Source organism: Lampetra planeri, chromosome 34 (genome assembly GCF_965212315.1).
Source record: "Lampetra planeri chromosome 34, kcLamPlan1.2.h2, whole genome shotgun sequence".
NCBI lineage: Eukaryota > Metazoa > Chordata > Hyperoartia > Petromyzontiformes > Petromyzontidae > Lampetra > Lampetra planeri.
Window position 1 is genome coordinate 11,082,718 of NC_136140.1, and position 222,798 is coordinate 11,305,515.

Here is a 222,798-nt window from a genome sequence, read left to right on the forward strand (position 1 = left end):
AACAGCACTTGCCCACAGCACTTGCCCACAGCACTTGCTAACAGCACTTGCCCACAACACTTGCTAACAGCACTTGCTAACAGCACTTGCCCACAGCACTTGCTAACAGCACTTGCTAACAGCACTTGCCCACAACACTTGCCCACAGCACTTGCCCACAGCACTTGCTAACAGCACTTGCCCACAGCACTTGCTAACAGCACTTGCTAACAGCACTTGCCCACAACACTTGCTAACAGCACTTGCCCACAGCACTTGCCCACAGCACTTGCTAACAGCACTTGCCCACAGCACTTGCCCACAGCACTTGCTAACAGCACTTGCCCACAGCACTTGCCCACAGCACTTGCTAACAGCACTTGCTAACAGCACTTGCCCACATCACTTGCTAACAGCACTTGCCCACAGCACTTGCTAACAGCACTTGCTAACAGCACTTGCCCACAGCACTTGCTAACAGCACTTGCCCACATCACTTGCTAACAGCGCTTGCTAACAGCACTTGCTAACAGCACTTGCCCACAGCACTTGCTAACAGCACTTGCCCACAGCACTTGCCCACAGCACTTGCTAACAGCACTTGCTAACAGCACTTGCCCACATCACTTGCTAACAGCACTTTCCCACAGCACTTGCTAACAGCACTTGCTAACAGCACTTGCCCACAGCACTTGCTAACAGCACTTGCCCACATCACTTGCTAACAGCACTTGCTAACAGCACTTGCTAACAGCACTTGCCCACAGCACTTGCTAACAGCACTTGCCCACAGCACTTGCCCACAGCACTTGCTAACAGCACTTGCCCACAGCACTTGCTAACAGCACTTGCCCACAGCACTTGCTAACAGCACTTGCTAACAGCACTTGCCCACAGCACTTGCCCACATCACTTGCTAACAGCGCTTGCTAACAGCACTTGCTAACAGCACTTGCCCACAGCACTTGCTAACAGCACTTGCTAACAGCACTTGCCCACAGCACTTGCCCATAGCACTTGCTAACAGCACTTGCCCACAGCACTTGCCCACAGCACTTGCTAACAGCACTTGCCCACAGCACTTGCTAACAACACTTTCCCACAGCACTTGCTAACAGCACTTGCTAACAACACTTGCTAACAGCACTTGCCTCAACAGTCTGGTAAAGGCTATACGGGGGATACTCTACTCTTTGGTTTTTTCGGTAAAGTCACGTCGGTTAAAAGAAAACAAATACATTAAATCACGACGTTTCGGAGGCAACACAAGCTTGATACAGTACTTTTGATACAGTGACGGTTCCACCTGAAGACGGAAACGTCGTGATTTAATTTATTTGTTTTCTTTCAACCTACGTGACTTTACCGAAAAAAACAACGAGTATGGATCCTTGCAGTCACGAAAACTTCAAATCTAGACGGGGGATCTTAGTCGTCTTTGTGTGTTTTGCCAGCAGGAGTGGACGTGGAGCTGATCCGTCCTCTCTGACGATCGCTTCGTCGTCTCTGCACTGCGGCGGTCGTGAGGCGGTCACCCCCCCCACCTCCCTTCAATCAAACCCGCAATAGCCTGCGTCTGAGGTCAGCTGTTTAAAGTTGCAAGCGATCATGTTGTGATCATCGTTTGCAGCTGCGGTTGGCATCGCACCGCCGCTCCTCCTGATACACCGATGGAGTTCGACCCCCGACTCTGACGCCTGCTGCTGTATACTTGGAATTTGCGGTGTCTCTCTCTCTCTCTGTCTCTGTCTCTCTCTCTGTCTCTCTCTCTGTCCGTCCTCGTGGTCCCATGGATTTTTCTCCGGGTCCTTCTCCGCCCCCCCCCCCTGCCGCCCCCCTCCACATTTAGAATCAACACCACGCGTTTAGGAGAATTTGGCTCCTGCTCTGAATTTCCACTCGATGAAGATAAGTCACTTCTTTGAGCTATCATTTGTGATAGCTAGTTACAGTCAGGAACAGTGGCCTGTTCCTGAAAAAGAGCTCTACACAGCAGCGCAGCAGGGCCCTTACCTGGTTAAAAATATAATAAATATAACACAACTGACGTGCTTGCGTCTGGGGGTGGAATTCCTTTCCAGCTCAGACCCCGCCTGCTTGCCCATCGCCACATCTATATCAGCCTCTTGCTGTAGCTGCTCTCTCGCTGGTTCAGCAGTTCCACTGTTGGATTAACATTTTTCCGCCTGAGGACGAACGCTTGTGTTGCGATCGAAACGTCGGGATTTATTTTATTTTATACCCACGTCAATTTACCGAAAGAACCAAAGAGTATGGATTCCTGCAGTCACGAAAGCTTCAAATCAAGATGAATACCAATGCGGTAGTCAATGGGCGCGCGCCGCATCAGGACCGTAGCTCGCACCGCGGCGCCAGGGACCCGGGCTGACGGGAGGAGTTGATCCATCAGGCGGAGAGATCGGCAGTGCCATGCTCAGAATCTATTAACCCCCCCCCCCCCCAGCAGATACCCCCCCCGCCCGCCACCACCCCAACATTTTCCTGACCGCTAATGGCCACGCGGTTGCGAAGTCCGCTGTGTGTGGCTGCAGCAATGGAAATGTCCGTCTTGACCGCACGAAACACAACGGGAGGTTGACCGATGCACGGGTGAGGTCGCGGAGATGGTTTGCCCGATTGGGTCAACCGTGTTATGCACAAATCTGCTCTGTCCGCCTGATGATGCTAGTTGTAATTACTAGCGAAACGTCGTACTCAGATTGTAAATGTTGTGGATTTGCTCTCCAACAAAGCGTGTGTGCTGTACTCGTAACGAATTGGCACGTTCTGTTTACGTGACAAACCTTACTAACGACACATTCATATTTACGCGAGCGAACCCAAAGCACCAATATTATCGTGTTATGTATGCTTCTGCTGCGGCTGATGATGTTCTGGTAATTGCTGCTCACTCGGATGAGTCAGTGACTCTGCTGTTGCCACTAAACCTGGAGGGCACCACGAAGAGGTGGGGGCCTTACCATCATCCCGACCAAAATGGAACACCGCATCCCCGAATCTTCGTGAGCAGCGACTTCAAAGGGAAGGCGATGTGACTCTGACCGCCTTGTCAGCGGAGGTCTCACTCCAAATCAGTCGAGTGGCATTATATTTGCATTCACTGCGTAACACTGTTAGAAGCCACCTGGCCTATCGCTGCACATACAAATCCCCAGGTCATCTCGGCCACAGTTATGCCTTCTGTGCGCTTGCGAAACGTGTACCCCTTGAATGAACATCTGCGCCTGTGTGAAACATTCAGGCTGGACAGCCTACCATCCACCCTGGGTTTAAAGCAGACTGGATTCTGTGAGGAGCTCCAATATCCTTGAACGATCTGGACACAGTCCCATCGGTGAGTTCCTCTGGCAGGTAAGGCTGCGTTCGTTGGACGTGTTATGTAGCTCGCATGCCCAGCCACCGCATGCCCAAGCAGTTTCTGCTTAGGCAAATAGGGGGGGGGGCTAAACGGGCGCGGCATGGGCTAGAGATGAGATGGACTGATACTGATGTGGTACAGAAGGGTATGGAGTTGATTGGAATTGCAGATGACCGGTACCAGCGGCGTCAAGATCGGACTCTGTGTTGGAGGTTCGTGAAGGACGCTGCTGGGGCAGTTGGAGGCAGTCGCCCTCCAATATTGTGGGTGCCACGGTGGCTAGGAGATGTTAACTACCTGGCCTCGTATACAGGAGGTCATGGGTTAGATCCCGACCCTGACGATTCAAGTCAGGCTCGGGATCTATGAAACTAAACTATTTGTTTATGTTACCAGGTAAGGCCCGCTGAGCTATGCCGCTCATTTTCAGAAGCGACTTGGGCCGCAATTGACAGCTCAACGGAGTGGCTCTATCGTCATCATCATCACCACGTGGACATGTTGAGAGCAGTCAAACACTCTTAAACGTGTGACGTTGATTCTAAATGTGGAGGGGAACCGCAGGACCCGGAGACAAATGCACGCGACCACGGGAGAAAGAGAAACACCGCAAACTCCAAATATACAGCAGCAGCAGGCGCCAGGGTCGGGATCGAACCCACGACCTCGTGTACACCAGGCGAGGTTGCCAACATCTCGCCAGACTCGGTGAGACGTTCCTACATAAATGATAATGGTGATGATGGTGATGTCATATACAGTCAGTCTCAAGACTGAAGACATCAAGACGGGCTTGTGGATTGTCACTCGCAGTGGTTGGCTACGCTGCTGCATGCGGCTGCCTTTAGTCCAGCAGTGGAGGCAGCAGCGAGAGTTGGTGGATCACGGCATTGACCTCGTCGAGGAGGAGCTATCTACCCTGGCTCGCCAGAAGAAGGCGGTACAGCAAGTGGACGAATCGCCATCTGTACGTGGGATAGAGTGTTGCTACCTCGCACAATGCGTTGAGGGTTTTTTTTCTTCCTCCGCGTGTTCCGCTTTTCTCCCACACGTGTACCGAACAGCACGGTTGGCTACGTACGGTGCGAACGAAGTCCACCAAAGACGAAGATCCCCCGTATATCCTTAATACACTGTAGGGGCAAGTGCTGTTCGCGAGCACCTATGAAGGCCAGAACGGCACACAAGGGGGCGCGTGGCCAGCACCACGCCCGGCCGCATTTGTCTCCCCAGTGGCAATGTTTTTACGCACCGCACAAGGTACTCATTTGAGGCTGAGTCGACCTAGGCGAGGCCCAGGACAGGTTCAGATAATCGTCACTGGTGTTAGTGTAGCGGTTAGCGCTACGTTAGCCGTTACACTACCGCTCCCACGTAGTTGGACACACACGTACAGATATACATACACACATACCTACACACATACATACATACATACACACACGTACACACACATACACACATACACACACACGTACATAGACTCACACACACATACACACACACGTACATACACTCACACATGCATACACATACACACACATACACACACACATACACACACACATACACACATACACACACATACACACACATACACACACATACATACACATACACACACATACACATACATACATACACACATACACACACACACATACACACACATACACACAAAGATAAGAGAAAGATCCCCCGTCATCCACCCGCCCGGCTGCGTGACGCGGCTGATTATGCCGACGGCGTCACCGAGCGCTTCCACCTAAGCACCTCCCGTCCAGCGGCACATGCGGGAACCAGACACCGAGGCTGTCTTTGTGTGGCCCCCGACTATTGCCGTGGTGTCCGGAGCAGTGGAGAGTACAGTCTCTCCTCCTATAACGCGGGAGTTGCATTTCTGAAGAACACCGCGTTATGGAAACAATCGCGTTGTAATAATTAAATAATAAACAATGCAGGGTAAAGCACGGTCCGCAATAACGCGTGAGATGGGTACGCAGGCCGAACTAAGAGGCGCGTGGGTAGCATCTAGAAGCATCCAGCAGCATCCCGATGCCTCGTGTGATGATGTTGATGTTGATGCTACGCCGAGGCAGCCGCACCACCGCTTATTCCTACTCGTGCTGCGACGCAGTTGCATTCGCTCGATCGCGTTATATCCAATTCGCCTCATATCCAATTCGCCTTATATCCAATTCGCGTTATATCCAATTCGCGTTACATCCAATTCGCGTTACATCCAATTCGCGTTATATCCAATTCGCGTTACATCCAATTCGCGTTACATCCAATTCGCGTTATATCCAATTCGCGTTACATCCAATTCGCGTTACATCCAATTCGCGTTATATCCAATTCGCGTTACATCCAATTCGCGTTACATCCAATTCGCGTTACATCCAATTCGCGTTACATCCAATTCGCGTTACATCCAATTCGCGTTACATCCAATTCGCGTTACATCCAATTCGCGTTACATCCAATTCGCGTTACATCCAATTCGCGTTATATCCAATTCGCGTTACATCCAATTCACGTTATATCCAATTCGCGTTACATCCAATTCGCGTTATATCCAATTCGCGTTATATCCAATTCGCGTTATACCCAATTCGCGTTACATCCAATTCGGTTTATATCCAATTCGCGTTACATCCAATTCGCGTTATACCCAATTCGCGTTATACCCAATTCGCGTTACATCCAATTCGCGTTATATCCAATTCGCGTTATATCCAATTCGCGTTACATCCAATTCGCGTTACATCCAATTCGCGTTATATCCAATTCGCGTTATATCCAATTCGCGTTACATCCAATTCGCGTTATATCCAATTCGCGTTACATCCAATTCGCGTTATATCCAATTCGCGTTACATCCAATTCACGTTATATCCAATTCGCGTTACATCCAATTCGCGTTATATCCAATTCGCGTTATATCCAATTCGCGTTATACCCAATTCGCGTTACATCCAATTCGGTTTATATCCAATTCGCGTTACATCCAATTCGCGTTATACCCAATTCGCGTTATACCCAATTCGCGTTACATCCAATTCGCGTTATATCCAATTCGCGTTATATCCAATTCGCGTTACATCCAATTCGCGTTACATCCAATTCGCGTTATATCCAATTCGCGTTACATCCAATTCGCGTTATATCCAATTCGCGTTACATCCAATTCGCGTTATATCCAATTCGCGTTACATCCAATTCGCGTTATATCCAATTCGCGTTACATCCAATTCGCGTTATATCCAATTCGCGTTACATCCAATTCGCGTTATATCCAATTCGCGTTACATCCAATTCGCGTTATATCCAATTCGCGTTACATCCAATTCGCGTTATATCCAATTCGCGTTATATCCAATTCGCGTTATATCCAATTCGCGTTATATCCAATTCGCCTTATATCCAATTCGCGTTATATCCAATTCGCGTTATATCCAATTCGCGTTACATCCAATTCGCGTTATATCCAATTCGCGTTACATCCAATTCGCGTTATATCCAATTCGCGTTATATCCAATTCGCGTCATATCCAATTCGCGTTACATCCAATTAGCGTTATATCCAATTTGCGTTATATCCAATTCGCGTTATATCCAATTCGCGTTATATTCAATTCGCGTTACATCCAATTCGCGTTATATCCAATTCGCGTTATATCCAATTCGCGTTATATCCAATTCGCGTTATATCCAATTCGCGTTACATCCAATTCGCGTTATATCCAATTTGCGTTATATCCAATTCGCGTTACATCCAATTAGCGTTATATCCAATTCGCGTTACATCCAATTCGCGTTATATCCAATTCGCATTATATCCAATTCGCGTTACATCCAATTTGCGTTATATCCAATTCGCGTCATATCCAATTCGCGTTATATCCAATTCGCGTTACATCCAATTTGCGTTACATCCAATTCGCGTTACATCCAATTCGCGTTATATCCAATTAGCGTTATATCCAATTCACGTTACATCCAATTCGCGTTATATCCAATTCGCGTTATATCCAATTTGCGTTACATCCAATTTGCGTTACATCCAATTTGCGTTACATCCAATTCGCGTTATATCCAATTCGCGTTATATCCAATTCGCGTTATATCCAATTTGCGTTATATCCAATTTGCGTTACATCCAATTTGCGTTACATCCAATTTGCGTTATATCCAATTCGCGTTATATCCAATTCGCGTTATATCCAATTCGCGTTATATCCAATTTGCGTTACATCCAATTTGCGTTACATCCAATTTGCGTTACATCCAATTTGCGTTACATCCAATTCGCGTTATATCCAATTCGCGTTATATCCAATTCGCGTTTTATCCAATTCGCGTTACATCCAATTCGCGTTATATCCAATTCGCGTTACATCCAATTCGCGTTAAATCCAATTCGCGTTATATCCAATTTGCGTTACATCCAATTCGCATTATATCCAATTCGCGTTATATCCAATTCGCGTTATATCCAATTCGCGTTACATCCAATTCGCGTTATATCCAATTCGCGTTATATCCAATTCGCGTTACATCCAATTCGCGTTATATCCAATTCGCGTTACATCCAATTCGCGTTACATCCAATTCGCGTTATATCCAATTCGCATTACATCCAATTCGCGTTAAATCCAATTCGCGTTATATCCAATTTGCGTTACATCCAATTCGCATTATATCCAATTCGCGTTATATCCAATTCGCGTTATATCCAATTCGCGTTACATCCAATTCGCGTTATATTCAATTCGCGTTATATCCAATTCGCGTTACATCCAATTCGCGTTATATCCAATTCGCGTTACATCCAATTCGCGTTACATCCAATTCGCGTTATATCCAATTCGCGTTATATCCAATTCGCGTTATATCCAATTCGCGTTACATCCAATTCGCGTTACATCCAATTCGCGTTACATCCAATTCGCGTTACATCCAATTCGCGTTATATCCAATTTGCGTTACATCCAATTCGCGTTACATCCAATTCGCGTTACATCCAATTCGCGTTATATCCAATTCGCGTTACATCCAATTCGCGTTACATCCAATTCGCGTTACATCCAATTCGCGTTACATCCAATTCGCGTTATATCCAATTTGCGTTATATCCACTTCGCGTTACATCCAATTCGCATTATATCCAATTCGCGTTATATCCAATTCGCGTTATATCCAATTCGCGTTATATCCAATTCGCGTTACATCCAATTCGCGTTACATCCAATTCGCGTTACATCCAATTCGCGTTACATCCAATTCGCGTTATATCCAATTTGCGTTACATCCAATTCGCGTTACATCCAATTCGCGTTACATCCAATTCGCGTTATATCCAATTCGCGTTACATCCAATTCGCGTTACATCCAATTCGCGTTACATCCAATTCGCGTTATATCCAATTTGCGTTATATCCACTTCGCGTTACATCCAATTCGCATTATATCCAATTCGCGTCATATCCAATTCGCGTCATATCCAATTTGCGTTATATCCAATTCGCGTTACATCCAATTCGTGTTATATCCAATTTGCGTTACATCCAATTCGCCTTATATCCAATTCGCGTTATATCCAATTCGCGTTATATCCAATTCGCAGCGAGCGCGGTCCGTGGCCGAGTTTGGTGCCGCCACCGCCGTCGCCCTCGCCTCGTTGCGGCGAGGGCGACGGTTCGCCGGTTCGATTCCCCGGCGCGGCACGGTGAAGCAACGGCAACGTCCATAATGGAGAGGTTTTGTTGTTTGTTGGGTTAGATCTCGTAAATATGAATGTCGTTAAACCCGCCACCACCCGACACGGCCAATTAGTAAGGGGTTGACACGTAAACAAAACGTGGCCGATTCGTTAGCAGCACAGCGCACACAGCGGTTGTGAGTTGGTCACGAAACCCTCCGGGTTAAACTAATGGCAACGTTTTTATTTTCAATAAATAAATCCGCCACACCCCCCCCCCCCCGTATCCGTACTGTCAGACGATCGATCGCATGTAGTGGTGGCGGCGGGGGGGGGGGGTAAAGTTGTGGGGGTCATACTCCCAACTTCTTCCGCGACGGAAGAGTAGGCCAAGCACCCTCGAGAGGAGGCTCATCTGAATTAGTCCTCGAGTGGCAGGCGCCGTCCGCGCCAGCCAGCAGGGGTCGCGGTGCAACGTTAACTTGCGGGGCTGTTGCCCCCCCCCGCCCGCCTCTACCTCCCACCCCGATCGCTTGTGACTGAGGCGAGGGGACATCCCGGCAACACGCCGGGGGGGGGGGGGGTCTTTCACGTGGCGTCTTGGGGTGGCGTTCTAAGAGCGGTCTCCGCGCATGGAGACCACTCAGTGTCCAGTCACCGGTGGGGGTGGGGGGTGCGGGGGGAGGGTGCGGGGGAAGGGTGCGGGGGGGTGACCCAGACATGGGTGGAGGACGAATTTCGCAAAAGACGTCAACACAGACACGAAGACAAATATCCCCCGTGTAGCCTTAACAGACTGTTGGGGCAAGTGCTGTTAGCGAGTAGCAGCTATGAAGGCCGGAACGGTACACGAGGGTGTCGGTGGCCAACACCACGCCTGGCCGTTTTTGTATCCCCAGTGGCAATGTTTACGCACCACCCCAGGTACTCATTTGAGGCTGAGTCGACTTAGGTGCGGCCCAGGACCCGTTCAAATAATCGTCACCGGGTCGCCGGATTCGTAACGCAGCGCGCTAACCGCTGTATCACCGCTCTCACAGCCACACACGCGCAGATCAATGTTCCTCCACCACCACCATCAGCACCACCACCAGCATCATCAGCACCACCACCACCAGCACCACCACCATCATCAGCACCACCAACAACACCATCATCAGCGCCACAACCATCATCACCATCACCACCACCACCATCATCAGCACCACTACCACCACCACCATCACCACCACCATCACCATCATCACCACCACTACCACCACCACCATCACAGGCACCACGTGCCGGGTTAATGATTGCGCGGTGATGGCGCGGGGTGAGCGAGCGGGAGCGGAGTCCGAGCCGGGTTGGCAACGAGGGCACCCCCCCCACGGCACCTCCCCCCCCCCACGGCACCCCCCCCCCACACACGGCACCCCCCCCCCCCCACGGCACCCCCCCCCCCCCACGGCACCCCCCCCCCCACACACGGCACCCCCCCCACCCCCAGGGGTCGGGTTACGTGGCTCCATCACCACCACCACCAGCGTCATCGCCGTCACAACCTCACACAACCACGCGTCCCCTCCATCACCACCACAACCGTCATCGCCGTCACACCCCCACACACACACACACACACCCCCACACACACACACCACACACACCCACACACACCTCCACAAACACACCCACACCCCCCCCACACACACACCCACACACCCACCCACACAACACCCCCGCACCCACACACCCACTCACACGCCCACAACAACAACAACCGCCATTCGCCACTAAGTGCCGATGACGTCACCACGACGCTTGTGCCAGGCCATGTGCACCTTGAGGCCACGTGAAGTGTCGAACGCCCGCTGGCAGGAGGTCACGGGGCAGACCCAGGTGCCACGGGTCGACTGACTGAGATGACCAGGATGACTGGCTGATGCACCACCTGTGCCCCCTACTGTACCAACTTGCTGTGCTTTAGGCACCCGGCGATCCGCCCGTTGTTGTGAGCGTCGCTCCTCCGCCATCCGTTGTTGTTGGAGGGCGACTGCCTCCAACTGCCCAGTAGCGTCCTTCACGAGCCTCCTCCACAGAGGCCGATCTTGACACCGCTGGTACCAGTCATCGGCAAGTCCACTCAGCTCCACGTCCTCCTGTACCACATCACTCCATCTCTTCTCTAGCCCGTGCCGCGCCCGTTTAGCCCCCTCGATCCGGCCGAACAAAAGCTGTTTAGGCATGCGGTGGCTGGGCATGCGGGCTACATGACCCAGCCAACGCAGCCTTGCCTGCTGGAGCTCACCGATGGGACTTTGCCCAGATCTTTAAAGGATTTGTGAGCTCCTCACACAATCCAGCCTGGTTAAACCCAGCCTAAATGTTTCCAACCGGCGAAGATGCTCCATTAGGGGAGTCCACATTTCGCAAGCGTAGAGAAGGGAGGGAATGACCGTGGCCGAGAAGACCTGAAGCTTCGTGCGGAGCGACAGACCAGGTAGCTTCCACACAGCGTTACGCAACCGATGAAAAGATATTGCCGCTCGACTGATTTGGAGTGAGACCTTTGCTGTTAAACTGGAGCCGGTCATAAGCACACTGCCCAGGTATGGGAAACTCTCCACTCTCTCCACTACTGCCCCATCACCGATTGGGAGTTGTGGGGGTGGAGTGTCCGATGGTACAAAATACCCAGGCAGGTGCTTAGTTTTGGTGGGGCTGATAGTAAGGCCCCACCTCTTAGTGGCACGCCCACACACACACACCCGCCACACCTACACACACCCACACACACACACACCGCCACACCTACACACACACACCTACACACACCCCACACACACACACCCACACACACACCGCCACACCCCCCCCCACACACACACCCCCACACACCCACCCATACACACACACACCCACCACACACACACCCCCACACACCCACACACCCCCCCACACACACCCACACACACACACCCACACACACCCACCCACACACACACCCACCCACACACACACACCCACACACCCACACACCCACTCCACCACCCCCACCCCAACCCACACACCCACTCCACCACCCCCACACCCACACACACACACCCACCCACCCACACACACACACCCACCCACCCACACACCCACACACACACACACCCACACACCCCCCCACTCCACACACCCCCCACACTCCACCACCACCACCCCCACCCACTGTGCACCCTCGCACAACCCGAACACTCCCCCACGACCTTCATGGGCCCCTCCCCCCGCAACCCCTCCCCCTCCTATTCCGTCATGGACCCACCCCCTGCCCCCCCCAATTCCAACCCCCCCCCCCCCGATCCCAACCTCCCCATCCCCTCCCCAGCAGCACGGAGCGCGTGCAGCAGACGCGCATCAGCTGTTGGTGGGAGACCGAAGCCAGCGCAGGGAATGCAACGGGCGACCTTGGGGGGCATTGCGCGCACTTCGGCAGGCAGTACACACACACACAGACACACACACAGACACACACAGACACACACACAGACACACACACACAGACACACACATTGACACACACACAGACACTCACATAGACACACACACAGACACACACAGACACACAGACACACACACAGACACACACAGACACACACAGACAATACACACACAGACGCACACACAGACACACACACACAGACACACACACACACAGACACTACACACACAGACACACACACACAGACACTACAGACACACACACAGACACACACACACACAGACACACACATAGAAACACACACACAGACACACACATAGACACACACACACACACACAGACAATACACACACAGACGCACACACAGACACACAACAACAACAACCGCCATTAGCCACTAAGTGGCAGTGACGTCACCACGACGCTTGTGCCAGGCCAAGTGCACCTTGAGGCCACGTGAAGTGTCGAACGCCCGCTGGCAGGAGGTCACGGGGCAGACCCAGCAGGTGCCACGGGTCGACTGACCGAAATGACCGAGATGACTGGCTGATGCACCACCTGTGCCCCCTACTGTACCAACTTGCTGTGCTTTAGCCACCCGGCGTTCCGCTCGTTGTTGTGAGCGTCGCTCCTCCGCCCTCCGTTGTTGTTGGAGGGCGACTGCCTCCAACTGCCCAGTAGCGTCCTTCACGAGCCTCCTCCACTGAGGCCGATCTTGACACCGCTGGTACCAGTCATCGGCAAGTCCACTCAGCTCCACGTCCTCCTGTACCACATCTCTCCATCTCTTCTCTAGCCCTTGCCGCGCCCGTTTAGCCCCCTCGATCCGGCCGAACAAAAGCTGTTTAAGCATGCGGTAGCTGGGCATGCGGGCTACATGACCCAGCCAACGCAGCCTTGGCTGCCGGAGGAGCTCACCGATGGGACTTTGCCCAGATCTTTCAAGGATTTGTGAGCTCCTCACACAATCCAGCCTGGTTAAACCCAGGATGGATCGTAGGCAGGCCGAAGATGCTCCATTAGGGGGGTCCACGTTTCGCAAGCGTAGAGAAGGGAGGGAATGACCGTGGCCGAGAAGACCTGAAGCTTCGTGCGGAGTGACAGACCAGGTAGCTTCCACACAGCGTTACGCAACCGATGAAAAAATATTGCCGCTCGACTGATTCGGAGTGAGACCTCTGCTGATAAACTGGAGCCAGTCATAAGCACACTGCCCAGGTCTGGGAAACTCTCCACTCTCTCCACAACTGCCCCATCACCGATTGGGAGTTGTGGGGGTGGAGTATCCGATGGTACAAAATAACCAGGCAGGTGCTTAGTTTTGGTGGGGCTGATGGTAAGGCCCCACCTCTTAGTGGTAAGCTATAGCTTCAGCAGCAGCGCCTCCAACTCCTCCTCTGAGTGAGCAGCAATTACCAGATCATCGGCATACATAACGTGGTTGACCAATAGGGAGCCATCCCTTGATCGCACCCGGGCATCGATCAGCCTCCCATTATATCTGTACCAAATGGAAATTCCCCCGGTACAGCTATTGAAGGCTTCACGAACTACGCAGTCGAAATAGATGTTAAATAATGTGTGAGCCAGAGGACATCCCTGTAGCACCCCAAGGTGTACAGGGAAAGGCTCCGACTCCCAGCCACGTAGTTTTACCCGGGCCCGCTCACCATTATGAAGGTCCTTAATGATCGTGAGCAGAGGGTCAGGGACTCCGAAAGCACGAAGAACAACCCAGAGCCCAGGCCTACTGATGGTATTGTAATGAGAGCCTATATCTGGCTCACGTGGTGATCGGCTCTGCCGGTGCTGCTCTACAGCCAATGGGGGGAGAGCCTGGGAGCATGGCCCTGGCATGATCGAGGGATGTCAGCTAGGGTGATTGGTTCTACTGGTCTTGGGCTCAGCCAATGGGAAGACAAGTCAGGGGCGTGGTCCCGGGAGTTGATGGGGAATCTGGAACATTCAGCGCAGGCTATTAAGGATTGGCTGGAGCGTACCACGTGACCCAGGCATTAAATAAGGGAAGAGCCGAGGGACACGTGGTCAGACGAGGAACAAAGAGAGAGAGGGGCCACGCACGAGCGGGGCTCCGAGTGCCACGTGGCGGTGCGTCTCTTGCGATCTGTCTGCCCACTTCCCGTTGCCTGCCAGCAACGGGGAGTGCTTGTGAACTGAGATAAGTATATAAAAGGACCGATTCCACAAGCCGTCTCCAAGAGTATTATTACATTGGTGTCAGAAGTTCTTCTGGGACCGTTTGGACGATCTTCAAGATGTCCAAGCACCTCAGAAAGAAGAACCCACCCGACTCTCCATCGGAGGAGGTTGTGGAGACGGACGAGGACGATGTGCTGGGAGCTACGGCTCCTCTGCCTCCGGCTGCTTCTCGCCTCGATGCCGCTCATCGCCGACGGGAGAAAGAAACGACCACCTCGAGGGCGGACGAAGGATGGCGGCTGATGGCGGAGCAGATCGAGTCACTCCGCGCGATTTTGCTCAATTTGGTGACAGCGGTCGCGTCCTCTATGGCCCTGGGTCGGCCGCCAGCGGTTCAGCTTAATGCTGAGGACCAAGATCTTCGGCGGGAAACGATGTCCGCCATCGCTCCTGCCACGCGGGGGGAGGCCTCCATCTTGGGTGGGGCGGCGGCGACGGAGCCGTTGGATGCCATCTTGCACGAGGCTGACACCACACGGCCACCGGACGCCATTTTGACGGAGACGCGCAGAATGCGGGAAGCGGAGTTTGAGACGCTCGAGGTGTCTGCCTGCCACTGCGGACATCGTCTTCCACAGATCAAAGAATTTATCGCCGGGGCGATTGGAGTGCTTTTACGTGGCGCTTCGAGTCGGCCTTTAGATCCGTGCGTTGGACGGAGGCGGAGGCGCTGGAAGCGCTGCCCACACTGCTGGATGATGTTTCTCTGGCGGTCTTCCGATCCATCCCGGCGTCCAAGAAGAAGACGCTTCGTGATGCTTTGGCAGAAATGGCGGAGTTTTACGACCCGCCGACGGCAGCCACGAGAAAATTTATGTCACGTCGTCGAGGATCAGAGGAGTCGCCTTTGGCTTACCGGGGGGCGCTGGTGGCGTTAGCCATGGCCGCTTACCCCGACGCGACGGCTGATCACCTCGATCCTCTCATTCTTTCCCGTATGCTGGAGCTGTCCCAGGAACTCAACATCTCGCTGCCGGTATGCGGACACGAACCACTTACATCGCGATAGGTGGCGCGCTGCTTGGACGCTAAATTTAACCTCAAGTGCTGGGATCAGATGGCGGCATGGACGGGAAAACCGGAAATTGACGGCCCACCTTTGGGGTGGTCTCCACGACGGGTCGTCCACTGCTCCGATGACTCTGGCGACGACGAGGTGGTGGCTGCTGTTCCGCACTGGATTCCGAGACGACGGCTGCGCGACCAGCGTGGTGACTATGCGGGCCGACCATGTGCGGGGGCCGGGTCAAGCGAAAGCCGGCCGACGACGGCCACGTGTTTCAAGTGTGGCCGACGAGGCCATTTTGCCCGCGACTGCCGCTGCCGACCTCTGCCTTCGCCGCTTCCGCCGAGTGGACCTCCATCTCCTCCACCGGGCACGGAGCCGCGACACCCTCGGGCGAGTCGGCACAAATCGGACACCCGGCAGGTCTTTTCACATCATTCATCCACTCGCACACATAGTTGCACTTCAAATGATAACTGTGGTTCTTCTGTGTCATTACCACGCTCTACTACACAATGGAAAAAATTGGCTCGTAGGGTTGTGGCTGCGGCGTCAGGCTCATCGACGGTACGGGGTAGCATCGAGGGCATCGACGTCCGTATTTTGGTGGACACTGGCGCGTCTGCCACCATCATTTCCGATGTCATTTTTCATCTTTTGTCTATTCCCACGTCACGAATCCGCCCGGTTAATGACGCGTGTGTAGCCACAAATGGGGGTAGCATGGGTATTTTCTGGCAAGTCGATGTGCGTATTGCTATCGGTAATATTACCGCCAAAGGATCGGTGTTGATTTCTCGCTCACTGGCTGTCCCATGCCTATTAGGCACGGATTTCTTGCGCCGCATGCTACTTAAGATACTGGTCGACCAGGATTGTTTATAAATGCCAGGGGGTCGTAGGATGTCGTTCCTGCCTTCCCTGCTGGTCCGTTCGCCCCCGGGTAACGCAGTTAACGCCATGGTCGCTGCCACGGTAGAGGTTCCATCAGGCTCACAAATGCTTATCCCGCTGCATTACCGTAAACCCTTTCAGATTAAGGATGGTGCGAGGGGTGTGCTATTATACCCGTCGAATTCGGTGTCTAAATCTTTTTCCCTGGTGGCGGCTCAAACAATCGTACGGCTGGGTCAGGCCCCGTTCATACAAGTGTTGAATAGTGGCCCGGACCGGGTCGTTGTTCCGGCTGGATCGGTATTGGCTCACGCCACTACCGATTTCACCAGTTTTGACGGAAAGCCACATATTGAAACACCCACCGATGGACCGCCACGCGACCGTTCACAGGAACGGTGGATCGCGGACTTGTGCGGGGAAAATTCATCTTTATTAAACACGCAAAGGACTTCTTTGCATTCATTGTTATTACGGTATGCGGACGTTTTCAGTAAAAATGATTTGGATCTCGGCCATACCTCGCTTTTGTCGCACCATATTGACACCGGTGCGACGCCTCCGATTTGTATGCACCCGCATCGCATGAGCCCTGATGAAAGGGAACACGTGCGTGGCGTGGTAGACGAGATGTTGGCGGCGGATATTATTTTGCCGTCCAACAGTCCTTGGGGTGCGCCGGTGGTATTGGTTAAGAAGAAGGACGGTGGAACGAGATTTTGTATAGATTTCCGCCGGTTGAATAAGATATCCGTGGCGGACGCATATCCTTTACCGCAGATGGACGACTCATTGGACGCTTTATCAGGGGCAAAATTCTTCTCCACCCTCGATCTGTCCTCGGGCTTTTGGCAGCTTCCCGTCGATGACGCGTCAAAACCCAAGACGGCATTCCGCACGCCGCAAGGCCTCTTTGAGTTTAACCGGTTACCGATGGGCTTGAATGCGTCTCCGGCGACGTTTCAACGCCTGATGGAACTGGTACTGGCTGGACTACAGTGGGAGACATGCCTCATATATTTAGACGATATCATCGTTTTCAGCCGCACGTTCGAGGAACACCTCCAACGACTGGAGACTGTTTTTCAGAGAATGCGTTCAGCTGACCTAAAGTTTAAACCAAAGAAATGCCACCTTTTGCAACACTCCGTCCGTTACTTGGGTCACATCGTCAGTTCGGACGGTGTGTCCACTGACCCTCAGAAAACGCAATGTGTCCGAGAGTGGCCCACACCCACTTCGGTGGGCGACGTTCGGCGTTTTATTGGGTTTGCATCCTACTATCGCCAGTTCGTTAAGAACTTTGCCACACTGGCTAAACCACTGCATGTTCTGACGGGCAAAAATCAGAGGTTTAAATGGGGTCCGGAGGAGGAACGCTCTTTTCACTCGCTTCGGGATCACCTCGCCACGGCGCCTACGCTCGACTACCCAGACTTTTCCCAGCCGTTCATCCTTGACACGGATGCAAGCAATATCGGCATCAGGGCCGTTCTATCGCAACATAAAGACGGAGTTGAGCGAGTGGTTGCATACAGCGGCTTTGCAATACTCGTTAAAATTGGACCAACCATCAGGCCAATTGGCTCGGTGGTTGGAATCGTTACAGGAATTTTCCTTCGATATCACGTACCGCAAGGGTGCTCGCCACGCCAACGCGGACGCGCTCTCCAGGTTACCACCCATTCCCCCGTGCGCTTGTCTGACGGGTATGCACCACTGTGCAGCGCCGCCTACCTCGCCCTATCCGATTATGGGAGCGATGTCGAACGAGGACAGCCAGGATGTACCAGTTGGCACTGATGATACCCTGCGGCTGCCGCACTCGGTGTGGCTACGCGAGCAGGAGGCCGATGCCTCTCTGGTTCCGCTGCGGAAACTGATCGGGAAACCGAGAGCTCATTTGGCGGGATGGAAATGGCAGATGTTCCAGGGCCGGGCGGGACTATTGATGTGTACTGATGGATTGTCTGACCGATCACGCCTGGTCGTGCCTACATCCCTTCGCCATGACCTGCTCCGCTCTCTGCACGCTGACAAATTAATGCACCTCGGCATGCAGAAGACTTTGGCCGCAATGCAGAAAGATTTCTTTTAGCCCGGCATGACGGCAGACGTTAACGACTTTGTCCGGTCATGCCATGATTGTGCGAAGAGGAAACAGCCTCGGAAACATTATGTGCCGCCACTACATTCCATTGAGGTATCCCATATCAATGAATTAGTCGCTCTGGACATCCTGGGGCCGTTCCCTCCATCGGCTAGGTGCAACAAATACCTTCTGGTCGGGGTAGAATATTTTTCTCGATGGCCTATGGCCTGGCCTCTGCCTGACCAAACGGCCGCGTCCATCTCCGATGCTTTCTTGAATGGTTATGTCATGGATAAAGGAGCACCCGAGAGGCTGCTCACAGATCAGAGACGTAACTTCTCCTCCAAATTGCTCAAGGATGTTTGCGATGCGCTGGGCACCAAAAAAATCTGCACTTCCCCTTACCATCCGCAAACGGATGGCATGGTGGAACGATTTAACCGCACCCTTTCGGCTATGCTTTGTCACACGGTGAGTGAAAAACAGACCGATTGGGACTTGCACATACCGGGCGTCCTAGCGGCCTACCGCATGGTTCCGCACGCGTCCACGGGATATTCGCCATTTTTCCTGATATATGGCCGTGAGAATGCACCCCCCATTGATGTGCAACTGGGTACACCGAGTAAACAACCGTCCCTTTCCTTGCCTGATCACGTACGGGACTCGCTTGCACGGGTTACAGAGGCGCGAGAGGCCGCCAGAAGTGCGACGGCCCGTACGCAGGCAAGGAACGAGAGGTGTGCGCGTCGATCGCGTACTCACATGCCCTGGTCGGTGGGCGATCTGGCATGGCTCCACTGCCCTCAGGTGCCAGCGGGCACATCCCCTAAACTGCACAGGCCTTGGCGGGGGCCTGTGACGTTGGTGGACATTCGGAACCCACAGAATGTTCGCGTCCAATACGGAAAACGTCGGTGGTACGTCCATTCGTCGCGACTCAAACCCTACGTTGACCCGCGTGCCGACCCCTCATCTCCACTTGTTGACCTGCTGGGGTCTGCTGTGCCGAATGTGCCACTTGCCTCGCCCATTGATCCCCAGCGGGACTGTGTTGTGCCCCCCGCAGATGAACAGGTTTTGAGGGCTGATGAGACCCCCGCCGTCCCTCCTCCAACGGGACCTACCCCGGATACGACCGAAACTGAACATTCTCCTTCTTCTTCTTCACGTCAACCACTTCCTGCAGATCCGGCGGCAAGGCGACCATGCGCAGGAAGTGGAGAGGGTCCCGCGGCACGTACGCGGTCGAAATCTCTTCCGTTTTGATAGCATTGATTGCCTTGCAGTCCCTTCCCTGTTGTTACTGCGCTGCAAGGGCGCCCTAATGTATGTCTGTCGTTCATGGGTGATTTTTATTTTTGTTTTCGGCGCATAAACGTCTGGTTCACCCCCTTCCTTGTTAATGCGTCTTAGACGCCCTAATAAGCAATTTTATGGGATCGGCTTGTCACACTTTTCCCAGCCGAGACGGCTGACTTTTTCACCGGGGGGGGGATGTAATGAGAGCCTATGTCCGGCTCATGTGGTGATCGGCTCTGCCGGTCCTGCTCTACAGCCAATGGGGGGAGAGCCTGGGAGCATGGCCCTGGCGTGATCGAGGGATGTCAGCTAGGGTGATTGGTTCTACTGGTCTTGGCCTGAGCCAATGGGAAGACAAGTCAGGGGCGTGGTCCCGGGAGTTGATGGGGAATCTGGAACATTCAGCGCAGGCTATTAAGGATTGGCTGGAGCGTACCACGTGACCCAGGCATTAAATAAGGAAAGAGCCGAGGGACACGTGGTCAGACGAGGAACGAAGAGAGAGAGGGGCCACGCGCGAGCGGGGCTCCGAGTGCCACGTGGCGGTGCGTCTCTTGCGATTTGTCTGCCCACTTCCCGTTGCCTGCCAGCAACAGGGAGTGCTTGTGAACTGAGATAAGTAAATAAAAGGACCGATTCATAGGCCTTGACCAGGTCAATAAAGCAGAGATGTAGGTCTTGTTGGAATTCCCTACACCTCTGCTGTAGCAGACGGACAGAAAATATGGCATCTGTGCAGGACCGCCCTTTCCTGAAACCGCATCGGGGCTCCTTAAGACTATCCTCAGCGTGCCTAGCAAGGCAAGTTGAATAATCCTTGCCAGGATTTTTCCCGGCACACTAAGGAGTGAGATGCCCCTGTAGTTGTTACAGTCTGTGTGGTCCCCCTTCTTAAACAGGGGGACCACCAGGGCATCCTTCTAATCCTGCGGAACCCGTCCAGTGGTCCAGACTATTGTTATGTCATGTAGGGCAGTCTGTGCATAAATGCCACCCTCCCTCAGCATTTCGCTTGGGAGATCATCTCTGCCTGAGATCATCTCTTTTCTGATCTCAGGCTCTGGATTGCCTTCAGTATTTCCTCAACAGATGGCACCTCAGCCAGCCACTCATAGGGGGTGACTTTTTCTTCCAATATTTGAGGCACCACAGCCTCGGCAGGGTCATCCCCACTTTGTCCCACGTTGTTTTCCAGGCTGAAGGATGTCCCCTCCCCCAGGACCTCACAGAAATGCTCAGCAAAACTGCAAACCTGTTCCTAGGGGTCGGAGATTGGATAACCGTTCTTTCCCCTAACGTGTGGCGCTGCAGGTTACTTTTTTATGGAATTAAAGAGCGATTTGTGATCGCGGGCTATTGAGGCAGACTCCATCTCCTCAGCAACCCGCGACCACCACCCATCCTTGCAGCGCCTCACGGCTCTCCGAATCTCCGAGCGCCGACTGCGGTAAGCCTCCTCATTTTCCGACGTGGGATGCTGCAGCTGATGAGAGTGGGCCTGTCGCTTTTTCTCAGCCAGCTTAAACACCTCCTTTGTCAGCCAGGGTTTCTGGGGAGGTCTGGACCATGTACCCAAAGCAGTCATTGCAGCTGCATGAGCCACAGTCCTAAACCTCGCCCAATTTCCCCTCGACATCAGGAGGAGTGGGGGACGGTGCCAACCCCAGCCGCAAGCGATGATGAAATTCTCGCTTGCAACTTTCATCAGCTAACTGAGACCATGCCACTAAGGGTTTGAAAGGGGTCCTGGGTGTACACCCACCACAAGAGTGGAAGAATGGCAGGCGCATCTTACAGATGACAAGTCGATGGTCAGTGGGCAGATCAGCTCCACCGTAGGTCCTGGTGTCAAGGATATGGGCTCACATCCACTGTTCCGTCACTATGTAGCCCAGCAGATGTTCTTGCTTGGACCTGGCATGCATCCATGATGTTGTGCGCCGATACCTGAACAGCATGTTGGTAATTACAAGCACAAAATCTAGCAGCCTCCTGCCGTTGTTATTGAGTTGATCTGGCCGAGACCAGGTGCCAGCATCATGACCAACTCGGGCATTGAAGTCACCCAACAAGATGACTCTGTCCCGAGTGGCCACTTTAGTCAGCACCTGTGACAGGAGGTCATAGAAGGCATCTGACTCATCGGCTTTTTCTGCATCCCTCCACGGATGTTCGTCTTCGGTGGGGTAACCACGACCACTACTCCTCGCCTCCGGTTGATGGGAAGGCGAGCCCAAAGTATCCTGGGGCTTACAGCTTCCCACACCTCACCGCCACGCTCCCACGCCCCCTTCATTCTTTTGTTCAGAAGAAGAGCCACACCCTGTTGTTTGGCAGTCTCCTGCCCCAAGTGGAGGACTTTCCACCCCTCATGGTGGCAGGAGCCAGAACCGGTCCACCGGACCTCCTGAATGCCGCAGAGATCCAGGCGGTACCGGTCCAGCTCCCGACAAAGGAGTGGCAGCCACTCCTCCGCAGTGAGCATTCGAACATTCCACGTGGCCACCCGCAGTGGTTTTTCGTTGTTTCTGGAGGAGCCCCGATGGTGAAGATTCAATCTCCTGGCTCCGCCAATTGGGGTTTGGCCAGGAGACGTCATAGAAGCCTGTCCCCCCGGGGCCTCTGGCACAAGCTTATTTGTTACATTTGTATGTTTATATCGTAGTCTCGTGGTAATTCATTGAAGGTGGAGGGGTTACCAGCCCCTCACACCCGTCCAGAGCCCCCGTTTAGCCACTGTGGTGGTCACAGACGCCATGAGGGGAGAGGCCAATGGGCATTGACCCTCCCCCAACAGCACTGTCCACAACAGTGTTGCCCGTCCGGCACCGCAAGGAGGTAGGAGGTTGTTTTGTTGGACACAGACAATACACACACACAGACAATACACACATATATATATGAGTCAGGCAGACACGCAAAGACACGCAAAGACAAACCAACATTCAAATGATATACTGCTATACCGACAGACGCACTCACAGGTAAATATACACACAGATACGTGGTAGACAAAGATCCCCCCTATATCCTTCACAGAATGTTGGGGCGAGTGCTGTGAGCACATATGAAGGCCGGCATGGCACACGAGGGGATAGGTGGCTAGCATCACTCCGGACCACCTTTGTCTCCCGAATGGCGATGTTTACACACCACACTCATTTAAGTCAGAGTCAACCTAGGGGAGGCCCAGAACCGGTTTAGATAATTAATCGTCACTGGCGTTGTCCGTGAGCTGGAATCGAACCCGGCTGGCCGGGTTGGCCGGGTTGGCCGGGTTCGTAGCGCGCTGAGCGCTGAGCGCTACACTGCCGCTCCCCACCGGTGTTCAGACACCGCACCCAGACACTTTCTCCCACCACCACCACCACGACCACCACGACCACCACCACCACGACCACCACCACCACGACCACCACGACCACCACGACCACCACCACCACGACCACGACCACGACCACCACCACGACCACCACCACCACGACCACCACGACCACCACCACCACGACCACCACAACCACGACTACCACCACCACCACGACCACCACCACGACTACCACCACCACGACCACCACCACCACCACGACGACCACCACCACCACGACGACCACTGCCACCACCACGACGACGACCACCACCACCACGACCACCACCACCACGACCACCACCACCACGACTACCACCACCACCACCACGACCACCACCACCACGACTACCACCACCACCACCACCACGACCACCACCACCACCAGGACCACCACCACCACTACCACCACCACCACCACCACGACCACCGCCGCCACCACCACCACCACGACCACTACCACCACGACCACCACCACCACCACTACCACCACCACCACTACCACCACCACCACGACCACCACGACCACCACCACCACCACCACGACCACCACCACCACCACCACGACCACCACGACCACCACCACCACCACTACCACCACCACGACCACCGCCGCCACCACTACCACCACCACCACTACCACCACCACCACTACCACCACCACGACCACCACCACCACTACCACCACCACCACCACCACCACAACCACCACCACCACCACTACCACCACCACGACCACCACCACCACGACTACCACCACCACCACGACCACCACGACCACCACCACCACTACCACCACCACCACGACCACCGCCGCCACCACCACCACCACTACCGCCACCACCACGACCACCACCACCTTTACCACCACCACCACCACCACCACGACCACCACCACTACCGCCACCACCACGACCACCACCACCTCTACCACCACCACCACCACCACGACCACCACCACCACCACCACGACCACCGCCGCCACCACCACCACTACCACCACCACCACGACCACCACCACCACGACCACCACCACTACCACCACCACGACGACCACCACCACCACTACCACCACCACCACCACCACGACGACCACCACCACCACCACTACCACCACCACCACGACCACCACCACCACCACGACGACCACCGCCGCCACCACCACCACCACCACGACCACTGCCGCCGCCGTCACCGCTACCCACGGGCGCCACCGTGCGGTGGAGAGCCCAGCCCACTCTGGGGCGGTGGAACGTTTTGTGGGCGACTGGGGAGTGACTGGGGAGTGACTGAGGAGTAACTGGGAGTGACTGGGAGTGACTGGGAGCAACTGGGAGTGACTGGGAGTGACTGGGAGTGACTGGGAGCGACTTGGAGCGACTGGGAGTGACTGGGGAGTGACTGAGGAGTAACTGGGAGTGACTGGGAGTGACTGGGAGCGACTGGGGAGTGACTGGGAGTGACTGGGAGCAACTGGGAGTGACTGGGAGTGACTGGGAGTGACTGGGAGCGACTTGGAGCGACTGGGAGTGACTGGGGAGTGACTGAGGAGTAACTGGGAGTGACTGGGAGTGACTGGGAGCGACTGGGGAGTGACTGGGAGTGACTGGGAGCAACTGGGAGTGACTGGGAGTGACTGGGAGTGACTGGGAGCGACTGGGAGTGACTGGGGAGTGACTGGGAGTGACTGGGAGTGAATGAGAGTGACTGGGGAGTGACTGGAAGCGACTGGGAGTGATTGGGAGTGACTGGGGAGTGACTGGGGAGTGACTGGGAGTGACTGGGGAGTGACCGGGAGTGACTGGAGAGCGACTGGGAACGACTGGGAGCGACTGGGGAGTGACTGGGAGTGACGGGGGAGTAACTGGGAGCGACTGGGAGCGACTGAGGAGTAACTGGGAGTGACTGGGAGCGGCTGGGGAGTGACTGGGGAGTGATTGGGGAGTGACTGGGAGTGACTGGGAGTGACTGGGGAGTGACTGGGAGCGACTGGGGAGTGACTGGGGAGTGACTGGGAGCGACTGGGAGTGACTGGGGAGTGACTGGGAGTGACTGGGAGTGACTGGGAGCGGCTGGGAGCGACTGGGGAGTGATTGGGGAGTGACTGGGAGCGACTGGGAGTGACTGGGGAGTGACTGGGAGCGACTGGGGAGTGACTGGGGAGTGACTGGGAGCGACTGGGAGTGACTGGGGAGTGACTGGGAGTGACTGGGAGTGACTGGGGAGTGACTGGGAGCGACTGGGGAGTGACTGGGAGCGACTGGGAGTGACTGGGGAGTGACTGGGAGCGACTGGGGAGTGACTGGGAGCGACTGGGGAGTGACTGGGAGTGACTGGGAGTGACTGGGGAGTGACTGGGGAGTGACTGGGAGCGACTGGGGAGTGACTTGGAGTGACTGGGAGTGACTGGGGAGTGACTGGGGAGTGACTGGGAGTGACTGGGAGTGACTGGGAGTGACGGGGGAGTAACTGGGAGCGACTGGGAGCGACTGGGGAGTGACTGGGAGTGACTGGGAGTGACTGGGAGTGACTGGGAGTGACGGGGGAGTAACTGGGAGTGACTGGGAGTGACTGGGAGTGACTGGGGAGTGACTGGGGAGTGACTGGGAGTGACTGGGAGTGACTGGGAGTGACTGGGAGCGGCTGGGAGCGACTGGGGAGTGATTGGGGAGTGACTGGGAGTGACTGGGAGTGACTGGGGAGTGACTGGGGAGTGACTGGGGAGTGACTGGGAGTGACTGGGAGCGACTGGGAGTGACTGGGGAGTGACTGGGGAGCGACTGGGGAGTGACTGGGAGTGACTGGGAGCGACTGGGAGTGACTGGGGAGTGACTGGGAGCGACTGGGGAGTGACTGGGGAGTGATTGGGAGCGACTGGGAGTGACTGGGGAGTGACTGGGAGCGACTGGGGAGTGACTGGGGAGTGACTGGGAGCGACTGGGAGTGACTGGGGAGTGACTGGGAGTGACTGGGGAGTGATTGGGGAGTGACTGGGAGTGACTGGGAGTGACTGGGGAGTGACTGGGAGCGACTGGGGAGTGACTGGGGAGTGACTGGGAGCGACTGGGAGTGACTGGGGAGTGACTGGGAGTGACTGGGAGTGACTGGGGAGTGACTGGGAGCGACTGGGGAGTGACTGGGGAGTGACTGGGAGCGACTGGGAGTGACTGGGAAGTGACTGGGAGTGACTGAGAGTGACTGGGAGTGACTGGGGAGTGATTGGGGAGTGACTGGGAGTGACTGGGGAGTGACTGGGAGCGACTGGGGAGTGACTGGGAGCGACTGGGAGTGACTGGGGAGTGACTGGGAGCGACTGGGGAGTGACTGGGAGCGACTGGGGAGTGACTGGGAGTGACTGGGAGTGACTGGGGAGTGACTGGGGAGTGACTGGGAGTGACTGGGGAGTGACTGGGAGTGACTGAGAGTGACTGGGAGTGACTGGGGAGTGACTGGGAGTGACTGGGGAGTGACTGGGGAGTGACTGGGAGTGACTGGGGAGTGACTGAGAGTGACTGGGAGTGATTGGGGAGTGACTGGGAGCGACTGGGAGTGACTGGGGAGTGACTGGGAGTGACTGGGAGTGACTGGGGAGTGACTGGGAGCGACTGGGGAGTGACTGGGAGTGACTGGGGAGTGACTGGGAGTGACTGAGAGTGACTGGGAGTGACTGGGGAGTGACTGGGAGAGGCGCGCTCCGCACTCCGTGGGTCACCGAGCGGCGTGCGGGTTGGCTGGGGGGGGGGGTCTGGGGGGGGGGGGGCTGGGGGGATAAAGGCGCAGCCGCCTTGCGTCTCCGCCCTCGCTGCCGGCGGAAGAGATTCCCGCAGCGGGGTGGCGCGCGCAACGTGCACGCGCGAGAGAGAGAGACCGGCGATTAGTGGCACGGTGGTTAGCGCGCACTGCGCTACGAACCCTGCGACCCGAGTTTGTGTGCCTGTGCCCGCCTTTAATATGTGCTTGCCAACACTCTGCCTCAACGGTCTTGTTGGACCTGTGTGATTGTGGGAACGTATTTGTGAGTGTGATTGGTTGTAATTGTGTGCTCGGCTCGGGTATCCGGGCGGTCTCCAATACTTTAATTCTTTACATTGTTGTTATTATTTGCTGCCATAACTTTTCACATTTCTCGGTTGTGGCGAGATGTTAACAACCTCGTCTGGTGTACAGAAGGTCGTGGGTTCGATCCCGACCCTGACGCCTGCTGCTGCTGTATATTTGGAGTCTGCGTGTCTCTCTCTCTCTCCCCGTGGTCGCGTGGATTTTTTCCACCGGGTCCTCCGGTTTTCCCTTCCACATTTAACATCAACATCACCACGCCTTTAGAGTGTTTGGCTGCTCAACACGTCCACGTGGTAAGCCACTTCGTTGAGCTATCATTTGTGATCGCCGGGTCGCTTCTAAAAGCAACAGCTACAGAGCTCAGTTGGAGCCTGACCTGGTAAAATAAAACAAAAAAGTTGAGTTTAGTTGAATGTGTGCGTTCGGAGCGGTGGCGCAGCGGTTAGCGCACTTCGGAACTATCCCCGGCGACCCGAATTCGATTCCCGCTCACGGCCAAGATTGGTGACGGATATCCGAACCCGCTCCGGGCATCCGAACCCGCTCCGGGCATCCGCCAGGTCGACTCGACCTTAAGAAAGATGAGAACTGCATCTGGCGCGTTGTCTGAACACCAGCGTTGGGGAGACAAAGGCGGCCGGGCGTGGGTTTGCTGGCCACCCAGCCACTTTAGAGGCGCTGCTGCGACTCGCTAACAGCCCTTGCCCCAACAAGGTGCCTCATTGTCCGACTAATCGCGTGTGCGTGTTCTGTGTTAACAATCCACTTAGGCCAGACCTCGGCGGCACGGCTCGAATATCCCTGCGGTCTCACGTTATTTCATTATTAATGTCGCCGCCGCCGCTGTTGTTGTTATTTAATTATTATTTGCTGTCATCACTTTTCACATTCTCAGTTGTAAATGGAGCTTCGGCTTTTCTCCCGAGTGGTGACGCACACACAAACACACACATACACAAACAAATACATACACACACACACACAAACACACAAATACACACATACACACACAAACACACACAAACATATACACACACATATACAACAACAACAACTGCCATTCGCCACTAAGTGGTAGTGACGTCACCACGACGCTTGTGCCAGGCCATGTGCACCTTGAGGCCACGTGAAGTGTCGAACGCCCGCTGGCAGGAGGTCACGGGGCAGACCCAGGTGCCACGGGTCGACTGACTGAGATGACCGAGATGACTGGCTGATTTAACAGCAGAGGTCTCACTCCGAATTAGTCGAGTGGCAATATATTTTCATCGGTTGCGTAACGCTGTGTGGAAGCTACCTGGTCTGTCGCTCCGCACGAAGCTTCAGGTCTTCTCGGCCAGTCATTCCCTCCCTTCTATACGCTTGCGAAACGTGGACCCCCCTAATGGAGCATCTTCGCCGGTTGGAAACATTTAGGCTGACCTGCCTACGATCCATCCTGACCCAGCCAACGCAGCCTTGCCTGCCGGAGGAGCTCACCGATGGGACTTTGCCCAGATCTTTCAAGGATGTGTGAGCTTCTCACACAATCCAGCCTGGTTTAAACCCAGGATGGATCGTAGGCAGGCCAGCCTAAATGTTTCCAACCGGCGAAGATGCTCCATTAGGGGGGTCCACGTTCCGCAAGCGTATAGAAGGGAGGGAATGACTGTGGCCGAGAAGACCTGAAGCTTCGTGCGGAGCGACAGACCAGGTAGCTTCCACACAGCGTTACGCAACCGATGAAAAGATATTTCCACTCGACTAATTCGGAGTGAGACCTCTGCTGTTAAATCCGAGCCGGTCATGAGCACACTGCCAAGGTATGGGAAACTCTCCACTCTCTCCACTACTGCCCCATCACCGATTGGGAGTTGTGGGGGTGGAGTGTCGGACACACACAAAAACACACACACACCCATACTGTATAATCAAAATCACATCGCATTCCCTAAACACACACACACACAATCAAAATCACATCACTCACACAAAGTCCAAGATCCTCCACATAGCCTTAACAGACTGGAGGATCAAGTTCTGTAAGCGTGCACCTATTTACTATTGAAAAAAACACGATTCCTACCAAAGTTAAACTTTGTTGGGGCAAGTGCTGTTAGCGAGTAGCAAGCACCAGCGAAGGCCGGATCGTCGCACGAGGGGGTGGAGTGGCCACCAACAGCACTTGCCCCAACAGTCCGTCAAGGCTATACGGGGGATCTTTGTCCACCCGTTTCCGTCTGTATTTACCCGTGTCCGTGTGTCCGTGTCGCTTCTGTTTCCCCAAGGGGCGATGTTTTTACGACTCCCGACCAGGGCACTCATTCGCGGCTGAGTCAACCAAGGACCGCTTCGATGTTCGCCACCGTTGTAAGGTCGCGTGCAGAAATCCAACTCGGGTCACCGGGGTTCGCAGCGCGGCGCTAACCACAGCGCCACCGCTCCCCACGCAGTCGCTGGCGCAACCTCTGGGGGGGGGGGGAGTTTTTGTTGTTTTTGTTGCGGCAGAAACGAGCGCGCGGCGACATCCTGAGAAACGCGTTCATGTTCCACGCTAACGGAGAGTTCGACTGGCACATGTTGCATACAACATCATGTATGTTGCGGGTAACACGCGTGTCTGTTGTGCATGTTGCGTACAACACGCGTGTCTGTTGTGCATGTTGCTTACAACACGCGTGTCTGTCGTGCATGTTGCCTACAACACGCGTGTCTGTCGTGCATGTTGCCTACAACACGCGTGTCTGTCGTGCATGTTGCCTACAACACGCGTGTCTGTCGTGCATGTTGCCTACAACACGCGTGTCTCTTGTACATGTTGCTTACAACACGCGTGTCTGTTGTGCATGTTGCATACAACACGCGTGTCTGTTGTGCATGTTGCCTACAACACGCGTGTCTGTTGTGCATGTTGCATACAACACGCGTGTCTGTCGTGCATGTTGCCTACAACACGCGTGTCTGTCGTGCATGTTGCCTACAACACGCGTGTCTGTCGTGTATGTTGCGGGCAACACGCGTGTCTGTTGTGCATGTTGCATACAACGGTGCTGGTCACCCACTCCCTCGCTAACAGCACTTGCCCCCCATAGCCTGTTGGCTACACGGGGGATCTTTGCCTCTGCCTCTCTCCCCGGTCTGATTGTCTCTGTGATGCACAGATGGAATGTCACATATCGGATTTGGCATCGCGCTCCGAAGTGTAGAGGGGGACGGGGGGGGAAGAAAACCCGACACAGAGTCGGCTCGATCTGATCGCATCGCTGCCGCTGATCAACACCCAGAATTTCCGGAAACTCAGCAGCAAATATCTTCAACAAAGATCGGGGCATACTTCTGTTTGTTGTTGCGGGGATCAAAGACGTTTCGGGGTTCGAAAGGGTGGGGAGCGGGGGCCTTTGGGATCGTTTTAGTTAAACTATTTTTTTTGTTACAGCCGCTGGAGTGCCAGGCTAGGTGCACGTGTTGTGTGAAGGGCTGTCGCTGGCCGGCAGCGAGGCACCAGCTGCGCTCAGCGCGGCCATCCTCGCTGCGTTTTATGCTACCAGCGCTCCGCTCGTTGTTGTGAGAGTAGCTCCTCCGTCCTACGTTGTTGTTAAAACTAAACTAGTTTTTGTTTTACCACTTTAGGGCCCACTGAGCTACGAAGATACATTTTTAAGAAGCGACCTGGCGATCACAGACGATGGGCTCAAGGAAAGCGTCTCATCATCACGCCGACAGTCATAGCAGCAGACAAAATACTAAACGTGGAGGCAGAGAAAAATCCACGCGACCACGGGGAGAGAGACACCGCAAACTCCAAATACACAGCAGCAGCAGCCGTCAAGGGTCGAGGGATCGAACCCACGACTACGTGCACACCAGGCGAGGTGGTCACATCGCGCAACCGTGACGCCTCCCCACGTCAGAGGCACGGACCCAGTTTAGTGACAAATTGTCGACGAGGAACCCCGAAGAGAAAACCCCTCGAGTTGTGGGGGTTTTTGTTTCTCTCTCTTTGAATCAAAGTCACCACCACCATGGGCCTGCAAAGACAAATATCCCCCGTGTAGCCTTAACAGACTGTAGGGGCAAGTGCTGTTAGTGAGCATCGGGCTGCACACACAAAGACACACACACGCCCAGACACACACACACGCAGACACACACGCACACACACGCACGCACACAGACACACGCACACAGACACACGCACACAGACACGCACACAGACACGCACACAGACACACACACGCACACAGACACACGCACACACGGACGCACAAAGACACACACACGCACACAGACACACGCACGCACACAGACACACACGCACGCACAAAGACACACACACGCACACAGACACACGCACACACGAACGCACAAAGACACACGCACGAACACAGGCACACACACACACGCTCTTGCCCAGGTGAGACCGCAACAGAGACCAGTATAGAAGTCACATTTGCAAGAGGGACCTGAAGGGGGAAGGAGTCGGGGTCCGCCCGTGGCCACGTGGATTGTCTCCGGCTCCTCCGGTTTCCCCCTCCACATTTAGAATCGTCGTCCATTTCGATAATTTGGCTGCTATGAATTTCCACATTACAGAATCAACGTCATGCGTTTCGGAGTGTTTTGGCGACTGCTGTACATTCCCACGCGATGCTGAGAAGCCACTCGGTGAAAGCGATCATTGGTGGTCGCCAGGCCGCTCCTGACACAGAGCTACAGCTCAGTGGGGCCTTACCAAGTAAAGTCGTTGAAGACGATTGCTGCTGTTTCTGTTTGTGTAATTATTTCAAATTGTGCAGTCTGCGGTGTCACTTTACAAATCTGGACCTTAACACCGGCGCACGACCAGCCGACTCCTACCCATGGCAGCCACCGGCATCTTTAACGCCCCGCGCGAGCGAAGCAGACGGCGTGTGGCTTCACGACCATCGCGGCCCACCGCACTGTTAACCAGGGCGGCCGCCTGGCTCGGCCGAACCGGGGAACGGTGGTGCAGCGGTTAGCGCACCGTGCACTACGAACCCGGCGACCCCAAGTTCCATTCCTGGCCACGTAAAAAAAACACATCATTCGTTGGCAATTTTCAGAACCGGTCCTGGTTCTCTCCTCTAGGTCAATTCAGCCTTAAACGATTGCAATTCAACTACTTGGCGAATCGAGGAGGCAAGCGGACGGCACTTGCCTCAACGGTCCGTGTAGGCTCCACGGGGCACCTTTGTCTTTGTGTGCAGTACATGTTCTTTGCGCAACGCGGGCTGCGGCACAAACACAGAGCCGCCTCCTGTGTCCCTCCCAGGCACGCCCAGAGCTCGGCGCCAGGCGACATCGTTTCCGCGTTTCTGAGACCGAAACTCTGGGGCTTGGCTCCCAACTTTGTTGCCTCGTCACTCCGTTGGGGTGTGGTGGCCGACGTCTCTCGCTCGATCTCGAGCCGTGGGCCAGTGGCTCGGCACAGACCTCCCACCCACCCCCGTCGACCCGCTCAACCATTCCTCCGCTCACCCAAACCAACCATCCCACCGCTCTACCTATCCACCCACGAACTCAACCCACACTAAATCACCCACTCACCCGCCCGTGTCCACTTACCAGCTGTAGCACAGTTATTGTGCACATGGGTGGGCCAATGGGTGGCTGAGAACAGGGTGCGGAGTGGTGGCACAGGGTCCGGAGTGGTGGCGCAGGGTGTCATTGGGGCTTGCAAAGGGGCCTCCTGAGTTGGCCGCTGGCGTGAGGCCGACTCTGCCGAGGGTTAAATACCCAGGCGGGCAGACGACGAGCGAGGGCCGAGACTCCACTCGCCGTGGCTCCGTTTGCTGCGGCACTAAAGCCGCACGCTGATGGAATGAATCGATGACGCGGCCACGTGGCCCGCGCTCAGAGTTCCTTAAAATCCGCACTGGCGTAGACGAGGTGGTCAGGGGCACGCGCGGAGGCACAGAGTGAACGGGCTGGCATCGGGCCCGCGTTGGCACAGCCCGTTGGCAGTGGCGCACCGAGCGAGCGGCGGCACGGCGGTTGGCAGGTCGCGGCGGCGCCGTGGCCACCTGCGCCCACGCAGCCCCACGGCGCCCTTCCCCGCGGGGTGAGGCGGGTGCGCGGCGAGGAGGGCCTCGGCTACGCCGCCGCCAACGCCGCGAGCGACGGGGGTAACGCCGACACGGCAGCGGCACGGAATGAACCCGGCAGTGGCGCCACCGCCGGAGACGGGCAGAGACGTCCCCGCCCCCTCCCCCGTGGGGCTCGGGTCTCCGGCCAAGACTCGGGAGCTGCGGAGCCGGAGGATGGGGGGGGGGGGTCACCGCACTCCGCGGACGCCGCGTGGAAGGAACGCGGAGACACGGGGCGCTTCGAGTAAAACCACCACCACCAGCGGCAGCGGCGGCGGCACCATCGCTGTTTATTGTTGAGAGCCGCCCACGAGGCCGCTGGTGCGGCACGGGGGGGGGGGGGCTGAGGGGGGGGTGCACGCGGTGGTTATAGTCGTGCCGCGCTTCACCTGCATGCGGTTATCGTCGTCGTCATCATCATCGTCGTCGTTATTATTATTATCTTAAAAGCCGATTCACTCGATCGCAAAGGCACCGCCGCGCGCGATTACGCGGGCGACGTTTAAAAAGAACGGACGTTCCGGGTAATGGACCTGCCCCCCCCCTCACACGTGACAAGGGACTACAGCCACCCCCCCGCAGTCGCTTCGTGCGCCTGAGGGAGCTCTTTGGGGTGAGGGCGGGGCACTCCCCCACAAGCCCCGGGGGAGCTTTTATTGCGGGGGGGTGCGGGGGACGTCGGAGCGGCGCTCCCCAAGAGCCGTCCCCCCACCCCGGGCCCCCCATGGTGCGTGAGCCCGGGGGGCCCAGGACCAATGCCACGTAGGTGCTGTCCCCCCCCCCCCCCCCGTTCCTATACTCACCGGCGACAACGCCGGCCCCGTCGTGTCGATCCCTCTTGTGAGCGCGGCTCGGGGGGGGGGGGTGGTTAAATGCTCCTGGTCGGCCCTGTATAAGTATATATGGTAGAGGCACGTGACGTACACACGCACGTTGACGGTTGGAGGAGCTGTCAAGGATTTGATTGAAGCAAACACGATTGTGTGTTTGTGCCGCTTGTCTCGGGCGTTCCGATTGGTGTGTCCCACTCGCCTGTCTGCGGAACGGCTGCGCTGGCTTTGTATGAATGTATGAGATTGTTGGCACGCGTGAAGCGAAGCCAGTTATGTATCGCGAGATTCACAATTAGCGTTACTCGACGAATCGCTTACACGACAGACATGTGTGTGCGTGTGTCAAGGTACGTGTGTGTGTGTGTGTGAGAGAGGCTATGAGTGAACGAGGGTGAGCGAGGGTGGGCGGAAATGCGCGTGGTGAGCATTGCAGTTGGCGGTAGCGAGTGTGACGGGCGATTGTGGTGAGCGCTGCACTCGGTGAGCGTGGGTGAGCAGGCGAGTGTGGCGAGTGTGGGCTTGCCAGAGGTGAATGTGGCGAGCGTGGTGAGCGAGAGTGAACATGGTGAGCCTGGTGAGAGTGGGTTATCAGGAGGTGAGCGAGCGTGGTGAGCGAGAGTGAACATGGCGAGCGTGGTGAGAGTGGGTTAGCAGGAGGTGAGCGAGCGTGGTGAGCGAGAGTGAACATGGTGAGCGAGAGTGAACATGGCGAGCGTGGTGAGCGAGAGTGAACATGGCAAGCGTGGTGAGAGTGGGTTATCAGGAGGTGAGCGAGCGTGGTGAGAGTGGGTTATCAGTAGGTGAGCAAGCGTGGTGAGCGAGCGTGGTGAGCGAGCGAGCGCTAGGGGCCGGTGGGCGTGCAGGCGGGGGGGGTCTTGGTGTAGGCCTCCACGGCCGTGACGGGCGCCTTGCAGAAGAAGCACTCCTTGTTGTTCATCAGGTGCTGGCGGATGCACGCCCTGGGGGGAGGGGGGCGGGGGGGGGGGCACACGGCGGGTTTAGAGCCACGCGGACGCCACGGCAGTGCAGCCAACGCAGCGGCGCCGCGACACGCGGACAACGGGAGAGACGCAGTCAACTAGAACAGTCAACTAGTAGTCAACTAGTAGTCAACTAGAATAGTCAACTAGAACAGTCAACTAGTAGTCAACTAGAACAGTCAACTAGAACGAATGCAGCGGCCCCGCGAGGATGCCGGTCCTCCCACACCCCCTGCTCCCCCCTTTGCTCTTATTTACTTCCAAAGTTTCCTCCCCCCCGTCCCCCGTCCCCCGTGGGCCCGTGGGAGACCAACGGGACGCTCGGTGCGAACGCAACGCAACCCGCGGACACGGGGAGGGGTGGCGGGGGGGGGGGGACTCGAACACGGAGGGCCGACGCACGCGACAGCCGGTGGTGGGGGGGGGAGGGGGGAGCGGCCGCATGTACGACGCATCTGTTTGTGCGTCACCAAAGGGCGGCACGGGATGGCGACCACGTGCCCGGCCGTTCCTGGCTCCCGCGCGGCCTTTCCACCGTAACTTAACCATCGCCGTCGCCCAATGGAACCCATCGCTTCGAAATTAAATTTGGCTCCGCAAGAATTTAGTTGGGGGCCTCGCGTGTGTGCGAGCCTGCGTGGTGCCACGGGGTTCAGGTGGGGCTTCCCTGACGGTGTGCGATGTCCCTGTCAAGGTGGTTGGCGCTTGCTGTGTGCCTGGCACCGTGGCCAAGCTGCAAACATGCGCATGATTAACGCATTTGAGAAGGGTCAGGCGAACGAATTGGTGAGCGAGAGGGCGAGTGAGTTGGCGAGCAAGTGGGCGGGCGAGTGGGCGAGCGAGTGGGTGAGCGAGTTGGCGAGCGAGTTGGCGAGCGAGTGGGCGAGCGAGTGGGAGAGCGAATGGGCGAGCGAGTGGGCGAGCGAGTTGGTGAGCGAGTTGGCGATCGAGTGGGCGAGCGAGTCGGTGAGCGAGTGGGCAAGCGAGTTGGTGAGCGAGTGGGCGAGCGAGTTGGCGATTGAGTGGGCGATCAAGTTGGTGAGCGAGTTGGCGAGCGAGTGGACAAGCGACTGGGCGGGTGCTCGCAGGGAGTGACCGATCCCAACGTCATTCACAGTCACAGGAACAAAGTCCCGTGAAGTTGCTTCACGCCGAGCCTCAAGACTCCACTGGGATCCTGCGTCACGACGGGAGTCTCCGGCTCCACGCCGAAGGGAACCGGAGAACCCGGGGGGGGGGGGGGGGAGGATGCTCGATGCACTGCACGTGACGGACTCGCAAACTCATTTTTTGTACTGACATCCGATGGCCACGTCAAGAGCCCATCGGTTTCAGAGATCCGTGTGATCCACCAACTCTCGCCCCTCTCCAAACGCGCCGGGTCTCGCTACGCGCTCGCCATCCCCCCCCCCGCCCGGGGGTTCCCGGCTTCCCGGCCGATGCCACCGGGGGCCACGCAGTGCTCAGGCCCGGATCTCGGGACGTCGGTGAACAAACCGCGCGTGTCACTAACGCGCGTGTCGCCAACGCGCGTGTCGCCAACGCGCGTGTCGCCAACGCGCGTGTCGCCAACGCGCGTGTCGCCAACGCGCGTGTCGCCAACGCGCGTGTCGCTACCGCGCGTGTCGCTACCGCGCGTGTCGCCAAAGCGCGTGTCGCTACCGCGCGTGTCGCTAACGCGCGTGTTGCTACCGCGCGTGTCGCTACCGCGCGTGTCGCTAACGCGCGTGTCGCCAAAGCGCGTGTCGCTAACGCGCGTGTCGCCAACGCGCGTGTCGCCAAAGCGCGTGTCGCCAAAGCACGTGTCGCTAACGCGCGTGTCGCCAACGCGTCATTCTGTTTTCACTTTCCACAGTGCGAGCTTGTCTGTTACTCAATATCTACTCGGGGGTCAACTGTTCGCATGCCGATGTAATTCTGTCCATCTGGAAAACCGTGTCATCGCTATCCCCGTCGCTTCTACGAGCGCCCCGTGGTTGTACAGCGCACGGTGTCCGTGTGCTGTCTATAAATGTCGTTCGACTCCACGCCTCCGGATTTATCCGCGTGTGCGCTCTGGAGAAGGGTCGTTGGCCGAAACGTCGCCTGCTACATCTTGTTTCTCCTCTGAAGGCCACGGTGTTCTTAGTGAGAGTGCTGAGTTGTCATTGTTCGTTCCCTCCCCCGGCTCCCAGCGGTGGGGGTGTGTGGGGTGTGTGGGGGTGTGTGGGGGGGGGGATTGTGGGTGTGGGGGGGTGTGTGGGGGGGGGGGATTGTGGGTGTGGGAGGGTGTGTGGGGGGTGGGTGTGTGTGTGTGTGTGGGGGGGTGAGTGGGGTGTGTGGGGTGTGTGGGGGGGTGTGTGGGGTGTGGGTGTGTGGGGGTGTGGGGGGGGTGTGGGGTGTGTGGGGTGTGGGTGTGTGGAGTGTGGGTGTGTGGGGGTGTGGGGGGGGGTGTGGGGTGTGTGTGGGGGGTGGGTGTGTGGGGTGTGGGTGTGTGGGGTGTGTGGGGGGGGTGTGGGGTGTGGGTGTGTGGGGGGGTGTGTGGGTGTGTGGGGGGGTGTGTGGGTGTGTGGGGTGTGGGAGTGTGGGGGGGGGTGTATTGGGTGGGGCGGGAGGACACTCACATGCAGGACTTGTGGGTGCACGGCTGGAAGAGGGCGGAGATGGGGTGGGCGTAGCAGATGGGGCACAGGTCCTCCTCGTCCGTGGGCTGCGGCGACAACGCCACCGGCGGTCAGCGCCACCGGCGCCAGCGCCGAGAGCGGCGCCGCGGATTCCATCCCGTCCCGTTGTTGCCGCCCCGTTTATGTCGTCTCCCCGTCTGTGAGTCTCATCGGTTCTATCGGCCGTCTCCGTGACGGTCGCGACGTCAGCGAATCGACGATGATCGTGACGTCAGAAAATCGATAATGATCGTGACGTCAGCGAATCGACGATGATCGTGACGTCAGAAAATCGATAATGATCGTGACGTCAGCGAATCGAAAATTATTGTTACGTCAGATAATCGATAATGATCGTGACGTCAGCGAATCGACGATGATCGTGACGTCAGAAAATCGACGATGATCGTAACGTCAGATAATCGAAAATTATTGTTACGTCAGATAATCGATAATGATCGTGATGTCAGCGAATCGATAATGATCATGATGTCAGCGAATCGAAAATGATCGTGATGTCAGCGAATCGACGATGATCGTGACGTCAGAAAATCGACGATGATCGTAACGTCAGATAATCGAAAATTATTGTTACGTCAGATAATCGATAATGATCGTGATGTCAGCGAATCGATAATGATCATGATGTCAGCGAATCGAAAATGATCGTGATGTCAGCGAATCGACGATGATCGTGATGTCAGCGAATCGACGATGATCGTGACATCAGAAAATGTATAATGATCATGACGTCAGCAAATCGATGATCATTGTGAATCCTGCCATGTCGAACCATCATCGCAATCACCACCACCACCACAATTACCACCATACCACTGCCGCCACCACGATCGTCACCACCACCACCAACCGACACCACCGGCCGCCGTACCGTGCTCGGGAGAAACAGGAAGTTGCGGTTACCATGGCAGCGGCGGCAGCTTGCTTGGTCTCGTCGCTGAGCCGAGCGATCATCTTCCTCACCTTCTCCACCTCCTCGCCGCTAACGAAGTCCACGTCTGTGGGGGGGCGAGGGGAGCGTTGTGCGGTTTGTTGTTGTGCGGTCCCGACGGGGTCTCACGGACTCCACGTACCCCACGGTCCCACCGACCCCACACAAACAACAACGCCGGTTCTCACGGCGGCGGTCCCAACGCAACCGCGGCGCGACGCGGTGCGGTGCCACGCGGTGTTCCACACAGCCGCGGGGTGCGGTGCTGTCCGGCGTTCCGGCAGAGCGCCGCGGTAGTGCGGTGCGCTAGTGTGGTGCCGTAGTGCGGTGTCCCACAGAGCAGTAGTGTGGTAGAGCAGTAGTGTGGTAGTGCAGTAGTGCAGTAGTGTGGTAGTGCGGTCGTGTGGTGCCATAGTCAGTGCCGTCGTGCTGGGCCACGGTGCCGCGTGGAGGTGCGATGGTGCGGTGGTGCGGTGGTGCGGTGGTGCGATGTGGTGGTGCGGTGGTGCGATGCGGTGGTGTGGTGGTGCGGCCACCCACAGCTGCACAGGGAGAAGCGCTTGTCGGGCGTGGCTGCCCCCCGTGGGCGCTCCGGCTCGTGCGTCGTCTCCCCCAGCAGGTACTGGACGCAGCGCAGCTGGAAGCAGGGGTCGGCCAGCAGGGCGCGCGACGCCCTCTCCGCACTGTGACGCACAAACAAAGATCCCCCATATAGTCTTGACAGACTGCTGGGGCAAGTGCTGTTCGCGAGGGGGTGGGTGGCCAGCACCACGCCCGACAGCCTTTGTCTCCCCAGTGGCGATGTTTACACATCGCACCAGGTTCTCATTTGAGGCCGAGTCGACCTAGGGGAGGCCGAGGACCGGTTCAGATAATCGTCACTGGTGTTGGCCGTGAGCGGGAATCGAAACCAGATCGCCGGGTTCATAGCGCAGCGCGCTACCCGCTACACTACCGCTCCCACACACACATGTACACACACAGACACACACACACAGACACACGCACACACCCACACACAAACACACACACACACACAGACACACACACACACACACCCACACACACACAGACACGCACACGTTTGTGTTGTTTTGTTTCCCGTTTGTAATCTCATTTGTTCTATTGGCCATATCCATAATAATCGTGTCATCAGTGAATCGATGATCGTGACGTCTGCGAATCGATACTCATTGTGACGTTAGTAAATCGATAATGATCGTGACGTCAGGGATTCGATAATGATTGTAACATCACGAAACAACGATCGTGTCGTTAGAAAATCGATAAGAATCGTGACGTCAGCAAGTCAATAAGCATAGTGACATCAGGAAATCACTAAAAATGGTGACGTCAGCGCGTGCCCGCACACGTCCGACAGGCCGTTGGGGCGAGCGGCGTTTTGCGAGCGCCCATCGAGGCCGGCACGGCGCACGCCCGGGAGCGGCGGTGTGGCCGCCCCACGCCCCGGGGGGCGGGGTGCTCGTGTGGAGACAGCGCCCCGGGGGGCGGCATTCGACGTCGAGTCGACCCCGCTGGGAGGGCCACTGCCGGTGGCGGCCACGAGTGGGAACTCGTGTAACTCGCGTCGCCGGGTGAGCAATGAGCAGTGAGCCGCGCGAGCCGCCACCGCGTCGTCGAGGGCAGCGGCCCCCAACCTTGTGGGCACCAGGGGGGGGGGGGGTCATCATTGGGTCTTTTCAAAGAAGCTCTCCAGCGACGTTTTTTTTAACTCATCGTGGCTCGGGGTTAGAGCTTGTGGGCTCACCAACACCGTGACTGAGACGAGCGCGCAGTGCGGGAGAGAGGCGCCAAGTGGTCAATAATAAAACAATGGGGGTGGGGGGCACGCGCGGACCCACCGCTCTCACCTCCTGCTGCTGTGCGGCCCCGTTCCTAACAGGCCACGGGCCGCTACCGGTCCGCGGCCCGGGGGTTGGGGAGCCCTGGTCTAGATTACAATAACAAACCCCCGGTGGTCGCCATGGGCACGACCTCCCATCGTGCCTTGCACGCACGCCACGTGACCTTCTCCATCCCCCCACGTCGCACGCACGGCGCTCTCAGCCTCGTCGCCTCCCACCGCACCGCCACTCCCCCACCGCACGCACGCGTGCGTTGGCACGCCGCAACGCGCTGGCGCGTGCCGGCGTGTTTGCACCTGCCCGCCCGCGATAACCGAGGCAGCGTGCGTCGGCCAAACGCGCCGACATTGGCACCGGCGACGGCAAGGACGCGGCAGGCAGCGTAACCCGGCGGGCGAGCGTCAAGAGACGGCCTTCAGAAGTAACGTGGGCCCGCGACGCTCTTCTTATTCCAGGGGGGGCCCTGGGTCACGAGGAAGAGTGCAGAGCCCAGATAATCATCGTCACCCTCAGGCCCGTGTTGGTCACGAGCGGTTATTTTTTTTTACCATGACCTTCATTTATCTGGCCTGGTGTGGTTCAGCGGTAAGGCCCAGTGGCTAACAATTGTAAAGGTCACACCCAATCGGAGGTGCGGGGGAAGTGAACAGCTAGTGTGCTATGGGTGGACTCGCCCCCGCCATAGGAACATGGCATTTCCACGACTGGCTCAGAGGGCTGTAAAGAGGAGATGCGGCACGGCCGACAGATCGCTCGACTTTGGCTCTCACATTCGTCGTTTTCTCGGAAAAATTCCAGCTCTGAGAATTTACAAAAAACCTTGCGCCCGCCTCTGCCGAGCCTCAAAACGCCACTGTGCAGCACGGCAAGTGGGCCAGTGCCGCCCTCCCCCGCGTGCGGTCACTCGAAGGCATCGCAGGAGGTCGCTCTGCGACGTCCGCTTCCGCCGGCCCCTTCTCTAACCCGGAGAGGGGTGGGGGGCAGCGGGGGGGGTCGAGCCGCTCGCAGAGAGAGCTCCGTGCCGATTCTACGTCTCGCGATGGTTCCCCTTACGTGATGCGAGAGCACGTTTTATTACCCTGCTCCGGGCGCCGCCCTCCAATAAACTGGTTTTCTGAAACAAACTAAACTATTTTTACTTGACAAACAATGCACAACGCTAAACGCCCCCATCCCACCCCAACAACAATTAATCTCGAAACTTTTTATTTTAGCAGGTAAGGCCCCACTGAGCTGTGAGCTCTTTTCAGAAGCGAGCTGGCGATCACAAATGATAGCTCAACGAAGTGGCTCATCATCGCGTGGACATTTATAGCAGCCAAGTACTCTAAAGGGACGATGATTCTAAATGTGGAGGGGGGGGACCAGAGAAAAATCCACACCACCAAGGAGAGAGAGACACCGCAAACTCAACATATACAGCAGGCATCAGGGTCGGGATCAAACCCACAACTTCCTGCATACCAGGCGAGGCAGTTGACATCTCGCCGTGGTGGCGCCCCAAACCCCTCACGCGTTGCCGCAGAGCATTGTGGGTAAAGCGGTACGATCGGAGCGGATTTGCGATTCGTTTTGCCCCCCCAGCCCACGGGGCCGCGCGCACCCCGATGTCGCCCAGCGACGTCGAAAACCGGCGGAGGGAGTCGCCTCGCAGCCTACGGGTTCCAACCTCGGCGGTGGCGGCAGTCCCGCCTCACGGCAACAAGGGCCTGGGGGTTCGATTCCCCCTCGAGCTGCGTGGGCTTCCTCCGAGTCCTCTCCGTTCCTCCTCCCGTAGCCGAACCCACGCACGCGGTGCAACTGGCATCGGCCGAAACATTGCAAAAGCTCAAAAAAACTACCTGCAATTGACTCAATTGGGAATCACTCACAGCAGCAGCAGCAGCAGCGCCAACATCGATTCCCCCCTACTGCGGAAACTGGGCAGGACCCTACTGAAAATGTGTCTTGAGGCTTTCCTGGGTAAACGAGTGAAATCATAATAATGGACACGTATGTACGCTGAACTTCTTTCGGGCCGCACGTAGCCGACCGTGCTGAATCGGAGGTGCGGGGGAAGGACAATGTGTGAAGTGATAATAGTCACACGACCACCTTGCTCTTTTCGACAACCCCCATCATCTCCGAACGGCACCTCATCACGCCGATGTCTCCGCTCCGAAGAGCGAGCGGAGGTCATCGCAACTCGCACGCGCGCGCCACGATTGCCATTGATCGGCACCGGCGGAGGCGCTCGCGTGTGCACGTGTGTGTGTGTGCCCACGTGCGTGTGTGTGTCTACGTGCGTGCGTATGAGCGTGTGCACGTGTGTGTGTGAGCGTGTCCACGTGCGTGTGTGTGTGCGAGCGTGTCCATGTGTGTGTGTGTATGAGCGTGTCCACGTGTGTGTGTGTGTATGAGCGTGTCCACGTGTGTGTGTGTGTGCGAGCGTGTCCATGTGTGTGTGTGTATGAGTGTGTCCACGTGTGTGTGTGTATGAGCGTGTCCACGTGTGTGTGTGTATGAGCGTGTCCACGTGTGTGTGTGTGTATGAGCGTGTCCACGTGTGTGTGTGTGTGTGCGAGCGTGTCCATGTGTGTGTGTGTATGAGCGTGTCCACGTGTGTGTGTGTGTATGAGCGTGTCCATGTGTGTGTGTGTATGAGTGTGTCCACGTGTGTGTGTGTGAGCGTGTGCACGTGTGTGTGTGTGTGTGTGCGAGCGTGTCCATGTGTGTGTGTGCGAGCGTGTCCATGTGTGTGTGTGTATGAGCGTGTGCACACGTGTGTGTGTGAGCGTGTGCACGTGTGTGTATGAGCGTGTCCATGTGTGTGTGTGTATGAGTGTGTCCACGTGTGTGTGTGTATGAGCGTGTCCATGTGTGTGTGTGTATGAGTGTGTCCACGTGTGTGTGTGTGTGAGCGTGTGCACGTGTGTGTGTGTGTGTGCGAGCGTGTCCATGTGTGTGTGTGCGAGCGTGTCCATGTGTGTGTGTATGAGCGTGTGCACGTGTGTGTGTGAGCGTGTGCACGTGTGTGTGTGTGTGCGAGCGTGTCCATGTGTGTGTGTGTGTATGAGCGTGTCCGCGTGTGTGTGTGCGAGCGTGTGCACGTGCATGTGTATGAGCGTGTCCATGTGTGCGTGTGTGCGAGCGTGTCCACGTGCATGTGTGTGTGCGAGCGTGTCCACGTGCATGTGCGTGTGCGAGCGTGTCCATGTGTGTGTGTGTGTGAGCATGTCCACGCGAGCGCCCGCGCGTGTTAGCGTCGCTCCGAGACCGCGCAATTAGCCGTAGCCATGGGCTGAGAGGCAGAGCAGGAAAAACAAGTGCAGTGGGCTTTGCGGTTGCCTCCGTCGGCCTCAGTTCGGCGTCTGCAAAGTCGCGAGCCATAGACGCAAACCCAGCGTGGGACGATGATGCGCGTGGTCGCGAGCACGCGCGATTGTGTGTGGCGCCTTCATAGGTGTTACTCGTGAACAGCGGCGGTGTCGCGGTGAGCGCGCTGCGCTACGAACCCAGCGACCCGAGTTCGGTTCCCGCTCACGGCCAACACCGGCGAGTATTATCTGAACCGGTCCTGGGCCTCCCCTAGGTCGACTCGGCCTCAAATGAGTACCTGGCGCGGTGTGTAAACACCGCCACTGGGGAGACAAAGGTGGTCGGGTGTGGCAGTGCCCCCTATTTCTCACATGAGGGTCCTGCCGCTGCGTTGGGAAGTTTGGCCAATCGCGTTCACGAGAGAGTTGTGCTTCGTGTGAGAGGAGAACCCAGACATAGACTCACACTCAAACACTCACAAACGACAACGATCCCCCGTGTAGCCTGAACAGACTGTTGGGCAAGTGTTGTTAGCGAGCACCTATGACGATAAAAGGATGGATGGCCAGCACCACGCCCGGCCGCCTTTGTCTCCTCAGTGGCAATGCTTAGACACTACACCTGGTACCAATTTGAGGCTGAGTCGACGGAGGGGAGGCCCGGGACCAGTTGGATTATCGTCACTGGTGTTGTTGGCCGTGAGGAGGTACCGCTCCCCAATGATACTCACAAAGACAAAGCTCCCCCAGGATAGCTTTAATAGACTGATGGGACAAGGGCTGTTCGCGAGCAGCACCGATGAAGGTCGGAACGGCACACGAGGGGTGGGTGGCCAGCATTGCGCCCGGCTGAGACACACACTCACTCACAGGCACGTACACCAGTCACACCAACAAGCCAATTAACACATTGTAATGAAGAAAGATTCCCCCGAGAAGCTCTTGACGAGGAACGCTGCCCACGCGAGTAACGAGAAGTGGATTCGTACGTGCGCGTGTGTGTCGAGCTTATTTAGCACCGTATGTAGCCAACCGTGCTAATCGGATGTCGCGGAAGGACAGCAAACTAAACACAAACTCACCAAGGGCACTCGTACCTACAGCACCAGAATCGTTGACAGCCCTTCGTCGCCACGGTGGCTAGGAAATGTTAACCTCACCTGATATACAGGAGATTGTGGGTTCGATCCCGACCCTGATGCCTGCTGTATATTTGGAGTTTGCGGTGTCTCTCTCTCCCCATGGCCGTGTGGATTTTTTTTATCCGTGTCATCCGGTTTTTCCTGCCACATTTAAAATCAACGTCACGCGTTCAGAGTGTTTGTCTGCTGGACACTTCCACGTGATAAGCCACTTTGTTGAGCCATCATTAGCGGCAGCCAGGTCGCATCTAGAGGTATCTCGCTCTGTGGGCCTTACCTGGTACAATAAAAAATAGTTTAGTTTAATCCACTGCTGGATGAAGGCCTCGCAATGGCTGTGGGCCATGGAGGCTGTTTGACCATACTTCACCACGCCCGTCAGTGTGGACTTTCTAAAATGGGTGCCAACCATCGTGGCGATGTTTTCACACCGCACCAGGAAACTAATTTGAGGCCGAGTCGACCTAGGGGGGAGGCCCAGGACCGGTTCAGATAACCGTCACTGGTGTTGGTGGCCGTGAGCGGGAATTGAACTCGGGTCGCTGGGTTCGTAGCGCAGCGCGCTAACCGCTACACCACCGCTTCCCACAAAACAATAAATACACACGCGGTCAAAGTGACTGCTGCTCACATAAGCATTGCGGTGGCGCTTATCTCTTCTCGACAGCCCTGAGCCAGTGGTGGAAATTCCACATTCTTATGGCGAGGGGCGAGTTTATCCATTGCACAACAGCTGTTGAAAATAATTTCCTTAGAACTGCTTGTTGTTGTTCCTCAGGGTTGGCGATGTATGGTGCAAAAGAAGAAGCTCAATGGAACATACATACACATATTGTTGACTTCCCCACAAAGCGGTACCTAATTTTACTGACCCCAGAGCTATGATGGGCTGAGTCAAACCCCCAAACCGGGATTTGAACTCGCAACCCCTGCGATTGCGAGCCGCTCGCCCAACCGCAGAGTCACCGGTCCGGTTCACGATTCTGAACGCTGGCTCCTCCCAACCTCACCAAGCCGACGGCACCAACAACAACAACAGCATCAGCACAGCTTGTGGCGTTCTACCACTGCGTGCGCCGCGCGTCCCCTGCGTGCCTGCGAGCGCGCGTGTGCGTGTGTGTGTTGTCAGGACTCGTGTGCACAGCCGTGAAATTAAACGGGCGCGCCGGAGGTGAGCGAGCGGGTAAGCGAGCCAGCCGGTGGTGGTGGCGGCGGCGGCGGCGGTGTTGCTGCTGTTGATGGCGGTGGCTGTGCCGGTAGTGCTGGAAGGTGGTGGCAGTCATGCTGGTGGTGGCAATGCAAGTGGTGGTGGTGGCGGTGGTGGTGGTGTTGGAAGGTGGTGGCAATGCAAGTGGTGGTGGTGGCGGTGGTGGCAATGCAAGTGGTGGTGGTGGCGGCGCTGGAAGGTGGTGGCTGGTGGTGGTTGCGTCTGCGGCAGTGTAGGCGGTAGGGGTGACGGTGGCGGCACACCTTGCCCCTCTGGGTTGCCACCTCTGAGGTCCACAAAACCGGGAGGGATCATGGGCAGAAGAGGAAGCTCTCACGACAGGGTGGGGGGGGGGGGGTGACTAGTCGCCTCGCCGCTCTGACTGCACCGGCACAAATAACAAGACCGCCGTGTCGCGAGCACCTGCGCTGGTGCACTGCAGACGCACGATTAAACGGACAGGGGCGTCGCGGTGGCTAGGGGATGTTCACTCCCTCGCCTGGTACGCAGGAGGTCGTGGGTTCGAACCCGACCATGACGCCTGCTGTATATTTGAAGTTTGCGTGTCTCTCTCTCCGCGGTCGCGTGAATTTTTCCCCCGGGTCCTCGGGTTTTTCCCCCCACATTTAGAACCGACATCACACATTCAGAGTATTTGACCGCCATACATTTCCACGTGAAGATCAGCTGCTCTACATTTCCACGTTTTATTATTTTATAACTTCCCTTCTACGTGACTTTTCCGAAATAACCAAGAAGATGAATCCCTGCAGTCACGAAAGCTTTAAATGGAAATTTAAATCAGCCACTTTGTTGAGCTGTCATTTGTGATGACCAGGTCGCCTCTGAGAAAGAGCTACGCAGCTCAGTGGGTCTTACCTGGTAAAAATAAAAAAAAGTGTTAGAAATAGTTTCCAATGAGATCTGAAACGGCAGTGACGGCCGCTTCATCAACCCGTCCCTGGGAATAATCGCACCTCGACGGGACACGGCTGCCTCCTCGGTGCGACGAACATCCTGGGACAACCGGGGGACAGGTGGCAACCCCCCCTCTCTCCCCAGCACCCCGTGAGGGGGGGGGGGTGGGTGGCGTGGGGGGGGCTACTTGCTGGGAGGAGATCGCTCCTCTCAAATTCTCATTTCGAGCTCCGCACCGCGCACAGCTGAGCCCCTCGCCACCGCCGCCTTGATTCCTCACGGAGCCACGAGCAGCGCGAGCGAGGGAGGGGAGCGCGCAGGAAGCGGCCGCTTGAAAGTACGCACGGCGGCAGCCGAACCGTGCCGGCGGTACGAATGGTCACCGGCGGTACGAATGTAATTATCGGTACAAACGTCACAACATGGCTGTTGATTGCTACCCAATAAAAATTAGGATTTTCATTGACCTCCCATGCGTTGCGAGTATTTGGCTGCTCTACATTTCCACGTGATGAGCCACTTCGTTGAGCTGTCATTTGTGATAGCCAGGCCGCTTCAGAAAAAGACCCGAGTGCGGCTTTACCTGGAAAAATAAAAAAACAATAGTTTATAGTTCAAGTAGAAATATATGTTTTTTTAACAGACGCAATTATGCAATCTCCAATTATTAGGTTCACTTTTTACTTTTCAAATTTTAATTCACGAGGGTCGTGGGCGCTGAGCCGGCACCGATGAGATCGCACCCCCGGGGGTCTCCCGCTCTAATTGCTCGCGACTCGAAGCACCGAGTCCGGGCGGCAGCACAGTTGCCCCAACACTTGCCGTTTTCATTCGGCGCTTCCAAGGACACGGCGACGTTCACTCGGCGCGGGCGAGAAATCTGGGATTCCGTGTTGACCCGGGGTTTGGAGACGAGGGGGGTGTGGGCAGGGTAAGGGGGGAGCGAGTTGCTGGACGCGACGAGGGAGAGAGACGGCTTCTGCAGAGAAACAGATGCTGTGGGGGGGGGCGGTGGAGAGACAAACGCGGCTCCGCATCGATCGCGCGCGACGCGCTTGTGGCAAGAGCGCGAGCAGAGAGAGAGGCGGGCGATCCGAAACGCGGGCGGGCGGGCGTGATAAAAGCTAAAAGCCGAGTATCCGCCGCATCGGGGATAAGCGGATCACGGCGGGAGTACAAAACGGAGGCGGGAGAGGGGCGCCCAGAGAGACGGGGAAAGCGGCGGGGGGCGGAGGATGGGGAAGAGCGGAGGGGGGAGAGAGACGAGAGAAAAGGAGAAGGCGAGGTCGCTGCTCTCACGGCACCGGGGCGGGGTTGCGACCCTGCGGCCCGGGTGACGAGCAAAGGGGGCGCGCGCGTGTGTGGAGGCGTCAACTCTTGGGCGGGGACGAGGAAGCGGAGTGCACGTCGTCAACATAGTGGACCCCCCACCCCAATGGCAGCTGTCTCTGTGTGAATGTACGGCAGCTATGGAAGGCGAGCCGGGATAAAAACGAGGTGGATGAGAAGAGGAGGAGGGTGGAGCGGTTTTGTAAAACTCGACGTCACCATGAAGAGCCCGGGGAAGCGTTGAGTGTCCAATCTGTGCACACTCACGCGCACACTCACACACACACTCACGCGCACACTCACGCGCACACTCCCGCGCACACTCACGCGCACACTCACGGGGGATTCAGCAGCTACGGAGGGCGGCGAAGAATATGGAACAAAATCTGAGGAGCAGAAACTCACACGGTCAGAGACGTCGTATCGAAGAAACAGCAGAGGGGGGTCAGGGGGGGGCAGGACGCGTCGTCACACGTTGCTGCAGCGCTTTCACGAGCGACGTGCTGATAGAATAAAATAAATAACAGAATTTTATATCATTATATCACCGGGGTCCCTGGGGCGGCGGCCGAATTATTGATGTCCTCCGCAGACCAATTAAGGGACTCAATTAGGGGATCTCTCCTCGGCTCGAGTGAAAAATTACGCGAATCTGAATTGTGGGGTGCGTGCAACGCACCAGAGAAACCCCCTCGCCAAGTCCGTCGCCTCGAACCCTCCCTCGACCGCGGCCCGGAGGGGGAGCGGCGAGGTGACGCGGCGGCCACCAGCTCCACGGGCGCACGGCGACAAGGGACGACGCGTCTCCCCGCACCTCCCGGCCCCCCGCGTCTCCCCGCGCCTCCCTGCCCCCCGCGTCTCCCCGCGCCTCCCGGCCCCCCGCATCTCCCCGCGCCTCCCGGCCCCCTGCGTCTCCCCGCGCCTCCCGGCCCCCCGCGCCTCGATCGGCCGCGGGAGGGAGGCGCTTTCTTTTCCACTCCCCCGGCTCGGCCGTCTCGGCGAGCCGCGGATCGTCACCAAACCGGGGCGCGTCTCGCGCCGTCAGCTTCTCCCGTCGACCGAGAGCGGAAGATGCGATTCACTCGTCGTTGGCCACGCGGAATCTCCAGACGATCGCGGACGGATTTGCCTTTGCGTGCGAGAGTGCGGGCGGGCGGCAAACCGACATCTCTCTCTCCCCCCGAGCCGCACCGCCGAGAGGCAGCGGCACATTCACGGGACTTTCACGGCGGCGGCAGAGATTATGCAAATGATCCTCATTATCTTAACTCGGATAAAATTCACAATCACTCCGAGCGCTCGCAAACGGCAAGCATGGCGGCGGCCACGGCGGCGTCAACAGGAGGTGCGTGCGTGCGCCGGCGTGGAGGTTGCGGTTCCCGGCATCGCGTTTGGAAGTCGCCGGGGAGGCAGAGCCTCGTTTCGCACGAAGCGTCGCGTCGGGCAGCCTGGCGGCACGACGGCTGCCCGGCGTGGCGCCAATTTCCCCCCACCCCACTACCGGCGCCAATCGTCGGCGACTTTTGGATCGCCACGCGCGTGGAGAGGAGGGGTGGGGGGACGGAGGGGGAGGTCGCGATCCGTTCCAAGAAGTGAATCCGGGCTGCTCAGCGGCTCAGAGACTCCGGTACCGGCACCGCCGAGATCTTGGGATCCGGCACGCATTTGCGTTCATGGGCACGGCCGACGGTTACGAGGAGATGGAGCGATGAAGCCGGCTCGTTCGCACGTGTCGCGCGGATCATTACATCTCAGGATCTCCCAAGTGGTGGGCGTGGAAACTTAGGGAGGCTTTCAATCAGCAGTGGATTAACCCTGGCCGATGATGCTGATTCAATGCCCTAAAACATTTGCGTTGCTAGGATACCACGAGAGCTCCAAACAGAGACGGCGGACTTGACTTAGACGGTTGCCGTGGTTACAGACGTGGCGATGCCTTGTCTGCACGCAGCGCGAGTTGTCAATCAAAGCGGTGGCCACGCCTCCAAGAGGAGGGGTGGCGGGGAGGGGGGGGGCGTTGGGGGGGGGTTGGGCTCTTGAGTGCTGAGAGACTCGTTAAGACCGGCACTGGCGGTCGATGGATCAAGTCCGATTAGCGAGAGGAGGGGACAGTGTTGTGGTGGCCAGAAACATCGTCGTCGTCGCCACTGGTACCGACACGTCCAGTAACGACACAACCAATCATCATCGCCATCGTCGTCACAACCAAGACACTTCCATTGTACTCGTCATCGACATCACCAACGTCGCGACCGACACGGCCGCCATCATCTTCATGATAGACCAGACCCACAATCATCGCCACCATCACCCCCAAGCCCAGCATCATCATCTTCGCTATCACTACAGAGGTGACCATCATCACCATCTGAATCAACATCACCTCCCCAACCGCCCCACCTCCTCCCATCTTGATTTCCCAGAAGCCTCGGCTGTCACCCCTCCCCCCGCTGTCCAGGTAAACACCTCCGCATCTCCACCCTGCCCCCCACCCTGCCGAACCTCCTAGGGCACATCGCCTGCATCCACAGCGCCAACGCTCTGCGCAGTGCAGGCTCCTCTCTCCCCCACGGCCGTGGGAAGAGACAGCGGCAACAGGCGGCAGTCACCCCTCCTTCACGTCGGACTCGCTCTGAGCGGCATCTCGCTCGCCGGGTCGAGCGGTGAGCTGGGTGAGTGGTGAGCGGTGAGCTGGGTGAGCGGTGAACTGGGTGAGCGGTGAGCTGGGTGAGTGGTAAGCTGGGTGAGTGGTGAGCGGTGAACTGGGTGAGTGGTGAGCGGTGAGCTGGGTGAGTGGTGAGCTGGGTGAGTGGTGAGCTGGGTGAGTGGTGAGCTGGGTGAGTGGTGAGCTGGGTGAGTGGTGAGCGGTGAACTGGGTGAGTGGTGAGATGGGTGAGTGGTGAGCTGGGTGAGTGGTGAGCTGGGTGAGTGGTGAGCTGGGTGAGTGGTGAACTGGGTGAGTGGTGAGCTGGGTGAGTGGTGAGCTGGGTGAGTGGTGAGCTGGGTGAGTGGTGAGCGGTGAACTGGGTGAGTGGTGAGATGGGTGAGTGGTGAGCTGGGTGAGTGGTGAGCTGGGTGAGTGGTGAACAGGGTGAGTGGTGAGCTGGGTGAGTGGTGAGCTGGGTGAGTGGTGAGTGGTGAGCTGGGTGAGTGGTGAGCTGGGTGAGTGGTGAGCGGTGAACTGGGTGAGCGGTGAGCTGGGTGAGTGGTGAGCTGGGTGAGTGGTGAGTGGTGAGCTGGGTGAGTGGTGAGCTGGGTGAGTGGTGAGCGGTGAACTGGGTGAGCGGTGAGCTGGGTGAGCGGTGAGCTGGGTGAGTGGTGAGCTGGGTGAGTGGTGAGCTGGGTGAGTGGTGAGCGGGTGAGTGGTGAACTGGGTGAGTGGTGAGCTGGGTGAGTGGTGAGCTGGGTGAGTGGTGAGCTGGGTGAGTGGTGAGCTGGGTGAGTGGTGAGCTGGGTGAGTGGTGAACTGGGTGAGTGGTGAGCGGTGAGCTGGGTGAGTGGTGAGCTGGGTGAGTGGTGAGCTGGGTGAGTGGTGAGCTGGGTGAGTGGTGAGCTGGGTGAGTGGTGAACTGGGTGAGTGGTGAGCTGGGTGAGTGGTGAGCTGGGTGAGTGGTGAGCTGGGTGAGTGGTGAACTGGGTGAGCGGTGAGCTGGGTGAGTGGTGAGCGGTGAGCTGGGTGAGTGGTGAGCTGGGTGAGTGGTGAGTGGTGAACTGGGTGAGTGGTGAGCTGGGTGAGTGGTGAGCTGGGTGAGTGGTGAGCGGTGAGCTGGGTGAGTGGTGAGCTGGGTGAGTGGTGAGCTGGGTGAGTGGTGAGCGGTGAACTGGGTGAGCGGTGAGCTGGGTGAGTGGTGAGCTGGGTGAGTGGTGAGCGGTGAACTGGGTGAGCGGTGAGCTGGGTGAGTGGTGAGCTGGGTGAGTGGTGAGCGGTGAGCTGGGTGAGTGGTGAACTGGGTGAGTGGTGAGCGGTGAGCTGGGTGAGTGGTGAGCTGGGTGAGTGGTGAGCGGTGAACTGGGTGAGTGGTGAGCGGTGAGCTGGGTGAGTGGTGAGCTGGGTGAGTGGTGAGTGGTGAGCTGGGTGAGTGGTGAGCTGGGTGAGTGGTGAGTGGTGAGCTGGGTGAGTGGTGAGCTGGGTGAGTGGTGAACTGGGTGAATGGTGAGTGGTGAGCTGGGTGAGTGGTGAGCTGGGTGAGTGGTGAGCGGTGAGCTGGGTGAGTGGTGAGCTGGGTGAGTGGTGAGTGGTGAGCTGGGTGAGTGGTGAGCGGTGAGCTGGGTGAGTGGGAGGTGAGCTGGGTGAGTGGTGAGCGGTGAGCTGGGTGAGTGGTGAGCTGGGTGAGTGGTGAGCTGGGTGAGCTGGGTGAGTGGTGAGCTGGGTGAGTGGTGAGCGGTGAGCTGGGTGAGTGGTGAGCGGTGAGCTGGGTGAGTGGTGAGCTGGGTGAGTGGTGAGCTGGGTGAGTGGTGAGCGGTGAGCTGGGTGAGTGGTGAGCTGGGTGAGTGGTGAGTGGTGAGCTGGGTGAGTGGTGAGTGGTGAGCTGGGTGAGTGGTGAGTGGTGAGCTGGGTGAGTGGTGAGCTGGGTGAGTGGTGAGTGGTGAGCTGGGTGAGTGGTGAGATGGGTGAGTGGTGAGCTGGGTGAGTGGTGAGTGGTGAGCTGGGTAAGTGGTGAGCTGGGTGAGTGGTGAGCTGGGTGAGTGGTGAACTGGGTGAGTGGTGAACTGGGTGAGTGGTGAGAGGTGAACTGGGTGAGTGGTGAGCTGGGTGAGTGGTGAGCTGGGTGAGTGGTGAGCGGTGAGCTGGGTGAGCGGTGAGCTAGGTGAGTGGTGAGCGGTGAGCTGGGTGAGTGGTGAGCTGGGTGAGTGGTGAGCTGGGTGAGTGGTGAGCTGGGTGAGTGGTGAGCGGTGAGCTGGGTGAGCGGTGAGCTGGGTGAGTGGTGAGCTGGGTGAGCGGTGAGCTGGGTGAGTGGTGAGCGGTGAGCTGGGTGAGTGGTGAGCTGGGTGAGTGGTGAGCTGGGTGAGTGGTGAGCTGGGTGAGTGGTGAGCGGTGAGTGGTGAGCGGTGAGCTGGGTGAGTGGTGAGCTGGGTGAGCTGGGTGAGTGGTGAGCTGGGTGAGTGGTGAGCGGTGAGCTGGGTGAGTGGTGAGCTGGGTGAGTGGTGAGTGGTGAGCTGGGTGAGCTGGGTGAGTGGTGAGCTGGGTGAGTGGTGAGTGGTGAGCTGGGTGAGTGGTGAGCTGGGTGAGTGGTGAGCTGGGTGAGTGGTGAACTGGGTGAGTGGTGAACTGGGTGAGTGGTGAGAGGTGAACTGGGTGAGTGGTGAGCTGGGTGAGTGGTGAGCTGGGTGAGTGGTGAGCTGGGTGAGCGGTGAGCTAGGTGAGTGGTGAGCGGTGAGCTGGGTGAGTGGTGAGCTGGGTGAGTGGTGAGCTGGGTGAGTGGTGAGCTGGGTGAGTGGTGAGCGGTGAGCTGGGTGAGCGGTGAGCTGGGTGAGTGGTGAGCTGGGTGAGCGGTGAGCTGGGTGAGTGGTGAGCGGTGAGCTGGGTGAGTGGTGAGCTGGGTGAGTGGTGAGCTGGGTGAGTGGTGAGCTGGGTGAGTGGTGAGCGGTGAGCTGGGTGAGTGGTGAGCTGGGTGAGTGGTGAGCTGGGTGAGTGGTGAGCTGGGTGAGTGGTGAGCGGTGAGCTGGGTGAGTGGTGAGCTGGGTGAGTGGTGAGCTGAGTGAGTGGTGAGCGGTGAGCTGAGTGAGTGGTGAGCTGGGTGAGTGGTGAGTGGTGAGCTGGGTGAGCTGGGTGAGTGGTGAGCTGGGTGAGTGGTGAGTGGTGAGCTGGGTGAGTGGTCAGCTGGGTGAGTGGTGAGCTGGGTGAGTGGTGAGCGGTGAGCTGGGTGAGTGGTGAGCTGGGTGAGCGGTGAACTGGGTGAGTGGTGAGTGGTGAGCTGGGTGAGTGGTGAACTGGGTGAGTGGTGAGCGGTGAGCTGGGTGAGTGGTGAGCTGGGTGAGTGGTGAGCTGGGTGAGTGGTGAGCGGTGAGCTGGGTGAGTGGTGAGCTGGGTGAGTGGTGAGCGGTGAGCTGGGTGAGTGGTGAGCTGGGTGAGTGGTGAGCGGTGAACTGGGTGAGTGGTGAGCTGGGTGAGTGGTGAGCTGGGTGAGTGGTGAACGGTGAGCGGTGAGCTGGGTGAGTGGTGAGCTGGGTGAGTGGTGAGCGGTGAGCTGGGTGAGTGGTGAGCTGGGTGAGTGGTGAGCTGGGTGAGTGGTGAGCTGGGTGAGTGGTGAGCTGGGTGAGTGGTGAGCTGGGTGAGTGGTGAGCTGGGTGAGTGGTGAGTGGTGAGCTGGGTGAGCTGGGTGAGTGAGTGGTGAGCCGGGTGAGCTGGGTGAGTGAGTGGTGAGCTGGGTGAGCTGGGTGAGTGAGTGGTGAGCTGGGTGAGCTGGGTGAGTGAGTGGTGAGCTGGGTGAGTGAGTGGTGAGTGGTGAGCTGGGTGCGTGAGTGGTGAGTGGTGAGCTGGGTGAGCTGGGTGAGTGAGTGGTGAGCTGGGTGAGCTGGGTGAGTGAGTGGTGAAGCTGGGTGAATGAGTGGTGAGCTGGGTGAGTGAGTGGTGAGCTGGGTGAGTGAGTGGTGAGCTGGGTGAGTGAGTGGTGAGCTGGGTGAGTGAGTGGTGAGCTGGGTGAGTGGTGAGCTGGGTGAGCTGGGTGAGCGAGTGGTGAGCTGGGTGAGTGAGTGGTGAGCTGGGTGAGCGAGTGGTGAGCTGGGTGAGTGGTGAGCTGGGTGAGTGAGTGGTGAGCTGGGTGAGTGAGTGGTGAACTGGGTGAGCTGGGTGAGTGGTGAGCTGGGTGAGTGGTGAGCTGGGTGAGTGAGTGGTGAGTGGTGAGCTGGGTGAGCGAGTGGTGAGCTGGGTGAGTGAGTGGTGAGTGGTGAGCTGGGTGAGTGAGTGGTGAGTGGTGAGCTGGGTGAGCTGGGTGAGTGAGTGGTGAGCTGGGTGAGCTGGGTGAGTGAGTGGTGAGTGGTGAGCTGGGTGAGTGAGTGGTGAGTGGTGAGCTGGGTGAGCTGGGTGAGTGAGTGGTGAGCTGGGTGAGCTGGGTGAGTGAGTGGTGAGTGGTGAGCTGGGTGAGTGAGTGGTGAGTGGTGAGCTGGGTGAGCTGGGTAAGTGAGTGGTGAGTGGTGAGCTGGGTGAGTGAGTGGTGAGCTGGGTGAGCTGGGTGAGTGAGTGGGGGTGTTTGTGGGGGGGGGAGGGGCCCACGCAGGCCGAGCGAAGCCACCGGCGGGGGAGGCAGAGAGAGTGGGACGGGAAACAACAACTAAATAAATAAATAATCCGTCCCCGCGAGAAGCCCCCCGCGGTGCCGCCCCCCCGCCCACTCCCCGGCCCGCGACAACTACGCCGCTCGCTCGCTCCCCGCGGGTCCACCTCGTCGCGGGCAACGCCGTCAGCCACGCGGCTCCGTGGGTGCACACGGGGGGCCACACGCGGCGCCCCCAACGCTCCCGAGGAATTTCTCGTTTCTCTCGACGGAGCCGCCAGGTGCTCCGCCGACGTCGACGGTGCTCGGCTCGTTAACTACTTTAATTGGGAGCCAGCTCGTCGCGTGGCAACGGAGGGAGCCCACGGGAGGGAGAGAACGCCGGGCCGTGAGAAGAGGAGCAGTGCGCAGGTGAGCGAGCGCTCGCGACTTCCTCGTCTGCCTGTACCCCGTACACCCCACTACCCGTACACCCCACTACCCGCACACCCCACCACCCGCACACTCCACCACCCGCACACCCCACCACCCGCACACTCCACCACCCGCACACCCCACACCCACACACCCCACCACCCGCACACCCCACACCCCACCACCCGCACACCCCACCACCCGCACACCCCACCACCCGCACACCCCACCACCCGCACACCCCACCACCCGCACACCCCACACCCACACCCCACCACCCGCACACCCCACCACCCGCACACCCCGCCACCCGCACACCCCACCACCCGCGCAGGTAAAACTACCACCAACATTTGCTCCGACACTTACACTGGCGAAGGCGCCGACAGCTGCTGCCGCTCCCCAGGGCATCCTGACCGAGCCGCAAAGGTTACAGCGTAGCCGGGGAAACCGACTCCGACAACGCAGTCGATCACGAGCGGGCGACGAGTTGGAACATGATCCTCCCGGCGCCGCTCCTGCTGCTGCTGCTCGGCCACGTCCGCGACGAGGGGTCCCCGGGGGGGCCGCGGCGTCCGTGGCGCTGCCCGCGCCGCTGCGTGTGCGCCGGCGACATCCTCGACTGCGGCGGCCGGAGCCTGTCGGACGACGAGGCGCCGGCCCGCGTGCCCGACCGCTTCCACGCGCTCGACCTGAGCGGCAACGCGCTGACGCTCTTCCCGCCGTTCCTGTTCGCCGCGGGCGACGGCGCGGCGCTGGCGAGGGCGGCCCGCGTGGCGCTGGCGCGGAACCGCATCTCGGCGCTGGTTCCGGGGCTGCTGGGCCGGGCGGTGCCGCGCGCCGAGCGGCTCGACCTCTCGCTCAACGCGCTGCGCGAGATTCCCCGCGACGCGTTCGCCGGGCTGGCGCGCCTGCGCTCGCTGGAGCTGCAGGGCAACGAGATCGCCCGGCTGCTCCGCGGCGCCTTCAGGGGCCTCCCGGCCCTGCGCCGCCTCTACCTGGGCGCCAACCGCCTGCGCTCGCTGCCCGTGCTGCCCGTGCTGCGCGCGGCGCCCTCGCTGGCGCTGCTCGACCTCAGCTCTAACCGCGCCCGCGCCTTTCCGTCGGCGCCGCCGTCCGCGCGGCTCCGCGCCGCCGCCGTGTTCCTGCACGGGAACCCCTTCGCGTGCGGGTGCCGGCTCGCTCGAGCGCTGGCGGCGCTGCGCGGCGCCGCCTACCGGCCGGTGCTCGAGCACTGGCCGGACTTCCGCTGCCTCGACGGGTCAGTCGACGGCGACGGCGCCGGCAGGGTGAGGGACATGGCGGAGTTTCTGCCCGACGACGGCGCCGCCGGGCCCGGCTGGAAATCGCCGTGCGCCGGGCGGCACGGGCCGCTCGCCCGACCGCCGCTCCGCCACGCGGCGCGCGCTGGCGCCAATGTCTCCCTGAGCTGCCCGGCGACGGCGGCGCTCCCGGCGGGTGGCCGAGAACCGGCGAGCGTCGAGTGGGTGACTCCGGACAACGAGACCGTGGGCGGCACTTCGCTCGTCTCGGGGAGCGTCGGCGGCCGGGAGACGGCGACCACCAGGAGGCGCGTGGCGGTGGTGGCGGCGGCGCACGGCCACGGCACCGGCCGGTTGCTGATCATTGGCGCGGTGACCTCCGACTCGGGGGTTTACTCGTGCCGGCACCGCCCTGGCGGAGCCGTGGCTCGCGTGCGGCTCACGGTGGCTGCGCGCCGCAACGACGAGAACTACTACGACGACGACGACGAGAACTACGACGACGACAACAACTACGACGACGACGAGAACGAGCCGGCAGAGCCCGAGGTCGCCGAAGCTTCCGCCTCGTTCTCCACGCTCGTCACCATGCTCGCCGTGTGCGCCGCCAGCCTCCTGCTGGTGCTGGCGTACGTCTTCCTCACGCCCTGCCCGTGCCGCCACCGCCGCCTCTGCTGCCCGTGCCGCCGCGGGCGCTACGGCGGGGCCTTCGACTTCATCCCGGAGGCCGTCGCTCCGTTCCCGCCGGAGCCGAGCGCGGAGCTCCGCGCCGGAGCGCCGGCGGTGCGGCACGTGGCCTTCCTGGAGCCGTCACCTGGCGCCGCCGGTTGCTAGGAAACAGCCCGTGTATCCGACCTGCGTCTCCCGTGGTTAAAACCAGCTTCTCAAACGGCCGTTCCGCTCGGTTCCGGACTTAATTTAGTTTCTCAAGTCCGGCTCTGAAAGTTGAAGCAAGCGACCAAGTTAACTCTCGCTGCGCAGAGCAGCTGGGAGAAAAGCGCCGATCACCTTACTGGGTGTGGACCAGAGGTCACTCAAAGGTGGCTCCGCAATAGCCACTTCCTGCGGCCCGTGTCCACCGTGTACACGTCTATGGGACACTATGTGAGTCTCTCGTCCTGAATGTGACTCTATGGGTCTCTGTGCGAGTCTATGGTTCTGAATGTGAATCTATGGGTCTCTGTGCGAGTCTATGGTGGGGTCACGGTACTGCTCAGCGAGAGTTCCGGGACAAAGGTGGGAGGCAATGTGAGAGCGGTGCGTGCAACCACGTGGCTCAACCCCGTCTCCCCCTCTCTCTCTCTCCGCCTCTCATGCCGCGTCGCTCTCAAGTCCCCCAAGCTCCATGTCGCTCCTCGAGCGACGCTTGACAAACGCACGGAGTGATGGAACAGGCGCGCAAGTCCTCCCGGCGAGGCGGCAGAGAGGACGGGCCACTGGGGGGGGGGGGGAGAGGAAGGCGCGCGCGTCTGTGGCGCCCACCAACGTCGCACGCGTCCCACGTGTCCACCGTGTCCACCGCTCGCCAGGCACGAACAATAGCGTCTCTCTCCCTCCCTCCCTCCCCGGGGCCTCCCGTCTCCATGGCCAACAAGTGTCGCTTCACGCCGAACAAAGCGCGCAACAAGACAGCGACAGCGCCACCGGACGGCGCGTGCGTACGAGGGGGCGCGGGGTTGGAGGGGGGGGGGGGCGTGCGCGTGCGGGTAACCGTGACGACGATTGTTGTAGCGGCGCAGTGGCCGCGGGAAAGCAACGTTTCTGGGGAGGTCGTCTCCCCCGCGCGAGAGCCTCGCCCGCAGCTGCCGGCGGCCGCCACTTCCGGCGGCCGCGACGACGCGAACCGCAGGACAAGCGTCCGCGGCTCACCGCGCCCAGCGCCGGCCAAACCGCCGCTCCTCACCGCGCCCCGCCGATCGCCGCCTCGGCATCCGTCGGTTTAGAGGCGGAAGGGGGCGGCGCTTGAACGTCGGACACGGAGGGAACAACGGGGCCGCTCGGTGGCCACGGCAGCCGTGGGGCGACTGGGGAGGGTTTGGGTCGTCAAGGCGACCCACCCCGCGGCAGCGCTCAACGCCGCATTGGCACCTCACCTCGGACAAATTCCGTCTCCGGGAACAAAAAAAAATATCGATTTGGGCGACTACCACGGCGCGACGGACGTGTGCCGAGCGGCTGCCGCAAGCGCCGCCCCCTGCTGCGTTGTCCTTCCCCCGCGCCTGCGATTGGCCACGCATGGCACGAAAGAAGTCCAACATAAACACATACACACACACACGCACGCACACACACACGTACGCACACACACACACGTATGTACGTACGGACCACAGGTCGATGGAGGGAACCTCCCGATGAGTATCTCTGTGACATCTGCCCGCCTGCGCCGCCCTGTGAAGATTTACCAACGGCTTCTTCGTTCTTCGTCTCGGGACGACACAAAGCGTACGACCGGGGTGGGGGGGGGGGGGTAGCACCTGAATATTTAATTATTTAGTCCACACGACCCTCAACGATTGCAGCCAATTCCTGGGACCCTGCACCCCACACCACACCACCCCCATCGTGTCCGCTCCCCCACCCCTCGCGGTTGCTTTGTTCTCCTCTCTGCGTCCCCCTCTCGCGAACTAATTAAACGCCCTGCGGACCCCACCGCGCGACCCCACTCATCGCGCTCTTTGGTGGCCCGAGCGAGCCACCAAGCCAGCCACCAAGCCAGCCACCAAGCCAGCCACCAAGTCAGCCACCAAGTCAGCCACCAAGTCAGCCACCAAGTCAGCCACCAAGCCAGCCACCAAGCCAGCCACCAAGCCAGCCACCAAGCCAGCCACCAAGTCAGCCACCAAGCCAGCCACCAAGTCAGCCACCAAGCCAGCCACCAAGCCAGCCACCAAGCCAGCCACCAAGTCAGCCACCAAGTCAGCCACCAAGCCAGCCACCAAGTCTATGATTCTGTTTGTGACTATATGGGTCTCTGTGTCAGTCTCTGGTTCTGTATGTGACTCTATGGGTCTCTGTGCAAGTCTATGGTTCTGTTTGTGACTATATGGGTCTCTGTGCAAGTCTATGGTTCTGTATGTGACTCTATGGGTCTCTGTGCAAGTCTATGGTTCTGTTTGTGACTATATGGGTCTCTGTGCAAGTCTATGGTTCTGTATGTGACTCTATGGGTCTCTGTGCAAGTCTCTGGTTCTGTATGTGACTCTATGGGTCTCTGTGCAAGTCTATGGTTCTGTATGTGACTCTATGGGTCTCCGTGCAAGTCTATGGTTCTATTTGTGACTATATGGGTCTCTGTGCAAGTCTCTGGTTCTGTATGTGACTCTATGGGTCTCTGTGCAAGTCTATGGTTCTGTTTGTGACTATATGGGTCTCCGTGCGAGTCTATGTTTCTGTAGGTGACTCTATGGGTCTCTGTGTGAGTCTATGGTTCTGTTTGTGAGTCTATGGGTCTCTGTGCGAGTCTATGGTTCTGTATGTGACTCTATGGGTCTCTGTGCAAGTCTATGGTTCTGTAGGTGACTCTATGGGTCTCTGTGTGAGTCTATGGTTCTGTAGGTGACTCTATGGGTCTCTATGCGAGTCTATTGTTCTGTAGGTGACTCTATGGGTCTCTGTGTGAGTCTATTGTTCTGTAGGTGACTCTATGGGTCTCTGTGTCAGTCCATGGTTCTGTTTGTGACTATGGGTCTCTGTGCAAGTCTATGGTTCTGTTTGTGACTCCATGGGTCTCTGTGTGAGTCTATGGTTCTGATTGTGACTCTATGGGTCTCTGTGTGACTCTATGGTTCTGTATGTGACTCTATAAGCCTGAAATTGTCCATGCCAGGTCGTTGTTATTTTTTTATTAAACCTCACAACACTGCCGGTCCACTCCGTGTGAAATGAGAAGCCAGCCGATTGTTGTTTTTGTCAACTAAAGATGACCAAAGTTGCCATGGCGACCCCGAACGCATGGACGCGCCGTCACGGTAACCGCGCAGTTGCGGGCGGTGGCGACGAGGGCCGGGTGCATTAGCGGTCCCGGCCGCGCGGGTTGATCGGTGCCGCTCTCCACGCGGCGTTCTGCACGACGTCCGACGTTTCGCTCCAGAAGCTCCCGGGAGCTCCTCCATAGCGCACACATCCAAACGGAGCCGTGCCTTCGCTCTCACCATCAACCCCATCACCTACGCTTGTGCACCCTGCACTCTGGAGTCGCCTTGTAGCCTTATTCCATATTGTTTTTGTATTCAATCATTCTTGAATCTTTCAAAAGCCACTTTTAAAGCATTCCGCCGGTAGGCCACGCGACTCGACGTGGCCCAGGCCGCCCGTGTCTCGTCGGCCGCGTGCCGTCTCATGGCGGTAGGCGAGGGGAGGGGTGGGGGGGGGAGGGGTGGGGGGGGAGGGGTGGGGGGGGAGGGGTGGGGGGGGCGGCCCGTGACGCGCGGACGCAAGGACGCGTCAACTCGACAGCTCCGTCGCGGAGAAACCGTTCCATTCTCGTGCTTCGTGCCACCGAAGCGACACGTGGTTTTTTATGGCGAGCGACCCTCGCGGCCCGATACGGTGTGCTGCTGCAAGGCTTGACACCCAGCAGTGGACAGACAAATAATTGTATGCACACAGTGCATCATCCACCCAGAAACACGCACACACCGCTCAAGGCACAACACACCTTAACACATAATGAAACAGAGATCCTCCATATTATGTGGTTGCTGGGATATGCAAGGGGGCGACGGTGTGGTCAGCGCCACGCCTGGCTGCCGTGGTTTTCAAATTGCTCGTGCGAACACACCGCGTCAGAATGGGTTCAGATGCCACGTGCAACTGATGTCACAGAGCCTTAGCCGGGAATCAAACTCAGGTTTCGCCAGGTTGGTCGTGTTGTGTGCCAACTGCTGCGCCAACGCAACACAAAGATGCAAAGATACGCAACACACAGGCACTCAAAAGATACGCGCACACAGATGTACACAAAAAGACAAAGATCCCCCGTACAGCCTTTAACAGACTGCTGGGGCAAGTGCTGTTAGCGAGCACCGATGAAGGCCGGCACGGCACACGAGAGGGTGGGTGGCCAGCACCACGCCTTTGTCTCCCCACACCGTACATAGCCAACCGTGCTAATCGGAGGTGAGGCTGGGTCGACCTAGGGGAGGCCCAGGACCGATTTCCTGGTGTTGGCCATGAGCGGGAATCAAACTCGGGTCCCCGGGGTCGGAGCGCAACTCGATCACCGCCCCACCGACAAACACAAACAAAGATCCCCCGTGTAGCCTTAACAGACTGTTGGGGCAAGTGCTGTTACCGAGACACACAGAGCAACGTCACGATGGTCGATAGCGGCGGCCCCCAACCTTGTTGGCACCAGGGACCGGTTTCGTGGTAGACAATTTTTTCATGGACCGGGGTGGGGGGGTCATCATTGGGTCTTCCCCCCTTTTCAAAGAAGCTCTCCAGCGACGTTTGTTTTCTACTCATCGTGGCTCGGGGTTAGAGCTTGTGGGCTCACCAACACCGTGACTGAGACGAGCGCGCAGTGCGGGAGAGAGGCGCGAAGTGGTGAACAATAAAACAATGGGGGCGGGGGCCACGCGCGGACCCACCGCTCTCACCTCCTGCTGCTGTGCGGCCCGGTTCCTAACAGGCCACGGGCCGCTACCGGTCTGCGGCCCGGGGGTTGGGGACCCCTAGAGTCAACTCCCTCTGCGACCCCCCAGCCTCCCCTCCCCCCTCTCTCCCCGTGCCCCCCCCCCCCCACTCACCTCTGGGTGGTTCCATCCACCAGGAGCTGCACGAGGATGCCGGTGAGGGACACGAGGATGGGGTAGTGATCCACCGTGTCCAGCCCTGAACCCGACCGGGGGGGGGGGGGGGGAGGACACGGAGATGTCACCGTACCCCCACGCAGGCAACGCCGTTCTGCCAACCCCACTGCTGGACAACGGCCGCTCCACCACGCCGCCGCCCGGGTCGCGGTGGTTGTTTGACCATACTTCACCACGCCGGTCGGCGCGGGTGGCTAAGGCAGGGAGCATTGCCATGCCCCCTGCGCAGCCTTGCCAGTACCAAAACCAAAGCGCTACGGCTACACAGCCCACGAATAATCCCTATTAAACTATTTGTTTATTTGACCATGTAGGGCCCACTGAGCTGTGTAGCGACCTGGCTGTCGCGAATGACAGCTCAACGGAGTGGCTTCTCATCACGTGGACATGTAGAGCAGCAGCCAAACACTCGAAATGCGTGGTGCTGGCCACCCATCTCCTCGACTGCCGTTCCGGCCTTCCTCGGTACTCGCCATAACAGCACTTGCCCCAAGTCTGTTAAGGCTATACGGGGGATCTTTGTCTTTGTATGTTGAACTTCTTTCGCACCGTACGTAGCCAACAGTGCTAGCCCCTGCCCCCCCCCCACCCCCCACCCCCCGCACCTGGCAGACGGAGGTTGACGACTCGGTCGAACAGATTCCTCTCGGACGTCACGCGATTCAGCACCTGGTTGATGAGCTGTGAGGGCCGTGGCGCGGGCCACAGAGGGTCACAGAGGGTCACAGAGGGTCACAGAGGGTCACAGAGGGGGCGGGGAGAGAAGCGGGGTGGGGGGCAGCAAGGGCGTCACGCGAGCGGAGCGACGTGGGGGCGGACGAGGGGCGACGTGGGAGCCGCGACACCGGCGCCGTGCGTCAGACCGGCAGCTTCGTGTACAGAGCGGCCACATCGCCTGTAACGGACTGTTGGGGCGAGTGCTGTTAGCACCGTTACTGGTGTTGGCCGTGAGCGGGAATCAAACCCGGGTTGCTAGGTTCGTAGCGCAGCGCGCTAACCACTACACTACCATGGGGAGAGAGAGAGACACTGCAAACTCCAAATGTACAGCAGCAGGCATCAGGGTCGGGATCAAAACCACGTCCTCCTGCATACCGGCCGAGGTAGTTAACATCTCCTAGCCACCGTGATGATGATGAGAGAGAGAGAGACACCACAAACTCCAAATGTACAGCAGCAGGCATCAGGGTCGGGATCAAAACCACGTCCTCCTGCATACCGGCCGAGGTAGTTAACATCTCCTAGCCACCGTGATGATGATGAGAGAGAGAGACACCACAAACTCCAAATGTACAGCAGCAGGCATCAGGGTCGGGATCAAAACCACGTCCTCCTGCATACCGGCCGAGGTAGTTAACATCTCCTAGCCACCGCGGCGCCGTGCGTGACTCGTGCTGTTTGTCTCTCCCAGAATCGACCTGACAGACACCAACCGGCCGCACCGCTGGCTCTCTCGCTCCCCGACATCACCGCCGCCGGTTCCGCCCCCCCCCCCTCCACCCCCCCCCACAACTCGCTCACCTGCGCCAGCCGTGTGAGCAGCAGCTCGGCCGAGGGCCGGCTGAAGTCGGTGAAGGCCTCTGGCGCCAGGCTCGTGGCCATCTCGAGCACGCGCAGCAGCGACACGGACAGGTCGAAGCACGTCGCACACACCTTCAGCTGCCGGCTGTCGATGTAGTTGCGCTCCGGACGCTCCGCTGTCTGCTGGATCTGCGGGTTGGGGGTGAGCGGGGGTCAGTGGGGGTCAGTGGGGGTGAGCGGGGGTCAGCGGGGGTGAGCGGGAGTGAACAGGGTTGAGCGGGAGGAGGGTCCGGCGGTGTTCGAGACACAGAGGTCAGTGCCGTCTAAACAAGGTAAGGCCCCCGCTGAGCTGTGTAGCTCTTTTTCAGAAGTGACCACCTGGCTCTCACAAATGATCGCTCGACCAAGTGGCTCATCTCCATCGCGTGAACATTTATAGCAGCCAAATACTCCTGAACGTGTGATGTTGATTCTAAATGTGGAGGGAAAACTGGAGGACCCGGAGAAAATCCACACAACCACGGGGAGAGAGACACCGCAAACTGCAAATATACAGCAGGTGGGATCGAATCCACGACCTCCTGCATACCAGGCGAGGGAGTTCACATCTCGCCACCGCGGCCCGTGCCGTGGACTGGCGTCCGAATCGCCGTCACCTACCCCACCCACCAGCGCTGGCTGCCACAAGCAGCGGTCACCTTCGTTACCACGGCAATCACCGCTGCAACGCCGGCACCCCAAGCAGCGGTAAAACATGAAATGACTTTACACCGGAGCCTGCCCACCGTTACGACAGTCCCGCGTGAGTGCAACTGGATGGTCAGGGTGCTCTCAAGCACGAACAACAACCCAGAGCCTGGCCTATTGATGGCATCATAGGCCTTAGGCCGATAAAGCAGAGGTGTAGGCCCTCTGCTGCGGTAGAGGGACGGAGAATACCACGTCCGTGCAGGACCGCTCTGGCCTGAAACCTTCCTTGCAATATTAGGAATCCACTGGAGCTATGCACTTTAAAATCTAGATTGAAAACTCATTTCTTTGGAACTCCTTGTTGTTGTGTTTAGTTTGTTGTCCTTTACCCCACACCTCCAATTAGCACGGTTGGCTACGTACTGTGCGAAAGAGGTTCAACGTGCACACGTACATATCAACCACATTGGGGGCTCCGCAAGCCTCTCTTCGGCCTGCCGCCTGGCAAGGGGAGCAATGTTGGATAATCCTTTCCGGGACCTCGCGCACGCGCACGCGCACGCAAGCACACTCATGCACGCACACGCACAGACGCATACACACGCATGCACACGCACGCACGCACACACGCACGCAGACGCACGCAAAGACGCACGCACAGACGCACGCACAGACGCACGCGTGCACGGACCTCCTGGATCATGCCGATGAACTCTGAGAAGGCCCAGTTGAGCTGGTTGAGGACGCTGTTGATGAAGCCGGCCGCCAGCGCCGCCTCCTCCCTGAGCAGCGTCGCCGCGTGGGCCTGCAGGGCGCGCGACGGGCACGGCTCTAGAGGGGGCAGGTGAGGGAGGTGGTGAGTGGGATAAGGCAGTGACACATCCAGAGGGTGACAAATGACACAGGGGTGAGACACAAAGGCGTGAGACACAAAGGGGTGACAGACCAGTCAGCTGTTAGTGAACACCATCAGTAGTCGGAACTCATCGCCCTCCAAACAACCGTGTCTCACACACCACAACACACATGCCACATGACACACACACACCACACCGTACACACCACACCGTACACGGCACCCCATACACACCACACTGCACACACCACACCACGCACACCACGCCGTACACACCATACCATACCGTACACACCACACTGCACACCCCACACGCCCACCACACCGCACACAGCACACACAAATGTCAACCCCAATGACGACACTCCGGAATCCTGTGTGGTGGAACAGCCACAGAGAATTCCAGAGATTTGGGAAGCGTGGCGCGAGGGAAGGGTGCAGTCGGAGAGGCATGGCACAGTGAGATCAATAAGAATAATAACGCTGCCTACGACAACCCAGGAACGCGAGTTCACCATAAGTGCACGTGGGTAATGCAGACAGGAGTCCTTGCAAACGGTTTCTGCTTGGTCTCTTAACATCTCAACACAACCGTTTGATTGCCAGAAAGGGTAAAAACCAATCCTCATGAGCCTCGCCCAGTCTCGAGATCTCGGCAACTCAGGACGGCGCTGCTACGCTTGGGACGTTTGGCCGCGAGTAACGAAGAGTCGGCCTCCGCGTGGTGGGGAGGAGGAGCGGAGGAGCCCCGTGGGGACACTCGGCAACCGCGAGTTAAAAAAAACAATTCCTCAAAAAAATATCTGCACGGGACAGATTCGACAATCCATCGCCGCGCCTCGCAGGACAAGCCGACAACCGCGTGACAGTTCCAGGCGGTCCCCCACGCGCCAGCGCCAGCGCAGGCCTCGCCCCGCTTGACGCCGTGATATCTGACGAGGGTTTGAGCAGGCGTGACGAGGGAGGGGGCGGGGAGGGGAGCTGGTCGGAGGGGAGGGCAACGCTGCGGACCACAGGAGTTAGAGGCTACCAGCGACGGGAGGCTACCAGCTATGGACACACACGGGGGAAACCGTCGGGGGAGGACCGCGCACGCGAGTCTCTACGTCACCAAGTGGGTGTGTGTATGGTGTGTGTGCGTGTCCAAGCATGTGTGTGTGTGGGGAGCGGTGGCGTAGCGGTTAGCGTGCTGCGCTCAAAGCCAATATCAGTGACGATTGTCTGATCCGGTCCTGGGAATCCCCTAGGTTGACTCAGCCTTACCTGAGTACTTGGTGCGGGTTTTTAAACATCGCCACTGGGGAGACGAATGTACTGGCCACCCACCCCCACGTGTGCCGTGCCGGCCTTCACAGGTGCTCCCCAACAGCACTTGCCCCAACAGTCTGCTAAGGCTACACGGGGGGGTGTATATCTGAGTGTGCGTGTCATGCGAGTGTGCGTGTCATGCGTGCGCGCGTGTGCGTGCGTGCGTGTGTGTGCGTGCGTGCTGGACGCGTGCGTCTGCGGAGCGCGTTTGCGTGCCCAACGCTCAGGAGGCTCTGGGCGAGCGCGGAGTGAATGGGTGGAGACACTTACTCTGGTGGCTAGCAACGCACAGCTCTCCTGAGCCAGAGCACACCACGAGATGGCAGGTGACACAACATGGCACACAGCGCTCATTAAAAACGCCGCCGCCACCGCCATGCAGACGCGCACACGCACGCACAGTGGGCGATTGGGGGGGTGGAGGAGGGCGTGGTGTATGAGTGTTGACGTGGTTCGGTGCAGTGCAGTGGTGTGTGTTGGTGCTGTGTGTGTGTTGGTGCTGTGTGTGTTGGTGTGGTGGTCTGCGTGTGTTGGTGTGGTGGTCTGTGTGTGTTGGTGCTGTGTGTGTGTATTGGTGTGATGGTCTGTGTGTGTGTGGTGCTGTGTGTGTATGTTGGTGTCGTGCTGTGTGTGTGTTGGTGTGGTGGTCTGCGTGTTGGTGTGGTGGTCTGCGTGTTGGTGTGGTGCTGTGTGTGTGTGTTGGTGCTGTGTGTGTGTGTTGGTGCTGTGTGTGTGTTGGTGCTGTGTGTGTGTTGGTGCTGTGTGTGTGTTGGTGCTGTGTGTGTGTGTTGGTGCTGTGTGTGCGTGTGTGTTGGTGCTGTGTGTGTGTGTGTTGGTGCTGTGTGTGTGTTGGTGCTGTGTGTGTGTTGGTGCTGTGTGTGTGTGTTGGTGCTGTGTGTGTGTGTTGGTGCTGTGTGTGTGTGTTGGTGCTGTGTGTGTGTGTGTGTTGGTGCTGTGTGTGTGTGTGTGTGTTGGTGCTGTGTGTGTGTTGGTGCTGTGTGTGTGTGTTGGTGCTGTGTGTGTGTGTTGGTGCTGTGTGTGTGTGTTGGTGCTGTGTGTGTGTGTGTTGGTGCTGTGTGTGTGTGTTGGTGCTGTGTGTGTGTGTTGGTGCTGTGTGTGTGTGTTGGTGCTGTGTGTGTGTGTTGGTGCTGTGTGTGTGTGTTGGTGCTGTGTGTGTGTGTTGGTGCTGTGTGTGTGTGTTGGTGCTGTGTGTGTTGGTGCTGTGTGTGTTGGTGCTGTGTGTGTGTGTGTTGGTGCTGTGTGTGTGTGTGTTGGTGCTGTGTGTGTGTGTTGGTGCTGTGTGTGTGTGTGTGTTGGTGCTGTGTGTGTGTGTGTGTTGGTGCTGTGTGTGTGTGTGTTGGTGCTGTGTGTGTGTGTTGGTGCTGTGTGTGTGTGTTGGTGCTGTGTGTGTGTGTTGGTGCTGTGTGTGTGTGTGTTGGTGCTGTGTGTGTTGGTGCTGTGTGTGTGTTGGTGCTGTGTGTGTGTGTGTTGGTGCTGTGTGTGTGTTGGTGCTGTGTGTGTGTGATGGTGCTGTGTGTGTGTGATGGTGCTGTGTGTGTGTGTGTTGGTGCTGTGTGTGTGTGTGTTGGTGCTGTGTGTATGTGTGATGGTGCTGTGTGTGTTGGTGCTGTGTGTGTGTGTGATGGTGCTGTGTGTGTGTTGGTGCTGTGTGTGTGTGTGTTGGTGCTGTGTGTGTGTGTGTTGGTGCTGTGTGTGTGTGTGTTGGTGCTGGGTGTGTGTTGGTGCTGTGTGTGTGTGTTGGTGCTGTGTGTGTGTGTTGGTGCTGTGTGTGTGTGTTGGTGCTGTGTGTGTGTTGGTGCTGTGTGTGTGTGTTGGTGCTGTGTGTGTGTGTTGGTGCTGTGTGTGTGTGTTGGTGCTGTGTGTGTGTGTTGGTGCTGTGTGTGTGTGTGTTGGTGCTGTGTGTGTTGGTGCTGTGTGTGTGTGTGTTGGTGCTGTGTGTGTGTGTGTTGGTGCTGTGTGTGTGTGTTGGTGCTGTGTGTGTGTGATGGTGCTGTGTGTGTGTGATGGTGCTGTGTGTGTGTGTGTTGGTGCTGTGTGTGTGTGTGTTGGTGCTGTGTGTGTGTGTGATGGTGCTGTGTGTGTGTGTGTTGGTGCTGTGTGTGTGTGTGATGGTGCTGTGTGTGTGTGTGTTGGTGCTGTGTGTGTGTGTGTTGGTGCTGTGTGTGTGTGTTGGTGCTGTGTGTGTGTGTTGGTGCTGTGTGTGTGTGTTGGTGCTGTGTGTGTGTGTTGGTGCTGTGTGTGTGTGTTGGTGCTGTGTGTGTGTGTTGGTGCTGTGTGTGTGTGTTGGTGCTGTGTGTGTGTGTTGGTGCTGTGTGTGTGTGTGTTGGTGCTGTGTGTGTGTGTGTTGGTGCTGTGTGTGTGTGTGTTGGTGCTGTGTGTGTGTTGGTGCTGTGTGTGTGTGTTGGTGCTGTGTGTGTGTGTTGGTGCTGTGTGTGTGTGTTGGTGCTGTGTGTGTGTGTGTGTTGGTGCTGTGTGTGTGTGTGTGTTGGTGCTGTGTGTGTGTGTGTGTTGGTGCTGTGTGTGTTGGTGCTGTGTGTGTGTGTTGGTGCTGTGTGTGTGTGTTGGTGCTGTGTGTGTGTGTGTTGGTGCTGTGTGTGTTGGTGCTGTGTGTGTGTGTGTTGGTGCTGTGTGTGTGTGTTGGTGCTGTGTGTGTGTGATGGTGCTGTGTGTGTGTGATGGTGCTGTGTGTGTGTGTGTTGGTGCTGTGTGTGTGTGTGTGGTGCTGTGTGTGTATGTTGGTGTCGTGCTGTGTGTGTGTTGGTGTGGTGGTCTGCGTGTTAGTGTGGTGCTGTGTGTGTTGGTGTGGTGGTCTGCGTGTTGGTGTGGTGCTGTGTGTGTTGGTGCTGTGTGTGTGTGTTGGTGCTGTGTGTGTGTGTGTTGGTGCTGTGTGTGTGTGTTGGTGCTGTGTGTGTGTTGGTGCTGTGTGTGTGTTGGTGCTGTGTGTGTGTTGGTGCTGTGTGTGTGTGTTGGTGCTGTGTGTGTGTTGGTGCTGTGTGTGTGTGTGTTGGTGCTGTGTGTGTGTGTGTTGGTGCTGTGTGTGTGTGTGTTGGTGCTGTGTGTGTGTGTGTTGGTGCTGTGTGTGTGTGTGTTGGTGCTGTGTGTGTGTGTTGGTGCTGTGTGTGTGTGTTGGTGCTGTGTGTGTGTGTTGGTGCTGTGTGTGTGTGTTGGTGCTGTGTGTGTGTGTTGGTGCTGTGTGTGTGTGTTGGTGCTGTGTGTGTGTGTTGGTGCTGTGTGTGTGTGTGTTGGTGCTGTGTGTGTGTGTGTGTTGGTGCTGTGTGTGTGTTGGTGCTGTGTGTGTGTTGGTGCTGTGTGTGTGTGTTGGTGCTGTGTGTGTGTGTTGGTGCTGTGTGTGTGTTGGTGCTGTGTGTGTGTTGGTGCTGTGTGTGTGTGTGTGTTGGTGCTGTGTGTGTGTGTTGGTGCTGTGTGTGTGTGTTGGTGCTGTGTGTGTTGGTGCTGTGTGTGTGTGTGTTGGTGCTGTGTGTGTTGGTGCTGTGTGTGTGTGTGTTGGTGCTGTGTGTGTGTGTGTGTGTTGGTGCTGTGTGTGTGTGTTGGTGCTGTGTGTGTGTGATGGTGCTGTGTGTGTGTGATGGTGCTGTGTGTGTGTGTGTTGGTGCTGTGTGTGTGTTGGTGCTGTGTGTATGTGTGATGGTGCTGTGTGTGTGTGTGTTGGTGCTGTGTGTGTGATGGTGCTGTGTGTGTGTGTTGGTGCTGTGTGTGTGTGTGTTGGTGCTGTGTGTGTGTGTTGGTGCTGTGTGTGTGTGTTGGTGCTGTGTGTGTGTGTTGGTGCTGTGTGTGTGTTGGTGCTGTGTGTGTGTTGGTGCTGTGTGTGTGTGTTGGTGCTGTGTGTGTGTGTTGGTGCTGTGTGTGTGTGTGTTGGTGCTGTGTGTGTGTGTGTTGGTGCTGTGTGTGTGTGTTGGTGCTGTGTGTGTGTTGGTGCTGTGTGTGTGTGTTGGTGCTGTGTGTGTGTGTTGGTGCTGTGTGTGTGTGTTGGTGCTGTGTGTGTGTGTGTGTTGGTGCTGTGTGTGTGTGTGTGTTGGTGCTGTGTGTGTTGGTGCTGTGTGTGTGTGTTGGTGCTGTGTGTGTGTGTGTGTTGGTGCTGTGTGTGTTGGTGCTGTGTGTGTGTGTGTTGGTGCTGTGTGTGTGTTGGTGCTGTGTGTGTGTGTTGGTGCTGTGTGTGTGATGGTGCTGTGTGTGTGTGTGTGTTGGTGCTGTGTGTGTGTGTGTTGGTGCTGTGTGTATGTGTGATGGTGCTGTGTGTGTGTGTGTTGGTGCTGTGTGTGTGTGTGATGGTGCTGTGTGTGTGTGTTGGTGCTGTGTGTGTGTGTGTGTTGGTGCTGTGTGTGTGTGTGTTGGTGCTGTGTGTGTGTGTGGTGCTGCGTGTTGGTGTGGTGGTCTGCGTGTGTTGGTGCGGGACTGACTCTGCAGCGTGGGGTTGTTGAGGTCCTCAGGTTTGATGCGCAGCAGGTGAGGCAGCCGCGTGTAGCGGTACCCAAACCCACAGCCCTGCACGCCACAACGACGACGACATCAACTGGCGCCCGTCGCGGGCGTCACGGCAGTCAGCACGGCGAGACGGCGGGGGTCTCGGTAAAACCAGGAGAATAATCGTCAAACGTCACCGGGGTGACGCAGAGGAACTCGCGACAAGCCAGAGACGCGGTGGGGGGGGGGGGGGGGGCGGCACCACCGAGACCCGGGTTCAATTCGGGAAGCAGCCACTGCCCGTGATTAGTCCGGATTGTCGAGCGTAGCGACGATGGAAATCCTGTAAACTGTTGTAGGGGCGCCGCCCGCGGTGGCTAGGAGATGTTAACGACCTCGCCTGGTATACAGGAGGTCGCGGCCTCGATCCCGACCCTGATGCCGCCTGTTGTATATTTCTAGTTCGCATGTCCTCGCCATGGCCGCGTGGATTTTCTGTCCGGATCCTCCGGGTTCTCCCTCCTCATTTAGAATCAAAGTCACGTGCTCAGAGTCTTTGGCCGCCGTACATTTCCACGCGATAAGCCGCTTCGCCGAGCTGTCATTTGTGACAGCCAGGTCGCTTCTGAAAAAGAGCTACACAGCTCAGTGGGTCTTAACTGGTAAAATAAAGTTTTAATTAGTTCTAGTATTTCACCCCAGCGTTACGCTGATTGTGCTACGACATCACGGCATGCACGGTCCACTCGTCACCGCCTCCACTCTTAACTACTTCCGAATTCCTTCAAACGACCCGACAGCCCCACTGCTACAGAGCAGTGTTCGTCGCATTAAATTGAAACTCACACATTTTATTCTCAGATAATTTAAGCAAAAATTAATGCAGGACCAAATTTAAGGTGAAGGTTTTTTGTTATTTTTTGCGCAGAGACCAGCCACTGACTCCACTCGAAAATCCGGTGTAATCACAACCCACGGTTGACGTGAATCTACGGGTCTCCTTATTCATTCTGTGCGTCTCTGTAGTTCTATGGGTCTCTATGTGAGTCTCAGGGTCTCTGTGTGAGTCTCAGGGTCTCTGTGTGAGTCTCAGGGTCTCCATGTGAGTCTAAGGATCTCGATGCGAGTCCCAGGATCTCCAAGTGAGCCGAAACTGCTTCAGATGAGTAACTGGTGACTGGGCTGAGGCCATCGACTCGTCAACGGAGGGGCGGCCGAGACCCGCACTGGAACCCAGGATCTCAGTGGGGCAGGCTCAGTGACCCCTGAGCCACCCGGCCATCTCAACCAACTTGGGCGGGCGGCGGGATGGTAGGGAGAGGTGGGGGGAGAGGTGGAAGAGGTGGGGGGGGGAGGGGGCACTACCTTCCACAGCCGGACGAGGATCCAGTTGGTCTGAGCCCAAGGCCGCTGCTCGTATGGCGCCAGGAGGCTGCGCATCATGGACACGCGTCTGGGGAGAGCGAGACGTAGAGAGAGCGAGCGGGCAAGTGAGAGGGCGAGCGAGGGAGCGAGCGAGCGAGGGAGGGAGTGAGGGAGTGAGCGAGGGAGGGAGCGAGCAAGGGAGCAAGCGAGGGAGAGAGCGAGAGGGCGAGCGAGCGAGGGAGGGAGCGAGGGAGAGAGTGAGGGAGGGAGCGAGGGAGCGAGCAATGGAGCAAGCGAGGGAGAGAGCGAGAGGGCGAGCGAGAGGGCGAGCGAGCGAGGGAGTGAGCGAGGGAGGGAGCGAGGGAGAGAGCGAGGGAGGGAGCGAGGGAGGGAGCGAGCGAGAGGGAGCGAGCGAGCGAGGGAGGGAGGGAGCGAGGGAGGGAGTGAGAGGGAGCGAGGGAGGGAGGGAGCGAGGGAGGGAGCGAGAGAGAGCGAGGGAGAAAGCGAGCGAGAGGGCGAGCGAGGGGGGCGAGCGAGAGCGCGGCGCGTCGACACGCTCACGGCAGGCAAGGCACGGGAAGCGGTGTCAAGGCGAGGGTTGTGTCTCTCCGTGCGTCACGCACGCGTGGACGGACGCGATCGCACCCGTAACCGTGACCGCGGACGCGTCGCTCGTCTCCAGACTTCTCCATCTCGTGCCATCGCGCTGGAGCACCTCTTCACCTCTCATCGAGTCGCGTCTCGCGTCTGGGCACGGTGCCGTGCACCGCGTTCAAGCGGGTCCCGCCGTCTAGACGGAGCGCTGCACCGATAGCCTCCGGTAACCCAACAGGCCCGACTCTGCCGAGTACAGGAAGGTCGAAACCGGTCGACCGGCTTCCTCCTAAGGGGCCATCGGCTGAAGAACGCCACTGCGCCACGCGGTCGCAGGCGCCGGTTCGGAATGGCGTCGCCGGCGACGTTTGCCCGAGTGTGGGGGGAGGGGGTGTGGGGGTACGCACATGTCGGCGGGGGTTCGCTCCACGGCCTTCAGCGAGTCGGGGTAGCAGACGAAGCTGGCGAGCGCCTGCATCAGCGAGTCCTTGATGTCTGCGGGGAGGACACGGCGCGGCCGTGAGCGCGCCGCTGGGCGGTGCTGGGCCGCATCGCGGGTCACAGGCAGGCCACAGATGTGCCACAGGAAGGCCACAGATGGGCCACAGGAAGGCCACAGATGGGCCACAGGAAGGCCACATATGGGCCACAGGAAGGCCACATATGGGCCACAGGAAGGCCACAGGCGGGCACGAGAGCTGTTCCGCGCCCTCCCCGGTCTCTGAGTGACGACGCTTCGAAACCCAACGGGCCGCCCCCCCCCGGTGCGTCCGCCACGAACCCCCAGGGGCCGCCATTGTGGCGGCGGTTTCAATGGCAGGAGGGTAAGGACCCCCCGCGTGCCATCGCCACGGCCCGCATTCGACACGCTCGAAACATCACCCGCTGACAATTATTACCCAACTGGGAAACGATGGTGAAACCGGTGGCAATTGGCGCCCCCTGCTGCTGCGGCTGCAAATAAAGAAAATCGTGAGACTCTGAAGCGGCTTGCCTGGCTAGAGTAGCAGGAGCGAAAATAATCATCATCATAGCTCATCACCCGGTTGGAACTCCACACCAAACATTGTTCGGCAGCATTCATTTAAGCAAGGAAGCGCGAGATAGAAAGAGAGAGCCCGGTAGCCACCGCCCGTCGCTCACCAGTGCCGATGATCCTGGAGTCCACAAAGTGCTTGGTGAGGATGGTGGCGAGCTGGGTGAGGGTCTGCTGGTACCCTGCAACACGCCCAGCAGTCACAGCCACGCACAACCACCATCACCACCACCACCATCGCCACCACCACCACGCACAACCACCACCACCACCACCACCACGCACAACCACCACCACCACCACCACGCACAACCACCACCACCACCACCATCGCCACCACCACCACGCACAACCACCACCACCACGCACAACCACCACCACCACCACCACCACCGCCACCACCACCATCACCACCACGCACAACCACCACCACCATCGCCACCACCACGCACAACCACCACCACCACCACCACGCACAACCACCACCACCACCATCATCACCACCACGCACAACCACCACCATCACCACCACGCACAACCACCACCATCACCACCACGCACAACCACCACAACCACCACCACGCACAACCACCACCATCACCACCACGCACAACCACCACAACCACCACCACCACGCACAACCACCACCACCACCACCACGCACAACCACCACCACCACCACCACCACCACGCACAACCACCACCACGCACAACCACCACCACCATCACCACCACGCACAACCACCACCACCACCACCACCATCACCGCCACCATCACCACCACCACCACCGCCATCATCACCACCATCACCACCACGCACAACCACCACCACCGCCACCATCACCACAACCATCACCGCCACGCACCACCGCCACCATCACCACAACCATCACCGCCACGCACCACCACCACCATCACCGCCACGCACACCCACAACCACCGCCAGGCACACCCACCACCACCGCCACCATCACCGCCACCATCACCGCCACCATCACCACAACCATCACCGCCACGCACCACCACCACCACCGCCACGCACAACCACCACCACCGCCACCATCACCGCCACGCACACCCACCAACACCGCCACACACAACCACTACCACCGCCACGCACAACCACCATCACCTTGGCGTGCGAGGTTTACCGGGCAGCTCGTCGGGGCAGCTGACGGGGCTGAAGTAGTTCTTGATGGCGCTGTAACAGCCCATGGCGGCGCTCACGTAGAACTCGGGCAGGAAGCCGAGCAGCGGGCCCGTGAGGTCGGCACGCTCCACCGTGCGCAGACAGACGCGCAGCAGCCAGTACACGTCACGCAGTCGCTCCTACAGCCAGTACACAGCAGTACACGTCACGCAGTCGCTCCTACAGGCAGTACACAGCAATACACAGCATCCAGTACATGTCACGCAGTCGCTCCTACAGGCAGTACACAGCAGTACACAGCAGCCAGTACACGTCACGCAGTCGCTCCTACAGGCAGTACACAGCAGACAGTACACGTCACGCAGTCGCTCCTACAGGCAGTACACAGCAGACAGTACACGTCACGCAGTCGCTCCTACAGGCAGTACACAGCAGTACACAGCAGACAGTACACGTCACGCAGTCGCTCCTACAGGCAGTACACAGCAGTACACAGCAGCCAGTACACGTCACGCAGTCGCTCTTACAGGCAGTACACAGCAGCCAGTACACGTCACGCAGTCGATCCTACAGGCAGTACACAGCAGCCAGTACACGTCACGCAGTCGCTCCTACAGGCAGTACACAGCAGTACACAGCAGCCAGAACACGTCACGCAGTCGCTCTTACAGGCAGTACACAGCAGTACACAGCAGCCAGTACACGTCACGCAGTCGCTCCTACAGGCAGTACACAGCAGCCAGAACACGTCACGCAGTCGCTCCTACAGGCAGTACACAGCAGCCAGTACACGTCACGCAGTCGCTCCTACAGGCAGTACACAGCAGCCAGAACACGTCACGCAGTCGCTCCTACAGGCAGAACACAGCAGTACACAGCAGCCAGTACACGTCACGCAGTCGCTCCTACAGGCAGTACACAGCAGCCAGTACACGTCACGCAGTCGCTCCTACAGGCGCACGGCAGTACACAGCAGCCAGTACACCAGTGGGACTTGGTGCAGGTTACCGAGAAGAGAACGCGCGGTGCACGACACGCGGTACAAGGCACGCGGTACAGGGCACGCGGTACAGGGCACGCGGTACAGGGCACGCGGTACAGGGCACGCGGTAAAGGGCACGCGGTACAGGGCACGCGGTACAGGGCACGCGGTACAGGGCACGCGATGGGAAACGGTCACGGTGGCGTCCACACCTGCGAGTAGATGGTCGTGTTGATCCACGCCAGGCGCCGGCTCAACTGGTTCAGCTTGTCCAGGAAGACGTCCCGGCTGCGCTGGAGCTCCTCCAGGACGTCGCGCCGCTAGGATGGGGGTGGCATGGGGGGCAGGGCGGCACGCAGGGGGCACCGGCATTAGGAGCGGTGACGTCACCACGGCGCTTGTGCCATGCCAGGTGCGCACACACGCACAGACGCAAATACATACATACACGCGCGCAAACACACGCGCGCACGCTGGCTACACGAGCAGGCTTCAAACGACAGACCGGACGATTCGTCCATTCAGTCGATTATTGTCGGTGACGTGGCCCAGCGGCACACGGGCACCACGCGGGTGCCGTGTGGGTGCCGTGCGGGTGCCGTGTGGGTGCCGTGTGGGTGCCGTGTGGGTGCCGTGAGGGTGCCGTGTGGGCGCCGTGCGGGTGCCGTGCGGGTGCCGTGTGGGTGCCGTGTGGGTGCCGTGTGGGTGCCGTGTGGGCGCCGTGCGGGTGCCGTGTGGGTGCTGTGTGGGTGCCGTGTGGGTGCCGTGCGGGTGCTGTGCGGGTGCCGTGTGGGCGCCGTGTGGGTGCCACGCGCTACGGTGCTGTGCGTGTGTCAGCACGACGGTGCCGCTACCTGCGGTGGGCACCGCGCGATCTTCTCCTCCGTCTCCCTCAGCGCCACAGCAAACTCCCGCACGTCGTCCGACACGCCCACCATCTGCCCACGCCGCCGCACAGAGCAACACGACGCCCACGGCTCGCATCAGTGGCATTTCGGGCATCCCCTAGGTCGACTCAGCCTCAAATTAATACCTGGTGCGGCGTGTAAACATCGTCACTGGGGAGATGAAGGCGGTCGAACTTGGTGCTGGCCATCCACCGAGTCATATACCGTGCCGGTCTTCAGAGATGCTGGCTAACAGCCCTAACAGTCTGTTCAGGCTTCATCTGTGTGCGTATCCATGTGCGTGTGTGTGCGTATCCATGTGCACGTGCATGCATATCCTTGCGATGTGCGCGCATGCATATCCATTTGTGTTAGTGCTTGCGCGTGCGTGGGTGAAGGCGCGCGTATCTGTTTGTGTTCGTGCGTGTGCGAATCCATGTGTGTTAGTGCGTGCGCACCTTGCCCAGCTGCTGGTGCACGCTCATGCTGTACATCATCACGATGCCGTCGAGGATCTCGATGAGCGAGTGGTCGCCGGGCGGGTCCTCGGCCTCCGTGATCGGGCGTCCGTGCAGAACGCCCGTCTCGACTGACCGCGCCCAACGGACAGCGGAGGCGTATGAGCGCATGCGCGCGCCAGCGACGCACGCGCACGCCGGAATGCACGCACGCACACGCACGCACGTGCACGCACGCGTGTGCACGCACGCGGTGAATGAGCGTAGATGCGCGTATGGCACGCGGTGATGCCGCGTGCCGCTGAGCCGAACCAACTCGTCTCCGAGTCTGCGAGCCTCGTTGGAGTCCGTGGGTCTCTGTGTGAGTCTATGAGTCTCTGGATGAGAGCCTGAGGACCTCACTGTAAGAAGCACGCATGTGTGTGTATGTATGTATGTTGAACTTCTTTCGCACCGTATGTAGCCAACCGTGCTAATTGGAGTTTTTAGAGTATTTGGCTGCTATGAATTTCCACGCGATCAGCCACTTCGTCGAGCCCTCATGTGTGATCGCCAGGTGGCCACTTCCAAAAAACACTACACAGCTTACTGGGGCCTTACCTGGTAAAAATATAAATAGTTTTAGGAGTTTAGCCAACTGCCGGCACATTCCATTTTGCCAATAAATCCAACTGAACGCGTCATCACCGGGAACCGGATAAACACGGAGTGGACTTCGTCGCCTCCACGCCTCTGATCGGGGTGCCGCCGCCGCCGCCGCCACTCACCCTCCTCCTCCGTGCGCTGCTCCATCTCCGTCGTGGCCTGGCGGGGCCTCGCGAAGCCCGGGGCTCGCCTAGCCGCCAGGGCCGCCGAGGCCGCGCTCAGAATGGGGGCGGCCGCCCCGCCGATGGGGTTCGGCAGCAGCCCTCCGCGGAACATCGACATGCCGAGGCGCGCGGCCTGCTGCAGGCCCGCGGCAGGGTCGGGGTAGAAAGTTCGGGGGTCGGGGGAGGGAGGTCGGGGGTCGAGGGAGAGAGGTCAGGGGTCAAGGAAAGAGAGTTTCGAAAGAGAGGGTCACGCCGGCGTTACCGCACCAAATCACCCGCCAATTTAAGCGGCAGGCTGCTGATTGACTGCAGAGATTCATCTTCTTGGTTCTTTCGGTAAAGTCACGTAGAAGGGAAATAATAAAATAATAAAAATTTTACATAATAAAATACAATTCTCACGACATTTCGGCCACAACGCAAGCAGCTGTCCTCAGGTGAAGAACAGGTCTGTCGGAAAGACAGCATTCAGGCGCCGTCTTTTTATTTTTATTATTTTATTATTTCCCTTCTAGGCTGCTGATTATTAAACCAATTTTTTTACCGAGTTTGAAAGCTGATCGGACCTCGAATTGATTAGAAATAAAAAGGTACAGGCACAGCCCTGCAATTGCTCGCCCGACCCGCTGCTGGTGGACGTGCCGACTCGTCCACGCTGCTCGCGACAAGTTTATCCAAATCGTTTGCTGAAGGAGCAAAATGAAACGGCGACAAACACAAAACATTGCAGAGGCGGCGGAGAGTCACCCCAATGCATGAAATGAGGACAGGTAGCGGAATGGGGCCTGAACAGGTCGTGCGAGCGGTATCGGACGCTCAAACACAAACACAGGCTGCGGAGTTGACCGCCTCTGGGAAGAAGCGGGGGTCAAGGTCACGGTGGAGAGCGCCTCGCGGCTCACAGAACCAAGCGGCACCCTACGGCCCCCCTTTGCCAATCCACGACCGGTGTCTGGGCGGGCGGGCGGGCGGGGGGGGGGCCGCTCGCCGCCGGCGTCGAGCCGTCGCGGGGAACGGAAACGGGGTCGCCGGGGTTCGTGGTGCGGCGCGCCAACCGCCAGCGTGACGGGGCTAGCAGCGTGACGTCTCCGCGGCCGGTTTCCATTCGGAGTGGCACAAAGAGTTCCGAGCCGAATATAGACGGCATCCGCAGCAGCAGCAGCAGCAGCTGTGCTTAGCCGCGTTGGATTACTCGCGCAGCCTGGCGCTCCACTCGACCCCACACGGCCCCATTCCGTACGCCCAGCGGCGGCCAGCTAGTCGGCATCGCCACGCCACAACCGCGTGGCTCCCGGCCGCGTCACAAAAGTTGCATCACACCTGTGCATCACACCTGGCCAGCATCATCACACCCAACCGCAGCACGCCTGGCCGCGTCACACCTGTGCATCACACCTGGCCAGCATCATCACGCCCAACCGCATCACGCCTGGCCGTGTCACACCTGTGCATCACACCTGGCCAGCATCATCACACCCAACCGCAGCACGCCTGGCTGCGTCACACCTGTGCATCACACCTGGTCAGCATCATCACACCTAGATGGAGGTGTCCCTGGTGGCTCAGAGGTCAAAGCTGAGACCCTGGGTTCGACTCCGCTGCCCGTGATTAAAGCACCGGGCTCTCACGTGCGGTGAGTCGATGGCCTAGGCCCGGTCACGTATTACTTAATTCGGTTAAATTCCAGCTCTGAGAATTACAATATCGGTTATAACGGCATGCGAAGAACATAACTCTCACACGGCAGAGTGAGTGGGAAAAGTGCTACAGTCGAGATCACTTGGAAGGGATCTTGGCGGTAAGTTCTGCAGTATCCGCAACCGCGGGCGGCTCCCTAAGACGGAGACTTTGCGCCGCACCGCGACGGAGCCGCACGGATTCACCGCGCCGTGGAGCGACGCCCGTGGGCACAGACGGCGGAGAAATGCACCGCTGCTCGAGGTACGGTGCAGCGGCGCTGCGGTGACAGCGCAGCAGGGGGGCGACCGCCAACTACGAACCGCCGCTGCGCCGTTGGCGCCGATGCCGCCCGCGCGCCTCGTTACCGGCAGACCGAGGCCGGCCTCCTCCACGTCATCCAGGTCGTCCATGGAGACCGGGCTCAGCTCGGCGGCCTCCACCGTCACGCCGACCGCCGCCAGGTCGTCTACACGCGGCACGACACGCAACGACACACGTGTGTCACAACAGACGCCACACGTGTCACACACGACGCGCGCGTCACGACGCGGGTTAGAAGCCAAGCCGCGGCCACGACGCGGGACGAGCGACGCGCGTCAAGGGAGGTCGCGCGAGAGGAGCGCGGGTCGGAGCCCCTTGCCTTTGAGCGTCTTCTTGAGGTGGGTGATGAGGCCGCCGAGCCGCTGCAGGTCGAAGTAGTCCACCTTGCCGTTGTAGAAGAGCTGCGGGGGCACGTACGCTTCTGCGGTGCGGGGGGGGGGGGGGCGAGAGGTCACGGGTCGGGGGGGTCGCGTCCCGCGAGCTCGGCTCCGCCGGCCTCGCGCCGGACGGCTAAACCGCGAGAGGCCGGGCTGCCCATCGCCGCCCGAGGCGCCGCCCCGTCGCTGGACGCCGATTATTTTTTATCGTTTTCCTCCGGCCGAGTGTACGTGTTGCGTGTGCTGTGCGTGTGTGAGAGCGAGAGAGAGCGAGTGTGTGCGAGTGTGTGTGAGCGTGTGCGAGCGTGTGTGTGCGAGTGTGTGCGAGCGTGTGTGCGAGTGTGTGAGGGCGTGTGTGTGCGAGTGTGTGAGAGCGTGTGTGTGCGAGTGTGCGTGTTGCGTGTGCCGTGCGTGTGTGCGAGCGTGTGTGTGTGTGCGAGTGTGTGAGAGCGTGTGTGTGCGAGTGTGTGACGAGTGTGTGTGTGATAGTGAGTGTGTGTGCGAGTGTGTGAGAGCGAGTGTGTGAGAGCGAGTGTGTGCGAGTGTGCGTGTTGAGTGTGCCGTGCGTTACCCTCGCTGGGCTGTGCATGGGCGCTGCGCTGCCGGTGCCCATCCCAGCAGCTCCGCAGCGCGGTGATGAGGCGGTGCATGAAGCACAGCATGTACTCGGGGGGGCACAGCATGGTGGGGTTCTGCGTGCGACAGCGCTCAGAGTCAGCCCCGCGGATGCCGGCGAGCGCCACCGCACGGCAGCAAAGACAACGCCGGGTGGGTGGTGGTGTGGGGTGCCGGGTGGGTGGGTGGTGGTGGTGTGGGGTGCCGGGTGGGTGGTGGTGGTGGTGAGGGGTGCCGGGTGGGTGGGTGGTGGTGTGGGGTGCCGGGTGGGTGGTGGTGGTGTGGGGTGCCGGGTGGGTGGGTGGTGGTGGTGAGGGGTGCCAGGTGGGTGGGTGGGTGGTGGTGTGGGGTGCCGGGTGGGTGGTGGTGGTGGTGAGGGGTGCCGGGTGGGTGGGTGGGTGGTGGTGTGGGGTGCCGGGTGGGTGGGTGGTGGTGGTGTGGGGTGCCGGGTGGGTGGGTGGTGGTGGTGAGGGGTGCCAGGTGGGTGGGTGGGTGGTGGTGAGGGGTGCCGGGTGGGTGGGTGGTGGTGGTGAGGGGTGCCGGGTGGGTGGTGGTGTGGGGTGCCGGGTGGGTGGGTGGTGGTGGTGTGGGGTGCCGGGTGGGTGGTGGTGGTGGTGAGGGGTGCCAGGTGGGTGGGTGGGTGGTGGTGTGGGGTGCCGGGTGGGTGGGTGGTGGTGGTGTGGGGTGCCGGGTGGGTGGGTGGTGGTGGTGAGGGGTGCCAGGTGGGTGGGTGGGTGGTGGTGAGGGGTGCCGGGTGGGTGGTGGTGGTGGTGAGGGGTGCCGGGTGGGTGGGTGGGTGGTGGTGTGGGGTGCCGGGTGGGTGGGTGGGTGGTGGTGTGGGGTGCCGGGTGGGTGGGTGGTGGTGGTGTGGGGTGCCGGGTGGGTGGTGGTGGTGGTGAGGGGTGCCAGGTGGGTGGGTGGGTGGTGGTGAGGGGTGCCGGGTGGGTGGGTGGTGGTGGTGAGGGGTGCCGGGTGGGTGGTGGTGTGGGGTGCCGGGTGGGTGGGTGGTGGTGGTGTGGGGTGCCGGGTGGGTGGTGGTGTGGGGTGCCGGGTGGGTGGGTGGTGGTGGTGTGGGGTGCCGGGTGGGTGGTGGTGTGGGGTGCCGGGTGGGTGGGTGGTGGTGGTGTGCCGGGTGGGTGGTGGTGGTGGTGAGGGGTGCCGGGTGGGTGGGTGGTGGTGGTGAGGGGTGCCAGGTGGGTGGGTGGGTGGTGGTGAGGGGTGCCGGGTGGGTGGGTGGGTGGTGGTGTGGGGTGCCGGGTGGGTGGGTGGGTGGTGGTGTGGGGTGCCGGGTGGGTGGGTGGTGGTGGTGTGGGGTGCCGGGTGGGTGGGTGGTGGTGAGGGGTGCCGGGTGGGTGGGTGGGTGGTGGTGTGGGGTGCCGGGTGGGTGGGTGGTGGTGGTGTGGGATGCCGGGTGGGTGGGTGGTGGTGTGGGGTGCCGGGTGGGTGGGTGGTGGTGGTGTGGGGTGCCGGGTGGGTGGGTGGTGGTGGTGAGGGGTGCCGGGTGGGTGGGTAGTGGTGGTGTGGGGTGCTGGGTGGGTGGTGGTGTGGGGTGCCGGGTGGGTGGGTGGGTGGTGGTGAGGGGTGCCGGGTGGGTGGGTGGGTGGTGGTGTGGGGTGCCGGGTGGGTGGGTGGGTGGTGGTGAGGGGTGCCGGGTGGGTGGGTGGGTGGTGGTGTGGGGTGCTGACCGCTCACCCTGTTGGAGGCGTTCTCCTGCAGGAACTTCCTCAACTTGGACAGGAAGATGTAGCGCGAGGCTTCCCCCTGCTGCAAGACAACAACAACTACAACGCTCGCCAACGGCACTCACACAGAGACCCATAGACTCACACAGAGACCCATAGACTCACACAGAGACCCATAGACTCACACAGAGACCCATAGACTCACACAGAGCCTCATAAACTCATACAGAGACCCATAGACTCACAGAGGCCCATAGACTCACACAGAGCCTCATAGACTCACACAGTGGCCCATAGACTCACACAGAGACCCATAGACTCACACAAAAACCCATAGACTCACACAGAGAGCCATAGACTCACACAGAGACCCATAGACTCACACAGAGACCCATAAACTCACACAGAGACCCATCGACTCACACAGAGACCCATCGACTCACACAGAGACCCATCGACTCACACAGACCCATAGACTCACACAGAGACCCATAGACTCACACAGAGACTCAGACTCACACAGAGACCCGTAGACTCACACAGAGACCCATAGACTCGCACAGAAACCCATAGACTCACACAGAGACCCGTAGACTCACACAGAGACCCATAGACTCACACAGAAACCCATAGACTCACACAGAGACCCATAGACTCACACAGACTCATAGACTCACACAGAGACACATAGACTCACACAAAGACACAGACTCACATAGAGACCCATAGACTCACACAGAGACCCATAGACTCACACAGAGACCCATAGACTCACACAGAGACCCATAAACTCACACAGAGACCCATAGACGCACACAGAGACCCATAGACTCACACAGAGACCCATAGACTCACACAGAGACCCATAGACTCACACGGAGCCTCATAAACTCATACAGAGACCCATAGACTCACAGAGGCCCATAGACTCACACAGAGCTTCATAGACTCACACAGTGGCCCATAGACTCACACAGAGACTCATGGACTCACACAAAGACCCATAGACTCACACAGAGACCCATAGACTCACACAGAGACCCATAGACTCACACAGAGACCCATAGACTCACACAGAGACCCATAGACTCACACAGAGACCCATAGACTCACACAGAGACCCATAGACTCACACAGAGACCCATCGACTCACACAGAGACCCATCGACTCACACAGAGACCCATAGACTCACACAGAGACCCATAGACTCACACAGAGACCCATAGACTCACACAGAGACTCATAGACTCACACAGAGACACATAGACACACACAAAGACACATAGACTCACACAGAGACCCATAAACTCACACAAAGACCCATAGACTCACACAGACCCATAGACTCACACAGAGACCCATAGACTCACACAGAGACTCAGACTCACACAGAGACCCGTAGACTCACACAGAGACCCATAGACTCACACAGAAACCCATAGACTCACACAGAGACCCGTAGACTCACACAGAGACCCATAGACTCACACAGAAACCCATAGACTCACACAGAGACCCATAGACTCACACATAGACTCATAGACTCACACAGAGACACATAGACTCACACAAAGACACAGACTCACATAGAGACCCATAGACTCACACAGAGACCCATAGACTCACACAGAGACCCATAGACTCACACAGAGACCCATAAACTCACACAGAGACCCATAGACGCACACAGAGACCCATAGACTCACACAGAGACCCATAGACTCACACAGAGACCCATAGACTCACACGGAGCCTCATAAACTCATACAGAGACCCATAGACTCACAGAGGCCCATAGACTCACACAGAGCTTCATAGACTCACACAGTGGCCCATAGACTCACACAGAGACTCATGGACTCACACAAAGACCCATAGACTCACACAGAGACCCATAGACTCACACAGAGACCCATAGACTCACACAGAGACCCATAGACTCACACAGAGACCCATAGACTCACACAGAGACCCATCGACTCACACAGAGACCCATCGACTCACACAGAGACCCATCGACTCACACAGAGACCCATCGACTCACACAGACCCATAGACTCACACAGAGACCCATAGACTCACACAGAGACTCAGACTCACACAGAGACCCGTAGACTCACACAGAGACCCATAGACTCACACAGAAACCCATAGACTCACACAGAGACCCGTAGACTCACACAGAGACCCATAGACTCACACAGAAACCCATAGACTCACACAGAGACCCATAGACTCACACATAGACTCATAGACTCACACAGAGACACATAGACTCACACAAAGACACAGACTCACATAGAGACCCATAGACTCACACAGAGACCCATAGACTCACACAGAGACCCATAGACTCACACAGAGACCCATAAACTCACACAGAGACCCATAGACGCACACAGAGACCCATAGACTCACACAGAGACCCATAGACTCACACAGAGACCCATAGACTCACACGGAGCCTCATAAACTCATACAGAGACCCATAGACTCACAGAGGCCCATAGACTCACACAGAGCTTCATAGACTCACACAGTGGCCCATAGACTCACACAGAGACTCATGGACTCACACAAAGACCCATAGACTCACACAGAGACCCATAGACTCACACAGAGACCCATAGACTCACACAGAGACCCATAGACTCACACAGAGACCCATAGACTCACACAGAGACCCATAGACTCACACAGAGACCCATAGACTCACACAGAGACCCATCGACTCACACAGAGACCCATCGACTCACACAGAGACCCATAGACTCACACAGAGACCCATAGACTCACACAGAGACCCATAGACTCACACAGAGACTCATAGACTCACACAGAGACACATAGACTCACACAAAGACACATAGACTCACACAGAGACCCATAGACTCACACAGAGACCCATACTCACACAGAGACCCATACTCACACAAAGACCCATAGACTCACACAGAGACCCATAGACTCACACAGAGACTCAGACTCACACAGAGACCCGTAGACTCACACAGAGACCCATAGACTCACACAGAAACCCATAGACTCACACAGAGACCCGTAGACTCACACAGAGACCCATAGACTCACACAGAAACCCATAGACTCACACAGAGACCCATAGACTCACACATAGACTCATAGACTCACACAGAGACACATAGACTCACACAAAGACACAGACTCACATAGAGACCCATAGACTCACACAGAGACCCATAGACTCACACAGAGACCCATAGACTCACACAGAGACCCATAAACTCACACAGAGACCCATAGACGCACACAGAGACCCATAGACTCACACAGAGACCCATAGACTCACACAGAGACCCATAGACTCACACGGAGCCTCATAAACTCATACAGAGACCCATAGACTGACAGAGGCCCATAGACTCACACAGAGCTTCATAGACTCACACAGTGGCCCATAGACTCACACAGAGACTCATGGACTCACACAAAGACCCATAGACTCACACAGAGACCCATAGACTCACACAGAGACCCATAGACTCACACAGAGACCCATCGACTCACACAGAGACCCATAGACTCACACAGAGACCCATAGACTCACACAGAGACACATAGCCTCACACAGGGACCCATCCCTCACGGTCTAGCGATTGATCGATCCACCGAGCACCCGCACGCCGGCCGATTTCACCGCTCCATCTCCGCGGTAGCCTTGCGAACTCATCCCGCTGGGCGCCCTTCATCGGTTCTTGATTGAGGTTTAGCCAACTCAGTGTCTGTGCCACGCCGCTGTACGTGTGGGCTTCTGAGTGTGTTTGTCGCAGTTAGCGCACTGCGCTATGCGCCTAACCACCTGAGTTCGATTCCCGCTCAAGGCCAACCCCAGTGAAGAATATCTGAACCGATCCTGGACCTCCCCTAGGTCGACTAAGCCTCAAATGAGCACCTGCTTGCGACACGTAAACATCGCCACGGGGGGAGACAAAGGCGGTCGCGTGGCCACCCTCCCGGTCGTGTGCCGTGCTCGCTAACAGCACTTGCCTCACAAGTCTGCTGAGGCTACGCGGGGGACCTTTGTCTTTGTGTGCATGCGTGTGTGGGGCCCCCGTGGCACAGGCCTCACCGAGTTCTTGTCCTTGTTGTTGAGCAGCAGCTTGAGGATGGCCACCTGCAGGTCCTCGACCACTGGGGGGGGGGGGGGGGAGACGCACGGGGCGGGCGGCATCACCACCACCACTGGGTCTCCCCCAGGTCGACTCAGCCTTAAACGAGCACCTGGTGCAGTGACTAAACATCAGCACCGGGCACACATGTCTGTGCGTGTGCGTCTGCGTTTCTGTGCGTGGGTGTCTGTGCGTGGGTGTCTGTGCGTGGGTGTCTGTGCGTGGGTGTCTGTGCGTGGGTGTCTGTGCGTGGGTGTCTGTGCGTGGGTGTCTGTGCGTGGGTGTCTGTGCGTGGGTGTCTGTGCGTGGGTGTCTGTGCGTGGGTGTCTGTGCGTGGGTGTCTGCGTTTCTGTGCGTGCGCGTCTGTGCCCTGGTGCTCAACTCTTGACTCTGCACGCCCCCCCCCCCCTCCGTGCCTCCCTCCCCCCCACCTTCTATTCTCTTCTTGAGGCGCTGGCAGCCGCGCTCGTACGATCGCCGCTTGTGCCGCTCCTCGGCGCTCTCCTCCGCCTCCTCCCTGCTGCCCTGCACGGGGAGGCCGGGACGCACACAAAGACAAAGATCCCCCGTGTAGTCTTCACAGGCTGCTGGGGCAAGCGCTGCGAAGGCCGGAACGACGCACGAGGGGGTGGGTGGCCGGCACCACCACGCCCGACCGCCTCTGGCTCCCCAGTGGCAATGTTTACGCACCGCACCAGGTACTCATTTGAGACGGAGTCGACATAGGGGAGGCCCTAGAACCGGTTCAGATATTCGTCACTCGTGTTGATAGCCGCGAGCGGGAATCGAACTCGGGTCGTTAGGCACGTAGCGCAGCACGCTGACCGCTAGACGAGCCGCACGCGCACGCCGGTGAACACACACGGCTACGCCAACTCCAGGGTCCCCGCGGCGTCGATGCTCACGGTGCGACGAGCACCGGGGTTCAACTGCGGTTCACTCGACACGTCCTCAGTCTACCAATCATTGCAGATGGGCAACCCGCAACGCACTTGCTGTCAGTATCTCAATAAGCTAGCACTCACCCACCCGCTCACACGCTCAGTCCCTCGCTCACACGCTCGCCCACTCACTCAACCACTCGCTTACTCGCTCACTCACACACTTGCCTGCGCACCCACCCAACCACTTACTTGCTCCCTCACTCACTCAGCCACCCGCTCACACGCTCAGTCCCTCGCCCACTCGCTCAGTCGCTCACTCACACACTCGCCTGCGCACCCACCCAACCACTTACTTGCTCTCTCACTCACTCACTCACCCACCCGCTCACACGCTCAGTCCCTCGCTCACACGCTCGCCCACTCGCTCACTCACACACTCGCCTGCGCACCCACCCAACCACTTACTTGCTCCCTCACTCACTCACCCACACACACGTTTGCTCACCCACTCAGTCACTCACCCACACGCTCGCTTGCTTATCACTCAACCACTTTACTTTCTCACGCCCCCCTCGCCCGCCCGCCCCCCCGCCAACCTGCTGCTGCTGCTGGTGGAGTTGCGTGGGCCACCAGGTGACGGGGATGGTCTCGTCGAGTCCGGCCTCCTCCACGCGCAGCGGCGTCTTCACGTTGCAGAACACCACGAAGCGCATCACATCGAACGTGCGCGCGTCAAGGATCTGTAAACCGTCATCTGAACCGGTCCACCCCTAGGTCGACTCGGCCTCAAGCACCCGGTGCGGTGTGTAAAAGTCTCCGTTGGGGAGAGAAAGGCGGCCGGGCGAGGTGGCTGTCGCGCACCCACCTCGTGTGCCGTGTCGGCCTTCTTAGGTGCTGCTACTCGCTAACAGCACTTGCCCCCACAGTCCGTGTGGCTTAGATTTGGGATCTGTGTGTATGTGTGTGTATGTGTGTGTATGTGTGTGTGTATATGTGTGTATATGTGTGTGTGTATATGTGTGTATATGTGTGTGTGTATATGTGTGTATATGTGTGTGTGTATGTGTATATATGTATGTGTGTATATGTGTGTGTGTATATGTGTATGTGTGTATATGTGTGTGTATAGTGGGGGGCGGTAGTGTAGCGGTTAGCGCGCTGCGCTATGAATCCGGTGACCCGGGCTCGATTCCTGCTCAAGGCCAACACCAGTGACGTATATCTGAATGGGTTCTGTGCCTCCCCTAGGTCGACTCAGCCTCAAATGAGTACCTGGTGCGGTATGTAAACATCGCCACTGGGGAGCCAAAGGTGGTCGGGCGTGGTGCTGTCCACCCACCCGCTCGTGTACCATTCCGGCCTTCATAGGTGCTCACTAACAGGACTTGCCCTGACAGTCTGTTAAGGCTATAAGAAGAATCTTTGTCTTTGTTTTTGTGTGTATGTATGTGTGTGCGTGTATGTGTGTGCGTGTATGTGTGTATGTGTGTGTATATGTGTGTTTGTGTGTTGATCACGACACCGGAAGAGTTGATGCAAACACACCTAGCTGACTGGTGTGTCGTGGCTAGCGTGGTGTGTCGTCGCTAGCGTGGTGTGGCGTGCGTGGCGCGTTGTGGTGGCGATGTGGCATGCCGTGGTGCTGTGTGGCGTGGGTGGTGTTGCGTGGCATGGCGTGAGGCGGTGTGGTGCGGGGTGCGTGGCGGTGTGGAGTGCGTGGCGGTGTGGTGTGAGGCGGTGTGGTGTGGGGTGCGTGGCGGTGTGGCGTGACGCGGTGTGGTGTGGGGTGCGTGGGGTGCGTGGGGTGCGTGGGGTGCGTGGCGGTGTGTTGTGTGGTGTGGGGTACGTGGCGGTGTGGCGTGACGCGGTGTGGTGTGGGGTGCGTGGCGGTGTGGCGTGACGCGGTGTGGTGTGGGGTGCGTGGCGGTGTGGCGTGACGCGGTGTGGTGTGGGGTGCGTGGCGGTGTGGCGTCAGTGACGCGGTGTGGTGTGGGGTGCGTGGCGGCGCGCGCTAGCGAGGGATATAGGACGTTGCCGAGGAGGAACTTGCGTGACTTCTCGTGCTTGAGGATGGCGAGGACGAGGCGCAGGTGCTGGATCTGTAACAGTGGTGGAACAACATCTGAAAGGTGCGGTGCAATCAGGGGCGTCTCGAACCCGGACTCGAACCCAGGCTCTCAGCGGCACCGGTGCGAGGCGGTGTTTTGAACCCACAGAATTTGAACGTCCCCGGGGTCAGAACGCGGTAGAAATATAAATTATATCCCGATAGAGATCAAATCACGTACAGCATTCTGACCCAAGATTAGTGCTGGCTACAGACACATTTGCCAATGCGATTTGTAACTTTGAACCTGGCGCGTGTATCGGGAGTTACATTTTAACGTGCAATTTAACCGGGGGACCGTGTGTTGTTGTCCTGGTGTGGTCTGGGACTGTTGTTGTTGTTGTTTTGCTGCCTTGCCCCAAGCTTACATTTGGTGTTGGCAAATCGGCAGGAATTTATTTACGAGTGCAATTTGTACTTCGTGTATACTTTCATTATGTTTAGTGACTTGCTTGCCTCTTCTCTATCGGTTTTCTTGTTGATGTAACTCGCTGACATCTGCGAGAAAGAGCTCCGTAGCTCATCGGATCCCCACCTGCGCTCTTAACAACTCATTTCTCATTCTGAGTTTACGATTGTCCAACGGGCTCGGCAAGCGCGAGGCCCGGACTCGCGCTCGGCGCCGAGGTGGTGCCGGCGGCGACGATGCAGGCGCGGCGGCGATGATGCCGGCACAGCGGCGGCGATGCCGGCGCTGGGGGTACCTGGGGCGTCATGTCGGGCGTCACGGGGGAGAAGCGGAAGGCTCGCAGCAGCGTCATCATCAGCTGCTTGAGGCAGCTGTGCACCTCAAACTCCTGCGGGCGGGAGGAATGGGGGAGCTGTGAGTCGCGTGCCGCCGCTCCCACGCCCCTCACGTCCCCCCACGTTCTCGCGTCTCAGCACGGCTGTCCGTTTGTCTTTTCAGCCGATGGCGGAGGCGGCGCCGACACCACGGGGCACGGGCGTCGGTCCGCCAGTAGGGGCCGATGTCCGTGGTGTTTGGCGCTCCCAATTAGGCGGTACGACGGCATCGCTCATCGAAACGTGCGAGCGCGACGCCACGCGGCCTGCTGCTCGCTTACGGCCGCGGGGATCTGCGGCCGTGAAGCGAGCGGGGCGTGCGGCGCGCGCTCGGCTAACGGCTCGGCACACGAGTGCGCCGCGGTTCATTCACCGGTGCGCTCGAACCGCGACCGCCCCCGGCCGCGTCGCCAGCGCCTCAAGAAGAGAATCGAAGGTGTGGGGGGAGGGAGGCACGAGGAGGAGTGGGGCGTGGAGGGTCACGAGTTGAGCACCAGGGCACAGACACGCACACGCGCAGGCGCGCGCGCACAGATGCGCCGACAACGATTGCGATGGCCGCCCGGAGGGACGCGCGGGGAGGCGCCGGCAGGAAAGCACCCCCGCGGGGCCGGGTCTGCGAGACCGCTACTCCACTACCAATCCCGGCTGGCCAGCGTGGTGAAGCACGGTCGCGTGAACAACCGTGACCACGCGTGGCACGGCGAGGCCCTCTTCCGGCAGCGGACCGAGCGAGCGGACCTGCCGCACGTGGAGGCGTTGCCGATGTCAAACCGCGAATCGCGACTCTCGATCGCCGGATCGCCGCGCGAGTCGGGTGAGTCGTTACACCTCGACAACATCGTCGTCGTCGTCGTCCACGATCGATCCACTGCTCGATGAAGGCCTGCCCAAGTCGTCCGCCCGCCCCCCCCCCCCCACCACGCCCCGGCGGCGACGAAACGACAACGAAGCGCCGAGACGGCGGCGAGGTGAAACGCAAACGGTAACGGGGGGGGGGAGGGGGTGGGGGGGGCGAGCGGGAGAGGCGCACCTCCAGCAGGGCCCACAGCAGGTCCAGCGTGTGCAAGATGGCCGGCGTCTCCGTGGCGACGGAGCCCGAGGCCCGCGTCTGCAGGCTGAGCAGGAACTTGAGGAGCACCTCGTCCACCACGTAGGCCTTGGCCTGCCGCGGGGGAGGGAAGGCGGGCGGCCAATATTATTCATAATCAAGGTTTTTCATTTATTTTTCAAGGATTGCATCGCACGGAACCTTGGCCAGGCGCGGTGGCGGCAGCTCAATGGGCCCCAAGTTTATCTGCTCGTAAAAAAATCACACGGCGAGCAAAGTAACCTCACTCACTCTCCCGCTCTCTCCACAACCTCTCCCCGCCCCCCCCTCTCCCAGCCCCCACCTCTCTCCAAACTCTATCCCCACACCCCCCTCTCTCCCAGCCCCCCACCCCCACTCTCTCCCCACGCCCCCCGCCGTGTAGAGGCGTGCACGCACCAGCAACGGTGCGAGCTTGTGGAAGACGTGCACGGCGGCGAGGAGGAAGGTGGTGGCGGCGTCCCCTCGCGACAGACTCCGCGAGTCCTCGCGCGACACCACCCTCCCGTCCTGGGGGGGGGGGGGGGGGCAACGGGGGTGGGGGGTGGGGTGTGGGTGGGAACGAGAGGCGGGGGGAGCATGAGCAGAGGGGCGGACGGGGAGCGGAGGGGCACAAGGGGCGGCAGAGGGGGGAGGGGCGGGGGGGGGCGGGGGAGGGGCGGGGGGGGCTGCGGGGGGTCACCCAACGCTCCCCCGGCATTCGCCAAGCAGATCACACGACGACAACAGCCGCCATTCGCCACCGAGTGACGGTGACGTCACCACCAGGCTAGGTGTACTTTGACTTTTGAATTGTGGAAGATTCTGTGGCTGGCAGGAGGTCATGGGACAGACCCAGGTGCTGTGGGATGACTGATCGAGACGATTGGCAGGCGCACCACCTGTGTGCGCTCTTCTGATGTTGCCAAATCAGCACACGCACGACAAAGATCCCTTGTGTGGCCTGGCAGACTGTCGGGGCAAGTGCTGCTCGCGAACGCCTACGGGGACCGGCACGGCACACGAGGGAGTGGGTGGCCGAGCACCGCCACGCCCGGCCACCTTTGTCTCCCCTTTGGCGATATTTACACACCGCACCAGGTACTCATTCGGCCCGGGACCCGTTCAGATGATCGTCACTGGTGTTGGCCGGGTCCGTAGTGCACCGCACTAACCGCTGCATGACACACCTAGCAACCACAACCGTTTGCCAACGTGGCAGTGACATCACCGCCACGCTTGTGCCAGGCTAGGTGCACGCACCGCACACAGACGCACGCACGTATGCACAGGGGGCGAGGGAGCGCCACTCACCCTGGGGTCGATCCACGTCTCCATGGCGACCTGGAAGTATCCCATGAGCCTCTGCGCCTGCATGAGGTCGATGGTCGGGGGGTCCTGAAGGGGCCGGTAACCTTCCACGGGGTACGTGGACGCGGGGTCAAGGACTCGTCCCGTCAACGCGTCCAGGGGGACCGCGGCGCGCGGGGAGGCGGGCCGCATGGCGTGGTGGGGGCGGCCGCCGCCGCCACGGAGGTGACAGCACCCAGCCGGCTCTGCCAACATCTCGCCACCGTGGGCACTACCGGGGTCACCACGGTGGCGTGGGTTCGATCCTGACCCTGACACCTCGATATCTGGAGCTCACATGGAGCTTACATGGTGGCGAGATGTTAACTACCTCTCCTGGTATACAGGAGCTCGTGGGTTCGACCCCGATCCTGGCGCCTGTATATTTGGAGTGTGCGTCTTTTTCTCTCCCCTTGGTCGCGTGGATTTTTCTCTGGGTCCTCCGGTTTTGTCCCCTCCACATTTAGAATCAACGTCACGCGTTGAGAGTATTTGGCTGCTATAAATTGCCACGTGATGATGAAGCCACTTCATTATCATTTGTGATATCCAGGTCGCTTCTGAAAAAGAGCTACATGTCAGTGGGGCCTTACCTGGAAAAGATACAGATAAATACATTTTTAAATAACACCCGGGGTCCCAATCTGGGTTTCAACCGAAGTGAATTTTAACGCACGTGTGTACGTACATATGCTGACCTTCTTTCGCACCGTACCTAGCCAACCGGGTTAATCGGAGGTGCTCGAGGAGGGGAGGGGCAAACCAAATTCACCGTATCCTCGAGTGTAGTGAGCCGACTGGTCTCATCCCGGTTACTCCGACAGAGACTCCTCACACAACTCACCTGGAGAGCCATAGAGTTACACGGAGACCCATAGACTTACAGAGAGACCTCCACAGATGTAGACCGAGACCTGCGTGCTCTCACAGGCTGGGCTGCGATTGCATCGGCTCCTTAAAGGGTAGCAGCGGAGTTGATGGTCCCAGTCCGGCTCCCAAAGAATGTTTCACAAAAAATACAGGAACCTTAAATTTGGCTCTGCACTTAAAGAAGCTCAGTTCCAGCTCTGAGATTCGTGAATATTGAGTAGACCAAAGGTCACTTGACAGGATCTCAGAGGTAGCTCTGTGGTATCCACCTCTGTGGGCCGCTCTCTAACAGCACAATGCCCCCCACACACAGACCCTTTGTCCCTTTGTCCGCGTGTGCGCAAGAGAGAGACGAGAGAGGATATCTCAGCGGGCGGCTGCCGAAGTTGAAGGAGACGTTCTCGCGGAAGGAGAGGCTGATGGCGGGGAAGTAGGCGGAGCCCGGGCCCAGCCGCACATCGGGGAACGCGACGCCCATGGACAGCCCATTTCTGCGGGAGAGCGAGAGGGAGGCGGACCGGGTGGAACGTTCACACGTGGAATCGTGGACAAAACGTGCGCTTGACAGTATTTCGCTGCCGCTGTAAATTCCCACGCGATGAGTGACGCCACTTCGTGCGAGCCGTCGTTTGTGATGGCCACGTCGCTTCTGAAAACGAGCTAGGAAAGCAGCTCTCAGTGGTGAAACAAAAAAACAACTTCAGTTCGGTTTATACGATTTCGAAAATGGCTCAAGCGATGGCATTAGTCGTGCGACGAGACGCTCAAGGCTTGGGCCCACGTGACGGCCACCATCTCCCAACGACGTCACGCCGCCGAACCTCTGGCGGGAACGCCGTAGCGACGTCAAGCCACCCCGGGAGAACTCGGGAGGGAGCGCGGCACAAACCCCCCGTGGCACGCCGAGACCACGAACTCGCCCGGGATCCCAGAAAAACAATCCGGGATCGCCGCGCGAGACAATTGGAGTTCCGCCGCCAAGGTTCGTCAAAGTGCCCCGCCGCTGCTCGGCACGCCGTCGGTTCTGCCGAGTCGGCACGCCGTCGGTTTGCCGAGACGGCACGCCGTCGATTCTGCCGAGACCACCGCGGTGGCTCAACTGCCAACGACTGCGGAACGGTGATCGCTCGCCCGCTGCACCGCGACGCGTCCACGAGTGGGAGATTAACCCTCCTCCGTTCCGATGACGTACATGATTGAAACGAGGAAGGGTTAGTCGTCATCGGAACAAAAGCAGAAGAACTAGATAAAATAACTAGGCCACCTGGAAGGGCCGGTTGCGGCACAGTTTGGCGGTCGTGTTGCTCCGGTTCTCCGCGGTGAGAAGTGACGTCTACTACGCCTCTCTCAATACAATTTACGCTGAGCCGCTTGCGCGTTCCGAGATGTGGCGGTGAACGGGAACGCCCACACCCCGCAGCAACTTGCAGACGTGTCGGAACGGGAAAGGTTTGAAGAAGATGGCGACCCAGAGTGCCGTGACTGTGGCCACCCGAAACACACGGTGGAGTACATCGCCAACGACTGCGTTCTAAACTAAAACTGAACTATTTATTATTTTACCAGGTAAGACCCACTAAGCTATGTAGCTCTTTGTCAGAAGCAATTTGGCCATAAACGATAGCTCGACGAGGTGGCTTATCGCGTGGAAAATTTTAAAGCAGGAGCCAAATAATCTAAATGCGTGCTTTTCGAAATGTGGACGGAAAAAGCGGAGGACCCGAAGAAAAATCCACTCGACCACGAGGAGAGAGACACGGAAACTCCAAATATGCAGCAGGCGTCAGGGTCGGGATCGAACCCACGACTTCCTGCATACCAGGCGAGGTAGTCAACATCTCCTAGCCACCGTGGCGCCGTGTTCCACGCGGCCCGCTCTAGGGCGGACTGGGCAGTGCGAGTCGCACGGCTCACAAACTCACACCTGGACGTACAATTTACGCCGAACTTGCCAGTGAAGCGATAGCCGGCACCTCACCACACGCCGCGCTACACATCTCTCCGCTACATCTACCCCGCGATAAACACAGAGGCAAAGATCCGCAGTGTAGCCTCGCGAGGGCTGTTGGGGCAAGTCCCCGTCGGCGAGGCTGGGAGAGGCGCTGGGCCCGGCGCCGTGAGCGGAGGTGCCGCGGCACTCACAGGCAGAAGGAGATGGAGGCGTCGTCCAGGTCAATGAGGCACGTGACCACGTCGCCCGCCGCCCACGGCTGTACACCGCACAACAGCACACACCCCGCATCGCACACAGAACCACGACGCAGCACGCCGCAGCATACACCGCACCACGCACCGCACCACATCACACACCGCACCACACACCGCACCACACACCGCACCACACCACACCACACCGCACACCACACCACACCACACACCACACCACGCACCACACACCGCACCACACACCGCACAACATAGCACACACCACAGCACGCCGTATAGCCTGGAACAGACTGTAGGGGCAAGTGCTGTCAGCGAGCACCTATGAAGGCCGGCACAGCACACGAGGGGGTGGGTGGCCAACACCACGCCCGGCCGCCTTTGTCTTCCCAGTGGTGATGTTTACACATCACATTGGGTACTCATTTGAGGCTGAGTCGACCTAGGAGAGCCCCAGGACCGGTTTAGATAATCGTCACTGGTGTTGGCCGTGAGCGGGAACAAAACTCAGGTCGCTGGGTTCGTAGCGTAGCACGCTAACCGCTGCACCACCGCTCCCACACACCGCACCACACCACACCCCAACATACACCGCACGGTATTATACCACACCGCACCACAAATATAAACCACAAGTACCGTGGAGAGCAGAGCGAGGGGAGATAGGAGAGGGGAGGAGGGGGGAGAGAGGGGAGATTGTCGTCGTTGATGTTGTTTGTGACGTTCTGACCCCCCCCCGCCGTGCCCCTAAAGGGCATGTGAAAAAATAACGAGCTTCGTAGCTCGGGGGGAGATGAGAGAGGGGAGAAAGGAGAGAGGGAGAGGCGAGGACGCCCACCTTGCCGTAGTTGGTGGTGGTGACGTTCCACTTGCGCACGCGGTTGCCGTCGTAAGCGTACGAGTTGGGGGTGTCGCCCACGCCCTCCTGCCGGCGGCGACGGCACAGGGAGGGGGGTGGGGCGAGAGAGAGAGAGACGCGGCACGGTGAGTGTGAGTGGAGAGAGAGAGAGAGACGCGGCACGGTGAGTGTGAGTGGAGAAAGAGAGAGAGACGCGGCACGGTGAGCGTGAGTGGAGAGAGAGAGAGACGCGGCACGGTGAGTGTGAGTGGAGAGAGAGAGAGAGACGCGGCACGGTGAGCGTGAGTGATGAGAGGGACGTGGCACGGTGAGTGAGTGGTGAGAGGGACGCGGCACGGTGAGTGTGAGTGGAGAGAGAGAGACGCGGCACGGCGGGGACGAAGCGGCGGGCGGGCGGCGGGGGAGTGGGGGCGGTGGCGCGGGCACCTCCTGGTTGAAGCGGCAGTCGAGGGTGCACCAGCCGATCTGCATGAGCCCCTTGGAGGAGAGCAGCACCTCGTACATCCACTTGCCTGCGCACGCACACGGGGCCCACGGGACGGCGGCACACCAACGGATTCTAGAATCTGTCTGTGTGGAGCTTTGAGCGTCATCGCCTCTCACCCTCCACCCACTCTCCCCTCTCATCTCCCTCTCACTGTCCACGCACTCTCCCCTCTCACCTCACTCGGATCATTCCTCCTCCGCGGCCCACCATGGTCTAGAACTCCCCCAGCCATCCGTGCCGTCAGCCTCCCTGCCTCTGTTCAAGTCCAGGCCCAAGGCCTTCCCTCTTTCGCTCGATCAAAGAACCGGCTGCCTCTTTTATAAATGAACGCGCTCAACGTCTCCACGTGGACGTTCCGAGTCGCGGTGCGGACCCCCCTACCACACACGAGACGCGGTGCGGACCCCCCTACCACACACCAGTCACGGTGCGGACCCCCCTACCACACACCAGTCACGGTGCGGACCCCCCCACCACACACGAGACGCGGTGCGGACCCCCCTACCACACACCAGACACGGTGCGGACCCCCCTACCACACACCAGACACGGTGCGGACCCCCCTACCACACACGAGACACGGTGCGGACCCCCCTACCACACACGAGACACGGTGCGGACCCCCCTACCACACACGAGACACAGTGCGGACCCCCCTACCACACACTAGTCACGGTGCGGACCCCCCTACCACACACGAGACACAGTGCGGACCCCCCTACCACACACCAGTCACGGTGCGGACCCCCCTACCACACACCAGACACGGTGCGGACCCCCCTACCACACACCAGACACGGTGCGGACCCCCCTACCACACACCAGACACGGTGCGGACCCCCCTACCACACACGAGACACGGTGCGGACCCCCCTACCACACACCAGTCACGGTGCGGACCCCCCTACCACACACCAGACACGGTGCGGACCCCCCTACCACACACCAGACACGGTGCGGACCCCCCTACCACACACGAGACACGGTGCGGACCCCCCTACCACACACCAGTCACGGTGCGGACCCCCCTACCACACACCAGACACGGTGCGGACCCCCCTACCACACACCAGACACGGTGCGGACCCCCCTACCACACACCAGTCACGGTGCGGACCCCCCTACCACACACGAGACACGGTGCGGACCCCCCTACCACACACCAGACACGGTGCGGACCCCCCTACCACACACCAGACACGGTGCGGACCCCCCTACCACACACCAGACACGGTGCAGACCCCCCTACCACACACGAGACACGGTGCGGACCCCCCTACCACACACCAGTCACGGTGCGGACCCCCCTACCACACACCAGACACGGTGCGGACCCCCCTACCACACACCAGACACGGTGCGGACCCCCCTACCACACACCAGACACGGTGCGGACCCCCCTACCACACACCAGACACGGTGCGGACCCCCCTACCACACACCAGTCACGGTACGGACCCCCCTACCGCACCGGCGGCACTCCCCGTGACGCCGCCGCCAAGTAAAACCACGCGGCCGCGGGCGGCCTCTCACCTGTGTGGACGCAGGTGGTGGCGCGGATGGTGCTGAAGTTGCTGTGCCCGATCACCTGGGGCAGAGGGAAGGGAGGCGACTGCGTCGTTCGCGGACGACTCTCGCGACGCCGACCTCGGCGGAGCGCAACGTGCCCCCCTCCGCACGGCACGCACCGCTCAGACCCGACAACCTCAAGCCCTCGGCCACGGCTCCCCACACAGCCAAGTCACTTACGCGCCCGCAAATATACACAACGTTCCGCGTGAGCTGGCACTGATGGCGGTGGCAATGATGATGATAATACGTGAAGGTGGTGCTGGTGGTGGTAGAGATGGTCGCGGTGTTGGTGGTGATGATTAGTGATGGTGGTGCTGTTGGTGGTAGAGATGGTGGTGGTGCTGGTGGTGGTGATTATGATGAAGGCAATGGTGGTAGAGGTGGTGGTGGTGGTGATAATAGTGATGACAGTGGTGGTGGTGCTTCTGGCGGTTGAGATGGTGGTGGTGATGATGATGATGAAGGTGGTGGTAGAGGTGGTGGTGACGATAGTGAGGACAGTGGTGTTGGTGGTAATGGTGGTAAAGATGTTGGTGGTGGTAGAGATGGTGGTGGTGGTGGTGGTAAAGATGGTGGAGGTGGTGATGATGATGATGAAGGTGGTGGTGACGATAGTGATGACAGTGGTGGTGGTGGTGGTAGAGATGGTGGTGGCGGTGGTAGCGATGATGGTGGTGGTAGCGATGGTGGTAAAGATGGTGGAGGTGGTGATGATGATGATGAAGGTGGTGGTGACGATAGTGATGACAGTGGTGGTGGTGGTGGTAGAGATGGTGGTGGCGATGGCGGTGGTGGTGGTAGAGATGGTGGTGGTAAAGATGATGGTAGTGGCGGTGGTGGTGGCGGTGGTGGCAACGGTGAACACGTGGGACAGGGTGACGAGGGCGGTGAGGAGGCCAACCCCGAGGAGGTCTTCATCGACGAGGAGGAGGCCCTCGAACCCGCTGGTGTGGTCCAGGACGATGTTGTCTGGCCCCAGGCGCCCCTCCGCCTCTTCACGGACGAGGAGACACAAACGGCACAGGCGACGATTGCGTGAGACGAGCAACGGTTGAGCGTGGACCTTGGCCAAGAAAAAAAACCAACGAACCGAGGGAGAGTCCACAGGAGGTCTCCAGGCCCGGGATGAGTGAGTGAGTGAGCACGTGGGTGGGCGGGTGGGTGAGTCGGTGGGTGAGTGAAAGGATGATGGGGGGTTTGAGTGAGTGAATAGGGGGATGGGTGAGCGGGTGGGTGAGTGGAAGAATGATGGGGGATATGAGTGAGTAAGTGAGTACGTGGGTGGGTGAGCGGGCGAGTCGGTGGGCGAGTTGGTCGTCGGCCGGACAGAGCGCGCCGTAGAGGATTAGAGAACAACAAGGTGCAGCGAGGCACGGTGGCAACGCTTGCAACAGCCCAATCTCTGCCAATCCCTGCCAATCCCTGCCAATCTCTGCCAATCGCTGCCAATCTCTGCCAATCGCTGCCAATCTCTGCCAATCTCTGCCAATCTCTGCCAATCGCTGCCAATCCCTGCCAATCCTGCCAATCGCTGCCAAGGCCCGTGGTGAAAAGCCGCGTCGGCATCGGTCTAATGGCGGGAAGGTGGACGTGCGACGGTAGCGCTCACCGGCTCCGCGCTCCGGCGCCTCCGCTCCAGGTGCCAGCAGCAGGTCGAGGTGGTGCTCCAAGTTCTGAAAACTCAGGGTTTTCCTGGGGAGAAGAAATAGCGAGTGCGTACAGGTGAGTGCGTACAGGCGAGTGCGTACAGGCGAGTGCGTACAGGTGAGTACGTATAGGTTAGTACGTACAGGTTAGTACGTACAGGTTAGTACGCACACGCGAGTGCGTATAGGCGAGTGCGTACAGGTGAGCACGTATAGGTGAGTACATACAGGCAAGTACGTACAGGTGAGTACGTGTAGATGTGTACATATAAGTGTGTACATGTTGGTGAGTACGTTAAACACCAGTGCATATGTAGTTGTGTATATACAGAACAGGTGTGCACGTACAGGTGTGCACGTACAGGTGCGCACGTACAGAACAGGTGAGCAAGCACGGCGAGTACCTGCAGGTGGCGCTACTCTTGTCGAGCACGGGGAACACGTGGTGGAGGTAGTCGCTGAGCGCCCTCTCTGCCACGATCCCTGCGGACACAACGAGCGGTGGCCCCGCGTCCGTGCGGTGACGAGCGCTCAAACGCAACCCCCCCCCCACCCCCCCGTGACCCGCACCGTGTGGGGGGGGGAAGGCCCTCGGCCCCAGGAGCGGACTGACAAAATGTCAGTGCCGCAACGGAATCGTTTCGGCCGGCTCTGTGATCTGGAAAAAATTCTCGCACCGAGGCGCACCGCATCCAGCGTGCCTCACGCCACGATTGCGGCTGCTACGGGTCACTCGCCACCAACTCCAGTCTGCTACAAACTATTTAAACTTTTTTGATTTTTTCCCAGGTAAGGGCCCACTGAGCTACACAGTTGTTTTTCAGAAGCGACCTGGCGATCACAAATGATAGCTCAACGAAGTGGCTTATCATCACGTGGACATTTATAGCAGCCAAATACTCCACACGCCTGATGGTGATTCTACATGTGTGAGGGAAAAACCGGAGGACCAAGAAACAAATCCACACGACCACGAGGAGAGAAACAGGCAAACTCCAAATTTACAGCAGGCGTCAGGGTTGGGGATCGAATCCACGACCTCCTGTGTACCAGGCGAGGTCGTTAACATCTCGCCGACACAGCGACCGGGGAACCGTTCAACGATGAAGCCCTGGATGGTGCACTATCGCTCATACTGGGAGCGGCGCTAGTGAGGACGTAATTGGCGATGATGATGTCCCTGTGTTGCTGGGCGTGGCGGCACGAAGATGGTTTTACGTGACGATGACCCAATAAGAATGAAAGCCCGAGTGTAAAGTTGCATTGTTGTTGCTGCTCATAGCGTCTCACCCTGGAGAAAACCGGACGCATTGATAAAAAGGGTTAACTCCAAAAAAACCGGGAAGCCCAAACCAGCGCCACACGGGTCCACTTTGGTGTCCCTGGCGCTACCGGCCCGGGGCCCGTGCCCTCCCCGTGCCCTCCCCGTGGCCTACGGACGAAACGCCCCGTACACGCTTGGTGCAAGCGCCGCCGACTAAACGCTTCACAGGACAAACGGCGCAGCGTCGGACACAGCGCCCCAGAATCCACGGTATCGTGCCTCTTCCTTGCTCTCCGTGCGGTCATTGGCGACCGGGGCAGACGCCGTCACTTCTCCGCACTCGTGTTCCCCATTTCATCAACGGGGCGACTGTGGCTTAACTCAGTGGTAGTGACGGTGACTGTGGCGGTGGTGCTGACGGTGACGGCGGTGGTGGCGGTGGCAGTGGTAGTGGCGATGATGGTGGTGGCAGCGGCGGTGACCGTGATGGTGGCGGCGGCGGTGACCGTGGCGGTGATGGCGGTGGTGACGGAGGCGGCGACGATGAGGGTGGGGCTTACCTCCCGGCCGGGTTTTGGGGGCGTCCGGCTCCAGGGAGAGAGCTCCCCCCCGCTTCTGCCATGGCGACCCGCGGGACATCGTCCCCCCCCCCCCCCACCACTGGGCTGGGCGCCGGCGAAGCTTCACGCGGGCACCGCTCCCTCACGCCCGCATGGGATCTCCTGGGAGCAGAGGCGACACGCGCACGCCGACAGCCTCCACGTGCCACTCAGCGGCCGTGACGACAGCAGCGCGGCGCTTGTGCCAAGGTAGCGCCGCCCTTGGGGTCACGTGAGAGGGTGTGAAGAGGGTAAACACACGTACACACATTCACACACGTACACACATTCACACACGTACTACAACAACCGCTATTCGCCACTAAGTGGCGGTGACGTCACCACGACGCTTGTGCCAGGCTATGTGCACGTTGAGGCCACATGAAGTGTCGAACGCCCGGGACAGACCCAGGTGCCACGGGTCGACTGACTGAGATGACTGAGATGACTGGCTGATGCACCACCAGTGCCCCCTACTGTGCCAACTTCCTGTGCTTTAGCGACCCGGCGCTCCGCTCATTGTTGTGAGCGTCGCTCCTCCGCCCTCCGTTGTTGTTGGAGGGCGACTGCCTCCAACTGCCCAGCAGCGTCCTTCACGAGCCTCCTCCACAGAGGCCGATATTCACACCGCTGGTACCAGTCATCGGCAAGTTCACTCAGCTCCACGTCCTCCTGTACCGCATCACTCCATCTCTTCTCCAGCCCATGCCGTCCCCGTTTAGCCCCCTCTATGCGGCCAAACAGAAGCTGCTTGGGGGCATGCAGTGGCTGGGCATGTAGGCTACATGACCCAGCCATCGCAGCCTTGCCTGCCAGAGGAGGTCACTGATGGGAATGTGTCCAGATCCTTTTACACACATACAAAGATAAAGATCCCCTGTATGGCCTGCAACAGATTGTTGGGGCACACATACACATACATACACACACACGCACATAAATACACACACATACACATACAGCGCGCTAACCACTGCGCCACACTCTGCATGAACCACAGCACCACACATTGCTTCGCACACACAAGCATACACATGCCCACTCAACCATCAAAACAAGTTATTTACTGCTACTGCTGCTGCGCTGAGCAGCGGTGCACAGGTGCCAACAACAAAACGTTCAACAAATTTGTTCGTAACACTGTGGCCTTAAAAAGAAAGTAGAAAATGTCCATCATAGCACCACGTGCCATGAAGAAGAGCCATTGCCCGAAACGTTTCCTACTACAGATACAATTTTTTTTCCTCTCAAGGCCCGCGGCATTGTTGTTGACGACCAAGGCGTTGAGTTTTCACCATCAGCTCTGCGCCGGTGCACTGCAAGCTGCGGGTATTAATAGCGCCGGCGGAGGTGGCGTGACACCAGGAGATGGCACCAGTCCAGAGCACGGTGCAGGGGGCAGCAGCAGTGGTGCAGTCCGTCAGCTCCTCACACTCCTTCCCATGTATCTTGCCCAAGGACTGATAAAACTTGAAAAAGTATTTCTTATTTGACGAGGTAAAGGCCCCGCTGAGCTGTGTATGTCTCTTTTTTTCAGAAGCCACCTGGCGCCACCACGAATGAAAGTCCAACGAAGTGGTGGCTCATCATCGCCGCGTGGACATTTTCTAGAGCAGCCAAATACTGGGAACGTGCCGATGTTGGTACTAAATGTGGAGGGTTAGAAAAAACACGGAGAACCCGGAGACAAATCCACACGACCACGGGGAGAGAGAGACACCGCAAACTCCAAATATACAAGCGTCAGGGTCGAGATCGAACCCGCGACCTCCCGTATACCAGGCGAGTAGTTAACATCTCCTAGCCACGACGACAGGGCGCGGCAGCGGAGTCCATCAGCTACACATCTCGTCAAGCAACCGCCACCCCCCTTCCCATGTTTTTATGTAACCATAAAAAAGACCTTTTTTTTTATTTGACCTACCGAGGGCCCACTGGTAGCTAGACTCTATCGTTCTTATTCTTGGTTCTTTCGGTAAAGTCACGTAGAAGGGAAATAATAAAATAATATACATATTTTAAAAAATCTAATTTTCTTGCTGTGGATTTCACACTTGATGATGATTGCTTGTGTTGCAGTCGAAACGTCGTGAGAATTTGTTTTGTTTTATATTAATATTATTTTATTATTTCCCTTCTACGTGACTTTACCGAAAGAACCAAGAATATGAATCACTGCAGTCACGAAAGCTTTAAATCAAAATCTATCGTTTTTTTTACCCGAAGCGACCTTGCTGCCCCCACGAACGATTTGCCCAACACGGGGGGCAGGGGCCGTATCGTCGTGCGGCAACGCGCGGCAGCAGCGGCAACGCGCGGCAGCAGCCGAAATACCCCCCGGACGCAGGGTCGGTCCGCTGCTGCTGCACTGAACCTCGTGCCCACCGCCGCAGGGGGCTGTGTGCGCCAGGGTGCAGCTCCCCGGAGTTCACCGGCGGGCATCGCCGCTGGGTCCATGCTCAGCTGATCTGGTCGCCGCTGCTAATAATAATGGTGGTGTTGACGTGATGACGATTCCCAGGGATGCTTTGAAAGCAGACAGCTTCACAATCTCATGTTGCGTCCTACCCTCGCCACGTGACCAACCCGCGCTGACCAGCGTGGTGGTCAAATACTCACACATACGTCGTGCTTGATGAACTTGACACCACTGTAGCAGCCATGGCCACAGTCATCTGCCAAACCCACAATCTACTGCCTTCACCCATCCCACTTGCTGTGCTGATATTACCAACCTATTACCATATTACTGCCTTCTAAAACCTGCTGCCTTGCACATAGTACTACTTGCTGTACTGCCTTCTATCAACGCACAGTATTACAGGTCTGTACTGTGACTTTACTTGTTGTTATACCATCACACACCCATCCTGCTTACTATACCATAACACACCCATCCTGCTCACTGTACCATCACATACACATATTACCTACTGTACCACCACTCACTCGTCACTGTACCACCACTCGTCACTGTACCATAACACACTGTACCACCACTCACTCGTCACTGTACCACCACTCACTGTACCACCACTCGTCACTGTACCATCACTCACTGTACCACCACTCGTCACTGTACCACCACTCGTCACTGTACCACCACTCGTCACTGTACCATCACTCACTGTACCACCAGTCACTCGTCCTTGTTGCTGTACCGCCCAGAGAACCCCGAGGCCCCCGCGACTTGGATACTCACCCAGGGCCTCCCTCCTCCTCTCCCTGACGAGGTGGTGGTTGTGATGGTGGTGGTTGTTGTTGTGGTTGCTCAGCACGGTGGGAACGCGGCCCGGCTCGAGCGATGGCGCGCGTCACCCTCCTATTACGGCAGCGCTGACATTGACAATGAAGAAGAATTAGAAGAATGAAGAATTAGAAGAATGACGGCGGCGTCTGAGGGCTGTCAGGGGCCTCCTCGTAGTTGTTGATTAAATAAATAAATAATCGGCGGAGGCCGCCGGGACGAGGGCGGCGTGGGCGGGTGGGACGAGAAGACCGCCATGCACTGCGCGCCGCGCGTCACCCTGCCAGCCGGGGGGGGGTAGAGTGGGCGGAGCGGGTAGAGTTGGAGTGGGCGGAGTGGGGGGCAGTGAGGGGGGGGGGGCAGTGAGGGGGGGGGCAGTGAAGGGGGGCGGGGGGGCAGTGAAGGGGGGGCAGGGGGGCGGAGTGGGGGGTGGGCGGGTGTAGACGGGTGGAGTGGGGGGGAAATGGGGGGATGGATGGAGTGGGGGGGATGGAGTGGGGGGGATGGAGTGAGAGGGGGAGTGGGGTTGGAGTTGGGGGCGGGAATGGGGGGGAGTGGGTGGGGGCGGGTGGAGTGGGGGGGGCCCACCGAGCCCCACGTGTTGCTTCATCGCAAGGTCCGCGGGCCGTACTGGCAGCCCCTGGTGGCCTTTAGGATGCACACCAAGCGAGGTGAGCTGTGTTGAGATGTTCCAACATCAAGCAGACACCTCGTGCAAGACACCAAGAACTTCATCTTCTTGGTTCCACCAAGAACTGCATTAACCACACGTAATTGCGGTGAACATGCAAACATGCTCAGATAATCATCATGCACGGCACTGTCTTTGAAACTGATTGTCCTACACCAGACAGCCTTCTGTATGGCCTCGTCTCACCGGTGTTCGACTGAAGGCGATTCAAGAATATTGATTATCACCACAAGTGCTGTGTGTGGTTAATGCAGGACTTGAGTCCCCCCTACAAAGGGTGTCATCTATTTGGTGTGTAAACATATTAACACAACTCCTGTTGTATTGGCGAAAAGGTTACACGCCTATTCTTATTTTCCATACCACGATACTGGCCAAAAGAGTTCCATGAATTACACGAAATGTAAAAAAACACCCCATCATCATCGTGCTGCTGCTGTCAAAAATCCCCAGTGGTTTCAAATGGCGTGGCGGCCCTCACACTGATGATGTCTTCTTGGCGAAAGTGCCTCTGAAACTGAGTGAAGAGCCACTGCACCGTGATGGAGAGGCGACCTGGATATCTCAAATGATAGCTCAACCAAGTCACGGATCATCATCATCATCACCACGTAGCAAATTGACAGCAGCAGCCAAATAAGTCTCAACGCGTGACTCACGTTGATTCTATATGTGGAGTGGGGGGGAGGACACAGAAAAAATCCACGCGGTCGCACGGGGAGAGAGACACCGCAAACTCCAAATGTACAGCAGCAGGCGCCAGGGGCGGGATCGAACCCACGACCTCCTGTACATCACTAACTAAAGCAGGAAGTTATTTTTCCCCAATTACATTTCTTAAATAATTATCAAATAGAACAAGTCAATACCTATACGTATCTTGGGGTCATTCTTGATTCAAAACTGAATTTTGAAGATCACATTGATTATATTGGTAAAAAGACAAAAATAAAAATTGCTTTTCTGTATCGACACAAGCACTGCTTCCCCCCTATGTTCCGTTTGGAATTGATAAAAGCTACCGTACTGCCTCTACTTGATTACTGTGACATCGTGTATAACTCAGCCCCAAGCACTGCACTGAAGAAGCTTGACTCAATGTATCACTCGTCCTTAAGATTTGCATTGAACTGCCCATATAGAAGTCACCACCGTGATCTCTACATTGGGTCAAACTTAACATCTCTCAATGTTCGACGGCTTGTGCATCAGATCGTATTTATTCACGATGTACTTACAAAGAAATCCACAGACTACCTGCTGGATCTCCTCTTTGTTTCAAAGAACAAATTTGACCTAAGGTCTTCGCTCATTTACCAGCTTCACATTCCCTATTGCCGCACAAATACTGGAGGAAGGGCCTTTGCTATTGATGCCCCCAGGGTCTGGAATGCTATTGCCAATAAACTGCAACTTGAATCACTACCTATGATCTTCTCTCAAAACTGCTCTAGAGGAGTTGTACACCCCTAGCTGCCACTTCAATTCAGTGGCCTAAAATACAATGAAATGTTTCGCTCCGGATGATCGCTGCAAGTATGATCTGTGTTTTGATTTAGTGTGCTGATCTTAAAGGTGCATTGAAAAATGTTGACACTCCGACTGATGCTCCTGCTGTTGTGTAGTGACTCATGCAGCCAGCTGTGGCTGCAGGGTTTTGGTAGTACATGTTGTTTACTTCGTTTATTGTGAAAATTCGGTCACAGTTCCTATGATCACTGTTTCATTGCTTTTATGGCTTTATTTTGGTGATTTTCGAAAAGTTTTTCGGTTTGGCCATGTTTGTTTGCTGTAGTACAGTTAGACTGGTGGCCTTAATCTAAATTGTCTTGTGGTTGTTGTTGTTTGACTTGCATCCCACTGGGATTTACGCAGTGTTGGTGTACGGTGCTTTTTCTGCAATATTTTGCTGTCTTTTCTTGGATTTTCTGTTTGCACATAGTCACTTTAAGATGTTTTCTTGTTCATGTTTTAGTTTTTTTGTTTGTTGCGGTTGCACCCGATTCAAGAGCCGAATGGCTCACAGGGCTATACCAAATAAATGAACTTGAACTTGAGTTGTGCTGTAAAATATCTGTGACGATTATCTGAACCGGTCCTGGGCCTCCTCGCCTAGGTCGACTCAGCCTCAAATGAGTACATGGTGCGGAGTACCCGGTGCGGTGTGTAAACATCGCAACTGGGGAGACAAAGGCGGCCGGGCGTGGTGCTGGCCATCCACCCCCTCGTGTGCCTGGCCAGCCTTCATAGGCGCTCGCTCACAGCGCTTGCCCCTACGGTCTGTGGTGTTTATTAATAAGAGGCAATCTTGATTTGAACCCACAATCTCCTGTACACCCAGGCGAGGCAGTGGCGTTCCGTCTCCACCAGGGGGGAGTGCAGCCACGCAGAGGGGCGTGCGAGACGGTGCAGTCGCAGCACCTGGAGCAGCATCACGAGTGGACCGCAATGGCGGTCGTGGTGGTTGTGTTTGCGCCGATCTCATCCTGGACGTGAGCGACCGCCCCCTTGTCAGCCCACTCCACACGCCGTGCCGGTTCTTGGGGATTAATTTGGTCATACTTCACCACGCTGGTCTGTGCGGGTTGGAGAAGGCGGCGCGCGGGGGGGGGGCATAGAAGTTCAGTACAACGAATGGGCTGAAAAACATCTTCATGTCGAGGATCGCGGAGCTTGGGCTGTTGCCTCCCCGCGTCTCTGCGGTTCCCTCCTCTCGAGTAGCTCGCTCGCTCTCCCGACAGCAAATACCGTGCGCGGTGCCAGTCTGAATCACAGTTGAATCATCAGCCTTCGCCAAACTATCACCTCCCGTGTCTTCCACAAGCCCAGTCAACCCCATGTCGTTGATCGCGCGTGCTCCGACCCGCGTGTCCCGAATAGTCGCCTCTCCGTAAATCCAAGCGTGGATCTCTCTGCCACACTCTTCAACTTTTTATCAATTTTTTTTCCCTCGTCGGACGACCGAGGAGGACTCGTTTGGATACTTTGCGGGCACCGTCTAAATCAAAACACCATCTCCGTCTCGCGACACGGAGATCTGGTGGGCGACCGGCTAAAGATCGAAGGAGTTCGGCCGTACATCCATCCATCCAGCAGCGGATTTACCGTGGCTGATGGTGACCGATGCGGTTGTAATTCTGCGTGCAACGCACACGGCAAGCGGCAGCAGCGACTCAGTAAAGACGCGGGACAGGGACGGACAGCAGAGTAACAGCAACACCTCCACCACCACCACCCAGCGGGGAGGAGGGAGCAACAACACGAGTGGAAAATAAACAGAGAGATAAACACACGGGCGTCTCACGCGGAATCAGGGGTTCAACTCAGGGCTGGGGTTCAAGTGAGGCTACCCACGACATCTGTATTCGTGCGTGCGAGGGAGAGAGCCGCGACGACGCATCGAGTCATCGCTCGATTCCTAAGACTCGCTGCGCTCACGTCCAATCGGCCGTGTGAGCATCGATTTAGTTTTTCTTCAAAGTACGAAAATGATCAATCGACAGCCATGGTCAGTCCACCGCTGAGTTTTCAGTGCGGTGCGCGAACCACTGCGACACCGCTCCACCCGCCCTCCCATAATACCGTAGGCTAACAAATTGCATGTTTTTACTCGCAACAATGTCCCAGCCGCATTGTTTTCACGTGGTAATGATGATGTTTATGCTCCGCTTACGCTCAATTTTCCAGGCCGCGCGTGTTATTGCCTCGGTAATGCCTACAGATTGCAGCATGGCAACCCCTTGTGATGTTGTGGGCCATTATGTGGCGGATATTTCCATTAGAAAGAGGTGCGATTAATGTGCTTCACGTGACGATGAGGTGCATTAGTGGCACAGACTCACAAAGCGGCGTCGTTCACCGCCAAGTGGCGGTGATGTCGCCGGCGAGGCCTCGGTGCTTGTGCCAGGCTAGGTTCTCCACACTGCGGCCGCCGCGTGAAATGTGCAAGGCTCGCCGCTTGCACACGGGCTGATGGAGCAGCAGCAGAATCATCATCATCATCAGTAGCAGCATCATTATCAGCATCATCATTATCAGCATCATCAGCAGCACCATCATCATCATTAGCAGCATCATCGGCAGCATAAAGTGGACTCCAATGTGCACGAATACAAGACAAAGGTCCCCGTATAGCCTTAACATACTTTTGGGGCAAGTGCTTTTAGTGAGCGCGTATAAAGGCCGGCACAGCGCACGAGGGGGTGGATGGCCAGCAACCACGCCCGGCTGCCTTTGTCTCCCCAGTGGTGATGTTTACACATTGCAACCAGGGACTCATCTGAGGCGGAGTCGACATAGGGACCGGTTCAGATCATCGTCACCGGTGTTGGCCGTGAGCGGGATTCGAACTCGGGTTGCCGGGTTCGCAGCGCAGCGCGCACCGCTCCCCAACATACACGCACACACACAGGAGTGTGCCGAGACCAATACCCCCCCCCCCCCCCCGTGTAGCCTTAGGGCAGGTATTGTCGAAGGCAAGTGTTGTTTGCGAGCATCGCTGAGGCCGACACGGCATGCGATTGGGTAGCGAGGCCAGCACCACGCCCGGCCGCCTTTGTCTCCCCAGTGGTGATGTTTGCACACCGCTCTCGGGCATTCATTAACGCCCGAGTTGGCAGAGGGGAGACCCAGGACGGGCTCGTAGATCAATCGCCGCTGTTCTCCATGGCAAGGAAGTGAACCCTCGGCCCGCCAGGTTCGCAGCGCTGCGTCAACACAGGCGTGCTACGTGTGCTCAGCCCCGCCAGTCATCATCGCACCCCGAAAACGAGACGCGCAGGGCACGCGCATCACCTTCAGCCTCATTGTCCTCGCTGCATTTTAGCTCGGAGAAAACACGAGTTGGGCATTTCATGGACACTCGACAGAGCAAAAAGATGTGGGGGGGGGGGGGGGGCTAGTCTGGATTAAGAGGCCGTTAAAGTGACCGCAGGTGTAGATCTGACAGCGTCTCACTTGCACACCGAAACCAGACACGCGCGCAGAACGTGCAGCCTGGTTTTCCACTCGTGGTCCGGTTCAGATAATGATTTGATGACCGCTCGACTGGGCCCCGCAGTTCACTGCCAGCGAGTGAGTCCTGGATGTAAACTTCCTTCCCGAGCGGACAAGACGCCGATGGCACTGTTGTAATATTAGCGAGAGAGAAAAACGAAACGTACATTCTGTGAAGTGTCCCGCTGGTGCAATGAGACCAAGGGTGCTGCTGCAGCGCGACTCGTTTATCGTGAAAAGCAACGCAGCTCCGCGTCCACAGAACGACACGGACGTTGAATCGGCGCCCTCCCTCATGACACGGATCGGGAGCGCGGACATTGCGGAACGAAGACCGAAACGTACGGGAACGACACACGGGGAGAGCTGCACGCGCGCGTGGGGACTGCATCGAGATAGGATGAGGGGGGGGGGCACGCCAGGAGCGGAGGGCGCAGACAGGTGGGAGATGCCATCCATAACGCATTAGCGTGGGCGAGGGCACGGCACGGCTGGCTCGACGGGATGACGGTGACGGGGGGTGACGGGGGTGACGGGGGTGACGGGGGTGACGGGGGTGACGGGGGTGACGGGGGTGACGGGGGTGACGGGGGTGACGGGGGTGACGGGGGTGACGGGGGTGACGGGGGGTGACGGGGGTGACGGGGGTGACGGGGGTGACGGGGGTGACGGGGGTGACGGGGGTGACGGGGGTGACGGGGGTGACGGGGGTGACGGGGGTGACGGGGGTGACGGGGGTGACGGGGGTGACGGGGGTGACGGGGGTGACGGGGGTGACGGGGGTGACGGGGGTGACGGGGGTGACGGGGGTGACGGGGGTGACGGTGAAGAACAATGACGCGGAGGCAGTGTCGGGATAGATGGATGGAACGCGTCCCGAGAGCGGATCCAGCGACGAGATCCGAGGCCGCGGGAAGACACCGGACGGGCCGCGGCATCACAGGACCGCGAGAGACGACGGCGGTGGCTAAGGGCGGGGGGGGGGGGGGCCTTCATCCAGCAGTGGATGGATCACGGCTGACGATGACGAGTGGATCATCGTCACGAGTCATCGTCACGAGCCATCATGCCTCCCACCGTCCCCTGCCCCACAAAGAAGACGGCGCTCGGCCCCATCGAGCCAAGCGCCGCTCTATCGACGGATGAGAGCCAAGAGCAGTGACTCGCCGCTGTGGTCGAGTGGCTCACAGCGAGTACCCAGCAAGTCCACAACAGCAGCAGCAACACTAACAGCAGCAGTACTAGCAGCAGCAACAGCAGCAGTACTAGCAGCAGTACTAGCAGCAGCAACAGCAGCAGTACTAGCAGCAGTACTAGCAGCAGCAACAGCAGCAGTACTAGCAGCAGCAACAGCAGCAGTACTAGCAGCAGTACTAGCAGCAGCAACATCAGTACTAGAAGCAGCAGCAAAAGCAACACTAACAGCAGCAGTACTAGCAGCAGCAACAGCAGCAGTACTAGCAGCAGTACCAACAGCAGCAACAGAAGTACTAGCAGCAGCAGCAATACTGATAGGAGCAATACTAACAGCAGCAACAGCAGTGCAAACAGCATCAGACAGGAAAGACTTGGCGAGTGGGGTGATTTGTATGTTTACTTGACATGGGCCAGTAGAAAATCGTGGAAATCATCCAGCAATGTATAGCGCTACCCACCCCCTGCATGTGGCCCCCACGCCTCCCGCGGAGGCGATGGCGAGAGACTCGAGACGATGCATTTGTTGTTTCCCCGTCTCTGTTTAGGTTCAATCTGAGAGATGTAAAATAATAATAAACCACGGCCTCAATAATGACGAGGATCGGAATAGCACGCCCGACAGTTCCCTCGGCTCAGAGAGGGGGGGGGGGGGCGAGCGAGCGGCCCTCCCCGTGGCCGGCCCCATCCCCATCTGTTGCGCAACGGTCGCGCGTGGCCCTCGGCCATCCGTGGCCCTCGGCCATGCGTGGGTGGAGTGGGCTGCGCGCCGTGACGAGGTTGGCCCGGCTCGCCGTGAAGAGCCGCGGCTCGCGACGACGCACGTGGCGCGAGTGGCGCGAGTGGCGGGAGCACGTCGCGTGGTACGAAGCGGCCACCACGGTCGGCGTGGTTGCGGCGGCGGCGTCACGTTGTGCGCGCGGGGTGAGGTCGCGTGCTGGTGCGGCGTGGTGGTGCGGCGTGGTGGTGCGGCGTGGTGGTGCGGCGTGGTGGTGCGGCGTGGTGATATCCGGCGTTGGTGGAGGTGGGCAGAGTTGTGGACGTGGCGGGGAGCGGCGAACCCCGGGCGGCCGGAGTTCGATTCGCGCTCGCGGGCGACGCCAGCGACGGATATCCGAATCTGTCCTGGGCCTCTCCTAGGTCGACTCAGCCTTAAATGATTATCTGGTGTGGCATGTAAAACATCAGGACTGGGGAGACAATGACGGCCAGGAGTGGTGCTGGCCCTCGAGTGCCGTGCCGGCCTTAACAGCCGATCGCTAACAGCGCTTTCCCCGACAGCATGCAACGTTGATACGAGGGATCCGTTGCCTCACGGTGTGGATGAATATTATGTAATCAAAGATGGCAATCCATGCGGATGCACGCGAGCCGATCTTATCGCTCCGTCTCCGCAGCAGACGCTCCGCCAGGCGTGTTCACTCCTTCGGTCGCCACCCTGTCCGCTAGTCTCGACCGCCGCCGGGCATCAGCCCTTCTCAGCGTACTTCTCTCCTCGTGATCCACGCTCCTCGCCCACACGATGACTCTGACGCAACGTTTTTCCCGTTGTAAAATGGCCTTCCTTTAAGAAAACAAGGCTCCAGCAATGCCACACCCACGATCACGCACCAGAGAGTCACGATGCGAGAAGCGACGCGGCGCTGTGCGGGCCATCTCGAGCTGGGCACGGCGGCGGCGGTGGAGCCGTGGGAACGGTGCTGCCGGCGTGTGCGGCCGACCCGACGATGGGGGAAGCGATCGACGCGCTCGCAGATGCGTGCACGGGGTGGGGATCGCTGTTTATTATTTACGGACAAAAAACAAGGCAAGCAAATGCGCCGTGTCGATACACACCGGGGGTCGCGTGAACCAACGATGAAAGACACAAGCGACGTTACAAAAGAGACGGTAAAAACACCGAATTTGGACGAGCGTCAAATTAAAGTGCGGGTGAATTGTCACGTGGTACGTGTGGCGGTGTGGTGTATCGGGTGGCACGGCGTTGTGTGGTGTGAGGTGGCGACAGTATAGCTTGGCACGGGCACGGCGTGGCGTGGCACGCTGTGCTGCTACTCCGCGGGCTGCACGCTGCGTACGAAGCAGGCGAGCGCCGTCTCGATGCCCTGCAGCTGCAGCAGGGTCTGGAAGGCCCGCGATGCATCCTCCGGCAATGCGCCCAGCCCCTGCTCCTCCACTGCAAGAGACGCCGCCACCCCCCCCCCGTCAAACAACAACAACCGCCACCAGAATCACGCGCCTCGTTCATCCTGGAGGAACCCAGCTACGAAGCTCGATGTTCACGGCAACGTCCACCAGGAGGGACGACCACGACGTGTCTGACGCGGGGCTGGGCGGTTGTCACCGAGCGCCGTCTAGGGGTTGGGCGTCGCCGGTGCCGCCAGCTCGGCACCCTCGCCAGCTCACCCGGCCCCGGCTGGGCGAGAGGGTCCTGGCACACCACCCACCCTGGCCTCGTGTGCACGCCCCGCCCCACAAGGTGGAGCGGTCCAAGAGACGAGAGGAGGGCGGGGGGGTCTGGGACAGCGATGTGCTTGGGTGGACAATGGGGGACTTGCTGGGTGGACAATAGGGGACGCGCTGGGTGGACAATGGGGACGCGCTGGGTGGACAATGGGGGACTTGCTGGGTGGACAATGGGGACGCGCTGGATGGACAATGGGGACTTGCTGGGTGGACAATGGGGACTCGCTGGGTGGACAATGGGAGACTCGCTGGTGGACAATGGAGACGCGCTGAGTGGACAATGGAAGACTTGCTGGGTGGACAATGGGGACTTGCTGGGTGGACAATGGGGGACTTTCTGGGTGGACAATGGGGGACTCGCTGGGTGGACAATGGGGGACTCGCTGGGTGGACAATGGGGACTTGCTGGGTGGACAATGGGGGACTCGCTGGGTGGACAATGGAGACGCGCTGGGTGGACATTGGGGGACGCGCTGGGTGGACAATGGGGACTCGCTGGATGGACAATTGGGGACGCGCTGGGTGGACAATGGGGGACTTGCTGGGTGGACAATGGGGGACTCGCTGGGTGGACAATGGAGACTTGCTGGGTGGACAATGGGAGACTTGCTGGGTGGACAATGGGGACGCGCTGGATGGACAATGGGGACTCGCTGGGTGGACAATGGGAGACTTGCTGGGTGGACAATGGGAGACTTGCTGGGTGGACAATGGGGACGCGCTGGATGGACAATGGGGACTTGCTGGGTGGACAATGGGGACTCGCTGGGTGGACAATGGAGACTCGCTGGGTGGACAATGGGAAACTTGCTGGGTGGACAATGGGGACTCGCTGGGTGGACAATGGGAGACTCGCTGGGTGGACAATGGAGACTCGCTGGGTGGACAATGGAGACGCGCTGGGTGGACAATGGGAGACTTGCTGGGTGGACAATGGGGACGCGCTGGGTGGACAATGGGGACTCGCTGGGTGGACAATGGGGGACGCGCTGGGTGGACAATGGGGACCTGCTGGGTGGACAATGGGGACTCGCTGGGTGGACAATGGGAGACTTGCTGGGTGGACAATGGGGACGCGCTGGGTGGATAATGGGGACTCGCTGGGTGGACAATGGGGGACGCGCTGGGTGGACAATGGGGACTTGCTGGGTGGACAATGGGGGACTTGCTGGGTGGACAATGGGGGACGCGCTGGGTGGACAATGGGGGACGCGCTGGGTGGACAATGGTAGACTTGCTGGGTGGACAATGGGGGACGCGCTGGGTGGACAATGGGGACTCGCTGGGTGGACAATGGGGACGCGCTGGGTGGATAATGGGGACTCGCTGGGTGGACAATGGGGGACGCGCTGGGTGGACAATGGGGACTTGCTGGGTGGACAATGGGGGACTTGCTGGGTGGACAATGGGGGACGCGCTGGGTGGACAATGGGGGACTTGCTGGGTGGACAATGGGGACTTGCTGGGTGGACAATGGGGGACTTGCTGGGTGGACAATGGGGGACGCGCTGGGTGGACAATGGGAGACTTGCTGGGTGGACAATGGGGACGCGCTGGGTGGATAATGGGGACTCGCTGGGTGGACAATGGGGGACGCGCTGGGTGGACAATGGGGACTTGCTGGGTGGACAATGGGGGGACTTGCTGGGTGGACAATGGGGGACGCGCAGGGTGGACAATGGGGGACGCGCTGGGTGGACAATGGGGACTTGCTGGGTGGACAATGGGGGACTTGCTGGGTGGACAATGGGGGACGCGCAGGGTGGACAATGGGGGACGCGCTGGGTGGATAGTTCATGAGTGCGAGCGACTCACTGCGTTGCGTCGTCTTGACGTGCAGCTGGATGTTGGGCAGCACGAGGCCGTGGGGGTGCACTTCGGTCCGCCACACCACGAGGAAGCGGGGCCTACAAAGACAAAGATCCCCCGTGTAGCCTTAACAGACTGTTGGGGCAAGTGCTGTTAGCAAGTCGCACCTATGAACGCCAGCAGGGTGGGTGGTCAGCACCACGCCCGACCGCATTTGTCTCCCAAGTTGCGATGAGTTCACACTCCGCACAAGGTACTCCTTTGAGGCCGAGTCGATCTAGGGGAGGCCCAGGACCGGTTCAGATAATCGTCACCGGTGTTGGCAGTGAGCGGGAATCGAACTCGGGTTCGTAGCGCAGCGTAGCGCTAACCGCTACACACAGACACTCATGCGCACTTTCGCAGGCCTCTACAGAAAAAAAAACATCACCACTCGTGTGTGACAGCTCGTTTGATTGCAACCACCACCACTCACCACCATCGCGACAACCACCACCACCCACCAACCACAACCACCACGGCAACAACCACCATGGCAACAACTACCACCACTCACCACCATCGCGACAACCACCACCACCCACCAACCACAACCACCACGGCAACAACCACCATGGCAACAACTACCACCACTCACCACCATCGCGACAACCACCACCACCAGCACCCACAACCACCACCAACCACCACGGCAACAACCAGCATTCACGAAGAAACGCACACACGCACACACGCACAGGTGCGCGCGCGTCAACAAAAAATGACCGTGGCTGCCAATTATTCCTCATCACCAACAACAGCGATGACGATCGATCCCCGCACACGAACTGATTTCATCGCTGCATCTCCTCGGCGGTCGTTCAATTCCTCGGCTGCTGCCACTTCATCGTTGTTCTCGACCACCGCCCGCCCGCCTCAACAGTTCCAACGCCGCATGTGCCCCTCTTCCCCATCCCTCGGCGCGATTCCGGCGCGAGTTATTTTTCTCCTTCCGTCATTACGACGACGAAAATAAACGCGGGCTATTCTTCGATTTTTTTTCACGTTAAGAGGCGGGCGTTTGCCCGTCAAGGCCATATCGCGATGTTGCTCGGAAACGCGGCTCCGCGGTTCGCCCGTTTGGGGGCGAAGGAGCGGGAACATTCCTCCGCGGACGAGAATAGCCGAGGGTAGAAAATGTTTTGACCAGAAAGGGCCGGGCGCCGGCTCCGTCGCGGCGATGTTGTTTGGCCAGGTGAGAGCGACGCGAGAGGAGACCGGGCCGTGGGTACGTCTCATTTTGGAAGCGTGACCCGGGTCACCAAAACAATGAAACATACCAACGGAACGAAAAAAAATACACACACGGCCAGGAACATCGGTGCGGAGCAGTGGCGGCCGTCTGTGACAAAGAGCTTCACAGCTCATCGGATTCCTGCTCCTGCGGCAGTCCAAATAAAGATGCCGATTTAGGAATCCCGAGCCTCCGCAACACGGCGTCGAAATTCACACAGTGGGAAGGGTGGCGCAGTGACACAGTGGAGAGGAGTGACACAGTGGGGGGGAGTGACACAGTGGAGAGCGGTGACACAGTGGAGGGGAGTGACACAGTGGAGGTGAGTGACACAATGGGTAGGGATGACACAGTGGGGAGAAGTGACACAGTGGAGGGGAGGTGACACAGTGGGGAGCAGTGACACAGTGGGGAGGGGGTGACACAGTGGAGGGGGAGTGACACAGTGGGGGGAGTGACACAGTGGGGAGGGGTGACACAGTGGAGAGGGGGTGACACAGTGGGGAGGGGGTGACACAGTGGGGAGGGGGTGACACAGTGGGGAGGGTGACACAGTGGGGAGGAGTGACACAGTGGGGAGGGGTGACACAGTGGAGGGGAGTGACACAGTGGGGAGGGTGACACAGTGGGGAGGAGTGACACAGTGGGGAGGAGTGACACAGTGGGGAGGGGTGACACAGTGAGGAGGGTGACACAGTGGGGAGGGTGACACAGTGGGGAGGGGGTGACACAGTGGGGAGGGTGACACAGTGGGGAGGGGTGACACAGTGGGGAGGATGACACAGTGGGGAGGGGTGACACAGTCGGGAGGGGGTGACACAGTGGGGAGGGGTGACACAGTGGGGGAGGGTGACACAGTGGAGGGGAGTGACAGTGGGGAGGGGTGGACACAGTGGAGGGGGAGTGACACAGTGGGGGGGAGTGACACAGTGGGGAGGGGTGACACAGTAGAGGGGAGTGACACAGTGGAGGGGAGTGACACAGTGGGGAGGGGGTGACACAGTGGGGGAGGAGTGACACAGTGGGGAGGAGTGACACAGTGGGGAGGGTGACACAGTGGGGAGGGGAGTGACACAGTGGGGAGGGGTGATACAGTGGGGAGGAGTGACACAGTGGGGAGGGTGACACAGTGGGGAGGGTGACACAGTGGGGAGGGTGACACAATGGGGAGGGGTGACACAGTGCGGGGGAGTGACACAGTGGGGAGGGGTGACACAGTGGGGAGGGGTGACACAGTGGGGGGAGTGACACAGTGAGGAGGGGTGACACAGTGGGGAGGGGTGACACAGTGGGGAGGAGTGACACAGTGGAGCGGGGTGACACAGTGGGGAGGGTGACACAGTGGGGAGGGGTGACACAGTGGGGAGGGGTGACACAGTAGGGAGGGGTGACACAGTGGGGAGGAGTGACACAGTGGGGAGGGTGACACAGAGGGGAAGGGTGACACAGTGGGGGAGGGTGACACAGTGGGGAGGGTGACACAGTGGGGGAGCAGTGACACAGTGGAGGGGAGTGACACAGTGGGGAGCAGTGACACAGTGGGGAGGGGTGACACAGTGGAGGTGAGTGACACAGTGGGGGGGAGTGACACAGTGGGGAGGGGTGACACAATGGGGAGGGGTGACACAGTGGGGAGGGGTGACACAGTGGGGAGGGTGACACAGTGGGGGAGGAGTGACACAGTGGGGAGGGGTGACACAGTGGAGGGGAGAGTGACACAATGGGGAGGGTGACACAGTGGGGAGGGGTGGACACAGTGGGGAGGGAGTGACACAGTGGGGAGGGGTGACACAGTGGGGAGGAGTGACACAGTGGGGAGGGGTGACACAGTGAGGAGGGTGACACAGTGGGGAGGGTGACACAGTGGGGAGGGGTGACACAGTGGGGAGGGTGACACAGTGGGGAGGGTGACACAGTGGGGAGGGGTGACACAGTGGGGAGGGGTGACACAGTGGGAAGGGTGACACAGTGGGGAGGGGTGACACAGTGGGGAGGAGTGACACAGTGGGGAGGGTGACACAGTGGGGAGGGGTGACACAGTGGGGAGGGGTGACACAGTGAGGAGGGGTGACACAGTGGAGGGGAGTGACACAATGGGGAGGGTGACACAGTGGGGAGGGTGACACAGTGGGGAGGAGTGACACAGTGGGGAGGGGGTGACACAGTGGGGAGGAGTGACACAGTGGGGAGGGGTGACACAGTGAGGAGGGTGACACAGTGGGGAGGGTGACACAGTGGGGAGGGTGACACAGTGGGGTGACACAGTGAGGAGGGTGACACAGTGGGGAGGGTGACACAGTGGGGAGGGTGACACAGTGGGGAGGGGTGACACAGTGGGGAGGGTGACACAGTGGGGAGGGTGACACAGTGGGGAGGGGTGACACAGTGGGGAGGGGTGACACAGTGGGAAGGGTGACACAGTGGGGAGGGGTGACACAGTGGGGAGGAGTGACACAGTGGGGAGGGTGACACAGTGGGGAGGGGTGACACAGTGGGGAGGGGTGACACAGTGAGGAGGGGTGACACAGTGGAGGGGAGTGACACAGTGGAGGGAAGTGACACAGTGGAGAGGGGTGACACAGTGGGGAGGGGTGACACAGTGGGGAGGGTGACACAGTGGAGGGGAGTGACACAGTGAGGAGGGGTGACACAGTGGGGAGGGGTGACAGTGGGGAGGGTGACACAGTGGGGAGGGTGACACAGTGGGGAGGTGTGACACAGTGGGGAGGGGTGACACAGTGGGGAGGGGTGACACAGTGGGGAGGGGTGACACAGTGGGGAGGGTGACACAGTGGAGGGGAGTGACAGTGGGGAGGGGTGACACAGTGGAGGGGAGTGACACAGTGGGGGGGAGTGACACAGTGGGGAGGGGTGACACAGTAGAGGGGAGTGACACAGTGGGGAGGGGTGATACAGTGGGGAGGAGTGACACAGTGGGGAGGGTGACACAGTGGGGAGGGTGACACAGTGGGGAGGGGTGACACAGTGCAGGGGGTGACACAGTGGGGAGGGGTGACACAGTGGGGAGGGGTGACACAGTGGGGGGAGTGACACAGTGGGGAGGGTGACACAGTGGGGAGGGGTGACACAGTGGGGAGGAGTGACACAGTGGGGAGGGTGACACAGAGGGGAGGGGTGACACAGTGGGGAGGGTGACACAGTGGGGAGGGGTGACACAGTGGGGAGGGGTGACACAGTGGGGAGGGGTGACAGTGGGGAGGGGTGACACAGTGGGGAGGAGTGACACAGTGGGGAGGGTGACACAGTGGGGAGGGTGACACAGTGGGGAGGGGTGACACAGTGGGGAGGAGTGACACAGTGGGGAGGGGTGACACAGTGAGGAGGGGTGACACAGTGGGGAGGGGTGACACAGTGGAGGGGAGTGACACAGTGGGGAGGGGTGACACAGTGGGGAGGGGTGACACAGTGGGGAGGGTGACACAGTGGGGAGGGGTGACACAGTGGGGAGGGGTGACACAGTGGGGAGGGGTGACACAGTGGGGAGGGGTGACACAGTGGGGAGGGTGACACAGTGGGGAGGAGTGACACAGTGGGGAGGGGTGACACAGTGGAGGGGAGTGACACAGTGGGGAGGGTGACACAGTGGGGAGGGTGACACAGTGGGGAGGAGTGACACAGTAAGGAGGGGTGACACAGTGGGGAGGAGTGGCACAGTGGGGAGGGGTGACACAGTGAGTAGGGTGACACAGTGGGGAGGGTGACACAGTGGGGAGGGGTGACACAGTGGGGAGGGTGACACAGTGGGGAGGGTGACACAGTGGGGAGGGGTGACACAGTGGGGAGGGGTGACACAGTGGGAAGGGTGACACAGTGGGGAGGGGTGACACAGTGGGGAGGAGTGACACAGTGGGGAGGGTGACACAGTGGGGAGGGGTGACACAGTGGGGAGGGGTGACACAGTGGGGAGGGTGACACAGTGGAGGGGAGTGACACAGTGAGGAGGGGTGACACAGTGGGGAGGGTGACACAGTGGGGAGGGTGACACAGTGGGGAGGGGTGACACAGTGGGGAGGGAGTGACACAGTGGGGAGGGGTGACACAGTGGAGGGGAGTGACACAGTGGGGGGAGTGACACAGTGGGGAGGGGTGACACAGTGGAGAGGGGTGACACAATGGGGAGGGGTGACACAGTGGGGAGGGGTGACACAGTGGGGAGGGTGACACAGTGGGGAGGAGTGACACAGTGGGGAGGGGTGACACAGTGGAGGGGAGTGACACAGTGGGGAGGGTGACACAGTGGGGAGGAGTGACACAGTGGGGAGGAGTGACACAGTGGGGAGGAGTGACACAGTGGGGAGGGGTGACACAGTGAGGAGGGTGACACAGTGGGGAGGGTGACACAGTGGGGAGGGGTGACACAGTGGGGAGGGTGACACAGTGGGGAGGGGTGACACAGTGGGGAGGATGACACAGTGGGGAGGGGTGACACAGTCGGGAGGGGTGACACAGTGGGGAGGGGTGACACAGTGGGGAGGGTGACACAGTGGAGGGGGAGTGACAGTGGGGAGGGGTGACACAGTGGAGGGGAGTGACACAGTGGGGGGGAGTGACACAGTGGGGAGGGGTGACACAGTAGAGGGGAGTGACACAGTGGAGGGGAGTGACACAGTGGGGAGGGGTGACACAGTGGGGAGGAGTGACACAGTGGGGAGGAGTGACACAGTGGGGAGGGTGACACAGTGGGGAGGGGAGTGACACAGTGGGGAGGGGTGATACAGTGGGGAGGAGTGACACAGTGGGGAGGGTGACACAGTGGGGAGGGTGACACAATGGGGAGGGGTGACACAGTGCGGGGAGTGACACAGTGGGGAGGGGTGACACAGTGGGGAGGGGTGACACAGTGGGGGGAGTGACACAGTGGGGAGGGTGACACAGTGGGGAGGGGTGACACAGTGGGGAGGAGTGACACAGTGGAGCGGGTGACACAGTGGGGAGGGTGACACAGTGGGGAGGGGTGACACAGTGGGGAGGGGTGACACAGTAGGGAGGGGTGACACAGTGGGGAGGAGTGACACAGTGGGGAGGGTGACACAGAGGGGAAGGGTGACACAGTGGGGAGGGTGACACAGTGGGGAGGGTGACACAGTGGGGAGCAGTGACACAGTGGAGGGGAGTGACACATTGGGGAGCAGTGACACAGTGGGGAGGGGTGACACAGTGGAGGTGAGTGACACAGTGGGGGGAGTGACACAGTGGGGAGGGGTGACACAATGGGGAGGGGTGACACAGTGGGGAGGGGTGACACAGTGGGGAGGGTGACACAGTGGGGAGGAGTGACACAGTGGGGAGGGGTGACACAGTGGAGGGGAATGACACAATGGGGAGGGTGACACAGTGGGGAGGGTGACACAGTGGGGAGGAGTGACACAGTGGGGAGGGGTGACACAGTGGGGAGGAGTGACACAGTGGGGAGGGGTGACACAGTGAGGAGGGTGACACAGTGGGGAGGGTGACACAGTGGGGAGGGGTGACACAGTGGGGAGGGTGACACAGTGGGGAGGGTGACACAGTGGGGAGGGGTGACACAGTGGGGAGGGGTGACACAGTGGGAAGGGTGACACAGTGGGGAGGGGTGACACAGTGGGGAGGAGTGACACAGTGGGGAGGGTGACACAGTGGGGAGGGGTGACACAGTGGGGAGGGGTGACACAGTGAGGAGGGGTGACACAGTGGAGGGGAGTGACACAATGGGGAGGGTGACACAGTGGGGAGGGTGACACAGTGGGGAGGAGTGACACAGTGGGGAGGGGTGACACAGTGGGGAGGAGTGACACAGTGGGGAGGGGTGACACAGTGAGGAAGGTGACACAGTGGGGAGGGTGACACAGTGGGGAGGGTGACACAGTGGGGAGGGGTGACACAGTGGGGAGGGTGACACAGTGGGGAGGGTGACACAGTGGGGAGGGGTGACACAGCGGGGAGGGGTGACACAGTGGGAAGGGTGACACAGTGGGGAGGGGTGACACAGTGGGGAGGAGTGACACAGTGGGGAGGGTGACACAGTGGGGAGGGGTGACACAGTGGGGAGGGGTGACACAGTGAGGAGGGGTGACACAGTGGAGGGGAGTGACACAGTGGAGGGAAGTGACACAGTGGAGAGGGGTGACACAGTGGGGAGGGGTGACACAGTGGGGAGGGTGACACAGTGGAGGGGAGTGACACAGTGAGGAGGGGTGACACAGTGGGGAGGGGTGACACAGTGGGGAGGGTGACACAGTGGGGAGGGTGACACAGTGGGGAGGTGTGACACAGTGGGGAGGGGTGACACAGTGGGGAGGGGTGACACAGTGGGGAGGGGTGACACAGTGGGGAGGGTGACACAGTGGAGGGGAGTGACAGTGGGGAGGGGTGACACAGTGGAGGGGAGTGACACAGTGGGGGGGAGTGACACAGTGGGGAGGGGTGACACAGTAGAGGGGAGTGACACAGTGGGGAGGGGTGATACAGTGGGGAGGAGTGACACAGTGGGGAGGGTGACACAGTGGGGAGGGGTGACACAGTGCAGGGAGTGACACAGTGGGGAGGGGTGACACAGTGGGGAGGGGTGACACAGTGGGGGGAGTGACACAGTGGGGAGGGTGACACAGTGGGGAGGGGTGACACAGTGGGGAGGAGTGACACAGTGGGGAGGGTGACACAGAGGGGAGGGGTGACACAGTGGGGAGGCTGACACAGTGGGGAGGGGTGACACAGTGGGGAGGGGTGACACAGTGGGGAGGGGTGACAGTGGGGAGGGGTGACACAGTGGGGAGGAGTGACACAGTGGGGAGGGTGACACAGTGGGGAGGGTGACACAGTGGGGAGGGGTGACACAGTGGGGAGGAGTGACACAGTGGGGAGGGGTGACACAGTGAGGAGGGGTGACACAGTGGGGAGGGGTGACACAGTGGAGGGGAGTGACACAGTGGGGAGGGGTGACACAGTGGGGAGGGGTGATACAGTGGGGAGGAGTGACACAGTGGGGAGGGTGACACAGTGGGGAGGGGTGACACAGTGGGGAGGGGTGACACAGTGGGGAGGGGTGACACAGTGGGGAGGGGTGACACAGTGGGGAGGGTGACACAGTGGGGAGGAGTGACACAGTGGGGAGGGGTGACACAGTGGAGGGGAGTGACACAGTGGGGAGGGTGACACAGTGGGGAGGGTGACACAGTGGGGAGGAGTGACACAGTGGGGAGGGGTGACACAGTGGGGAGGAGTGGCACAGTGGGGAGGGGTGACACAGTGAGTAGGGTGACACAGTGGGGAGGGTGACACAGTGGGGAGGGGTGACACAGTGGGGAGGGTGACACAGTGGGGAGGGTGACACAGTGGGGAGGGGTGACACAGTGGGGAGGGGTGACACAGTGGGAAGGGTGACACAGTGGGGAGGGGTGACACAGTGGGGAGGAGTGACACAGTGGGGGAGGTGACACAGTGGGGAGGGGTGACACAGTGGGGAGGGGTGACACAGTGGGGAGGGTGACACAGTGGAGGGGAGTGACACAGTGAGGAGGGGTGACACAGTGGGGAGGGTGACACAGTGGGGAGGGTGACACAGTGGGGAGGGGTGACACAGTGGGGAGGAGTGACACAGTGGGGAGGGGTGACACAGTGGGGAGGAGTGACACAGTGGGGAGGGTGACACAGAGGGGAGGGTGACACAGTGGGGAGGTGTGACACAGTGGGGGGAGTGACACAGTGGGGGGAGTGACACAGTGGGGAGGGTGACACAGTGGGGAGGGTGACACAGTGGGGAGGATGACACAATAGGGAGGGTGACACAGTGGGGAGGGTGACACAGTGGGGAGGGTGACACAGTGGGGAGGGTGACACAGTGGGGAGGGGTGACACAGTGGAGGGGAGTGACACAGTGGGGGGAGTGACACAGTGGGGAGGGGTGACACAGTGGAGAGGGGTGACACAATGGGGAGGGGTGACACAGTGGGGAGGGGTGACACAGTGGGGAGGGTGACACAGTGGGGAGGAGTGACACAGTGGGGAGGGGTGACACAGTGGAGGGGAGTGACACAGTGGGGAGGGTGACACAGTGGGGAGGAGTGACACAGTGGGGAGGAGTGACACAGTGGGGAGGAGTGACACAGTGGGGAGGGGTGACACAGTGAGGAGGGTGACACAGTGGGGAGGGTGACACAGTGGGGAGGGGTGACACAGTGGGGAGGGTGACACAGTGGGGAGGGGTGACACAGTGGGGAGGATGACACAGTGGGGAGGGGTGACACAGTCGGGAGGGGTGACACAGTGGGGAGGGGTGACACAGTGGGGAGGGTGACACAGTGGAGGGGAGTGACAGTGGGGAGGGGTGACACAGTGGAGGGGAGTGACACAGTGGGGGGGAGTGACACAGTGGGGAGGGGTGACACAGTAGAGGGGAGTGACACAGTGGAGGGGAGTGACACAGTGGGGAGGGGTGACACAGTGGGGAGGAGTGACACAGTGGGGAGGAGTGACACAGTGGGGAGGGTGACACAGTGGGGAGGGGAGTGACACAGTGGGGAGGGGTGATACAGTGGGGAGGAGTGACACAGTGGGGAGGGTGACACAGTGGGGAGGGTGACACAGTGGGGAGGGTGACACAATGGGGAGGGGTGACACAGTGCGGGGAGTGACACAGTGGGGAGGGGTGACACAGTGGGGAGGGGTGACACAGTGGGGGGAGTGACACAGTGAGGAGGGTGACACAGTGGGGAGGGGTGACACAGTGGGGAGGAGTGACACAGTGGAGCGGGTGACACAGTGGGGAGGGTGACACAGTGGGGAGGGGTGACACAGTGGGGAGGGGTGACACAGTGGGGAGGAGTGACACAGTGGGGAGGGTGACACAGAGGGGAAGGGTGACACAGTGGGGAGGGTGACACAGTGGGGAGGGTGACACAGTGGGGAGCAGTGACACAGTGGAGGGGAGTGACACAGTGGGGAGCAGTGACACAGTGGGGAGGGGTGACACAGTGGAGGTGAGTGACACAGTGGGGGGAGTGACACAGTGGGGAGGGGTGACACAATGGGGAGGGGTGACACAGTGGGGAGGGGTGACACAGTGGGGAGGGTGACACAGTGGGGAGGAGTGACACAGTGGGGAGGGGTGACACAGTGGAGGGGAGTGACACAATGGGGAGGGTGACACAGTGGGGAGGGTGACACAGTGGGGAGGAGTGACACAGTGGGGAGGGGTGACACAGTGGGGAGGAGTGACACAGTGGGGAGGGGTGACACAGTGAGGAGGGTGACACAGTGGGGAGGGTGACACAGTGGGGAGGGGTGACACAGTGGGGAGGGTGACACAGTGGGGAGGGTGACACAGTGGGGAGGGGTGACACAGTGGGGAGGGGTGACACAGTGGGAAGGGTGACACAGTGGGGAGGGGTGACACAGTGGGGAGGAGTGACACAGTGGGGAGGGTGACACAGTGGGGAGGGGTGACACAGTGGGGAGGGGTGACACAGTGAGGAGGGGTGACACAGTGGAGGGGAGTGACACAATGGGGAGGGTGACACAGTGGGGAGGGTGACACAGTGGGGAGGAGTGACACAGTGGGGAGGGGTGACACAGTGGGGAGGAGTGACACAGTGGGGAGGGGTGACACAGTGAGGAGGGTGACACAGTGGGGAGGGTGACACAGTGGGGAGGGTGACACAGTGGGGAGGGGTGACACAGTGGGGAGGGTGACACAGTGGGGAGGGTGACACAGTGGGGAGGGGTGACACAGTGGGGAGGGGTGACACAGTGGGAAGGGTGACACAGTGGGGAGGGGTGACACAGTGGGGAGGAGTGACACAGTGGGGAGGGTGACACAGTGGGGAGGGGTGACACAGTGGGGAGGGGTGACACAGTGAGGAGGGGTGACACAGTGGAGGGGAGTGACACAGTGGAGGGAAGTGACACAGTGGAGAGGGGTGACACAGTGGGGAGGGGTGACACAGTGGGGAGGGTGACACAGTGGAGGGGAGTGACACAGTGAGGAGGGGTGACACAGTGGGGAGGGGTGACAGTGGGGAGGGTGACACAGTGGGGAGGGTGACACAGTGGGGAGGTGTGACACAGTGGGGAGGGGTGACACAGTGGGGAGGGGTGACACAGTGGGGAGGGGTGACACAGTGGGGAGGGTGACACAGTGGAGGGGAGTGACAGTGGGGAGGGGTGACACAGTGGAGGGGAGTGACACAGTGGGGGGGAGTGACACAGTGGGGAGGGGTGACACAGTAGAGGGGAGTGACACAGTGGGGAGGGGTGATACAGTGGGGAGGAGTGACACAGTGGGGAGGGTGACACAGTGGGGAGGGTGACACAGTGGGGAGGGGTGACACAGTGCAGGGGGTGACACAGTGGGGAGGGGTGACACAGTGGGGAGGGGTGACACAGTGGGGGGAGTGACACAGTGGGGAGGGTGACACAGTGGGGAGGGGTGACACAGTGGGGAGGAGTGACACAGTGGGGAGGGTGACACAGAGGGGAGGGGTGACACAGTGGGGAGGGTGACACAGTGGGGAGGGGTGACACAGTGGGGAGGGGTGACACAGTGGGGAGGGGTGACAGTGGGGAGGGGTGACACAGTGGGGAGGAGTGACACAGTGGGGAGGGTGACACAGTGGGGAGGGTGACACAGTGGGGAGGGGTGACACAGTGGGGAGGAGTGACACAGTGGGGAGGGGTGACACAGTGAGGAGGGGTGACACAGTGGGGAGGGGTGACACAGTGGAGGGGAGTGACACAGTGGGGAGGGGTGACACAGTGGGGAGGGGTGACACAGTGGGGAGGGTGACACAGTGGGGAGGGGTGACACAGTGGGGAGGGGTGACACAGTGGGGAGGGGTGACACAGTGGGGAGGGGTGACACAGTGGGGAGGGGTGACACAGTGGGGAGGAGTGACACAGTGGGGAGGGGTGACACAGTGGAGGGGAGTGACACAGTGGGGAGGGTGACACAGTGGGGAGGGTGACACAGTGGGGAGGAGTGACACAGTAAGGAGGGGTGACACAGTGGGGAGGAGTGGCACAGTGGGGAGGGGTGACACAGTGAGTAGGGTGACACAGTGGGGAGGGTGACACAGTGGGGAGGGGTGACACAGTGGGGAGGGTGACACAGTGGGGAGGGTGACACAGTGGGGAGGGGTGACACAGTGGGGAGGGGTGACACAGTGGGAAGGGTGACACAGTGGGGAGGGGTGACACAGTGGGGAGGAGTGACACAGTGGGGAGGGTGACACAGTGGGGAGGGGTGACACAGTGGGGAGGGGTGACACAGTGGGGAGGGTGACACAGTGGAGGGGAGTGACACAGTGAGGAGGGGTGACACAGTGGGGAGGGTGACACAGTGGGGAGGGTGACACAGTGGGGAGGGGTGACACAGTGGGGAGGAGTGACACAGTGGGGAGGGGTGACACAGTGGAGGGGAGTGACACAGTGGGGGGAGTGACACAGTGGGGAGGGGTGACACAGTGGAGAGGGGTGACACAATGGGGAGGGGTGACACAGTGGGGAGGGGTGACACAGTGGGGAGGGTGACACAGTGGGGAGGAGTGACACAGTGGGGAGGGGTGACACAGTGGAGGGGAGTGACACAGTGGGGAGGGTGACACAGTGGGGAGGAGTGACACAGTGGGGAGGAGTGACACAGTGGGGAGGAGTGACACAGTGGGGAGGGGTGACACAGTGAGGAGGGTGACACAGTGGGGAGGGTGACACAGTGGGGAGGGGTGACACAGTGGGGAGGGTGACACAGTGGGGAGGGGTGACACAGTGGGGAGGATGACACAGTGGGGAGGGGTGACACAGTCGGGAGGGGTGACACAGTGGGGAGGGGTGACACAGTGGGGAGGGTGACACAGTGGAGGGGAGTGACAGTGGGGAGGGGTGACACAGTGGAGGGGAGTGACACAGTGGGGGGGAGTGACACAGTGGGGAGGGGTGACACAGTAGAGGGGAGTGACACAGTGGAGGGGAGTGACACAGTGGGGAGGGGTGACACAGTGGGGAGGAGTGACACAGTGGGGAGGAGTGACACAGTGGGGAGGGTGACACAGTGGGGAGGGGAGTGACACAGTGGGGAGGGGTGATACAGTGGGGAGGAGTGACACAGTGGGGAGGGTGACACAGTGGGGAGGGTGACACAGTGGGGAGGGTGACACAATGGGGAGGGGTGACACAGTGCGGGGAGTGACACAGTGGGGAGGGGTGACACAGTGGGGAGGGGTGACACAGTGGGGGGAGTGACACAGTGGGGAGGGTGACACAGTGGGGAGGGGTGACACAGTGGGGAGGAGTGACACAGTGGAGCGGGTGACACAGTGGGGAGGGTGACACAGTGGGGAGGGGTGACACAGTGGGGAGGGGTGACACAGTAGGGAGGGGTGACACAGTGGGGAGGAGTGACACAGTGGGGAGGGTGACACAGAGGGGAAGGGTGACACAGTGGGGAGGGTGACACAGTGGGGAGGGTGACACAGTGGGGAGCAGTGACACAGTGGAGGGGAGTGACACATTGGGGAGCAGTGACACAGTGGGGAGGGGTGACACAGTGGAGGTGAGTGACACAGTGGGGGGAGTGACACAGTGGGGAGGGAGTGACACAATGGGGAGGGGTGACACAGTGGGGAGGGGTGACACAGTGGGGAGGGTGACACAGTGGGGAGGAGTGACACAGTGGGGAGGGGTGACACAGTGGAGGGGAATGACACAATGGGGAGGGTGACACAGTGGGGAGGGGGAGGGTGACACAGTGGGGAGGGAGTGACACAGTGGGGAGGGTGACAGTGGGGGGTGACACCAGTGGGGTGGGGTGAAAGTGGAGGGGGACACAGTGGGGAGGGTGACACAGTCGGGGAGGAGGTGACACAGTGGGGAGGGTGACACAGTGGGGAGGGTGACACAGTGGGGAGGGGTGACACAGTGGGGAGGGGTGACACAGTGGGAAGGGTGACACAGTGGGGAGGGGTGACACAGTGGGGAGGAGTGACACAGTGGGGAGGGTGACACAGTGGGGAGGGGTGACACAGTGGGGAGGGGTGACACAGTGAGGAGGGGTGACACAGTGGAGGGGAGTGACACAATGGGGAGGGTGACACAGTGGGGAGGGTGACACAGTGGGGAGGAGTGACACAGTGGGGAGGGGTGACACAGTGGGGAGGAGTGACACAGTGGGGAGGGGTGACACAGTGAGGAGGGTGACACAGTGGGGAGGGTGACACAGTGGGGAGGGTGACACAGTGGGGAGGGGTGACACAGTGGGGAGGGTGACACAGTGGGGAGGGTGACACAGTGGGGAGGGGTGACACAGCGGGGAGGGGTGACACAGTGGGAAGGGTGACACAGTGGGGAGGGGTGACACAGTGGGGAGGAGTGACACAGTGGGGAGGGTGACACAGTGGGGAGGGGTGACACAGTGGGGAGGGGTGACACAGTGAGGAGGGGTGACACAGTGGAGGGGAGTGACACAGTGGAGGGAAGTGACACAGTGGAGAGGGGTGACACAGTGGGGAGGGGTGACACAGTGGGGAGGGTGACACAGTGGAGGGGAGTGACACAGTGAGGAGGGGTGACACAGTGGGGAGGGGTGACACAGTGGGGAGGGTGACACAGTGGGGAGGGTGACACAGTGGGGAGGTGTGACACAGTGGGGAGGGGTGACACAGTGGGGAGGGGTGACACAGTGGGGAGGGGTGACACAGTGGGGAGGGTGACACAGTGGAGGGGAGTGACAGTGGGGAGGGGTGACACAGTGGAGGGGAGTGACACAGTGGGGGGGAGTGACACAGTGGGGAGGGGTGACACAGTAGAGGGGAGTGACACAGTGGGGAGGGGTGATACAGTGGGGAGGAGTGACACAGTGGGGAGGGTGACACAGTGGGGAGGGGTGACACAGTGCAGGGAGTGACACAGTGGGGAGGGGTGACACAGTGGGGAGGGGTGACACAGTGGGGGGAGTGACACAGTGGGGAGGGTGACACAGTGGGGAGGGGTGACACAGTGGGGAGGAGTGACACAGTGGGGAGGGTGACACAGAGGGGAGGGGTGACACAGTGGGGAGGGTGACACAGTGGGGAGGGGTGACACAGTGGGGAGGGGTGACACAGTGGGGAGGGGTGACAGTGGGGAGGGGTGACACAGTGGGGAGGAGTGACACAGTGGGGAGGGTGACACAGTGGGGAGGGTGACACAGTGGGGAGGGGTGACACAGTGGGGAGGAGTGACACAGTGGGGAGGGGTGACACAGTGAGGAGGGGTGACACAGTGGGGAGGGGTGACACAGTGGAGGGGAGTGACACAGTGGGGAGGGGTGACACAGTGGGGAGGGGTGACACAGTGGGGAGGGTGACACAGTGGGGAGGGGTGACACAGTGGGGAGGGGTGACACAGTGGGGAGGGGTGACACAGTGGGGAGGGGTGACACAGTGGGGAGGGTGACACAGTGGGGAGGAGTGACACAGTGGGGAGGGGTGACACAGTGGAGGGGAGTGACACAGTGGGGAGGGTGACACAGTGGGGAGGGTGACACAGTGGGGAGGAGTGACACAGTGGGGAGGGGTGACACAGTGGGGAGGAGTGGCACAGTGGGGAGGGGTGACACAGTGAGTAGGGTGACACAGTGGGGAGGGTGACACAGTGGGGAGGGGTGACACAGTGGGGAGGGTGACACAGTGGGGAGGGTGACACAGTGGGGAGGGGTGACACAGTGGGGAGGGGTGACACAGTGGGAAGGGTGACACAGTGGGGAGGGGTGACACAGTGGGGAGGAGTGACACAGTGGGGAGGGTGACACAGTGGGGAGGGGTGACACAGTGGGGAGGGGTGACACAGTGGGGAGGGTGACACAGTGGAGGGGAGTGACACAGTGAGGAGGGGTGACACAGTGGGGAGGGTGACACAGTGGGGAGGGTGACACAGTGGGGAGGGGTGACACAGTGGGGAGGAGTGACACAGTGGGGAGGGGTGACACAGTGGGGAGGAGTGACACAGTGGGGAGGGTGACACAGAGGGGAGGGTGACACAGTGGGGAGGTGTGACACAGTGGGGGGAGTGACACAGTGGGGGGAGTGACACAGTGGGGAGGGTGACACAGTGGGGAGGGTGACACAGTGGGGAGGATGACACAGTAGGGAGGGTGACACAGTGGGGAGGGTGACACAGTGGGGAGGGTGACACAGTGGGGAGGGTGACACAGTGGGGAGGGTGACACAGTGGGGAGGGTGACACAGTGGGGAGGGTGACACAGTGGGGGTGCTGTTGGAGAGCCAGACTGGGCAGTGGTGACTCCCACTGCGGTGTCTTAACGAGCAGTGGCACAGCACGGTGCGGCGTCGCGTGGGGTGGTGCGATGCGGTATGTTGCGGCGTGATGCGGTGCAATTAGGTGCCATGTGGCGTGGTGTGGTCTGATGCCGTGTGGTGTGGTGCCGTGTGGTGTGATGCCGTGTGGTGTGGTGTGATGCCGTGTGGCGTGGGGCTCAGTGTGGCGTAGGTGTGGTGTGGTGCAGTGTGATGACGTGTGGCGTGGTGCCGTGTGGCGTGGTACGGTGAGGTGTGATGCCGTGTGGCGTGGTGTGGTGCAGTGTGACGCTGTGAGGTGTGGTGCGGTGCAGTGTGACGCTGTGTGGCGTGGTGAGGCGAGGTGCCGTGTGGCGTGGTGCCGTGTGGCGTGTGGCAGTGTGATGCCGTGTGGCGTGGTGAGGCGAGGTTCCGTGTGGCGTAGGTGCGGTGTCACACACACACACACGCGCTGTACCCCGGCACGGCGGGGTTCTGGATGAGCAGGGTAGATCCGAATTCACCCTCCGGGAGCAGAACCACGCCGGGGAACCGGGCCTGGCACCGGGAAAAGGGGGGCGAGAGGGGGAACAGACAGATCGCCTTATACATCACAGTGGCGATTGTGGGATTGTAAGTGGTGATTGTGGGATTGTAAGTGGTGATTGTGGGATTGTAAGTGGTGATTGTGGGATTGTAAGTGGTGATTGTGGGATTGTAAGTGGCGATTGTGGGATTGTACGTGGCGATTGTGGGATTGTAAGTGGCGATTGTGGGATTGTAAGTGGTGATTGTGGGATTGTAAGTGGTGCAGCATGCGGTGATGTTTAGGTGCCAATTCCACAACTGAACACGACTCCGCTACAATCCAGGCAGCCTCGCTTTTATGCGTGCAACTGCTCGCCAAAAATCAAATACACAGCGGACGAACAAATACAAACATCAACCTTCATGGGGCACTCTGCATGTCGTAACAAATTCAAAAAAGAAATGTGCTTAAGTGAGACTCTTGGGCCAGCAGTGGAAAGCCTTCATTTCGGAAAAGTAAAACCAATTTATAATCCCTGGGCGGGTGGGCGGGCGATGGAGAATGAATATGGGTGCACATTTCAAATACGCATCGTTACAATCAACTCCGGCAAAATGAAAAAGCTTAAGTGTGTGAAAAAAAAAAAACACATTATGCTGCCGCCACTCTCGCCGTATCGCTCGCAAGCCCAACGGTCACTCCAATAAAAATATTAACAGCGTGTGGTCACTGGCACCTGGGGCAGACAAAACATACCGTTGAATAATAATGAAGTGTTCCGTTTTACATTTTGTGCCCCGAATGGATTCTGTTTGGTTCAGCTTGAATATCGCCGCTGCCGCCGTCGTTGTTGCTGTTGTTTTGGAATCGTTATTTGTACCGCGAGTGCGCTAATCGTGCGAGCCGCCCCCCATGCGGAGGACTCAAAGCTGGGGGGGCCGCGGGCCAGCGGGGGTGGGGGGGGGCATTCGCCGCTCAGTGCAGAGGTTCGAATCCAGCGGCAGCTCCCTCCCCCCCTATGGATGCCGCATGTGAGCGCTGACCGCGCCGTACGCTTCACAAGAGCCGCTGCCTTCCCGGTGTCGCGGTCCGAATTGGCCACGTTAAAAAAAATGTACCCGTAAAAATTACTCTATTGGGTGACACAGGGCGCCACGGTGGTGGGATGTTAACTACCTAGCCTGGTATACAGGTCGTGGGTTCTATCCTGACCCTGACGCCTGCTGCAAATTTGGAGTTTTCATGTAAACTCTCCCCGTGGTCGTGTAGATTTTTCTCCGGGTCCCGAAGCTTTTGTCTCCACATTTAGAATCAACAACATGTGTTTAGATGATTTGACTCCTACAAATTTCCACGTGTTAAGCCCTTGTTCGTTTGTGGCCAGGTCGCTTATGATTTACAGCTGTATACAGCTCAGTGGTGCTTTACCTGGTAAAAAAAAAAATAAAGTCAATCACCACCTACTCCGTAAACTACGAAAATGTGGCAAGACCCTCCTGACAAATGAGTCACAAGACTCAATTAATATTTTGGGGGGTAAACGAGTGTAATAATAACTATCATGAATAAATACAATCTGAATCCCCCGTCACGGTGTTTAACGCTTCTGATCGAGCCGGCCTGCGACCGAATGTCACGGGGACGTGTCCTGGCTCGTCGCGTCTCGGGCGGCCCGGCACAGGCCGAGCGGGGAGAGTGTCGCTTGGATCGGCAACTCCGTACCGCCGCGTGGCTCCTCATTTGTGGCCAGAAAGAGAAGCTAAATAGCTCAAGTGGGCTTTAACCTGGTAAAAATTTTTAAAAAGTTTTGTTTGTACAGATTTTTAAAGCGAGTTCAATCTTGATTTGAGGCTTAAAGTGAGTTGTTTACCCTTCCTTTGACTTTGCACTCCCGACGTATTTTTGTACTGTTTGTTGCTGGAACATTCTGACCCGCGCCCTACTGGACATTGGTGGAAAGGAGCTTTAGAGCTCATCGGATTCCTCCTCCAGTCTTAATGAAGACTATAAGTCTGTTCACTACCGCGCCTGGTGTGTCGGAAGTCGTGGGTCCTAAGGTTTTCCCCTTCACACTTAAAATCAACATTACGCATTTAGAGTTTTTGACTGCGATACATTTCCACGTGATAAGTGACTTTGTTGAGCTATCATTTGTGGCCAGATTGTTTCTGAAAAAGAGCTAAAGAGCTTAGTGGGCCTTACCTGGTAAACTAAAAAAATGTTTAGTTGTAATTTCGTCATGGATATAACGTAAGGAAAGGAAACAGAGACACAAAAGAAAAAGAGCCAGGAGATATGAGGGGATCGGGAGAAAGAATCTGCTTCAGGGCCTTGACGCTGCCGCTGCTGCACAGAGGAGGAGCGGCGTGTGTTTCCACAGTGGGCGGCGACGGGGAGATGGGAGGGGTTCAGGGTGGGCTGGCCACACAAGTCGCGTGAGTTACGGGAGGCTTGAGCCGAGGGAGAGATGTGTGAGCACTGCGCACAAATAGGTCACGCAGGGCTTGCGAGGCTACGACGGTACGAGCAGTGCAGCAAAACGGATTGTTGTACTGCGATTCTCTGCTTCTGCATCCACGCTGCCCGCCTTCCCCAACTCGCACTGACCGGCAGGGTGAAGTATGGCCAAACTCATCCCCGTGACCCGCACTGCAAGGAGAGACCCTTATCCAGCAGACGGATGAACACGAAACTAAAATCCCTGTTCTCTTACGATGGCTGCTGCTGCTGTGACGTTTAATTATACATGTGTTAGTTTGCATTGCCGGAGAACCCGTGGGGGGGCGGTGCTCGCTATCTATTTATTTATTTAATGTGCAGTTGACCCGGCCCAGTGGGAGCGCGGTCGCAGCGCATCGTGGTCCGAGTCCGGCAGGCCGCCCTGGTTAATACTGCGGCACGTGAGTTTCAACCGTTAACAATGGGGCGCTACTATGGCGAGATGTTAACTCCCTCTCCTGCTGTGGAGGAGGTCGTGGGTTCTCTATCCAACCCTGACGCCTGCTGTATTTGGAGTTTTCGTGTCTCTCTTTCTCTCCCCATGGTTGTGTCTTTATCTCCGGGTCCTCCGGGTTTTCCCTCCACATTTAGAATCAACACCATTCTTTGGTTCTTTTCGGTTAAGTCACGTCTAAAAATAAAATAATAAATTAAAATAAATTAAAATTTTATTTTTAGACGTGACTTAACCGAAAAGAACCAAAGAATAATTCCTGCAGTCACGAAAGCTCCTAAATTAAGAATCAACACCATGCGTGTAGAGTACTTGTCTGACGTAAACTTCCACGTGATAAGCCACTCCGAGCGGTCCGCTTTCACCGAGCGGGGGGGGATGTTAAAGATCCCACGATGTCATTTGGCCGCCGTGTTTCCGGCGTGACGGTCCAACTTTGCTCAATTCGAAAAACCACGCCGCCAATAACTCAATTTGGATCACGCACACGGCGCGTACGCGCCTACGTACGCCGAACTTCTTTTGCACCGCACGTAGCCAACCGTGCTCATCGGAGGTGTGGGGGAAAGGACAACAAACAGAACACAAAAAAGCAGTGTCGCCCCTTCCACTGCCTAACGACTGCAGCCTGCGTCTGTGAAAAACACAGCAGCACCCGTCTTCGTGACAGCCTTGCGCTACAGGAACGACAGCGCCAATACCAACTGTGCTCAATTATTATTAACCCACGTCTGCTTGTAACCCAACAAATGTGTGTGTGTGTATAAATATAAAAATGTTTGCACTCCTCAGTCCCAACGTTGCTCTCCCCTGCTCTTAAAACTAAGGCGTCGCGACGACCCGCCTTCGCGTAATTAATGACTATTTTTAGAAACATGTATTTACTTTCAAATGAAAATTTTGTTCTACTACGATAAATTGTGTGTGCGCGTCTGTGCGTGTGTGTGCATGTGGAGCGCTCGTGTAGCAGCTAGTGCACTGCGCTACAAACACGGGGACCCAAGTTCGACGATTATCTGAACCGCTCTTGGGCCTCCCCTAGATCGACTCAGCCTCAAATAAGTACCTGGTGCGGTGTGTAAACATCGCCACTGGGGACACAAAGGCGGACGGGCGTGGCGTTGGCCGCCCAACCCCCTCATGTGCCGTGCCAGCCTTCATAGGTGCTCGCTAACAGCACTTGCCCCAAATCTGTTCAGGCTATACGGGGGATCTTTGTTTTTGTGAACACCTGCGTGTGTGTGTGCATACGTACCGTGTGTGTGTGTGCGTGTGTGTGTGCGTGTCCGTATGTGTGTGTGTGCGTGTGTGTGTCCCCGTGTGTGTGTCCCCGTGTGTGTGTGCGCGTGTGTGTGTCCCCGTGTGTGTCCCCGTGTGTGTGTGTGTGCGTGTGTCCGCGTTGCCTCTGCACGAAATGCAAATGCCTGCGCTGGCCGTGCCGCAGCGAATCTAAATGTAAATGCGTGCGGCGCCGCTACCGCAGCAGCAGCAGCAGATTGCCGCTGAATATCTGACCCATAAACGATGGAGAAGAGAAACATTATTTTAGAAAGCGGCGGGGGCACCACGCAAAAATTGAGATAAATGAGGCTGTGCGGGTTTTTGTTTGTATTTGTGAATTTGAGTGCTTAAAGTGGTGAGCGGCGACAGCAGGGGGGAGATGAGGGGAGGCGGTGGGGTGGAGGTGTGCGTGCGCGACGACCGCGCGTGGGCGCACCACCACAGCGACACGCGCGCACAAACACGCATCTGCGTATGAATAATATACACATACATGCATATATAATAATAATAGTAATGGACAGGAGACGCCGGGCTGACTCAGGGGTCAGGGACGCCGAGCCGGCACAGCCGAGACCCCGAGTTTGCATCCAGGTTACAGCCGCACAACCGCGAACAACCCGAGTTCTTGAACGTACAGTGGTGATGGTCTCAGCCTGGTCACCAGTGACTCATACCGACTCACACAGAGACCCGTAGCCTCACACAGAGACCTGTAGACTCACACAGAGACCCGTAGACTCAGAGACCCATAGACTCACACAGACCCGTAGACTCGCGCAGAGACCCGTAAGACACACGCAGAGACCCGTAGACTCACGCAGGGACCCGTAGACTCACGCAGAGACCCGTAGACTCACGCAGAGACCCGTAGACTCACACAGACCCGTAGACTCACGCAGAGACCCGTAAGACACACGCAGAGACCCGTAGACCCACGCAGGGACCCGTAGACTCACGCAGAGATCCGTAGACTCACGCAGAGACCCTTAGACTCACGCAGAGACCCGTAAGACTCACACAGAGACCCGTAGACTCACGCAGAGACCCGTAGACTCACGCAGGGACCCGTAAACTCACGCAGAGACCCGTATACTCACGCAGAGACCCGTAGACTCACGCAGAGACCCGTAGACTCACGCAGAGACCCGTAGACTCACGCAGAGACCCGTAGACTCACGCAGAGACCCGTAGACTCACGCAGAGACCCGTAGACTCACTCAGAGACCCGTAGACTCACGCAGAGACCCGTAGACTCACGCAGAGACCCGTAGACTCACGCAGAGACCCGTAAGACTCACGCAGAGACCCGTAGACTCACGCAGAGACCCGTAGACTCACGCAGAGACCCGTAGACTCACGCAGAGACCCGTAGACTCACGCAGAGACCCGTAGACTCACGCAGAGACCCGTAGACTCACGCAGAGACCCGTAGATTGACAGAGACAAGTCACACCGAGACCCATGGATTTGCACAGAATGAGTCTGGGATAGCTACATTACGACACTTATGGAAATTGTGATCGTCTGCACACTACTACTGATGCAGTGAAATATACTCATAACCATGAATAATATATTAATATTTTATACAGCGTCATCGTTCATGCAAATCGGATCTCAAAACACAGCAGTATCATTTGTCATGCGCGCGTGCGGAGGTGTGCATGTGTGTTATGTATGTTGAACTTCTTTCGCACACCGTAAGTAGCCAACCGTGCTGATTGGGGGTAGCGGGGGAAGGACTAAACAGGCCACCGTCAGCATCAGTAGTCATCACGATGATGAAGGTGACGATGGAAACGACGATGGAAACGATGATTGCCGTTGTTGTTACTTGGGTTGCGCAGTGGTACCACTCACACATCCGAGCAAGAAGAGCCTGGGTTCGATTCTTGACTCGGGCACCTGTGTGTATGTGGAGTGTTGTAGGTTTTTTTCCCCATGCTCTGCACGAGTTTCCTCTGGGTTCTCCAGTTTCCTTCCATAGCTACAACACCCCCCCACCCCCCCCAGCAACGCAACTGGTACTGGCTCAAACATCCACGATGCTGGAAAATGATGTCGATGCCCAGCGCACGTGGATACCAAATAAAAACATCGGCGTGAACACGGCTACGACCGTTAAATACGATCGGAGATCACTCGTCGCCGCACGTTTAACCCGAGCGGCGAGCGCGGTGACGGCACGGGGTCGGGATCCCTGGCGACGCGGCAACCTTCCGGCGCACACCCGTGGCAGCTCGCCGGAAATCGTACCGGCGGTGGGAGAAGGGGGGGGGGGGGTCGCTCTCTTGCGACCGATTTGAGCAAAACAGCTATCAAAACAACAAAATTAACAACTCGCTTGCCACAACTGTACCAAAATACCTCGCCGATCTCGTCAAGGAGCATAAACCATCAGCACGCAAACTCAGGTCATCCTCGCAGCAGCAGCAGCCGATTTTGGCTAACCGTAGAACTCTGGTCATCGAAGCGTCCGTTTGAAAAGAAACAAAACAAAATAATTCCAATATTCTGTAAAAGTCTAACAAAGATGATGGTGACCGCGTCGCGTGCTTACAGGTGTGCTTCTAGGGCCGTCTGGAACGCTCTTCCTTCCAATATTAGGAACCCACTGGGAGCTATGCACCATCATCTAGAATCTAGATTGACAAACTCACTTCTTTAGGAGTGATTTTTCTGTTCAGTCTGTTGTCCTTCCCCTGCACCTCCGATTAGCGCGGTTGGCTACGTACCACGCAAAAGAAGTTCAACATACATACATAAGACTCACATAGTGAGTGACCCACTCACGTGGTCTCTAACCCACACACATAGCGAGTGACCCACTCACATAGTCTCTAACCCACACACCCACCCTCCGATTAGTGCGGTTGGCTACATATGGTGCCAAAGAAGTTCAACAATAACAACACCTCTGTGACGGGGGTTGTAATTTTCAGTACTTTGAAACCTAAACCGTCGTGGCTTGGTTTTTTCTACGCGAGCGGTGCGGTTAAAACTGTTTACACCAAAGCCAGCTTTTAATCCTTACTTTCATTCGGATAAATAAATGCCGCAGGGCAGACTCGGAAATGACATCTCCGCAAATGCCTCGTCTGGGGCCACAGATAGCCATCGAAAGTTTCCGCGCCGGTGAACATGGAAACTTAAACAAACCGCTCCGTGAGTGATGACAACGAGCAACCCCGCTTGCGTCTTGTTTGTCGCGCCCACGGGGAGGGAGGATTCTCAACGTTTCGGCCGACTTGCCCGTACCATTGAATGTTGGCCGCCACGGTGGCGAAGATGTACAATGCATCACCTGGTTTGCAGGAGGTCGTGGGTTCGATCAAAACCCTGGTGCCTGTGTATTTGGAGTTTGCGTGTCTCTCTCCCTGTGGTCGTGGATTTTTTGCAGGTCCTCCGTTATAAATAAGCAGACGATTCGTCTCCTTCCTATGTCTGCCCATCCCATCAACCACGCGGCCCGCTGCAAGTGCGTAATGTCAGTAGCATTGCTTGAGCTTGAACACAGGCAAACTCTGGACCAGTTTCGACATTCAGTGTCTCACCAACAGAGGCAGGCTTGGAGTATTTGGCTGCTATAAATTTCCACACGCTAAGCCACTTTGTTGAGCGATCATTTGTGAAAACCAGGTCACTTCTGAAAAATAGCTACATAGCTCAGTGGACCATACCTGGTGAAATTAAAAAAAGGTTTTAGTTTATTTTTGTCTCATTCCACAGAGACGTGTGGCGGGACGGTGGTGCCGCAGTTAGTGCACTGCGCTCCGACTTTAATTCCTTAGCCTGTGGCTAATGTCAGTGGGGGTCTAAAACCAGTGCTGGGGCAGCCGCCGCCACTTTTACCGGACGACACCTACCGGCGTGGTGAAGTCCGTTCCAATAACTTCCATCGCCTGCGCTGCGTGGGCAAGTCCCTCATCCAGCAGTGGATTCACACAGGGCCGTATACCGTTAAAGATTTATATTAAAGTAATTTTAAAACCAGACGAGAGCCCGGTGAGACCGCACGGGGGGAGACCTGGGTAAATAATAAACACACCGAGCCGCAAGCGCGTGGGTCCCAGGGTGCCAAGCAATTCATAAACGGCGCCAACATCTGCATTCTATCGCCAGCTGTTGAAGATACGAGGCCCCCGGCGGAGCCCTCCCCCCGCACGACCCTCGGCCCCAGCGTGCGTCCCCGTCTGTTCCGGGAGGCAGTGCGTGGGTGACAGGACGGAGAGTTTCCCTTGGCCAGTGGCTGGTTGTCTGTCTGTCCGTCCGTCCGTCCGTCTGTCAGTCCGTGCCCGAGTGTTTGTCCGCCCGACGCCGCAGCGTTCTGTTATTCTTGTTCGGGTTCCAGGCGCGGCGTGCCAAGGACGCGAGCGCAAAATGCCATCTTTGTTGCGTTAAGAGCCTCAGACCGAGCGTCACCGAGCAAAAATTAAACGTCGGGAGCGAGCGTGTACATACTTCTCTCTGCCGTCATTTATAAAGCGCAGGAACCGGGAGGCTGGGTGTTTAAAGAAAAGGAAAAAATGCTGCACGGCGCTCCGTGCGAGCTGTAAACAGCAGCGCGCGAGAATTCGAGACTGAGTGGCGCTCTTTGTTGTGGCGAGAGCGCAATGGGGGGGGGGTGGGCTGGCACGCTCGCGCAGGTGAGTGCTCGCAACGCGCGCTCTCTGATTTGTGTCAACGACCGCCGAAGCCGTCGCCTTCACCCGCACCGACAGCCGTGGTCTATCCACTGCTGGGTGAAGGCCTCCCCAAGGCCGTTTTCGATTTTAGCTTATCTGGCTCGGTGGGCCAGACACGGCCATTCCATCATCATCACCATCCATGGGCAGATCGCCCGTGGTAGGTGTCCACTGCACATTTCGTCATTTGTTTCCACTTTCCTCTGTCTTGTGCCAATATTCTGAGGTAGTGCATCATCTTTCTGGCACCAATCTTTTGTCGTCATTGTCAAGCCATTCTGTTAGGTCTTCCTCTCTCTCCTGTTCCTTCTATTTTTCCCAAACAACAACAACGCACTTATGAATTCTCCTGCTGTTGTGCATCCTACACGGCCATTACGAACCCTCGATTCGCAAATACGACCGCTCTGTTTTTGTTGATCACAGGAAACCAACGACAGCTGCTGTTACAGATTCATTTCTCACTGATTACTTTCGGGGTCGCTGCCAGCCTGGAGTAGCGGACACGGCAATAGCGAGAGGTTTGTTTAACACGTCGGCTTTCGCGACCAATATTATTCATAATAAAGGTTGTTGGGTTAGATCGCGTAAGTATAATAGGTAAATATTAAATTCTCTCAAACACAACTGTCGGCAGGTACAGGACATGCTTGCCAACAAGGACACTCAATTGATTTTGATAACGTTGAAGCGTTGTGTAAAACTAATTATGACTGGCGAAAGACTAATTCGAGAATATATTGAAATTGAGAGAAATACAAATAATTTTAACCGCTCTGGAAGCGTATTAAGTAATACATATTACAATTCCTTATAGAGGAAACACACTAATTAACTATTACTAATCTGTTATAGAATTAGAATAGTCCCCCCCCTCCTCCGCCTCTGAGCTTTGCAGCCGATTGGGTTCAGTGATGACATTGTTCTATTTAAGACCGGAAGTAGGTGGATTGCTTCACTATTCTGGTAAATCGCCTGATGATGCTGGATGTAATTACCAGCGAAACGTCGTACTACTCAAATTGTAAATGTTGATTTACTCTCCAACACACCAGTGGGCTGACGTAGGAACTATTTGTCATTTTGTTTACGTGAGAAGTCCCTTACTACTTGGCTGTCAGGTGCTGGATGGTTTGGACACATTTATACTTGTGCGATCTAAACCAAAAACCTTCATGATGAGCGAGAGATATAGTGGGGACGCGGTGTGTCGGTCACGGCAGTGTTTCCCAGGTCAGCGACCCGGTCGAAGTTAATCCCTGGCCGTGGCTCCGCGGCGTATGTATGTGTGTATGTTGAACTTCTTCCGCACCATACGTAGCCAACCGTGCCAAGTGGCGGCGCGAGGACCGTGACCCCCGGCACCTGGCCACGGCCACGGCGCACGCAGCAGCTCCCAACCGCTCCCTCAGAAACTACGGCTCTCTCGACGGGCCACGCAATAAAATCAACAATCACTCGCGTCATTGTGGAGAACGTAAGTTTACTGCTCGTGTTGTGTATTGTACAGCTGTGCGTCGAACTCGGTCGGGCCGAAATCTTAGAGCAGAAAGGTCTCTTGTCTTCAACCACCTGGTAGCTCGTTAGCATTGTTTTAAAACTAAAATATGTTTCATTTGACCAAGTAAGACTCGCTGAGCTATGTAGCTCTTTTTCAGAAACGACCTGGCCACAAATGAGAGCCCAATGAAGTGGCTTATCACGCGGATAATTATATCAGCCAAATACTCTCAGCGAGCTTGGCTCTGCTGGTGAAACACTGAATATCAAAACTGGTCCAGAGTTGGCCTGGATTCAAGCTGAAGCGATGCTGCCGACATTACCCACCTCCAATGGGCCGCGTGGGTGATGGGATATGCAGAGAAAAACTTTATATTTCATGTGGAGGGACAGACATGGGAAGGAGACAAATCGTCTGCTTATTTATAACGATGTTAGCACGCACGTGGGCGGGCCACGCAATGTGGTCCGCCCGCACAGGGCGTCACGTAGCGAGATGTTAACTTCCTCGTCTGGTACACAGGAGGTCGTGGGTTCAACACCAACACCTGCTGTATATTTGGAGTTTGCGGTGTCTCTCCCCGTGGTCGTGTGGATTTTTCTCCGGGTACTCCGGTATTTCCCTCTACATTTAAAAACACTTTTTAAAAATTTTCTTGCTGTGGTTTTCACGCCTAATGATGATTGCTTGTGTTGCAATCGAAATGTCGTGAGAATTTTATTGATTTATTTTTATTATTTATTATTTCCCATCTACGTGACTTTACCGAAAGAACCAAGAACATTTAAAAACATGTTTTAAAGATAGTTGGCTGCCATAAATTTCCACGTGATGATGAGCCACTTCATTGAGCTATCATTTGTGGTAGCCAGGTCACTTCTGAACAAAAGCTACATAGCTCAGTGGAGTCCTTATCTGGTAAAATAAACAAATAGTTTACAGTTTAGTTGCATGTCACGCGAGCAAACGACACGGCATCACGTGGTGCCGTGCCGTCCCGTCCGGTCGTCCTCGCACGTCGCCGCTCACGCGTCACCCGCAGCTCAGAACAGCGCCGGCGCGCACACGATGCGCGAATCAACCCGAGGGTCGATTTCTCGCTTAATGGCACTCGTTTGCTTGGCTCGGTTCGGAAACCATCTTCACGAGCCACCCGCCCCGATGAACCCTCCCGACGATTTGTCCCAGAGACGTGTGCCCGGATAGTCGGAAGGCGTCGCAGACGCACCCCACCGCATCTGCCGACAAGCGAACCCGCACCGCGCCCGGGCTAGTCGCAGCTCGGCAGTCACGCAAGGGGTCGGGTCTGGTCCTCGAGCGAACGGGAGGGTGGGGGGGAGGGGGACTGTCTGGGAATACTGGCTGCGAAGTGGGGCAGGAGATCGTCGTCCAGTGATGGATTATTGAATCCATCCGTGCGGAGGACGAGTAACGGCCCTTGCATGCGTGGGGGGTTTTTCCGGGATCCTCCCGTATAAAGACTAACATTGCAATGCAGCATTCTCTTGAAAAAAATTGTTTTGAGACTCCGTGAGGGTTTCCTTAAAAGAATGACACGACGTTGTTACGCTTCACGGGTGGGTAGATGGGACTGCGGTTGACGCACCGACATTCCTGGGCACGGCTAGCATCGGTATCTGAACCGATTCCTGGGATCCCCTCTCCTCTGTCACCAATCCACACCGACCCACCGCGGAGTTCATCCGGCAGTGGATAGACCACGGCCGACGACGACAAACTTCCCGAGCGCTCGTTGATCCCGCTGCGCGTCGCGCTCTGCTCGCTCGAGCAGAGCGCGTCAGCCAAAAGGCATCTCGACGCGGGCGCGGCGCAGATCCACAGTAAATCCTCCACGAACGTTTAAACATCGCGTGAGTGGGGAGGGAGCGAGAGGGAAGGGAGAGAGCAGGGCGGGAGGAAGAGGGAGGGAGGGGAGAGGGGAGCGGGGAGGAGGGAGGGGAGAGGGGAGCGGGGAGGGGGGAGGGGAGAGGGGAGCGGGGAGGGGAGAGGGGAGAGGGGAGAGGGGAGCGGGGAGGAAGGGAGAGAGCAGGGCGGGAGGAAGAGGGAGGGAGGGGAGAGGGGAGCGGGGAGGGAGCGGAGAGGGGAGCGGGGAGGGAGCGGAGCGGGGAGGGGGGAGGGGAGAGGGGAGCGGGGAGGGGAGAGGGGAGAGGGGAGCGGGGAGGGGGAGGGGAGAGGGGAGGGAGCGAGGGGGAAGGGAGAGAGCAGGGCGGGAGGAAGAGGGAGGGAGGGGAGAGGGGAGCGGGGAGGGAGCGGAGAGGGGAGCGGGGAGGGAGCGGAGCGGGGAGGGGGGAGGGGAGAGGGGAGCGGAGAGGGGAGAGGGGAGCGGGGAGGGGAGAGGGGAGAGGGGAGAGGGGAGAGGGGAGAGGGGAGGGAGGGGAGCGGAGAGAAAGGGGAGCGGAGAGGGAGGGAGAGAGGGAAGTGGGGAGGGAGGGGAGCAGGGAGGGAGGGGAGCGGGGAGGGAGGGGAGCAGGGAGGGAGGGTAGCGCAGAGGGACGGTACATGTCGGGAGGGAGCGGGGGGGGCGAGGAGGGAGCAAAGACAGCTCTTTCAAAGCAAAATCTGCTTTGCTTCACGTGATAAACACGGATGGGATTGCTCTTCCGAAGAAGCCAGTTTCACCCGCCGTGGCACGTCAAGTGTATACACACACACACTGACTCACAAATAAGTACCCACCTACTCACAAAAACACACTGACACACACTCACCAGCTCACGTACAAATAAAGACGAAGATCCCCACACACACACACGTTAACAGACACACGCGCGCGCTCACATGCGCTCGGTGGATCACCGCATCGCAGGAGGCCTTCTTCCTGCAGCCGATCCGTCATAGCCAACGACGAGGATGATGACGGTGGTGTTGTTTATGTGATGACGATGGTTGTGTTGATGCGATGATGACGGTGGTTGTGTTGATGTGATGATGACGGTGGTGGTGTTGATGTGATGACGGTGGTGGTGTTGATGATGACCATGATGGTGGTGTTGATGCGATGGTGATGACGGTGGTGGTGTTGATATGATGATGATGATGACGGTGGTGGTGTTGTTGCGATTGTGATGACGGTGGTGGTGTTGATGATGACCATGATGGTGGTGTTGATGTGATGATGATGACGGTGGTGGCGTTGATGATGACCATGATAGTGGTGGTGGTGTTGTCGTGATGATGATAACCATGATGGTGGTGGTGTTGATGTGTTGATGTTGTACAGAAGGACACACGCAGTGTGGCTAATTCCAGGACAAGATAGAGATCCGATGGCAATGCCGTGACGGGAATGGCGCGGTCGGCGGTGGCGACGCTGGCGCTGCTCCGTGCCTTACACGACACCCGGTACCCCACGATGCTCGCGGCGACCACGGCTCACCCCACGCTGCCCCGTAACCCGTACAATCACGGGAGAGATGGGCGCACCACGGCAGGACACGTCAAGCTGACCATGGTCGTTCATCGTTCAGCTGCGGCATCGAATACAAAATTATTCAAAGTGCTTATCGGAGGTGCTCGCCAAACAACACTGGCCCGAAAAGTCTGCTGAGGCCATCAACTCTCAACACAATAACACATCCCACACCTGCCTTGAGCGAGTCTGTGACGAGACCGGCACCTCGTCGTCACGTGCAACGTGGCCGTCGCACGCGGCCATGCGAGCTACTCGGAAGCCGTGCCACGCTGCCGTGCCACGCTGCCGTGCCACGCTGCCGTGCCACTCTGCCGTGCCACTCTGCCGTGCCACTCTGCCGTGCCACTCTGCCGTGCCACTCTGCCGTGCCACTCTGCCGTGCCACTCTGCCGTGCCACTCTGCCGTGCCACTCTGCCGTGCCACGCTGCCGTGCGTGCGCACATGGCTCCGCACTGCACCGCCCCCACCCCACCGAATCGTGAGGCGGCTCAACCCCATATACCTAAGCCAGGATTGTCAGAAGCGGCGGGCTCAGCGTGTTGACCCCCCAACCTTCCCCCCCCCCCGCCCGGGGGACCAAGCTCTATGATTTCCATCGCTCAGCGCGAGAGAGAGAGCGGCCGAAACAAAAAGGGGGCAAAAGCCGCCCAGTTTTGGGACCGTGGCGTGGGGAGGGGCAGTGGGGGCCCAGGGGCCAGGACGGGCAAGCTGAGGCCGCGTGCGACGGCCGCGTGGCCGTCCCCACCCCTCGTGTTGGAGAAACAAAAAAGGGATCCGTTGGCGGCCGTCGGTTCGGATTTCGCTTCTCCGGCAGGGACATCGCGCCGCCGCGGAGAGAAACCAAGACGGCGGAGTGATCGCGCGCTGGGGGACGCGCAGGGACAGGGAAACAGGCTGCGTCTTTGTGTATGCACGCGCACACGGTGTCTGAATCGGTGTATGTCAGTGTGTGTGAAAGAGTGGGGAGCGGTAGTGTAGCGGTGAGCGCGCTGCGCTACGAACCTGGCGACCCGAATTCGATTCCCCCTCACGGCCAACACCAGTGAACATCGCCACTGGGGAGACAAAGGCGGCCGGGCATGGTGTTGGCCACCCACCCCCTCATGTACCGTGCCAGCCTTCATAGGTGCTCGTGAACAGAACTTGCCCCAAAAGTGCGCTTTTTAATGCTGCTGCTGCTGATGATGCTGCTGCATCAGCCCCTGTGCCGGTGTGCGTGCGACCCGGTGTGCGTGCGACCCGGTGTGCGTGCGGGTCGGTGTGCGTGCAGGTCGGTGTTCCGCATCGACTTCTCCTTGATCACAGGGTTGCTGCCTGGGAGGGTGCGGGAGGGTAGTGGGGGCCCGGCGTGGGGAACAATCCGCCGCTTGTTTCTCCGCTTACAGAAAGAAAAACCACGGGAAAATTTTTTTAAGAAAGGCAACCCCACCCCACATTGCTTGTCGTCTCGCCGAATTCCTCGCTGCCAATTTCGGTAAAATCACTCCCAATCATGTGGCTGCTCGAGGCGGGTGGCAGTCTCCGGCCTCCCCTGCCCTCCCGCGTGCTTTCAGAGTTGCGCTGCACGATGCCCGGGCACATGCAGCGAAACGTCGGACGTCACGCCGACCAATGCGGGGCCTGACGCCGAACACGTGCCCGACCATCACCCACCACCCACTACCTACCACCCACTACCTACCACCCACTTCCTACCACCCACTTCCTACCACCCACTACCTACCACCCACTACCTACCACCCACTACCTACCACCCAATATCTACCACCCACTACCTACCGCCCACTACCTACCACCCACCAGCAGCAGCTGCAACGTTCGTCTCCAATTTTTCCCAGGCTCCACCAACACGCAAAGACAACGCGCACGCGAACGCAAAGCGGTCGGCACAGGCGCAGGCAGAGCACCAGCGACGCCACGGCAATTGGTGCGCGTGAACCCCGAAGGCGGCACTGGCGAGATACAGAAGAACATCCGGCACCGCTGGGTTTTCGTGCCGCTGGCCGCGGCCCAGCCATCACGCCCGGCGTCGTGTCCGGGTCTCCTTTCCGAGCCTGGGCGAGGCGCCTCGCCCGCGCGGCAAACGCCGCTCCCCGCCGCCATCCCGGGAGATGGCGTGGGTGTTTTTGTGGGGCAAGGCATTGTTGGCCTTGCAGTCTCACGCCGCGTTTCCATGAATGCTGGGAGCTGGATTCTGTTGGCCCAGGATTGGCCTGGTTGTAGCCCAGGATGAGTTTCCTACCTCTTGTCCACCGAACAAACGATGCGCGCCAGTCTGGCGCGGCTCAGAAGCTGGACGTACCGCTGACGTCACGGGCAGAGAACGAGTGGAGACGCGTGGTAGGTGACATGAGTGTCCACCCAGCGTACCGATTAACGTCACGTGCAGTGAACGCGTGGCAAATATTATTGACCCATTCTCCAGTGAGGCCACAGTTTCAAGCAGCGCCAGTGCTTGGTATGCAGGGGGCCGTGGGTTCGATCTCGACACTGACGGTTTTTCCCTCCACATTTTAGAATCAACATGCATTTGGAGTATTTGGCTGCAATAAATTTCCACATGATGATGATAAGCCACTTCGTTGAGCTATCGATTGTAGCCAAGTCGCTTCTGAAAAAGATATACAACTCAGTGGGCATTACCCGGTAAAATAAAAAAGTTTAGATTTTAAGAGTTTAATAGTTTAAAGAGCGAATGGAAAACCAACGGAATCATGAGGGCTGGCATAGATGCGCCAGCGGAACAGCGGTACCCGTGCATTGTGAGCCACACTGTGCCAGAGACAACTCGGAGACGGACGGCCCTCGCAAATCCCCAAAGGTTTCTGCGGCCGCTACGTCAGCCTCTTAAGAATTTATTTCTGTTTTCTGTTATGGGCGTCAAAGCATGGCGGACGAGAGCCGGGTCGTAGTGCTTTCAGAAGAGCTGAGCTCGATAATGAAAAGCAACGAAAGCAAATCGGGAAGAATATGTCGTAAAGAAGAAAGTTTGCAAGCATCGCGCAGCATCTTGCCACGACGACGTCGTGTGGGCTCACAAGCACCGTCGCTGACCCAGAAAATGGAACAAAATCTACAAGCGGCGCAACGACGCGTGGAGAGGACGCACCCCTTGGAAATTACACCGAGAAACAGGAAGAGAAATGCACAGGATAGACATCGCACTGACTGGAAGGACACGGGGGCTTGGGAAGGACACGGGAGTTTGGGAAGAACACGGCCCGATAGATGAGGCGATGGCCTGCGGTCACGAAAGCCGCAGGAGGTAACGCACCTGAGAGGACGGAGCGACGAGGTCAGAGTGGATTGCTCTCCCGCAGGGCAGTGAGGGACGGCTACAGCTTCGGGAGGAATTCATCCGGCAGTGGATATATCGTGGCCGACTCCGAAGGTGGCAGAGACGACAATGAGCGTGGCGGACGATTTTGATTTTAACACGTAGGCTTTCGCGACCAATATCATCCATAATGCAGGTTATTTAGGTTAGATCGTGTAAATAAATAAATGTGTCGTTCAACCCGCCACCACCCGACAGCCAATTAGTAAGGTTTGTCACGTAAATAGAACGTGCCAATTCGGTGGCGGGTTTAACGACACATTTATATATTTACGCGATCTAACCCAAAAAAAAAAACTGTATTATGGATTTGTATTTTTTGCTCGCACGCACTTCACCGTCTCTCGATGATGCTACTGCAATTCCCGTCATGCGGTTCTTTGGGCACATCTGCTCGTTTGACTTAGCAATAGAAAGCGCTTCACACAAACCACTTATTTTTCAATTCCAAAAGGCTGTTTGATGCTTCGTGTACATTCAAAGAAAACCGTGAATGTTAATAAAAACCATTTACTGACCAGATGTTTTGCAGTGTACCAGTTTTCTCGCGCCCGACGGCGTCAAGCGTGACCTCCAACTACACGCCATTTAATCTCCCTGCCCTCTGCCCCTACGCTCTGAAGAAGGGCCACTGCCTAACACATCAGCAGTCTAAGTGACACGTCGCCACAGTCGAGCTGTTGAGTTGACGACGAATATGTAAAGTGTGCTGCGAGTTGTGCCAGAGCACGGCTGCCAACGCAGTCCCTGGCGAGTGCCGGACAGAGTGAAGGCTTTCACTAGGACTCTCTCCACACAGTGGACATGTCAATGGACGTAGACCGACAAACGAAAGCCCCAATTCAATTCGGTATCGATTTCAAGATCGCACTCCCTGTCTTCAAGATCATCCACAGACTCGCCCCTGCCTACCTCTCCCCTCTCATCTCACTCGAATCCCCTCCACACACTATCCTACCTCTCCCTTCTCATCTCACTCGAATCCCCTCCACACACTCTCCGACCTCTCCCCTCTCATCTCACTCTATTCTCGCCCACGCACTCTCTGCCCCAGTCACCGAGGCTTTGTCAAAGCCCTCCGTCAACCTTCGTTCAGCAAGAGATCATTCATTCTCCTCTGCTGCCCTTGTAGTCTGGAGATCCCCTCCCCCAGAAAACCGTGCTGTTCAAGTCCAGGCTCGAGGCCTTCCACTTCTCCTCCACCGATGACTGCCTCTCCCTATAAAAACAAACACGCCCACCGTTTCCGTACATGGTCTGTTCCCCACGATACCAATGGTCATTACTCTTTGGTTCTTTCGGTAAAGTCACGTAGAAAGAAAATTAATGTAATAATAGAATACGACGTTTCGATTGCAACACAAGCAGTCGTCATCAGGTAGAACTAAATTTGAGAGAGAGACAAAACACAGACATGGAGACACACAGACAGACACACGAGCAGAGAGATACAACACAGAGACACACAGAGAAAGAGACACAACATAGGCACAGAGACCCAATGCCTCTGTTTCGTGGCCTTAAATAGAGAGAGAGGTGGGTCAAAATAGTTTTGTATTTTACAGGTGTAGTGACATACTAGATGTCAATCTTGATTTGAAGCTTTCGTGACTGCAGGAATCCATACTCTTTGGTTCTTTCGGTAAAGCCACGTAGGATTTTTTTTTTTACGTGACCTTACCGAAAGAACCAAAGGGTATACCAGATGTCACTAGAGGGCAGCCACAGTGCCGAGTGACGAAGGGTCCCGTCGGGGCATAGCCCTGGCAACGGTGAGAGAGAGGGCGCGTGAGGACATGGCCTGTGGGTGAACCCGGGCGGAGCCCGGCCACGCCGGATAAAAGCCGGTGCGAGGAAGCAGGCAGGGTGGCCGTCGTCGTTGTTGCTGTCCCAGGAAAATGGAATCCGCCAGCCAGGTCTTCGATCCTCGCTCTTCGGACGTCGGACAAGTCGTCGAGAGCCGGGCAGCGTGTTAGCTGACCCGGCCGATTGTGTAGTGTTCCCATGTGGTTATGTAGCTATCTGTGGTGGTCACCACCCTTAGTCGTTATCCCGTTTTGTGTAGACTTACCTGTTGTGTTAGCGAATAAAACGTGTTGCGTCTCAATAGAACCCACTATACAGGTAAGGCCCACTGAGCTTTATAGCGCTTTTTCAGAAGAAACCTGGAACAAACGATAGCTCAAGGATGAAGTGGCTTTTCACGTTGAAATGTATAGCAGCCAAAGACTCTAAACGCACGTTTTTAAATATGGAAGGAAAAAACCAGAGGACCCGGAGAAAAATCTACATGATCACGGTGAGAGACATGCAAACTCCAAATATACAACAGGCGTCCGGGTTAGGATCGAACCCGCGAACTCCTGTATACCAGGCGGTCACGTGAACGTCAAAGTCACGTCCGGCTCGCTCACCTACGGTTTGCAACCTTGAGCTAGCGGATGGGGGGAACTCTTCGTTCCTATGGCGGGGGAGGCTCTCCCCACAGGACAACCGCTTGTGACTTCCCCACAAAGTGGTGGGCATTTTATCGACCCTGGGGGTGAAGATGGGCCGAGTTAAACCCAAGCAGACCTTGAACTCTGAGCTTCCCACTGCTGAGTTGTTCGCTCTCCTGCCGGGGCCCAAAATCGAGCCCTGAGCTTTTCCTGGATAAACAAACATCTTAACGATGATTACCAAGTTACGGCGGCGAGCGCTTTAAGAGCACACCGCGTGCGCGCGGCGTTGCCATAATTAGTTCACGTTTCGGTACTCAAGAGCTGACCTCAATGCGCGTATTGTGGGGGGGGGGGGTTATTGGACACAGATGGGCCCAACGCACCGCCAGAGAAAATACCTTTCACATCTTGCTCTCCGCACTCCACCCGGCCTGTACAGTGCTGCTCACGTCCACCGGCGGAGGTGACGCACTCCAAAGGTTCGCGCGGTTCGAATCCGGCACACACCCCCCTGGTTATTACCGTGGCGGTGCGCGCATCGACCGTGAAAATGGCACGTGCGTGGTCAAAAGATCCAGTGACGTCGTTCGAAAAGAGCAGGCCCATTGCAACACCACCGGCATCACCGCAAATTTACTCAACTTGGATCGCATCAAGTTCTAGTTCATGTATTAGGTATAGCCCTGTGAGCCATTCGGCTCTAGAATCAGGTGCAACTGCAACGAACAAAAAACAAAAACATGAACAAGAAAACATGTTAAAGTGGATATGTGACTGGGGCCCTGACGACCGCTACATGCACGGCAGCGATCGTCAGGGCCCCTTTACTGGCAAACGAACACCGGCTCACAGGGCCCAGCCACCCAAGTCAACTTGTGCCGTGTGAGGGCAGCTGCCGCTGGTGGGGGGGGGGTGGGGGGGGTGGGGGGGTGGTGCCCATTGAAACGCGTCAACGCGAGGTGTGGGGGCGAGCGCGTGTTGCGCACGACAAGCTCACGTGGCGTGCGTGCCGGACGACAAATCGTAACAGATGTGTGTCCATAGCCGTTACGCCACTTCAGGATGAATAAAATACTCCACAAACCTCGTCAATTCGCGACTGAACGAAGGCCGAGTCGGTCACGGGGAGCTGTTTGACCATACCGCACCGCGTTCGGTGAGCAGGGGGGTCCGTTGGACGGGACATCACTCGCCACCGGCGTTAGCCGTGGACGGCAATCAGACTCGGGTTGACGGGGTGATTGTGCAGCGTGCTAACCACTGCGCCACCGCTCCACCCCTGCGTTAGGCGTACATTTATACACACACACACACACGAGGGCATGAAACCGGACGCCCTGCCGAAACACCAACACGCTCTACTTCAAACCTTTAATATTACATGCGGCCAGGAAGACCATATTGGCCAACCGGAAAAGATCATGAACCCCTCTGGTGGAAACGGTGGCATAACACCCTGCTCGCCCAGGCGGGTACTGAACACTTATAAGCCATATGCTTAAGGGGAGGGAACGGACGTTTCAGACCACGTGGTCCCCCCACCCCCTTCCCTTCCTACAGAGTCTAAAATCAGGGGGGGGTGGGGGGCGAAGATGAGGGACAGGTGGAAAGAAGGGGGGGGGGAGTGCCCCCTCAGCCGTGAAACGAGCAGGGAGTAGATCCACGAACGGTGAGAGGTTAGCGCATCAGCCGAGTGTATATTGTTTGATTTGTGGTGTTTTCCTCGACTCCCCCCTCTTCTCACTTCTCTCCCCATTCCACTGCCACCTTCCCTCTGTCCTTGGTCTTCCCTCAGTATGTTAGTTACCTATCCCCTCCCTCCTTTTTCCTCCCACCCCAATATAAATCTTTAACACCCCCCCCACCTTCGTCCTCCCCCCCTCGAAAAAATAAAGGTGGCGTCGCACCGAATATGAATTCTCATGGAGTATTTCTCCACCCCCCCCCCCCCACTGTCGATCGGCGTATTGTACGGGGCTCGTGTTTTGTCGCGATAAAAACATCATCATAAAATAATAAATATATACGGACTGTGATCGCTGATTGTTAACGCACACAACTCAACGTTCATCTCGTGATCTTGAAGAATACGTGAATCTGTAAGGTCCCGAAACAGCGGTCGAAAGTCCGAGTGAGTTGCTGCTCCAACGAGCATTGGGGACGGTGTTCACATCCCGTTTACTAGCCCAAGCCAGTGGCGGAAAGTCCACATTCCTGTGGCGGGGTGGAAGGGAGGGGGGGGCAAGTCTCTCAAAATAGAACAACCACTGGTTGACGTCCCCACAAAGTGCTACTAATTTTATCGACCCCGGAAGGATGATGGGCTGAGGCAATCCCCTGCGAGCTCGACAAAGATCCCCACATAGAGCCTGTAACAGACTGTTGGGGCAAGTGCTGTCAGCGAGTAGCACCTATGAAGTCCGGCACGGCACACGAGGGGGGGGGGGGGGGGGGGTGGGAGGGTGCCAGTACCACGCACGGCCACCTTTGTTTCCCGAGTGGCAATGTTTACACACCGCAAGCAGGTACTCATTTGAGGCCGAGTCGACCCAGGGGAGACCCAGGACCGGTTAAAATAATCGTCACTGGTGTTGACCGTGAGCAGGATTCGAACTCGGGCCGCCGGGTTCGTAGCGCAATGCACTAACCGCTTGTGCCACTGCTGCCCCAGGATCAATGATCGCACACAGACACACACACGCTGAAAATTCTGCGCGTATGTAAGAGTGCCCGCAGCTATATATAGTCTGTGTAATGTAAGGTGCCTCTTGGATGTTGGCGCAACTCTCCTCTTTCCGTGGGTGTCTCACTCACAGGGGTGGAACCGTGCATCCAGTCATCGATGAATGCCGTTTGTTCATCTGTTGGGTAGAACCCAAGCGGTATGCGCTCCGTGTGTTGAGGCAAACGAAAAAACGATGAAGCTATTTGTTATTTTAGCAGGGAAGGCCCACCGAGCTATACGTAGCTTTTTTCAGAAGCAACCAAGGCTATCACAAATGATAGATCAACAAAGTGGCTCGTCACGTGGAAATTTATAGCAGCCAAACTCTAAAACACACGTCGATTCTAAATGTGGAGGGAAAACCCGCAGAAACCGGAGAAAAATCCACATGACCACAGAGGGAGAGACACCGCAAAACTCCAAATATAGAGCAGGCGTCAGGGTCAGGATCGAATCCTCGACCTCCTGCATATCAGGCGAGGTAGTTAACATCTCCTATCCACCGTGGCGCAGTGCCACGCAACCACGAGGTGAGAGCAAGCGAGCGACCCCGCAATCGTTGACTCGTGAGCGCACGGTGCACGCATCGAGCCGATGTCTTCCTCTTCGCACGACTAAAGTTGATGTAGAGCGACGGCTATAATTCTATACCCGAGGTGACCGAGCCAAAGCGATCGCGTCACAGGGGTAGCGGAGTTGTCTCTTTCTTCCGTACGGCGCCAGGGAGGGGTACGGCAAGTGTTGAAACGCGTTAAACGCCGAGTAATCCAAGGAGGCGGGAGACGCTCTACGGATCATGGTCTTTCCTGCCACAGGTCTCGGCGTGAGGCCACGGGTCTCAGCGCGAGGCCACGGGTCTCAGCGCGAGGCCACGGGTCTCAGCGCGAGGCCACGGGTCTCAGCGCGAGGCCACGGGTCTCAGCGTGAGGCCACGGGTCTCAGCGTAAGGCCACGGGTCTCAGCGCGGGGCCACGGGTCTCAGCGCGAGGTCACGGGTCTCAGCGTGAGGTCACGGGTCTCAGCGTGAGGTCACGGGTCTCAGCGTGAGGTCACGGGTCTCAGCGTGCGGTCACGGGTCTCAGTGTGAGGTCACGGGTCTCAGCGTGATTTCTGCCTTCTTCATCTTCTTGGAACGGTTGATGTTGATCGATAGCAATGGCTACGATTCTACGCCGAGGTGCACGAGCCAAATAATTGCATCAAGGAACATCCCTCCCTCCCTCTCTTTCTCCCCTCCTCCTCCTCCTCCGCGCACCAGGCGTCGAGACGCGATGCGTTCCACGGCTCTGCCCCGGGTTGGCGACCACGGTCGCTGCGCACTGCCAGAGGGGTTTTCAATTCTCCATTTGCATGGGAAAATGTTTTTAATGAGCACGCGCGTGCGGGTGTGTGTGCACGCGAGCGAGTGCACCCAACCCGAATTTGGTTCACGGCACGGCTAACGTCCAGTGGCGAGCGATCTCCCCACTCTTCCCGGCTCCTGTCTTCACCGATGGGCATGCCATCGCCGGCGACGTCAGCGGTCCCTCGGGTTGCGAGGGTGACAATCCCTCCAGCAGGTGGTGGGGACTCAAGCGGAGCACCCCCCAACCACCCCCTCACGTTGGCGCTTCCCCAGCACGGTTTGACTGACAAGGCACGGCCTTCATCCAGCAGTGGATAAACATATAGATGCATATTAACACTTAGTAGGTTTTCACGGTTATTTTTGAAGTTAGATCTCGTAAATATAAATGTTTCGTTAAACCCGCCACCACCCGACACAGCCAATATTTAAGGCGTGTCACGTAAACAAAACGTGCAAATTAGTTTCTGGTTCAATTCTAGCTGTCGCCCGATGAGGATGGTTGCTGTAATATCTGGCGAAACGTCGTACTCAAATTATAAATGTTGTGGGTTTCCTCTCCAACACAGCCATGTGCTGTGTTGGAGAGTGAACCCACAACTAGTGACAAACCTCACTCATTGGGTATGTTGGGCAGTGGCGGGTTTAACGACCACATTTATATTTACGTTATCTAACCCAAAAAACTCTATTATGGAGATGAATATTGTTATTTAATGGGTTCACGTAATTCCCTGCAGCCACGCGGTGCGCGACCATTCACCAGAACGGAATTTGAAAGGAATTGATTCTCGAATAAAACAATGACGCAACAATTAATCAAATTGCTTGTGGGGGCGGTGTAGGGGTGACTCCAATCCCTCCCCCCCCGCGTCACACACAATTAATTAAGTCACCGCTGTTCCGCTCACGGCCAGTGGTGATAAGAATCTAGCGGGGGCGGGGGGCGGCTAGCCAGAAAAATCCTGGCACGGAGCACTGCACGACGGAACGGGGAGTCGGGCCGAGCACCCTGGGAGTTAGCGGAAGAGCTTGAGCCGAGTTGGAGAGTTGACAAGATCACCGCAGGGGTGTCAACTCCACGCACACTCGCCACACGTGCGCTCGTTCGCTCGTTACATAAACACACTCCGTCATGTGAACGCATGCAATCCGCTCGGCACGTCACTTAAGTACGCGAGCACATAAGCAAGCATTTACACAAAAATACACACACTTTCCATATACAAGAGCACAAACACAGCCTTGTACACACACAGACCGTATACACAAGCACACACACAATCGTACACACACACAATCGTACACACACACACAATCGTACACACACACACACTCACCAAAAATACAAAGACCCCCGTATAAAACTCGATTCGAGGCTTTCGTGACTGCAGGAATTACTCTTTGGTTCTTTCGGTAGTCACGTAACTTTACCGAAAGAACCAAAGAGTAGTTACCCCCCGTGAAGCCTTAACAGACTGTTAGCGGAAGTGTTGTGAGCCAGCACCTATGAAGGCCGGCACAACACACGAGGGGGTGGGTGGCCAACACCACGCCCGGCCGCCTTTGTCTCCCCGGTGCTGATGTATAGGCACAGCGCAGCAGGTGCTCATTTAAGGCAGAGTAAAACTGGTGAAGACTCGCAACCAGTTCAGACAATCGTCACCGGTATCAGTCGTCCACGGGAACTGAACGCGGATCGTAAAGCGCAGCGCGCTCAGTGCGCTCACAAACGAATGTGCCGCACAGCAAACTGAAACAAGAGAGCCCCTCAGCCTTCAGGGTGCTGTGGTCAGGCCGGTTTGTGTAAACAGGACGACAGTCTCCAGGCGCACATAAACAATGATTATCTCCTGGAAAATAGTTTAGAGAGTGGATGTGATGTCGGGGAAGAACGGGGTGGTGTGGAGGGTCAGAGAGAGTGCAGAGCAGATAGGAGGGGCAGAGGGTAAACGTTGGGAGTGTGCTGGGAGGGAGCACAAGCAAGGAGGACGCAAGGGCAGGGAAAGAGGGAGAGGAGGAGAGATGATGAGAAGAGTGCCAGGGTGGGAAAGTGAACAAGTCAAAGAGAATCTGATATAGAAGGATGAGGGAGGGAGAGTCGTGCAGTGATGTAAAACTCGTGGGAAGTCCATTAAGATTCATTATCATCATCATTGGCCATGATCAATCCTCTCTTGGGTGAAGGCTTTTCCAAGCCACTGCCATCTCTTGCAATCAGGCGATGCGACAATCCACCCAGACCCTGCACCAGGGCGGATTTCATCCCTCACTCTCCGCGGTGGGAGAGGGGCAGCAGAGTGAGCGGTGTATTATGGGAGATGGCAGCAGTGAGCGGTGCATCATGGGAGAGGGACCGTGTGAATGGCGGAGTGAGCAGTGCATTATGGGAGAGGGGCTGTGCGAGTGGCAGAGCAAGAGTTGCATCGTGGGAGAGGGCAGAAAATGAGTGGTGCATCATGGAAGCGAGTTCGTGTGAGCGGCTGAGTGAGCGTTCCTCCGTGGCGCAGAGCGTGACGCGACCGTTGCTGCTCCGCCACCAGTCGAGGGGCATTCCAGTCATGTGACATCAGGGGTCTCGGACCCCCTCCACCCCCCTCACCACACACACCAGATCACACTCCCAGCATCGCTCTCCCGTGAGAGTTTCGAATTTTTTACCGCGAGGCTGTCCGGCACGACGTTCCAACGTTGTTTCGCTCTCCCAGCCCACGTGGGCGAAACGTCGAAACGAGCAACACGCCGGCACGACCCAGAAACACATCACAGCACAATTGTTAACCCCCACGCACCACCCCCCCCATCGCGTTGCCCCCCTGCCATCCCTTTGCTCGGCTGGCTTCAATTATAATTTAACACTTCATTAGGATCCAGGCCGTAATTGGCTCTTGAGCACAGCACAGGAGCGCACCGCCGGGCGGGGGTGGGGCAGCTGCCGCAACGCTCAAGACAACACCACAAAGCGCAGACCTCATCTGGCCTCTTGAACGAGTCTCTTCCACACGAGTTGAGTCCACACGTTACGCGGTGCACACATAACCCCCTCCATATCCCCCCCCCCTTCCACCCGCACCGCGCAGCTGCCGCCGCTCCTTTCCTGGTGCCTCCCTCTCCGTGGCACGCAAGCGAACGAGGGAGCGTACAGGGAGACGGAGGGAGGGAGGGGAGTCGAAGAGGGGCGAGGGGTAGACGAGGGCAGGAAAGAGGCGACGTCACGCTGCGTGAGCATTTCCACAGAGTTACCGCGCTCACGGGGAACGGGCCGAGACGCACGCGGGACGCACGCCGCAAACAACGCAGCCGCCGCCACCAACGCTCCGTAAGCCCATGCTGCTGCCGCTGCCGCTGTTTTTGCTGTCATCGTTGTTTTGGTGGTGGTGGTGTTGCTGTTGTCAGTGTTATTCTGACGTCGCAAGCGGCCGAGAGGAAACTCGCAAAACTCGACCCATAAGCCGGTACCGCATCTAACGGACGACGGGTACAGCAGAGACGCACGCAGGTACGCACGCAGGTACGCACACACGCCATACTTTCCGACCTCAGCCTACGAGAGGTAGGCTGAGCCCTTTAATTGCAAACCAGATTTGCAAAGCTGATTGAAACTGGTCGCAAAGTTTTTGATAGAAAAAAAATGTGATGTAATTTTTGCTTTGAAAATGCTCATTCGGTAACGGGGTTTATAGCCGGCAGCCCGTCGCTAAAAACCGGGAGAGGTCGCCACGTACGGCACGCGAGTACGCAGGTATGCATGCACGTACGCACACCGCCCCAGGTGCTACCCGTCCTGCCCATCCCCCGAGTGCCCCCACTTTGGGGACACCCCAGCAGCGAGGAGATAGCAGCGGCGGTTTCCCCGCATCACCCGAGGCGCTGGTGATTAAAACCGAGACGCAGAGAAACTGGAGAACGTTTTAATTGCCGTGTTTGGCGCCAGAGTGCAAAAATTTGTGTTTTGCCAATTAAGGTTGTCGTGGTTGAGCTCCGCTTGCTAGCAGTGCACCAGCTTGTGTCGAACACGGTTCGAGAGAAAGTGATGTTACGGGAACAGATTCCCAAGTGGATTTCGGGGCGCGCCATTCGGGGGTGGGGGGACAACCCCGCAGTTTGTTTTGTGCGGTCAATGGCGATCGGGCCGAGACCGTCACACAAACCCGCCGAGGCTCGAGAACCCGGTTCAACCCCGATTGTGGCGGCACAAACCGAGATTCAAACAGAGAATCTCAACAGTGCCGGCTAGGTAAAAACTGTAAACTATTTTTTTTATTTTACCAGGTAAGGCCCACCGAGGGATATCGCTCTTTTTGAGAAGCAAACTGGCCACAAATGATAGCCAAATGAAGTGGCTTATCACGTGTTCATTTACAGCAGCCAAATACTCTAAACGCGTGTTTCTAATTGTGGAGGGAAAAAAACGGAGGACACGGAGAAAAATCAACGCGACCACGGGGAGAGAGAGAGACACCGCAAACTCCAAACGTACAGCAGGCGTCAAGGGTCGGGATGGAACCCACGACCTCCCATCGAAAAACTAAAGTTCGACGGGAGGGGGCGCCGAGTAATCTCTGCGCGAGTTAAAGAATGCCGTGGTAAGAATCTTGCGGTAAGAGAATACTAACAAAACAGGGCTTTAGTTAAAGCCTGCAGATTTGCAACCCTTATCAGATTATGTGCCTTACAAATCTAGAGAAACAGGACCCCATTTATTCCGTTTGTTTCCCAGAACCCAGAGTTATATATGAACCCAACAGGGCACCACCAAACGCAAACACAACTGGAAATTACGGGAGGGACGAATAAACATCGCTGAAAATATTCGGCACCGACCGGACGATCCGCCCGCCGCACGACGCCAGCAGCTCCGCAGAGTTGTCGCGATGCCAATCGGTGCGCTGCAGTGAATGGTAGCGCCCCCAGTGGCTGCAGCAGGGCTGACATTAACCCATTTGTTAACGGTAACAATTTACAGCCCCTTGCTAATCCACTACTGGCCAAAGGCCTCCCCCCCCCCATGCCGTTTTGGTCACGGGGGTTGTTTAACCGTACTTCACCGCACCGGTCAGTGCGAATCGGTGATGCGGAGACTGGTGCCAGGACCGCTCCAGACGTCGCCCGCCGAACCGCCATTTGGCCGTGGCCGGGAATCGTACCCTCTCGCGTCGAGACGCTCAACATCATCGGCAAAAGCCACGGGGATTCCCAGGGTGCGACTGGGGAATTGCCGGCTCCACAACGTGGCGGGCACGAGCCAGCGCATGGGTCTCACAACTCAAACGGCGAGAAAAGCTCCAGAATTTTTTTATCTCGTTTAATTTGTTTAAAATGGAAATGCCGTGCCGGGTTCGAGCACGCAAATCCGCCCTCTTCCTGTTGGTCGCCGAGCGAGCGAGGGGGGGAGGCTCGGTGCTAAAGCCGTGCTAGTAGTGGTGGTGGGCTTGAAAAAAATATGCTCTCGCACCCCCCCAAAACCACCCCCACCCCACCAACCAGCCCATGCCTCCGAGCAAATCTCTCCGTCGCTAGCTCTCTCGCTCGACGCTCTCACGCAAACCTCCCCGGCTCAAGGCAAGTCCCGTCTTGAACGGCCCAGGCGCACGTTCGCGTCGGCTGCCAAAGATTACAACGAAGCTGCTCGTGAGCGCTAGCGCTGCTGAAGGGCCGGAACAACAGGGCGGGGGGGGGGATAACACAAACAGCGTAGAGAGAGCGGGGACAGACAGGGGAAATGCCACGGAATACACAGCACGGAGAGAAGAGAGGCTACACCCGAATTTGAACGCCAAACAAAGGAGGAACACAGATACCCGGCTAGACCCACAGCATACCGTCCTGTTAAGTGACCGCATATTAAGGAACGGAGAAGATGCGCAGCTGTCCGTTGCCTTACGACGTTTTTTTACCGAGATGCTCATCATGTTAAGGCTGATTCTAACCAAAAGAGGCCAAAATCCGGTTCAGATATTTGCCATCGGTTTTTGGAATCGCCGGGATTCGTAGCGCAGTATGAAAGAACCACTCCACCACTGTTCCACTCACACACACCCAGTCTCATACACAGACCCCCCCCCCCCACAGCCTGAACCGACTGTTGGGGCAAGTGCTGTTAGCGAGCACCTATGAAGGCCGGCATGGCACATGAAGGGGGCGAGTGGCCAGCATCACGCCCGGCCACCTTCGTCTCCCCAGTGGCGATGTTTACACACCACACTAGGTACTCATCAAAGGCTAGGGGAGGCCCAGTCGATCTGGGAGGCCCAGGACTGGCTCAGAAATTCGTCTCTGGTGTTGGTCGTGAGTGGGAATCGAACTCGGGCGGCCAGGTTCGTAGTGCAGCACCCATCCCCACCCACACACAGATATACCAACACACACACACACATCAAGTTGTTGAGTGTGGTGAGCTAGAATCAGGGTCCCAGGGTAAGGTGAGTGGGGTGAGCAAGGTGAGCATGGTGAGTGAGGGGAGCAGGATGAGTTTAAGTAGGGCTACGCGAGGTGAGTGGGGCAAGAAAGGTGAGCGAGGGGAGCGCGGTAAGTGAGATACACGGGGTGAGCGGAGTGAGCAGGAGAGTGGGGTTACCAAGGTGAGTGGGGTAAAACAAGGTAAGCGGGCTGAATGGGGTGAGCGGGGTGAACAGGGTGAGATGAGTGAGCTGAGTGAGCGGGGTGAGCGAAGTGAACTGGGTGAGCTGAGCAAGCGGGGTGAGTGGGGGTGAGCGGAGTGAGGGGGGGTGAGCGGAGTGAGGGGGGGTGAGGGGGGGTGAGGGGGGGTGAGCAGGGTGAGTGGGGCGAGTGGGGCGAGCGGGGCGAGCGGGGGTGAGCGGGGGTGAGCGGGGTGAGGGGGGGTGAGCGGGGTGAGGGGGGGTGAGCGGGGTGAGGGGGGGTGAGGGGGGGTGAGCGGGGTGAGGCGGGGTGAGGGGGGTGAGGGGGGGTGAGCGGGGTGAGGCGGGGTGAGCGGGGTGAGGGGGGGTGAGCGGGGTGAGGCGGGGTGAGGGGGGGTGAGCGGGGTGAGTGGGGCGAGTGGGGTAAGCGGGGTGAGGGGGGGTGAGCGGGGTGAGCGGGGGTGAGCGGGGGTGAGGGGGGGTGAGCGGGGTGAGGGGGGGTGAGGGGGGGTGAGCGGGGTGAGGGGGGGTGAGCGGGGTGAGGGGGGTGAGGGGGGGTGAGCGGGGTGAGGGGGGGTGAGCGGGGTGAGGGGGGGTGAGCGGGGTGAGGGGGGGTGAGGGGGGTGAGTGGGGCGAGTGGGGTAAGCGGGGGTGAGCGGGGTGAGGGGGGGTGAGCGGAGGTGAGCGGGGTGAGGGGGGGTGAGCGGGGTGAGGGGGGGTGAGCGGGGTGAGGGGGTTTGAGCGGGGTGAGGGGGGGTGAGCGGGGTGAGGGGGGGTGAGGGGGGTGAGGCGGGGTGAGGGGGGTGAGGGGGGGGGTGAGGGGGGTTCAGGATTGCTGGGCAGGCTGCGGCAGGTAGAGGCAGACGCGTGCAGTGTCGCGCCTCTTGGCTCCAACACTCGGAACGCAACCACGCGGGAGCAGCGAGGACACGCGCACGCATGCACAAAGACCCCCCGCCGTGTAGCCTTAACAGACTGTTGGGGCAAGTGCTCTTAGCAAGTAGCATCTATGAAGGCCGGCATTGCACACAAGGTGGTGGGTGGCCAGCACCACCATGCCTGGCCGTCTTTGTCTCCCCAGTGGGGCATTGTTTACACACCAACCAGGTACTCATTTGAGGCCGAGTCGACCAAGGGGGAGGGGGGCCCAGGACCGGTTAATTTAATCGTCACTGGTGTTGGCCATGAACAGGAATTGAACTCAAGCTTGCCGAGTTCGTAGCGCAGCACGCTAAAAGCTACAATACCGTTCGCCACATTCACATACACACGCGCAGACACGCACAGACATGCACATCCACTCGCACCTCCCGGGAGATCCAATTAAAATAGCTCAGCAGCTTAATAATCGACTGCACAAATTACGCTCGCTCGCATCACACACGAATGGCTTTCCGGCCAGCGAGGTCGCTCATGCAGGGGGCACTCCGAGGGTGAGGGGGGGAGCGGGGGGAGGTTCGAGCCCCCCCCCCCCCTGGCCCCCCCCCCTACTCCAGCACCGCAGCATTCCATCTCCAAGAATGAAGCACCTGATAATAATGCAGCTGCTGCTTCCAAGTGCCATTGTGGTCGAGGCCGCTCGGATTGTCTCTCTCTCTCTGTGCGTCTCTCCAGTCACATCCCACTATCCTGACATGGGAGATCCGCAGACTGTCGTCGACCGGACTAAGAGGAAAATAAAACAAAAATAAAACCAGATGACGATGCGAACTCACGGCTCCGCGCCGCCCTGCCGTGCCCCTCGCCTTCCCTCAGACCGTCGAGGACCTTCGCCCCCCCCAACATGGTTGCAGCGCGAGCGGGCCCCGCGTGGCTGCTGACGGCCGCGTTCCTCCTCACCCTCGCGGCCACGGCGGCCATGAGCACCGGCGCGGGGCAGCAGCAGCAGCAGCGCTGGAGCAGCCCGGCGGTGCCGCGCCGGCCGCGTCAGCCGCAATTCTTTCTGGATTTCGCGGCGGCGGACGAGGCCCTGGAACTCTCCGGGGACGGCACAGACTCGGGGTATCTGCCCGGGGGCTCGGGCTACCCTGGGATGCGTCCGCCGGTGGACCCCAAACCACCGGTGGGCCCCAAACCACCGGTGGTGCCCAAACCGCCGACCTCCCCCGTGGCGCCCCCTCAGCCCCCCTCCGTGGGGTGCCCCTTCGGTTGCCAGTGCAGCCTGCGTGTGGTGCAGTGCTCCGATCTCGGTGAGCGCGACGGCGTTCTCGTTCGAGCCACACCCCCCCTCGCCCCCTGTCGATGTCCTCGCCGCTCCTCATCCGCCTAATCGCTAGGCTTGCATTTTTCGAAAAACTTTCAATAAATCTTGATTTAAAGCTTTCGTGACTGCAGGAATTCATATTCTTTGGGTCTTTCGGTAAAGTCACGTAGATACGTTCAAAGAAAATAACAAAAAACTACGCCGTTTCGATCACAACACAAGCGGTCGTCATCAGGAAAAAAGTCTGACGGCCGCTTGTGTTACAATGGAAACGTCGTAATTTTTGGTTATTTTCTTGGAACCTATCAACGTGAAATTTACCGAAAGACCCAAAGAATACTTTCAATAAATGCGAGTGAAAAAAAAACCTAATACGATGTTCCGCTCCGTGGGAAGTCGCTCTTCCTCTGATGCTGCTCCGACTGTCTGGAATTCCTTTTGTCCCGTCAACTACCTCGCCTGGTATACAGGAGGTCGTGGGTTCAATCCCGGCCCTGATGCCTACTGTATATTTGGAGTTTGTGTCTCACGCTCTCCTCGGTCGCGTGGATTTTTCTTCGGGTCCTCTGGTTTTTCCCTTCCACATTTAGAATCAACATCATGTGTTAGAGTATTTGGCTGCTACAAAAATATCCACATAAGCTACTTTGTTGAACTATCGTTTGAGGCCAGGTTGCTTCTGAAAAAGATATATATATACAGCTCAGTGGGCCTTACCTGGTAAAATAAAATAAGTTTAGTCTTTTTTTTTTAACTGCTGAGACCTTTCACCCCTGATTAAGTTCAGGCTCGACACCTTCCTCAACTCCTCCACCCCCCCCAACCCCCTTGAACTGCGACCTCTTTCGCGCCGACCCCAGGCCTCAAGTCGGTGCCGGCCGGCCTCCCGAAGGACGCGCGGATGGTCGACCTCCAGAGCAACAAGATCACAGAGATCAAGCAAGACGACTTCAAGGGCCTGGCCCAGCTGCACGTGAGCAGCAGCAGAACAATCAGGATAATAATGACGACGACGATTTGATATTGCGGGCCAGAACTCCTTCACGCCGGGGAGTCTCGCAGTGCAATTAAGCGATTTACGTCTCACTGTCTCAGTTCAAACCATTTTGAATGGGCACCCACAGAGGCAGCTGTCCCCTGTGGGCACAAGGTAACTCGGCGGCTGGCTTGAGAACGGACATTAGTCCTGCCAGCAGGATGGGGGGGGGGTGGATGATTGCTGTTGCGTGTCATCTCAACAAATTCAGTCACGGTGCAATTTTTAAGAAATGGCAAAAGGTTGGGAACCTTAACTTCCACCATGAAGTGGATGGCGCGGAGTAATTTTACGGTTAACATAGCGGCAGTAATGACCAGGGCGGCCTGCCGGATGGAAAATCTAACTTAACACGTAGGCTTTCGCAACCAATATTATTCATAATCAACGTTTTTGGGTTTAGATCGCGTTATTTATAAATGTGTCGTAACCCTCCACCACCCGACACGGCCAATCAGTAAAAAAGTGTCACGTTGACAAAAGACAAATAGTTCACTGCTTTAGCCCACCGGTGTGTTGAAGCGTGAAACCACAACATGGTGGTGGAGGGTTACGACACATTTATAAATAACGCGATCTAAACCCAAAAACGTTGATTACAAAATCTAACCTCTGCAACAAGTGGTGGGGGGGGGGGGGCGCACTTCCATTGGGCCACACATCACCGTGCCAAACACGTAAATATTTGTTTGGTTTCCTCCACGCCGAGTCGCACGACGCAGCTTCGTGCTTCGTTCAGACTCGGTTGTCTTTCGGTGAGTTAGCGCTCAGAGTATTTGGCTGCTATACACTTCCACACGATGAGTCACTTTTGTTGAGCTATCAATTGAAAATTGTTTAGTTTTAGTAATTTATTAATCCCCCCGCCACTAGACGGGCGGCGCTAACGCACTTACCCTTGCGACCCTGGCAGGCGCTGTTCTTGGTGAACAACCTCATAGCGAAGGTACACCCCAAGGCGTTTGCGCCCATGCTGAGCCTGGACAAGCTCTACATCTCCCACAACCGCCTCACGGAGGTCCCCACGGGGCTACCGCCCTCGCTCATCGAGCTGCGGATCCACGAGAACTTAATCAAGCGCGTGCCCAAGGACACGTTCATCAACAATGGGCAGCTCCACGTCATTGGTGAGAGAGCGAGAGCATTGCAAGCGTGCGCGTAGTTCGCTCGGGATTCGCCGTCGATTTTCTGGGTTTGCCCACGCAATGATCTGCGTCGAATCTGCGCCATTTAGGAACCCTGGCCCAACCAACACGGCCAAAATAATGAATTGTCAAGCGTTTAACAACAGGCTGGTAATTATTATTAACTATTGCTGCCGGAGTGAGATGAATATCGCAAGTTGCATAACGATCCTCACAATAAAATGTAGCAATTAGATACGCGACGTTCCACTTGAAACGAGGTCAACTGTATTAGGTAAAGATCGGGAGAGTCAGAGGAATGATGCAGGAAGTCAGACAAAACTCGATTCGCCGATGAGGTGAAACGATACTATCCGTCGCCTTGTTAAACGTTTGTGCGGCGTGACAGTTCATTAGATTAGCTGCGTTGAGTGGTGGAGGGTTCCTAATGACCCAAACCAGGGTTCGGCAACCTGCGGCTACGGAGTCCCATGTGGCTCTTTAAGGCCTGCTATAATATAGGGTAAAAAGCACTGTCTGCGATAATGTGTAAGATGCGTACGCAGGCCGAACAAAGACTGAGGCGTGTTGGGAGCATGTAGAAGCATTCAGCATTACAACCAATCTACATCTGCGTTATAAAAAACAAAAGTGTTCCCTTATACATTCATCATCGCGTTATATCCACTTCGCATTATAAAAACAATGCGCAGCATCACCGAATTTAGAAAAAAAATATCTTTCTTGTTAATTTGGTTGAAGACCCCCGACCCAGATCATTACGCGGCCGAACCCCAACATCCAATTACAAATTGGAACATTGGCTGCGAGTGTACGTGACAAGCGTTCAATTCGTCACCTCAAATGAGGTGGCCACATTGTGCGCCAGTGCCATGGTTCAAATTTTGCCAAGTCTGACTTACTCACAAATTAGAGCAATGGGTTTACGCACGGCACCAATGATCGCCCCCCACACCCCCCCCCCCCCAAACTTCTGGCAGACTCATGCCCATTCACAGGCAGTGGCAAGACGTTAACTCCCTCGCCTGGAACGCAGGAGGTCATGGGTTCGATCCCAACACTGACGCCTGCTGTATATTTGGAGTTTGCGTGTCTCTCTCCCTGTGGTCGCGTGGATTTTTCTCCCGGTCCTCCAGTTTTTCCCCCCCACATTTAAAATCAACATCACACGTGACAGAGTTTTAGCTGCTTTAAATGTTCCACATTGTAAGCCATTTCGTCGATCTATCATTTGTGGCATTCTAAGAAAGAGCTTCGTTGGCTGAATGGGGCCTTACCCGGTAAAATACAAATTTAGTACGGAGAGTTTAGTAAATCGTCATCAGCGGGTGGGCAAGCATCTTCTAATTTGCCGCATGATTCGTTCTCGCCTCCTGCACGCCAGAGCTGGGCAAGAACCCGCTGCCAAGCTCAGGCATCGAGGTGGGCGCCTTCAACGGCCTGGACAAGCTCACCTACATCCGCATCTCCTACTCCAAGCTCACACAGCTGCCCAAGGGTGAGCAGAGGCGCCGGCAACGCCGCCGCACGGGCACGGCAGCGTTGGTTGTGGTCGTGTGGGTGAGGTGGGGTGGGGGGCGGTTGTGCGGGAACGACAGATGATGATGAAAAGCTTTGATGCATTCCTCAAAAAAACTTTACACGTTTCTTCTTTGCACTTTGAGGCTTTGCTCGGTATTTCTTTTGTTCCGCATTCTTATCCACTGCTGGATGACAGCCTCGCTGCCTCCCAACGATCCCGGGAAACTTACGAACCACTTTTCACGGCGACTCGAGCTAAAACCATTGCTCCATTTGCCCGCTGAACCCACGCTTTTGTTTAACACACAGAGACAGAGAGCGGGCAGGGGGGGGGGGCTGCGGGATAGAGGCAGGGTGAGCGGGGTAGGGTGGCTTGGCACGGCTCGCGGCTGTAAAGCCAACCCATGTGCCGCCGTGACGACACCACAACGGCACGCTCTGCCAGGAGGCCCCCGAAGTCAGACTCCAATCTGGTGCCCGGCGCGCCGAGGGGCTTTCCGCCGCAGGGCAACGCGTGGAGTCTGCCGATGGCGCCCCCCATGTGCATGGGTGTGGGCTAAAGGCCCGGTCTCCCGCACAATTTGGGCTCCACAGGAGATGCGAGGTGGCCCGGATGTCTCAGAGGTCAGAGCGCTGAGCGAGCACCGCCGAGCGCCTGTAATTAAACCTCGAGCTCAGCGAGTTGATGGTCTCAGCGGCAACAATTTCTGCACGAAAACCCCATCCCAGCAAAAGTAGATTTTGCACTCAATTTGGTCAAATTTCAGCTCCGAGAATGAAAACATCAGTTTGTCATGGTGACGAACATCAATCTCTGTGACAGAGCGGGGTGGGAGAGTACTGCCCCCTACTGTGTGGACCAGAGGTCACTTCAAGGGATCTCGTAGGTAGCTGCGTGGCATCCGAGCGAATTCCGCATCTCGTGCTGCGAGGTCGACAGCGCAACCGGGACAAAGGTGGTGCAAGCTCTGCAACTGTCCGGAAGGGCTTGCACTGGGCCACATTGGTCTACTCTTCTTCTGTGCCCACAGAGCTGCCAAACTCCCTACTGGAGCTGCACCTGGAGGGAAATGAGATCGTTGCCATTGAGGATGAAGACCTCTTCGGGTACCCGTACCTCTTCCGGTGAGCGCCGTAGCATTTACATCACCACGTCCACGAGAAGCGCAGCCGAGCGCGCATCGTCAACACCGTCACCGTCATCACTTCCCACCCCCTCCATCCACACTTCAAACTGCGTGCGTTCAATTTCCCACCACCATCGTCTCTGTTTAGCCGTTCTGCATGCTACAAAGATGCCGTGATACAACCCGGGAGAGCCTCGCCGAGTCTCAAGAGGGTCCTGTTACATTGGGATTTATCACGTGTGTGTGTGATTGCATTGCCTCTGTGTGTGCGTGCATGAATGAATCGGTCCTGGACCTCCCATGTGTCGACTCAGCCTCAAATCAAGTACCTGGTGCGGTGTGTAAAAGATCACCACGAGGGAGACAAAAGCAACCGGGCATGGTGCTGGCCACCCACCACCTTGTTATACCATACCAGCGCCTTCAGAGTTTCTGACTAACAGCACTTGCCCCAAAAGTCTGTTAAGGATATACAAAGGATCGGTCTTTGTGCCTTATGTAAGTCGGGGTGAGCCGTGGCACAGAAGTTAGTGCACTGCGCTGTGAACCCTTGGGAACCGAATTCGATTTCCAATCAGAAGCCAACATCGGTGATGGATATCTGTGCGTGTACACCCGTGTACACCCGTGTACACCCGTGTACACCCGTGTACACCCGTGTGCCGTGCGTGCACACCCATGTAGACCCGTGTAGACCCGTGTGGCGTGCGTGTGCAACTCAGACTGGGCTTGAGCTACAACAAGATCACAGAGGTGCAGAATGGCAGCCTCGCCGTGAGCGGCAACCTGCGCGAGCTTCACCTGGACAACAACCTCCTGGTCAGCGTGCCGCCGGGCCTGTCCAAGCTCCGCAGCCTCAACGTGCGTGCGCGCAACGCATCCACCACCACAAAGGCAGAACACACCACTAACAGATACAAATAAATTACACTACCAGCAAACAACACCGCCAACGCAACACAAACTGGCAACGCAAACCGGCAAACACACACTGCAAATTAAGAATAAACTACAAATGCAGCATAAACCAACAGGAAAGCATTCGACCACCAAAGCAATGCGCCACTCAATGTGCGCACACACGCACTAAACCAGAAATGCAACATGCACCGGATTCAGCACTCTCCACTCGCTACTACAATTGCACCGCTCGATTCCTCCACCCGTGCCGAGGATTCGGTCACTCTCGTACCGTCTCGCGTCGGCTCAGCGCTCCGACACGGCCACTGTGAACCCCTTGAGCCACGGAGGGGACCCCACCTCCCTCACCTGGGCACCACGATGACTTGGAGATGTTAACTACCTCGCCTGGTATACAGGAGGTCGTGGGTTCGAACCCGACCCTGACGATGCCTGCTGTATATTTGGAGCTTGCACGTCTCACTCTCCCCGTGGTCGTGTGGATTTTTCTCTGGGTCCTCCACACGTAGAATCAATATCAGGCGTTTAGAGTACTTGGCTGCGAAACATTTCTATGTGATGATGAGCCACTTCGTTGAGCTATCATTTGAGGCCAGGCCAGGTCACTGAAAAAGAGCTACATAGCTCAGTGGGCCTTATCTGTTAAAATAAAAAAAAGTGTAATAATTAGTTATAGTTAGTTAGTTCCCCCGTGCCATGTGATCCGCACAGGTGGTCTACCTGCACAGCAACAAGATCAAGGAGGTGAAGCCCACCGACTTCTGCCCAACGGTGTTCAGCCCCAAGCGCGCCCAGTATGCCGGCATCTCGCTCTACGACAACCCCATCAAGTACTGGGAGGTCCCACCCAGCGTCTTCCGCTGCGTCCACAGCCACAACGCAATCCACTTTGGCAGCAACTACCGCAAATAGCCGCCGCGGCCTACGCGGGCCGCATTTACACTCGCCGGGTTAGCCGGCAACCCAAGCGGACACTTGCACAGGGCCAACTATACAGCCGGTTAGCCAGTCCCCTAGCCCGCCAGGTACACAGCCAACCAGTCTCGCAGCCAACCAAACAGACACTCACAAAGCCAGCTCGCCTGCTAGCTTGCTAACCAGCCAAAGAGACGTACAAAGCCAGCCAGCTAAACAGGCACTTGCATAGCTAGCCAGCCAGCCTGCTAACCCGCTAGAATGGAAGCCAGCCAGTCTTCTGGCTAACTAACCAGCTACACATACACAGCCAGCCAGCCCACGAGCCAGGCCACCAGCCAGCCAAAGAGACTGATAGAGCCAGCCAGCGAGCCAGCCCACGCGCACCACCCATGCCTGTCGAGCGCCACAAGCACGAGCGCCCAAGTCGGCTAAATCGAAGCGTCTGTTTTGAAAGTAACAAAACAAAATCATTCCAATATTCGCTAACAGTCTTAGAAAGGCGGTGGTCACCGCATCGCGCGCTCTTAGATGCGCTTCTGTGGCTGCCTGGAAGCCACTGGAGCCACGTACTTTTAAAATCTACATTTAAAACTCATTTCTTTAGAACTGCTTTTTGTTTGTTGTCCTTCCCCCGCACTCTCCGATTAGCGTGGTCGGCTATGTACGGTGCGAAAGAAGTTCAACACAAATGTACAAAGTGATGTAAAGGGGAAGCGTAGCACTGGTTAACAGCCGTGCCTGCTAACGGCACCAACTCCCGGGTCAAGCTTCACACCGCACCGGTAAAGTCAACCATTAGGTTGCAGTCACTCGGCCACTGTGTGCCAACGTCACGGTCCGCAGTGGAAACCTTGCCCACCAAGTCACTGAATTGGGAAACGCACAGCGATCGTCACCCGCTTTGTTTGGTCCGAACACCCGGCAGGACCCTCGTGACACTCGGCGAGGCTTTCCTGGGATAAAGAGAATAACAATAAATCATAATACTATGAGTAAATTTTCCTAAATGCTGTATGGTATTTAACATCTAACCAATCGGGCAAGCATTCGCTACACCCTTACATTTTAACGGCCGCGTTACTTTGAACTCCCCTGCGAACACACGGTCCAACAAAAAAAACGAGGAGGGGGTGCAGTCTTGCAAACCCGAGAAAGCTTCTCCGCGAGAATCCTTTGCGAAGCACCGAACATTCTTCAAAGTCCAGAACACACTTTTCTAAATCTAATGCAAACCAAACAAATAGCGGCCACCCCTCACATGACCGGCTCCATCCTCCTCCACGCGTGCGTCAAATATTTTTCCGACTCGCAATCTCAAAGCGGCGTGGCACCGTCGCTCTGCGTGGTGTACGCGCCGCTCCACGCCGACTTGAAATCACCGTACATTAAAACAGGGTTCCGGTACTCGCGTCAGTCGCCGACAAGGTTCCCGGACTCGCCGCGGACAACCGCCGTACGAAAGAAAAGAGCTCGATTATGGTGGAGCTCATATGGAGCGCAGCGCAGGCCCGGCTGCCCTTGGTCTCCAAGTGAAGCGACCACCCCCCGCCACACCCCCACCCCCAGCTGCACGCTCGCTGGAAACGCAACGATAAACTGATTCAAAGTAATATCGGTCCTCGCGCTCATGACACGCGCGCATGCACTCGCGTTAAACGCGAGCGTCAAAATCCATCGCGAACAAATTACGGAAACGATATGTGAAGAATGAGGATGCTGTGGCAATATGCTGATAGGGGGCAAATGGAGAGAACACAAACAGCACAAAAACCCCCAATGGGGCCCAAAGGAGGTGACACACGAACGAGACGGTCGATATTTAAAAAAAAAACGATTCACAAAAATAACTTAAACTGCAAAAAAAGGACCATTTGCGGACATCGCCACCCCCCACCGCTCGCGGCAGACTCACGCCCACGTTTAGGCCGGCGATGCGTTCACAGTGTGCCGGCACAGAGACAGCTGTCATCATCCCAGTCTCACCCCGCCCGCCCCCCAGGCTCAACAACAAAAACCACAACAGTTGGACATCGTAATGGTTGAGATGAGATGTGACGAAAAATAAGAATAGGTTTTACCCCTTTTCTGGCAAAAAGGGTAAAACCTATTCTTATTTTTCATTATTTTGGATAATGGCGAAAGGTGCCGTAGATATGGGATGCAGTGATGTAATGCGAGCGCATCCCGTATAGGCAAAACCCCTAAATCCTTCCGAGTGAGGGACACGAAACCGTTGTGATTCTGCGACATGAACTGTGACCACGAACTGCGACAATCCCGTCGCAAATCGCCGCGCTGGCTTCATGCCCAGGGCTATCACGATTACCGCGCGAGAATTAATTAGCAATTTGCATCTTGATGATGTGTGGCACCCCTTAGTGGCTGCAGGGTTAACGGTAATCGAGGACACTCGCCAAAACGCCGAATCAGAAGACCATTCGATTCCTGTTCACGCAATACCACACGCGCACCGAGTGTGCGAGAACGGTTTCTTCTCTCGTTTAATCCCAAAGTGCGCTATCGGCATCACGAGATGAAGGACCCATTTCAGAAAGCTCGCAGGGCAGTGCATCGCCACCTGTGCTCGCTGCAACCTAGCTGCCCGACACTCTACTCATTGTGAGCATCACTCCTCCGCCCTCCGCTATCGGCATCATGAGATGAAAAACCCACTTCAGAAAGCTAGCAGGGCAGTGCATCATCACCCCTTTCATGTTGGAGAAAAGCCCGTGGAAGCGGATGTCGCAGAGCTACCTCTGAGATCCCTTCAGAAATGGCCACCAGACACAGCAGGGGGCAGCACTTTCCCAGCCGCTTGGCGTACGAGTGACTTTTTTTCGTATGACATCAAAGCCACATGCAGTCTGTTTCTCCTATAACACGGCAGTAGTTCCCTTCCTGAAGAACACCGCGTTTTGGACAAAAATAAAAAATAATATATAATATGGGGTAAAGCACGGTCCATGTGAGATGCGAACGCAGGTTGAACAAAGACTGAGGCGCCATGGGTAGCGTCTAGAAGCATCCCAGTGCCTTGTGCGACGCGACGCCGGAGGCAACCGTACGACTCGCTTATTCCTACTCGCGCAGCGTAGTACCGTTCATTCGATCGCGTTATATCCACTTTATAACAAAAATGTGTTCCCTAAATAAATTGATCATCGCGTCACATCCGATTCGCGTTTTACGAAAACAACGTGCATTTGTAGGGGAACGGACCGTATTTAATTTTCAGAGCTGGATTTTTTTTAACCAAATTAAATGTACTCGAGAGCCCCAGCTTAATGGCAGGCGGCGGCTGGAACCCCCCGAAGGGGATGCGAACCCAGGTTTCTCAGCGGTGCTGAGCCTCATGAGCTCACACATAATAAAAATCACACCCGGGTTTTATTTCCGAACGCTTAAGACACCGGCGCTGCTTTGCTAACACAGCGATGTAAAAAAACGACTGCGCTCGGGTTAATAGCGAGCCGTCAATTTTGCGTTCATACGATGACCGTGTGGCGCGGGCGGGGGGCAAAGCAAACAAACAAACCCCCACCCACAACATTCAGCCGATGGAGATGACAGAGAATAATCGATCCATAAAATGGTGATTTAAAAATGCTGTATACATACCGGTGATGTACAATGGAAAATACGCAAACATCCACAAGTGCACAAACAAAGACAAAGATCCCCCCGTATAGCCTTAACAGACTGTTGGGGCAAGTGCTGTTAAGCGAGCACCTATGAAGGTCGGAACGGTACACGAGGGGGTGGGTGGCCAGCACCACGCCCGGCCGCCTTTGTTTCCCCAGTGGCGATGTTTACACACCACACCAGGTACTCATTTGATGCCGAGTCTACCTAGGGGAGGCCCAGAACCAGTTGAAATAATCGTCACTGATGTTGGCCGCGAGCGGGAATCGAACTCGGGTCGCCGGGTTCATAACGCAGTGCGCTAACCGCTACCCCATAAGTGCACGCCCCCCATCGCGCCCATGTAACATTACAGACTCATAGGGACAATTGCAGTTGGAGAACACCTATTAAGGCCGGCACAGCACATGATGAGATGGTGTAGTCAGCGCCACGCTGAGCCTACGAGCGTGGTGCTGATGTTCACAGAGAGCGCTGGGTATTCATTTGAGGCAGAGTTGACGAAAGGGAGGCCCTAGGACCAGTCCTGATGTCGCTCGCCACTGATAATAGCTGCGGCCGGGTAGCAAACCCAGATGGCCGGGGTTCATAGGGCTGTGCTGCAATAACCACATCGCCACCGCTCCCCAAAAACAACAGCGATCATTTGCCGCGAAGTGACGGTGATGCCACCACAGTGCTTGCGCCAGGCTAGGTGCGCTTTGAGGCCGGTATGTAAAGTGTCGAAAGTTCGCTGGCAGGAGGTCATGGAACAGACCCAGGTGCCATTGGTTGACCGACTGAGATGGCTGGCAGGTGCACGCACCACCTGTGCTATCTGCAATCTAGCGGCCCGGCACTGTCCTCGTTGTGAGCGTCGCTCCTCCACCCAGTAGAGTCCTTGACGAGCCTCCTCCACCGAGGCCGATCTTGACACCGTGCTGGTACGACTCGTATGCAAAACCACTCAGCTCCACATCCTCTTTAACTACATCAGCCCACCTCTTCTCTAGCCTGTGCTCACGCCTATTTAACCCTCTATCTAGCCAAAACAGAAGCTGTTTGGGCATGCGTGGCTGGGCATGCAGGCTACATGATCCAGCCAACGCAGTCTCGCCTATTGTAGCTCACCGATGGGACTGGGTCCACTCCCAACACAAACACGCGCACACACAAACACAGTTTGACTGCACCTGTGTGTCCGAATAGCCCTCCCATCGTTGAGCCCTACAGTGAACCTGGCGATATTGTTATCGCCGGGTTCACTGTAGGGCTCAACGATTTGGGAAAAATATATAATTGCGATTTTTCTGACAGATATTGCGATTTCATTTGCGATCAAAAAAATTTAAGTCAAGCTTCAGTTCAATATTCACTGTGTAATAGATGTAAAACATGTGATGGAGCATTACCACATGATACCATCAAAACAGGAACTGCTCTATATATTCTAATGCAAGGATGAGAACTTAAAATATATGAATTGCTTCCAACATGTATTTGTAATAAAAGACTCGGACGCTTCTCTCTGTCCTGTGTCCTTTATTTGGGTTCGATCTCTTTTCCCTCACGGCACTCCCCTATATACTCTCTGCTCTGCAGCCCCAGGCTGCTGTCGCTCACGTAGCCCAACTCCCTCCTAGCAGACCCGCTGCTGTCTCGTCGTGCAGACCCCTGCTGCCCAACTCCTCCCTTGCAGACCCGCTGCTCTCTGCAGCCTCCTCGCTGCTCCTGCTGCCCGGGGGTCGGTCACCGTTGGCCGACGGTGCCGATCCTCGTGGCCCGGGTGTGTGGCGATCTCGCCACTCTCTCTCTCACCCTTCGCCCTGCGTGGCCTCACACTTTCCCAGTCTCCGATCACTCCCGACTGCTTCCGGTTACCCCCCTTATAGACCTCTACCCTCTCCCCCACGTGACGTAACTCCTCCCCCCATGACGTCACTTCCGGGAGGTCGTTTACGCTCGCATTACATATTTATAAAAATGTTTAAATTGAAGTAGAACAATCAAACATAGAACAATTGTTAAGTTAAATAAATAAAGTTATAATAATAATAAATAATAAACCAATTCCAAGAAAAAATCTTTACTAATCGCATCGTTTTAAATTGCGATTTCGATTTGAAATCGATTAATCGTTCAGCCCTAGTTCACTGGCACCACCACCCCCGTGCCCGCTGTTGCGATTGCCGTCCTCGAAGCGCAATCGCACGGCAGGGTGCAGGCCATCAGCCAGCGGTGGGGGACCTTTTCCTTCCTGAGGGCCAGACAGGACAATCAAATAACTTGTGTCAAAGGCGAGCTGGCAGGTCATGGGACAGATCCAGGAGCCGTGGGTTGACCGACTGAGACGCCTGGCATAATGCACCAACCTGTGCCCCCCCTCCTACTGTGCCAACTTGCGGGCAACCACGCATTCGCATGCACGTGCCTCCAGCCACTTGCATCACCGCGAGAGGCCTTTGCGGCGACAGAAAAGTGGCCGAGCAAGCTGAAGTTATAAACGCAGCGTTGCTTCCAGGTTTACATTATTCCCTTCTGGCACCCGATTGGTACAACAAAAGACGCTCGCAGCGACGGATAAATATCGTTTGCGGGCCACCATTTTTCCGAAGCGGAAGGCCGCCTGAGGCCACGTAGCTTAAGGCAGTGGGCCGCGTGCGGCCCTCAGGCCGTAGGCCCAGGGACACGCCAGCTGGGGAAAGTCCTAGCAATTGTTACCAGCAACGCATTGGCTAGAGGTGCAATGACGCAGATAAACGATGATTCTTAAGCTTGCGATGCACGCACGGAATCCTGCCTGTGCTTCGGTATTGATGTTTTTCAATTTGTGTTTGCTGTAGTATATGTAATGGGTTTTCGAGACGGGCAAAGCATATTCCGTCGTGTAATTTACACACCAATTTTTCATAACTGGAGAAAATGTCATTTAGATATACATGGCTAATTAACTTAGTGTGATTTAGATACAAATTCCGAATCATTTTTGGGGAGGTGTAAGTTAATTACGGATTACAAATGTAATGAAATTACACATGTTAATGACATGTAGGGTGGATACTGCCGAGCTACGATTGGGCTCTATTAAATTAAAAAGTAGTTTTTTTTAACCAGGTAAGGCCCCACTGAGCTATATAGCTGTTTTTCAGAAGCGACCTGGCCACAAATAACAGGTCATCCAAGCGGCTTATCACGTGGAAAGTGAATGAAGCTAAATAATCCAAATGTCAGTTTCCAAATGTGGAGGGAAAAACCGAAGAATCCACACAACCACAGGGAGAGAAATAAAGACACGCAAACTCCAAATAAACATGCGTCGTCAGAGTCCGGATCGAACCCACGACCTCCTGCGGACCAGGCAAGGTAGTTTACATCTCCTAGCCACCGTGGCGATGTGTCCAGCTTGATAGGCAACGTCGGTACCACTGCCAGTAGCAGGGAGCCGCGATAACTCTCCGAGCGACACTCTCGTGTGAATATTGCGCGGCCTTTAGAAGGACTTGCCCTCGAGAAAACCCGCCACTTTGATCAAAGCATTGCCAAAACCTTGCAGACTTAAAAGCACTCCTCTAAAGGACTCCGTTCAAAGATGCAGACCGCATTTCGCCGACAGCTGCCCCGCCCACGAGTGCACCGCGGATCAAATACTTTCCGAGGGAAGCCGGGACGCATCGCGGAACCCGCGCACTGCCCCGATATTTATCCCTCGTTAGCGATAAAAAGTGAGCGCGCCGACCGTCGCCGGCGACTGCCGCCTTGAAACCCGCCCTGGTGTCGTCTTCGCGGCCTTTAAGGCAGTGGTGCTGCCTCCTGCTGCTGTCTGCTCCTGCGGCCGTGAGCACCCACCAAGGGGGTATTATGACCGTGGCAGCAACCGCGCGGCCTTAACCGCGCCGCAGCAGCCTCATCCATCAACCGCTAGTTATGGGCTGTCTCGCACATTCCATTACAGCTTTACTGCAGAGAATTGCGTACGCGTTTTTTTTTTAAGGGTACCATATTCTAACAGAAACGATGATTTTGTTTGTTTGTTTATGTGCCACGCCACGTCCACGCTTGCGCCACGGGGGTAGGGGAGCGGGCGCCAAGCGAGCCGAGTTTACGAGGCGACGGGGGAGCAGAAGAAGCAGACCCCGTTTGGTTTACGTGAAGTCGCATCTGCCTACGACCACATTCCGATTACTCACGAGGGCTCGTCTGCTCACTCTCGCCGACCGCTTCCGTGCCGTCAAGAAACGTCTTGCGCCCTGCTCGTCGAAGCGCCCCGTTACAATCTCGTCGTGTACCTCTCGCAATAAAGCTGGTGGTTGTCTCATCGTGTGTGCGTCCGCAACTTCCGTTCACTTATGGCAGCCACGATAACAACGGTGTCATTTAATTTACACAGGAAAGCCTCAACTGAGTCAGTTAAAACTGAGGTGTGCAGAGAAAATCCACTACACATATGAAAGAGGGGCTTACAGCCACAGCTCCCCCAGAGATTACACCTGGTCTGTTCCCAGGCAGCCTCCCATTCATTGTACCCACCAGTAGGCATCTGAATATTCGATCGTTTGTGAATCCACTGTAATGATTCACGGGCACGATCCAATTACAGAATCGAATCTTGTCAATTTTGGTCAATGAAGCCGACTCCAGTTGCAGCTTGCATCACTAGAACCCATAACATACAAGGTATATAAAAAAGTATTAATTCTCACACGCGCAATTCAATTAATGTAATCGCTAGCGTATAGTTCGACTTTAATTGACGCCTCGTTATACTATACACCCCTGCTAACCAGGCCGAAGGCTGCTGAACCTCCAAGCTCCAGCGAGATCGGGCACATTCAGGGGAGATTTAGTTACAGAATTAATGTTCGTTTGTGTGTGTGTACACGCGTCATAACATGCTTGCTACGTACGTGTTAACATACATCTTGCAAACGAGACGTCGGATCTCACGGGATTATCCAGGTGAAATATTTTATAAAAAATTTTTGTTTCTTTTTTAAGATTCGACCATATTCTCGTATCCGCTGCTCAACTGCGACGTTTCTTTTTGGGGGCTCCATTTCTCTTTGGGGCTATATTTATCTTCCTAATAAACACATTCCTGCGGAGGGAGCTGGTAGGAACGTTGGGTTGCTCGGTCAATGGCCAGGGTCAACGGCGGCGTGGTGTATTCCGCAAATATGCCCAACTGTGAGGGCGGGCACAAGCCGGCGTGAGTAGGTTAAACGTTGAGATTTATAAGGGCACCACGGGGTGAGCAGCCCCTCCCCACCCAGCCCCACCCCCACCCAGCACCACCCTCCCCACCCAGCCCCTCCCCACCCTCCCCTCTCCACCCAGCCCCTCCCATTTTTGGATGCACGATGGAAGGACGGACACAATAATTCCCTGTGGGCTGGTGTAACCAGGAGGTTCCTACCAGTAATACATTCCGCTGGACGGTGGTGGCAGCGAGGCAGTCCACGGCTGAGCAAACCGCAAGAGAGCCAGGAGTGAAGAAATGAAACCACACAGTTAGCCGCACGCCGGGAATGAAAGGAACGCTTTAACGGAAAGATGGGTTACGTCTGTTGGCTTTTTAGCGAAAATGATAAACACGTAATGCGACGCACAAAAACATAAAACATTTTTATGTTATTTTAGCAGCTGCTATTAACTAAATGCCACATAAGGAGTCAAGCTGATGATCAAAGCCACGTGTGTGTGTGTGTCCCTCCTTGATCTCGCGGGTTTGTAATGGAATAATAATAGGGACGTGTGCGTGTCTCACGAATGCTCCCACGGCCTACGAGACGGCAGCAGCGTAGCGACTCGCTTGAACTTGAATCGCGCGCCAACGAGGAGACGAGTGCGACACGTTCGCAGTTGCACACAAAGGTGTCGTAGACAGGCAGAGGGCACGGTGGAAGCAAGTCTCGGCATGCTTTAGCACGCCAAGGTGACGGCACCGTCCATTGGGAGCGGCAGCGTAGCAGTTAGCGCGCGCTGCGCTACGAACCTGAACCCCAGTTCGATTCCCGCTCATGGTCAACACCGTTGACGATTATCTGAACCAGTCCTGGGCCTCCCCTAGGTCGACTCGGCCTAAAATAAGTACCGGTCTGGTGTATAAACATCGTCACTGGGGAGACAAAGGCGGCTGGGCGTGGTGTTGGCCACCCACCCCCTCGTGTACCGTTAAGGCTATATGGGGGATCTTTGTCTTGCACACGGTCCCATGACGACTCCACCAGCTCGGAAGGGATGAAAGATAACGAGGCTTCTATGTACCGTTGTCGGCAGGGTGACGAAGGGTGGCGAAGGGTGGCGAAGGGTGGCGAAGGGTGGCGAAGGGTGGCACGCACTGGTAGCAGGGCGGCATGGTGGTCACGCTCGCTCCTCGCAGCAAGAAGGGCCCTAGGTTCGATTTCTGACTCGGGTGCCTTTCTGTGTTGAGTTTCTATGTTCTCCCCCTGTTCCGCGTGGGGTTCCTCGAGATGACTACCATAGCTAAACACACACACAGTGGTAACTGGTATTTGCCAAATAACCCAATGGTGAAAAATTACACTGCAGATCACTCGATTGTGATCACGCACAGCAGCAGCATTGCCCGCTACTGCGGAAACTGGGCAGGGACCCTCTTGAAACAGAGTCTTGAGACTCAGAGAGGCTTTCCTGGGTAACGAAGTATTTCTATTAAAAAAAAGCAAATCTTCACCATTAATAAGTCTCATCTGTGCAATATAGCTATCATTGGCTACTGCCGCCATTTGTGGCCGAGTCCCTTATGATGATATTAATCACAAGCATTCAACCGTTACCCACTCACTCTTCTCATAAGCTTGACATTAAGTCTTCACAGGTAATGATGCACGAGCCTATACTTCACGCACATCAGGGCACTCGAATAAAAACGACGCTCAAGCAGCATTCAAGCGTTATACCACTTGTCGCGTCCCGCGGGACTGAGCTCATTCAGGGAACGCATTGACGAGGGAGCCGCAATTGAAGGAACCGACTTTAAAAAAAATACCAGGTAAGGAGGCAGGACAGCCACCAAAGCTGAAGCTGGAGGATGGGCTTCATGCCGTCGGAAATCTCATAGCTCCAGCGCCGGCACCGGGTCAAGACATACGGATTGACGGAACGCCGGGTGGATGGGCCTGGAGCGATGGTAAGCACCTGCGATGGGTAAGATGCCGCGTGCCGTTGCCGAGTCCCGCGCAACGGGGTCGTGAGCGCTGCCGGTTGCCGCTCACGCCGGTGCCGCCTCGTAGCCCCCCGACCCCCCCCCCCCCGCAACCCCCGCCGAGAAGGAGGCCGGTCCGCTCGCCCCCAGTCAAGCCGACTCACCTTGAAGTGCGCGAAGGTCTTCTGGCGAAGCGCGCACCAGCGGCTGTGCGACACGATGGTCCTGAGCAGCAACATCAGACTCTTCTCCTCCTCAGCCCTAACGCAGGTGGCAAGACAGATATCCCCTGTAGAGCCTAAAAAGACTGAGACTAAAACGAAACGAAACTTTTTATTTTATTTTACCAGGTAACAAGGCCCACTGAGCTGAGTAGCTCTTTTTTAGAAGCGGCCTGGCCACAAATGATAACTCAACTAAGCGGCTTATCGTATGGACATTTATAGCAGCCAAATACTCTAAACGCACGTTGATTCTAAATGTGGAGGGAAAAACCGGAGGACCCGGGAGAAAAATCCACGCGACCACGGGGAGAGAGACACGCAAACTCCAAATATACAACAGGCGCCAGAGTCGGGATCGAACCCATGATCGCCTGTATAACAACTGAGGCAGTTAACATCTCACCACTGCGTGTTCTCACTCGTAAGCACTTTGTAGATTTATTTTCTTAATATTTTTTTGTTGCAATATTGCCTCCGGTACAAAGAGAGCCACAACGAGTGGGGCGTAGATGCAACATTGGCGGTCAAATGCCATGCACCGGTCGCTGGCCTGACGAACCCAGCTGGATTTGAACTCCTGGGCAAACACCTGGCTATGAAGTTGGCCAGGTCATCGGGAGCCGAGTCTACTGCCACGTCCAGCTGCGACACGGAAGCGGTAGTTTGCCCATCCACCTGCCGGGAAGAAAGGTCGGGGGGGGTCAGGGGGTAGAGGCATGGTTGTCGGCTTCATTGGGGTGGCGGCTCGCCAGCCTGTCCAATCAGAGCTTCTCTCGCTCTGTTGGTCGTTCTACTAATTTCCGCGGCATTTGCACTTCTACTACAACTATAGCAGCAGCAGCACCATAGCAGTAAAATCACCACTAAGCAGCATCCACATCCCAGCAACAGCAGCAACAGCACCAAAGCAGAAAAATCACCAACAGCAACATCCCAGCAACAGCAGCACCATAGCAGCAGTATCACCAACAGCAGCATCCCAGCAATAGCAGCATAAACAAGAAGCATCACCACCCCCATCGATGGCAGCACCAGCATCACGAGCAACACCACCATAATAATTTCTGTACGTGCAACACCTTGATGTGTGTACGTTTGAACTTCTTTCGCACTGTTCGTAGCCAACCGTGCTAATCGGAGGTGCGATTGGCGTGGCTCTGTGGAACTCACCGTGGTTTCGTTGAGTTCGAACTGCAGCTGGAAAGAAAATGAGAAGCACTCCCCGGAGAACATGTGTTTCCCCACAGCGCCCTGCACACCTGCACCACACGCCAGCGACACGGCTACACAGTCACGGTGAGCAGTTACCAGGGGCAGCGGGAGCCGGGGGCACGACTTCCTTTCGCAGCAATCGCGACTTCATTCAACACGGCCCGTGGCCGCACTTCATAACGATGAGGTTTTTTTGGGTTAGATCGCGTAAATATAAATGTGCCGTTGCAAGGAATCATGTCTGCATTAACCACATATACTTGTGGTGAACATGCTCTCAATGTCCTGATAGTGCATTGTCTGCGTACTGTTCGCCTTGTGGCGTCCTCTGGTCTAACACTGTTGAGACGAGGCTCTAAAGAAAGCTGTCTCTGGTGTGGACCAATCAGTTTCAAAGACAATGTATATACTATCAGAGCATGTTTTTGTTTGCATGTTCACCACAAGTATGTGGTTAATGCAGACATGATTCCTTGCAAAAGGTTTCAGTTTGGTGTTTTAACATCTTAACAACTCTTTTATTGCCAGAAAGGGTAAAACCTATTCTTATATTTGGATACTGGCAAGGGAGGTCCCATGAACTAGTAATTAATTGGCATGTTTTGTTTACGTGACAAACCTTACCAAATGGCTCTGTCGGGTGGTGGCGGATTGAACGATACATTTATATTTACGCGATCTAACCCAAGAAAACCTCTTGTGAATAATATTGGTCGCAAAAGCCTGCGTGTTAAACTGACTTCATAACGATACATGCCCACAACTGCAAGCATCTTAGTTGCCTTTATCGTGTATTAGAGGGGAACATTTTCAATCCCCTGTCAAACAGCGAGTTTTTTATTTGAGCACATTAACTCACCTATCAAAGGTAAGATCTAATTATTTGTTGCGTTTTTATTATTAGAGGATAACGCTGAGGGTGTGTGTTAATGTGTGGCCTGACAAAGACATCTGAAGGTTGTTCCCCAGGCCTTGATGGACAAAGCACAACCTCTCAAAGCCAGACTCGAGGAACCCAGAATTCAGGTTGAGCCGGAAGGCTTCTCAAACAAATCAATAATCAACCAAAACAATGCTCGTTCGCTGGGTAAGCCAGTGGTGCGCAGTGTAAGACCGCATGCGTGTGCGTGCATATTCGTGGGTGCGTTCGTGCGAGCGCACGTGCACCGCACACGTCTGCGTGCGCTACCCATTTCCTTGCTCCAGGTGTAGCTGTGAAAGTGAATCCCGGTCAACTCGCTCAAGAACTCCAACCGGGACTCCAACCAGGAATGCCGAGTCTCCATGGTGGGGCCTTGCTGCTTCTCCTCATCCCACCGCTCCCCGGGGCCAGATTGCCGCGTCAGCACCTCCCTGCGGCGCAACGGCGAGCGTCATCAACAACGTCGTCAACGTCGTGTGTGACATGCACGGCCGTGCTGAGATAAAAAACGCGCGACAGGCAAACAAAATTACGCGGTAAAAGTTACGCAAGTTTTTGCCGAGGTTAAGAGGTAATATTTGTTTTTACCGCGGTTAAGAGGGAATATATATTTATTGTAAAAACAAAACGCGATGAGCCCCAATTACAGCACGCCACGCGGCTCACACAACAGAGGCTTCGCAATTCACGGGAGGACAGTCCTGATGGCAACTGGAAACATTTAAAAGGAGGGGAGGTAAAAGGTGGGGGGAGAGGGCCCCACCATCCCCCCCCCAACAAAGTCAAGACGCTGCATTAGGAAGAAGATGAAAATTAAAATGGTGAGGGCATGACGGTGGACGGGGATAATAACACATTTCTGGTTGTGTATTCCGCAAATATGCCCGACTGAGGGCGGGCACAAGCCGGCGTGAGTAGGTTAAACGTTGAGTTTTATAAGGGCACCACGGGGTGACCAGCCCCTCCCCACCCAGTCCCACCCCTCACCCAGCCACACCCTCCCCACCCAGCCCCTCCCTGCACGACGGACAGACACAATAATCCGCTGTGGGCTAGTGTAACCAGGAGGTTCCTACCAGTATAACCAACCTCATCAGCGAGGTCCTGTTTGGAATGCGTTCTGATGCAACCGTTCCATCCGAATCTCCGTAACACGTGGCCACGATGACTCCCGTAACATATCCAACATGAATGTAATTTCAGTATTTAGATTTTTTTTGCTACTAGGCGACTTACTCGAGAGAGGAAACCGGCTATATATATGTACGAGCAGCCAAAAACATGGCAGTAAAAAACCCCAATAAAGCAAAATGGATAAAAGCCTTTTCGGGCCAAGGCGATGTGACACGCCATGCGCCCATCTGCGCGCGCCTCATGACGTGCGTCGTCATTTTCGTACATCGCTCGCCATGCCACGAGTGGCTTGCAAAATGCTCTAGAGTAATTAAGGGCGTGGTTATGGAGTCAGGTGAAAGACAAAAGACAAACATACCCTGTAGAGCCTCAACAAACTGAGACAAACAATTTTTTTTTATTTTTCCAGGTAACAAGGCCCAATGAGCTAAAGAGCTCTTTTTCAGAAGCGGCCTGGCCACAAATGATAACTCAACTAAGCGGCTTATCGCGTGGACATTTATAGCAGCAAAAAGCTCTAAATGCACGTTGATTCTAAATGTGGAGGGAAAAACCGGAAGACCCGGGAGAAAAATCAACATGACCACGGGGAGAGAGACGCGCACACTCCAAATATACAACAGGCATCAGGGTTATAAATGAGTACTGGTTTAGAGTCAATATACGTAATCTCTGCGAAGACAAAGGTGGCCGGGCATGGTTCTCACCACACCCTACCCTCCCCATGTGTGCTGCGTTGGCATTCGTAGGTGATGGCTCACAGCACTTACCACCCCAACAGCCTGCGTATGTGCAAGTGTGTGCACGCGCTGCACCACGAACCCGGCAACCCGAGTTGGATTCCCTCTCACGGCCAACTACCAGTGACAAATATCTGAACCGGTCCTGGGCCTCCCCCAGGTATACTCTGCATCAAATAAGTACCTCGTGCGATGTGAAAACATCGCTACGAGAGAGACAAGGGCAGGTGTTGGCCACCCACCCCTCGTCTGCCGTGCCGGACTTCATAGGCGCTACTCCCTAACAACGCTTGTCCCATCATTCTGTTGAGGCTATGCGGGGGATCTTTGTCTCTGTGTACGCGGGTGTGTGTGTGCATGTGAGCGCGTGTGTGTGTGCATGTGAGCGCGTGTGTGTGTGCATGTGAGCGCATTGTGTGCGCGCGAGTTGGCCTCACATGGCACGCGTGAGGGCGGCTCGCTGATCAGAGTCGGCGTCCCCCTGCCCCGCGTCGTCCTCTCGGCCCTCGCGTTCCAGCCTCGCGATCTCGCTCCTCAGCGCCGCCGCTTCCCGCTCCCACGCTGCCCTCGCTCGCTCCTCCATGGCGGGGGGGGGGGCCCTGTCGGTAGCAGTGCTGCGGGGGGGGGGAAGTGGAAGGACCACCAGCGGTGAGTCCTCAGCATCACGGCCCCACTTGCATCCACTAATGAAGCTGAAGTACAAAAAATAGGCACTTCATTTAATTTTAAGAATTGGCTTTTACCCAATTGCTGTATATTCCGACAAACGGGAAGGAGAGGGGTTGGCGACAGCTCGGCATTCATCCAGCAGTGGATTGATTATGGCCTATGACCAATTCACCCAGAATGCTGTGCCCCATCTTGCTAGATCATATCGGAAGCAAAGCAGGATTTTAACCCTGGGTAGTGCTTGATTTTGTAATAGGCTATTAAACTATTGCAACCATTTTTATTTTACTAGGCGAGGCCCACTGAGCTGCGCAGCGATTTTTCAGAAGCAACCTGGCCACAAATAGTAGCTCAACAAAGTGGCTTATCATGTGGAAATGGATAGCAGCCAAATACTCTAAACGCATGTTGATTCTAAATAGAGGGGAAAACCGGAGGAACGGGAGAAAAATCCACGCGACCAAGGAGAGAGACATGCAAACTCCAAATATTCAGATACCATTGCCAAGATCGAACCCACGAACTCCTGCATACCAAGCAGGGTAGTTAACATCTCGCCACTGTGGTGCTCCATTAATTAATAACTGTGCTGTTAACTGATGGTAATCGATGACTAAAGTTGTTTCCCAACTTAATTTGTGAAAATTCCATCTCGAGATATGAAAAGTATTTAGTATGACTGTCATGCGGATGACGAAGAGTAAGTATTTAGAGGCAGCAGAGTGGTTAGGAAAGTGCTGCCCTCTACTGTATGGGCAAGTGGTCACTTGGAAGTAGCTCTGATTTCCACTTCCACGGGCCGCTCTCGAACGCGAAGGGGTTGATGCACCGTTCTGCCAGAGCTCGCAGTGTGGATTCCGCGTTTCACGTCCCGACGCCGGGTACAATCGGAAAGAAACACGAACACAGTACGACGCGTTTCTCTGCCGTGCCTTCTCGTGCCCACCAAACATCCCCGCAGCCAGTAACACCCGCTGCTCTTTTGCACGGTGGTCACCCATTAGAGCACCATCCAAGCTCCGTCCCCCGCTCCTGTATGCCGAGATCAAACGGTATTGAGCGTTCTCCTGATTTGATCATGCGCGCAAATTGAGTAACTGCACGTCAAAACGTGAGCACCTGCCGCTGCCCAAATTCATCAAACACGCCGGCGTAATTGCTCGCTATTAAATGAATAATACGAATTTAAACAGAGAATCCATACGGATTGAAGGATCGACAGGTCACCACGCTCCCTCAAACCCGGCATGAGGTTTGCATTTAAACGTTACCCATTTTGGGGTTTCCAGATTGTTAAGGACAATTTCGGATTTGATTTTATACTTCAATGTACACTGTATTACATTTGAATAACGTTCATTGTCCGTGCACGTCATTAGATCATTTTAACTGTTAGAAATATTATTTGTGGAATTATAATTGCGAACGAGCTAAATAGTCCAATCACGTCTCGTGATTGGACTATATTTATACAATATAGTCCAATGCTTTGGACATGTTTGATACATCTGAAAATAAATGCTGATATTTTGGATTAATCTTAAAACATTTTGGATGATCCGAAAAACAAAATGCGTCTTGGATTTATCCAGAATAAGACGCGACGGGAATTTTCAGATACTTGGGATGAATGTTAAAAATGAGAAAACGTCGCGACCACAAACTACGTCGCTCTTGGCGTTTTCACGGTGAGCCAGAGGACATCCCCAGCGGTCTGGGTCTCCCACGCAGACCACCTCAATCCAGCGCATGCCAGCTGTGTCCACCAGCACGGCACGGGCTCGTCCAATTTGTCCCCAGGTGCGCGACGGAGCGTGCCGTTTGAAATCCGTCCGCCCAAACTTGAAATTGAGTTTCCAGAGTTTTGGAGCGTGCGGCCCAACGTACTGTCACACGGTGTGCGGTGTGCTTCTTATTCATTACCTGCGCGCCACCACCACCGCCGCCACCACCACTGCCACCACCACCGCAGTAGCAGCCACTGCCGCAGAAACCGCCGTCACCGTCAGACCGGCGCAATTTTCGCCGTGAGCTAATAGCCCTCTCTGTTCCGCGCCACGGCTCCGCGAGCGGTTGATTTATGGCGCCGGCTCAGCTGCGTTCCACCACGCGCACCGGCGAGCGTGAGAATAATACATTTAGCGGTAAAGGAATTCCGACCAGCAGATATAACGATGTTATTTGGCCGAGGAGTAAAATTACCATTCGTTACCGTATTCTCCGGATCAGTCGCGTGGAGCGTCTTATGATCCGCTACAGTACTGCGTGACCAGATTTTTTTAATCTTCAGGATCAGAATCTTTATTTATCTTGGAGAAATCCAATACGCTACTAAGCTCTTTTTTACAGATGTCCAGTAGGGGCGGTTCGGAAATGTGCAAAGTATAGCAAAAGTAAGCAAATCACTAAAATAAATACGTAAACTGTACCAAGTATATAAGTTCAAATTATATTTCAATTTAAAGCTTTCGTGACTGCAGGGATTCATCTTCTTGGTTCTTTCGGTAAAGTCACGTAGAAGGGAAATAATAAAATAATAAAAATTAAACATAATAAAATACAATTCTCACGACGTTTCGGCCACAACGCAAGCAGCCGTCCTCAGGTGTCGGAAAGAAAGCGTTGATGTGGAGTGACGTCACCTGCTCATGATTATTAATAGGGGGGGGGGTCCACGTGGAGGACGTCACCTTTTTATGATTATTAATGAGAGGGGGGGCTGGCCGACATGGAGTGATGTCACGCGCGGGACACACAGACATTCTTAGCTCTTCAGGTGAGAAATAATGATCTTCTGTTGTGGCTTTATATAGGCACGGGGGGGGAAAGGGGGGGGTTGTAGAGTCACCTTTCTCACCCGATGACAGACGCTTGTGTTGCGACCGAAACGTCGTGTTCTTTTATTATTTTTTCTAACTACGTGACTTTACCGAAAGAACCAGAGTATGGATTCCTGCAGTCACGAAAGCCTCAAATCAAGATTATTCTTGGCTCATTATAGTAGTAAATAGCCAGGTCACTTCTGAAAAAGATCTGTATAGCTCAGTGGGCCTTACCTGGTAAAATTAATTAGTAAAAAAACGGTCCCTCAATAAAATTGCACGTTAAAATTGAACCGTCGATACACGGGGCTTAAGGATGACAGTTACAAATCACATTTGTAAATATGGCTGTATCCAGCACTAATCTTCTGCTTCAGGATATTTTTTGAAGGAAGATTTACGATGTTAAGGGAGGAAAAAAGGTCGTTCCAAAACGTTGGTGCTGCAACGGCAAAGGTTTTTCACCAATCCCTACTGTTGTTCTTGGTATAGTTAAAAGGCAATTACTAAGTTGCTTGAGTTTGACAAGTGAATTTGCCACTACAGAGCCATTTCTACCACTGCTGTATTTAACTATATTTACCAGATTGTAACAACCGTTTTTGTCTCAAGTGTCCACCTCTATATTTTGTAATTTTATATTTCACAACCTTGTTTCCCGCTTTCTCGGGACGTCGTATATTGTGGAAACGTTTTATATGTTTTAACTAACCTCAAGTTGGGGGTGTATCTCACATTCGGGAGCGTCCTCTCATGCAGACCGGGAAGTGTTGGTGTGGTTTGTACATCATTCCTACTATATTCTATGGTTCTTTCGGTAAAGTAACTTTACCAAAAGAACCATAGAATATGAATTCATGCAGTCACGAAAGTTAAGTCAAAGTTCCTACTATAGTTTCCAAAATCTCATCAGTGTTCATGATAAAAAAAAATATATATAACTTCGTCAGTGCCTTACAACGTCTGTAATTGTATTTCACGCGCATATAATATAGTTTTTTGTGCACTTTTTATCCAATCCGAATGAAGATTACTTAATAAAGATTCTTCAAGTGCAGGTCACGCAACGAAAGCCTCGAATCGGTGAAACTTAACCTGTCCCACTGATAACGCAGTCGGTTACGCGACAAGACTCCCACAACAACGCACAACCTCCTGCCTCCGACATCCCTTCAAGACACCCGGTGGTGGAACCATCAACCGCGCCGGAACATCAACAGCAGCACACCGATGTGCACATCTCCTACAGGAATGGAAAGTTCAAGACAATACCCACAGCAGTGCGCCTGTGGCCATGCAACCCAAACTGTGGCTCAGGTCGTAAACCCACTGGTGGTCTGCGCTCCTTCAACGAAGGAGGAATAGCATAGGAGGAACACGGCAGGGCGCCGCTGTGGCGAGATGTTAACTACCTCGCCTGGTTACTACCTCGCCTGGTGTACAGGAGGTCGTGGGTTCGATCCCGACCCTGACGATGCCTGCTGCTGTATATTTGGAGTTTGCGGTGTCTCTCTCCCCGTGGTCGCGTGAATTTTTCTCTGCGTTCTCCGGTTTTTTCCCCCTCCACATTTAGAATCAACAAAATGCGTTTAGAGTCTTTGGCTGCTATACATTTCCACATGATGATAATCCACTTCGTTGAGCTATTATTTGTGGTCAGGTCGCTTTTAAAAAAAAAGAGCTATACAGCTCAGTGGGTTTTACCTGATAAAATAAAAGTTTAGTTTAAAAACTACACAAACTCTCTCTCGAAGAAAAAGCCCTCTCATCGTGGCCAGCAGGCCTCGACCACAGCATTTAGCTCCCTGAACATATTGCTACCATAGGCAAGGGTAGAATAGTTACATGAAAGGCAAGTTCAAGTTCATTTATTTGGTATAGCCCTGTGAGCCATTCGGCTCTTGAATAGGGTGCAACCGCAACAAACAAAAACATGAACAAGAAAACATCTTAAAGTGACTATGTGCAAACAGAAAATCCAAAAAAAGACCACAAAATATTGCAGAAAAAACACCGTACACCAACGCGGTGCAAAAATCCCAGTGGGATGCAAGTCAAACAACAACAACCACAAGACAACTTATATTAAGGCCATCAGTCTAACTCTGTACTACAACAAACAAACATGGCCAAACCAAAAAACGTTTCGAAAAACACCAAAATAAAGCCATAAAAGCAATGAAACAGTGATCATAGGAACTGTGACCGAATTTTCACAATAAACGACGTAAACAACATGTACTACCAAAACCCTGCAGCCATAGCTGGCAGCATGAGTCACTACACAACAGCAGGAGCATCAGTCGGAGTGTCAACATTTTTCAATGCACCTTTAAGATCAGCACACTAAATCAAAACACAGATCATACTTGGCAGCGATCATCCGGAGCGAAACATTTCATTGTAATTTAGGCCACTGAATAGCAGTGGCAGCTAGGGGTGTACAACTCCTCTAGAGCAGTTTTGAGTGAATATCTCATAGGTAGCGATTCAAGTTGCAGTTTATTGGCGACAACATTCCAGACCCTGGGGGCATCAATAGCAAAGGCCCTTCCTCCAGTATTTGTACGGCAATAGGGAATGTGAAGCTGATAAATGAGCGAAGACCTTAGGTCAAATTTCTTCTTTGAAACAGAGAGGAGATCCGGCAGGTAATCTGCGGATTTTTGTGTAAGTACATCGTGAATAAATAAGATCTGATGCACAAGCATCAGATCTTATTTATTTAGTTTGACCCAATGTAGAGATCACAGTGGTGAGTCCTATATGGGCAGTTCAATGCAAATCTAAAGGCACAACCGTCCAGAACCCAGCCACACGAGTTCGAGCCCCGCTCACTGCAAACCGGTCCCGGGCCTCCCCTAGGTCGGCTCAGCCCTAAACAAGTACCTTGTGCGGTGTGTAAACAGCGCGACTCGGGAAACAAAGGCGGCCCGGGCGTGGTGGTGCTGACCATCGACCCCCTCATGTGCCGTGCCGACCTTCACAGGTGCTGTTCGCTAACACAGCACTTGCCCCAGCAGTCTGTGAAGGCTACACGGAGGACCTTTGTCTCGCTTTGTCTATGTGGGGAGCGGTGGCGCTGTGGTTAGCGCGCACGGCGCTACGAACCCGGCGAGCCGAGTTCGATTCCCGCTCATGGCCAACAACAGCGACGACTGAATGAACCTGGCAGGCCTGGGTCTCTTCCCCTAGGTCGACTCGGCCTTAAGCGAGTAGTCAGGTACTGTAAAAGTTATTCTTGCTTGCACACTTGGCGCCTTCAAGAGTAGCTGGCGCGGGAAGACAAAGGCGGCTGTGCGTGGTGGCGCGAGCCACCCCCACAGGTTGCTAACAGCACTACTTGTGCCCCCCACAACAGCCTGTTACAGGCTGTGGGGGGGTGAGCTTCGTCTAAACGCATCCTCCCTCGGAAGCCTCTCGCCTAGGCAGACTGGGCCTTAACAACGAGCACTCGCTGGCGTTGTTGGCAAAAAGAAGTCGCGAACATCGGCCCCGGGGAGACAAAGGCGGCCGGGCGCGCGGGGTTTATATCTGGGTACCAACAAGACCGCCGAACATCGTCAAGAGGCAACCGTGGGCCCGGGCCTGCAATAGGCGCTCGCTAACAGCCTCCCACCCTAGGCCGCCGCCGTGTCTCCCTCACTCGTCACGATCTCCCCTCACCTCCTCGTGTGTCAATGTCCCCTCACCTCACTGCGACTGCACCGCGCTCCTCACCTCCTCGTTTTACCTCAGCCCCGCTCGCCTCGTCCGCCTCTCGAATTCTCCCGCGCTTTTTCCGCCTTGATGACGCGACCGGGTTCAAAGGGGGAGTGGGGGCGGGGCCGTGGTGCCACACCCCCCACCCACAACCACCCCCCACCCACAACCACCCCCCACCCACAACCACCCCCCACCCACAACCACCCCCCACCCACAACCACCCCCCACCCACAACCACCCCCCACCCACAACCACCCCCCACCCACAACCACCCCCCACCCACAACACCCCCCCACCCACAACACCCCCCCCCACCCACAACCACCCCCCCCCACCCACAACCACCCCCCCCCACCCACAACCACCCCCCCCCACCCACAACCACCCCCCCCCACCCACAACCACCCCCCCCCCCACCCACAACCACCCCCCCCCCCACCCACAACCACCCCCCCCCCCACCCACAACCACCCCCCCCCACCCACAACCACCCCCCCCCCACCCACAACCACCCCCCCCCACCCACAACCACCCCCCCCCACCCACAACCACCCCCCCCCCACCCACAACCACCCCCCCCCACCCACAACCACCCCCCCCCACCCACAACCACCCCCCCCCACCCACAACCACCCCGCATCCACGACACCCCCCCACCCACAACTACCCCCATCCACAACACCCCCCCACCCACAACCCCCCCCCCCCACCCTTGGCCCCCCCACAAAACAAAGACAAAGATCCCCCGTATAAATCTTGACTTAGGGGCCGTCCTTAAATGACGTCACGCACCTAGGGGGGGGGTTAGAAATTTGTGACGACGTGTGACGAGGGGGAGGGGGTTTGAGAAATGTAACGTCACACCAAAATGCGCAACTTTAAATAAATATGGAATTGTTATAACAACACTACTTGTTATAACAACACTCCTACAACATCAGAGTGCAGCGCCACATTAAATACGCACTACAATGACTATAGTTTAAAGCGATTTGCAGCATGTTTAATTTTCAAAATGTAAATATGGTTGGGGGGTACAGAGCTTTGTGACGTCATATTTGAGGGGGGGGGGTCTGACTTTGTGACGCCGTGGGGGGGGGGTCAAAAATCGTCCAAAATCGCGTGACGTCATTTATGAACGGCCCCTTAAAACTTATGAATATGAATCCCCCGTATAGCCTCGAGGTACTGTCAGGGCAAGTGCTGATAGCGATCAGCACCTGCTGAAGGCAGGCGCGGTACGTGAGGGGGTGGGGTGGCCAGCACCACCACGCTCGGCCGCCTTTGTCTCCCCAGTGGCGATGCTTGCGCACATAGCACCAGGTACTCATTTGAGGCTGAGTCGACTTAGGGGAGGCCTAGAACCAGTTGATATATTCTTCCAAAGATGTTGGCCGTGAGCGGGGATCGAACTGGGATGACAGCGCAGCTGCGGCAGCCGCCATCCATGTAGTCGGTACGCGAAGTCTGTCAAAACTTGACCCCTCCCCCCTCCCTCTACGCACGCGCAGTTTTACACCCCCACCCCCCGCGTGCGTACGCCTGACGCACCCCCCCCCCCCCCGAATCCTATAGAACGGCCGATATTTAATCCACGCAGAAACGAACAAGGATGAATACTATTAACGTGTTTAAGTAAACACCACAGAGTCCACCGCCGGACTATCTAACTCAGTTGAAGGCCAATGTCGACAAATTAGTATCGAGGCTTCACTCCTCGCCCCCCGTTTCCTGTGCGTACATTGTCAGTAGACCCCCCATACGCAAGTGTCACGCATTTGGGTTCACCCCCCCCCCGCTCCCCCCCTCCATGCGTACGCACTGAATGGATGCCCCCCTACCGCTCCCTCCTCCACCCACCTCGCCCGGCTCCTCTCAGTGGCTCCCCCTGCCAGACACCACCTCCATGAGCGCTCACGGGGCTCCACCTGGAATCCTCTTGCTCCACCCACATCAGCCTGGATATCACTGCCTTCGCCTGGCTCCACCCACATCAGTCTGGATATCACTGCCTTCACCTGGCTCCACCTGGCTCCACCCACACCAGCCTGGATATCACTGCCTTCACCTGGCTCCACCTGGCTCCACCCACATCAGTCTGGATATCACTGCCTTCACCTGGCTCCACCCACATCAGTCTGGATATCACTGCCTTCACCTGGCTCCACCTGGTTCCACCCACATCAGCCTGGATATCACTGCCTTCACCTGGCTCCACCCACATCAGTCTGGATATCACTGCCTTCACCTGGCTCCACCCACATCAGCCTGGATATCACTGCCTTCACCTGGCTCCACCCACATCAGCCTGGATATCACTGCCTTCACCTGGCTCCACCCACATTAGTCTGGATATCACTGCCTTCACCTGGCTCCACCCACATCAGCCTGGATATCACTGCCTTCGCCTGGCTCCACCCACATCAGCCTGGATATCACTGCCTTCGCCTGGCTCCACCCACATCAGTCTGGATATCACTGCCTTCGCCTGGCTCCACCCACATCAGTCTGGATATCACTGCCTTCGCCTGGCTCCACCCACATCAGCCTGGATATCACTGCCTTCGCCTGGCTCCACCCACATCAGTCTGGATATCACTGCCTTCACCTGGCTCCACCCACACCAGCCTGGATATCACTGCCTTCACCTGGCTCCACCCACATCAGTCTGGATATCACTGCCTTCACCTGGCTCCACCCACATCAGCCTGGATATCACTGCCTTCACCTGGCTCCACCTGGCTCCACCCACATCAGCCTGGATATCACTGCCTTCACCTGGCTCCACCTGGCTCCACCCACATCAGTCTGGATATCACTGCCTTCACCTGGCTCCACCCACATCAGTCTGGATATCACTGCCTTCACCTGGCTCCACCCACATCAGCCTGGATATCACTGCCTTCACCTGGCTCCACCCACATCAGCCTGGATATCACTGCCTTCACCTGGCTCCACCCACATCAGCCTGGATATCACTGCCTTCGCCTGGCTCCGCCCACATTAGTCTGGATATCACTGCCTTCACCTGGCTCCACCCACATCAGCCTGGATATCACGGCCTTCACCTGGCTCCACCCACACCAGCCTGGATATCACTGCCTTCACCTGGCTCCACCCACATCAGCCTGGATATCACGGCCTTCACCTGGCTCCACCTGGCTCCACCCACAGCAGCCTGGATATCACTACCTTCACCTGGCTCCACCCACATCAGCCTGGATATCACTGCCTTCACCTGGCTCCACCCACATCAGCCTGGATATCACTACCTTCACCTGGCTCCACCCACATCAGCCTGGATATCACTGCCTCCACCTGGCTCCACCTACAGCAGCCTGGATATCACTACCTTCACCTGGCTCCACCCACAGCAGCCTGGATATCACTACCTTCACCTGGCTCCACCCACACCAGTCTGGATATCACTGCCTTCACCTGGCTCCACCTGGTTCCCTCTGGCTCCACCTGGTTCCCTCTGCCTTCCATCACTGATAACAAACCCCTCTGCCAGGGACTTTGTAACTTTGCCAAAATCATAATAGACCTGTGCCCGCCATCGGAATGTGGAATTTCCACCGCCGTCTCGGTGCTGTTAATAACGATCAAAGGTGTCACGCCCAATGGCAGCGCTATCACGAAGACTGATGATCCGCAGTGAGAGTGAAGCTGGCTCACAGTGGTGACGTAGAGGAGTCGGGGGCTACGCTGTGCCGGCGGTCAGGGTATGATGGCCGAGACTGATGTCGCGGTGGCGAGGAGATGTCAACTACCTCGCCTGCTGGTCTACAGGAGGCCGTGGGTTCGACCCCGACCCTGGCGCCTGCTGCTGTATATTTGGAGTTTGCGTGTCTCTCTCTCTCTCTCCTGTGGTTGTGGATTTGTCTCCGGGTCCTCCGGTTTCCCCCTCTACATTGATAATCAACGTCACGCGTTTATAGTATTTGGCTGCTCTACATGCTCCACGTGGTGATGATAAGCCACTTCATTGAGCTTTCATTTGTGGTCGCCAGGTCGCTTCTAAAAAACAACAGCTACATAGCCGAGTTGGGGCCTTACCTGGGAAAAAAAATGTAAAAAATTGTTTAGTTTAATAGTTTAACGCCGGAGCAGCATCCACAGGAGGGAATTGCCTACAGAGATGGCAGCAAGCTCGAGAGAGCATCCATGCGGGTGCCACGTGGATCGTGACATCGTAGCGATGGCTTGGGGAGGCCTTCATCCAGCGGTGGATTGATCACGGCTCATGGCGATGCTGTCGATGGTTTCATGCGCGTCCTTCGTCTTTGTCGTGGCTTAGCGGAGCTCGACTGCGCGACTAACCTCGCGAACCCGGATTCGATTCCCAACAACACCAGTGACGATTATCTGAGCCGGTCCTGGGCCTCCCCTAGGTCGACTCGGCCTCAAATGAGTAGCTGGTGCGATGTGTAAATATCGCCACGATGGAGACAAAGGCGGCCGGGCGTGGCGTTGGCCACCCACTCCCTCGTGTGCAGTGCCGGCCTTCATAGGTGCTACTCGCTAACAGCACTTGCCCCAACAGTCTGTTAGGGCTACACGGGGGATCTTTGTCTGCAAGTGACGCGACACACAGTGACTCCGCTACACAGTCTCCATTTATTCACAAAGCCGGACAGCGCGCGTCGTACGTGCAGGCAGCACGTGACAGTGGACACCCCACGTGGCAGTGGACACCCCACGTGGCAGTGGACACCCCACGTGACAGTGGACACCCAGGGCCTGTCCCCACGTGGTAGTGGACACCCAGGGCCTGTCCTCACGTGATAGTGGACACCCCACGTGGTAGTGGACACCCCACGTGGTAGTGGACACCCCACGTGGTAGTGGACACCCCACGTGGTAGTGGACACCCCACGTGGCAGTGGACACCCCACGTGGCAGTGGACACCCCACGTGGCAGTGGACACCCCACGTGGCAGTGGACACCCCACGTGGCAGTGGACACCCCACGTGGCAGTGGACACCCCACGTGGCAGTGGACACCCCACGTGGTAGTGGACACCCCACGTGGTAGTGGACACCCCACGTGGTAGTGGACACCCCAGGTTGTGCCCCCACCACCCCGTACTCCGCTCCTCATCACGCGCGTCGCAGTTCCGCGTGTTTACATTGGCACGCCACGTCCACGACTGACCGCCTCGCCTCGGTTTGGTTTTGTCCTCATCGCATGCTCTGCAGTCCCATAAAGCCTGGCCATAGGATTAGAGAAAAAATATGCCAAGGGTACAATCCGATCGGAGTATTGTAGATCGGTGTAGCGCCCAACGAGTGACCTTCGCCGATTATTATCCTGACCCCATGCCAGCCCCCGCGGGTGTTCTGGCGAATACCGAGAGAAGTGAAGCCCCTGGGGTCACAACCCACCGCTCGGTACGCGTTTCCATGGCCACCACCCGGCTCCCGTTTAAAGACGAACAGTCTCGCCGCGTGCTGCACTCGCCCGACAATCGCTCAACGCGCCGCGCGATCAGCGACTCGGGAGTTGAATCGGCACCACTGCCCCGCGTGGCCTTCATAGACTGCTGGCACCAGTGCTGTTAGCGAGCGCTTACCAAGGCCTGCGCGGGTTACGAGGCGCTGGTGCGGCTACTGATTTAAGGTAGACGGGGCACGGCCAGGAATCCGATTCGCGAAGCTATCGCTCGTCCCTCTCGTCTCGGCAGACCGGCGCCTCCGCACTCGCTTGCGCCGAGCGCGGCTGTGAGAGCGGCGTTTAATCTGAGATTTGCACGTAACAGCAATTCGGCGCGAAACGCAAACACGGCACAACGTCGCATATCCGTCCATCGCACGTCCGGACTCGGGCAATCGAGCCGCCCACGCCCAGCGCAGCGTGCGTGCGTGACGAGGCCAGCACTTCCCGCAGACGTTCGCACATCAGACCTTTTCACAAATCCTCCTGTACCCCTGGACACTCGACGGACACATGCAGCGCACCTGCCCGCCCAAGCACGACGTCGTCCACGGTGCAGTCGCGCGCCCGGCGTGCGCGCGATGTAGCCGTTGCCACCACGCCAAACGCACGCACGCCTCGACACGCGCCAGGGGGGCACACCGCGCTCGAGCGCGTGCGTGAGTGCGTGCATGAGCGTGTGCGTGAGTGCGTGCGTGAGCGTGTGCGCGTGCGTGAGTGCGTGAGCATGAGCGTGTGCGTGAGCGTGTGCGCGAGCGCGTGCGTGAGCGCGAGCGTGAGTGCGTGAGCATGAGCGTGAGTGCGTGCGTGAGCATGAGCGTGTGCGCGAGTGCGTGCATGAGCGTGTGCGCGAGTGCGTGCGTGAGCGTGTGCGTGAGCGTGTGCGTGAGCGTGTGCGTGAGCGTGTGCGCGTGAAAGAGCGTGAGTGCGTGCATGAGCGTGTGAGTGCGTGCGTGAGCATGAGCATGAGCGTGAGTGTGTGCGTGAGTGTGTGCGTGAGCACGAGGTTCGACACGTGGAGCCGCTACGCCCGCCGCTTGCTGCCAAAACTATATATTTCCCTACGCGACTAAAAAGAGTGACCTGCGGTTAATAACAAAAAACCGCACGATCTACGAGTGTATAAAAAAACAACACAAAGGCTACACTATATAAACGCGACGCATACAAAAAAAAGGCCAACGAGAGAAATGCGGTAGTTCAATTTCAGGCATCGTGTCAAAAATAAATACTTTTTTTGTCCACAACAACAAATGCTTTTGCATTGTAAATATATATATGGATATATGTATAAAACTACGTCGCTAAAGCCACGTTCTAGTCTTGCATAAGGAAAACGTCCGCAGTGAAGGAAAAAGACACCCGGCCGCAGCTAAGTCAGGATTGAGCGACATGGAGCTGGTATTGGGAATGTGACAGCAGGGATTGGGAATGTGGGAGCTGGTTTTGGGAATGTGGGAGCTGGGATTGGGAATGTGGGAGCTGGGTTTTGGAACGTGGGACATACATCAGGGAATATCCGCTCAGGCCATCACGCAGCCCTTGCTGCTCGTTCCATCTCCGCGTCGGCGGTTCTTGCCCCTGCGGCTAGGAGTCGGAGCGGCGAGCGGTGACGACGACGGCGCAGGGGCGGCGGCGGCGGCCTGCGCCGCGCCGCCCACCACCTCGTCGTGCGTGACGTAGCGCAAGCGCGGGACGCGCGTTCCGGGGATCGGCTCCCCGAGGAAGTAGCCCTCCTCGTCGGACGAGGAGGAGGTGGTGGAGGTGGATGAGTCCGTGTCAGAGGAGGCGTGGTCACAGTCCGTCTCTCCTCGCTCGCAGCCGAGGCGCCGGCGGTGGTCGTGACGGTGTCTGCGCTGGCGGTTGTAGCGATGGTGTCGGCCGTGACGGCGGCGGTGGCGGTCATCGCTGTTGTCGCCGCTGATGCCGCCGGAGTGACAACAACCGCCGTCGCCGTCCGCTGCGCCGGCGCGACTGGCGGCGCCGCCGCCATCCGCGGCGTCGTCGGCTCGTGCGGCTCCGCCCGACGGAGGCTCCGACCCCCGGGCGGGCTCGGCTCCGCCACGATCCACGCTCGGCGCCGGAGCCGGTGCCGGCACGACTCCGCGCGGCAGGGAGCACGAGCGCCGCAGCGGTTCGGCATTGGCCGGGCCCTGCCGGGGAGGCCGGACAAGAGGCTCGGCTCCACGTGGCTCCACTCGCCCGTTCCACCGGTGCTGGCGGGAGTCGCAGCTGTGCGCGCGACGGGGGGCGGCGCCGCTCCCCCGCCGCTCCTCCCTCTCCGGTTCGTCGCCCGCCAACTTCACCTCCCGACTGCGCCGCCGACCGCGGTCCCGCCCGTCCTCGCCCGTTTCCGCCGGCGCCTCCATTTCCTCGCTCCAAGCGGACTCCGCCAGGCCCTCACCGCGGCCGTCGTCGTCACGACCGGGCGAAGCGGTCCCGCCGGCCGTGGCGGTCCCGCCGGCCGTGGCGGGCACCGGCGAGCTCGTCACCGTGATCTGCCCGCCGACGCCGGTGGCGCCGACGCTGGCGGCGCCACCGGGGGGCGCGGCGAACATCCCGGGCTGCGACGGGCCCGACGTGTCGCTGTCGGAGAGCTCCAGCGAGGGCCGGATCCAGTCCGCGTGCGCCGCGCCGCCCGCGGGGGGCGGCCTTTTCGGCGGCCCCGCGGCCCGGCGGCGCCTCTCCGGGGAGGGGGTGCGCGCGCCCAGGCAGGCGCCCCGACGGCGCGGGGCGCCGCCCGGCGGCCCCGGGCCGAGATCCGACACGCAGGCAGGCGCGGACCGGCCGGCCTGGGCGCCGGTGCCGCCCCTCGCCCTCCTGCCCCGCCGGGCCGAGCCCCGCAGGCCCTGGAGCGGGAGGGGCGGCACCACGGCGGCGGCCGAGGAGTCCGACTCGGTGTCGCCGGGCGCCGGCGCCGGCGGGGCCCCCGGGGCCGCGTTGGCCGCCCGGCTGCAGGCCTTGGAGCAGAAGATGGCGCCCTGGCGCGGCAGGAAGGGGGCGCCCAGTAGCGGCGCGTGGCAGCGCGCGCAGCTGAAGCACTCGGCGCGCGCGTGCCAGTGCTGCCCGTCGTGCGTCATCTGGCCCTCGTCGGCTCCTGTGGACGGCGCACGCACACACACATACACGCACACACGCACACACACGCACGCACATGCACGCACACACACGCACACACGCATACACGCACGCACACACACGCACGCACATACACGCACACACACACGCACATACACGCACACACACACGCACGCACACACGCACACACACATACATACACGCACACACACATACATACACGCACACACACACACATACACGCACACACACGCACACACACATACACGCACACACACACGCAGACGTACACACGCAGACGTACACACGCACACACGCACACATGCACACATTCGTGAGACTCAACCGTGCGCGTGTACACACAAGGGACACAAAACAAAGACCTCCCCGAATAGCCTAAACAGTGTTTGAACATGTGCTGTTAACGAGCACCTATGAAGGCCGGCATGCACACGAGGGGGTGGGTGGTCAGCCTTTGTCTCCCTAGTGGCGATGTTTACACATTGCACCAGGTACTCATTTGAGGCTGAGTCGACCTAGGGGAGGCCCAGGATAATCGTCACTCGTGTCGGCCGTGAGCGGGAATCAAACTCGGACCACCGCGTTCGTAGCGCAGCGCGCTAACCGCTACACCACCACTCGTCAAACACACCCAAGGAACACCTACGCCCACACCGCGCACGCGCAACACGTGCACCCGTCTGCACATTGGCCTTGGCCATCAGTTATCCACTGCTGGATGAACAGCTTCGGACTTCGATGAACGTTACTTATACCCCGAGTGAACGAGCAAACCCGCCAGCGACGGCGCCCGCCCCCCACCCTCGCTCCCCCCCCACCCTCGCTCCCCCCCCACCCTCGCTCCCCCCCCCCCACCCTCTCCCCGCCCCACCCTCTCTTCCCTGAGCGGGGGCGGCGCTGGGCGCACAGAGAACCCCATCGCTCATTGGCGCCACGACAAAGTCAATTTAACGCGAGTGCACCTACATGTGTAAAGCGCTTGCCGGCGCCGCTCGCCCGGCAACTGCGTTGGCGACGTACGCCGTACGTCACCGCCGCCCCGGTGTTCGGCGCTCCCCGGTTTCGTTTCGCCGCCGGCACGCGTTGCCGTCTCGTTTTCTCCGAGCGCCGTTTGTCACCGGGGGGCGGGGGGGGGTGCGGTGGGGGGGTCGCCAAATTTTCCTCCCGTCGACGCACAGCTCACCGTGGAAAAATATTTAAATCACTCCCCGATTTGAACGCGGACCACGCGACCCCCCGGGGTCGTCAAGCGACGCAGAATCCATTGTGAACTCGGCGACCCCCCCCCCCTCCGTGCGAGTGAAAAGCCCCTGCGGAAGTAGGTGTCGCAGAGCTACCTCTGAGATCCATTGGAGCGCCACGGTGGCGAGATGTTAACTACCTCGCCTGGTATACAAGAGGTCCCAACCCTGACGCCTGCTGTATATGTGGAGTTTGCGTGTCTCTCTCGCTCTCTCCCCGTCGTCACGCTCATCCCCGTCACGCTCATTCCCGGCACGTTCATCGTCGGTGCGCTCATCCCCGGCACTAGCCATCGGCGCGGTGATTACACGCGGGATTAGACGGTGTTTACTCTGCGTCACGTTCGTTAAATAAGAGCTAGGTTTCTAATCGCACGCGATATTACAACTTAATCTCCAGAAATTATATTCGGCGAATAATTTATAAAGTCAACAATAACGAAGCGCGGCCCCAGCGGGCCCCCCTCTCCTCGCACGGAGATGCAGATGCCGTGTGATGTCAGAGACCGTTGGGAGACGTCTCACGAATGTCAAACGCCACGCAACTTTAATTCAAACATCGCTTTGGAAATGCACGAGAATACGTCGTGTTAAAGGGTAATCTATACAGCCAAGGGGGCCTTTGTCACGTGATGTCATGTACAGCCCTTGATCAATGCATTGCTTGGAACTGGACAATGCATGTTGGTGAGGGGGGGGTCCAGAACCGGTTTGGATATCACGACACCACCGATGTTAGCCGGTAGGGTTCATAGCCCAATGTGCTAACCACTGCGCCACCACTCCGGCCGGAATTTTGTTTTATTTCAGCGGATGCCGAGCAGGAATCGAACCCAGGTCGCCAGGTTTGCAGTGCAGCGCGCTAACCGCTACACTCTCCACCACCACAACCAACACCACCATCCCTCCTCAACCACCGCCACCGACGCCACCACCATCACCCCTACACTTCAGCCAGCGGGCATCTCCGCTATCCTATTCGGCGTGGCGGTCGTTTGGCCGCGTGCGTGGGCACGTGCGTGCGTGGGCACGTGCGTGCGGGCGCGTACCGATCTGGGAGCCGCACGCGTCGCAGTAGACCGAGTAGAGCGCCTGGTGGCACGCGACGCAGTGGGGGCGGCCGTCGCGCATCAGGTAGCGCGCGCCGGCCAGCGCCGCCTCGCACTCGAAGCAGCAGAAGTGGTCGCGGTGCCAGCAGCGGCCCTCGGCCTGCACGCACTCCTCCTGGAAGATCAGCTGCGCGGACACAGACACGCAGGGTCGCCCCGCGGAGCCCCGAGCGCGCGGAGACAACAGGCACGGCACTCCGCGTATGAACATTAACGCACGGGCCCCCCCGTGGAGCCTCGACAATCGGGGCGAATGCCGGCAGCGAGCACCGATTAAGGCCGGCACGGCGCACGAGCGGGGGTGGTGCTGGTCGCGCCGGTCTTAGTAGGTGGTCGCCCCAACAGCCCGTCAGAGCAGTGGTTGTCAACCTTGTCTGGCCACTACTCTAACCCCCCCCTTGTTACATTTGGTTTTAACTGAATAACCGCACCACCCCCCCTGCCCCCCCCTTGCCTGACCCAACATGGTTCTGAGAAATAAATGCATGAATCACGAACATCGATATTTTTTTACCAATTGTCCATTTTGTGAGGATAAGTAACTGCAAGCGAATAATACAACAACATTCAACGGACGGTTGAAAGGTCTTTTCATATGGTTCTATGTTTACCACGCGGATTGAAATCGTGTCGTGGATTATTCCGCATCGGACATGGTGAAACAGGCGACGGTTCACCAACGGCTCCCCACCCGCGACATCGTTTCACGCGTTTACGATGTCGCCCTCTCGGTGGGGTGCGGGGGTAGAAGGGTGCGTGGGTGGAGGGGTGGGGGGTGGAGGGGTGGAGGGGTGCGTGGGTGGAGGGGTGGGGGGGTGGAGGGGTGGGGGGTGGAGGGGTGGGGGGTGGAGGGGTGGAGGGGTGGGGGGTGGAGGGGGTGCGTGGGTGGAGGGGTGGAGGGGTGGGGGGTGGGGGGTGGAGGGGGGTGGGGGGGTGCGTGGGTGGAGGGGTGGGGGGTGGAGGGGTGCGTAGGTGGAGGGGTGCGGGGGTGGAGGGGTGCGTGGGTGGAGGGGTGGGGGGTGGAGGGGTGGGGGGTGGAGGGGTGGGGGGTGGAGGGGTGGGGGGTGGAGGGGTGGGGGGTGGAGGGGTGGGGGGTGGAGGGGAGCGTCGTCGTCGCGCGCCGCCGGTGCCCTCGCCGTGGCCGCACCTCGTCGCAGGCGGCGCAGCGTGGCTTGCTGCGCTCGGCGTGGTGCCGGCCGCAGTAGACGGCGCCGTCGGCGTAGAAGTAGACGAGGTCCACGAGGAGCTCGCGGCAGGCGGCACAGGCGAAGCAGCCGGGGTGCCAGCTGGCCGCGGGGCCGGCGCGCGCCGCACACACGGCCAGGGAGCCGGGCCCCACCGTGCCACCGCACTGCACGGACGCACGGCGGTGGAAGGGGGGGGGGGGGGTGACGAACGCAGACGCGGTGGGGCGGGCGGGGGGTTGGTGGCACGCGCAGCACGGGCGGCCAAACACGCGGAGCCGGGTCGGCGCTCGCGCTCTACGCGCACGTCGCCGCCGACCCCTCGACCCCTAAAAACAAACCCGTGACCTCGAAACGACCTCGAGCCCTCAACCCCACGATCGCCAAAGCACGCGCACGGCAATTACGCTCCCTCTCCGACCAGGGGTTCACCCCGGCGGGTGCCGTCCGGGTCGGCGGACTGGCACACCGCACCCTGCGGGCTGCTCGCGGCGGCCGGGGTCAGCCGCACGGCCGACGTTGGCGTGACCCCGCGGACCCCCGAACCTCTGAGGCACCCCCGAATCCGACCCCCCCCCCCGACCCCCGACCCCCTATCCCGGTTATCTGGCGGAAGGCCTCACCTGGCGGCACACGGAGCCGGCTCCGGTGGGGGGGACCACTCGCACCGCGCCGCGCCCCAGCGCCTCCCTTTGCCGCGCCGCGGTGAAGGAGCGCAGCGCTCGCTCGCCGGCGGCGTCCAGCGACGAGCAGTAGCGCGGCTGCGGACGCGATGACAACAATGACGACGATGACAACAATAACAACGATGATAACGACGACGACGACAACAACGGCGACAACGATGATAACGACGATGATATGGCCACTTCGTTAAGCTATCATTTGAGATGGCCACCTGGCTTCTGAAAAGGAGTTACATAGCTCAGTGGTGTCTTGCCTAGTAAAATAAAAAAAAGTTTTAGTAACTAGCTAAACAGAGATTGCGGGCGAGCGAGCGAGCGGGCGGGCGAGCGGACAAGCGGGGCGGCGGGCGGTCACTTCGTGAGCAGGTGAGCGGGATGGGCGGGTGAGCGGGGTGAGCGGGTGGGCGGGTGAGCGGGTGAGCGGGTGGGCGGGTGAGCGGGTGGGGCGGGTGAGCGGGTGGGCGGGTGGGCGGGGTGAGCGGGCGGGTGGGCGAGCGGGCGGGTGAGCGGGCGGGCGGGTGAGCGGGCGAGCGGGTGAGCGAGCGGGGTGAGCGGGTGGGCAAGTGAGCAGGCGGGGCGGGCGAGCGGGGTGGGCGGGTGAGCGGGCGAGCGGGTGGGCGGGGTGAGCAGGTGGGCGGGTGAGCGAGCGGGCGAGCAGGTGGGCGGGTGAGCAGGTGGGCGGGGTGAGCGAGCGGTCACCTCGTGGTCGTGTGGCGGGAGCTGGCGCAGCAGCTGACGCACGCGGTGACGCTCACCGACGCTGCTCACCAGCGGCACGCGGTCCTCGGGGAGTGCGCGGAAATAGCGCTGCACCTACGGGACGCGGGGAGACGCGGGGAGACGCGGGGAGACACAGGGGCAAAGCGGGGAGATGCGGGGAGATTCGGGGAGATGCGGGGAGATGCGGGGAGATGCGGGGAGACGCGGAGAGACACAGGAAGACACAGGGGCAAAGCGGGGAGACGCAGGGAGATGCGGGGAGATTCGGGGAGATGCGGGAAGACATGTGAAGACACAGGGGAGACGCGAGGGGGACACGGAGAGACGCGGGGTGGTGCAGGGAACGTGGAAAGACGTGGGGAGACACGGGGAAACACAGGCGGGGACACGTGGGGGGGGAACACGGTGAGACACGGGGAGACACGGGGAGACACGGGGAGACACAGGGAGAGACACGGCAGAGACACGGGGAGACAGGGCCGAGACACGGGAGATCAAACCAGGCTCTCAAGTGCATTGCCTATCCTGTCTTCTCCAGAGTAGCTGTCCTCAACTGGCAACAACAACTCAACTCCTTCCCACATCTCTCCCTCGACGTGCGGGTTGTGTTCTTCGCGTAGAGAACGCTTTGTTTTGTACGAGGAGGGGCAGGGGGGGGGGGGCAGATACGGGGAAGCGGGGGGGTGGGGGCGAGTCGCGCGGCTCCGTTATTTCTATCAATGGAATAGAACGAACGCACGCACGCAGCGGCGCTATTAGCCGGGGCGGCCCGCCGGATTCGAACCTCTAGAGCGGCGAGCGAGCGGCGACGTCGATGCTGCCGCCGGGGCCGTCCCTCCCCCCCCCCCCTGTGGCGGCGGCGGCAGCGGTGCGTCGGCGCTCGCTCGTCAAGGCCACCGGTGAGCGCTGATTCACCGGCGCTCATTTAACCAGGCAGGGGGCGGGGGGTGCGGTGGCGGGGGGCGAGTAGGGGGGGGGGGCCCATTGAGATTCATGATCTCCTTTTCAGGAGCAACCATGCGTCACCATGGCTACACAGAGCCCGCCGATTTAATTTCATTCAAACTTTGCAAAACGGAGCAATAATTGCGATGGGACAGCAAGTGATTGCGCAACATGAGTGTGTGTGCACGTGCTGTGTGTGTGTGTGTACGTGGTGTGTGTGTGTACGTGGTGTGTGTGTGTGCACGTGCTGTGTGTGTGTACATGGTGTGTGTGTGTACGTGGTGTGTGTATGTGCACGTGCTGTGTGTGTGTGTACGTGGTGTGTGTATGTGCACGTGCTGTGTGTGTGTGTACATGGTGTGTGTGTGTACGTGGTGTGTGTGTGTACGTGGTGTGTGTGTGTGTGTACGTGGTGTGTGTGTGTGTGCACGTGCTGTATGTGTGTATGTGCTGTGTGTGTGTGTATTTACATGGTGTGTGTGTGCGCAGATGGGGATCGGTAGTGTAGCGGTTAGCGCGCTGCGCTATCAACCTAGCGACCCGATTCGATTCCCACTCACTGCCAATACCAGTGATGATTATCTGAACCAGTCTTGGGCCCCCCCCTCGGTCGACTCAGCCTCAAAAACTGGTGCGATGTGTAAACATCGCTACTCGGGAGACAAAGGCGGCCAGGCGCGGTGCTGGCCACCCACTCCCTCGTATACCATGCCGGACTTCATAGGTGCTACTCGCTAACAGCACTTGTCTTTGAAGGCTATATGGGGGATCTTTGCATTTGTCTTTTTGTGTGTGTGCCAGGCACGCTGAGGAGAGGCTTGCAGAGCCCCAATGCGGTTTCAGGAAAGGGCGGTCCTGCACACATGCCATATTTCTGTCCGTCTGCTACAGCAGAGGTGTAGGGAATTCCAACAAGACCAACATCTCTGCTTTATTGACCTGGTCAAGGCCTATGATACCATCAGTAGGCCTGGGCTCTGGGTTGTTCTTCGTGCTTTTGGAGTCCCTGACCCTCTGCTCACGATCATTAAGGACCTTCATGATGGTGAGCGGCCCCGGGTAAAACTACATGGCCGGGAGTCGGAGCCATTCCAGGTCCACCTTGGGGTGCGACAGGGATGTCCTCTGGCTCCCACATTATTTAACATCTATTTTGACCACGTAGTTCGTGAAGCCTTCAATAGCTGTACTGGAGGAATTTCCATTTGGTACAGATATAATGGGAGGCTGATCGATGCCCAGGTGCGGTCAAGGGATGGCTCCCTATTGCTCAACCACGTTATGTATGCCGATGATCTGGTAATTGCTGCTCACTCAGAGGAGGAGTTGGAGGCGCTGCTGCTGAACTTGGAGCTTGCCACCAAGAGGTGGGGCCTTATCATCAGCCCCACCAAAACTAAGCACCTGCCTGGGTATTTTGTACCATCGGACATTCCACCCCCACAACTCCCAATTGGTGGTAGGGCAGTTGTGGAAAGAGTGGAGAGTTTCCCATACCTTGGCAGTGTGCTCATGACCGGCTCCGATTTAACAGCAGAGGTCTCACTCCGAATTAGTCGAGCGGCATTATCTTTTCATCGGTTGGTTAACGCTGTGTGGAAGCTACCTGGTCTATCACGCCGCACGAATTTTCAGGTCTTCTCGGCCACGGTCATTCCCTCCCTTCTCTACGCTTGCGAAACGTGGACCCCCTTAATGGAACATCTTCACTGGTTAGAAACATTTAGGCTGGCCTGCCTACGATCCATCCTGGGTTTAATCCTTGAAAGATGTGGACAAAGGCCCTTCGATGAGTTCCTCCGGCAGGCAAGGCTGCGTTGGCTGGTTCATGCAGTCCGCATGCCTAGCCACCGCATGCCTAAACAGTTTTTTTTCGGTCGGATCGAGGGGGCTAAACGGACGCGGCACGGGCTAGAGAAGAGATGGAGTGATGTCATACAGGAAGACGTGGAGCTGAGTGGACTTGCCGATGACCGCTGTGGAGGAGGCTCGTGAAGGACGCTACTGGGCAGTTGGAGGCGGTCGCCCTCCAACAACAACGGAGGGTGGAGGAGCGACGCTCACAACAACGAGCGGAGCGCCAGGTGGCTAAAGCACAGCAAGTTGGCACAGTAGGGGGCACAGGTGGTGCATCAGCCAGTCATCTCAGTCAACTCAGTCAGTCGACCAGTGGCACCTAGGTCTGACCCGTGACCTCCTGCCAGCGGGCGTTCGACACTTCACGTGGCCTCAAGGAGCACATAGCCTGGCACAAGCGTCGTGGTGACGTCACCGCCACTTAGTGGCGAATGGCGGTTGTTGTTGTTGTCTGTGTGCGTGCGTGCCTGTGTGCGTGCGTGTCTGTGTGCGTGCGTGTCTGTGTGCATGCGTGCCTGTGTGCGTGCGTGTCTGTGTGTGTGCGTGTCTGTGTGCGTGCTTGTGTGCCGGTGTGTGTGTGTGCGTGCGTGTCTGTGTGCGTGCGTGCCTGTGTGCGTGCGTGTCTGTGTGCGTGCGTGTCTGTGTGTGTGCGTGTCTGTGTGCGTGTCTGTGTGCATGCCTGTGTGCGTGCGTGTCTGTGTGTGCGCGTGTCTGTGTGCCGGTGTGTGTGCGTGTCTGTGTGTGTGCGTGTCTGTGTGCGTGTCTGTGTGTGTGTGTGTGCGTGCGTCTCCATGTGCGTGCGTGTCCGCCCCACCTGCTCGGCGGGTGAGGCCGGGCGGCGCCCACACCAGCTCCTCAAGCGCACACCCCGAGTCATCGTCAGAGCCACCCCCCCCTCTCTCCGTCTCCCCGGCAACTGTCACCATGGCGACGGCGTGCTCCTCGCGCGCACACCGGCAGTGAACGCACACCTTCCTGTGAACGCACACACCCGCACAGAGACAAAGATCCGTCATATATCCTCGATAGACTTGTGGGGGCAAGTCCTGTTAGCGAGTAGCACCTATGAAGGCCGGCACGGCACACCGAGGTGGTGGGTGGTCAGCACTATGCCCGGCCACCTTTGTCTCCCCAGTGGCGATGTTCACAAACCACACCAGGTACTAATTTGAGGCCGAGTTGACCTCGGGGAGGCCCAGGACGAGTTCAGATATTCGTCACTGAATTTGAGTCGCCGGGTTTTTTGGAGCGCAGTGCGCTAACCGCTGCGCCACCGCTCCCCGCACACACACACATATGCGCGTGCACCTCTTTGGTAACGCACGCAGAAACACTTCTGTAGATAACAATGAGCCACCCGCGTCGATTCGATCGCCAAACAGGCACCACTCTTCCTTGGTGGGCGTCTCATTCGCATCGCCCCCCACCCCTCCTCATCATCCGTCTCCGCGTGGCTCCACAGCACCGCCCGTGCCGGAGTCACCGATGCTCCCGCCCGTTCGTCGTCGTCACCGGTTCGTACCGGTTGGTACCGGTCACCTGTTCGTACCGGTTGGTACCGGTTACCTGTTCGTACTGGTTCGTGCCGGTTACCGACTCGTCGTGGCGAGCGTAGTGGCGCCCCCTCTGGTTGCGGCAGGGGTCAGGTGACCCCATCACACGGGGCATACGAAGCGAGCGTGGGAATCAGGATTGAGCACGATGGAGGGGGACCGGTGCAGTCACGCACGCACGCACGCTCGTGCAAACACACACACACACACACTCGTGCATACACACACACATGCACGCTCGTGCAAACACACACACACACGCTCGTGCATACACACACACACACGCTCGTGCATACACACACACACGCACGCTCGTGCATACACACACACACACACTCGTGCATACACACACACACGCACGCTCGTGCATACACACACACACACGCTCGTGCATACACACACACACGCACGCTCGTGCATACACACACACACACACTCGTGCATACACACACCACACACACGCTCGTGCATACACACACACACCACGCTCGTGCATACACACACACACGCACGCTCGTGCATACACACACACACGCACGCTCGTGCATACACACACACACACTCGTGCATACACACACACACGCACGCTCGTGCATACACACACACACACGCTCGTGCATACACACACACACTCGTGCATACACACACACGCTCGTGCATACACACACACACGCTCGTGCATACATACACACACACACGTGCATACACACACACACTCGTGCATACACACACACACACGCTCGTGCATACACACACACACACTCGTGCATACACACACACACGCACGCTCGTGCATACACACACACACACGCTCGTGCATACACACACACACACTCGTGCATACACACACACACACACTCGTGCATACACACACACACGCTCGTGCATACACACACACACACACACTCGTGCATACACACACACACGCTCGTGCATACACACACACACGCTCGTGCATACACACACACACGCTCGTGCATACACACACACACACACACTCGTGCATACACACACACACACGCTCGTGCATACACACACACACACTCGTGCATACACACACACACTCGTGCATACACACACACGCACACTCGTGCATACACACACACACACACGCTCGTGCATACACACACACACACTCGTGCATACACACACACACTCGTGCATACACACACACACACACGCTCGTGCATACACACACACACACACGCGCGCGCATAGACACACGCGTGCGCGCGGACGCACCCTCATACTCGAGCCATCGCCAGTAATTCCACGTTCCGTGGAACGACCGCCGTTCACTTCCACGCAAAGTGCAACTCACTTTATCGACCACGCAGGGATGATGGGCCGAGTCAACCCCGCCAAGCACAAGCAGGAGTTGAACTCGCGACCTAGATCACGGCTGATGACAATGATGATGCAGGCTGTCTACGTGGCTCGCACCAACATCAGACCTGTGAAGTGCGTCCTGCTATGATGGTGCCGAGGTCTGACCATGTCGCTACAGGAGTCGGCTTGCATCCACGCGAAGCCCAAACTCCAGACTCACGGGATTCCCTCGTTATTCACCAACTCGCTGTCCGCGAATCACATCTGGAACGCTACACGATGAGAGACAGAGAGAGAGAGAAAGTGACGAGAGAGAAAGCGACGAGAGATAAAGTGATGAGAAACAAATAGATGAGAGAGATAGAGAGAGAGGACTTCTCTAAACGTTACAAGCACCTGCAGACGTTGCGTGTATAATATTCGTAGAGCCAACGTCACTATCCGTGACATTCGCTCTGCACGAGCGTTCTCCGGAGCGTATCCTTCATCGTGTATAACGAGGCAATGCTGGACTTTCAATTTCAGTTTAACACGCAGCAGCAGGCTTTCGTGACCAATATTATCCATAAGAGGTTTTTTCCGTTAGATCTCGTAAATATGAATGTGTTCTTCACCTGAGGACGGCTGCTTGCGTTGTGGCCGAAACGTCATGAGAATTGTATTTTATTATGTTTTATTTTTATTATTTTATTATTTCCATTCTACGTGACTTTATGAATGTGTCGTTAAACCCGCCACCACCCGACAGTCAATTAGTAAGGTTTGTCACGTAGACAAAACGTGCCAATTCGCTACTAGTGCAGCACACAGCGGTTGTGTGTTGAAGACTACAGGGACTCCTCTACTTACCAACGAGTTAGGTTCCATGTCTGTTCGTAAGTCGATTTGTTCAGAAGTCCAACTTTACTCCTGTCGATTCCAAACGTGCTGTACGGCATGTACACTAAACACGGGGAATGGCTTTAAAAGTTGTATAATCTCCTCTAGAAGTAGATGCCACTGGTTCTTCACGTTCCGCAGATGTCACTGGTTCTTCACGTTCTGCAGATGTAGATGCCACTGGTTCTTCACGTTCTGCAGATGTAGATGCCACTGGTTCTTCATGTTCTGTAGATGTAGATGCCACTGGCTCTTCATGTTCTGTAGATGTAGATGCCACTGGTTCTTCCCGTTCCGTAGATGTAGATGCCACTGGCTCTTCATGTTCTGTAGATGTAGATGCCACTGGCTCTTCACGTTCTGTAGATGTAGATGCCACTGGTTCTTCACGTTCTGTAGATGTAGATGCCACTGGCTCTTCATGTTCTGTAGATGTAGATGCCACTGGTTCTTCCCGTTCCGTAGATGTAGATGCCACTGGTTCTTCACGTTCTGTAGATGCCACTGGCTCTTCACGTTCTGTAGATGTAGATGCCACTGGTTCTTCACGTTCTGCAGATGTAGATGCCACTGGTTCTTCACGTTCTGTAAATGTAGATGCCACTGGTTCTTCACGTTCTGTAAATGTAGATGCCACTGGTTCTTCACGTTCTGTAGATGTAGATGCCACTGGTTCTTCATGTTCTGTAGATGTCACCACCGGCATCTATTGCGCGGTGGTTGAACTTGTGACTCTCGGTCCAAACAGACAACTGGACATACGGACATGTTTGTTTGTATCTCTGGAAGTTTGTAAGTGGAATGTTGGTAATTAGAGGAGCCCCTGTAAATCCACTACATTTATAATTCGAGTACCGTGAAGTTTGGCCGGTAGTTACAACAACAACCAGCATCATCAGGTGACCAGCCAGAAGCGTGAACAAGTCCTCCTGTTTTGGTCTCAAACAAAGGACATTGTGATAATCAGATGGATGGCTTCACTATTCTGGCACATCGCCCTAAGATGCTGGATGTAATTTCCAGCGAAACGTCGCACTCAAATTATAAATGTTGTGGATCCACTCTTAAACACACAGGTGGGCTAAAGTAGTGAACTATTTGTCTTTTGTCAACGTGACACTTTTTTTACCGTAGGCCATGTCGGGTGGTGGAGGGTCGCGACACATTTATAAATAACGCATCCAACCCAAAAACCTTGATTATGAATAATGCTGGTCGTGAAAGCCTACGTGTTAAACTGTGATTATCAGAGCAGCAAAAACTGGCTGAGTTGAAACAGGGGAAGCCCAGGATGGGTTCAGATATTTGTCGCTGGTGTTGGCCGTGAACAGGAATAGAACTCAGGGCAGAGTAGCGCGGTGGGCTAACCTCCACGCCTTCCTCTTCCCGACAAAGACGACCTGTTTAGCCTTCACAGATTGTTGGGGCAAGTGCTGTTAAGCGAGCGCCTGATAAGGCCGGCACGGCACACGAAGGGGTGGGTGGCCAGCACCACGGACGGGCCGCTTTTGTCTCCCCAGTGCAGATGTTTACACACCGCACAGGCTGCTCATTTGAGGCTGAGTCCACCTATGGGAGGCCCAGGACCGGTTCAGATAATCGTCCACTGGTGAGCGGGATTGGAACTTAGGTCGCCGGGTTCATAGCGCAGAACACTAACCACTACACTACCGCTCCCCCACTCACATGCACGCACGCAGGCACATACGCACACACGCATACACATGGACGCTCACGCGCGGAACATGGAGAGCGCGAGCGTGGGGTCAAAGGTCGCGGTTTGGTGCTGCCCGCCAGGCGAGCCCAGTCACAGAATCAACAGAAAGGTCGGAAGACACTCGCTCAAGGAGCCTTCCAAGACACTGGGATTCAGTGCCACAACACGCTCCACCACCAGAACACACCACCACCACCACACACACACCGCCCACCACCACAACACACACCACCACCACCACACACACACACTACCACCAGCACAACACATACCACCACCACACAAAAACAGACAAAGATCCCCCAGTATAACCTTAACAGACTGTAGGGGCAAGTGCTGTTAGCGAGCACCTATGAAGGCCGGCACGGCACATGAGGGGGTGGGTGGCCAACACCACGCCCGGCCGCCTTTGTCTCCCTAGTAGCGATGTTTACACACCACACCAGGTACTCATTTTAGGCTGAGTCGACCTAGAGGAGGCCCAGGACCGGTTCAAATAATCGTCACTGATGTTGGCCGTGAGCGGGAATCGAACCCGGGTCACCAGGTTCGTAGCGCAGCGCGCTAACCACTACACTACCGCTCCACCATATACACAACCACCACACACACCGCCACCACCACCACCACCACAACAACACACACCACCACAAGACATACCACCACCACCACAATACACACCGCCACCACAACACACCCACCACCACCACCACACACACCACCACAAGACATACCACAACACACACCACAACAACACACACACCACCACAATACAAAACAAACCACCACCACCACACACACCGCCACCACAACACACCCCACCACAACACACACCACTACCACCACAACATACACACCGCCACCACCACACACACCGCCACCACACACACCGCCACCCACAACAGACCACCACCACAATACACACCACCACCACAACACACACCACACCACCACCACAACACACTCCACCAGCACACCCACCACCACCACACACCACCTAAAGACATGCCACCACCACCACACACACCGCCACCACCACCACACCACCACCACAACACACACACCGCCACAACACACACACCGCCACCACCACACACACCGCCACCACCACACACACACCGCCACCACAACACACCACCACCACCACAATACACACCACCACCACAATACACACCACCACCACCACAACACACCACCCACCACCACAACACACCACCACCACAATACACACCACCACCACAACACACACCACACCACCACAACACACACCACAACACACACCACACCACCACAATACACACCAAACCACCACAATACACACTGCCACCTCAACACCCACCATCAGCACACCCCACCACCCACACACACCGCGACCACCACACACACCGCGACCACCACCACCACAACAACACACACCACCACCACCACCACCACACACACCGCCACCACAACACACACACCACACCACCACCACAACACACACCACACCACCACCACAACACACACCACACCACCACAATACACACTGCCACCACAACACACACCACCACCACCACAACACACACCACACCACCACCACAACACACACCACACCACCACAATACACACCGCCACCCACAATACACACCACAACCACCACCACAATACACACCACCACAACACACACCACCACCCACAACACACACCGCCACCACAACACACACCGCCACCAAACACACACCACCAGCACACCCACCCACCACCACCACCAGCTCCCTGTGTCGGGGCTGCTGCTGCTGCGTTGCACCGCATTCAACTTACGGCTCTGGGCCGCGGCGCTGGTGGTGATGGTGGTGGTAGTAGTGGTGATGGTGATGGTGGTGGTAGTAGTGGTGATGGTGGTAGTGGTGGTAGTAGTGGTGATGGTGGTGGTAATGGTGGTGGTGATGGTGGTGGTGATGGTGGTGGTAGTAGTGGTGATGGTGATGGTGGTAGTGGTGGTAGTAGTGGTGATGGTGGTGGTGATGGTGGTGGTGATGGTGGTGATGGTGATGGTAGTGGTGATGGTGGTGGTGATGGTGGTGGTCGTGATGGTGGTGGTGATCGTGGTGGTCATGGTGGTGGTGGTGGTCGTAATGGTAGTGATAGCGATGGTAGTGGTGGTGATGAGAAGACCCCCCCCGGCTCAGTGCCAGCCCCCCCCTCCCCCCGTTACCTCGTCCACTTCTCCGCTGGCGGCGTTTTCCCAGAATCTCCAGCAATGTGGCGACGTTTACTCCCCAAGGTTCACGCTCGCGCCCTCCCCTCCCCTCCGTCTCCTCTCCGCGCTCTTCCTCAGCCTCTCTCCTCTCCCCCTGCTCACCTTCCGCCAGGTGACACCTGCCTAAAGCCACACGCCGCCCCATTGGCCGAGAGCCGCACCAATGGCGTTGCGCGTTACTCACCCGCCCGCCCACCCGCCCCAACCCCACTCACCCCCCCCGCCCCAACCCCACCCCCCCCGCCTCAACCCCACCCACCCCCCCCCGCCCCAACCCCACTCACCCCCCACGCCTCAACCCCACTCACCCCCCCGCCTCAACCCCACCCACCCCCCCGCCTCAACCCCACTCCACCCCCCCGCCTCAACCCCACCCACCCCCCCCGCCCCAACCCCACCCACGCCTCAACCCCACCCACGCCTCAACCCCACTCACCCCCCCGCCTCAACCCCACCCACCCCCCCCCGCCCCAACCCCACCCACCCCCCACGCCTCAACCCCACTCACCCCCCCGCCTCAACCCCACTCACCCCCCCGCCCCAACCCCACCCACCCCCCACGCCTCAACCCCACTCACCCCCCCGCCTCAACCCCACCACCACCCCCCCGCCCCAACCCCACCCACCCCCCCACGCCTCAACCCCACTCACCCCCCCCGCCTCAACCCCACTCACCCCCCCCACCCCAACCCCACCCACCCCCCCACGCCTCAACCCCACTCACCCCCCCCGCCTCAACCCCACTCACCCCCCCGCCCCAACCCCACTCACCGCCCACGCCTCAACCCCACTCACCCCCCCCGCCTCAACCCCACTCACCCCCCCGCCTCAACCCCACTCACCCCCCCCGCCTCAACCCCACTCACCCCCCCCGCCCCCAACCCCACTCACCCACCCCCCGCCTCAACCCCACTCACCCCCCCCGCCCCAACCCCACTCACCCCCCCGCCTCAACCCCACTCACCCCCCCCGCCCCAACCCCACTCACCCACCCACCGCCTCAACCCCACTCACCCCCCCCGCCCCAACCCCCACTCACCCCCCCCGCCCCAACCCCACTCACCCCCCCCGCCTCAACCCCACTCACCCCCCCCGCCCCAACCCACCTCACCCCCCCCCGCCTCAACCCCACCCACCCCCCCGCCCCAACCCCACCCACTCCCCACGCCTCAACCCCACTCACCCCCCCGCCTCAACCCCACTCACCCCCCCCGCCTCAACCCCACTCACACCCCCCGCCCCAACCCCACTCACCCCCCCCGCCTCAACCCCACCGACCCCCCCGACCCCCCCCGCCCCAACCCCACTCACCCCCCCCACCCACCCCCCCCGCCCCAACCCCACCCACCCCCCCGCCTCAACCCCACCCACCCCCCCCGCCCCAACCCAACTCACGCCCCCGCCCCAACCCCACCCACCCCCCCCGCCTCAACCCCACCCACCCCCCCCGCCCCAACCCAACTCACGCCCCCCGCCCCAACCCCACCCACCCCCCCGCCTCAACCCCACCCACCCCCCCGCCCCAACCCAACTCACGCCCCCGCCCCAACCCCACCACCCCCGCCCCAACCCCACCCACCCCCCCCGCCCCAACCCCACCCACCCCCCCGCCCCAACCCCACCCACCCCCCCGCCCCAACCCCCACCCACCCCCCACGCCTCAACCCCACCCACCCCCCCCGCCTCAACCCCCACTCACCCCCCCCCGCCCCAACCCCCCACCCACCCACCCACCGCCTCAACCCCACTCACCCCCCCGCCTCAACCCCCACCCACCCCCCCCGCCCCAACCCCCACCCACCCCCCCACGCCTCAACCCCACTCACCCCCCCGCCTCAACCCCACTCACCCCCCCCCACCCCAACCCCACCCACCCCCCCCACGCCTCAACCCCACTCACCCCCCCGCCTCAACCCCACCCACCCCCCCCGCCTCACCCCACTCACCCCCCC

At 57.6% G+C, this 222,798-nt stretch overlaps 5 protein-coding genes across 11 annotated transcripts; 1 reads left to right on the top strand and 4 right to left on the bottom strand.

Annotated features, from left to right (window-relative positions):
• Positions 1–24,575: 24,575 nt before the first annotated feature.
• LOC144729964 (uncharacterized) lies at positions 24,576–34,277 on the bottom strand. Its single transcript, XM_078610393.1, has 5 exons — positions 34,264–34,277; positions 33,438–33,710; positions 26,690–26,740; positions 25,908–25,977; positions 24,576–25,332 (listed from the first exon to the last, which is right to left on the bottom strand). Exons 1-5 carry the CDS (start codon positions 34,275–34,277, stop codon positions 24,604–24,606), a joined length of 1,137 nt encoding a protein of 378 aa, XP_078466519.1. The 3' UTR covers positions 24,576–24,603.
• Positions 33,791–107,508, bottom strand: LOC144730152 (E3 ubiquitin-protein ligase RNF123-like). The gene is made up of 39 exons (XM_078610738.1): positions 107,201–107,508; positions 103,960–104,219; positions 102,540–102,618; positions 102,099–102,181; positions 101,391–101,482; positions 100,451–100,505; positions 98,857–98,942; positions 98,410–98,496; positions 97,551–97,618; positions 95,774–95,899; positions 94,503–94,617; positions 93,609–93,719; positions 93,153–93,284; positions 92,041–92,133; positions 91,255–91,328; positions 89,826–89,952; positions 88,777–88,870; positions 88,306–88,367; positions 84,207–84,278; positions 82,471–82,591; positions 81,842–81,943; positions 81,567–81,667; positions 79,480–79,657; positions 78,713–78,843; positions 78,222–78,305; positions 77,580–77,687; positions 76,387–76,564; positions 75,342–75,416; positions 74,606–74,693; positions 73,605–73,692; positions 72,236–72,320; positions 66,324–66,463; positions 64,943–65,131; positions 64,027–64,102; positions 63,359–63,443; positions 39,499–39,641; positions 38,931–39,025; positions 37,968–38,053; positions 33,791–35,343 (listed from the first exon to the last, which is right to left on the bottom strand). Exons 2-39 carry the CDS (start codon positions 104,036–104,038, stop codon positions 35,226–35,228), a joined length of 3,906 nt encoding a protein of 1,301 aa, XP_078466864.1. The 5' UTR covers positions 104,039–104,219; positions 107,201–107,508; the 3' UTR covers positions 33,791–35,225.
• Positions 107,509–115,887: 8,379 nt separating this feature from the next.
• On the bottom strand, positions 115,888–196,953 carry CENPP (centromere protein P). Of its 5 annotated transcripts, none has more exons than XM_078610746.1 (9): positions 196,867–196,953; positions 190,093–190,269; positions 188,049–188,212; positions 186,818–186,906; positions 186,237–186,322; positions 185,588–185,684; positions 135,412–135,491; positions 118,407–118,498; positions 115,888–116,301 (listed from the first exon to the last, which is right to left on the bottom strand). In XM_078610746.1, the coding sequence occupies exons 2-9, from the start codon at positions 190,236–190,238 to the stop codon at positions 116,177–116,179; spliced, it is 879 nt and encodes a 292-aa protein (XP_078466872.1). In that variant the 5' UTR covers positions 190,239–190,269; positions 196,867–196,953; the 3' UTR covers positions 115,888–116,176. The 5 variants fall into 5 exon arrangements, with proteins under 5 accessions (XP_078466872.1, XP_078466868.1, XP_078466871.1 ...); XM_078610742.1 differs by having other exon boundaries at positions 186,818–186,930; XM_078610745.1 differs by having other exon boundaries at positions 196,839–196,928.
• Positions 162,401–175,634, top strand: LOC144730153 (biglycan-like). Of its 3 annotated transcripts, none has more exons than XM_078610739.1 (8): positions 162,401–162,666; positions 167,522–167,955; positions 168,830–168,942; positions 169,919–170,132; positions 171,535–171,648; positions 172,703–172,796; positions 173,521–173,659; positions 174,431–175,634. In XM_078610739.1, the coding sequence occupies exons 2-8, from the start codon at positions 167,550–167,552 to the stop codon at positions 174,629–174,631; spliced, it is 1,281 nt and encodes a 426-aa protein (XP_078466865.1). In that variant the 5' UTR covers positions 162,401–162,666; positions 167,522–167,549; the 3' UTR covers positions 174,632–175,634. The 3 variants fall into 3 exon arrangements, with proteins under 3 accessions (XP_078466865.1, XP_078466866.1, XP_078466867.1); XM_078610740.1 differs by having other exon boundaries at positions 162,402–162,486; XM_078610741.1 differs by having other exon boundaries at positions 162,594–162,678.
• A 4,499-nt stretch (positions 196,954–201,452) lies between the features above and the next one.
• On the bottom strand, positions 201,453–210,911 carry LOC144729965 (uncharacterized). Its single transcript, XM_078610394.1, has 6 exons — positions 210,828–210,911; positions 210,307–210,420; positions 209,545–209,682; positions 208,885–209,088; positions 207,678–207,864; positions 201,453–205,385 (listed from the first exon to the last, which is right to left on the bottom strand). Exons 1-6 carry the CDS (start codon positions 210,909–210,911, stop codon positions 203,812–203,814), a joined length of 2,301 nt encoding a protein of 766 aa, XP_078466520.1. The 3' UTR covers positions 201,453–203,811.
• Positions 210,912–222,798: the final 11,887 nt, after the last annotated feature.

Coding starts and splice junctions, on each gene's coding strand:
- LOC144730153 (XM_078610739.1), top strand. CDS start 167,550: ATGGTTGCAGCGCGAGCGGGCCCCGCGTGGCTGCTGACGGCCGCGTTC. Junction 170,133..171,534: donor TGGGCAGCTCCACGTCATTG/GTGAGAGAGCGA, acceptor CCTGCACGCCAG/AGCTGGGCAAGAACCCGCTG. Junction 172,797..173,520: donor GGGTACCCGTACCTCTTCCG/GTGAGCGCCGTA, acceptor TGTGCAACTCAG/ACTGGGCTTGAGCTACAACA.
- LOC144730152 (XM_078610738.1), bottom strand. CDS start 104,038: ATGTCCCGCGGGTCGCCATGGCAGAAGCGGGGGGGAGCTCTCTCCCTG. Junction 102,619..103,959: donor CCCCAAAACCCGGCCGGGAG/GTAAGCCCCACC, acceptor TTGTGTCCGCAG/GGATCGTGGCAGAGAGGGCG. Junction 89,953..91,254: donor TTCCTCCTCGGCAACGTCCT/ATATCCCTCGCT, acceptor TGACGCGCGCAC/GTTCGATGTGATGCGCTTCG.
- LOC144729965 (XM_078610394.1), bottom strand. CDS start 210,911: ATGTGGGAAGGAGTTGAGTTGTTGTTGCCAGTTGAGGACAGCTACTCT. Junction 209,683..210,306: donor TCCCGCCACACGACCACGAG/GTGACCGCTCGC, acceptor TCGCGTCCGCAG/CCGCGCTACTGCTCGTCGCT. Junction 207,865..208,884: donor GCTGCGCCGCCTGCGACGAG/GTGCGGCCACGG, acceptor GTGTCCGCGCAG/CTGATCTTCCAGGAGGAGTG.
- CENPP (XM_078610742.1), bottom strand. CDS start 190,238: ATGGAGGAGCGAGCGAGGGCAGCGTGGGAGCGGGAAGCGGCGGCGCTG. Junction 186,323..186,817: donor TCGAACTCAACGAAACCACG/GTGAGTTCCACA, acceptor TCTTCCCGGCAG/GTGGATGGGCAAACTACCGC. Junction 135,492..185,587: donor AGACCTTCGCGCACTTCAAG/GTGAGTCGGCTT, acceptor TCCCGGTGCCAG/GCCCGGTTCCCCGGCGTGGT.
- LOC144729964 (XM_078610393.1), bottom strand. Junction 26,741..33,437: donor GCCGTGCCGCCGCTCGCTCG/GTGCGCCACTGC, acceptor GTCACTCCCCAG/TCGCTCCCAGTCACTCCCCA. Junction 25,333..25,907: donor GTCACTCCCAGTCACTCCCA/GTCACTCCCCAG, acceptor ATCACTCCCCAG/TCACTCCCCAGCCGCTCCCA.